The sequence below is a fragment of the Larus michahellis genome, chromosome Z, assembly GCF_964199755.1.
Source record: "Larus michahellis chromosome Z, bLarMic1.1, whole genome shotgun sequence".
NCBI classification, from domain to species: Eukaryota; Metazoa; Chordata; class Aves; order Charadriiformes; family Laridae; genus Larus; species Larus michahellis.
The window spans coordinates 16,565,648-16,854,005 of record NC_133930.1 but is presented as its reverse complement, the minus strand read 5'-3'; the positions used below and the strand labels follow the sequence as shown (position 1 = coordinate 16,854,005).

At 41.4% G+C, this 288,358-nt stretch overlaps 6 protein-coding genes across 31 annotated transcripts; 2 read left to right on the top strand and 4 right to left on the bottom strand.

Moving 5' to 3' along the window:
* Window positions 1–13,144: 13,144 nt before the first annotated feature.
* Window positions 13,145–25,809, top strand: HMGCS1 (3-hydroxy-3-methylglutaryl-CoA synthase 1). 5 transcript variants are annotated; one of them, XM_074570837.1, is made up of 11 exons: window positions 13,145–13,300; window positions 17,422–17,879; window positions 18,266–18,391; window positions 18,902–19,066; window positions 19,767–19,935; window positions 20,050–20,220; window positions 20,998–21,104; window positions 21,452–21,577; window positions 21,842–22,005; window positions 22,405–22,511; window positions 24,221–25,809. In XM_074570837.1, the coding sequence occupies exons 2-10, from the start codon at window positions 17,432–17,434 to the stop codon at window positions 22,495–22,497; spliced, it is 1,569 nt and encodes a 522-aa protein (XP_074426938.1). In that variant the 5' UTR covers window positions 13,145–13,300; window positions 17,422–17,431; the 3' UTR covers window positions 22,498–22,511; window positions 24,221–25,809. The 5 variants fall into 5 exon arrangements, with proteins under 5 accessions (XP_074426938.1, XP_074426936.1, XP_074426937.1 ...); XM_074570838.1 differs by lacking the exon at window positions 13,145–13,300 and adding an exon at window positions 15,830–16,071; XM_074570839.1 differs by lacking the exon at window positions 13,145–13,300 and adding an exon at window positions 15,835–15,869.
* On the bottom strand, window positions 25,727–60,064 carry NIM1K (NIM1 serine/threonine protein kinase). 14 transcript variants are annotated; one of them, XM_074570852.1, is made up of 6 exons: window positions 45,529–45,617; window positions 34,054–35,044; window positions 30,461–30,826; window positions 29,544–29,628; window positions 28,684–28,952; window positions 25,727–26,586 (listed from the first exon to the last, which is right to left on the bottom strand). In XM_074570852.1, exons 3-6 carry the CDS (start codon window positions 30,473–30,475, stop codon window positions 25,837–25,839), a joined length of 1,119 nt encoding a protein of 372 aa, XP_074426953.1. In that variant the 5' UTR covers window positions 30,476–30,826; window positions 34,054–35,044; window positions 45,529–45,617; the 3' UTR covers window positions 25,727–25,836. The 14 variants fall into 14 exon arrangements, with proteins under 14 accessions (XP_074426953.1, XP_074426955.1, XP_074426954.1 ...); XM_074570854.1 differs by having other exon boundaries at window positions 30,461–30,790; XM_074570853.1 differs by having other exon boundaries at window positions 30,461–30,776.
* A 2,025-nt stretch (window positions 60,065–62,089) lies between these two features.
* On the bottom strand, window positions 62,090–80,736 carry ZNF131 (zinc finger protein 131). 3 transcript variants are annotated; one of them, XM_074570833.1, is made up of 8 exons: window positions 80,626–80,736; window positions 76,387–76,525; window positions 74,815–74,916; window positions 73,857–74,001; window positions 70,462–70,825; window positions 70,137–70,359; window positions 67,507–67,637; window positions 62,090–64,415 (listed from the first exon to the last, which is right to left on the bottom strand). In XM_074570833.1, the coding sequence occupies exons 2-8, from the start codon at window positions 76,508–76,510 to the stop codon at window positions 63,753–63,755; spliced, it is 1,752 nt and encodes a 583-aa protein (XP_074426934.1). In that variant the 5' UTR covers window positions 76,511–76,525; window positions 80,626–80,736; the 3' UTR covers window positions 62,090–63,752. The 3 variants fall into 3 exon arrangements, with proteins under 3 accessions (XP_074426934.1, XP_074426933.1, XP_074426935.1); XM_074570832.1 differs by having other exon boundaries at window positions 70,137–70,825; window positions 80,626–80,733; XM_074570834.1 differs by lacking the exons at window positions 73,857–74,001; window positions 74,815–74,916; window positions 76,387–76,525; window positions 80,626–80,736 and having other exon boundaries at window positions 70,455–70,517.
* A 13,368-nt stretch (window positions 80,737–94,104) lies between these two features.
* On the top strand, window positions 94,105–102,134 carry SELENOP (selenoprotein P). The gene is made up of 5 exons (XM_074570344.1): window positions 94,105–94,205; window positions 95,642–95,845; window positions 98,066–98,278; window positions 99,344–99,461; window positions 100,326–102,134. Exons 2-5 carry the CDS (start codon window positions 95,655–95,657, stop codon window positions 100,974–100,976), a joined length of 1,173 nt encoding a protein of 390 aa, XP_074426445.1. The 5' UTR covers window positions 94,105–94,205; window positions 95,642–95,654; the 3' UTR covers window positions 100,977–102,134.
* On the bottom strand, window positions 101,446–115,147 carry CCDC152 (coiled-coil domain containing 152). The gene is made up of 8 exons (XM_074570345.1): window positions 115,085–115,147; window positions 113,999–114,104; window positions 107,238–107,306; window positions 106,108–106,172; window positions 104,485–104,587; window positions 103,986–104,113; window positions 102,918–103,004; window positions 101,446–102,355 (listed from the first exon to the last, which is right to left on the bottom strand). Exons 1-8 carry the CDS (start codon window positions 115,145–115,147, stop codon window positions 102,233–102,235), a joined length of 744 nt encoding a protein of 247 aa, XP_074426446.1. The 3' UTR covers window positions 101,446–102,232.
* Window positions 115,148–128,428: 13,281 nt separating this feature from the next.
* On the bottom strand, window positions 128,429–257,547 carry GHR (growth hormone receptor). 7 transcript variants are annotated; one of them, XM_074569541.1, is made up of 12 exons: window positions 257,132–257,313; window positions 236,404–236,570; window positions 214,187–214,271; window positions 196,052–196,134; window positions 143,497–143,626; window positions 141,523–141,683; window positions 140,323–140,501; window positions 136,501–136,672; window positions 134,256–134,346; window positions 131,520–131,589; window positions 130,293–131,261; window positions 128,429–129,151 (listed from the first exon to the last, which is right to left on the bottom strand). In XM_074569541.1, exons 4-11 carry the CDS (start codon window positions 196,122–196,124, stop codon window positions 130,308–130,310), a joined length of 1,830 nt encoding a protein of 609 aa, XP_074425642.1. In that variant the 5' UTR covers window positions 196,125–196,134; window positions 214,187–214,271; window positions 236,404–236,570; window positions 257,132–257,313; the 3' UTR covers window positions 128,429–129,151; window positions 130,293–130,307. The 7 variants fall into 7 exon arrangements, with proteins under 7 accessions (XP_074425642.1, XP_074425640.1, XP_074425637.1 ...); XM_074569539.1 differs by adding an exon at window positions 213,616–213,701 and having other exon boundaries at window positions 128,429–131,261; window positions 257,132–257,267; XM_074569536.1 differs by having other exon boundaries at window positions 128,429–131,261; window positions 236,393–236,570; window positions 257,132–257,303.
* Window positions 257,548–288,358: the final 30,811 nt, after the last annotated feature.

Sequence of the window (288,358 nt, the reverse complement as noted above, 5' to 3'; positions counted from 1 at the left end):
GGGATGGATGAAGAGCCAACTGAGAATTTACGGGTCAGGATTAGTGAGCAGACCAACATGGGTGACATTGTAGTTGGTGTCTGCTATAGACCTTCTGACCAGGAGAAGTAGATGAGGCCTTCTTCAAACAGCTGAAAAAAGCCTCATGTTCACAGGCCCTAGTCCTTATGGGGGACTTTAACCACTGTGATATCTGCTGGAAGGAAAATACAGCAGGGCTCAAGCAATCTACAAGATTCCTTGAGTACATTGATGACATCTTCCGGCACAAGTAATCAAGGAACCAGCAAGGAACTGTGCTCAGCTGGACCAGATACTTGCAAACAAGGACGAACTGGTCAGAGACATGAAAGTCGGAAGCAGCATTAGCTACAGAGTCCATAAGATGGTGGAGTTCAGGAGAGGGGAGCAGGGCAAAAAGCAAGATCACAGCCCTGGATTTCAAGAGAGCAGATTTACAACCTCTTCAGAGACCTGCTGGAAGAACTGCATGGAATATGACCTTGGAGAGAAGAGGGGTTGAGGAGATATGGGTGATATTCAAGGGTCACCTCCTCCAAGCTCTGGAAAGGTCTGTCCTGACAAACAGAAAACCAAGCAAAGTGGCAGGAGGCCTGCATGTGTGAGCACCGAGCTCCTAACTGAACTCAAACATAAAAACAAAGTGTGGAACAAAGGTGCGCAAGCAGGGGCAGGTGACCCAGGTGGAGTATAGAGTTTCTGTCTGTTTATGCTGGAATGGGGTTAGGAAAGCCAAGACTGAGCTAGAGTTGAATCTGGCCAGGGGTGTGACATGCAACAAGAAAGGTTTCCATAAGTACCTAAATAGAAAAAGAAAGAGGAGGGAGTATGTGAACCCGCTGCTGAACAGGGCAGGACACCTGGCGATAAATGACATGGATAAAGCTGAGGTGCTGTTGTGTGAAAAGGAGCCAAACCCCCCTTGCATTCTAACACTCCTCACCGAGGTGGGAGGCCAGGTGTGGCTAGGTTTAAATTCTGAGTGATGCCCAATTCAGCACTATCAGTCCAGTCGCGTTTAATATGTACTAAACTATCACGATTTGGATCCACTAACAGTGGACTGCACCTTCAGTCTAGTCGTGCTCATGAACCAGCACGGCCACTTTTGAGTCTTTGGTCGCGTTCAGTGGGAAACCGAAATGACTAGATACTTAAAAAGTACAGTTTATTTAAACAACAGATATATAGGTTCTTAGGATTGCTGGTGATAAATACGCTGTCTGCAAAGCATGTGCAAATAAAAGTACTGTTAAGTATACAAAACACGCAACAAAGTTATAAACAATACAGCCTGCCTATAAATGTAGGATAGAGATTCTCTAGAGAAATTTCTAAGTTTCCTGAGAAAGCACTTGGTATAATCTAAGTCTTACCCAAAGGCGTCCCTATGGGGGGGAAGAGAGGCTCAGCCCGTCGGCTGGTCCCAGAAGTCAATGATGGAGTTCTCCTGACTTGTTCGCAATGGTGTCTTCCCCAATATTCCCTCTCTCTCAGGCTATTTTTATACTATTTTTTTATCTTCAAAGTGGAGTTTGAGTTACTTTAGTCATTAATACTTTTATTACGATTGGTGTACTCAAGGAGGAGTGGTCGCACCTTGGGGGCCGGTAGCCTCCGGGATGGAGGTGTGTTTTGGTGCATTGTAATGAGCAAAGTTTGCACAAAGGACAGCATTTCATCAACATTTGACAAAAAGTTGGCTCGGGTAGTGTGTAGGCCACTTATCTGTTCCGTAGTACCATCTCGTTGCCATATCTGCTATTCATCACAAAGGAAGGCTACGGAAGGATCGCGTTCCATTCCATCCCTCATGTAGTTTCTCAAACAACCTTGTACAGGGAATTGCAGATGTTGCATTCTTTGTGTGTCAGCTGCGGCTGTTCTCTACCTCAGAAGCCTCTTGATTTTATGACTTTCCTTAATGTGTGAACAATGCTGTAGTTTTGTATTCTTGGCCAATTTAGTAATTATTCCACAGGTGCTCAGCGCCACCTTTGCCTTAGTCTTTCCCATTCAAAGTGGCCTTCAAGAATCCCAGGTCTCTGAGACTAGAGGGAGTGTCTGGAGGACTGAAGACTTATCATCAGTTTTTAGGGATTAGGGAGCACTTGGAAAAAAATTAACCTACATAAGGACACAGAGACAGATGGGATGCACCACCCACTAGTGCTGATGAGACTGGCTGATGTCATTGTGAGGCCACTGTCAATTATCTTTGAACAGTCATGATTGGGAGAGAAGCAAAGACTGGAAGAGAGCAAATATCACTCCTATCTTCAAGAAGGGCAAGAAGGAAGATCCAGGGAACTATAGGCTGGTCAACCTCACCTCAATCCCTGTGAAGGTGATTGATAGAGAAAAACTTCCCAAAAAGCGTTTACAAAGATCTGAAGGACAAGATAGTAATCAGGAGCAGTCAGCATGGCTTTGTGAAGGGGAAATCATGCTTGACCAACCTGATAGTCTTCTACAATGAGACCACTAGTTTGGTGGTCAAAAGGAGAGCAGTGAATGTCGTTTACCTTGACTTCATTAAAGCCTTTGATACTGTCTCCCATAACATCATCATAGACAACCTGACAAAGTACAGGTTAGATGAGTGAATAGTGAGGTGGACTGAAAACTGGCCAAACGACCAGGTCCAGAGGGTTGTGATTGGTGGCACAAAGTCCAATTGGAAGCAAGTCAACAGTGGTGTACCTCATGGGTCAACATGGGGGACAATACTGTTCAACATCTTCATTAATGACCTGGACGATAGGACAGAATCCTCAGCAAGTTTGCAGATGATAAAAAACTGGGAGCAGTGGCTGATTCACTACATGGTTTTGCTGCCTTACAGATAGACCACAATAGGCTGTGGAAATGGGCAGAGAGGAATCTCGTAAAGTTCAACAAAGGGAAACGCAAAGTACTGCATCTGGGGAGAAATAACCCCAGGCAGCAATACCTGCTGGGGGCCAGCAGGGAAGGGAGAAAGAAATCTGTTTGGATCGTCTACTTGGTTCACAGAACCTTCAGGGCCTGGTAATGAGGAAAAGGGAACAAATATGTGACTCAGTCACAGAGAATGGCTGCTAACAACATTACCAGGGGTTGGGAGCACGGAGTACCAGTCACAGAGTCAAGGGAGGTGATCCTTCCCTGCTCAGCATTGGTGAGGCCACATCTGGAGTGCTGTGTCCATTCCTGGGCTCCCCGGTACAAGAGAGACATGGACTTACTGGAGAAAGTCCAGTGAAGGGCCACAAAGATGATGAAAGGACCAGAACGTCTTGCATATGAGGAAAGGCTGAGAGAGCTGGGACTGTTTAGCCTGGAGAAGAGATGGCTCAAGGGAGTTCTCACCAAGATATTGTAACCATCACTCCCATACCTGATGGGAATGAAAGAAGAGGCAGACAGGCTCCTTGCAGTAGTGCCCACTGACAGGACAAGAGGCAATGGGCACAAATTAAAACACATGAAATTCAATCTGAACACGGGAAAACAAGGGTGGGTTTTCTTTTGCTGTGAGGGTGGTCAAACACTGGAGCAGGCTGCCCAGAGAGGTGTGGAGTCTCCATCCTTGGAAATATTCAAAAGCTGTCTGGACGTGGTCCTGGGCAAGTGGCTCCAGGTGGCCCTGCTTGAGCAGGAGGTTTGGTCAAGATGACCTCTGAGGTCCCTTCCAACCTCAACCATTCTGTGATTCTGAGAAGTCAAGCTATGACATGTCCCCTTCCTATCTATGTTGTTTCTAACATTATTGTTACTCTTTTTAGCTTTGTTTCCTGGGGCCTTTAGCTGTTGCACAAAAATTTCAGATGAAATTCCCAAAGGAATTCTCCGAAGAGTGGAGAGGTTTGAAATACAGAAAGCGGATGGCCTGTGTCACCTAGAAGCTGTTATGTAAGAGATGTTTTGGGTCCTTCACTGTGAGAGGGGTACCGTCCAATTAAAACCTATTAGGTGCCAAACAAGCAGAATCTTAGAATCCTAACACAAATTCAGTGAAAAAGAAAATTGTGTGTGATTTAAAAACTGTCCTTCCTTGTGCTATTTAAACTTCTGATTGCTAAAACTGAATTTCCTTTTCAGTAATAACATCGATCGTTATTCAGCCTACACTAACTTTGACACTTGCTTTATTTTCAGAACTGAAGAATGACTCGTGCACCTTGACTTCTCTGTTTTTTTCCAATGATTGATCCTCTACAAACCTTGCCTAAACTCATTAAATCAGCTTTACTTTTGTACATAAGCTTGCTTTTTTTTTTCTTTTCTGGTACAATATCACACTGTTCGGGTTAAATTGATAAATTTCAAAGAAATCTTTGACTTTTTTTTTTCTAGATATTTGCATGATGATTGTGACATTAATTATAATAAAGTGGTCTACTTATTTATTTGCCATAGAAATGTACTGTTTTGCACTGTGGTTCTTTTGAGACACACTGAAATTGTAAAGCTTTTTTTCACATTTTGGACCACAGGTGCAAACACTGAAACCTTAGATCCTAACTTTTACGTATTTGAAACCAGACAAAAGTGCATAGACCTAGTATAAAATATAATTTAAGATTAACTAATTCTAACTTTGTGGTCTTCCTAAGTGAGTGATAAGTATGATCGTTTTAAAAAGTTGGGGGTTAAAATTTTTTCTTTGAAACTGACAACCAGTTTTTGCTCTGGCAGTCTCTACATAGAAGGCAGAAAGTTCTGTGTGAGCCCACAGATTAAAAAAGTTAAAAAATGGATGAAGAAGAATAAGCACAAGATTCCCAGAAGAAAACCCCGTGGTGGAAAGCAGAGAAGAGACAAAATTATTAAAAAGAAAGAAAATAAACAGTAACATGAGGAGGCAAGCCCCATAATGAAGATACCTGTGGAGTACGGCACTGTGAACAAAGATACCAGACTTCATCAACGATGGATCATTGTAGCATCAAAAAGACTTTTCAAAAACCTATGTGCTAGGGAAAGCAGTGGCAGAAAAAGTTATCTGTAGACAAGAATGATGCTGGTCAGATTACCAGCCAAATTACAAGATGCTAGTGACAATGTCTTGTAGCAAGTGTTCCTGTACCCCCTAGATCTATTGGTAGACTTAAATCTTTCTCTCCTACCCTACTTTTATGGCAGCCTCCCCTGTGATTTCTATTGTAACATGCTGGTATGCAGTTCCTTCTCATTGCTCCATTTTCCCAGTCCCATTCTTGGTCCTTATTTTCCCTTGTCTGCAATCATCTTTTTGCTGTTTCCTGTTTTGTTTCTATTCTTCCAGCCATAATCTTTTCTTTTCTTCTTCTTACATAATTTTACAGATACCTTTCCAGATACTAGTTCAGTTTAAGTTGGCCAAATCCATTTATCTTTTACCTATTCCAAATGATCTCTGCTCCCAGCTGTTATTATCATGAGATTTCAGTGATAACAACCGAGCCTGTTCATCGAACTCAAAGTGTGGCATCTGAAGCTATGCAATAAAGATAATCTCTATTGCGTTTGTTTGTTCCTTTCCCTATTAAAATCCTTCATCTGGGTCCTTCCTACCCTCTCTGATGAATTTGTCGTAATTAGCATTGGGGATTGTGCATGTCTGTCAAGGCCTTTCTTTGAAGACTCACAAAGATGCCAGTCTGGCTGCCCACCCCGTAGCCTCCCTCCCACTGCACGGCACCGCCTTCTCCCATGTGGCACAGACTCCAATTCCCTCCCTCCTTCCTTGGAAGCTTCCAACTAATTTAGTATTTCCACAAAGCCAGCTCAGGCAAAGGCACTTTTCCTCAGAGATGCACACATGGAAAGCAGCAAATGCAGGAAAAGAGAGGTCTTAAAAAGAGTAAGTGCCATAGAATGCATACTTAAAATATTTACCTAGTGCACCAAAAATACTTAATATAGCGGCATAATTCTGTTCTTCCTCTTCTTCCACTACTAATTACTGTTTGTTTTTATTCACTGCATTTGATTTAAATTAGCTCCTCAGAGCTGTCTCTTGTGTTTGTTTTGTAATAGTTATGTCTAACTACATACTGCAAACATGGGAGAAAGCACAGCAGATGACAGTAGACGAAAACAGCTGCTGATAGGTTCCCTAAATAAAATAAAGACGAACATCCGTAGCAAGGTTGCTGGAGAATAGGTAGCATACTCCCACAGATGCATATCTGATGAAAGAAACTGACTCCTTCCAAAACAGATAAGAGAAAACAAGAAACATAATTATCTTCTCTGAGGAGCCAACAGCCTCCTAACAGGGATGAGGCAACTCATAAAATGCTTTTTCCAGGTTCTAGGGAATATTGTGTACACCACATACACATTACGCATGGCTCCATCCTCTGCTGAAACAGCATGCGGGAAGTCATCTGCTGGGAGCAGGAGCTGGGATTGCGCGCTCTGACTCTGAACATGCAGACAAGCTCTTCCTCCTGAATGCCGTGTTCAGCTTGCTGGGGAGGCAGAGGATGTGACCTGGCTGATGCAAGCTGAAGTGGCACATATTTTCCACCATTGTACTCACGCTCTGATGGTGCACTGCCTGGACACCACACGGATATAGCGAATGGGTATTAGATGGAATCCAGTCCTCCTGGGCCCGGGTCAGCAGAGCACCAGGAATGCTAAATTGCTGAAGTATATTACACTGCGGTATCAGTATCTCACTGTTTCTGGCAGTTACATTTATTTTCTTCCTCACGTTCTGCTCTGGATTCCAGATTTTACCTTCACGCTTCCCTCTTGAGACACAGATTCCTAGGCGCCTTTATGAAGGCATCTCAGCTCCTCATAGCTTTTCCATCATAGAATCATAGAATGGTTTGTGTTGAAAGGGACCTTAAAGACCACCTAGTTCCAACCCCCCTGCCATGGGCAGGGACACCTTCCATTGGACCAGGTTGCTCAAAGCCCCATCCAGCCTGGCCTTCAACACTTCCAGGGATGGGGCATCCACAGCTTCTCTGGGCAACCTGTTCCAGTGTCTCACCACCCTCACAGTAAAGAATTTCTTCCTAATATCTAATCTAAATTTACTCTCTTTCAGTTTTAAACCATTACCCCTCATCCTATCAGTACACTCCCTCATACAAAATCCCTCCCCATCTCTCCTGTAGGCCCCCTTCAGGTACTGGAAGGCCACTATAAGGTCTCCCTGGAGCCTTCTCTTCTCCAGGCTGAACAACCCCAACTCTCTCAGCCTGTCGTCATAGGAGGGGTGCTCCAGCCCTCTGATCTTCTTCGTGACCCTTCTCTGGACTCACTCCAACAGGTCCATGTCCTTCTCATGTTGGGGGCTCCAGAGCTGGATGCAGTACCTCACGTGGGGTCTCACAAGAGTGGAGTAGAGGGGCAGAATCACCTCCCTCAACCTGCTGGACATGCTTCTTCTGATGCAGCCCAGGATGCGGTTGGCTTTCTGGGCTGCAAGCGCACGTTGTGGGTCATGTTGACCTTCTCCACCAGCACTCCCAAGTCCTTCTCCTCAGGGCTTCTCTCAAGCCATTCTCCACCCAAGCTGTATTTATGCCTGGGATTGCCATGACTCAGGTGCAGGACCTTGCACTTGGCCTGGTTGAAGTCCATGAGGTTTGCACAGGCCCACCTCTCAGGCCGGTCCAGGTCCCTCTGGATGACATCCCTTCCCTCAAGCATGTCAACCATGCCACACAGCTTGGTGTCACCAGCAAACTTGCTGAGGGTGCACTCAATGCAACTAGTAGCCTTTTGAGTGCATAGAGTGTACCCTAAATATTGACTAGAGTATGGAGTGTACCCTAATTTCCATGCATTTCACAGAATTAGAGTGTGCAACTACCTTTCCAGACTGTCGCAGGCATGTCCAAGGCCCCTGTGAACCATCTGACTGTTTCACTTACAGAATCATTAAATACTGCCACTTGGTCAAGGCAAGTCAGGAAAGTTTGGGAGATTGGAGAAAGAAGGGAGCCAAGTCAAGCTGTCAGTACAGATATGAAAAAAGGCTCCAGATGAGCCCACAGCAGTGCTGCCATCAAAAGTGGGAACTTCCAGATACTCGGGAAGGGAAGGGAAGGGAAGGGAAGGGAAGGGAAGGGAAGGGAAGGGAAGGGAAGGGAAGGGAAGGGAAGGGAAGGGAAGGGAAGGGAAGGGAAGGGAAGGGAAGGGAAGAGAAAGACCTGGCTTGCAGACCTGTCCTGTAAGAATGCAGCACAGCTGCGATTCTCTCTTGGGTTTGGAGAGCTGTATCTGCTTCCTGGTGGTGACCCTTTTTGGTACTGTCAGCTTTCCTGGTCCCCAAATGTTAGGTTCTCATCTGTTCAACAATTACTGCTTTGTATTTGAAATTTTAACACTGCTGCAGTTCCTTCTCTTATGCACACTGTATAAAAGTAGCAGGGTCTGATTTAAATGCATTTTCATAGCTTTTAATAACTGGAATTGTTACAATGTTATAAATATTTTAAGACTCAGCCAGACTTGCAACTCAAATGCTATTGAAATATTTGCATTTACTGAACCTACTTTAAAAGACAGGCTTTGATTGTTTTATTCACATCTCCCAGTTCTTCAGAGTGTATGTTATCTCGTATCAGGTTCTCTTGGATTTGATAGATCAAATTGAGAGACTACGAGATGACAGAAGTCCTCTCCCAGCTGCCAACTGTGCTTCAAGTTTGTGTTCCTGTGCTTTCTTTTGGGAACTGAATAACAGTCATTCAATCTAAAAAACTTTCTTCCCTGATGTTGTCATACAAAGTATCAAAACAGCACGTGAAAGATCTACTATGTGGTACAGTTTCATTTATCCCTGAACCCTGACACACAAATACGCAAAAGAAAAACCTTCCAGTTTCCAAACCTTCACTTAGGTGACCTCACACTCTTTGTACCTGAGCCTTATTTTTGACCTTTGCTATTTTGTACTTGGCAACAAAATAAAATCAATACTTTTTCAGTAAAGTCATCTCGACATTTTGTTTTGTGGAAGAGATGATCACAGCACATGACTTTGCTTTCCCTGAAAATGCTGGCTAAAGCTCTCTTTTCAATGGGTTTAGGCACCTAAAGATGTAGTCAGCCGCGTCTGAAAACCCCAGTGAGTATTTTAGTGACTTAGAAGCATAGCTCCCATGGAATTAAATCCAAATTAGGCCTGGAATGAAGATTCTTGAAATTTCCAATAAAATCACTCTTAAACTGTTTTAAGAAACAGTTTTAATTGTCTGGCTGTTTCATTTTTTTAAGAGTTATTAACCTAATATGACAGTCTCTGTTTCTCTGGGAGGCTTTAGGGAAAAAAAAAAAGTCACAGATAGAATTGCTTAAGAATTACTAAACAGAGGCAAAGAACCTGTTGGGTCTATTGAGACAAAACCAGCGCCCTAAATTTGATACACTGGCTTAAAACTAGAAGTAAAGGTGAGTCATTGGACAGCAAACACTCTTCTTTCAAAACAGTACTGGATCGGGAGATCCCACCCACTTTTACACAGCTGAAAAATGGCGAAAGAGACTCAAATTCAAACTCCTTTTTTATCAAAACAGACTAGATTTTAACCGAGGAAGAGTAAGCGCGTTTGTCCTCTCACTAGCAGCGTCTGAGCATGTTTCTACTGCAAGGTTATTCTGAGTTACGCTGACTTTCTTCGGTAATACCATCTCTATTAAATGGACCTCTCCTTTCTCAGGTTTCCAGTTCTAAGGTTACCGAGGTGCAGCGTTCATTTTGGTACACTAGTCCAAATTACCAAACACAGTCTCGTCTGAAAAATCTCACTGGTTAAGCTCTAGAGCCACAAAAGGAAAATGACCTGCATTCTCACAAGCTGGGCTGGAAATAGTGGCAATCACACATCTGGAGCATAATTTGGTTAGAGGACTATAATTAATTACCTAAGAGGCCTGGAACAAGAGTCACTGACAACTTTAATGTTATTACTGCAATCTTTCTGAGAAATCCATATAAAGCAAATGTAGTCTATCGCAATACCAGTATAGGCAGATCCTTTCTTGTGAAGAAATAATAGTAATTTTGTTGTAAATGTTCCCTTGCAATACACTCAGTAACAGGAAAAGCAGATAGGAGCCTCATAAAGCTGAATAAAAAGAATAATGCTATTGACAACAATTATAAATAAACTGTACCGATTAATAAGAAAAAGTAGTAAATCTAAGGCTACAAAGAATTAGTCATCAAACTAGCCTGCAAGAAGAGGATATTTGGACATGATGTAAATATAAATCAGCATCTGGATTCAGAAACATCCTGAGGAGACAAATGCGTTGCTTTTAGCAGCATAGATTAGATACCTGATCTCTGGATTTAACTTCAGATAATTATTAAAAAATTGGGACTGCATTGTGCCTTTGACCTCAGTTTTAAAATTCTGAAAATACAGCAACTATCTGTCACATTTTACCTTTTAGTTTTCCTTTATCATCTGCGGGGTGAAATTTTTAAATGTGCTTCACTACTTGCACAATAGGAGAACACAATTATAATTTTATTGGCTACAGGTGGTGGTTAATTTGGTGGGGGCTTTTTTTTGCAAATACGTAATTTTAAATTAATAGCTATGATTTCATGCATGGCTGTGTCATACTGTCTTCTACAACACAGAAAGTTAATGTCAAAGACTATGGGACGTCATTCATCGTGTTGTACCATGGACCATGTAAAATAAAGCAATATGGATCACCTCCTCAAACTAATCTTAGTCATTTTGGCACCTTTTTTTGATCAGATCTGTGAAGATGTAATAGAGATAAGAAGATTGCTATTTACATCTGCATTTATTGTTGGCTACACACCAAAAAAACAATTGCAAAAACCAATTCTGCCTTTACCGTTTTGAAAGCAAATACAATACTCAACAGGAAAAAAAAAAAAAAGAAAAGAAAAAAAAAAAAAGAAAAAACCCCACTACCGTGTAAGCACAGGCTTACAGGCGAGCAGATTTCAGCGGCCGGGCAGCAGCAAGGGTGGGTGAGCCAGGAGCCGAAGGTGACAAGGCGGCAGGCAGGGGAGCCACCACACCGGCAATGGCACGCTCTCGCAGTGCCCAAACAAAAAAATCAAGAACAGGGCCAGTGGTGGCAAGCGGGGTCAGCCAAAAGCCCTGTTCTCTGGGCAAGTGTGAAGAAACGAGCAGGTGAGAGGTGAAGCTGGGAAGTCCAGTCAGTGGGTCAGGATCAGCGAGGGACACAGCCAGGCACAGGTACACGTGCGGCGCCGCATGGGCGAGGGCCCAAGTTCGAACGCAGCTCCCAAAAGAGGGGGAAGAGGCCACCGAGGAGGCTCCTCACGGCTCCTGGTCATGCAGCTCTTTTCGCTGCGGCCCCATCCCAGGCTACCTGAGCACGTTGTACCGGAGCCAGCATTGCGTCCCGGCAGCCAAGCCCCAGGGAGCAGGGAAGGGGTTGCAAGGTCTCGGGGTGCACTCACAGCCCTACAAGGAGCTCACGCAAATTCAAGATGGACCACTTCGTCTCCTCCTGAGCGCCGGTGCTTCCCCAAAGCCAGAACAGTCCAAGTACCCTGATGTCAGGAAACATTTTGCCACCAAAGTGTCTCATAAGAGGCTGATGTTAGGAACCCATTTTGAAGTCTAGAACAAGGACACAGTCCTGGTTTTGGGCCTGGTTTTTTTGTTGGTTTGTTGGTTTGTTTGGGGTTTTTTTGTGGTAGGAAGGGAAAAGAAGGAGGAATTGAAGTTTTAGACTCACAGAGCTGAAGCCCAGCTTTTCTAAGGAGTCCATTTGGTCTGTAGGCACAGAAGATAACAGTGTGTCTACATGATGTAACTATGCCATCACCTGTTGAGTTTGCATTTTGTCCACGTGTGTTTTCAGAGTTACAAACAAAACTGGCTTGTACACAGACTGGTGTAAGCTTATCAGAAGACCACAGGGTAACACGTGCAAACAAAACTCCTCAATTTCTCAGTAGTGTTTCTCAATCCTTGCACTACAGAGAGCTATACGACAAATCTGTGATTTTACATGGTGATAGCACAATAGTTACAAGGTCAAAACAGATTGAACAAACATGACAGGAGGCAACATTTTAATGACAGTTTCTCCCTTTCTTTTGCATCATGGTTACCTGCCCCTGAGACGGTGGGAATAACACCGTTTTAACACCCTGACGCTGTGCGAGGTGAGCAAGGTTGTGTCTTCTGCTAGCTGTAGCAATCAGATCTCACAAGGCCTGACACCAGCTGCTGTGGGAGTGTATTTCTTTGACTCGAGCAGTGTTTTACAACCAGATTATCCAGGATTTAAAATTTGTGTGTGGTTTTTATTGAGCAGTTTCCCACCTGCAACAAAGGTTTGCCCTCCCGGTAGTGGCAGGGAGGGCTCCTCAGGGGACACTCAGTAACCTGTGCAGCAATGGATTAGCTGGGTATAAATCATTGCGGGGCCTAAAGGCTACAGAGGTTGGCATATGAAACCCATGCATTAGCTAATTGTCGATTTGTCAAACAACAGTAAGGCCATGAGGTGTGGCTTGGCACACCGTGGGTTTCACGAGCTGTCAAGAGACTGCCAGGGAGGATCCGTGGCAGGTCCGATGGGGCATCACACCCTCCATAATGCCGTTTCGCTGGCAGAGCCCCCGTGCGTGCCCCCAGCCCCTTGTCCCAGCCGGCTATGGCACCCTGCACAGGCGAAGGAGGTGACACAGGCCCAGGGCGCGGGACCGCTCTTCCTGAGGAGCACGACCTGTGCTCCCAGGCCCCCACCCGCACCGGCCTCGCCGCCCCCAACCGCCCCGTAGCTCCCCTCAGCTGCTTCCCAGCCCGGTCTCGGCGCTGCGGGCCGCCGGGACCCCCGGGCCGGAGGTCGGAGGCGACAGGCCGGGCGGGCCTCGTCGGGGCCAGGCGAGCCTTGCCTCGCGTTGCCAGGCAACGTCCCGCTGGCCTCGCCGGGGCCCGGCAGCCGTCCTACCCTCACCCGCGGTCGGCAGCGCGCTCCCATTGGCTGCCGCCGCGCTGCGCTCGCCTCCCATTGAGCGCCCGCCGCCGCCGCTGCGTCCTCATTGGCGCGCTGCCCTCTGGCCACGCCGCGTCACTTTCTCACACCATTCCCCCCTCCTGCCGCGCCCGCTGCGGCCCGGCCGGTGGGCGGGACCTGTATGGCGGCGGCTGCGATTGGCGGGGGGAGCTGCCGCTCAGGGCGCGGGCCGGAGCCCCGGCGGCGGCGCTGTTTAAAGGCGCCGCACGCCGGCATCCTGTGCTGTCCCCCCGTACGTGCCAGCGGGAGAGGGCGCGGAGCGGCGAGCGACACCGGGAGCCATCTCCTCCGACAGGTGAGGGCGGCTGGGCATCCGGAGGGGCCCTGGGGCTGGGCGGCCGCCCCCGCCTTTCCTTTCAGCCGCGGCGGAGGAGGGGACGCGCGGAAACACGCGTGGGGCGAAGCGCGTCTGGGGGACACAGGCGCGGGGCTCAGGGGTGGGTCGGTGGGGATGGGAGCGGTGTTTTCACTGGGTGGAAGCGCGTTTGTAGTCAGTAGTGCCTGCAGTGCGGCAAGGGGGGAGCGGGGGGGAGGAAAAAAAAAAAGAAAAAAGGCGGGGGGAAATGGAGGGGGCGGGGGGGGAAGGAGGAAAGAAAAACCAAAAAGAAGTGTGTCTGTGTGCCTCCTAACGCAGGTGCCCGCCCGCCCCGCGGCGGGTTGAGCGCCGGTGGGCGGCTGCTGAGGGGCTCTGCCCCGCCTCGGGGGCCGCCAAGAAGCCGGGAAGCGGCGGCCCCTTCCGCGTGTCGTCTCTCAGTGTCGCGACAGAGGCGCCCACCCAAGCTGCGGAGGGCAGGGCAGGCGTGTCGTGTGTCCCCCTCCCCCGGCCACGCCGCCCCCCACCCCCCCCGCCTTCGTCGAGCAGGGCGATGGCAGCCGGGCGCTGCCCCCGGGGCGCCGTCACCTCCTTTCGCGACGGCGACTGCCGCAGGGTTGTGAGCATCCCGGCGCCCAGCCGTGCTGCCGCCGGGGTCGCGGTGTCGGGCGGAGGGAAGGCGCCGCGGGTGGGTCCTCACGGGTGAACTGGAGACACCGCCTCTGCCGTTTAGTGTTTTGACGCATTTTGCCAGTTTCCCCACGTAGCCGCATCTTGAGATGCGGGGCACCCACAGGGGTGCCACGTTCACTCGTGGGCGGAGGCAGTGACCGCTCGTGGCGTGGCGGGCGTCTCGGGTGTGCGTGGTACCTTCAGGCTCTGCGGGGATGGCTCAGGGATGTTGTAGCTGAAGCCGCCAGAGCATCACCGTTTAACTTCCGAAAAACCAGCCCAAAGCGCCTGCTCCGTCACCAGTGAGGGCCCTTCCCCAGGTCCTCCAGAGGCAGAGTGCCAAAGGCAGCCACGGAATGCATCGCTTGTGGCAAACGGGCCGGGGGCTTGGCTTCCAACTTTTAGCCAAGTGTTCTTTGCAAATTGAAAACTTAAGTGGGAAATCAATAAAGTCAAATTATTGACAAAATATTCTCAAATTCTCAACAAAGGCAAGGAAAGCCACCAGTTGTTGCGGGAGAATGTATTTCTGGCAACACTAGCAGAAAGTAGTGGCCCTTTTATGCTGCTCACTCATTCCATACACGATCTTAAGGGGACACAAAACAAAGTAGGTTTCTCATTTTTATATATTAAAGTATTTGGGGTTCTTTAGTCTTCTAAAAGAAATCATACTTTTTGAGTACTCTTTCATTTTCAGTAAAAACTCAATGATGGGATGTTGTTTGCTGTTTGACCAGGAGGACAAAAGGCTGTTTGTTTTACATCAAGTAAACAAATTTTTTCCTGTAATGACTGACTGACTTAAGATGTCAAATGTCCCATTTTCTTCAGTGACCAAAGCAAGCTTACAAAGCAGTGATTCTTTTCATTGCAGTACAGCCCCATGGCCCTGACGACTGCTTTGTTAGGTGTATTTGGTGAGCTTGGTGTTGGGTGAGCCATGAGAATACAATAGGAAGAGCCTCCCTTGAGTTGTCTTCTGCAGGAAGTTTTCTGATGAGAGAACTGCGGCAAGGAATGTGAATTAAATGCCAGTTTTGACCTCAGAGTTCTGTGAGGAGCAAGCACAGTGTTTTCCCCAGCCCTCACTAATAACGCAAATCCTTTTGTCGTACTGAGTTTCCAAATAATTCACTGCCTGGTTGAAAGCCACTGCTCTGTGGCTGTTACGGGTCAAGTGCATTGCCTTTCAGTACATGACTTAAATAAAATCAAGTGTCCCGAGAGTCTCTGTAGCCTCTGATGTTCAGCTTTATGGCTGCCGCAGCAGAAGCAAGCTCTGCTCTGGGTACAAGTCAGAGTCAGTCTGGCGGCTTGCTGAGCCGCCAGCCCTCAATATTACCATTATTTTTTTTTTTAGCCCTCTCTTGAACAAAAGCGACGTGTTTTAGAGCCAGAGACGCAGACGCACGCCAAACTCCTTTTTCCCCAGCTGGGTTGCCCGTTGCCTATGGGATGTCCGCAGAGCATCCTCACCTTCTTCCCCGCCCCCCACCCAAGCAGATTTTTGGGCAGAACGTGGAATTTTTTGGTAGAACGTGAATTTTGGGGGGGTAGAACGTGAATTGCAAGGGGGGAGGGAAGGAAACAACGCTCTGGCTGCCCGGTCCTGCCAGCACCCCCGGGAGGGGGCGTGGCTAAACCGGGAGGGGGCGTGGCTAAACCAGAAGGAGGCGTGGTCACTGCATCCGAGGCAGGGGGCAGAAGGGGTGTGGTTTTCCGAAGGGGGCGTGGCCACGTAGGCGCTTGCGCACGGCCTGCTGCGGTCGCGAGCGGCGCATGCGCAATTCTCCTTCCCTCCCTCCCTCCCCCCCCCCTGCCTGCCCCGCCGCCCTCAGTGCCCTCAGCGCCCTCAGCGAGGCCGCGGCGGCCTGAGGTGAGGGGCTCGGTGGGGCCCGAGGGCCTTCGTGACAGGGATGAAAGGGGAGCGGAGGTGGCCGTCGGGAGCGTGAGGAGGAAGAGGAGGAGGAGGAGGAGCGGGGGTGGCGGCGGCGGCGGCAGGGTTAGGCAAAACAGCGCGGAATCGGTTGTTTTGCTGAAAAGGCCGGCGGGGCGTGCTGTGGCCGCCAGCGCTTCAGGTAAAGCGGCTTTAAACAGTTTAAACAGCCTTCCCGCTTCCCGTGTGGGTAAAGGCTGCACGAGAAGCATTTAAAAATTAAATAGGTTATTTCAGGTGCCTCACGGGTGTGGTTGAAACCTTGTTCGAGGCAATGGAAGCGAATGGGGAGGGCTGTGCACCCTCACCTTAGGTCTTACCTAAGGCTGCACCTGTAATAGAAGACACTTTTTCCGTTTTTTTCGTATTTTCCAAACATTTGTCTCAATATGCATCTTGCGAAGCCATCTTTCCTGCAGGGAAAGGCCTTATTATGGGGGTTGTTATTATGGGGCTTGGAACTAGATGATCTTTAAGGTCCCTTCCAACCCAAACCATTCTATGATTCTATTATACAGCTCATGGTGGTTTTATGGAAGAAGTGGGATCAGGTGCTTGGGTGAGGGTCCTTGGAGCTGGGCACAAAAGGGACAAGCGCTCTGTAAGTGCGCAAGGAGCTGTGCAGGGAGATGGTGGCTGTCTGGGTAAGGAGGATAGGGTAAAAGTAAAAGGATGCGGTATGTCCTAGAGCGTTGTGTATCCTCGGGTGTGGTGACAGTAAAGTTACAGGGGTTAAAATAAGAAAGCTTGGTCTATCAGGGAGAATCCCGATGTGTTCATCTCAGCCTATGAAACATTCCTCCAGGCCTGGTGTTAGGCGTTCCAGTGTTCCAGAATGCTAAAACAGAGTGTGCTTAAAACAAATAAACAAAAAACCCAACTAAGAATAAAATAAGAAAACTCCACCCACCAAAAAAATAATTCTGCTGTCTCTGTCACAAGTATGAACAAAATGGAGAGACTCGGGGCACTTAATTTAAAAATAAAAAACATTTTAAAAAGTCATAGCCTGTTTTAAGGCAGAAATTTCCTGGTAAGGTTAAATTTTAAACTTCAGTTCTCAACCAGGAACATTTGAAAAAGAATTCCAGTGTTTCTAGCTTAGTTGTGTAAAATTGAGACTTTGCAGATAAGCAAATGTAGAATAATGAGAATAAAGACTAATTTCTCAAACACTTAATGTGTGTTTTGCTTCAGTGAAATAACTTGGCTTAACCACATCTCTTCATTCTAGGGATGAAATTTGTATTTTCACTTAAAAGTACTTCTTAATATAAAATGTTGCAAAACTTCTAATGATGTTTACACTATGCTCAGACCAAAATTTACCCAGAGGCAAAGGCTTGCCTTCTGCAAATGACCTTGTAGAATACCTGAAATTTAACTTTTTCTGTAAGCCTACAGAAAATGAAAGTAGGTCTCTCAAAATGGATGCAAATAAATCAGCAGGTTTTGTGGTTTTCTCTTTTTTTTTTTTTTTTTTTTCTTAAAGATCTGCCACGATGCCTGGGTCTCTTCCAGTGAATGCTGAATCCTGTTGGCCCAAAGATGTGGGAATTGTTGCACTGGAAATATATTTTCCCTCCCAGTATGTTGACCAGACAGAGCTGGAGAAGTATGATGGTGTCGATGCTGGGAAGTACACTATTGGGCTAGGCCAGTCAAGGATGGGGTTCTGCTCCGACCGGGAGGATATCAATTCTCTCTGCCTGACTGTGGTTCAGAAGCTCATGGAGAGGAATGGCCTTTCCTATGATTGTATCGGGAGATTAGAAGTTGGAACGGAGACGATAATTGATAAATCAAAATCTGTAAAGACTGTCCTGATGCAGCTTTTTGAAGAATCTGGTAATACAGATGTAGAAGGAATCGACACCACCAATGCATGCTATGGAGGCACCGCTGCTCTTTTTAATGCTATTAATTGGATCGAGTCCAGTTCTTGGGATGGTAAGTTTAGAGTATTTTCTTAAAAAGTTACATTGTTCTCTGGTTTTGAGTAGTTTGCCTTAAAATGACAGTGTTCATGTTTAACCATATAAAACCCAGTAAACTGTTCTTGTCTTCTGCAGTCTTTTTCTTAAATGCTCTGGGCATTTGCCACTACTTCAATTACAGTGCAAAAAATAACAACATGGCTAATAATCATTGGTCTTTTCCTGTAAATTTCAGTGGCTGCCAGGAAATTGAAATGGGGGGGGCAAAGTCAGGATTGAAGAGACCCTTAAACTTGGGGTCATGTCCTCTGTAACCAAAGTCTGAAAAGTGCTGATGGATGTTAAAATGTGCTAGATTCTTGGCTGTTTCTCATGGTTATTTCTGTGCGTTTTTCACAGGACGCTATGCACTTGTTGTTGCTGGAGACATAGCCGTGTATGCCACTGGAAATGCAAGACCAACAGGTGGAGCTGGTGCTGTTGCTATGCTGGTTGGTCCAAATGCTCCCTTAATTTTTGAGAGAGGTTAGTCCTGTGAGAAAACAAATTACTGTTCTGCCAGAAAACCGGATCCATTCTGAAGCCTGTCTCCTGGTTTTTGTGTGTTGCTGGAGGGCTGAATTAACTCCCACTAATGTCAGAAATTGTACTTTGTGTCCTCTTGCTCTGGGCTAACTTGGCCAAGTCCTGTTACAGGAGGCAGCAAGGAACAACTAGAGGTGCTCTTATCTCTGTATTTCCTTGGAGATTCTTCAATAAAATTGACAAAGAGTGGACTAGAGCTGAATAACACTGATCTCTACTTTCAAGGCGAAATGATGAAAATAATTTGTTACTTGTGTTTGTCATGCTCAGTCCTACTGTACTTAACAAGCAATTGAGAACTGCGTGAAACATTATCTTAAGGGGCCTGAAGTGCTATGAAAACCAGCTTGACCTTGCTTGTTTTGCCACAGGTTTTAAGTGATGCATTGAAGTTGACTAAAAGCAGATGAATAAAGTAACTTTCAACTTTTGTCAATTTCTCTCCATCAGGGTTGCGTGGAACCCACATGCAGCATGCGTATGACTTTTATAAACCAGATATGGTCTCCGAATATCCTGTAGTTGATGGCAAACTATCTATACAGTGCTACCTCAGTGCATTAGATCGCTGCTATACTGTCTATCGCAACAAAATCCACGCCCAGTGGCAAAAGGGTACGTAGCCTCACCTGATGACATTGCAAGATATGTCAAATGCTGGAATGTGTAACTACACAGACAATGTGTTTTCAAGTTTTAGCATCTAATCTAAAGGCTAGTATATGGGTCCCTTTCTTCGTGTTTGTGCTCTCTCCTATAGGAAATGTCTTATTTCTGTTCTGGTATAGCCAAGTACCTGATAGTAAGCAGTAGTCTCTATAGGCTGTTGTTGTTATTAAGTATAACACCTTGCTTAAAAGCCTGTTATTTCCCCCCTCCACCCAGGCTCTTAAGATATTGAGATTAATATTTAAATGTTATGTAACAATACTGATTTATTATTTTTTTTTAACTCCTATGTTTAGTAATTGCTTCACTCAGGAAGCATAGATGTAAAGATTAGGTAGTTAAATTATAGTAGATTATTTATTATGTCAAAATGTGTAGAAATACAGAGATTCTGTTAAGCTTATAGCTGTTCTTAGAAGAAGGGCAAACATTGTTAGTTGGTGCAAAAGATCAGTAAGAAACTAATTTCTAAATAGAAGTAGCAGCAGTGTGTTAAATGAATTTGACAGCAATAGTTAGTCGTACAGTTGTCTCTTACTTGCTGACGTGTTAGGATGACTGGTAGCGTGCCACCACCCTATTTCATTTTCTTAGTTGAAGTGAGTACTAAACATAAGTTGTAACACGACGTTTCTGCCACTTCCAGAGGGGACAGACAGACGTTTCACCTTGAATGACTTTGGATTCATGATCTTTCATTCTCCGTACTGTAAACTGGTACAGAAGTCTGTGGCTAGACTCTTGCTGAATGACTTTCTCAGTGACCAGAACCCAGAAACAGCAAACGGTGTTTTCAGTGGTCTGGAAGCTTTCAGGTGAGAATGGCTGCTGTCTTCTTTATTCATATAATCTTAATTTGCTACGCGTCAAAGGTTTGTTTTTACTTTCTGCTGTCCTGGTAACTGTTTCTCAACTTTTTTTTTTAACAGGGATGTAAAACTTGAAGATACGTATTTTGACAGAGATGTGGAAAAAGCTTTTATGAAAGCCAGTGCGGAGCTCTTCAATCAGAAAACCAAAGCTTCTTTACTTGTATCCAATCAGAATGGAAATATGTATACCCCTTCAGTCTATGGTTGCCTTGCCTCTCTTCTAGCCCAGTAAGCATAAAAATGGAAAAAAAAAGTCATAACTTTTTATATGTAAGGTCATAGAAGGTTTTTGTTTCAGAAAGCCTTTTGTAAAAGCACCACCTGGCAAACCTTTTCATACTAGATTTCCTTAAGCAGAAAGACTAAAGTAAAAAAATTATTCTGCACACACAATTGGTTCAAGTGACAAGCAGACTCAAAATTTCTGTGTCAGAAGCTGATCTGAAACAGTTGCCTACTGCCTTCCGAAGTAGGATCTTACTTGTAAGGTGATGTCTTTTCCCAGCTTCAACCTTCTCCCTCCTTCCCAAAAAAAAACCCCACTGCAGTGGAAAAGAGAATCAGAATGCCTTCTCTGTTTCACTATAATAAGCAAATCCACATTAAATTACTCTTGTCTTAACATTATTTTTTTTTTTGCAATGACAGACCTTTACAAAATTATGTTAAATTAAACCATTCCTCTTGGTTTCTTTATTCTGGCTTTCTCTTCCAAGATGTGGTTGTTCATTTTAGGCTTTAGGTCACTGAAGAATGAAAACTGTCTGCCTTCTAGATAGTCATATTCTGGGTATTTCTTTGTGCTGTTCTGCTTAGTCAGGTTTGGAACTCATCCTGTAACAGCAGTGTTTGAAATTGTGTTTTTAAAAGTCATCATTTATGCACATAGCATGCTAAATTTGTATTGTAGTCAGTATAATTTGCTTTCTGCACTTCGTAAGCTAGCTGCACTTTTTAGTTGTTTGGCTTAATTCTCACTTCGAACAACTGTTGCTTGCTTTGCAGGTACTCCCCAGAGCAGCTCGCAGGACAAAGAATCAGTGTGTTCTCATATGGCTCTGGTTTTGCTGCTACGCTATATTCCATCAGAGTTACACAGGATGCCACTCCTGGTGAGTGAAAGGAAGAGGTGTTAATGAACTCCCACGGGCAGGCTCACTTCTAAATGCCTTGTTACACTACCCACCAGCATAAGCAAACTTGCAGAGCAATGCCTCATGGCAGCAATGGTAAACTGAAGATGTTCCAGCTCCAGGGAATGTTTGAGTCTCTCCTTGGGCACATAAATAATAATCTTCAAACTGTGTTAACGTTTTGATCGAGTAATTGGGAATATTTTTAAATCACTAAAAGTTTAGCTTCTGTGATGCAAAATATTTTGAATGGGCTTGAAATGCCAGCGTGCTGGTGTGCAGTTCTCAGCACTGGTGCTACCTTACATGGTGGTTTTATGTTGTAGGTTCTGCACTGGACAAAATAACTGCCAGCCTTTCTGATCTCAAAACAAGACTTGACTCAAGAAAATGTATTGCACCTGATGTCTTTGCTGAAAACATGAAGATTAGACAGGAAACACATCATTTGGGTAAGATCTTCATAAATATAAATCATTCCCAGTCTTACAGCAAAATGCTCATCAGTTAACTCACCTGACTTCAAATGATCGGGGCATAGAATGAAGGAGGTGTCCAGCCTGCTTCTGAATAGCTTGTGTTTATTGGCCCATTGTGGCTGAAATGAAAATGCAGATGTTATTTCTGGCTTACTGCGTCCAAACTGCAAAGGTCTGTGTTGTGTAAAACCCTTGCCTGGAACCAATTAACAGCATGTTACTGGGTTTTTTTTGCAGCCAACTATATTCCACAGTGTTCGGTAGAAGATCTCTTCGAGGGAACATGGTACCTTGTGCGTGTGGATGAAAAACACAGGAGAACTTACGCACGGCGCCCACTCATGGGTGATGGACCTCTGGAGGCGGGAGTTGAAGTTGTCCACCCAGGCGTTGTTCATGAGGTGAACACTCAGCACACTTTTAAAGTTTGATATAAATGGTGAACGGTTTATGTGCTTGTCTTAGCATGTGCATGTATGTTAAATGAGGAAGTGGTTTAACAAGTTACATTCAATACTTTGTTAACATGTATAACATGCAAGCCAGAAGTAAAAAAATTGAACACGGGATTTTAAAAAGTACATTTCATCGTAACAAGAATGAAGCTTCACAAGAATGAAACAAGAACAAACTGGCTCTTTTGACATAATCAGTTTGCATGAAGCATGACCAGTTTGATTGACTTAAGACCAGGCTGTCCAGTGTAGCATGAATGTTGTTTGAGAGTTGGACTAGCCGTGAAGTATGAATGTCTGTGAACTAGAAAACTGTATTTAATGTTTTTTTTCCCTTCTTCTTAGCACATCCCAAGCCCTGCTAAGAAAGTGCCAAGAATCCCTGCAACAACAGAATCTGAAGGCGTTACTGTTGCCATTTCCAATGGGGAGCATTAAGATACCTCTGTGAGGTGGGGAATGAAACAAGGTGTGAGGGTAGGGTGAGAGAGAGAAAAAGGATTGCAGTAGCGCTGAAGTTTCAGTGTATAGTAGTGCTTCACTGGGGCATGGGAAAACTGTTCAAGCTCCTTGAAAAGATTTGTCATAATGTGGCGTGCTGATACAATATTTTCAGAACACTAAAATCAGGAGTATACTGGAGATAGAGGGACTTGCTAGGGGTTGTGTGAATTCCTTAACATGTCTGAATTTTTTAAATTGCTGAGTTGTAGCTGTAGTCTATTACAAGGTCTTTGTATGTAGAAAAAAAAAGAATCTTCTGCTTGCTCTTTCCATGTAAAATGACTTGAAACCTACACTGTTAACTTCTACTTCTACTCAAGTGTGTGGCAAAATAGTCCAAGCTTTTAACGTTAGGGTTCTCAGTGCCTTGACAGTGAGCAGTCAGTCTTCTGAATACTGCACTTCTTCTCTTTCCCTTCATCACCTTCCCTTTCTTCTCCAGCCTGCCTCCCCTCACCCTGTTGCTTTGGGAGAGGTGTAGAACCAAGTTACATTCATTGCCAGAACAGAATCTCCCTCCCCTGTCAAAATAACTGGATTAAGAACAGCGAGACTGACAAGTGGTTTTCTTCCCAGAAACTCTGTGACCCACTACGTAATTCCTCCTAACGTCCATATTATGTGGTTTATACCTCATTATAAATCACTGCAGCCTGGGAGGAAAGAGGAAGAAGAAGGGACGTAGTAATTCTTTTCTTTTAAAGAAATGGGTTCGTTGATTTGGCACCTTTCGGGATTGTTTAGTGGAAGTATCTAAGGCAGCAGAACTTTCAAATAAAACTTTCAGATATTGGAGAGCTGTTTTAATTGGTAAACAAAGGGAGGAAGATCACTTTGTCTGGACCTCTGGCCTCTCACTATTCTTTATACAATACTTTTCTGAAAGACTTTCTAACTTTGAATTTGGCTTTGTACTTTGAAGTCCTTCTCATTATTGGTAGTATTGTAGGAGTGGGGCCTTTTATTCCTTTTTTTTTTTCTCAACGTGCAAGCTGAAAACTATCCATTTTGCAAGTGGTAGATATACAGTGCTAAAGGGGAGTCCATTCTGGTAGATTTTTAAAGCCCAGATTGGAAATGAACTATGATATGAGCCTTGTGAGCTTGTAATATATATTTAAATTGAGCTAATGTACAGAATGAAGTTTTGTTGAATTTATTTCTTTGCTAATTCTACAAAGCTACATTATCTAATATAAAGTAGCAAAAAATAATTTGTCTGTTAAATTACAACTTTTTTTGTGTGTAATGAAGTGTTTGTATTATCTGTCACTCACCAGGATTTGATAACTTACTGTATTTGTACAGTCAAGCCTTGGTAAAATAGTTGTTTATTATAAATTGATGAATACTAATCTGTTTGTTCTGCTGATAATGATGGAGCAATGATGCATGATGATAGTGTTTGCAGGTATTTTGGTTTAGGTTGCCCTTGTGAAACTTACCTTGGCACCAGAAAAACAAATTGCCATGGAACAAAGTCCATTGCTGGCAGTGGACAAGCCAAGAAGGGAGCTACTGGCACAAAGTTAACCACAGGGACCTCACCGTCTGTGAGGTTGATCCTTTATTGAAATAAAGTTTGAGATATTTGAAACTTGTTGGAGTAGTGCTGACTTGTTGAGTTTTCAGGATGCATTTTTTTTTTCTTTAACAGGAAAGAAAGAGGAAACTGGCCCTGTGAAAACGCGAAGTTGTGGGTTCACAAGCTGTGTGGACTTTCTGGATCTTTCTTCCTAATATTCCATTACAAAAGTGGCAGGAAAGGGTTGCTTAGGCTGGTGCAAAACCATTATTTCAGGGCTATGTTTCAAGATAACTTAAATGCTTTCATAGGGAAACTGTTTGTAGTGGAGGAATTCATTCCCAGCTTATGAAACACAGTTCATCTTTATGACTGTCTTATGAAAGATGGTATGTGTTGTCCCCCTCAGAAAAACTGGGAAGGAGGACTGTTTCTTGCTTTGTCCTTACCTGAGCCTCACTGAGTCCAGTTTCCCATAGGTGGCTTTTCAGAGTCATTCTGTTGCTCATTTGCATTAATTATTGCTTTTAAAGTCAACTGATGATCCCATCAGTCCCCATAATAGATAACGCATCCTGCCCTTACATATGAGAGCACCAGTTGTGCCCCTCTGAACTTCCTATTAGTTTACTTGCCTTAACTAAAAATCATACAGGCTCAACTCTTAGCTCAGGCACCTCAGCAATGGCTGTTCAGAGAAGGACAGCTACTGCACTTTTCCACCATTTGCATTGGAGCTGGTGGTGTTGAAGATTAAAGTACAAAATAATTAAAGCTGAAAATCGGAGTACCGACATCTTGGTGATGCTCAGAACAACTGGAGTTGTCAGACTATCCAACTTATTACTTGTAGTGGTCAAGAGTGTCAAAATCAGCTTTGTGCCAGCCTTTTTTGATTAAGTAGTATGGCAGGAGTTAGTACAAGCCTGTAATGCTCAACATATAAGTGGATTTTTTTAGTGGTTGCATTCAGCTTAGTGACAGCTTGTGCTAAAGCAAGAATTTAAAACTACATGAGTTTTGGAGTACGCTTAAATCTTTCCTTATTGGAGTGCATCTGGAGTTGAAGCAGTTGTAGGCTGTCAGAGTCATGCAAGCAACAGAAGGTGACAGAAGGCTAGTAGACAGTAGCCCAGCCAGCCACGCACTGGGAATTGCCACTGCACATGCAGAGTTAAAGCAGCATCTCCTAATTTGCCTTTCTGAGTTGTGACAAATTAGGTCAACAACAGCATTGCTGTTTCTTTAAATACAAAGATACACATTTTATCATGTTTAATTTGCTGAGGAAGTTTTAAAGAAGAATTTGCAGTTGTTTAGATTATGGTCTGGTCTCTACTTAAATTTAGTTCTCTGCGAAAACTGTCCTGGTTTGCAGTGCTAAAGTTGTGTCAAGCTGAGGTGCGACTTTCCAAGAAGTTTGCTCTTATGTGCCTGTACTGAGAATCTCCCAAGCATGTCACATGCAATACTATTTGGTCTTTACTAAAAGATCACCTCCGCTAATGATCCCTTACCTGTTTCATTTACCTGGGGTTCTTGCACTGGCTATATCATGTCTCTGGAGCAAGGGACAAACAAATGCATGACAGCTCTGTATTTGAACACTTCACTGAGACGCAAGAAATGCAAAGGAGATGAGGCGTTTTTAGTTTATTCAGAAATTACAAAAAATGTAACACTAGAACTTGTGAAAAGTGAATAAAACCCTTTGTTAAATATGCTGAGCATAAAGCCTGCAGTGCAACTTATAAAATAGAACACAGCTTGGATGTGTGCTTCATCCCGCTGTAGGAACTGATTCCTCTCCTCAAGTCTTGTTCTTTGGGGTCTGGATGGGACATGATAGGAACACATTCAAGTGCCCTTTTCTTCTGTACTTTGTGCAAAGTAATTCTGTAGACCCCTGTTACTGAGCTGCGCGCATCTCTTCCCTGGTTATTTTGAATGTGTTCTTCTGTGATTCCCAGATCTTCCAGAATATTTTTCACTTCGATTTCTTCCTCTTTGAGTGTACTGGTGTCTGATAAATACTTCGGATCCAGTTTAAACGGCTGTAAAGGTTTGGGGTACTGTATTCCTTGCATCCATTCACTGTTCATAATAAGCTTGACAGAGTATCGTTCAGTTGGTACTGGCTGAAGGATTCCTTTTATCAGTTTCTGGCAAGCTTCTGAGAGGCAGGGAGGCAAATTGTAGGTCCCTTCAAGAATGCACTTTTTTAGTTTGGCCACTGTATCTGCCCGAAATGGCATGATACCTGTCGTCATAAAGTATAAAAGGATTCCCAGTGCCCAGATGTCTACATAAATGCCAATATAGTTTTCATCTCGGAAGAGTTCGGGGGCAGCATAAGGAGGAGAGCCACAGAAAGTATTTAAAGTTTCATCTCTTTTACTTATTGTGCTGAATCCAAAGTCTCCCACCTTGACACAGGTGTTACTGGTGTAGAAGACATTTTCTGCTTTCAAGTCCCGGTGAATTATATTGTGCTCGTGCTGTAGAACAAGAAGAAAATTTGATAATAGCTGGTTCACAGGAAAGTTCTTGAGTGACTAGCTGGTATCATTGATTAATCACCACATGGGAGAAATGGAGTTATCTTGGACCAAGTCAGAAATAAGCATTGCAATGAAACTGAAGAGTTAAAGTATTTAAACAAATTTAACTTGATTCTCTACTGATACAAGAACAATAGAGTAGGTGGAGAAGATGGGAAGAAGGATGCTGGGTTTTTTAAGAATAGCAGTCTCTTGTTAAACTAATATCAGTTACTTTCATGAAACAGATTTGTGATGGCATCGTGGCTAATCCTACAAGACTAGGTATCTTCATGTGCAAAATCTCTTTTTTCAGAGTTCTGAACGCTTGCTTTTGCAATGACTACATTTCTGTCATGATGTAAGTAACAAAAAATAATTTCTTTTTAACCAATTCCATTTTTGTATATATTGTAAACTTGTGGACTTACGATGTGAAAGCGTTTAGTTCACCAAGTGAGCATAATCACAGGTAAAATAAGTTGCTACATTTCTGTAGCGTGATCTAATGTCCTGTGAGGAACTGGTGGTGGCAGGAGAAAAGGACCATGGGCTTGTGCCTTGTGGTGTTTTATGTTGTTGCAAGACACCACATTCAGTGGTGTCCTCTAGTTTCAGAAATCTAAAATAAATGCATACACTGTAACTTGTACTTTTTTCCCTTGGGAATGGCAAGTAGTAGCCAAGGACTGAAACTGAGTTTGCTCTACTTAGTGGCGATATACCTGTCTTGATTAGGTAAGGGTTTAGCTTAATCTTTAAAATGATTAGGAAGAATGGATGTGTTTGAGCACTCTCTGCCCTACCCTTTGCAGTAACAAGGTGCATGTATCTGGAGGCAATAAGGAAACGCTTCAGCATCCCAAGATTTTTAACCTGTCGTCAAAAACAGGCAGGGATCTTCTGTCCTCATGTAGGCGGGCACCAGTGAGATGCGATTTAAGCAGCCTGGATTTGATGGTTTAGCAAAAGTAAAATGTTTTGCAGGAGTCTGTACAAGCGAAGAGGTTGGCCAGCTTGGTAGTCTGGGTTTAATGCTAAGAAATAGATGTGATCTTGAAACATAAAAATAAGTTCCAGTAGCTGCTGAGTCCTGTCCTATGGAAAAGGTGTTGAAGCTAATTAATTACTTACAGGGCATGTGATCATTTTGTCAAAACATATAAAAATGCATACTGTTTATATATGCCACGAGCAGTTTGTAATGCAGTTTCTTGGTGTCTGACCTGGGAACATCCTTGCTTCTGCCTTCGCCTGAGGCTATTACATGCCAGGAAAATACGAGCCACCGGAGGGCACCCTGAGCCCACTTTAACAAATACTACTTTTACGTAGTAAAAGTACTTGCTGAACAGTCTTCCCGTGTTTTTGTACTGTTGTTTGAAGTAGATGTAGTTACTGTGCAAGGTTCAGAGGAGATGGTACTGAAGTAGTTAATTGCTCCTTTTCTGCCTTTATAAGATGTTTTGGGCTTTACACAAATAGCATCATCCTAAATCCAGTTGCAATACCAAAGACTAGGCAAGGGGAAGTGACTGGCTCGGTGTTAACTTCACAGATTTGTGCCAAAGGGAGGACCAGCAATTAAGTGTATTAAGTGCCAGTCTTCCATATTCATTAATAAGCAAGCTGGATGTTTGCAGCATCTAACAAGCCTCTTCTCTGGAACACTTTGTTCTAGCAGAAGATCAAGACTGATCATATGTTTTGAAACAGCCTGAGGGAATTAAACTCTTGTTAGCTGGTGCCTACAGCAACTTAAAGCTGACAGGAGAAGGCTAGAAGGCTGTTGTTAAAGGGATGGTTCCACCCACCAGGTGTTCCCAGTTCAGTCTCCTCCCAAAAGCTGTCAACAGAGAGGCAGTAACTCAAGGTGGTTGTGAAAGCTCTCTCTGGTACCTTTAAGACAGCTCTTCTCTAGCTGTTTTGCTCTTCAGAAATGCGGGTCTGAAATCTTGGTAACAGTAAACCTACTAGTTGAAAACCAAAAGATACATCCACAAAATCTGCAAGACTAGTGAGGGGCAACCTGCCTGTGGCAGAAGAGCAGCTTACCATGTGCTTCACTGCAGACACAATCTGTGAGAAGGTTATTTTACACTCTGTTTCTAGCAGCTTCCCTTCTGTGCTGATTTTAGTGAAGAGCTCCCCACCTCCTGCATACTCCATCACCAGGTGCAGTTTTGAGAGTGTCTCCACCACTTCATACAGCCTAATGATATTTGGGTGGTGCAGTTTTTCCATGCTGGATATCTCACGAGATAGCAAACGTTGAGTCTTCCGGTCTAGCTTTGTCTTGTCCAAAATCTTAATAGCAACTTTCTCTGAAAAGAAAAATGCTTGTCCATGTTGTTAATGCAATAGGTACAAATGGTAGTACTATTTACTTAGAACGATGCTTGGTTATAGAAGCGCACTAAGATTTCACCTCTGATCAGTATAAGCTAAGCTGCAGAGGCCTACGAAGCCCCGCAGTCTTTCACGCACACCCATGCCCCTTTCTGTCTACCGCATCCTACTCACTGCTGAGGTAGCTAAAGGCTGGTAGAGTATTGCAAGGGCTAATCAAATCATCTGCTGTCTTAGCGTGCTCCGCTGATGTCAGGATAATACGTGTCTGATGGCCACAGTTACAGCATCTGCTTTCAGTGTCTAATGCTGGTAAAGAAAGCCTGCGCTTTCTCTTTCGCTGTTAGCTCCATGCTCTTCAGAGAAGCAAGGCCTGAGCCTGGTACTTGCAGACTAATGGAAGTGTCATATTTAGGTGCTTTGAGCAGACAAACAAACTCCGGGGTAATTTAGGGGCTCTGGCTATAACCCTGCAAGGTTATAATGGAGACGCGTTTTTAAGTTGGTGTGACTTACAGAACTTTTCCCTAACTTCTTATCCCACACCCGCACAAGTTCTCAGTTACCAAAATCAGCGCTGTAGAGGTTTGTCTTTCTCAGGGTAGCTGTGGCAGTTTTTCCAACACGTTCATGTATGAGTAGTTCTTGGTACTGTACAGAATACAGGAAAAGGACATTTTTATATCTATATGCCACAGTGGGCCACGAATCCACATCACACAGAGACTTTATTCTGAGGAAGGGAAAAAAACAGCGAAGGAGAATAAGTTGCAGGGATCCTGTAAGACTAGCTGTCTTAAGATGTCCTGGTAACGCAGAGCTGCTGTTGAGTTCTCCATGTTTCTGTAGCCTATCTACTGTGAAGCCAAGGGCCACAAAACACAGATACACATCTGCAGCTGCACCACATCACCAGGGTAGCTCAGAGCAGTATGAACAGGTCAATCACAATTACCCTTATGTTTCTGTATTAATTGGTAGGTTATGGCTTTTATCTTCACTCTTTTGAATACAGCTGGTATTTGAAAGATCAGTCTGGTTCAAATAGGTTTACAGTGGCTTTGTATAACTTGTCAGGACAGCAAAATTACATTGGATTATGGCAATAAAACCAGCTGTTTATTCCTGGGAATAAGTGGGGGTTTTTCCCGAGAATATCTTAGCCAAACATTCACAGCTTTCTTAACAATTAACTTCTTTTATTGAATCTGACAGAAAAAACCCTTCACCTTGTTTCCTAGTACATGGGAGTAAATTTTTTTTTAAAAAGCCAGTATTGTTTACTTGTTGCTTTAAGAGAAGAGTGAGAAGGCTATTACATTTGTACGTGTGTTCTGGTGTAAAAGCATTGAAAATGTTTTTACTTAATATTATAAAGCTATTTAACTCAATTTTAGTATTTCAACATATCTAAAGGAAGCGTTAAGGATACATGTGCATGTATCTGTACAGATCAAGAAAACTCCATGTTTGGTATATTTACCTTTCTTAGTGACATACATGCATAAATTGATCTCCCTATTGAAGCGCAGCAGATATTCCAAGCAGATGCGATTCTTGTGAAAGGTGCTGATTTATCCTCTGATATACCTCTTTTCAGAAGGAGCCCGTGCTGGGTATCAGGCAGTCTTCCTCACACTGCTTCTCTCTGACCTGTTCCATGCTTTCTAGTGAGCCCCTTAGGAAAGCGGGTACCTACTCCTGTGTGGTGCTGCTGGTGGCGTGGTGAATCAGGAGGAAACGCAGCTATTGAATGGTAACAGCACATGACACATCCTGGCAGAGCTCTGACTGCTGACCTAGGGGTGAAACACTAAGACCCTTGTCATGTTGGTAGCGTACTGATCACCTAAACCAAGAGCAAAGAGCATCAGCTAGCAGTAGGTAACATTTGCACAACAAAATGCTTAGATACTACAGGGATAACAATTCTTACAATCTTAATTATGTAATGGCATCATTACATCTTGATTTATAAAAGTCAGGGGCATTTGGGCTTTAAAAAAATAATTTTCTAGGTTAAATTCCTTCCCTTTCCTTTTGCTGGAATCTATGGTTCCTCCTAGTCAGTTTTGCTGCCAAGTTTTAAAAGGAAAGGGAGGGGAAAAAATGGTTTAGAACTGAAGGGCCTGATTCCGTTCATGCACTACCATAAATTGGGACTGAGCTCCTTTAAATCCAGATCACTGCAGTTGCATATGCGTGATATGCAAAGAAAACCAGCCCACTTAAAGTGTAAAGAAACTGACACCCTCCTTTTCTTTTTTAAACTCATTCCCTCTGCTTCCGAAACCGGCTTGTTTTACAAAGAAGCACAGCAGCAGTGCTCAACAGAAGGGCATTTTTAGCAGGCAGCTTATTTACCTAAATACTGAAACTGAGTAGAGAGATTTTGATTGACTATACGCAGCGCATGCTGAGGTTTGAAAAGAGCTAGCTAAAATCTTAGTAAGAGAACTTAAGAAAAGGCTGAGAAATAATTTCAGGAAGAAGTGGTATATGCTATGATGGTGAAAAGAAACAAAATACAAACAGAACAAAGTTAAAATTGGTCAAAAAGCCCCCAGCGGGTGTCTAGACATTCCTGCCTTTGTAATTGATGTTTCACATTAGGCTGGCTTTTTACTAATTGTAAATTTTGGATGCTCTTAATTGCATCTGTTTATCTGTCCTCTCACACTACATTTGTCAGCTGGAAAGTATATAAAATAAAGGTTGCACAGAGCTTTGGAACCTAACAGTCCTTAGCAAGCAACTCCAGGTCTCTGGAGAAAATCTCTGCCAAAATTCAAGTTAATAAAGCGGGCAATGCTCCTGAATAACCCAGGACACATCATAGCACCATTTTCTTGCATCCTCTAAGCAATCACAGCAGCTCTTGTGAGAGAAACAATGTTCTTTTTCATCCAGTATAATCCTGCAGGTTTTTCCCTCTCTCCCTCTAGAAAACTCTATTCACATGTCCTGCTGCAACAGATCAGAAGGGCTACAGAAGAGGACACACATGTAATTGATACACATGCTCATCTTAGTAAAGAACAAAATTGTTTCCTTTTTTAATATAGGGTGACATGTAAGGAGAAAGACCATACTTAGAACTTAACACTATGACAGTAACTGAAGAGATGAACAGCCCCCTGACACATACACCTTCCCCCTACTACCGGGACCCAAACAGCATTAATAATGAAGCCGTTGTATTTATATAATGAGCAAAAAACCCCAACTTGTACGCATTAGCACTGTGCAGGAACATCACTTCATTACCAACACAATGATGTGCATCTACTGGAAAAAACAGAATCCTCTTTGTGTGTGGTGGTGGTGGTGTGTGTGTATGCATGCATGTGCTCATGTGCGTGCACATGTCTGCATGTTCCTATTCTATCCACATGCTGTGTTTTATGAGGACAGAAAAGCTCACAGGCAGAGATAAGTCAGAAGATGTTTATGCTTCATCCTTCATTCCTCGTGACAGTTGCAAACTTAGTACCAAGAAATTAACTCCTTACCCAGCGAACATTTTAACCAAAAAAGCTACTAACCAAAGAAAAATAATTTGAGAGTTTTCTGGTGAAAAACAACCTTTTTTAAAAAAAATATGATTTTGGTATTTAGTTTGTCCAAGCTTACTGTATTCACTAAAGTTCAAAATTTTTCAATATCAGCTCTATTCAATGCTAAAGCAACCTGTCTCCTAAATAAGTTTAATATGTGAAAGGTTCATCCAGATCAAATTTATAACTTCTTTTCATTAGCATTTCTCTTGTTCCCAGTACAGAAGCAGAATTTCCTCCAACAGTACACATAAGACAGTTTTCTCTGGAAGAAAAAAAAAATCACATAGCAGAAGAGGAAATAACTTGCTGTGGGCCAAGTAGAACAGAGATGCTTTTGTGAAACAAGCAAAACCAAAAATTCCACACCCTGTTAAAGCAAGCCTTAGGCACAGGCAGGCTTAAATTTGGAAAAAATAAATACCATCAGTTCCCTACTTTGATTCCCAGTGCAACAGCTGCTGCACATGACGGATAAATTTGAGGTTTCACACCTCTGCAGTCTGGCAGAAAGAGGTGTTTAGAGAAAATAACAACAGATAATATGGCATGAAGGCTTTGGGTTGTATCGTGTTCTCTCACCTGTAAGATGATGGAGGGAAGGAGAGTCAATCAAATTGGAAAGGAAAGACTATGAGAAAAAAACATGATAGTAGTGTATACAAAGATGCGGGAAAACTAGTCATCCCTAAGAGAAAACAAGAACAGTTTCTGTTACTGTTCTGTCAGAGGCAGAAGAAGAAACAGGACAGATGAAGACAAGTTCTTGGTTATACCTATAACTGAAGTGTTCGCTGCAGTTACCTAGCTTTTCTAGTTCTTCCTAGAAGCAGCATGTAGAGTGCTTTTCTGTACTTAAAAAAAGAAAAATCATTGAGAATTCAACACAAATCCTGCTTTGCCTGTACCAGAGCTTGTTTCCCTGCACCTGTTCAGCTCACACCTATAGCCCTGTCCCAGCTTTTTACAGTAATGAAACACCTGCAAATGAGTCCGCAAAGCAGCCATAAAGTTTCTCACCAAAACTGCTGTGACCAAATGAAAGCTTCTTCCATACTAGTAAAATTTGCAAGGAAACAACAGAAGCCGTGCTGACTCAGTCTGCAGGCAGGAGCAGGCCTAGCCAGGCTGCCTGGGGGGTTCACTACCTATAGCCCTGTAGTCCATGAGCTGGGGCAGGGAAGAGGGCAGGAGGACAGGACAAGTTGTAGGAATGGAGGCACAACACCATGCTTCAAAGTGTGGAGTGTTTCAGCCATGGGATGAGATGTATTGACTCCATGAGGTGCAGAGACGAACTCTTCTTGTAATAGCTGCCATCTGGTTTCTTTAAAGCCTAATGCAAACCTAAGCATTTGTCTGTTACCCTGCCTATAGATTCACTCAACAACAACAAAAACCCAGATACAAATACATGTATTTAAGGTTCAGACAGCATCCTTCGTCCCAAAGAGGTGCATTTGTATACATGCAGAACTAGGGTGCTCAGCACACAGGTGACCCACACGGCGGTGCCTACCTTTGGTTAGGGAATGAATTCCAAGCTTCACTTGTGAGAAATTCCCACTTCCTATTTCTCCTCTGACTCGATAGAAGCCAATTCTCTTTCCCAGGGTTAATTCTTTCACCACTTTTTCATTCTGGGACATATCCTGCATTAGTTTCTCAAATGGGGTCAGCCTGTGCTGCTTGCCCTCTTCATCTCCCCCATAGCTCTCCAGGTGCCCATCGTCTTCTCCACTGTCCTCACGATGCCATCTGGAATAGCGGTGTTTTCCAAGACTTCCTCCATTCGCATATGCTGTTGTCATAGTCTATAGGGTAATCACTTCCCCATTTAACAGGATGTCCCGATAAGGAGTTTAAATGAAATAATTCTGTATAAATATGCAATCTGGCACATAATGGACACTATGACAAACTTAGGAAAAAAAAAGCAGCTTACTGAAAGTCCAAGGATTAGTTTGGAAATTACTTCAAAAACAGATCTGGCATATCTACATATTGGAGTTCTGTTCAAAATCAGAGATAAAACTGGAAGCTCTTTACATCCATCTCTCACTAACAGATTTAGTATGTCAGGATCTTCATCTACAAGGTAAAAGAGGCTTTGCAATTAAAACCGTAAACTTTGTGCAAGAAAGCAGTGAGTTGCTCACTGTCTGTGCAGTACATTTGACACATGCAAAACAACTGACACAAATTTTCAGGCTTTAGCTTGCTGCTTTGAAAACTAACTTGATAGATAAAGCTCAAACAAATATCTGATCAACTACTCTGGATAAATCCAGATGCTTCCAGTTCATTTTGAATAGCTGACCTTAAGAGCGTAGTTCTCCTTCATTCTGGTATCAGCCCAAGAGATGAACATAGGGTTTGCCTTTGATTCATTCTTCAGCCTGTGAGCTTGTCACTGTGCCTTGGAAATGTCACTGTGCCTTGAAGCCTTGCTGTAAAAAGTTTGTTGCTCCCGTTTTCTCCTCATGGCAGGTTTAACAAAGCAACTGATCCTGTAAGATGACAGGAAAAGCATAATCTGTGCACCAGGCAAAAGAAAAGCTGCGCCTCAGTATCCCTGCAGTCACATGGGAGGACAATACAGGATTAAGCAACTGCAATGTCACGTTAACCCTCCTTTATTTAGATGAGCTTTCTTTAACGCCTTGAGCCTTCTCAAAATTTTGCCAGACGCATGGTGTTCCTAAGCGGACAGATGAAGAAAGTCATTAAAACCTTTACATAACAGCCATACGCTTCACTAAATGACAGCACACCACATACCATTTCACCAATTTAACTCTGTTTGTTTGGCAGCACAAGGAAGTCCTTATCCTAAATACACAAGCAATCCCTTACCTTTAAAGCAGTACACTGTTTTTTTCTTCTTTACCTTTCTTCTTTAACCTTGAAAAATAGGAGTTGATCAGCAATTGCTAATCAAGCAGCTGCGCCTCAGGGTGGTGAGCTGGGCAGGAAAGCTTTGAGACAGTGCAGGCGGTGGCAGTGCTCACCTCCCCTGCTTTCAGCCTGCAGCACCGCCCGACTGTCGAACGTGGGAGACACCTCACTGCCGTCGTGTACACATTCACCAGATTGAGGGGGAGAGAATTAGACCGGTAACTCCATGCCTGGAGCTTAGGGAAGGTAGACAGTCACCTAAGGTGTCACACTGGAACAGGCCATGTGACACTGCCAGGTGGAGCTGCCCTCTAAACCCCAATCTCCTGCGTGAACAAGAGGAGAGGCCAAAGGCACCAGCTAAGGGCAAAGAGAAGGCAGCTGGGGACGATTTCATTAAATGGGAATTGGAGTGGCACAGAAGCACTTGCCTGCTTTTACACAGGGAATGAGGCAACAGACTCAGCCTCCGGGAAGCTGCTCCTTGCCCTCCGATGCATGTGAGTGATTTCCCAAGTTTCACCTCTCCATGCTGCGGGCTGGGGAGAGGCAGAGAGCCTGGCTTCTCCTCGCCCTCAGGGTACAGGAGGCTCTGTCACTTATCCCTGTCACTTCCCTGAGCCAGGGATGCTTCTTACTGTGCCTGCTGCCAACTTAGGGTTCACAGTTTACAACTGGAATGGAGGGAAAATGCACTTGTTCCATGAGCTCCTTTGGACTCTTGTTACTCTTTTTGTTTTACTCTTTTTTGAAGGGCCATTTTCATCGTTAACAGAAAAAGTATAAAGTAATAATAAATAATCATATGTTATTCTCTGGATCTAAATAGAGTCAAAACCCTGACAAATACTGCATACGTGCAACAACTATTGGCCAAATCCTGAAATTGTTAGTAGGGGAGAGATAAGTGGCAACTGAACAAAGCCTTCAGTATTCTCCATTAAACCAGCCTCCCTTAGCACCAAATGTTTATTATTTGGTACCAGGGAGAAAAATCTGTGTGGAAGGACACCCCCTCCCCAAGCAAACCAAACACCCACCCAGACCCATAGCTTACATTCTCTATTTGTTCTCCTTCTCTGTTTGGGGAAAGGAGGATTTCTTGCAGGTTTGCCTGAATTCTGGCCCATAGTTGTTTTCTGTTTTAACTTGTTTCACATCTCAATTTTAAGAGTATTTTAGGTAACAAAAAACTTGTTACATGAAACTCAACTGTGTTTCACAATTTTAACGGTGGACAGCACTATGGCGGAGCACAGCTTTTGGAAGCCACTTGTACACCACCACAGCGATTCAGATATTAGAGGGGCCAAACTCTGTTGCCATTCTGCTGTTTGATCTGGAGGAAAGCCACAGCCGCTCAGGTTGTCCATGTGAAAGGCCTGGAAAACTCTGTAAGCAATGTCAGAGATGCCATGTACAAGCTACAAACTTATTTAATTAAGTATCTTTGGATGGACAGTGACATCATCGTCACCTTACCAAAGAACAGCTGTAGTTTATGGCTATAGCCTGAGCGCTCCAAAGAGGCATGTATGGACAATTCTGCTCTTGCAGACAAACACAAAACTACTACTAATTGTGGGGAAAAAAACAAACACAAAAACCCCCCAGGATGCTCTGAATAGCTGCATCTTATGAATACCAGCCTATTCCGCATTAGAAGTCGCCCAGCTAAAGACCATCTTTTGCAAAAATTATCAGGGCCTTTTCAGTTAACTGGCTGTACAGAAAGGGCTAACTACATATGAAGGATTTCCTTCAAACAGACCTATACGAGCCCCTCCTGAATACATTTGGTAAAGGCAGAGAAAGGCAGCCAGCCCGGTCTATGTGAGCATTCAGTACCACAGAGACAAACACACCACCTGGGAATGCCAGGACCTCGCAGGGACAGGGGTGTCAAGAGAAAGGCAAAACTGCATTAAGGCATCAGCACATGGCTCTTCCAGAATTTGCCCTCGCCAAATTTCTCCTGGGGCTCAACGTGCTCTTTTTGTAGAGCACAGCCTACCATTAATCTCTCTTTCAGGCTTCCCACTAACTGTCAGCCCTGCAATCTCCTGGCACTAGGCCAACTGGCTAGGTTTCCCCTGCCTTTTAAGATGAGCTATTTCAGTATTCCTGGTGTTAGCAGAATATATACCATCTATTTATGGCATATGTTCCTTCCTGTAATCTAAACCAGTAGAATCCACCCTGATATCATACAAAAGGGCACTGACTGTAAAAGAAAATAATTCTAAGACAGAAGGAAGAAACAAGGAAAACAGGAGTCATCCAAATACAATGAAGGACAATGATTTAATATTTTTTTTCTCCAGTCTGGCTGGCTGGTGACCTGAATAACCTCAGGAGAATATATCTGCCCAAATTACTTCTTTAAAAAACAAAATAAACAAAGAAAATAAAAAACCACTACAGAAAGGAACAGACAGAGCGAATAGATGTTTCAATCCTTTAAGACCTGTGCCTGCCCAACACTGCTTCTTGTTTAACCTTGTTTTTCAAATCTTTCCTGGTACTGACATTCTGGTCCTATTCTAGGAAGTGATAAATACCCTCAGGCTTCAGCTGCAGGCTTGGTTTAAACCCTACATCCCCGCTCTAAGGAAATTTAGAATGAAAGGAAGAGGGATCAAACAAAAAACCAGATCACTGGATATACAGATTTTGGTTCCTAAAATCCCATCTTGGCAAGTATATAAAAGTGACCTGGTTTTAAGAAGCTTTGAATGGAGCATGTGGAAACCCAGAAGCAGCTAGACCAGGGCTCCACGCACTGCGTTTTGCAAATTGGTCTCTTTTATTAAGCCTGTCTTTTGGAGAGGCAAAAAGCCATTCAGCTTTGTGTGCTTAAACTGCTGCAGCTCCTATTCCAGTGAACGTGAAAGAAGTCACATTGGATGCTCTTCTCAAATCCTCAGAGTAACAGGGTTTTTTTATGACGATGCCATTGTATATTTCAACACATTCACTAGAGTTCACTTTTCAGCCCCTCTGCTGTCTAACATGAGAAGAGCAGGATTTTGGAGGTATTTCCCTAGGGTAGGGGATTAGCTGGATTTTTGTTTGACTACCCTTGAAGAACAGCTTGTCTCCTGCTTCATACATTATACGCACCACGAGCCAACTGTGGAACTGAACAGAATTTAAAGTAGCACGGGTTTTTTTTAAGTCATCCGTAAGAAAAATACTGACCCTTTTTTTAACCACAGCTTTGGAAGTTCAGTTATTGCAAGAAAATACCAATAACCTAGTATATTCCTATGTTTAGAAGACCTATCTTTTACAAAAGGTGAGAGCCCAGCAAAACAGTCAACAAGACCTGTACCACAGACCCAACACGACACAAAAGGTTCTCCTGTGCAGCCACACACCACGTTCACTGACACAGGGAAAGCAATAGAATCATAGAATCATTTAGGTTGGAAAAGACCCTTGGGATCATCGAGTCCAACCATCAACACCACTCTACAAAGTTCTCCCTTACACCATATCCCCTAACACCACATCTAAACGAGTCTTAAACACATTCAGAGATGGTGACTCCACCACCTCCCTGGGCAGCCTATTCCAGTGTCTGACCACTCTTTCTGTGAAGAATTTTTTCCTAATGTCCAGTCTAAACCTATCCTGCTGCAGTTTGAACCCATTCCTTCTTGTTCTATCACTAATTACCTGTGAGAAGAGACCAGCACCAACCTCTCTACAATGTCCTTTCAAGTAGTTGTAGAGAGCGATGAGGTCTCCCCTCAGCCTCCTCTTCCTCAAACTAAACAGTCCCAGCTCCTTCAGTCGCTCCTCATAAGATTTATTCTTCAGGCCCTTCACCAGCTTCGGTGCCCTCCTCTGCACTCGCTCCAGCACCTCGAAGCTCCACGTTTTGTACTTTTGCTCAAGTAATATTGGTTCGGTGCATGGCTGTTGTGGCCAAAGGAAATTGGTGTTTGTTCAAGGTTTGCCCTGAGCACATTTTTTGGATTTGAGTAAGAAGCACTCTCAGTGTTATTTCCGTGAATGCCAGGAAACAGAGTGACTATATAAAATACAAACCCCAGAGCTTCATATGATCTGTTAAAAAAAAAGATTCAAAACCCGCAATATGGAATCACAGAATCATAGAACGGTTTGGGTTTGGGTTGGAAGGGACCTTAATGATAATCGCGTTCCAAGCCCCCCACCGTGGGCAGGGACACCTCCCACTAGACCAGGCTGCTCCAAGCCCCATCCAGCCTGGCCTTGAACACCTCCAGGGATGGGGCATCCACAGCTTCTCCGGGCAACCTGTTCCCGTGTCTCACCACCCTCATAGTAAAGAATTTCTTCCTAATATCTAATCTAAATCTACCCTCTTTCAGTTTAAATCTGTTATCCCTCATCCTATCACTACACTCCCTGATAAAGAGTCCCTCCCCATCCTTCCTGTAGGCCCCTTTAGGTACTGGAAGGCTGCTATAAGGTCTCCCTGGAGCCTTCTCTTCTCCAGGCTGAACAACCCCAACTCTCTCAGCCTGTTTCCATAGGAGGGGTGCTTCAGACCCATGATCATTTTTGTGGCCCTCCTCTGGACTCGCTCCAACAGGTCCCTGTCCTTCTTATGTTGGGGGCTCCAGAGCTGGACGCAGTACTCCAGGTGGGGTCTCCCCAGAGCAGAGTAGAGGGGGAGAATCACCTCCCTCGACCTGCTGGCCACGCTTCTTTTGATGCAGCCCAGGATGCGGTTGGCTTTCTGGGCTGCAAGACATACACAGTTACAGGCTGAACACAGACCTGTACGTTCCCAACTCAGGTAGGAGGAAATATGACCAGTGCATTGACGGTGGAGAGCCTCCAGAAACAACTTGGTCTCTCTGCCCAGGCCCATATGCCACCCATTTCAGTACATTCCAGAATTACTGCTGTTAGTTAGCATAGCATTCAGTTTAACAATTCTTGTTTGATGAAAAACTGATATGATCAACATCATTCTTAACCTTGTAGCTATCCTCGCCTAAGACATGACATAGTTTTTCTGCACATGGAACATTAACATATGCAGCAGCCCTGGCCAAGGCAATATAAAAGAAAACTCTACACACCTTTATAACCATGCAAGTATGAGTGTTGCACCAGATGGAAATAAGAGTTGTTTAGGACAGTGAAATGGGACACTGTACACAGTAACAGACTATGCATAAGCTCTATTTACTTTTTCAGTTAAATGAAAGCCTATTTGTTTACTACAAGATATATGCCACGATACTGTAAGAGAATGACTGTAACATGCATTGTAGTGAGTTATAGCACTCACTCCTTCCACCACCTGATTTGGCACATTTTAGGTTGTGACAAGGCACAATGGTACCAACATGTAAGTGACTATCTATGGGTCACACTGTATCAGCAGATCTTCTGACGGTCTGACACAGCACCTAGAGGGCTGTCACCTTCACTTCTGCCATGGACCTCCCAGTGCTGCCACACAACAACCTGAGGACACAGGGTAACTCCAGTCACTTGTGGCAAGCTGTGCCAGTCAAGTCAAAGCACTCCGCTTGTCCTCTGTGCACATCTTAGAGAGTTCACACATGCAAGACTACCTTCAAGATGACAAAGCGAAAGAGAAGGCTAACAAAAAAATAATATTAAAGATCACGGACTCTATTATTTTTCCTGCCACACATTACTTGGTGAAACAGAATGGAAACACCTTCAACGGCTTCTGTGCAAAACCCCACTTGGTTGCTGCAGCACCAAGAGGGGAAGCAGGAGGAGGTAACAAATGGTTGTATTCTATTGTACTGACTGACTCCTTCACCACAACAAAAGGCCTGTTCTACGTGCTGCTGCCAAATCAAGAAAATCAGAAATCCTAGTGTAAAAAGGAAAAAAAAGCCAACCAAAAAAAACCCCACCCTGGAACACACTAACTCTAGCCCACAACTTATTCTACAATTGTAACTAAGAGGAGAAGACAACAGACTTTGCAACCAATTTAGAAGTTTAATAAGCCTAAGCCCTGCATACTGAAGCAGAATACACATGGATGCTTGACTGAGTGTCCCCCCAACCTCATCAGAAAGACTGAAATCCTCATCTTTTGAGTTGATCCCACATGCATTCTGGGATGTGGACCCCTAAAGGCAAACAGATATTTCCCTGATGGAACCTGAGCTCTCACTGAAGGATCTTACCTGACCAGCCTGCTCCCAGAGCCACTGACTGGAGACAGGCCAGGAGCATGGAGAGCACCTCTCAGCACAGGTCACTGTGGTGGAAGATTGCAGATCCAAGCAAGATCCCACGTTCATTTAGTCAAACCTCCTTCTCACCAAGAGCAGAAACAAGAAATAGAGGAAAAACCCACAGGTGTGCCCAAATCTGTGCTCCACCCCTCAAAAATCTCACCATGACCTCTAGTAGGTAGTCACTGGCTGTGAGTGCTACAACCTGGCCCACAGAGAGCCACCTAGTAGGTGAACCATCAGGCTGGGCTGCCATAGGCACACTGACCTCCCAGGCAATACTTGTACTAGCGTCTGCATGACAGCAGCAGCTCACAGGAGTCCTGCAGGGCCACTGACAGGCAGTTCATGCTATACTGGTATCGGGGTGCAGCACACACTCACCTTTCCACCTCCCCAGGTGTTATTTGCTGATGGACTGGAATAAGCTCTTGGATGTGAGAACATCAAGGAAGACAGGCTGCACAGAGCCCTCAGTGTTCCAATGTAACCCCCCAGCCCCAGCTGAGCTGACACCAGCACAGGTGGGGCACGGCCCAGCTGGTGGAGTCTAACACCAAATCCAGTCTGTAGACTGGATGGAGTATATTGAAAAGAAAATAAATGCACAACAATCAACATCACACAAACTATACTAAGCTAATACAGTAAGACCTGTGAAGTAGAAACTAAATACGGGGGGAAGAATAATCTCTTTCATCCTTTTGAAGCATTGTATGATAGAAACAGCTAGAGAGAGAATTAATTAGACTTTGAATTGAATAGTCTTTGAATGCAGAAACTTGCATTAAAAGGAAAGACAAAAAACCAATTTATTAGTAGAACCCATTGATTTCCTAGGTCTTTGAAATACATGGGAGGGATTAATTTGAAGTCTGACTGCATTTTGAAATAAAATTTACCCTCTCAAAACTTCAACCCGGACGGTCTCTTTTATTTCGTTCCCCAGGGTACAATGCAAATCGGTCAACTTGCCACAGAATTGTTCTTCCTAGGTAAAACCAGCTTCCATTAAACATATATTCTGAGGAAACAGATGCAACAAAGTCTTTACTAGCCTTTTAAATAACAGGACAAAATTTACATCTAATTCAATTACTTCACAAAATTAATTTGACTCATAGGCTTTCAGTGAAAATAAAATAAACTATTTGGAAATAGCAAGCTGTAGTATAGCAAGGGAATATGTTCAGTCCCACTGAAATCACTGAGGAAATCAGGCTCTACTTATTTCAAGACAATGACTGTATATTTAGGCAGATATGCATTAGTAAGCAGATGGCCTGCAATAAAATCACCCTGACATTGTTTGCAGGAAAGAGAAACCTAAAATGCATTTCCATACAAAAGGAAATAGAAAATGTTCTGGTTTATATTGTTTATCACAGTTTTCTTTCGCTATTTTCCACTTACTTATTAGATGGGCCCTAGCAATTACAAATAACTCTGGTTATCTCTTGTAATCAAGCTTAGTTACATCAATATATATGCACTCCTCAAAAGTACTGTGTAGTAAAAGGTTAAGTAGTCATAAGGAAAATTTTAAATGGATCTGGGCAGAAGATAAGCAGTTGCTATTATTTTCTATTGAAGTATCTGGAAAGATATAAATCCTGCACTGCACTTTGAAATGTACTGTATACTGCCTGGCATTTCCAGTTTTTCAGAGTAATGTCTGAGACATTTGAGATTTATCCCGAATTGGCATTAACAAACCACTGCATTACAGTAATTATATTACTGAGCCTGACTAAAAGAAGGTGTAGATGGAAGACGTACAATACCCACATAAAAGCAGGAGCCACGGAGAAACAGAGCAATGCCATAAAAACCGTCTGCTTGATTTTACAAATGCTGAAGAATGAAGAACTATCTCCTGAAAGTGTCATTGCAACTGCTATACGCTTACCAATTTTAAATGTCCTAATGTGACTGCAGTACTGCGATCTTTTAGAACATTTAGAGAACACAACCTGGATAGAAAGATGCACATTTGTACTTTTTATCTAACAGACAATTACATTGGAAATCTCTAGAACCCATCCGAAAGTAACACTGAAATGGAAAACAGTCCCAGCCGTATTTCTTGAGCAATACGTGCGCATGCTGCCTTCTCAGACCGACGTGATCCTCTCACCATGAGGACCGCCTGCTCCTCACACCACCTCCTGCCTCTGAACCTGTATTTGGATACCACGTACTGAGAAACCTCTGCACCAAGCAGTGTCCTGGTACAAAGTCTGTCACCTGTACATCCTCCCCGACCTTTGCAGGCACAGAGCCATGCAGGGGAATAAGCACAAGCTCGCCAGAATCGCTGAAGCTTCAACTAACCTCTGGAAACTGCTTAATGCATAGTAAGTCTTCAAGACTCAGCAAGAAGCTTAGCAGGAAGCAATCTATCTGATCTTATTTGACATCCTACAGGTCATAAGTTACTAATCTCTGCATATCAAAGAAATGTTGCCAGTTAAAGACTCCCTTTCCACTGGAGTGAGATCAGAAGTGAAATTAGAACAGGTATTTTTGAAACTGGCATCTAGAGAAACAGTATAATGGGTATAACGGCAACAAGCAACATGCAAGACAGCCTATTGCCAACTGAAGTGTTCTCGCAGCTTCAGCTGCTGCGGCGCATACTAAGGATCCTAAGTGAGGGATATTAACCCAAACAAGATGGAGCACAACTCAAGTTTTAGGTTTTTTTCACAATCTTGGCTTCAGTATTGCAGCCAAATACTTTGACGCGCATCCTACTAAAATAAGCCTTTTTTTTTTTTTTTTTTCCTCTTAAACTTGTCTGGTTTTGGAGCCCTGAAAAGTTCATAATATTGTCTCTCAAACCAACTATCCAAATACAGTAGTGTGTGCCAAGGAGCCTGTACCCCAACACGTTTAGGCAACTGACTTTTCCTTTTGCAAGGATCATCAGGGAAGCCAGGGTCTGAGGGCAGGCACAGGCCAATACCCCTCTTGCTCTTGAAGTGCAGAAGAGGAACGCCTCAGAGGTCCAAGCAATACTCAGCTTGCTACTGATCCACTGAAAGTCAGGGTCATGCTAAAAAATTGCTACATCACAAATCCCTAAAACCATCCTGCTTTTCGTATCACATTTGAAGAGCAAAGGCTTTACTGACTTGAATAAATATTAATGTTAATAAATTTGGATACTATTTCATTTCATTAGCTAATCTTGTTAAGATTTGTTGAGTACCTGTCCTGGAACGGAGACTATTTATTATTTTTGTTAAACTGAAGACTTACATAAACTGTGTTCCATTTGAAAGAATAGGGCAAATCTGAGTATCCAGCAGGATTAGGAAACCAGTCAGTGTTCTTTCCATTTAATTTTTCTAATTAAATCCACTGGAAAAGGAACTGTTGTTCCAAAGATTTTTTGGAACTGCTAAATATATATCATGTGGCATTTGAACTGCCATACAAAAGACTGTAAAATTTACCACACAGAAAACCACAAAACACCTCAAAAGCTAAGACAGATGATACTCATTAACATTTTAACAAAATAACACATTCAATGTTCAAGTTTGGGGATCAGATTTTGACAAACTTGCAAAAATGGAAATTAAGCACAAGTCCAACTCTATGGTATTACACAGATACGAACTACATTCCATGGTTTCAGGAAGTGGAGATTCACTAATGAAGCAAAAAGCCAAGACAGGCAAAAGTAGAGCATAAACCAATTTTAGAACATCTTTAAACCGTAATCTTCCCTGCAAACATCCACTCCCTCTGATCCAGACAGTTACGTGGCATCTATACTTTCACAACCACCATTCACATCACACGATCCAAAATCCCAAGTTTATGTCAAAGTCTATAGGAAAGATAGTCCAGTTCCTCACCTTCCCTCAATTTGAAGAAATCTGCAGGATAATTTCAGATTAGAACCCAGAAATGCATCTGGGAACAGAGACACGCAGAAGAGTTTATAAACTATTCCTATTAGACTAAAGTTCTGAAATAGCAATCTATTTTTAAATAGATGACAATATAATGCTTCTAGCATTTCATGCACTGACTAATCTATCCTGAATTTCCTTAGTGCTCTACCCCTTTCTAGCAGCCTTCTATCAACACAAGAAAAGGCAGCTGTCTGAGTCCAGCAGAACTCAATGAAAGGCAAAAAACTCTCTAGTTTCATTTTACTTTGTAATGCAAGAAGAAAACGACAGGAAAACAATCAGTGGCAATAGCTCATAATTAGTGTTTTAAAAAGAAAAGAAAGAAAATGCATAGTCAAAAAAGAGAAAGAAAATAGAAATAAAATGTAGAGAGTCAAAATATTATGATTTTGTACTACTTTAATGGTGATAATTGCTTGCGCACAACAATTTTTTTTCCATTTATCATTATAATTTCACTAGAAAATCTGTTGGGTGGGGTTTTTATCAAGATGCTTAAGAATGAGACTGCTGTTTACGTGGTAGCACATGAAATTATATGTTCACAGGAAAACATACTGAGACAAAAGAGCTGACTTTAAAACCATAACGGTGCTTTTGTATAATAGTAAAGGAAACAAATCACAGTGTCACTTGCAGTTCAAATGACTGCACATTTAAAAATAAAAAGTTAGAAGACCTAATAAGGTTTCTAGCACAGCTTTTGCGAATAGAGGAAAATGGGATCAAGAGATACAGAACAGCTTGTTCAGATTTTCCAAACTTAGCAGGCTAACACCACAAGGCCAGCAAGACGAAACGAGATGAGAAATGCTTAACGTTGCCCTGAAATCTGAACGAAGTACAGCTGGCAATCCAGAAGGTCACATTCTCTCAGGACAAACTCTGTGACTTGGTCAGGTGCTGGACAGGACGGCAGCCTGGGCACGGCCAGAGCAAAAGCGTAAGTTGGCATGTGATGGACGCCTCACCCCTGAGCTCAAAGTCATAATGGCAACTCTCTTCCTGAGAAGGGCACCCTTCCACCATCCTGATTATTAAAAAAATACACGGTGAAGAACTGTAAACTCAAGAACAAAACTTTTTATTCTTCACAGCAGTTTATAAATGACATTATGCTGTTTTAGCACTAAGAACAATAGCAGAAAACAGGTCTGGAAATTAAGACATGCAAAGAGTTGCAGTATTTGTGGTAACAGATAGCTATATTTAGAGAGGTGACTGACTTGTTTGATCTCCTATACTCTCAATCTAGAAACCGTGTTCCATTAGGAATCTGAAATCCCTCAGGTAGCAAATTCACGATCAGCTCCTAAAGAGGTGTATTGGAAGCAATTCTTCAGTAAGCAGCTCAGAGTAGACACGACACCGTCTTTAATTTTGCCTGATGACATACCACATGTGAACAGTCAACACTGCCTTGAGCCAGAACTGCTTGTTTTGCTGGCACTAAGCTTTTCAGCCTCTAACGTAAAGATTAACAGATTCTTCTGGCTCCTCCAAAGCTTGGCCTCTGACTGAACCTTCATCAATAATATTTACTCTCATGTCTTTCCATGGCAGCAACATTTCTCAGTGACACAGCACTAGGTGAGAGAGAAAAAGAAAGAAAACGCATGTCTCTTGCATCCCCTTCATAAAATTAACACTAAAACCCAGCTAATCATACCACTTAATCTGGTGACAACATGCAGAGCTCAATAGGACTGGAAAGAGATTATTGTCATAACCTCTAAATCATATGGCTGGCATGAACTGTTTCTCATCACTGTTTACTGGAATAAAGAACTTCATCCATTTTTGTCTCTCATTTTTAAACCTGGGGGTACCACTAGGCACTCAAAAAGCAAAGATACAATCATTTACAACAGTGAACATGGTAAAAACCAGAGAACCGTTATTCTGAAAGCCTGCTCCCATCTCAAAGCCAGCATCAACCCTATATGCTGCACACCTTGCACTCTCCATATAGAACTCCAGAATTTTTTCATAAACGTGATACAGAATTGAACATACACACCATTTGTGGGCATTGTTAAATCAAAAGCAAAGCAAAATGACAACCTCTCCTTCCACGCTGTGCTCTCTTCTTGTTCATGAAAATAAAACTAGATGTACACATAGACTAACTTATTGTTCACTCTAGGCAATGTCAGAGTTCCCGCTTACTACCCCGATGGATGATACTCCTGAAATTCCTTTAAGGTGCTTTTCATATTTTTCCATTATAACAAACAAATGCACAAAATTACTGCTTGTATGCACAGTTCACTTTGGAGAAGTAAACAGGTTAAGCCAACAGCTTTAGTAAGTTGTTAGTGTATGCTTAAGATGCACACACAGATGATGACAAAGTTTCATAAGCTCCGGGAACTGAATGTGAAAGATTGCTGGCCTGATAGCTGAGATGCAAACGATGGAGTCTCATTTCTGATGAAGATAGAATCTGTTCTCCTTTTCTATTTTGTTACCAACATGGAATTTCTCACCATGTAAAGGAGTCGTGGCAATACATGTATTGTGGTTTAACACCAGGCAGCAACTAGGACTACACAGCTGCTTGCCCACTCTCTATGCCCTCCCTCCCCCAGTAGGGTAAGGAGAAGAGGAAGAAAACGAGGGCAAAAAAACCTTGTAGGTTGAGGTAAAGACAGTTCTATATAACACTAATGGAAGAGGAAAATAATAATAATAATTATTATTATTATTATAATGGTAAAAGAATATACAAAATAAAGTGATACAACACAAGATGCACTCACCAGCCGATGAGCAGTTGCCCAGCCCATCCTTAGCAGTGATTGAGGATCCCTGCCCCCCCAAACCCCCTCATTATGTATTGTATGACATCTTTGGTATGGCAGCTTGTGCTGTCTATGCTCCCTCTCAGCTTCTATGGGAAGCTGGAAGTCTTTGACTATGTAAGCATTACTTAGCAACAACTAAACTAATATGTGTTATCAACATTATTGTCATACTAAATCCAAAACACAGCGGCTACTAGAAAGAAAATTAACTCTATCCCATCTGAATCCAGGACAATTTGCTAATTATGAAATTCTCATACTACAACACTAAGTTTAAGACTGAATTCTGAGCTTTCTTTGAAAAGTTCTATAATACTATTGAAGCAGATTAAAAACATATATAGTGGGAGTTCTAATATGGGCTCATGAAGCTGAGTTCTATTCCTTCAGCCCATAAGAGAATTCCAGTTCTGACAAAATTTTCTTTCAATTATTATTTCAGAGTAACTTAGATATTTTTAATCTAATTTCTGACATACTAATTCAAGGAAGACAGAAAAAATAATGTAAACAGAGGCATTTTTTCATCCTTCCTCAAATGGTTTCACCAGATGACCTAGTGTTTGCATTCCAAGATTCAGATAAAATACAGACATCTTTTGAGCATCTCCATATCCCTTCTGAACTGAAACACATTCATCAATCCCTCTATTAGCAGAGTGCCTTACACATATGAAAATTTTGGTGGCAGATGTAAAACTTGCCTACAAATACAAACAGAATTAGAGCCCAAATCAGCTTTAAAATTCAGGAGGCCTTGGCAGACAGTGCCTGTTCACAGCATTGAAATCCCTTACATACACCATGTTGTATTTACTGCTGGGACGACTAGCGGAGACCAAAACCAGAAGTGAACTCCCAGTGCTAAAGCTACCAAATTTAGGGATTCTTCACAAAGCACTTCTGAAAGATAAAATTTCTGTGGAACTGTATCGCAACTAATTGTCATCTCAGTATCTGCCAACTGAAGCTCAGGTCCCTGGTGGAAGAAGACTCCAATATGAGCAATTGATTCTCATTTTCATGCTGTAGCAGACAGAAAACAGGCTCTTCTGTAATACCATTTTGTGTAGACTACCTGTCACAACACCAAGTTCGTTCCTGAGTGTGCACGATTTCAAAGCTTGGACACAGATACTGAACGCATTCTCCAAACCTGGCTCTGACTTTAAACCTTTCTCAGCATTTCTCCTCACATTTGCAGATAATTATACTTGTCTTTAAGGTGACCTGAATGGTAACATCAAATCAGAAGAAAGCCCTTCTCATTGCATGGACACACATGTCAGAGAAACAGAGGCTCCTTCAGTGAAACCAGTGAAACAAAAGCAAGGTCAGATGCAAGTGTGCGACCTCAAGGGTTCTTGCTCAACTTTTTTCCCCTGTACTACAGCCCTGAATTCAACATTTCCATTTCGCACCCTTCTGATCCCAAATTCAATTAAATCTTACAATATACCCACCACACAGACACATATGTAGGCAGATAGCCACCACAGACTCACATGTGCAATATCCAAGGAAGACCGCTAGTCCCCGGAGAACTGTAGATTGCTGGAATTCCTCTTCCCATGTTGGCTCTGGCCACCACTGAAGCACCCGCTGCTGTTACCACAGGCTTTTTACTCCTGACAGACCGCCAGTGCTCTCTTCACTTGCCTGAAGAGAGCAAAGCACGGAATGGAGCTCAATGGAAACAGCTTCTCCCATTCATTCCCAGATGTTGTAGTGCCAACAGCTGCAGCACTTTCCAATTAAATATTGCTGTCACTGTGGGCAGCCTAGTTCAACACAGCACATCCAAAATCATTCAATGTACTCATCCAGCCATGCAAATGCTTTTATTACTAAGAAGTTCTCAGATCAGACCAAACAGAGGAAAAATAACAAAGAAGAAAACAAGGGAACTGCCAAGAAAGGCCTTTCTCTGAAGGAAACAATTTCTGAAACAACACACGTGTTAAGGAAGCTACATTCTTGTTGTGAGTTAGTGATGTGTTGGCTCTACTTTTAAGTTTCATTGATCCCAGTATCTTTTCCCTATGAACAGCATAAGAGTCAACATCCCAAGACAGTTTCTTTTTTTGTAAATGTCCTGTATTGGATCATATGTCAGTTACGTGGAGCTGACAAAGACAATTCCGTTTCTTTAAAGAACCTGAAGTTATTCCACATCTGGACTAAAACAACTTCCATATGTTTTTAAACAAAACAAACAAAACTGACGGAACCCAGGTTGAAAGAGATACCATGAAGTAGCCTCATGACTGGAGCACTTACTCAGACTTTGGTGGTGTATCTGAATCCCTGTCCTAAACCTGGAGGGTTTCAGACACAGTCTTTCATGCAGGAGAATTCTGTCCCTGCTCAACTATCCTACAGGCATGCCTTAAAAACAGCAAGCACCATTAAAACAAGTTTCTAGAGGGCTGGGAGGAGGACAATGCACTGACTGTCAGGCAGACCCATACAGCAATTTATACATAAAACTTACATACCAGACTATCACCCCTGTCACATGAAGAAAAGTAAAAACATAGTTTCTTGGCATCAGGTTTATGGGAATAGCTCTATGCAAGACACCCAAATGAAGTAATGTGATGTTTGGCAAGAACTCAGTCTCAGTTACAATGTATTTGTTCTGATAGTTGAGTATAGAGGTTTTGGCAACTCCACTCTATATTCCCATATATATTCAATATATTTTGCTTGATGACTACATTTTCATGTAAAGTGTAAGGCTACTTTCCAGGTATCTCTTAACTTCAGGCTTTCAATTTTCTGCCAAACATATCCTCAGGAGGTCATTAAATCCTGGGTCACCGGAGACCAAGAGCAGCAAAGAGGATGATATAATCTGCATCTGGGAAAAAGGCCAAACCCAGCTCTTACTGATGCTCCAGCACTTCGATTCTGAAGGAAACCTGCATCTTTTTTTTCTCCTCAGCAAGATATCAGCTGTTTCAAGTGGCATCAAGCAGCCAAAAGGGGTCTGTGACAGAAAAAAGCATGAGGGAATAAAAAAACCCAAAGCAAACCCAAGGAAGAATAAGCAAGAAGGCTTTGAAATAAAATACTTTTAAAAAATCTTGATTACTGACGCAAGTTGTCATTGTTAATTACAACTGAACTGCTGTCAAGGAAATCTCCACCAAATGGAGCTGATTATCCTTCAAATTAAGATAAAAATCAGCCATTGATACGCTGCAGAAGAGCTGACACGTTGCATTAGCACTACTGAAATGCTTTCCTTTGATGTGTTTTTTTTTTTAATATCTGATCCTGCTAGGATCTGAGCTTTTTTCAAGATGTCAAGAATGTCCCCAGCCTCAGGTGAGCCAACCATTTGCGCCTCCAGCCTCTAGATGTCACCTGCAGAAATGCAGTCCCCGTGATAAATGCGATTACAAGTCCTTAAGGACAAGAGTGCAGCTGCCCTCTCCCCTCGCTGCACCAGCACAGGTGAAGGAAGCCTACACTGAATTTGATTCCTTCCAAGCAGAAGGATACAATACATACAGCCACAATCTGCAATGTTCGTGCTGAGTGCGGTGCTGTGGCTGTACAAGGCACCCACGCGTAAACAAGCTACGGACAATGACACAAGGAGTAAGTTCTAAGTAAACACCTTACAGCTTTTCTGGGCAGCTCTTCATGAGAGTGGAAAGTATGACACCCAGAGGGGCTGATTATTCCTGGAAAACTCAAATCCCCATGCCCCTCTGGCATGCTCTTTTGTAGCTCATACAGCCTCGTGCACTGCTGAGAGTAAGTACTAACGCTCAAAGATTTACTGCCTTGCTTATCCTAGGGCTGTACTTTCCAAGAGAGGATAGAGATGTACAGCCGAGGCCTAAACAAGAAGCAAGCATGGCAGACGACATTCGCTCTGAAGCTTTAGCACTTTATTCAGACAACCTGCACACATTATTTGCACCAACAATCTTACACTTTGTTCTCTTGGTCTTCATGAAGGTAACACTGATGAGAGGTACTAAAATGGAAAAGATGAAACAGCAGCTGATATTGTGTTCCCAAAACAAGATTAATACCTTCCAGACCATTAGAACCTTTTAAATGCTATTTTCACTATTTTTCCCAAAACTACACTCTAGTAAGACACATTAGAAACTCACGTCAGAGCTACAGGCAGAGGATTAAAACAATTGTTTGAAGAGTGTTTTCTCCTTCCACCCCATTCTTAGAAAGGAAAACATAAGATATTGTAAATCTAGAAACCAGAATTTAAGGAAGAACATTGCACAATCTCATTGCTTCCCACCCCCATTTCCCTCTGCAACTAAAGCACTTAGAGTAGCACACATCTCAGGATATTTCTAAATGTCAAGTAACAGTTATATAGAGGAAAACTATGTATTCAAACACAAGTATGTAAAGAATACCAACACTGTGAAAATATAAAAGGTAACTGAATCATCAATACATACTATTCTCCAACACCACTTTAACTGGGTGATAGTTGCCTGAAGAACAGGTATTTCCAAATACATTACAATGAAGCAAACCTGTAATTATACATTCAGGCCTCCGGGCTGTGACATTTCCCAGCCTACCAGCACCCAAAAGGAAAAAATGCTGACAAAGAAGTAATAGCCTTACATTTTTCAACTTATAAAATAGTAAAATGATGAAACTATAGAGCTAAATCCTATCATGACTATGAATACTAGTGCTGGGAGAGCAAACGCAGGCCTGGCTCCTGCAGGTGGTGGCCCACAGCCTTATGGACCCTGGCAGCTACCAGGGTGATGGGTTTAAGGGGGCATCCAGAGACTGACCCTCACCTGAGCTCACTCCAGGCACCACTCCCAGCCGAGGCACGAAGCTGTAAAACTGCGATTCCACCATAAAAAGAGGCGATTCCACGATATCGTGCAGGAGTGCTGGGAGCAAAATGATGGACAATGTTTGCAAAAATAAATGTATAATTTTGGCACGATGAAGGTATGAACTATAAGGACAAAAACTCAGCAGCAAAAGCAAGTTACAGCTGAAAACCTGTTACTAACGGCTGATGGCAGAAGGTTTTTTGCACTCTACAGATCTAAATTAAGTCCTCGATCAAGAATGTTTTCTTATGCTTAAGGTCAACAAAATAAAAATTAATGAAAATAATTTACATTTAATAATGAACTAATTGCTAACAAATTAATAAAATTAACATGGGTACGAGATTGGTGCATCCATATGCTTTGTGTGTGAAGTAAAAACAGGATGGGCAAACACAGTGGAAAGAGCTGCCTCGAGAGCCTCGGGAAGAGCAGCCCAAGGCCACCAGCACGCACAGCAGTGTGACAGCCCAGGGAAGGTGGCAGAGTGCGAGGAGAGAGAGGACTTTAAGGGTTTATCACTGGCTGGGGCAGGAAGTGTATAAACTGTTTTATAATGTTCATTCCTGCTCCTCTTATTTGTTCCACTGCCTTTGGAAAAGCAAGGCTTCCCTGTTAAATCCTAATGAAAATGAGCCACTGGGATTTAAACACTGATCACTCATTTTGAATGTTACATTATCGATGCTGGTAAGAGATCAGCTCTCCTTTAGTGCAATTATGCCATGCTTGCCCAGAGAAGTGGAACTTTATTTCAGAGCACAGCCCCGGGCTCAATTCTACAGCATAATTTTTGTACCTTAGTATTGAACAAAACTTGGGCATGAGCTGACAGAGGCTCTTCAACTTGACTTCTGCAAAACCAAGTTTCTAAATAAGGATTCTGTGCAACCTGTAACCAATAAGAAAAAACAACTTAGAAAACTCTGTCACGTATAAAAACAAAATTGAAAATTAAAAGCACTGGTGGACTCTTCCTCTGTAACTGTTCGCACAGTTTCATGCTGTCCCTCTCAGAATTAACTCAATTCACAGTAGCCCAGCAGGGCAGAGAAGACAACTGCCAATGCAATCACTTCTGGCAGGACTCAAAAAAGCTGATTCCTTCAACTGTGCTGTATAGAAAACAGCATTATATTATATATGTGGAATCATAGAATCATAGAATTGCTGAGGTTGGAAGGGACCTTTAAGATCATCAAGTCCAGCCATTAATCTACCCTGACAAAAACCACTTCTAAACCATGTCCCTAAGTGCCCCATCTACCCTTTTTTTAAATACCTCCAGGGATGGTGAATCCACCACCTCCCTGGGCAGCCTATTCCAATGTTTAATAAACCTTTCAGTGAAAAAATATTTCGTAATATCCAATCTAAACCTCCCCTGATGTAACTTGAACCCGTTCCCTCTCGTCCTATCACTTGTCACCAGGGAGAAGAGGTCAGCCCCCATCTCTCTACAACCTCCTTTCAGGTAGTTGTAGAGGGTGATAAGGTCTCCCCTCAGCCTCCTCTTCTCCAGGCTAAACAACCCCAGCTCCCTCAGTCGTTCTTCATAAGGTTTGTCCTCCAGACCCCTCACCAACTTTCTCTGGATGCGCTCCAACACCTCAATGTCCTTCTTGTAGTGAGGGGCCCAACACTGAAGGCAGTACTCGAGGTGGGGCCTCACCAGTGCCGAGTACAGGGGGATGATCACTTCCCTAGTCCAGCTCACCACACTATTCCTGATACAGGCTAGGATGCTGTTGGCCACCTTGGCCACCTGGGCACACTGCTGGCTCATATTCAGCCGGCTGTCCACCAACACCCCCAGGTCCTTTTCTGCCGGGCTGCTTTTGAGCCACTCTGCCCCAATCCTGTAGCGCTGCATGGGGTTGTTGTGACCCAAGTGCAGGACCCGGCACTTGGCCTTGTTGAACCTCATGCCATTGGTCTCAGCCTATCGGTCCAGCCTGTCCAGATCCCTCTGCAGAGCCAACCTACTCTCAAGCACACGCCCACCCAGTTTAGTGTCATCTGCAAACTTACTGAGGGTGCATTCGATCCCCTCATCCAGATCATTGATAAAGATATTAAAGAGAACCGGCCCCAGCACTGAGCCCTGGGGGACACCACTTGTTACCGGACACCAACTGGATTTAACTCCATTTACCACCACTCTCTGGGCACGGCCATCCAGACAGTTTTTTACCCAAAAAAACCCTGGAGGAGAGGGCTGTCATGTTACGCAAATGCAGCATCTCAAAGAGGCCACCTTGCACACATCAACTGGGCCTGGTTACCTTGACTTCATGAAAGCTTTCACAAACACTGAAGTTCACGAGTGCATCGCAGCAAACCAGAGGAAAAACTATGGAAGTAATAACATAGTAATTGCAAAATAATAAAAGAGGGATCTGTAACTGAGCATCCGTTCAAAACAGGAGTAGTTCTCCTGAATTGCTCAGTGCCAGACAAGTTTTCAAGCATGCTTGAATCACCTTGCAGGGAATACTCACGTTTTCTTACTTCCTTCCAAATGAAATACTTCCTCATTTTGCAACAAAAGCTTAAAACCTCATGATAGTATCAGCACTTGTTGCGCAGTGTAATAACCAGATTATCTTAACGAGGCACTAAAGAGTCTTTAAACTTTTGATACAATCTCTAAAACACAAATGACATCATAATTTAGGCTAAGAGCAATGACCTATTACAAACACCTGAAAAGTATCGGGCTTGAGACACTAAGACAAGTCATACACTGCTATTAGAGCAACAAATTGCTCCATGACTTAACACGTCTTTTCCAGAAGATCTGAAGTGCTTCAGTTGGACTCCAGGCACTATTTTAAGAGAAGGGAAAGGAGAGCATTTAAACCAGCTGTTATCTAGCAGCTCAATATTGATGGTCTAATTTGGAAACTGGATTAAATTGCACGGATTAACACACCACTGTACAGCTGCATGGATTTATGGTTGTCATGACAACCAGCAGAAAATGTATCCCACTAATCCTCTCCGAGCAGATCTATCTCCATGCAGCATTAACAAGATTTATCACTAGCACAAACATACTTACAGTGATTTCATTGCAGATATCTAGATTGGTATAATCTCTAACTCTCTCTGCATCTTAAAATGCCAATTCAAAACCAGAAGGAAAGCGAAGTTCATCTTATGAATGAATGCTGGAAGCAATGAAACATCCTTGGATGTTACCTGAAATTTATTTCTTAGAAAAATATTAGTGTTTTCCAATTAATTTTCCAGGGTACTGAGTGTGCAAATAGGTATTTATTTTATAAACATAATAAACTCTTACCCTATGCTTCCCACATTAGTCAGAGTCCTGTCATATTTCAAGCAAGAGACACACTGGTTTCTATTTTGGAGTTACCTTTCTCAGTAACTTGTTTTCCTTGGTATGAGGAGAAGAGTCTTCAATTTTATGCTGCACATAAAAGTCATGAAAGAAAGTCAGGAAGCTGCACAGTGTTTTCAGTTCCACTACTGCCTGCCTGCAGAATAACTTATTCTGTGTAACAATAATAAAGTACAGAAAAAGGAAAAAAAAAAAAAGAAAAGGAAAATAAAAGCCATTTAGCCATTTACCTACTCTACAGAAACAGTCAGAGGCTGAGCTAATTCGTATTATTTGCCGAGTGTCCTAAAAGAGAGTTGCCCATGCAAGGATGACTACTTTTTTCCAAACACACAGAAAAGCCATGCTGAAGATGTTCTCAGTGTTAGCCGAGAGTTTCAAAAGTTGAAGTTTATTCCCTGCCTCGCAGTAAAAATCAAGAAGAGAAGCAAACATTCCGGACTTCTAGGACTCTGGAATAACACCAGAGGCCAAGACTGGCCATGCAAAAGTTGTGTGGTGTTTCCAGCTGCAAGGAGTTAATCCCATCACTTCTCAATAACCCAGTAACCCACTTCTCCCATCACCCCAGTGTAACTTTGCCTCCAAATAAAAGAGCAAAAACCGCAAATCCTGCTGAAAAGAGCACCTTTTTAACATATATCTTACAACCATTTCTGTCAGTTGTGCTTTCCCCAGGTGAAGCGCTACAGCTGCTACGATGCCATATCTGCTTAGGTCAGCACTCTGTGTCTCGTGGAGTGGGAACCTGTACACCTTCACTCCAAAAAGCATCTCATTTGCCAAGTGGTGAAGTGCAGAAAATCATCCCATGAAGTTCAACCTACATGACCCAAAGAAAAATCCTCTATAGCAAAGGGCTAACTGGTCAGTGTATTATATTGTAATGTGGCTACAATCACAGAATCACAGAATGGTAGGGGTTGGAAGGGACCTTCAGAGATCTAGTCCAACCCCCGGCCAAAGCCGGTTCACTTATAGTAGGTTGGACAGGATCACGTCCAGGCAGGTTTTGAATATCTCCAGAGAGGGAGATTCCATGCCCTCTTCAGGCAGCCTGTTCCAGTGCTTTGTCACCCTCAAAGAAGTTTTTCCTTATGTTCAGATGGAACTTCCTGTGTTCCAGTGTGTGCCCAATGCCTATCGTCCTGTCGCTGGGCACAACTGAAGAGTCTGGCCCCATCCTCTTGACACCCGCTCTAAAGGTGTCTTATAAATGTCTTATCTAAATATATTTATATATCTAAATATCTAAAGATATTTATAAGCATTAATGAGATCCCCTCTCAGTCTTCTCTTCTCCAGGCTAAACAGACCCAGGTCTCTCAGCCTTTCCTCATCAGAGAGATGCTCCAGTCCCTTGATCATCTTCGTAGCCCTCTGCTGGACTCCCTCCAGTAGTTCCCTGTCTTTCTTGAACTGGTGAGCCCAGAACTGGACACATTACTCCAGATGTGGCCTCACCAGGGCAGAGTAGAAGGGGAGGATGACCTCCTTCAACCTGCTGGCCACAATCCTTTTAATGCACTGCAGGAGACCATTAGCCACAAGGGCACATTGCTGGTTCATGGTCAACTTGTTGTCCACCAGGTCCTTGCCCACAGAGCTGCTCTCCAGCAGGTCAACCCCTAACCTGTACTGGCGCATGGGGTTATTCCTCCCTAGGTGCAGGACCCTACCCTTGCTCTTGTTGAACTTCATTAGGTTCCTCTCCACCCAACTCTCCAGCCTGTCCAGGTCTCGCTGAATGGCAGCACAGCCTTCTGGTGTGTCAGCCACTCCTCTGGTTTTGTGTCACCAGCAAACTTGTTGAGGGTACGCTCTGTCCTCTCATCCAGGTCGTTGAATATGTTTAACAAGACCAGACCCAGTACTGACCCCTGGGGAACACCACTAGTTACAGGCTTCCAACTGGACTCCGCGCTGCCCTCACAACCCTCTGAGCACTAAGCAACCAATTCTTTCCCAGTGCATTCAAATTGCGTTCAAAACGGAATCACTAGATCAGAATGTATTACAATACATTATTTTTATTTGCAGTAGTGCAGGCCCTGTGTTAGCTTACCAAATTATTTTGAGTATTTTCATATGACAAAGGTTAGGACCCCACAACGGGACAACATTTTTTTAAATACACCAGAAGCTGCAGTTTTTAAACCAACACTCAAAAGATCCCAAAGAAGTAACTCTAAGAATAGTAAAACTTGCATAGTCAGGTATCTTAGTTCCTAATTCCCAAACAGACCAACTGTCTCGAACTAACTAAAATCCTGAGGTCTTCACATCTATATGTGGGATAAAACAGTATTTAGAAAAGAAGTATCAGTTGAATTAAAGGCACTAGAAGATGGATGATGATATTTAAGTGGTCAGGAAAAATAAACTCAGCCGAATTATTCGCTCATTTACAGCCATGGGATTGCTCAGCTCCTAAAACAGCTTCAGATCCGAGAAAACATTTAAAAAGAAATTACCCAGTGCAAGAAAAAATACTATAGATGTAATTTAGGACCCTTTTTGATATTTAATTCAGGGTTTTACACACACATACACAAACACCCTTCTCTCCCTGAAAATGAGCCCTGGTTTTCAGTCTTCCTCCTGAGCCGTGTTGGGAACAACCTAAACATGCTGTGACACACGTGATGTCAACAAATTTATTTGGTGTGAATCAACTGAAATGTCAGTCCCGAAACTACCAATTTCTTGTGACACCCGCTGTGAGACGTTTGGCAGTAATGGTGCCAGTCGCTCTAAACCATATGAATAGATTACGCTATGTCAGGAATGATATCCCAACCCAGAAAACACTGAAGCATGCTCTGGCTCCTTCTGTGGAATTAATCATACACTTTTTATGTTAAACACAATATGGGACTTCACAGACTGAAAATATTTTGGCTTCAGGCTCCGATCAGCCCCAGGATAAGAAGGGGGCGTCGGACAGAACGCAGGTGTCTCTCAAATAATCTGCATTTACATGACACATAAAGACCACCCACACGGGCACCGCCTACGCCCCCAGCAGAGGGCCTCGCCAATTAACATACAAATTAAAAAAGCCACGGCGAAGTACCACTGACACTATTAGAGCCCCTCCAGCGGCAGGGGGAAGGCCGCCCCGCACCGGCGAGCTCTCCCCGCCACCCCCCGGTTAAAGCGCGGGCAGGCACCGGGCCTCAAGCGGAGCTCCCGGCAAAGGCCGCGCTGGAAGAGCAGGTACCTGACCGCCGCCTCCGCCGGGCCTCGCCGCCCCTGTCCGCCGCCCAGCCCCACACCGCGGGCCTCAGCGCTGCCACCCCTGCCCGCCGCCCGCCATTTGCTCCTGTCAGGCGGCCCGCTATTTGCCCGCCTCCCTCCCTTCCTCCCCTCCCGCGATGGGGACGGGCCTTCCTCCCCCGCGACCCTCGGGAGAGGTGGGGAGGGCCTGTGCGGCTCCCGGCCATCTGACTGAGGGGGCCGGTAGCCCCGGCTGAGGCGGCGGTATGGCGGCGGCCCCGGCTGAGGGGGCCGGTAGCCCCGGCTGAGGGGGGAGTATGGCGACGGCCCGGGCTGAGGGGCCGCCTTCGCCGCCGAACCTTGGACAGCTCCGCCGGCGGCGGCCCCGGCAGGCGGCCCCCCGGGCACGGTCCCCGCACCCCCCGGGCTCTCCTGTCCCAAGCTGGAGACCCGCACCCTGGGAGTGCACGGCCTGCACCACCCGTCGTTACTTCAGGTCTTTTGACGGTACAAATTATTTCCTCACAAGGCCGCCAGCCCTCATTGAAAGGAGGAGGAGGCACCAGCAGAGACAGCTATGTTCGAGTTAAAAACCCGCTGGGCAGAAATCACCCTGGCCCAGCCTGAGCGCAGGGCCATGGCGAGCATGCGAACGCGGTCACAGAGCTGGGAACAGCCGTGGCCGAAGCCGGGCTAGACGGGAGCTGGCGAGTGGGGACAGGCTGGACCTGCACAAGCTGCCAGTTGTTTGATTACAAATTATTTGTGTTCTCATTATCAACAGGTTGGTTTGGGTTTTAAATTATTTGCTAGCAGCAAACGCTACAGTTTAAGAACAGAGTTGCTGGAAACAGCAACACCAATAAAAAAATCTAACTGCACATTACACTTTCACGATACTCCCTGTAAAAGACATACTTTAACCCTTAAAATAAGCAACTGAATTAAACATCTATTGAAATGTTTTCTCAATTAAAATAGTAATGAGTTATGGAATTTGTGCAAAAGAGTACCATATTGCGCACCATTAGCTATTTAGAAGTTCTACTGAAGGCAGGCAAAACAAAGCAGACGCTGCAAGATCCTCCTCTAGTGACTATTTCACAAAGGGCTGACATCCAATTTCACCCTCATACACCTGCAGGTGACACATGTTTTGGCTCAGGAAGACTGTTTTTGGGGGGGGGGGGGGGGAAGCAGCTACTCCTTTCTTAGTTGCCTGAATAACTCAGTGGTTCTTGAGCTACTGAGCAGCTTCCTTTCCCCTCCCCGTTCTACTTTCAGAAAGTTTATGGCTTCCCATAAGTATTACATGTAAATCTAGAAGTCCATCCCTAACCTCCATCTCAGTGCTCAATTTTATTTTATACCCAGACACACCTCACGGTTTTTTTGTTCATTCCCACTTATCCATTTCTCACTGCCTAGACCCCACTGCTTTAGCTGATTAGTTTCATTTGTCTTAAGTTCAAGCATTCACCCCATTGCAAGCTACAGACCGGCACCTGCATAACGCAGGGCTCTGGGATCAGCAGTGTATATGTTTTTAGAGGGAAAAACACTTCCAATGGTGCACAGGTAATAAGGACTTCAGAGAGGTCTGTGTGTCTATACAGCTATTTGGGGCAGAAAGAGGATGGCAAGGTGGCTGCTCCAGAGAGCAGCCAGAGCTCCGAATTCCCTATCAATCTTCCCTCTTCCACTATCGGCTGTTGCAGTAAGGAGGCATGAGGGACTCCACCAGTGGGAGGAATTTGGGTTTTAGACATTTGGGAAGGAAATTACAGGGAAGAGGGAGTTGCCAAGGGGAAGGCTGGAGTTACTGTTGAGGAGAGCCTTTCATCCTGTCCCTCAGGGCGAGAGAGGGATTGCTCATGTTACCACCATGCTCCCACCCAGGCTCAGCAGGAGTCTGGATGGGGCAGCACTGGGCGCAACAACAGAGCATCATTTCTCTCCTACCAAATTAATGACCTGTTGCTGAAAAGGGGAGATCACACAGAACAAAGAAATAGTACAGCTATGCTCCAAACCACAGCTCTGCTACCAATTCCATGTAACATACATCGCACTTGAATTACCTAAAAGTTAGTTTCATCAGTTAGACACACAGCCAGATTGTTCCTTTAATTCCACGGACACAGACCTTGTGTCTACATGCACAAATACCTAAAAAAGTAGTTACACAGCTAAGCAAGCAGGCCTGTCTCCTTGGCGTTATCAAAAGATGAGCTTCTTACCAAAAGACGGGTAAAAATACAATAGCCAACTTTTACTTTCATGATTAACATTGGGCCACATTCTCATCACTCTGCACAGAAACTCATCATATATTACTTGCATCTCAGAAAACAGAAAACATCATAAAAAAGAATGCATGTTACATTAATCAAATTGTTTGAAATTTTAATTGAGATCCATGTTTGTTTTGCAACAGTTTCTTGAAGGCTACGATGAAACACAAGAATCATTTTGAACGAGACTAAATAAAAGCACAAATCCCAGGAAATAATTCTGCATTTGGAGAAGACTGAAGAGAAAAGGCTGGTTTTAACTAAGATCTACAGGATTACCAAGAGCATTAGGGAACATCTTTGCAAAAATTCCTCCCTGCAGTTAAGGCTTTGAAAAGAAAGCTTTTCAGAAGTGTGGAGAACCTCTAATCTCAAGGCAATAATTGAGAATTAGAAGTCCTTAGCATCCTTGAACATAGAGCTAGACAAATATCTTCTAAACAAATCTAACTTTACAGTAAAGAGCTATTAATCATATTAAAAATGAGATTGATTCTTACCACTGGGAGCTGGCACTGTAACTGCCGCTCACTCAGTTGTTCCTAATTTATTGGAGGAAACAAATAATGCAACATTTCATGGTGTTGGTATTGTTTTATTGTCTAATATTGATTAAATTATTTACAGTCCTACTTTTCAATCCACAGTTTACCACTCATACCTATGGCTTTATGTTTATCACATCTTTGCATCAAGTGTCAGAATTTTGTTTAAAAAAACAGGAACCTGATACCATATAGACACGTCTCCTATATATTTATGTTTAAACATATTAATTTTCAAAAATGACAATTTATAAAAGAAGAGTCTGCTGGTAGCTTTCTTCCAGCTCATGTTTACCACAGATTCTACCGAGCTTTTCCTTTTTAAAGTGTTCCTTTTAGAGTGTCCTGCTGCCTCCACATGGAATCTGTTTCCTCCCTCAGCCCCCTGCCTCTAAATTTAATGCAAAAAAAATAAAAAATCAGAAGCTGACAATTTTAAGCAAAAATATAAAGCGCTATAAGATTACCTACATTGCCTTTTACTGAACTAGGTTCTTGAACACTCTAGGAACTTTGTGGAAATTTAGCCAGTCAGTGTTGAAAAGGCACAGGATTTTTGTGCTCAGAGACCTCCAGCAACAATGTTTTTCCCCCAGCCTGAAAGTTAGGGACTGCTGTTAGGACACAGCGAACAGTCTGATCCGAAAATTCACAGGTACCCAATTGCCACTTACAACAGAACCCACCAGATTTTACTGGTTCTTCTGCCACAGACACTCTGCAATTCTACAACAAGAGTTTGCTTCTGTTGCAAGAGACAAAGAGGTGAAGTTACCCCTACATATACCCAGGGATGGTGTAACAAGGATACAAGCTATTCATTATTAAAATCCTCGCAAAGCTGTCCCCGTCTGTGGTAATTTCTGTTCCATGGTATTACATGAATGGGAAAGTTATTTTTTACATATGAGAGAAGTTTAGTTTTACATGAAGAAAGCTAATTTTGGTCCACTTGTCCAGCTTCCTAAGGACATATTGGAAAGCATATTGGAAAGGTGACCATTCACGGTTCAAAAACCAATGTAAAAGTTAACAAAAATAATTTGGTATTTCATTCCTAAACCTGCAGTGTCGTCATTTTCCTACTCATCCACCTTTTCATGCTGTGTGTCCACCAACTGTTGAGTTTTTAAGTCTTCAGCTTGTTCGTGATCTTCCTTATCTGCATCACCTACTTGATTAGGTTCCTTTTCCTCTGCTTCTCTTTGATCAACACTTTCATATTCTACTTGTTCAAGGTCTGTTCCATCTATAAGTTCTGCCTGAACTTCTTCCATCTGTATTTGATTTACATGCTCAACATGTAGCTGCTCCACATGAACTTCAGCACCTTGTTCAGTCTGAATATGTTCAACTTCCAAGTAACTAATTTGCACCTGTTCTTGCAGTTCATCTATCTGTGTGCCTTTCACTTGATTGTCCTGTATGAGATCCTGGTGCATCTGTTCCACAGTTACCTGTGCAGGATCCACTTGTACCTGAATTACTGGTAGGACATGAACTTGCTCCACTTGTTCTATTATAGTCATTGATGTTACTGGTTCAGCTTCCACAGCTTCCACTGGAAGAACCTCTTCTGCCACTATTCGTTCTGAAATATTGTGCATTTCTTTGAGATGCCTTCTCAGCTCACTGCCTTGCATAAACCACAAATCACATAGGGTACAGTGGTTGGGTTTGTCACCGGTGTGTATTACCAAGTGATCTTTGAATTGATCCCAGCTGTTAAACACACTGTTACAAACCTGAAACAAAAGATACAGCATGTTAAACAGTGCCAACAGAAATATGACAAAGTACAGTGACTATTTCAGATCATGGCTTCACAATTAGAGGTAAAAGCTGAGAAGTCAGCTTCAGATGAACAGAAAACCTGGCATTATTAATGCTTAAGAAACAGTGTGCTACTTTGAGTTGTGCATACACAGGATATCTACAAAATTTATAAGTCAGTACAGCATTTGAAAGTTTTCTTATTTTAACCTTATATGAAATTCACACACACTATGACACCCCAATAAATGTCTGGTGCTAGAGTTTTGGGTTGAAAGCCATTTATGTAATAATACTGTACAATGAAATTGTAATACAAACTGTCCTTTTACTGAAGTTCTAGATGCAGTACCACTAGCCAACTTTTCCTTATCAGCTTCCATTTGCTCATGGCATCGTGAGGTTTAACTGGCTAGACTGAACTCTCACATTTTGCCATTTCAAAAAAACACGTGAGTGATTTCAGCAGATAAAATCCTCTTAAAACGCCATCCCTTTAATTCTTTTCCAGCTAGAAGTACCGCCTCAATTGCGGACACCCTATTTTCACAAAGCACATGAGCACGATTCCTTCTCTTCAGCTGGCACAGAGGTAAGTAGCCTGAAAACAACACATAGAGACTGCATAAATGAGTGAGGTGCCAGGGTAGAAGAGAGAGAAGAGTGGGGAAGAGTCAGCCTTGGAGTAAAGAAACAGGCTCAGTAGTCTTTGTCCATGCAAGCATTCTTGTCTGCAGAAAGCAGCAAACACACATTTCAACACCCCTTCACTTCTTGCAAATAGTTTTGAAACAGAATGTCCCATCTCCTCATAATTTTCAGCAACAGCACAGAAGGATGATAAGAGTATCTGACAGGGATTAACTCAAGAACAGGTCTGTGTAGTGCAGCTGTCTCCAGAACTGTAGTGCAGTATCTCCATTTTGCTGCTGAAATCTGTTAAAATGGATAAATGGATTTGTGATGCTACTGCCACGCTTTCCACCCCCACCCCCCCGCCAAGGCTAACAGTGTAGAAAGAAGTTGTGCATATACTTCTTAAAATACTAACCTTATAGATCAGCACTCAAAATTACTTAGTCATACAGAGAATCATAGAATAGAATCATAGAATGATAGAATGTGTTGGGTCGGAAGGGACCTTTAAAGCTCATCTAGTCCAACCCCCCTGCAGTAAGCAGGGACATCTTCAACTAGATCAGGTTGCTCAGAGCTTCATCCAGCCTGGCCTTGAATGTCTCCAGGGATGGGGCCTCCACCACCTCTCTGGGCAACCTGTTCCAGTGTCTCACCACCCTCATTGTAAAGAACTTCTCCCTAATGTCTAATCTAAACCTGCCCTGCTCTAGTTTAAAGCCATTGCCCCTCGTACTATCGCTACATGCCCTTGCAAACAGCCCCTCCCCAGCTTTCCTGTAGGCCCCCTTCAGGTACTAGAAGGCCCCTATAAGGTCTCCCTGGAGCCTTCTCTTCTCCAGGCTGAACAACCCCAACTCTCTCAGTCTGTCCTCATAGGAGACGTGCTCCAGGCCTCTGGTCATCTTTGTGGCCCTCCTCTGGACATGCTCCAACAGGTCCATGCCCTTCTTAAGGACATACATAAAGGTAACAACTACTGGACAACCACTGGTAATGCCCAAACACATAATTATTGTTCTTGCCATGTGGAGCCTAATTCAGTACTCAAGGCATACACTGAAGAGCACAAAAGTGCTCATCAAAGAAGCATGATTTTGTTTTCTCCTCTTTGTTCAGTAAGTCAAGATTTATTTATTGAACACTATTCAAATTTAGTTCTAAAGAGAGAAAAATTACAGAAAAATTTATCCAAGAATCGCTGTAGCTTCCACGGGCTGAAGAAACACTAATCCACGTTCACAACATCTGTGAAAGGATGTGGTATCAATTTCGAAAGAAAGCTATGACACAAAGCGATTAGTTTGAAGGGTCACAAAGACAAAACATTATGTTCAATGAATCTATTAGGTACAACTTTGTGCTATACAGTAATTCTCACATTTGGAACAAACTTGTCTTTAAGACAAAGGTATGCTCCCAAGAATTAACTTCAGACTAGCATAACAACTAAATGATGCAACAGCATCAGTGAAACTTCCGATTAAATGATTTGATTAGCAACACAAAATTAATTATCTCCTGCAGTACTCAATGCTTTCTGAGAATAAGATCACCATCTCTTTTGGAACAAATAAAGCCGATATCCAGCGGTTTTCTTCACTACACAACCCAGCTTAACCTCAAATGACAGCCATTCTGTGAACTGAGTAAGGTGAGAGCCTTCAGGGAAAAAAAGGGGGAGAGTGAAAAAGAGGGGGAGAGAGAAAAAAGAGCAAGAGAAAGAAAGAGACAGAGCGTGCAGGAAAAAAGTGTGTTCTTATGAGACTGTCACAGCAGTTGGGCAGCAAAATGGCAAATAAAAACAGTACAGCCAACCTCAGCTCTTTCATTTTCTAGCTTTTCAGAATCAGCTTTTAAAAGCTAAGTAAGATTTATCTGAACAGCTTTTCAAATGTTAGTTATGTATAGTGACCAAATGCCATAGCTATCCATCTACAGCGCTTATATTTGCTTAGAAGACATTACAGATTGTCATTGTAAGTTGGAATGACTTTCTAGACAAATATATATTGGGTATCAAACAGAAGAATAATAAAATAGGAAATAAAACAGCACTTTGTATTGCGGACTTCAGTGAAGCATGTTCACAAGCGGGAAAGGCCTAGGTCAGTGCATCAAGAACCTTGAAAGGGAAGTAGAAAGATCAGTAAAATGCAGATAAAAACTTATCTACCCATAAGAATCTCTCTGATTATAAGTATTATGAGGCTCCATATCAGTAATTCCGTATTTTAAATGGCACTACCTAAATACAAGAATTTATCTGTATGTTGTGGTTGAATGTGATCCTTATATTTATTTTACTAAAAGTAGCTCTTAGAGACATAAGCCCCCTCTCGTTGCCTTTCCTGCTCAGTACTCCCACACTGCCTCAGCATAGGAAGGAGACGCCTAGCCTCAGACTGTGCTACTTCCATTACCCACCTGACACTCGTACAGCTTCTTTCTTCCCTTTTTAGCTCCAGCTCCAGACTGACAGGCCGTCAGGTGACATTTGAGCGTACTATTCCTAGCGAAACGTTCATGGCAGTTCGGACATTCAAATGGTTTTTCACCTGGTACGACAGATAAGGAGATTTGTAAGTGTATAAAACCAGCCAGTTTTCTGTGAGCTCTCTCTTCTTCCCCTGCCCCTCTTTTGTTCAGATTGATAAAGATGTGGACAATTGGGTTATTCTACAGAAGAAAGACATTGTATGTAAACTTTACTTAGTAAATAAAAGGGCAAAAACCTAATGTGGAGTCATAATTATCATTTAGAAAAAAAAAGTAACAATTCCCAGTGCCACTTAAGGTACACTTAGGTTGTTATGGAAATTAGATTACTATTCTGATGAAATATCTTAAGGAAATAGCAACTATTTATCTTTTTTTGTCTGATAATATTTACAATTAAAGAATCAACATTAGTGAACATATGAAGTGACAAATTAAAGAAGGAAGTACTTAAATAATACGAAGTTTTATTTTCAAGAACAATAACAGTTTATGTTTGAGAGCTGAAACTGAGCTCCAGAAAAAGAAGTTGGCATGGAATGACCATGAAATACCAATGCATCAGTATTAAAACAAACACACACAGACCTCATCCCCCCACTAAAATCCAGTGAAGAGAAAGCACAGCCGGATGTAAATGGGAAAATAAAGGAAGATAAAAATTCCTTTTAGTTTGGCTACTTCATTTCAAACCCGGTACCAAACACAGAAGCCAGTTAAGCACAACAGCAGGGGAGGCTGAAAACAGGTCATTTCCTCTTTTTCACCCCAAGTAGTATATTGTTATTACTGTCATCAAGTAGTAACAAAGAACAACTTGTATCTCTGTTTACTAATTCCATCATGCACAAACACAATGAAATTCAAGGAAATTAAAGTACAAAAAACTAGGAACAGTGCGTTTCTTCTGAAAGTTTGATAATTAATCTGTGGAGGTACTGACACCAACATCACTACTGAAACAAACATCTTAATGAACTCCAAAAGAGTCCAGACATTTCAGTGAATAACATAATCTATCCTAGCTAGTCTGAAAGCCTGCATTTTCAGGAATGCAGTGGTCATTGACTATTGAGATGGAAAGCAAATAAACCTGCATTTTCAGAGGTCAGGATATTCAGAAATTCCTAATTAGCTTTGCAAAAGAAATCCACAGGAGCCAATAATTCTCACTTATATACCTAAAGGCTACAGGAATATGTTAAATGGTGGGAACATTCCCCTAGTGGTTCCAAAATGCTGTGTTTTTGGAGACTGTTGTACAGGTAATGCAGAGGATGCTGAACTGCCATCAGTCTTGCAGGTGAAAAATCACGGACTTTGCCCAAGCAACCAATGGATACCACAGAGCAAAACCCACACCACCGACCTTCACCTGCCCTGTGATCTGGTCACATTTAAATAGTTACTTGGAGCAAGACACCAATCAGGGACAGATTCATTCTATTCTTACTCAGATTCTTCAGTAATCCCCAACATGTTCTACTGAAAGTGTCTGAAAGTGACAATTCAAAGATAACAGTGGCAATATCCAAAGACCAAAAGACATTGCCTGACTTCTTGCACAGTGCAAGTCAACGCTGTGAGCTGGGGTGCGCCAGCCACAGCAGTGATGGAAAACCCAGAGAGCGTGCCAGCTGTCTTCTCTCCTCTCCTCTGAGAAACACATTGGCAAGCTGGGGGCTAAACTCATCTGCTAAAAGTGACAACTTGCTTCTCCTCCCCGTGTGTCATCAACTATGAGTTTAGTCTCATCTAAGTGAGATTTTATGAAGAAGGAGGGTTTTGGCCTGATCTAATGATTATCTTTTTCTCCCTTTATGAGAATGGGTGAGATTTCACTTGCCAATTGTAACTCACAGGACAGAAATTCTGACCAGGATAGTCCAATATTGTGCAGGTCCTTTATAATCTGACAGTCACAGGAAGGAGATATAAATAAATATTTCTATTTATAATAAATATTATAAATATTTATTATATCATAATATATATCGTATTATTACATAATAATATAAATATTATAATAAATAAATAAATATTTTTAACCCAAAGAAATTCATAACAACTAACAGTGACTTTTATTTGCCTAATATGAAACAAATACCAAGGACTTCAACCATAACCATAAAACTACCATATCATTATGTAGATTGGGATTAGAAAGAAATAGTAAACCTAGTTATTTCTTTTTTCCCACGAATGCACCGAAGACAGGCATTTATCTAATTAACTTCTTGTGATCATTTATTCAAGATATGCAAATAGAGTCCATTTATTCACTCCTATGGAATATGTTATTTGCAATTCAAAGTACACTTCCTGTAAAACACATTTTAGATTTACCAAGAATGGCAAATACCTTGATTAATTTTTACTAGGAAGTTTGTATACAAATTACTGCAGTTAGAGGGCTTTAGTTGTAACTAGAAGCCAAGTATTTCTAGCACTCAGGACTTGTGTTCTCTTCAGCATATTCTCTATCTCCCCTAAACATGCAAAACCCCCAAAATGCTAGAGCCAAGGCCACAAGGACAGGACTATAACAGTGCTCTTACCTGTGTGCTTCCGAAGGTGTTCTTTAAAATGCCCAAAGTGGTCAAACTGCTTATCACAGTACTGGCATATATGTATTTTTTTGCCAGGTCTTTGCTTCTTGCTGGCACCACCTTCATCAAGGTGGTAACAGGTGAGGTGCTGTTTCAAAGCACTTTCTCGTAGGTACCTTTTATTGCATATGTCACACTTGTAACTCTCAGTAGAGTGTGTTTTCATGTGTTCCTTAAAATGGTAAAACAATTTAAACGAACGGTTACATTTCTCACAGTGGAATAAATTGTTCACGTGTGACAGCTGAAGTTCCACAATTTCAATACCTTCTACCTGTTTGCACGAGGGATCAGTTGCACTATCACCTTCTTCTTGGATCTGGCATTTTCTCTCTCCCTGGCGATACTTGCTAGTGATATCTGCCAAAAGAGCCAAAGCAGATTCATCCGATGTACCTGTTGTCTGGATGTACTTTATGGATTGCTCTGCAGAAGCTACTTCTTCAAGTGTTTCGATGGTGTCATCTTCGACTTCAATCGTCCCTTCTGCAATCTCAACCTCAATTTCAACAGGCTCCGATTCTGCAGATGGCAGTGTTTCTGTGATAACATTAGAGGTTTCAGCTATCTTCCTCTTTTTTGGTTTATTTTTTTCTTGTGTTTGATTTGAATCTAAGGGTGATGAATTTTCTTTGTTCCTGTAAAGCATTTGCATAAACATGGTTAAGATTCATAAGCACTGACATAACAATTCCTGCCTAATACTGAGCTTCTGCATCCAACATTCCGTAGCTGTTTCTCAAAGAAGCTGAATGACAAATGACCACATAATCTGTGTGCGTGTCAGAAGGTAATTTATCCTTAATCTATACTCATTACAGCTGTAAAATAGCACAGTTAAAGCTGCAGAGCATTTGACTTAAGACTACTAAAGTGTTTTAAACAGCTCTGCTTGAATGATACAAAGCACCTATTAAGAAGAAAGGCCAGTTAACCTAAAGACATAGGTTTATCTAAGAAACTTGTGAAATTCTGCACTTGGAAAGAAAACTTCTCTGAAGGAAGGAGTTCTTTGGCCTGCCTATTCAGAAATAAGATTCGAGTCCTTCCTACGCTATTCCTCCTGGAGTGTGTGCAATTGCTTATAGCGCTTACAGCTTGGTAGAAAACACCACAGCTGTGACTTCACACAATGATTATTATAACAACTTGTACTTCGGGAAAGCACACAGCTAACAGCTGAGGTAAAAATAAAAGTCACTGGGATGTGTAAAGAGCATTCTAGTTCCATTTTCTGGGCTTAAACACAACTCCCAGCTCTGTTCCTGTTCTCCCTGCATCATACACGCAAAACCCCCTTCCTCCAAGGTGTCGGGGATAGCGTGCCATCTCAAACACAAACAGAGCTGAGTGGGCCAATGCTTTCAAGTCACACCTTCAACATCATCCACAGCACTTATGTGCTTGGAGGTTTTACTACGGATTATCAATTTTGAGAATGAGTGGCTATCTTCCCCTCAAATCAGACTGACAGGAGTAAGCCCTGCTTTTACCTTCCTTTGCAGCCTGATGAATACTTTCACATAATCTACTCCCTATCACTTTCACATTTTCTAGTAATAGCAGAGATAAGGCTTCACCCAGCATCTGTACGTTGTTTCAGAGATACATTGCTAATGAACTAATGCGGGATACAGCCTATTAAATTGCACCTTACTCCATTCAGACACAGGAAGACAGAGCAGCTAACCTTAGTTTCATCTAGCCTGGATTTCTAATGTCTAGAAGGTGACAGTTTGCACATTACTGCAAGGAGCTCCAGGATCATGTGCTAGAAGAATAATTTGCTCAGCAAAGAGGAGACTACCATCCTTGACCACATTGTGTGAAACTTTAAATGGGGATACACACATACAACACAACTGCACTTTAAGGAATAACAGTTGTTTTCTTTCTAGTCCAGATTATGGGATATGCAAGCCTTTGATGCATTATACAAATAATTAGTTCTACAACCATCTCTGTTCAACTGAAGTTTCTGAAGTCTTTCAGTCAAAGGTCTGACTGAGGCACTGTATTGCAAGTCTGCCCCTCTCACTATGGAGGGGAAAACAGAGACTGACAGTGGTACTCAAGTTTGTTTTTCTAACAAAAAACCAAACAAACGAAACAAACTCCCACAAAAAAAATTTCAAAATATATGAACAATGGAAATAACTCTAAGAATAGACTGGCTTGCATGTGTTTTCATTAAGCAAAACACTTGTTTCCATGAAACACAAAAATTACAGTGTTTACTAGTGATGCATAACCAACAAACTGCATAACATTATACAACAGTGGGAAATAATTGCAGGCTGGGCAGTTTAGCTTGATGGATGGATCTGAATCCTGGTTCAACTGCTCTACCGGTGCACACTGACTCAAAGTGAAACTGATTAGAACACTCTTTTTCAGTTTCCAGTTTCTTTTAAATTGCTCAAGCAGACTGCTGAAGTCTGTTTTTTTTTCCTGAATAAAAAAAGAAAAAATAATCTTTTGGTGGTACCATGCTTAATCTGAATAATGTCAAAAAAGGGTGTTTGTAGGGCTGCAGGGTAGGACTAGAAATGCACAATCCTATATCTTTCCTATTAAAAAAAATATACATACTTATTCAGCTTTACTTTCAATCCACAGAATAAGCACAGAATAAGTAAATACCGAAATAAATGCTTATGTTGAAAACTAAATTTCCAGCATATCATATCACAGAGGGTTTTTTTAAACAAAATGTTAGCTGGCTATTAGAGGAACTTGGCGCCAATGCTGCTCTCCTTGACTAACGTGTCTATGGGGAGATAAAAAGGAAGCAACAGTCTTTCCTTAGTCTGAATGCAAAGACCTTTCAGTGGATCAAGAACAGAAAGCAAAAATAACTGTAATGCTTGGAGCATTTATTGCCCCTCCCTCTGCCTCATGCCAGCAGAACAGTGTAGCATGCAGAAGGAATGAGAAAGTGAGAGCACTTTGTGAAAGTGAAAGGGAAGGAAGGGGAAGAAAAACAGCATGATAGGACTGGCACCTGTTTTTCTCAGGCTGGAGTTTGGCGATGGAGCACAGTTCCTGGTACTGCATAAAAGGTGCCACAGCAACATTTGATAAAGTATTGGTCCCATGTAAAACTGATTATAACAGTTACATTCATTCAAGAAGTTCGAAAGGTTAATTTTATAGAATCATAGAATCGTTATGGTTGGAAGAGACCTTTAAGATCATCAAGTCCAACCACTAACCTCGCACTGTGTTTTGCAGCAAGACGTTTTAAGATTACTGCTTATTCTCCCAGGAAGCTGCATGAAATCAAAACACCAGCACAAGCTTGTTAACGTGGCCTGATTCCCTGAGGCACATCATCACTGTACACCCAGCTCTCAATACGGTGTGGGCAGTCAGATAGCACGGAGCCCTGGTATTAGTTCCCACAAAGTCACAGCCCTATGATGTCTGCAACGTTTACCAGCCATGTCACTCGTCATAAAGTTCCAGCCCAAAGAATGTGACATTCATTTTTCAGCCTCTGTAATTATGACCCATATCTTATAGTAGAAGAGTATATGGTCCCACACAAATTTAGGAGGTTGTAGGATAAGGAAGAGCACTGCAAAATACTGGCAGCTGACTCTTGCAAAAGGATTCTTGTAACTCCACGTTTCAGTGTTGGGAAGAAAAAGCAGCTTATGTGCTTACCTGATTTCAAGGGCTTTGATTGCTTCTAACATCTGTAGATATTCAGCTGCTTTCCAAACATCATTTGCTTCTTCCTCACCTTGGACCATTAGTTTTGCTGTATAGGTGAACTCAATTAGGTGACGAAATGCCATGTTACTTACACCTGTATACAGGCAAGAAAAACAACAGTTTCTTTTAGCAATTCCTCAGTCTCATCTATCTGATGAATACTGCACACTTGCTTGCTTACCATTTTGCTCACAGTACTATAGCTCCCAGTTTCATGAAGATGACACCCTTAAAAGGCTCATGTTGGAACAAAAAGTCTACTATAGAAACACATGAATCTGAAACTACAGAGTTATGCCACAGCAAAGATAAAAGAAAAGATAAGATAGACAAAATGCTGTTTGAATAATAAAAAGTGTAGATTTAAACACAAAAATACAATCTCTCTCAAGAGACCTCTGAGCAGCATGTTACTACCAGGAGCTGAAATACTGCTCCAGGAATTTGCTCCCTGCCTACCAGGCAAGTATTGCTCCATGTCCGCCCTGCTCTTGCATCCCAGCCAAGGCATCCTCCATTCGCCATCACTGGCAGCCTTTTCCTCTGACCAGAACGGCTGTTGTCAGGGAAAAGATTGTATGTCACACTGTTAGCTCTAGAAACATACAGCGTCTGCCTGACCTCCATTAGCCATGTACTGGGGCGAAAGGAAAGAAAAAAAAGAAAAAAAAAAGGAAAAAACAACCCATGTAACCTCACGCTTCTCCTCCCAAAAGATTTAATTCAAGGCTGAAGAAGAATTTTTTTCCCACTGGTGGTAGCTGCCTCAGAACAACTCAAGAGCTGAGATCTAGAAAGCTAATTGATATGACCAAGCATGTTATGTAAGGCCATACCAAGGATGCTACATTCATTTCCAGTTTGGGCACACAACTCTGAAGGTTTTTATTTACACAAATCATATTACCTTCAATCTCCACCAGGGGCTCCTGAGTGAAATCTTGGAAGAATTTATAGAAGAACTGGCTACAGGCAGCAAGAACAGCCTTATGAGCTTTGAAATGGTGACCTACAAAGTGAGAAAAAAATTTGGTTTAGGATAACAACTTCCTCACTCATAGCGCAGAACAAATGCAGATGCAGAAAAGAGACCACCCAGTCTACAAATCTATTCTGGCAGCATACAGTCAATTAATATGTCTTCTTGTAACACAGGATACTACTGCAGCTAGCCTGTCCCACCCATCTCAGGCAGACCCCTGCGGACATCACTGACCTTGCTGAAGCTCTGCAAGTCAATCAGCAACTCAATCACTTACTCCAGTGTTTCTCTTTTCAGATATTTAAGTTACGGGAAATTCCTATGCAAACTTTCTCCTATATGTCTTGGCATCAGCTCTCAGGTTTCATCCAGGTTCTCCTTGTTTTTTGTTGCTCTTACAGGCTGATGTAGTTTATCACCGCTTCTGCCAGCGTAAATACCGCTGCAGAACAGAGGTGGTTCTGCTCTGTTCTTCCTGTTTTCCAGAAAGAACTGTGTATTCCCCATCACCGTGTTGCCCTCTCCCTGGCGCACGCAAGAACATTCATAAGGCTCCACGGGACAGAGACAAGAGACGCAACATGGATTAGAACTACACAGCTGCATAGAAAAACAGCTTTGAGCTCAACGCATGGATTTGGTAATACCAGAGCGGGAACAAACATTCAGGATAAATTTTGTGCAAGTGCTGTCAGTCGAACTACAGTAATTTCTGAAGAGTAATTTTTTCTTTATTTGCTTACTTTCTTCTAATCCGGGCTCTGTAGGACTCTTCCTTCAAGTGAGTTCTTGCTATCCTTTTAAAGATCAGGTGGTATTCCTTTAGCTAAATCTGTGTCCTAGTGGACACTTCCTGTCTTCCCTGAAGTCCTCATCTGTTCTAAGACATGTTTGGGATAAGAAGCAACCTGAGGTGATCGATCAGATACCACCTTTTCTAAGGAGATAATAAGCACTTACGTCTCTGTCATCCTTTTAAACTAATATTAATGTCCTTAGAGCACATATAAAAAAAAAAGTGAGTGCTTCTACCCTAACAACATATTAAAATAGCAGCCAGATACCAGAGAAGTAAGTAAATCTTATTTCAAGGTGTTGGTTTGGCAGTTTTTGTTTGGGTTTTTTTTTTTTTAAACCCACAATATTTGTACAAGTTCTGTGCAGGCAAACAGTGAGCTCAAGTTAGGGAAAAGTATTTTAACAATGTTTTGGAAATCCTTAAACAACACGTTAAATATAGCACAGCAGTTTCAAAGTGGGTTTCTATCTGAAAATATTTAGCCCCTTTTTTGGAAAAGCAGAAGCAAAATCATTAATCACTGCTGAAGACCCTATTCACCCCGAGATTTTAAATGAAACTCTGCAAGCAACACTGGTACGGAACCAAAAATTTGTTAGCAGCCCAGTCTGACAACTGACCTGTGACAAACCCAACAGCTTCCCAGCACAGCTTTCAGAATTCTCTGTATACCAACTGGTTCTCAGGCCTGTACATACCATCGACAATCAGTGTGATATCCGTAAACTGATCCTGCTCACGTTGTTCATTCAGTCTATCCAAAATAACTTTATAGTGTTCAGGGAACTCCTGGATACATTCCATCGTTTCTTCAGCTTCCATGGCAAAAGGACTAATCTGCAAAAGATGTGGTATGAGAATAAGAATACTGTGCCTCTCAGTAAATACTATGCACAGTCAGCTTAGTATACAAACATGAACTAACTAGCACTTTTCAGGGACTACAAAACCAACTGAAACACTAACTGTCTTGGTAACAGGTTTACCTGATTTTAGCTGACAGGTAGGAAATGGCAGGGTTAAGTATATGGAATATTGCCTTTTTTATATACATGAAAAACCAGTCCAAGTGAGTAAGTGTACCTCTTTATTCTAGAGATTCAGCAGGGACGCACCTCCCTCAAAGCAAATACTGCAGGGATGTAACATCTCCACAGCCAACTATTCAACACCACCACAGCAGCACAATGTCAGAATCCTATATGGTTATTTCTCGCAATTCTACCAACCCACTTGGTGGAAGAACAGTTCTTAGAATGTTCGTACTTAAGCCACATTTTGCACCTGGTGAACACAAGATGTTTACTTCCTTTAAATAAAGATGTAACAAAGCAGCACTTTTCAGCTTCTGAGTACCTACGAGTTCCAGGGATTTAATGTGCTGTCACACTCAAGAGCAAAGAGCATCTTCTCTACCCAGCCTTCTTGCACTTCTCCCCCTGCAAGGTGAAATATTCATTGCCAGCCTTTTGAGAGAGACACGCATGCTCGCAATCTGATGGCCCTTCCTCCCTTACTTATACAACAAAGATAGTCAGGGGCAGGAGCTGCAGAGGTTCTCAAACCTGAAGAGGTTTAGCAGAACTCTGTGCCTGTGGACGAGATGCAGATGTCAGTCTGCTGCTTATGCAAAAGAACCTCTGGAGAGTGTCCAAGTGCTTCAATGAATGCATTTCACAAATTAATGCCAGGCAAAGTAACTTCAGATCTGTGCAGCAGCACTCATCCTCAACTCCCACATTCACATGGCTCACACTGAGACTGCCACAGAAAAAGCGAAGACATTTCAAAGTCACTTTAGCACAGAAACATTGTTTCTTTTCACAGTCTAACTCACTTTGAAGAACATGTGGTTTCTGAATGAGTCATAAAGGAATTTGAGACATACCCTTCCCTGTACTGTTGTTACACTTAGTATGGACAACAGGAGGAAAGTCAGGGGAGTGACTAGTATCAAACCAAACATGGAACATAGAGATGGACCTCTCTGGTGTGGCAAAGAAGCAGTTTTCTTCAGGGTGCCGAAGAAACTGGAGAGCAGTTGCTCCCTGACTTCTGGTGCAGATTCTTTTTGTGTGTGATTCGAACTGGGAAGTCCTGAGTACAACACTGTTCTTTATGTGTACTAACCACGTCTGAGCTGATGCCACCATGCTTGCTAACTCCCCTATGCGGCTGTGTAAATTCTACCTCACCTGTAACAAATACGGGTATATGGGGTTCGACAGAAGTAGAGAGGAGAATTACACAATTATGATAAAGGCAAAGCTATTTTCTTATGACTAACAGACATCAAGTAAAGGAAATTGTGGAGTTCCTGTTTTCACCACAAAATACACTTTCTTGCATCTGTCATGGATTCAGTTGGCATTGAGTTAAAATTTTTACTAATAGCTGGTATAGTTTTGGATGTGAGATGAGAAATACTTTTGGTAGTGCACTGGTGGTTTTTGGTTGTTGCTAAGTTAACAAGGCCTTTTCTGCCCCTCACAGCACCCCGACAGCAAGTAGGCTGGGAGTGCACAAGAAGTTGGGAGGGGACACAGACGGGACAGCTGACCCCAGCTGACCAGAGGGATATTCCATGCCATATGACGTCACGCTCAGTATATAACACTGGGGGAAGAAGAAGAAAGGGAAAGACATTCTGACTTATGGCGTTTGTCTTCCCAAGTGACCATTACGTGACGGAGCCCTGCTTTCCTAGAGATGGCTGAACACCTGCCTGCCAATGGGAAGTGGTGAATGAATTTCTTGTGTTGCTTTGCTTGTGTGCAACGGCTGTTTCTTTACTTATTAAACTGTCTTTATCTCAACTCATGAGTTCTCTTTCTCTCACTTTTACTCTTCTGATTCTCTCCTGTATCCCAAACTGGTGGAGTGAGCGAGCAGCTGCGTGGTCCTGGTTGCCAGGTGGGGTTAAACCACAACAGCATCTCAGAAAAACTGGCCCATTAAGAAGTCATTTTTCCAATAACATGAAAAAAGAAGAGCAGAAGCAACGACTTATGGAAGTCTAGCTCTACCTGCTACCACTGCTTTGCCCAGCAGACGCTGAAATACCTGTCAGGGTCTTGAAGGGGACAGAGGAGAACAGCCTGTCAGGGGAAGGTGAGGTGGATGGGAGCGGATGCTACTGTTGCCTTTGCTTCACCTCATCTGTAATGATGGATCTAAGACAGATGACCTACTGCTCCTGCCTTTCTTCTGTCATCTGGTATTCCATGTAAAGCCTCACATGGGAAGCTATCAGCCATTAACTTCACTGCTTAATTCTTCTTGCCAATTCCTGACACATCATAAAAGGACACATGACTTGCAGTTAAAAGCATAGTTCCTTAAAAGTTGAATAAAATTTTGACCTACAACTCTCATGATTTCCACCTACCCAAATGAAATTTACTTCCAAACTGGATACTTGTAGTGGTATATTACCAAAAACACCCTCAAAATAATAGAGTAACCTCCATGCTACCAAATCTAAGAAACTAAACAAACAAAAAAAAAGAAAAAAAAAGAAAACAAAGCACTTATGATAGCTAGTTTATTGTCGTGAATTAACACAGAACTAGTAAAAAGTATGACTTTCTTGCGTATCTAAATGCAGTTGCAGCATTCATAGAGTATTCTCGCTTTAAAAAACCCAGTGATATTGCAGAAAAAAGCCCAACAGAACAGCATATGTTCAGTAAGAGCATGACTACTCTGGAGGAAAAAGTGAAGGGTAACGGCTGAGAAAACCAAGAAGCCAAGGAAGGCAGCCAGAAGTGATCCGAGTCACCACTTACAAGTAGGCTCATAGATGAGTGATGGAAACTGGACTACTTCAGTTGTTTATGGTGATTTTCTTGGAAGTTGCAGTCAACTACTGATTCAACCTTATCAGCTGGTAGCAACGGATGCATCTCATATGACAGAATCGTATAGTCGCCTAGGTCGGAAAGGACCTTTAAGACCATCGAGCCAAAGACAGGTGTATGATTTGCAAATCTGTCTTTATACCTCTCCCTCAATGAAGCCATCTTATTATTACTGCCCTCCTGGACCACATCACGGACTCCTCGCACTGTAGGCACCAGGCATGTGTTTTCCTTGCACACATAGGAAGGCGGGCAGGCAGCGCGGTGTGAGGGCAATTCCCGGAGGAACAGCCCGAGCACTGGCCAAACCACCGCCACCTTGCTGTGGCCATCTCAGGAAAGGGGACTCTGACAGGGGTCTGGCGGGCAACACCAGTGGTTGCTCGCAGGTGACACTGACGTGAGAACTTCTTGTCCCCTTTACAGCCTGTTTTCCACCGAAAGCAGCAGCCGCGTGGCAATGACACCCGCCAACCCCGCGCTCCCCTCGGCCACAAGGCCTCGCTGCCGCCGCGGCGGAGGTGGCCCAGCAGCGGGCCGGGGCCGGGTCCGGGGCCGCCCCCCGGCCCCCCTCAGCCGGGCCGGGCCCCGCCGACCGCGCGCGCGCCTCCCCTGGGCTTCAGCCCTGGCGCCCCGGTGGCCAGACCCAGCCTCCCGCATCCCCAGCCGCGGCCCCATTGGCGGGCGCTAGTGGCAGTCAGAGCCGCTCCCACCAATCGCAAAGCGGCGGCAGAGCCCGCCCCACTCGGAGGAGCCAATCAGCGCCCGCCGAGTCCCGGGAGCGGGAGAAGGCGGAAGGCCTAGCCGGCGCAGACTGCCCGCCGGGCACGGCCGCTCCCAGACCGCTGCGGGCGACCGGCGGCGGCGGCGAGCGCCCGGCGGAGGCGCTGCCGAGGAGGGGACCCGGCCGGGCGCAGGCCCCGAACCGTGTGCTTGGCAGCGCCGCCGCCTCGTTAGTCCTTATTACGTCATCAAAGCGCGCATTAAATCGATCCCTTTTCAATTCCCGGCCGGGCCGCGGCCCGGCAGCGCGGCGCTCCGCGGAGCTGGGGGGAGGCGGTTCCGCCCGGTACTCACCGCGAGGAGCCGCTCGCCCCGCCGCGCCCGCTCCGCTGTGGCCGCTTCCTGCTCCCCAGCACGCTGGAAAGCGGGGCGGGCTCCGGCCAATCGCGACTCGCATTCCCGGCCTGCACCGCGCGGAGGAAGTGACGTCAGGGGTCACCTTTCACACGGCGGGGCTGTGGCGGAGCAGGCGCTCAGCGTCTCGGTGCATTTTGGGAGTTGTAGTCCCGGTGTGTGGCCGCACCAGCCGGGGCGAGCACGCCGCCCGCCCGCCCGCCTTCCCCCGGGACTGGCAACCCCCGTGCCGCCGCTGAGGGCCGGGGCAGGGCCGGGAGCCCTGGCAGCGGGCAGGAGGGCTGGCGGGGAGAGTGGCCGTGGCCGGCGCCCTCAGCTGTGGCGGCCGCTGGAGGGTCAGTGCTCGTGGCTGGGGCTGGAAGGGGGGGGCAAGATAAGATTAAGATAAGATTAAACACCGTTGTTTTTCCCAAAACGCGACTCGGCGTGTTCACCGGTTTCAGAAGTGAACCAACGAGTCGATAGGATGAGGAGTAGTGGCTTCACACTGGAAGAGGGGAGATTTAGATTAAATATCAGGAAGAAATTCTTCACTGTGAGGGTGGTGAGGCACTGGAACAGGCTGCCCAGGGAAGCTGTGGATGCTCCTTCCCTGGAGGTGTTCAAGGCCCGGCTGGATGGGGCTTTGAGCAGCCTGGTCTAGTGGGAGGTGTCGCAGCCCAGGGCAGGGGGGCTGGAACTAGATGGTCTTTAAGGTCCCTTCCAGCCCAAACCATTCTGTGATTCTAAATCTGTGTAAATGGCCGTTGTAACCCCGTGCCGGCAGCATTTGACTGCCTGCGCTGCCAGATCAGACCCAGCAAACGCAGGGGTACATGGTGATGGCCGTGAGAAACACGTATGTCTGCTCTTCTGGGTGTGCTTTGCAGTTACATTGCTGTATTTTGGGCGCCTGGCTATGCTCCATTATGCAGACTGACAGAATGTTCTGGAAGGCAGGCAGTGGCGGGGCCCGGAGCAGGAACATCCCCAGCACTCGCTGGCACAACTCAGCTCTTGCAGGATTCTCCCCAGCTCCGCAGGCTCACTCCGTCACACAGCCACTCTTCCCTGCTGGGCCTGCGCACCACGGTGTTTTCCTTTTACAATTTAAATCGAGTGGTACTCGAAATGAGTATCATGAAGTGGTGTCAGAAGCTGCCCTGGCATGTGGCCCCATAAGGCTGCCGTTCCCTCCCATGGTGCCCAGCTCGGCCCCTCCAGCCCCAAGGCCCCACAGCTGAAGAAGAAAATAGCCGAGCAGCTCCTCACAGCTCCGACCGAGCTCATGGGGTATTTGGCCGAGGTGCCTTAGGAAGAGACAAGTCCTGTCCGAGCGCTGGCAACACAAAACTTCCGATTCTCTTCTAGGCCAGAGTCTTCAGGGGTATCACAAGTCAGCCAGGCTTCCTGCGGTGTCACCAGATGAAAAAGTATTCATCCAAATAAACCAGTACAATAACTTCACTTGTTAGAACAGACACAACGATCATCCCTTTGACAGCCCCTGTGTCCATCACAACAGCAGAAGAGCTGCCGCATGCAATGCCTGTATGTTCTGGGGAGCTTGCCCACATAACTCTTGCAAATGGACTTATTTGTAAACGCTGTCACTTTTCGCTGGTGACAGATCTACACGATTACTTTTGCCATGCTCATCCTCCACTAAAAGGATAAAGGCCTATGAAGTTAAGGCAGCCGTTCAGCATAGAAATCCTGTAACATCAAAACATAAATCACAGACATTCAGTCAAGTTCAAATGAATTTTTATATACTCTGTAATACATAAACTCCTAAGATTCCTCACAGTGTTTTATAATACAGTAATACAAGAAACTTGTATCAATGCTGATGGTTTGTAATGTAATATAAAAAAGTCTGAAATCAAATTTATGTCCCTTTTATTTCCTTATGTTATTGCTTAATGGCCTTGCTAATGTGACAATAGTATTGTTTGTAGGTCTGCTCATACAATTGTTTTCGATCTAGGAGTTGTCTGCCACACCCATTCATGTTTTCTGGTACACCGCAGTACTTTAGGAATGTTGTTGACTCCTGCATTTAAAAAATACAAAGGTTCCTTTAAAACCATTACAGATGTAAGTTTTAGGTGAAGAACTTTATGCCAAATAGCTTGTGGTTCAAGTTGAAATATTGCTAAGGTTACTGCTATAGGACCAAAATAGAATACAAGAATTAAGTATTTCCGTTCCAACACCTTCTACCTGTCCAGACAAGGTTTCCTTATTTTTCATTATTTATATTTTTTTTCTGATAATTTGCTTTTTTTTTCTATGGCATTTTCCATAGTGTTTCTTTCTTTACTTCTTTTTCCTATGGCTGCACCCTTCTGACTGTACTGTCAGGTTATATGTGAGCTTTTAAATGAATGGCTCATAATTTGTCCTAATAGCTTTTCAAATATAAAATTAGATTGAGGGAGCTGTAACTTTTCAGCTCCTCCTTTGCCTGTCTTCGAGATGGGTGTGGTGTTTCCCAGCACTACCTCTAGGATTTCTGCAAGTTATGTTACAAAACAATACAATTTAGTTGCGAGTCTCAAAATAGCCTGGTTTATAGTGCATTTTATTTACACGAGGAAAAAAATGTTAGGCAAACATCCAAATTATCCGTACTTCTGTTTCAACCCATATTAGCCATTTGTATGGCTAAAAATTCCCTATGTTTTTTTTCCTTTTCCAGAATCTCTGGAGAAATCTGTACTCATTAAGATAACCCAATAAGCCTTCTGGGCACAACATTCAGCTGAGTTTGGGACTAATACCAAAGTGTCAATGTTTTCTTCCAACCCTGGGCTTCTCACGGCAGTGTTAAAGAAGGAGGAGAACACCCAGCCAGCCTGATTGTTGGTAACATCTTCCAGGGAGAGCTGTGAAGTAGCAAACAGACAAAAATGAATACTGAACTAAGCATAGAAAACTGTGAATCATACATTTCCCTTCTTTAATAAAGAAAACCCCTCTTGTCTGAAGAAATGAAGGCATTAATAAACTGCAGATGTGAAACGAAGAATTCAGAGGGTGTGCTTATATGCAGGATTGAGTAGATGATAACTGTTTTCCAAAAGTGGGTAATTCAGATTACAAATGAAGGCCAGAAGGCGCCATAAACCTATCTTCGCGCAAGGCTGTTCACCTCGCAGCCTGTGACCTACACCCGGCTTGCTGGAGAGTTCTGACTGTCTCCGCAATAGTGTTGAAAGCTGCCTGGTGCGCTCCTCACACACCCAGATCCCCCACCACAGTGTCCCACACCAGGACCAAATGATGCACCCAGGGAGGCGCGGAATTCAGAGAGCTACAACACGGCCTTTTCTGGTCTCTTCCGTTAAAACAAGTCTTATGAAATCACCTGCTCGTTCCTGTAGTGATATCAATCATTTGCAAGAAATCTCTATCAGACGACTCAGCACGTCTCCATTGCACAACGGCTTGTTCTGTGCATGAAAGGGCTTTACTGTCATGCCTAGAGCAAGCCAGATGTGTGCTCTTACGCAAGAGAAAAACATTTCTGCAGAGCCCCTTTCGTAGGTATGCCCCGTGGAACAATGTCAGTGACCGTTTATAATGTTTTAAGGGAAAATAAATATGGGTTTTGCCTCCGACAGAGAGCTGTTCTGGTAATCCTCCTTGTTACTATTTCAAGAGGGAAGGGAAAATATAAGAATTAATGAAAGTCAAAACAATAGCAGTAATTGTAAAACGCAGTGCTTGAAAACTGTAACATGCTGAATTGTGAACTGATGTTAAAAATCCTTAAACCTCACATCTGTGACACAAAGATGTCAGCTTGTTCCTTTGTTATCTTTATATTTTCAGAGGAGGTGCACAGCTAGGACAGGATGTGCGTTTATATCTACTCTATTATCTGAACAAGGTCTGCACCAAATCTGATCTCCTGTGTGCAAGTTTCATATTTTTGTGACCTCACAAAGATCAGCTGACTAGTGAAATCAGGGATATTGATGTCTGGTGAACACTGCAGGAGAAGGTGGTTGAATTCTAGCATTCTTATCCAAATATTTTCCTTTATATTGTTTTAAGTATCTGGAAGAAGAAGCAAGTCTAAGAACCTAGTTTCTATCAGTTTCATAAAACATAGTGATTTGGATTCTGCGGAATTAGGAGAAGCATGCCTACAAGAATTGTATAATGGCTTAGTGCTTAAATAACAGTAGCTATAAAGTACTTTGCTATTTTTTACTTTTATTCCAGAATATAGAATCATAGAATTCTAGAATCATAGGTTGGTTTGGAAAGGTCCTTTAAAGATCATCTACTCCAGCTCCCTTGGCTGGGTCAGTACTTCTCTGGGAAACCTCTCAAGGAAAACCTTTGTTAAAAAGTTGCCTGTGTTAAGATAACTATATACCATGTCATTTTTGTATGGTTATGTGTTGTGCATCATGTGTAGAAATAACATACATACACATTGTTTATAAAGATTTTGGATATGTAGATATTACCTCTTCCAGAGGTAACCCAGATTTTCACAAGCAAATTGTCTGTAACCTGATTTGCAAAATGGTTTTGTTTTGTGGGTTTTTTTATAAGCAACAGTGAACATAGTGCATCAGGGCATGAAATGTGGTGATTTTTCTAGCTGTCTTTAATAATCCATGGACACCTACAGAGTCTTGAAAGGATTAAACTAAACTGGTGGAAAAGGTTTTGACCTAGCCCACTATCAGTGCTGCAGCTCCATGTATTATACACACAGAAACATGAACACATAATTTTAGATTACTCCTATCAGGCCACGTAATCTTCCTGGAAAACCATGAACCTATGGACCATATTATTGCTGGGAGAAATTACATCTGAGTGATAGGTTCACAAAATGTTCACTATAGATGAAAGTTTACTTCAGAACCTGGAGACAATCAGGGAAACGTTTCACATGCAATCAAGACAATATTAAAAGCAATAAAAAGTTGGAAAGATCGGCAAACTAGAAATAATTCTTCCCAGTACCTAAGGGAACATTGTTGTCCTTTGTCGTAGTTTAACCCCAACTGGCAACTAGAACCACGCAGCTGCTCGCTCACTCCCCTGAGCTGGGATGGGGGAGAGAATCAGAACAGTAAAAGTGAGAAAAAACTCGTGGGTTGAGATAAAGACGGTTTAATAAGTAAAGCAAAAGCTCTGCATGCAAGCAAAGCAAAATAAGGAATTCATTTGCTGCATCTCCAAGAAAGCAGGGCTCCATGACACCTAACAGTTACTTGGGAAGACAAATGCCATAAGTCAGAATGTCCCCCCGTACTACTTCTCCCCACAGCTTTATATACTGAGCATGACATCATATGGCATGGAATATCCCTCTGGTCAGCTGGGGTCAGCTGTCCCGGCTGTGTCCCCTCCCGATTTCTTGTGCCCTCCCAGCCTGCTCGCTCTCGGGGTGCTGTGAGGAGCAGAAAAGGCCTTGTTAACTTAGCAACAACCAAAAACACCCATGCGCTACCAACACCATTCTCATCCCAAATCCAAAACACAGCACCACACCAGCTGTTAGCAAGAAACTCCAACCCCATCCCAGTCAAAACCATGACATCCCGCAAGAACTTCTTTCTTTCTGGCACAGCCTTCCATCCATCAAGGGTGTTCTTCCATTCATCCGTGCAAGGCCATGTGTGCTATGTGGCATACTGCCTGCAACTGTGCCGATTGTAACAGCAACTGAACTACTCCCTTTGCAGACACAGGCGGAGCAGCTACCAAAGCACATGTGCTACTGAAAGAGCATCCTTCTGCTTTCTGTTCTGTCCTGTAAGTCCTTGAGACAGGCCTCGTGCACGATCCACACTGTAAACCTCAAACAGTGCCCGAGCTGCTGACTGCACAGCGATTTGCCTGAACAGTGGAGAATTAAGTCCTACATTTGGCTTCAGGACAACTAGGTATCTGGAATCCTGCACGATCCTTTAGTTATATATTTTGTAATTTACCTTGGACACGTGTCTGTGTTAAAGAACCAACAAAAAATTTATCATTAACTTCAAACATTTACAAGCAAGACATCTTGAAGTCTTTGCAAAATGGGAAATATAATTAAAAAGCATTTATTGTTAATTATTACTGTTATTGCAGTCATGGAATCACTTACGCATTTCATTTTCTGGTCTCCTGAATGCCAGCTAGCTGTGTTGGAGAGAATGTTCTGCAGCTTTATTGCCATGGTTTTTAAAGTGCTACAATTTTTTTTTCATGTCCATATTTTGTTTCCTCTTCTTGAGCTCTTGCAGGAAGTTTGGCAATGATCTTGATGCAGGATCAGCACAAATCCCTACTTTGTTTTTCTTCTTGTTTTCTCTTTTTGCTGACAAGAAAATTCAGCTTGCAGTTTGGAGGGCTGGATAAAACGCTGATGGTCAAAGGCAGGTGTGGGAGCTGCTGGGCTGTTCTGCCATGAGACAGTGACCCTGGGCTCTTCTGCGGACACCACCCCATCCTTAAATACAGTTCTTAAGACTGTTATATGCCTGATATGTAAGTAATAACTGGTAAATAATACAAGGCATACCTGAGTAATATTTTGAACGTGTCTTTCTGCCACGAGACAGACATTAAAAATGAAGACAGAGGTCAACTAGAGATGAGGACTTACCAAAGTGAAATGCCAACTTGGGCCTCACCTCTCCCGTAGTTCTACAAGAGTCTTTGCAAATGAGCAGCCTTGCAAACCTCTATTGACTGTAGAGATATTGAGGCATACTGTGGTGACTATTTCTTGTCAGGACCAGGACTCACTCACTTTTCAAGTTCCACAAGTTGAGCCAATGCCTTAGAACGGGATGAGGAGACTCAAAAGTGGGTATTGCTGTTATTGCCTGTAATTAGAGAACATGATATGAAGCCTGTTCAGTGTGAATTGCCAAACAAGCCTAGAGGTCCATCCAAACACATGTGAATATATGAAATAATGGCAGTGTCACAGCAGCAACCAATAGTGGCTCCTTGAATTTTGCAGGGCAGATTTTTTGTTGTCTTTGCTATTTGCAGTGATGTGGAGTAGTGTGATGGCTTGTGCAGGTGACCTCCAAAGGTGTCCTCAGACAAAATGTCATCGTATCTTCTCTGCTCTCACTTCTCTTTCTTTCAAACACTGAGTTAGTTCCTCTGTCTTGCATTCGTCACTCTTTATTCTGGAATGCTACAATAATTCTGCTACTCTGATTTTGACTTTTGCCTCAACCAGCCAAAATGTAGGAGGCCAAAGCTGTAGAAAAAATAGGAAAACTGTCAAGGTAGGTCTAATATGTTTGTCAGATATAATGGTCTGCTATCCTTGCCGGCCCACTGTCAACCTAATACAGAAATAATATTCTGTACTCAAAATTTTACTTTGCTTTCATCGTTACCTTCAAGAACTGCACCTGTGGAAAATAAAATGCAGGACTGTAATATCAGAAGATTGGGGACTTCTGTTATATGTATTTAATCCAAAACACACAAAAAGAAATGTATGTTAATAATTATCATTTTCAGCAAAAATGTGAACTCTTCAGGAGAACAGGAAATACTTGGAGGTAGTAATGGCCTGTCTCTTTTTTTTTCACCAGTTAGTATGAATTTATGATAGCTACATAATATACTGTAGTATTAAGGCTGTTCCAGTATATTCAATCAGTAAGCATTTGGCACTTCCAGAAGGTGTGCAGTTATCCAGCTGACTATAGGCATTCCCATTGCATTCTGAGTGTGGGTTGCAGATACCAAGTAGCTATACAACTGCTACTGCAGCTGCTCAACGTTTGACAAAGTACTGTCTGCTGAAGGCACAACTTGTAAACCAGCATAGCTTTGTTAACGGAAATCAAACCTAGGCAGGGGCTGAATGCTAGTCACTATTGCTAACGCTAAATAATGGAGACGGCAACAGGAAAGGTGTTACAGTAAGATAGCTGCTGTAAGTCCTCCTTGCATATCAAATGATGTTTCCTGGTATAAAACAGATAAAGATCTGACCCTTCCAGTCTTCTATCAGCATTCAAAAGGCAGGAGGCAGTCAGTCTGTTCAGGGTTTGATTGTTGCAAGCGTATGTATCAGCACAGCTCTCCCTCTGCTTCTGTACAGAACACATTTAATAAACAGTTCAGTTCTTCCACCAGTCCTCAGAAGGTCAGTATTGCTTTACAATATTTATCTACAGAGACCACTCCACTTACATTTTGAGTTCATTATGGTATGAGGAGGCCCTTTTTTTGTGAAAATAGTTTTCACTCACGGTGTGAGTAAATGGCGATCAATCTCAGCTTCCTGTGTGCTGCAGCAGCAAAGCATATTTTGTTAAGTGAAAACTTTCACTTAGACCAATCTACTTTTGTATTTCACCTGCAAATTGTTTAAGCACTTCACAACAATCTGCTACTTAGAGTGCTTTGACACTGAAATGGCAGCTGCTTCTGAATTTCCAAGATGGACAGAACAGTAAAAGATGGTTGATTTTGACAGTTACACCTTCGTTACTGGTGTTGGGGACACATTCACACACTCTTGCCCTAAGAAGGGCACACAAGGTTTTTTTCACAGTTCAGCATTTCAGGACTATGCTGTCTGAAAGGAAGTATCATCGACAATCAACCTTTGATATCATGTATTCAGAGCCAGGGGTATTTTAGTTTGTCAGACTCCATTTCACGTAAAACAATCTCCATCTTTCTCAGCTGTCTGAACCTGTCCCTAAGCTCTCATAACATCTCTTGCAGACCACAATGAGAGTACAGCATCCACTGCTGCACTCTCAGGAAAATAAAGCAACATAGAACCACAAAAAGAAATTTAACCAAGAATATGTCATCCATTTTTTAATCACAATTCAACAGTTCTTGATATAGAACTTCTTCATACAGATCCCTTTTATTCGTTAGCTGGACCCAGTTTTCACTTCAGTTTTCATGTATTTTACAGCAGATAAGCAAAGAACAGACTTGAACTTCCTGTTAGGTTCACTGTATAGTGTCACCAAATCCCATCTACTGTGCTGTCATAATTTCCATTCCCTGGCTAGGGTTCAGTCCAGTGAACTATGCTTGGGTGACCTGTTATAAATCATTAACAAGAACTTGCTGGTGTATCTGGTGAGAAGCCTTTAAAGTCACCTGGAATGAACTGCTGTGGATTTAGCTGATGAATCATCTTCTTTCGTAGAATCATAGAATCATAGAATTGTTGAGGTTGGAAGGGACCTTTAAGATCATCGAGTCCAACCTTTAGCCTACCCTGACAAGAGCCACTTCTAAACCATGTCCCTCAGTGCCCCATCTACCCTTTTTTTAAACACCTCCAGAGATGGTGAATCCACCACCTCCCTGGGCAGCCTATTCCAATGTTTAATAACCCTTTCGCATCTCCTAAGGAGAGTTATTGGGTATAAAGACTCTAATGGCAATTGTATGCGTTGCTGATGATAATTCTGAAGGCATGATTACCGTTACACCCTCCTGAAGACCTGATCTGTTAATGGACAGAGAACTGTCTGAACACAGAAAAATCAAAGGTTTTGTTTATCTTTCTCTGTATTCATTGGTCCAGATCCTTAATCACTTGAGTTATGCATTGACTCAATGCACCATGCTGGAGAGCCTAAAACTGCCTGCTGAATTCCTGGTGCAACTGCGTCATTCCTGTAGAAAGGGGGATCACTGATCACTGTGTGGGATATGAGATCCACATAGATCTGTACAGATACTCTGCTTTGGGCATTGCATAATTACATTTGCTTCTTCTTGATTTACCATCCCCAACACCAGGAGCCTGAGCAGAGTCACACCAAACTGAAGGGATTTTCACTTTGCTCTGTAGATCACAGGACTGGCAAGTATTACTAAATACACTGAAAAATACAAAAATACAAAAGATGTCGTACAGCTGTGATCTTCTTAACCACCTCTTGGGTATGGTCAAGTTTCCCTCAAATGATAAGAGGGCCACTGGTTTTAGGCCCACTGAGGTGACACGGGGAACTTGCTGGCTGATAGAATCATTGCAGGATAAATGCAGAAAGTAAACAGCGCCAATAAGGAACTCAGAATACATGTAGGCATTGAGCAACTAGGGTCAGTTTGCATTTGTAATCTGTGCAATGACTATGACTTAGGACATGTCTGGTAAAAAAGATTTTCCTTGCTAATTACAGTGTGCTACAGATAGGTTCAAGTAGAGAAAGATACTTCATTATTATAATGGCATTTCCAAACAGAAAACCAAAACATTTTTCTACTAGATCAGAGCTCCTTTAAGTCTCATTTTGTTTTTAAGTATACAATTGCATGTATCAGCTATTCCTTTGTTCACTGACACAATCTCCAGGCCTAAATCAGAGGATGTCAGCTTTTGTTGCTTCCTTTGAGTTCTGAGAAGTATGCGTTTAGTTATCTTACGCTGCTCTGGATCTCATATGAGAGGAGCACGAGACCAATATTTCACCACTACCCTTCTTTCTGGAGTGACTTTAACTAATGAAGTTCTGGTTCTAATTATTTTGCTGAATTTTACTTTACTTTAATGTCTCTTCTTTGCCTTCACTTCAATTACCCTTTATTGACAGCATTTAACCAAGAGTTTAAGGCCTCATAAACAAATGAAAATTTGTTTATGTAAGCATTAAGTAAGCCTCAACAGCCTGTTTTTGTTGCAATTTATTCCACCATAGAGTATGAGTAACTCCAGGGAGCTGACACAGTTGCACTGTTATAAAATCAGAAGACGTGAGAAGAATGATCTGTCAGTGGACTTTGAATTCCCTGTTTGTGACATCCTTCAGTTACAAGAGCAAAACAGACACTGAAGTCCCAAGGTCTCATGATAGAATTCGTGCTGGATTCATGTTCCGCCTCCGTCCTTTCATTATTTGCACATCTTGCAAATCACTACAGCAGACTTCACCGGAACACAACTACTGACAGCCTCATAATTCCATGTCCATTTGAGATTTTTTAAAAGAAATGTATACGCTACCAACCTCGATAACAGAAATAACAATCATCAGTTAATTTCCAAAGACACTGGTATTTCTGTCCTGTGGTGCTTTGCAAAGTTTGAAACATGTCAAAAAAGGGAATAGTTTATGTTCAATAAGAAGGGAAGGGGGCTGTTATCGCTACCAGGACCATTATTCTCCACAAGTGAGACAGAAAGTGAGTAGGAACAGGATGATAATTATAAAAATTATTGTTTGAAACTGAAGACCTGTCCAAATTGGAGTTCACAACTGCCTCCTGCAGTGAGATTGGAACATGCTCAACAACTAAGAAAATACTTGCAGTGGAAAGCAAAATTAGGTTTTAAGACAATTATTTCTTCAGAAGCTATGGACAAAGGGCTACAGGAGCCTACAGATTCAAGGGGGATTAATATAAAAAATGTAATGGTTGAACTCTTAGACTGTAAATTTAACATTTATTCTACTGTTTGTAAAAAAAATGTGGAAGTGAATTTATTTCCACTCAGAAAGAGTAATGCTTCAGGCTGGAGTTTAAACGTATCTAGGGTTATATGTTTCTAAAATGACTGAATTACGTCTACCTAAACCCACAGCCAACATTATAATATTCCCTACCCCTCCCTTTAGACAGAGGAGCCTTTTTCCTCAATAAATCTTGAGGCAGAACAATGATGTCAGGTAAGGTGAATGTTACACAGCAAGATACTCGGTGTTTATCACTATGAATGTAGTTAAGCTCTCCTTAATATTACAAAGGTTATAATAAACATAATTAATATAATAACAAATAATATAATAAATAGTATTTGTTGGCACAGGGATAACTGCTAACAACAGCTGCTTCTCATCTCTCTCTAAGGGAAGTGAGGGTCTGCAGGTGTTTCCCCATACTATATGGGAGGAAATACTAACTTTTCAGTAGTGACGACTGTACATCTCCATCCTCAATGTGCTTTCCATAGCAAGGTTTTACAAGTTAGCTGCATCAGCTCGGTTTACTCTTTCTGGACCTTTTGTTCTCCAGTACTTGTGAACTGCCTCTTCTCAGCAGCACCCACTGGTATTGCATATCACATACAGGCTCAGTGCTTGTTAATCAAGCCTGGTGCACACCCCTTGCTACAAAGCCGAAAAAGAAATGGGAATGAAATATTGGTCTTTATTTGATAGTATCTCCACCTGCGTTGCAATAATTGGCAAGAGACCAACTGTCAGTCACTACTGAGCTGCGTATTATTCCTACTAATAGATCTGTACCTGCTTCATTTCTTTGTGGCTGCCTCAGTGCTCATCTAGGAATTGACAGACATGATGCATACCAAATACTTTCTGCCAACCTTGCAGAGCTTTATTAGTGCTGGAAAATCAACACTCTGTCCTGAGGCAGGAGGCCCAGCAAATAATCTATCATTTGGAATAGTAAAGGACATCATCACAGTTATGAGGGCTTGGTCCCAACCCAGCAAAGAATACAAGGATGTGTTTCCCTAACAATACGAGGAATGTGAGCACATTCCACCTTGTAAGAAAAATCTTTGTCCTTCTTTCCACTGACTTGAGCACAGGGCTTCTACGGGATAAGCTCCAAGGCTGGCAGTTCCGTTTCTGAGACCCAACCAGAAGTTCACCTATGCAGGAGAGAGTCCGAGGCCATAGAACTAACCAATATAAATCCCACCACCTTAAACTCTGAGGGCAGACCAAGTTTTTAGACAGTTATTTCTCTATAAACACAGGTAGCTTGTACAAGGAAATCAAACTCAAGCAAACTGCAGTCAAAATATGCTGTTCATGAACAATTCTCTCACTAAGGAAAGAGAGTAAGGAAACAGTCTAACCTGAATGTCCACAGGTCCCTCAGTGATGGTGGTGTTAAGGAAACATAACAGAGTAATATGGAGAGTTTGGTGGCTTTTGGCAGTTGTTGGAGCTTCGTGGCTTTCATGTAGCTGCACTGATTTAAATGGCTGACGGTCTGGGCTCTAACCTTCAGAAAGTGATAAACTGGCTGGTCCTACAGAAATAAGTTTTAAAGCCGCGTGATGTAATCAAGGGCAGCCGGGCAAAAGCAGCGCTGTACTGCACATGCCCTCAGACAGGGTACACCATTCTCCAAGGCAAATATCAGATAAAGCATATGAGACAAAAACCTGCTAGCTCAGCGTTTTTATAAATCGAGAAGTACCTTCCCCCTCTCACTGTGGTTACCACTGTGTTCAGAAAATAATGACTCTTTGGCCCACCCCCTCCTCTGACTGTACCACTGTCTCCAGCTGACTGGGGTGACTGACAAACTGCATAAGCTGGTATTCAAAGTCATTATATTAAAAATACCTTGCCATTCTGCACGTTTAAACGGTTTCCACTCGGAATTAGTTAATGGAGAAAAATTTTGGCTACTTTTGCTAAAGGGGTTTGCTTTGCTTGCAAGGTCGTTCAGAATAAGCTCCCTGAACTTTGAACCATATCTGCAAAGTGAGATAAACAAGAGCTGTATAAATACCACAGCCTGTTTCCCCACAGTGCTTTCTTCTGCAGCGGAGCAAAGCGGAGGAGCAGGGCGGGGAGGAAGGGGTAAGTGTGCTGGGTCTGCTGTGAAAGAGCTTCATGACTTAAGGTTTGGCAGAGCGTCCGCGTATTTCTTCAGCTGAAAAGGCTGACTGTGGAAATTTCCGCTGGGAAGCCAACGAGAAAGTTGAAATGTGAAGAGAAGTGTAATTCAGAACACAGCTCTCGCCTCGCTCGCCGGGCAAGACAGCTGTTGCTGGGCGCTGCGTGCCAGGGCTGCAGGCGGCTGTGAAGGTGCAGAGGGATCTCAAGATGTCATAGGAGTTTCACGTGTTTATAATGGATATAAAGGCGGGCAGCTTTCCAGATGTCTGGAAAGAGGAAAAGAAATGGCCATGTTGATATCTGTTGGGCCACAGTTTAATCTCCAAAGCACTGCATCTAAAATGCTTTTGGTAGAACTGCAGGAAGACGGATTTTGCAAATGATGTTGGCTTTGCAGCAGCTGGCTCTCATTTTAAAAGATCAGTTATTAAAACGTTTTTTTTTTTTTACAATATTACAGGATCGATGAAATGCATGCTATTTATCAGAACTTAAGTGTTTCCAAAACATTCAGTGTTTACTGCCAGACTTTGATGCGAGGGGTGAAATTATACAATTCCATAACCTAGGACATGTTGGGGAGCAGTTTTATAGTATCATGTATTTCTTCATACTGAGTGCTTTCTGAACGTATTAACCCAAAATAATTATGTTAATGGATGCAAAGGTAAAGATAGTTACAGAATTTCTAACATGCTTTGATTTTCATAGACATTAAATGGACTAAGTGTGGGATTTTGTAAGATCTGAGGAATGCTGAAACTCAGTTTTCATTTCCTGTTTTTGCAAAACTGTTTATAATGCCTGAATTCTTAAGAGATTTTTTTAATGGGATCCAAATACTATGGACTGACTTGTAAAAATCTTTAAGTCTTTTATTAAATTTCTGCCAGATTCTGTAATACTTGCTGTGTACCAAAATACACTGTTGGTGCAAGTACTTCTAAGTCAGTGGAATTATGCCGGAATCTGGAGTGAACTGCTCTAGATTCTTACTGGTGTAAACTGGCTCAGCACAACTGATTTCAAAATACAAGAAATGAGGCCACTTTAAAATCACTGAAGTGTTAAAAACAGTCAAGAAGAAACTACAAAGAGGAATGAACAACGTGTTCTGATTAGTAGCACTAAAAGAAAATCCAGTTACTCTGAATGCTTACTTTTCAGCTGTTTAGATGCAACAAAAAAATACTGCCTGTTTTTTATAGGGGAACTCCACTGCAAGATAAAAGAAATACAATCAAGCAGAAGCAAAGTAGCTTAAATTTATTTTTACCTTTTTTTTTTTTTTTTAAACTGAGTGTAGCCAATATCCTGCTGTGTTTTGTTATGGGAATTTCAGAGTCTGAAGTTTGTTCCTGCGTTGTTCTAATTTTGTTTATTTTCTCTCTTTTCAGATAAAGCCCAGCCATGTGGGCAGGGCTGGGGCTCCTTCTGGCTCTCTGTCTCCTCCCAGGAGGAGGGACAGAGATCCAGAACTGCAAGGAGCCCCCAGAATGGCGCATTGGGGAGGAGAACCCGATGCTGAACTCTAGGGGCTCAGTGACGGTGGTGGCTCTCCTCCAAGCCAGCTGATACTTGTGCCTGCTGCAGGCTTCCAGGTAAGTAAGTGTAAACCTCTCTCCCAGTTTTTGTTAAAGCGAGTCTAGCCAATTTTTCAATGCCATTTTAATACATGTGCCCAGCTACAGATGCACTCAATGAACTCGAGCTTCCTCAAACGCTGACATCCCACGTGTGACCTAGTGCCCAGGTTAACTCTCGGCAGGAGTGTTCTGTGCCAGTGGCTCAGATTCATTATCTCTTTAAGTCCTGACTGACAGATCGTCTTCTCCAGATTGTATTTACAAGTGTGGTGAACTTGACATTAATGAACCACAAAACACAGGAAAACCCAACAGAAACAGTTCCTCAAGACCGTGCTTTGGTTAGCAACTGATGATTAATGTAGCAAAGATGCTGAAGCCAGGAAACATCATAATTCTCTGACACAGCTAGAACACCTGAGACAGAGAGATCTGTGATCATTCATTTCTAGTGTAAGATCTGTAGGGGAAAAGGCAAATCAAAGCATGGGCCTTTAATGTGCTTCCCCAGCCCCTGTACAGAGGTCCTAGATATAAAAAAAACATCCAGAAGATAAGGTAAAGACTGGCCTTTCAAAAAATAGATGAGGCATTCAAGGGAATCATCAGTGTTATATTTTCATACAAGACTTGGGACATTGGTGCTCTGGTTTCTAGAACCTAATTACCGTGTCCAGAGAAGGGCTACAAAGCTGGTGAGGGGTCTGGAGGACAAACCTTATGAAGAACGACTGAGGGAGCTGGGGTTGTTTAGCCTGGAGAAGAGGAGGCTGAGGGGAGACCTTATCACCCTCTACAACTACCTGAAAGGAGGTTGTAGAGAGATGGGGGCTGACCTCTTCTCCCTGGTGACAAGTGATAGGACGAGAGGGAACGGGTTCAAGTTACGTCAGGGGAGGTTTAGATTGGATATTAGGAGACATTTTTTCACTGAAAGGGTTATTAAACATTGGAATAGGCTGCCCAGGGAGGTGGTGGATTCACCATCCCTGGAGGTGTTTAAAAAAAGGGTAGATGGGGCACTGAGGGACATGGTTTAGAAGTGGCTCTTGTCAGGGTAGGCTAAAGGTTGGACTCGATGATCTTAAAGGTCCCTTCCAACCTCAACAATTCTATGATTCTATGATTCTAATTCTGTGCAAATAATTAGGTATCATAACAGCAACAGCAGCAAGAAAATAATTTTGGGCTGATCCAAAGAGGAATTATGCAAGCCCTTATCTTGGATTCATTTAGTGATTGTGAAATCATTTTGGTAGTACCGCCTTCAGAGCCTGATTTTAATCACTGTAATAACATCTTAGTTTCCCCCTCGAGGCAGCATAACTTTGTATTATGATAGTCTTTGCACGTTTTTGAAGAACTAGATTTGAAAAAGTGGTGGTAAATCAGATTCTTTATCTATCTCTTGACTTAGTCCATCAAAGCTCCCTCAAAGTCAAAAGTGGGCTTTGTGGTTGACTTTTGAGGTAGTTGGGTTTGATTCTGTACATTTTAGAAAGGTTTTAAAGAATCTTTCAAGCTTTAGATTATTTCCTGACCTGAAAAAAAGAGAGTTTTCTAGAGCAATTCAATAGGAAGGATATAAATGAACAGGAAAAAACCCCCCCACATTGTATATCCAGAAAGCAGCTCTCTGTACTATAGAGCAAATAAAGACTTTTCTGATGGGAGGCCAAAGGGAAGGACTAATAACTGCCAGGTCATGCACACATTCTATAGCCATCCTTTTGACCCAGTTGCTGTAATATCCCTTTTGTGGCTATTAGAGAAAATAGATACGTCAAGATGAGTGGGAGAACTATCAGCCTTTTACTGCAGATTATTCCTCTTCGTGTTCTATTTACAGTATGCATTCTTTAACCAACTATGTGACCAAAACCTCAGCATTTAAATAAAGATACCAGATAAACTAACTGTGTTAGATCATGTGAAAGAACCAAAATAACACTGAATTCAATCTGAAAACAGTTGTCTGCTGTACTTAGTCCTGCATTTTACTTACAAGGACAGGTATATTAACTGTTGTAGAGTCTGGTTTGGTGACAGTGTAGTTGATAGCCATGGCAAATGGCAAGAATGTTTTAATAGCGTTGGATTGTTGCCATTAAAACTGGGAGAAAATAATGTTCACTGTAATAAAAGCAAGGTGGAGCATATTAACTTCTGCTGAACATGGCAAATCTTGCGATTGTCAAATGATTTTTGGTCTTGCTTCTTTACATTCTCCACTAGATTGGAGGACCTGCGAGTGAAGTTGGAGAATGAAGGACTGGTCAATATCTCATATGTGGTTGTCAACCATCAGGGACCTTACTCCCAGAGGAAGTTTCACCTACTGAAGGAAAGTGTTTCTGACTATATTACTGTCTACCAGCAAGATGAACAGCAAGCGGATGTCTGGACTACCTTAAATGGAAGCAAAGATGACTTTCTCATCTATGACAGGTCTGTGTTTAGAGGGGAACACAGGAAAACATTTGCATGTATTTAGAGTAATGCTTTGTAAATCTCTGTGTTATTTCATTGACTTGCAAATGAACTGATTATCTCAAAACAAAAACATCCACATCAACTTCTAAGTTGCACTAAGTAAAGCATTTGCATTTACTGGGAAAAGGAAGCTACAAAAGAAAAGTCTGCTTTTGCTTAAGTTTGGGATAAATAATTTTTTCTTTATACCTACTGTGGATTTAGATTAGTATAACTGAGTGAAGAATTTGATAGCATGGTTCTGTTCTTACACTGTTTTTATTTTTGGACAACTTCGTTACATCGTAGAATCAAAAGAGAAAAGCTATCTGAGTTCTCACGAAAACGTTTTGACTGGAGTTGTTGAAAATGTCATGTAGCCATATGTAAAAACTAGTCTTTAGGTGAAAATTAAGACTTTGGAAGAAAACATCTCTTTGATCTTAGGATTCTGGGACATGTATCTTTTGGCAGAACCAGTAATAGCTCTTTAACTGAAATCATGATTTTTCAGCTTTGATTTGATGGAAATTATTCTACAAGTCCTGCTCCTTTGAATGTGCCAGTCACGTAGTCAAGCGCGTACCAGAACACTCGAGTACAGACATGGGGCAAATGGGCACCGTAAGAATCCCCTTGAGCGCGCTAAAGCAGTAACACAGGTGCCCCGCAATGCGCACTCCCATCAAACTACATGTTATGTTGCATGAAAACATTCTTCGCAAGGGTGCAACAACCGTGTGGTGGTTTGTACCACTACGCAAACAGCCCTCCTCGTTAGCAAGACAGGTCTGTAATGAGTGTACCTTTGCTAGTCTAAATGCCACCAAACCAGAGGCCTCTGCCACCAGAGTTATTACTACTGACCAGTGCAGTTGAGTGGGCAGATCCTGGTTTTTCCTGTAAAGTCCTTGGACAGAAACACTCTCCATGGGACTGTACAGTGTGGGGGATTGACATGAATAAAATCAGGTGTGATAAGAAGAGATATTTAAGTATACGTTTATGCATATGTGACAGCAAAGTTCTTTCTCTCCTCAGATGTGGCCGTCTAGTGTATCATCTGGGTCTGCCCTATTCCTTCCTGTCGTTCCAGTATGTAGAGGAATCCATCAAGATTGCGTACTGTGAAAAGAAGTGCGGGAACTGCTCGTACACGGTATTTTCTTGTTTCATTCTGTATATACTAGGAAAGCAAACTGGGTTTAACTTAAAAAAAAATATTTCAGTGTGATTAATACAAAAAGTCATCATTTAGGATTTACACAATTCATTTGTCTTGAGAGAAAACTTTTAAACACTTTTGAAAGTGAATTAGATCTAATTTATAATAGACTGGTTATCTGAATTCCTGCCCTTAATAGGAAATCCAAGTAGTTTTCAGAAATCTAAATGCAAGAGGCTATTTCTGTTTCTGGGGTTACATACAGCTAGTAAGCAATTAGCTACTTTAGTTTTTGGGGACAGGTAGGTACTTAAACAAATAGTATTTTTTATCCAAGCTGGTTTGATTTATTGTTTCTTTTAGTTTACATTTAAACACAGTATACAATAGTTACCTTAAAAAGTGATAATACAAGGTGACAAATTATTGTCACCGTTATAAAAGAAGGGTAGTTTTGTTTTACATATAACTAAAGATCAGAACTACTTTAAGGATTATCAAGAAATATACATACATTGTCATGAAATTTCAATGAGAATAGTAATTTTTTGATCCCATTGTAGTTTTCCAGCTAAATGTAGGCCTCAGGCAGGTCAGATATGGGATCCTAGAATAAGGATACTTTTTACTGGCAATTATTTTAATTAAAATTCCTAAGTGTAAATTAAGACTCCTGTCTGGTTATCAGTGGTGTTGGAAAACAAGGTTCTTTTTGATACATTCCTATCTTTCTTCAGCAAAGTAGCACAAGTAATTTAAAATGGTGTTTCAGGTTCTGCAAAAATGTTAAGATAGTATGTTACAAGTAGTTTAATTAAATATAATGCTTTATATTTAATGCGCGCTTCTGTTTTACAGGAACCTGATATTGATGATGTATGTGAAAACATCACTAAAAGTGCAGATGAATATCTAGCAGAGATAGAACCCAAACCAACGGGTGAACATTCACATCAGCACAACCAGCGCAGACATAGACACCACCACCACCACCACCGCGAGGGCAGTCATCATTCCAAAAACGAGAACCACCAGGCTCCTTCTGAAACTCAAAGACGTCATCCTCATGGCGGTCGGCGTCATAGAGTTTTTGGTCATAACAGACACGATCAGACAGATAGTCATGAACAGGTAGACGCTGCTCCTCCGGGAGAAAGCATGGAAATTACACAACATAAAAAGCTATGAAAAAAAGGGAAAACCAGCTGTAAAAACCAGTTAACCTGAAACTGGCAGACGGCATCAGACTCTGCTTCTAGTAGCTGATGCTGTCATTGCCGACACCTTTTGTTTGAAGAGCTAGGAAATTCTGTCACTTGACAGTGCCGTGGAGCACTTCCAAATTCCTGCAGGTGACATGGCCAGCTGTCAGCAGAGGACATCACTGAATCTTGACAGTGACGTCTGCTCGCTGCTGCCTGACAGTCACCAGCAGCAGGAGCAACTGAGACTAGTGACACCTGACAGTGACAGGAAGAGGCAAGAAACTGAGCCTGAAAAACAAACTAAGCGCCTTAAAAATGCAAGGGACTCCTACTACCTAAATTCATAGTTGTGAGAGTGGAAAAATTAACAGATTAAGTGTTTTCATTGCCCCCAATTAAAAATTATACTACAACAGGTGTGTAGAGTTAAAATACTGCAAAGAAACAGCCTTTTAGTGCAGTGCTCTTAGAATTACACAATACCTGTCACATTCCATCAGTGAAAAGCTTCATAATTTAAAGGAATTTAGTTGACCTGTAGTTTGTTTTTCAGTTGCAGTGGGAAGGTGTCTGCATTCTTGATTAATTTGTCTTTCTTGTTTCTCTTCTAACATTCTGCTTGCATTTGTGAGGACAGGAGCATAAACTATGACCTAGGGGCTCCTGTCTGATGTTTTGCAATCAAGAATAGAAGATAACCAAAATAGATATTTTAATCATTTTTATTAAGAAGATGGACTACATTCAGAAGTGGTGGTGTTTGTTTTTTGTTGTTGTTTTTTTTTTTCTCTAACCTGGGGATACAAATTATGTACAAGAAAAGCTTATTCCTAAGCAACGCGCGAAAATAACTTTTTATCTGAAATGTAAGATACAAACCGTAACTGCATTATTTTAAAGTATCAGACTAATATGCCTAACTTTTATCACTTAGATATGGTATCAGGGTCCATTAATAAGTACTTCTACAGCTTGTAAAGTCCCACTAAATCAGTAAGATCATGCCTAAAGTGAGAGGCAGCGTTAACAACTCTTCATGCAGAATCAGTATCAAAAGGAGGGAGGGGCAGAACAAATTCAACCTTGGTTTCATGTTTATCTTTGTTTAGAACAGTGCTGAATTTGATAAAACTGTATTGATTAGTAAGGTAATATACCACTTAAACTTCTATAACTTCTCTGTCTGTAGTGTAGCATTCCTAACTTTTGATTAACTGAGTTGAAGTAAAAATGTAGTTGTTTGAAGGATTCCTGGATGAAGAAGAGAATATTCAAGAAAGGAAAACCACTTTGAAAGCATACACCATAATTAATGATGGTCTAATAGGGAAATTTTTACTCCTACAAAACCTGAATCTTTTTATGGTGAATGCTGATTAGCAGGAAAGTAGCCCTGAATATGTACAGGATGCATGCCTTCAGAATATTTGACAAGAGTGTTTTCAATAAAAAGTATTCTCTATTTCTTCGTATCTTGTTTTCACTTTCAGGTGCACAGTTTGAAATATACTGTTTCTATTTCTCATTGTATGTACTACTGAAATACTTCATGTCATTTACTCAAAATCGCCTCCGTTTGAAGTGCAGATCTTGGCCTTTACTAAGACGTTGCTCCAAGTCTCTTATGGTATTTCGGAGAATTTCAATTTCCTTGTTTTTCTCCTCCTGGAGATGCTGCAGCTTCTGTAAAAATGCATGCAGAGGCTACATTGTTAAACATCACATGGAATTATGTAACGATACAATATGCTATTACTAATGAGAAATATTCTAAAAAGAATATTTTTCTCAGTATTTTGTATCCCAAAATTATAAAGATGACTTCAGCAGAATCCTATTTTTGTGACATCCCAAAGTCCCAAGCCTACAAAAACAATAACGCACATATGTAATTTATATCACAGCCATTTATGTCTGTTCTATCTTAAATTCCCAGGTTAACAATCCTGTGCTAAAACCACTCCACATGTGGGCGCTTTTGTTATTGAACGCCAGCTATATCAACATCAGTGCAAAGAGACATGACAGTATTTGTCTAGAGGTGGGAGGGATATGTGGGAGGGATATGTGGGAGGCTGAGTAAGATGGACCCCTAAGGCATGAAACTCCACACACAACCCCCCACACTCCCCCACCCCAAAGCTTTGCTGCAGAACGAACACAGCAAAACCCCAGGGAACTACCGCTGCACACAGGCTGTAACAGTATTTAGTATCTGCAGACCTCAGGCTATTAAAGCACATACCCTTCGATAGATGCTTTGTGGCAAGACAGAAGCCCCTGAAAATGATTTTGTTGTTTTATTCTGAATTCTCGCTAATTTAGCATTGAACTGAAAGAATCAGGAAATAACAAAACATTAAGAACCAACAGGAAAAAAAAAGTAATAATACAAAAAAGTATTGAATATTATATAAAGTATTAAAAAAAGTAATAATACAAGTATAATTTTCACTTCTTATTAATTGGATTTTGTACCTGAAAGTAGTAATAGCAAGCTTATCTACTATTTAATCCTAGAACAGACAACGAAGCTACTTAAGTTTATTTTAAAAAGAATGCAATTACAGGTTACATTTCTTTAAAAAATGCCTCCAAAAAATTGCAAAATATAAATAGTACAAATACGATAAACCAAATACATTCAGATGAACAAGACGACTACTAAAAAGAACATTTTGAAGGCTCCACAGCCCAATGTTTGCAGGAGAAAAAAACGCAGAGGATGCTAAAAACCTCTGAAACCATCACCCTTCCCTCATGTTCCAAGCATAACTCAGCCCAAACACTTTCAGACCTCATTTATTTTTTGATATGCAAAAGGTTTGAAGTATTTCCTTAATTGTTTCTGTTATGAGAGTGGCTTAAAACCTGAGTCATGAAATACATGGTGAATACTGTGGCTCAAGTCTCTGCAGGATTAGAAGTCTTTAAACTCTTACAAGTTTATAAAAAAAAAATACATAATCCCAGCATTCAGAAATTAAAAAGAATAAAAATAAGCAGAAAGCATAACTTAGGGGTTTTTATAGCTCAAAAACTAGCAAAATTTTCAAAATAATTTCATTTAGAAGAAGAATACAGCAAACTTCAGTCTCCCTATATAGTAGGTAGAACTCAATTCCTGAGCAGAAGCAACTCAGATACCATTACGGAAGGGAGAACATGCCACTGATCTTTATAAGGACAATAATTTTTTAAGTTTCCTAGATTCCATCATATTACTTCGTGAAGTACTAATTACCATTTTTTCGCTACAGTCTAAGTTTACCCAATGCCCAACTGATCTTTAACTAAGCTTTGTAATGCATACCTCTATCTGCAGTTTAATTATTTCATTCTGCTTCTCTTCATTTTGAATTTGCAGCTGTCTAGTTAGCTCTAGTATTTCTAGTTCCTTTTTCTCTCTCTGTTCTCGATACTCTGCTTCTTTTACTTCAACTAGTAACACAGTAACACCAAACATAATGATTACAGATGTTCAGTTGGAAAAATAACACTATTTCCCAAATACTGAAACTTTCTTGAACAGCAGGTCTATATTTCACGGGAAAACAATTTCTCTCTGTGAAATTTCATTCCCTGTCTGTTCTACTAGTTTGGGAATTTCTGCACATCCTGCGTTGCTCTGCTATTGCCTCATTGCCACTCTCTTGAGCAAAGATAAAATTCAATCAAACGCTGCCCACTTCTAGCTTTCATATGTTTCCACTAAGAAGTGGAACTTGTAATTATCCTAGATGAAGTATAGCTCCTATAGGTTACAATATGTTTTACCCAATGCTATGGCGTTCAGTCTTTGGAGGACTTACATTTTTTTCTTACATCGCAATTCAGCTGTGTTATTTCTAATTTGTGGTCGTCTTCTTTGTTTTTAATTTCTATCATGAATTTCTCAATCTGATCTTTATAGTCCTGTGAATGTAAAAAGCTTCATAAAAATCTTGAGGTTTCTGTGCTCTTAGCTTTCTGGAAATTACAACATTCATGTGAAAATGTACAGTGCTCTATAATTCAGTACCTGTTTTATCTTTGATCTAGTAAATTCAAAATGCGCAGCTACTTCTTACACAATCTGGCTGAAATCCACAGATGAAAAACGTAGCAGATTTCATTGTATTACAGCTATCAGTTAATATAAAATTAGAAATTGTACTTATTAGGAGAACAGGCAAATGGAGAGGTGATCTTCCTTTCCCCGATCCAGGATCTGATAAAATGCTGCAAATAGTTAAGTGACTACAGTTTTACTTCTGTGGATTTTTGACTGTAAGATTATATAACAAAAATCGCATTTAAAGTATGAATTTTGTTAATATTGCTTACACAGAGGATTCCACAACTTCATACTGGCAGCAGTAGAAACATCAGTGATACCAGCAGTAGTAGTGCTGGTGGCACTGATACTCAAGTGAAGAGTTTGAGCACACCTATTGAAGTCTGCTCCAATAACTACTCCAGAATTATCACGGAATTGGCTGTAGCTGCCTGTGTAGAGGTGGTTACTCCAAAGCTCTTGTCAGAGCCTACTGACAAGGTAGGTAGCCACTCACCAGAGCAGTGCTCGGAGGCACTCACAAAAGCAATTACTGGTTCGTGGTAGTAGTCGGTATGGACATAGTCAACTAAGTGCCTTCAGAACAACACTAGGAAGTTCCACCATGACCATACACGTACATAATGTATAGAATCATAGTTTTCTCACGTCTTTCATAAGGCATTACTTATTTTATTCTCAAACTGTCAAGGTAACAGCTCTAGTGGTATAAAATGTAATTTTAACTCATAGTTAGTACAAGCACAGACAAAGAAAACCAGCATTCCTAATCCTATACAGGTACAAATCTGCAATTTTAGCAAAGAGAACTAATACAACTTGTGACTAGCCCTGCTGATGTTACCTCATTTCCAAAAATGAGTGGCACAGAGAAAAAGTAGAGAGATGGTAAATGGAATTTATTATGAGACACAGATAAAAAGTAGAGACCTATTATCTTTGTAGCATTTACCCCCTACAGACTAGCATTTACCCACTCTAGACAGAAGCTACAGACAAAATTCAGACTGTTCTTGATTCTCTGGCAGTACAGCAGGCATCAAGACCTTATTTCCATACAAAAATGTATTTTAATGCAATGGATTCGATTTTAGAATGTAAAGTTGAATTTAAAGCTAAACAGAGTGAAAAAAATAAGTGTGTCTTAGATTGAGCCAGAGTTCTCAGCATTTAGTAGTTTTGACTTTAGTCCCTCTACCACGTTCTCATATTGATACTGTCATGAGAACAACTCTTCTCTTTTTACACGTGGTAAATGTTAGGAAAAGTCAACAATAACGGTATTAGTAGCAAACCCAAGAATATAAATATATATGAACTGCTGCAATAGAGATAAAATATTATTCCTCTACCTAAAGAATGATCATTTGTGACATACCTGTTCACAAGCCTTTAATTTCTCTTCCAAGATCTGTATGGTACCCTTCAGTCTATCATTTTCATCTGTGTAAAAAAACCCAATTATATGACACACTAAAAAGTACATTTTGACAGTATTATTAGCATGAAAGCAGAATAAGGAAATTACTTTCATTTTTTGACTTCTCTGAACTTCAGAAACTTTTTTGTGGACATGATATTCATAGTTTACAGAACTACAAAATCTAGGTCTCCCTTTTTTATCAAAAAAATTCATAGTTTAATCGTAACATTTGCCTGGTATTACTAGTTTGAACTGCCTTTAGCCTTCTGGTAACTTGATGCATTCAAGAAAGTCTAGATCTTTGGCTCAGAAAATAAAAGATTATTATCATGACTACAACAGTTTTGAATTGGAAGATGCAACTTTTTAAGTACTTGTTTCCCAAAAACTACAAAGTAGTATCTCAAAAACAGAATTTAGAAAAAGCAGATAATGATTTTTTTCATTATTAAAAGTCACTTTGAGTATTAAAAGCAGCCATATACTTCAAATTTTTAGAGGTTTATTAATATTTATGCTAATCTGCCTTGAACACACAATAGGTATAAAATTAACCACATGGTGTACAGCTAAACTGTGGTACAAAGATATAGCAAATATTTATATATTTTATTGTAGAATAGCAATGAGTAAGTGCCAAGTATTTATGGATAACAGCTAAATTTTAGTAACATTACACTGAGGATTAAGACTCTTTGGTTTAACTAAGCAATAAAAACTATGCATAAACACTTTAATAGACTACAGTCCAACAGTTGAATGTTATTTTCTCACTTTTTTTAAAACTGCCTGTGCTATGCTGAAATAAATTTACAACCCAACTAGTGATAAAAAAAACCTCACTAAGGCAGAACTTCTTTTACATGTGGATTCTAATTAGTATAATAGCACTAGACATTCATTAAGTATATAGACCACCAAAATCTGCACAAGATTGATTTCAGATACATTTTTTTCCTTTCTGTTTGGCTGCCAGTGAGTTTCTCTCTCTGAAAAAAACAGTAAGTATAAATAAAAAAATTAAATACCTTGTAATTCTAAATAACAGTACAGTATAGTATACATAAGAAAATTTTTGCTTTTACCTTTCACGTTACATTGGTTTTCAATGGTTTGTGTTAGACCCTTTATCACATTCTGTAGAGTAGTACACTCTAAAAGAAATGAAAAATCATAGAATCATAGAATCATAGAATTGTTGAGGTTGGAAGGGACCTTTAAGATCATCGAGTCCAACCTTTAGCCTACCCTGACAAGAAATCCAGTATTTTTGAATAATTTCTTCACAACTGTAATTTTGTATTTTGTTTATAAACTTTTCTCAAATATTTTATAAACATCTTGATTAAATATTAACCTAAATCTTCTTACTGAATATAGAAATAACTCAGATGATTATTACTACATGCTTGCCCAAACCATGACACCACTTCTAGTTTCATGATAGATTAAAAACTATTTTATCAAGCAATATGAAGAATTTCATAAACCTATCAATCACATTTTTGTGTCTAACCAGAACACAAGGATGTTGTTGTTTTCTGGTCAATAATGGAAGTTTTCCATATCAGCATTCCAGCAATTTGCTGTAATTAATGAAACAGGTATACTTTCCTCACAGAATTTTTGCCAAGATTCTTTTTAACAAGACCAACCCTAACCACTCATTCTCACCTCCTTTTTTGTCCATATTAACATTTGTCTTGTGACTCAACATAAACTTGGAGAGATTCAGAATATGCTACTATATTCCCATTCTCTCATTTTAAACACCATATGTGTATGTTTATATACGCAACTTATTATCAGTTTACATATTTTTATTTCATAATTTTATTTTTTTAAGCTGCATTTTTATTATTTGAAACCATATGGACTGCCTGTAATATAACATTTGGATTTCATTAAATACTATTTTTTTCCCTCATGTTTCTTGTAACCTTATCAGTCAAGTTACAAAAGGTTCAAAGACTGGGAAGACTGGGGACACTAAAACCTTTCTTTCTATTTCCAGAGTACCACTGCATTTCTTAAGTGGCTTTTAAGTCCTGCAACAGATAAAGTAAGCTAAATAACAGCTACTCATCTCATAAGACCAAAGCTCTGTTGAAAAATGTAGACCGTATAATTAAAGACCACATTACAAATAATGGAGTCGGGAAGATGAATTAAGATCCCAGCCTAGAGATTCAGTTTTCCACTCAATCTTTTGACCTTTATTCTATTATTCCATCAAGTCTGCATTCATGCAGCTGAGTTAGCCAGCTGTATTCTCCCGTTCCATGCTTCCAAAAAAACAGTAGAGGGAGCACAAACAGCACAGAAACACTGCCTGCCCTAGATTTCTGTACTAGATCAAAAGCATTTGTGGAAAAATCACAGTATTCAAATTGGAAGCGCTAAGTTAACATGTCCATCTGTACCAACTAGTTCTACTATAAATTTTCTCCCATTTGAAAATGTATGGAAATAAATCCAAATGCTTGTAACTCATGCACAAATTGGAAAGACATCTATGCATTTGAGTAAACAATAGGACAGAAGCTAGTTTTACAATGAATCACAGCTATTTAAGTGAAGGCACTCTTGGCGGTCCCAAGAATATCTGCTTATCTTTTTTATCTTTAAAGGACGTATCTTGGCAAATCCCTTATGTAATTATAGTTGTGACTGGGAAAAATTACTGGCAACCCACAAATTTTGCTTGCCTACATTAAGGAAGAAGAAACAAAATCTTGCTAAATAGTTGCAGCTTTGTGGATCACTGGTACAGCATTTGTTATGGATTCTGTGTGGTTCCTTTCCTATAAAGAGTACTCCCTAGACAGAGAAAGACTGAACAGCCTAAGTTCTCTTTTTCTGTGTTTAATATCTATATTTTATTGCAGTTTCTTCCATCTGCATTTATAATTGAAGCTATTGGCTTTTTTTTGTAGGGCAATTACATCAACCACCTTTTCCTTTAACACCTTTGAAACATGAAGTCAACAAACATGCAATCCTAAAGATGCAAAATAGAGCCATCTTACATGTTCCATAGACAATAATGTGATTGCTTTCCTTTTAAAAACTACAGTAGATTTTAGTTCAGAATTGTAGCCTGCACCACAAGAGTCCATTTAATCACCACAGCAAAGGTTTAAAAGCAGAAAACAAGAATGCCAAACTTGCGACTGTCTTAAGTGGATGTGCAACGATTTACACTAAACAAAACCTGTGGTCTTGAATCTCACCTTTGTTTAGCAAAGAACATATCAAGGCAAAACAAAGCTCATTTATGACCTTTCAGAACATGTATACACTTGCCCAGTTGCTCATCTTTTCCAACTTTATCTTTAGTTCATTTCACTCTCCTCTCTCCCTTGAGTGTTAGAAGTTTTCTTTCTTCCTTTGTATTTCCTTCCGAATTCCCAGTCTTCTTTTACCTTAAACAGTTCTAGAGGGAGACTTCTGGCAATCAAGGATATCAAGGAGTCCTCAGGGTCTCACTTACACTTGTTGGACATTTCTTGGGGCGACAAATGCTATTCCTATTTCTGCTTCTCATACTAACAAAGAGTTCTTCAGCCAGGATAAAATTCCACTTCCCCCACCCCACCACCACTAGTATCCACAAACCCTTCAGGGTAGGCGGAACAACAGCCTTTCCTTTCAGAGTGCTCTTTCTCTCTGCTCCTCTGCTGTAAGCATGTTTATTTGGAATCATAAGTGAATCATTCATCAGCATGTGATCGCTCATGTTTTTTTCCTTAGCTGTTCCGTAAACTGTTTTGTGGTCTACTGATAAACCTTACATTCTAAGGCTGAGTTGTTTACGTATCCTGTAAATTCATTTGCTTTTGTGTTAATTTGTAATAGGATGAACTTGAGAATGCTCTTCAACTTGAGAATGTACATACATTAAGATTGTGTGTTGACACTGTTCATCAAGAAATTGATGCAGCAGACCAAACCCAGCAATTTCAGTTGCCTTTGGACCAAGTCTTCAAATGATACTTTCAGGAAATGTGGCTGAGCTGGGTTCTGGGAAACAGTTTGGGACATAAGACTAGGAAAAATCTTTTTTTCCAAGCCACAGTTGCCAGCATCACTGGTGTGAAAGCCATTCTCACAACTATAGTCTGTTAAGATAACTGTTGCCAGAGTAAGAATGGAAGCTACAACGCTACATTTCATCCCTTGCATCTTCTCCAGTTCTGAAAAGGACCCCTCTATAACCCCATCAATAATAAAGAGTGTGTTTTAAATCCCACGGTGCTTTGACTTTCAGAAAGGTTTCACAAAGAATAGAACTATTAGATGCAACATTTTTAGTGCTCTGATTCTGAACACACAGTATGCTATTACCCCTTCTGAAGGGTCAAAGTTGCAGGTGAATTTGATAAAGGTGCAAAGACCATTTCTATCCATTTCAAAAAGAAAAAGCAAAATGCTTTAGAAACATTATATACTTACTATAATTTATAATCACGACACCAACTGTAATGTCCTTCTGAAATACTTTTAATGTTACAGTCACTGCCAATCTCCGTTAACATGGTAACAACTGTTTACCCGAAGGTTCCTCTGCATCCCCTCCAGGTTATGGCAATCTGCTGCCCAAGATGTTTTGTAAGACTGCTTTCTGATCACCATTAATGAATACAGTTCAAAACTATAAACTTATAAGCACTTCATGCCATAATACTTAAGTGTTTACCTTATTGGCAACCATGTTAACCTAACGGAACAGCCATGATAACTCTCTTAATTTCTAAATACATTCTACCCCTTTGGCATCTCTCATTTGCCTTTTACTTCCTTATCACCAAGTAGCTTTCAGAACCACCTCTTGGATGTCCCATGTTGTTCCAAGTTCCTGCTTTTCACTTTTTTTTTGTTACTGCTACTAACAGGTCTGCAATCTCTCTTACTCATTGACCAGAATCCTTGTCTTCCAAGAATTCTGCCTTCTATCTATATCTGTACTTCTTTGTACAACTGCTGTGACTTCAATATTATTGAGATTTGCTTTTTCCTGACTATGCCTGCTGTTAAAACTTTAGTTCATGTTTCATGATGATTGCTCTGGTATTTTCACTTGGACTTCTGCCATCCACATTTTTTTCCCATCATGTGTTTCAAAACAGCTCCAGAGGTTGTTCTCTTCAGTTATATCAGCATAACTATCTCCTCCAATCGTTTCACTCTTATCTCATGGAAGTGAGGCACTACTATTTACAAATCTCAAATCCCTCTTCTGACTTTTGTCTGTTTTCAGTCCATTCTAATTCCATAGTCCTTGTTGCAGTCATCTCAGCTGCTCTGATTTCCTGAGCTGTCTCTTTCACTTTCTCTGCTTTTATCCCATAGGTTCTATGGTAAGAATAATTTCTTCTTTTTGTCCACCTTTTCCTTTCCCTTTTTAAAATCTAATTTTGTATAAACCCCTTCCTCTCTGTTTTTGTCAATAATGAAGCCTCTTGATCCGCTTGAAGAAAGCTGGAAGAAGACTCAAGAAATGGCTGCCTCTCCTTCCCTCGGGAACTGCTTTTAAGCTAAGGCTTTTGCCCTTGGCCTACCTTTAGTTATGCTGCAGCTGTGCTGCAGCCACATACCACATAGATCTAGACCCTGGTCATGACCTAGGGAGTGATTTCCTGGCTTGATTTCAGACCTGCCTGTGATCACTAGATCATGTCTGGCCCTTGTCACCATTTCTGAACCTGATCTCAGCTCAGCCTCCTGTCTTGACCTTGGACCTGTTCCATCACTATGTACTTGTTCGTTAACGTGGACATGTGGGCATGTGCTTGTTAATGTGGACGTGCCAGGCCAGCCATGCATGGGTACAGTGGGAGTGAGTCTCAGCTGGTGAAGCCCCTGTTTCTGTGGGCCTTTTTACATGATTGGTTCCTGATTCCCTGTCTCTTGCTCCTCCCTGAAAATACCAAACCTTGCCACCTTCTCTGTTAGCTTTTCTAGTTCTGCTATTTTTGTTTTGACATGTGGGGACCAGAACATTACATGAAAATCACAGAAAAATCCCTGAAAATCAGGAATATGATTTCTCTGTTGCTTCCATAACCATGCCTATCACCGTGTTTGCTTGACTACCTGTTAGTTTGACTACTAATATTTTCACATATCTGTCCCAAGGGACACCAAGATCTCTTTCCTGAGAAGTAGCCAACTAGGGCCAACCACTGTTTATACAAAATGCCTCCCATATGTACTGCTACTGGCTTTCATCTCCCTTTTTTATCACTTGTCATTCTGTATCATGAGATTTTTGGCATAACAGAATAGATTAGCATCATTAGCAAACTTCACTTACTTACTCTATAGTTTTTCCAATTAATTTCTGATTATGCTAAATTATTTCAGTCCCAGCAAACATCTAAGTGAAACCAACTGGCAACCTCACTACAGCATGAATCTAAGCTTATTCCTACTCTGTTTCCTAACTTTTAGGAAGTTGACTTGTCAAACCAAACTTGTAGAACCAAAGTTCTACAAAAAGACGCACCTTTCAGCAACTCTACAAACTGCGGAGGAATAACCAACCACAAATCTATGCTAAGTATTAGATATTTCTCTTTTCAAATACCCATCTGAAAAGACATACTTCTAGAACAAAAAAAAAAAAAAAAAAAAATCGAACTTCATTTAATAGTTTTCTCTTTAATTCCTCCTGTATTTTGCAAATTTTTTATGATGATGTAGAGGCTTATAATTCCCACCTGTAAAATAGGAAATGTAATTTCATTATTTAGCTTCCACTGAACACTTTGAATCCTCTCAATATGAACTATTATTACCATTCATAACTATTTAGCAGCAAAATGACATCTGCTATACGTAAGTAAAAGAAATAAGACCAAAAGTGATCACATTAAAGCGGACAGTAACACAAGTACAGGCTATAGAATAAACTTAAAACAGCGGTCTCAACTTAATTGAACTCAACCTTGAAGGATTATATTCTATTCCTTACACTTTATAACCGAGTTGGAAATGTCACTGAGATAAAATCTTGATGGTGGCATTATAAACACAAAACGGGCTGTCACATTGTTTAATGTGACATCTTCAGAGATCAAATCTCACACAGATAGAAAATATAATCTCTTTGGACAACTTTTCAGTCCTCTAGAAGTCAAACAAATGCCTACGCAGAACATGACACTGAGATTCCATCAATACTCAAGGTCCTTACAGAACTAATTTAAGTGAGGAAAATTCGAAGAGGAATACTAGAACTTCAATATACCAGCAAGGTACAGGGAAAATACATTCCAAAGCCCAAACTGGGCTATCAGATTGTCCCTAAACAAACCAAATCACACAAGCAACTAAGAAATACAATTCTTTATGTTATCTTGGAGCACCAGCCCCATGAGTCCGACATGCCATCTCCAATTACAGGCAAGCTTTGACATTTCAGAAGGCAGCAAAATATGCGTTCGAGAATGCATCTGGCTCATTTCTCATTGGGCAAAATGTTTCTGGTGACCAGGTGAAACATAACATTTGTCATATTGATACCAATGGAACAGCTCAGCCGGGGGCATGATAGTGTCAGTGCTGGCCTCACTTTTCTCAAATGTGGACCCTGTTGTTCTACACAGACATCTGAGCTGTTTATGGATTAACCTAAGTCACAGGCTAGCACTTTAAATAAAACTACTGAGGTTAGTTTGCTTAAAAATGCAGCTTTGTGAACTGTGGCAGTTCACGAAAAGCTCATGGCCTCTATGGATGGAAAAGATAAACATTTGGGCACAATAACATCATCAGGTGTACTAAGCTCATCTGATCCTCTCCCTCTTTCCCTACCATGCCATTTTTTTAAAAAGTAACTTACCTTCTTTTACTGATTCCTCCTTTGATTGGCTTAATGTTAGCAACCTGTTACATTTTTCCAGCTGAAGAACCAGTAGGTTATTTGCTTCATTAATTTCTGAAATTTTCTAGAAAATTGGAAAAACACTAAAGTTATAGTAATATCTTTTGATTTGAGTTTTAAATCTTGAGTTTTAAATTAATGTAAAATTTAACAATTTCTGCAGTCACAAACGTGTATCATTTGTCATTCTGGCAACGAATGAGAAGAGTGATTCTGGCAAGAGAAGAACGATGCTAGAGTTGACAGCCTGTGCTATTGTGAATTCACGCTGCAGAACTAAGAATGCCAACTTACAACACTAGTTATAAAGTGGTTTCTTCTCAGTTCTGTAGTCCACAGTCTGGGTCAGTCCTCAGCAAGGCTCTTTCTACTGCTTTACATATGAGGCTGTCAATGCCCTTGCTGAGCACTAGCATGAGTAATGGGTGTGCACAAGAATTGGTATAGTATGTTTTCTCCACAAGAAATGATAAATTTATTTCAGGTGCCTCTTTTACATTACCTCTAGTATGGATTTACTTATTAGGAAATCATCAGAGAGCTAGCCAACGTGGGTCTAACAAGAAATACAGTACCAATTTTCCTCAGTGGATCAATTTTTTAAGAACTGACATATAAATAAAATAAAGAGGGCTCAATACATATGGAATTTAAGAACTCCTGCTCCGGCAATGACATTTTTCTAGAACAATTTCTGAAATGACGGTCCAGCAAAACTGTGTAATACTGTTATCTCAAATAGCAGCTTCCGATGCAAAGGGACACTTCCCCACTTTTCCCAAGAAGCCAAAATCGGCCTCTGCACCATTAAAATTCTAGCATAGAAACAAAGGCGTCTCAGACTACACAGAAGTCACTCATTCACTCTGAGATACAGTCAATACAAACACGTCTCAAACAAAGTTGGTATTACAAGGCATATTAATAAGAATAATCTGATACCACTTAGAAGACATTTTCACTTGACAAGCTTATTAAAATGTAAACATAATGTAAATATAAAAAATTAGTATTTACAGATTGCAATTTCAACATTTCACTTACCTTTTCTATCTCTGAGAAGTTATCTAAAAGTTTATCAAGATTCACCACACTGGTTTTCTTCATAGCTTCTTCATGGCTGTGATTCATTTATTTCTGGACCATATAATCCAGTGATCACTGTATATATAAAAAATACATCTATGAATTTGTATATTTTTCATTCATACTATGTCAGAAGATCTCATAGGCACACATGTAAGCAGAACTTGGTACAGTTTTTTTTTTTAAATTAAAACTATTTTTGCATATGAAGCTAAACTTCAAACAACCTAAGATCTTGCATTTCTAGGAAATACAATGAATGTTGAAAAGCCGAAGTAAAATCCATCCAACTGTGAGATGATATAGTTGAATTTGGAATTTTTTGCTGCAATTAAAAAATAAACCTGAATCCACTTCCATAGACACAATGATGCAATTTACTAAATATACTACTGGTCTACACATAGGATGCTTTTAAAACATATGACCAATTTCTCTTTAGATATGCTGCTAAAGCAGACAGGTCTTCCTGTCTTCACTTTAAAAAGTAGGAAATCCAACTAATTGAAACAATTAGTCATTCTCTACTGTGCATATTTTAGAGACAACAGGTGAAATTTTGTTAAGTTTGATTAACTTAAAAAATGATACTTAAGTAAATGAGATTTTACCAGGCACGTTAATGCAGGGTCTAGACCTGTGTAGATGCTCTAATACTTAACTACTCAAGTTTCAAGTTACTTACACATTTTCTTATAAACAATTTGCATTAATATCAGTGATGAGACACTGCAGCACATAAACCTTACCATATGAGTAAAAAGACAGAATTTTGAAAAGCAGTCATATAATTCCAGATTATTAACACAATTCCTATTTTTAGTAGAAATTCTACTTACAGAATCCTCAACATGCATGTGCAAGCCAGATCTGAAAGACACAATATGAATGCTTCTAAAAATATTGAAACTATCTCTGAACATCGGGCTCCATCAAACAAAAATTCCAATGCCAGATAAACCATGTATTCTAGACAAAATCTTCACTACTGTGTGGTAATGTATAAGCTGTCTTTTTACAAATAACAAACAATTGCAATGACAGAGAAGAACCATAAGTTAGAATGTGTGCATCACCAGAAACTGAATGGGTTTCAAGACAGAAATACCTATGGCAAAGTTAGGCGGAAATAGATATGTAAATGAACCAGCACTAGGCAGGAACCAAAACTACATAACTCAATTATTTTCTCAGTCATTCAATATTTACAAATCTTTACAAGTATGTAACTTCTTTACCAAAGCAGTAAGATAAAGATATTGGTTCTGTGTGTTTAATACTCATTTTTCTCTTGTATTCACTGTTTCCTCAGAGGGACTAAAACTCATTAGCTAAAGCTAATTAACTTTTTTTTGAATCAATAATTTTTAAGAATATATGTAACATCAAAGAACGAATGGTTCTAAGTTAGTTATTTTTTACTAAGTTAACAATCTTAATAACTTCTAAGTGTTATTAAAATGCAATGATTTGTTAAAATGGAGTTCAAAGTATTTATTCAGAACATTCAACTTTGTAAAACAATTATGTATCTTTAAATTCTATTAGTTGATAATATATACTAATATATACTATGAATGCCAAGTCCTGATTTTTCCGGTCCTTATCATAAGCAGTGTCTTATCTCTTTGCCAATCACTGTTCGTTCTCATCATGCTCTTAAAACTGTGGTTTACCCTTTAAATTTTGACTGAGGATGGGAGTTCAGGGAGCTGCCATGTTGCGAACTGTTTTATTTGTGTGTTTCTTTATTCCATGGTGTCATTTGTTTCCTCAGAAGACAGGATGTGCTCAGCACTTGGCAGCATTAGGCAACAGTGCCACTGGGAATAAAACTCCTGCTGAACTGAAACAGTAAATTAAAAATAATATGTTGTATTATTAATGATGTATTTTTCCATCAGGAAGATTCATCACTTTTATTTTTGTGTATATTATTATCATATATGTTATGACTTCCAAAGGCATTTTTGTTAAGCCTCCCACCCCTGCTTTGAACTATGATATTTATTTCACTAAGGGGGGATATTAAAGATTTAAAATGTATTTTTGACTGTCATAAAACTGACACCTTTATTTAATTTCTCTTTAAGCCCTTGCTGCCAATGCTCTCTGAGTATCATAGAATCACAGAATGGTTCGGGTTGGAAGGGACCTTAAAGATCATCTAGTTCCAACCCCTGTTTTGAAGCATTAGCTGATGATCTGATCTTGGAATTCAAGGTTTCATTTTTGCTTCACTTAACAGTGAAACCTGTATTTATGACCAAAATTAAATTAGTAGGTATTAATTTTTAACTGCCTATCTCAATTGAACATAGTAAATACTCAATAATAAGCACTTCGAATAGCCACATAATTTTTCTGACCTCTGCCCTTCCTTAAGATAGGCACCTGGCATTTGCATGGACTATATAACCTTGCTTTCATTACTCACTCCTTGAAGACATTTAAAACATGGTTCTCACATCAAAATTGTCACCACCCAAGTGGCAACCACAAGTGGGGAGAACTCCATCCCCTCATCCGATTTCACAGACAACCGCGACAGGGCAGCGGCACCGCAAACCCCGCCGAGGAGGCCTTGCCACCCCCTTTCCCTCTTCCCACCTCTGCCCTTTGGCTACACAAAGCGCCCTGGGTCGGAGCCTCCGACAGCCTCAGGTGCACTCAAAGCTCCGACGCTTACTCCTCAGGGCGCGGGGAGGACGACGGCGCTCCCGACAGGGGCGAGAGGAGGCAACAAGCCGCCCTCACCCTGCCCCGCTCCCCGACGGCCACCTGAGAGGAAGCGGAACGCGCGCGCCCACCCGGCGGCGGGAACCCCGGAGCGTACCACCACGCACCCCGCGGGGGTACCTGCCCAGCCCTGGGGGGGTGTGGGACCGCGGCGTCGGCGGGGCAGGAGGCTCCGCCTCGCCCTGCCCTGAGAGGAGCGGCGGGGGCTGGTGGTCTGCTGGCGCCTCTCGCCAGCTACCCGGGGCGTAACCGTCACCGTGGGGGCAGGGTGACGGGGGAGCTGGGCTGGGGCAGTGCACCCCGATGCTGGCTTCATAGACCCTAGCGGCGGTGCCGCTGCTTGCGGCCTCACCAAAAATACAAACACAACCCGAACGCCTCAGTAGAGCACCTGTTGAGGCCCTGATTTCACTCCTCCGTGTAGTATGTGAGTTATTTTATCAAATGGCTCCTCATATTGGTGAAACACTGGAACAGGTTGCCCAGGGAGGTTGTGGATGCCCCATCCCTGGAGGTGTTCAAGGCCAGGCTGGATGGGGCTTTGAGCAGCCTGGTCTAGTGGGAGGTGTCCCTGCCCAGGGCAGGGGGGTTGGAGCTAGGTGATCTTTAAGGTCCCTTCCAACCCAAACCATTCTATGAGGGGGGACTTCATGTGCCAATGAACGTTCCTTTGAACAGCAGCAAATAGACGTTTGATGGGAGCAATTAAGTGAGATACAAAGGGATTGATCCATTCCCTTTGTCACTGGTTTCTCAGTATTTATACTGCGCATGTAACTATGGCTGCTGAGCAGCGACACTCCCAGGCCTATCCTGTTTTTTCTGAGGGAAACTGCCACAAAGGTCTTCTGAGAGAAGTGTCCAGGACATCCAGTGCCATGTGGGCATGTACCCCTAGGCCCCCTGGCACTGAGCTGCACCCTAAGGCCCCTAGGGTCAGATTCTTCCTACCTCACTAGGTATAAATTGCTTCTTTTCTAGGCTAAAGTTGAGTTGATGATCAAGACATACCAACCTGTCTTTAATCCTGCTAGGAGTGTCTAATGTAAGGTTTAGTATCCTGCCTTACCATGGAAACAAACCTGCTGAGGCAGTTGGGTTCACGTCAGCAAGTGTTGTACCTAGAATAGGCTTAGCTAGACACTCTTGCTGAAAACTTCACAGAAAAATATTAACGATTTTGTCATTTAAATGATCATAACTAGGTTTTGGGATTGGTAGCGCTGGTTGAGTGACTGTTATCCTTAAGAGAATCACTGAATAATTTAGTTTAGAGGGACTTCTGGAGCTCTCCTGGTCAAAACCCCTTCTCTAAGCAGGGCCAGCTTCAAAGCTAGAATGGGTTGCTCATGGCCTTGTCAAGTTGAGTTTGGGATATCTTCAAGAAGAAGATTGTTTTATGGCATAATCTGAAGAGGAATTGTTTTACAGGCTTAGATTTATACAGAAACAATTTACTTTATTGACGTGTTTTTTTCAGAAACAGGGTCTAAAATGACATTTCTAGGGACGCATCTGCATGCTAGAATAAATTCTCAGAAATGCTAAACATGCTGTAGCATTCTCAGATGATCTGGTTTCATTTGTAATAGAGAGAGACGTTACATCTTGAATGCTTGTTGATGCTGTCCTCATAGGCAGAACTGCCTGCCGTGCAGATCAGAAGCTGTGGGAGCATGCCTGAGCACATCCAGAGAAATGGCAACCTACTAGTCACGGTCACAAATGCTGTTTGCAGGCAACTGCTTTGTCAGAATGTCTGAGGGTTGTCAGTGTCTGGGGGGACATTGACATAGAGAAAGTGATGAAAATAATTTTTGGGTATGGAAGATGTGCAGCTGAGATACAAGTGGGGAAAGGACACGCTGCCAAATGTGTCACGATAATGCATACTAATAAGGAAAGGGGTACTCCTGTCATCTCGCAGGAAACTCAGTACATGCTGCTTCTGTTTTCTAGTTCACTTTCCCCACTTCACTGACCAATTTTTACAAACTCTTGCAAAGTTTCACTTGTCCTTTTAAACTGCAGCTCAAAAGGTTTGATACTTAAAAAAAATTTCCGTTTAATAAGGTCATTTGTTAGAAAAGACTAGATCAGTGTTTTGGTTCAAAGTGAAATGTCACAGCAGTAAGTGCTCATCTTAGACACAGAAAAAGGTGCACAATCACTGCTGATTGCTATAAAGATAAAAAACCCAACAAACTCTGAGTGGTGAGGATTTAATGCACAGTAAACCACAGTGTATTGCACAGACTCTTTTTTATTTTAATTATTTAGTGGTGGTTTTATTTTACAGACTACATTCACAGGAAGACGGGGAATGAAGACTGAAATCCAATTCTCATTGATTAGGCAAAAGTGTTGCGCTGTGGTCATACGTTATATTTGGATTAATGCTGTGCTGAGTGACCCATATGTAAATATGTCATTTAGCCACTGGGAAGGTGATTACTGTGAGCAGACTGGGAAAAAATGCAGAAAAAAAACTGAAGCAAAAATGTATGGCGGATTTTGACACAGAAATACAAGGAACAAAAGACTGTAAGACAGGGATAGAACATTTAACTTATAATAGGTTTAGGAGTCTGCAAATATTCTTTTGTTTCAGCTTTTAAAATATTGCTCCTAAACTAGTAAGCAGTTTAGTACTGCAAACTTCCAGAATATGAGTGGTTTTCTATAGTTCATTTAGAGTTCATTCTATTTTTTTTTCTTTTTTTATAGGGTAGTTACTTCCCTGGCAAGACAGCTCAAGAGTCTGATGGTCACTGAAAAAATGTCTGACATCCACTGTGTATTAGGCAAGTAGGGAGGTCTTTTCTGGCAGAAACCGGCAGACAGCTGGGTGATGCTGTACTGATACAGTGCAACCTACACAGGGTTCCTAACACAAAGGGAAAACACGAATGCCGTATATTACTGTTATGAGCATCTTTGTAAGAGAAACTTCTGTGCTAAAGACCTACGACATGGCAGTCCCAGCTGTGTTTCCTATCCTATTTCTCACAAGCAGCAGCATCTGCATGCATTTAAAATCTCATGGTTAGGCATATGCTTGAGTAATTTTTTACTGATATTCATGTTATTATATTTTGACAGTCTTTAGTACCCTTCCATACAACCCCAGCCACGTCAAAACAGCGTGTCAGCTGCATTTACAGAGTTACGGTTTGCAAGCTTCAACTCAGTTTACAAAAAGATTTTTTTCCTCTTGTTCTGAAGGGGACATGGAAGGAAAAGCATTGCTTTTAACCTGTTCTAGACTGCTAGAGCACTCATCACAGTGTTTAACACACTATAGTGTCAGGCTGCAGAATAGCTCGGTACGATGGGGGGATAAATTGTACTATCATGCATCTTGGGCATCAGCATACTGTTCGCTATGTTGTATTCCTCTTGCTAAAAGGATTTATTTTTCTGGTTTAGGAGATGAAAGCGGTCTGTCAGGAGGGATTTTTGGTATAGAAGCACCCATTCCTGTTGCTTTCTCTGAAATAATTCTATGTTTGTCCAAAGGATGAAAACATACATATATACACAAATACATATAAATACATGCTTATTGGGTAGGCTAATATACTAGAACACTTTAAATATATGTGTTTAAATATATAAATAGAGATATGTATGTGTGCAGGTACATACATCTGTTCAAACAGTATCTGTAGCCATTAAAGTAACCTCAGTAAAAATAGCTGATTGCATGTTACCATCACTCATGCATGTTTGTTACCTAAGTTTTGGGGTGGGAGGATTTAGAAAAAAAAAAAGGAAAAAAAAAAGACTATGTACGTGACCTTATCCTCATAATGGAGCCAAACAACATAAAAGGCCACTTAGTTTCAGCATGTGCTTGAGCTGTTATTTTGTTCAGAAACAAAACAGAAATGTTCTTCCACAAAGTATTTTTTCCTCTGTACTGGTGTCTTTTTTCTTGACAAAGGATGACCTAATCTTTGCTTTATTGCTTCAGTGATTGAAAAAATAATGGCTTAGCATTAGTGTTTATGGTATGTATCGAAGCACAAATTTGTTTATTTGTAACAGGACATTGGTAGGCAGTAAATTTCTGATGTTGCCTATATGACTTCCATATTCTTGTAATCTCAACAGGAGTATTCTGAGATGCAGGATGAACAAAAAAAAAAGAAGGTAAACACTACGTAAATTGGAAATTAAATCTCCTAAAATGTGTATCATTCTGTGACTCTGTAAAAACCTGGATTTTGTAATCTCCAGAAGGAGTCATTAGGGTCAGATCTAAAAATCACACAATCTTCTGTGTTAGCTGTAGCACATGCTCAACTCAAAATGGCTTTGGTTTGCCTCCTGAAATAACTTTCTAAATTACTACAGTTGGAAAACCAGCTCACTGTATCATGCTGTCTACAAGCCTTTTTCTGGAATAGCCTGTGTTCGTCTGCAGCATAACTTTTAATAAAATATTTAACCATATGGTATTGAAGGTAGACAGCATGTTCCAGCACTTGGTTGCATAGACAGACTGGTACGTGCTGTTTCCAAGAGGCAAAAAGCCCCTCATATGTCATTAGACCCTAAGAGACCTTTGCAGTCATTTAGCTTGTCAGAACAATATTTTTGTTTTAAAAGTCTCAACCATCACCCAAGCAGGAGTGAAAACATTAATTTGCAGCACAGCTCATTTGCTCTTTGTCTGACACAGATGCTCATTTATGTTTAAATTTTCTCAAGCATATACATACGTACCTATGCCTAATACCTAGACTAAATAATTTAACTGCACTAATACAAAAATTTAATCTATGCTACAGGGAAGAAAGTGTCTATCTGCACACAGGCAGATTCAGATATTCTTACACCCTGAGTTCTTCAGTAGTCAAGTATTCTTCACTAGAGTGTATCAATGTCATCCACTTGCAGTAGGTTTCAGAAAGAACATAATTATGCAAAAATAGATTGTTGATTTTGATGATTTGCTTCTGTAAAACTTGAAGTCACTAGAATAGTTTTCTCCTCAAAAGATTTTCACTTTACGAATTACTATTTATACTGCAGCCATGTCAGCATTCCAACCATGCCAAAGCTCTGTCCCGCAAGCCATGATGTGAGCCTACAAAAACATTCTTTGCATTTAACAGATGGATATTCTATCGATTTTAAATAGGATAGGACAAAGAAGACTGATGAACCTTAGGGATGAAGAGCAATAGAGAAAGAAGGACGAAGTCAAGGGGAGTAATTGTATTGCTTCCACTGGCTTCCTAAGTAACATAGCCTGCATTCCTTTGCTTTCCCAAATACACCAGATTTATCTTTCTGTTGATATATTGGTGGGTCAAACTGTTATAATTTCAATGTTAAGCACAATTATATTCTTATAATTTATTTGTAATTCTGGATCTCTTGTACTTTTAAAGTAATGATGAACTTCTGACCTAGTTTTCTTGTGCTGCTAAAAAAATCAGGCTGATAGTGAGTGTTTGAACCGCACAAACGTGTGTGTGATTGGCAAGGAGCATACTTTCTTAACTACGTCTAATACACAATAAGAGCATACTGCTTTGTTAGGGACTACATTTTCCAGACACTGTCAAATGTTGTCTAACTGATCCTGTCTGAAGGAGTCCATTTGGACAGTATTTTGTTTGTTTTCTTTTGTTTCTTATTTTTCCCTCCATTAGCCTTTATTCTATGGAAGTTAAACAGTTGGGGGTAGTCTTGTGAGAGAGCCATGCTTGTGTCTGAAGCATCATTTACTACACTACGGAAGCAGAAAGACAGCTTGTAAAGACACATATGCTTCTATTTTCCTGTATTTCTGTTTGTGACAGCGCTCAACTGTCAGTGCCAGCCGACACGCACACATTTTGCTTCTAAATAGTCATTTAATACATTCCTCAATGAAGTAAATTCAGAAGGTTGTTATAATTGATTGGATGGTGATTGGCAGAAATCAGCTGATTAATACTAATCACATTCTGAAGAAAGTGATACAGCTTTGCCATTACTTACACTATAAAAGCAATAGACTTGCGTCGATAGATCTTTTCATAACATAGGTCATTCCTTGGCTGGTCTATTCTTGTAGTCTGACTACCATTACAAATTATATGCACTACACTTGAGTAACACTTTGCTTTTTTAAATATTGTAGGTTTACAAATCAAATTGCAGTTAACACAGGTCCTTGCCCAGAATTGCACATTCTTCCATCAGTAGTTTGGCTCAGGAAATTTCACTTAAAAGTTTACATGGCATTTCAAGGCACGAGCAAATCTTTCTGATTCCATAAAAAAATACGCCGTGACAAAGAAAGAATTCTAACACGTAGGTGAAAAGTTAGCTTAAGGAATCCCACACAGCTGGGCCACAGATGGAGGACAGGGTGCTCATAATGATTGTAACATATCTGGGTAACAAGCATATGGTGCTCAGACAGCTGTTGAAGAAGGGTTGGACCCACTTATTTGGTAGCAGAGTTTCGCTAGGAATCATTTTGTCTTTGGTAACTTCACAAGCTTGTGCCTTACTCTTCAGGGAAAGTACATTTAGTTGGCTCACAGAATTAGTTCCTGAAGAGGTTTTCCATTCAGAAGGGGAAGGTTGGTATTTCCTTTGTTTGTAATTTGAGATTGTAGTCCTGTACATGCTACACAGATAGCCGCTGTGAAATAGATCAGAAAATTTAACCTCTTTCTTAGTATGAGAATGTTACTGACACTGTATGGTTCTATACTTTGTGTCTTTCTGGTATAATATCATAAGATTTCATGTACAATTTGAAAAAATATATAAAATGTATTTTCTGTTAATTTTACTACTGAAGAAAAAAGCGTGAGGAACCAGTTTCCTGGCATGTCTAGGCCTCAGGTGTGTCTTATGGAACAGATTTTAATTCCTTCAGCATGATCTCAAATGCAGACCAAGGACAATAGTGGAAGCATCATTATAACATCTGTGTTGGGAAGCTACAGAAAGCTGTCAGCTCTTCAACTTTGCTTTTGCTCCCACTAAGATTCCTGCAGACTTTTTTTCCTTCCAGTTTGGAGGAGGGTAGTTCAGTTATGTTCTCAGACATTTTGCAACATGATATGGAAGGATCCTCTGCTTTTTTAGACTAATTTCAGGAAGCTAATGTATCATTAGTCAGCTAAATTTCATATATTAGGATAAACAAGTTCATATTATGCAAAAAAAATACCAAAACCTGTGGCAAAAAAGATGAAACCTGCCAAACTTTTGTGTCAATTTACTAGATGCATCGATTTTAATAGCTGCATCTGCTTTCATTACAACTACTGACTACAGTTCTTGTCATCTACACCACTCCTACAGCTCCACCTACAGCTAATTACCCTGAACCTTGCTGACTCCTGGCAGCTGCTCCAGCTTGCCTGGTTCTCTGCCACCACTGTTAATTGTTTCTCTTCTCTTCCATTTATTTCTGAATGTTGCCTACATTCTCTGATAGCCCAGAGTAGAGAAGGTGAGGAACTTGCTCAATACAGCTATGCCAGAGTGTTTAAATAATATATAAAACTCATGGAAATGGATTTGGGCTACATCCTGCTTCTTTGTGGCCTGAGGGCATGGTGTCTATAGCGGTTAAAGCACTGCCTGTGTGTGCAATTAAGAATGATCAGTCAGAAAGAAGAATTTGAACTGTAAAATTACATTTAAACAAAGGGAGCTCCAAGAGAGAAGTACATCCACTGGTATCTCCTCAAAGTCAATTGGCTATAAAAGCTGATTAAATTCTTACCGTGGTCTTGGTGAACTAGGATATTCTGAATTAGAACTGAAAAATGTGTAATGAAAATGTTATATTCTGTAGTGTTTACCTCTTTGCCCATCCCCGAAGTTTGTATTGCTTCTTTACTAAAAATAACAACATGCTCTAAACTTTTTCCTCCCTTTCCCTCTCAAATCAGGCAATCTGAGTCAGGCACTCCATTTTATAGGGTGTCTGGTAATGAGCCCCTGAAATAGCACATCTCAGTGCAGGAAAACAAGGTTGCCTGTGGCTACATGTCATAGGGTTTTAAGTTTTTCTTTGAACCAGAGCCTTATTTCCCATTCTTACAACTGTGCTGTTGCATACGTAGTTGTATATATTAAGCTGGGAATAACAGTAGCGTGTTCCCAACATGGATTGCCATCATTAACTTGAAGCATTTCTAAAAGCACGTTTTTTCTTTTGGAATCTCCACCCCATCCCACTGGAGGGGGAGGAGTGAGCAAGCGGTTGCGTGGTTCTTTGTTGCTGGCTAGGGCTAAGCCATAACAGCATGGCAAGTCTATAGAGCACTATTCTTTAATATTCCTACTATTTTGAAATACAAAACATACCTTCCATAATGTTAATTTTCATTCAGAAAGAGTGAACGCTTTCATAATCTGCTAATCCCACCTCCTGTATCGTAAACCAGGAAAAATATTTCAATTTGAGTAGTAAAGAATATAAGTGTAAATCATTATGTTTGACGAAATTATTTCTTATCTTTATGGAAGCTGGTATAGATGGTGCTGTTTCAGTCTCTTGTAGCAGTAACTTGAAGCCTTGGAAATGCACATTGTCTTTGATGGAGAAAAGCGGCTCAAACCCAAACTATTCCAAACCAAGATGACACCAAAAGTCAGCCAGCAGAACAACTTGAGTCCTCCTTGCTTTTGAGAACCAACATGGTTTCTGAATACAGATATGCATATATTGCCTCTGCCAGGCAATATCTGTGTAAAATATCATTCCAAGAACGGGAACAAGTGCAGCCAGCTTACATGCCAAAAGCTTCAACGTAGTGAAAATTACTGGTTTTACCAGCAAAATACTCCATGCTTACAGTGTCCCTCTGTGATGTCTATTTCTTTCCACCTTGTACATTTTAGTCATTGATTAAACTTGAAAAGTAAAATTTTAGTAGGCATTCCTAAAGGAATGAATTCTCTCACTTTTACACTGACTCACATGTCTGGCATTGGGACAATATGTAGCGTTATTTCTCAATATGAATAAGAGAGAAGATAACAAATCACTCGTCCAGAGGCTCTTTCTGTAAAGCACAGATCTATTATCCCACACTTCAAAGAAAAGGTGAAAGTAAATAAACAGGTTGCTTTGCAACCATGTAATATAAGCTTTTCTGTATCTGGCAAGTGCATTAGATCCTGAAATAATAGGTTGCTGTGTTCTGTAGGAAAAGAGCAGATTGCCAATATAAAATGAAAATTTCAGAGACAACTGCAAGTCTGACACTTGTATTTCTCTTCTAACCACTCACATGTGAACTGTACATAAATGGCAGTCATTTGGCATATGGTTACTTGAGCTGCACTGCTGCTGGAGATAGGAAGGAGCTCAAGCTGGCTTTTCAAAGTGCTCATCTGGCACTTTGCTCAACCAGTTTTTAACTCATTAATCGAAGGTAACTTCTGATACTTTGCTTTCATGATTTGCTTGGGTTTTAGAAAGTTGGATCTGCCCATGGAAGGGCACTGGCAAAGCACAGTGGAACTGGCACAGGTGAGGGCAGTGGGAGATGGAGTTCCCCACGTGCCAGTGGTGAACCACTGTCTTCACTGCCATTTCTTAAAGTCCATCTGTGAATCCTCCAACTCCCTCTGAAGCTGAGGTATTTTTAGAGCCTTATAAAAGGCATAAGCCTTCTGAAGCTTAGTTCTTCAAGCAGGAGGTACCAGCAAGGATATTTACTCATCATGATAGTTAATTTGCATTGAGTTCTACAGACGAAGTGGTTGCTACAGAGAGTGTAAACCATAAGAGAACACCAATGCCACTCTCTGGCTTTCCTTGTCCAATGGTTCAGCTAAGGTGAAATTCGCATCAAGATCAAGACGCCTTAATTAGCAAATATATTAAGCTTTTAGATAAGACAGAATCTACACAAGACCCATGCTGCTCTGGACCAGCACCTGGAAGCCTGATTACATACCTTAAATGGCACTGGATGACTATGTAGAGGAACTGAATCTCACCCTGATTCCCTTGGGAGGAAAGGGCTTACCCTTGTCTAGTCAGATTCCTCCAACAGCTCCCTCCCTACCTCTAGAGAGAGAAGAGAAGCAGTTTTATATTACCACGTTACACACTGGGAGATGTTCAAGATATGTCATTTTCCACAGAGACAGAAATTGGACATTTCAGAGTTCATATACTGAACATATATTAGGCTTTAAGTGTCACTACAAGTAACTATTGAGGTTTGCCAGAATATCTGATTTGTGGATTCAACTGTAGGTGTAAACCTTGAACTAGTGCAGCTTATTTATTTGCAACCACAGGCTGTTCCAGCCAAAGGTAAACAGGTCTGCTAAATTAGCAACACAACAAATGTCTTGGCCAGTTCTAGGTACAGCATGTCCTATCTCCATCTATAAATTTAGGTCCATGCTTCTATTTTTAACTACATACATATCAATCAGTGAAAACACCGATCCCATTAGGCACTGCTTCTATTCTAAAGAAAGCTGCATTCTACTTTATTCAATGAGAAATACTTGATTTCTCCTAATACAATCTCTGTTTTCCATAAAAAAATTAATTATCTGCAATAAAACACATTGTGTCAGGACAGACCAAAGACAATACATTTATTGAACTTTGAGAAAAACAAACAAAACACTGACATAAGGGAAGTTAAACAGAAACTGAAAGACACATCTTCTGACCAGCGTATAATGGCTTGTGTGACCAGTAAAGTACCAAAATGACATTCTGAGTTTGATTGAGGTATTTAACTATTTTTGGCAATAGAAACAGAGTAAGAAACTTCTTCCAAACACACACATAGGCATTGCTTGCATTAGTGTCTATCATCTATGAAATTTTATATGAAACTAAATAATGTAGCTGTTAGAAAAATATAGCAGCAAATTAGCAGAATATCTAATGCACATTTACCATAAAGTACGTGCTAAACTTAAAAATCCCACCCAATAGTTGGGCCCAGTCCTGTAGCCCTTGGTCACAAGGAGAGCATCAGTGAGTTCAGTGGGAGACAGCATGAGCAAGACCTGCATTTGACCTGCATTCGCTGTACTTCGTACACCTCAGTTCAGGTCAGAGAAAAGAAATAAACATCCCCATTTGCTTTCTAAGAAGAACCCTACTAAGATGAAAACATGGCCTAGGAAGGTAACTTCTGAAGCAATAATAGTTCATTGCAGAGCTCCGTCATGTTCTTAATATACATAGGAACAAAGAGAGTTTTCCCACTGAGTTTCAGTTTTCTCTCCGTCCCTTCTGAAAGTCTGCCTAACGCGGTCAGAGGAGATGCTGTTAGGCTGCAAAAACAAAAAACACTTTTGAACAATACCATATTCAATTCCCGTGTTCTGCTGAAGTCTTTTAATTCTGTCATATCTTTAAAAATGAACTGCTGGCTAACTCCTGAAGTCCTTATTTTGCTTTTTTAATCAAGGCTTTCTGTGGCGCAAACTAGTAAATGTAGTGATACCTTTGGCTGTAGGAGGGCTTCAGAAGTTGGTCAAATGTAAAGAGACTATGCTGCTAAGTCACCAGAGCTTATTCATGTGTTCTCAAAAATTTTCAGTGAAAGTATAGTTGCACATTGTTTAACACTGTGGTCAACAAAATTTTGCTTATAAAAAAGTGTATTATTAGCATTAACCACAATCTGATGAAGAATAGAATAATTTGCCCAAATGTTTTGTATATTTTAAAGTTTTCTACAAAACTTTAAATTGAATGTATATTTTTATATTAGGTACCATAAGAAAGTAATAGAATCAGTTACTTTAAGTTCCTACAATATTGCAAAATTTTTCTACAGGTTTCTTTGGAAGTATAAAATGGCTCTGTAAAAATCTATTTTTTCTTTTTTGCTGCGAACAAAACTTTTATAAAACAGAAAACTCCTTTTTAAGATTGCAGCAAATGTATTCCTTAGATGGGTCATCATAATTGAACTACAGTGTGTAGTGTAATAGAAAAAGTTTATGTTTGTATGACTAAAATATTAAAATATATTTTATTAATTCATATAAATCAAAATAGATGTGTTTTTATTCAAGCTACTTTTGGTTTTTTCACCTATATGTTCAGTTCCAAATTATTGATATAAAGATCTCTGCCAACAGCATGGTTTTTACTAAATTCTTAGACTTTAAACCACCTGATTTTTAGCTTTATCAAAATGCATGATTTACTGTACATTAAACAGTAATTTCAATGTTTCATATCACAAAAATCAACACCCACAAGAACAAGACAGTCACTGCTAGTAAAAGTCTCAAGACAAATTCATAGATAATATTTACAGAACACAATAGGAATATTTTGATGAATATTTCATGTTGCAACATGTCAGATAAAATTATAAGAACCACAAGAAACTTTTAGACTTCATTTTGCTTTCAGCGTACAAGCCCAAGCTGACTCTCTGCTGTGAAATACTGCACACACCTAGTCAAAGAAGAGCTACGGCATGATTTTGTTCAGCTGGTCTGTGCTCACGTAGCCACAAGACATGTTGAATTCCTTTTCTGGCATGGGCAGCGCCGTTGCATTGAGCACCAGGCCTTGTGGAGAGTGAACGATGTGAATAGACGTATAGTCTGGAACAGGCATCTCTGAGCTTGGGGTTTCTGCTGTTGAAGCTCCAAGGTTGACACCGGTAGTGGTAAGGCTCTCTGTGGTGAAGTAAGCGTCCTCGTTACAGCTTTGCTCCTGGACACGTGGCTCATCCTCTTCGTGGGAAGTCACAGCAATACATTTTTTCACATCTGTCTCACAGAAGTAGGCGTTGTCCATGGTGAAGTTTTGTTCCGTGCAGCCTTCACACTGTGCTCTCCCCACCTTGGATTTCTGCCCTGGTGAAAGTACAACACTGCCTGCCGGAGTAATATCACTCACTTGTGCATAAAAGTCAGTATTTGTCAACGAATTCTGGTTACTTAGCTGGGTATGGACCGATGGACTAGCTGAGTCTGCAAAAGGTGGCCACAGCTGTCTATTTTCGGACTGAGTACTCCTGTGTGGCAGTTGGACGTCTGTGTCAGCAAGGCTTGGAAGTGACTCATCTTTATCTTTTCTATCAAGGCACAAGAGATCCTCTTCTTTTTCAGTTACCTTTCTGAACTGATCAATATCAGAGATGGCATCACACGTGTCACTTGCACTGAAGTCTGTCTCTGGAATATCTGGTTCACAACAACTGGCCCGTCCAGAATCATCATCCTTTGCTCCCAAGCAACTGTGTGATTTCAGATGATCTTCACTGAGGAGCCTGTCGGTATCTGAGACTCTGTTCTTTTCATCAGGGTCTTCTATGTCCAACTCAATAAACTCAACCCACAAGTCATCATTGTATAGCTGTGTCTTGTAGTTGTCATGGCTGGCTAAGATGGAGTTCACTTCATCTAGCTTTCCTTTCTATAAAGCAAGAAAAAATGAATGTTATAAAGGAAATAATAAAACTGCTTGTGTTTTTTATGATGTTAACTTAAGGAAAGGTAACTGTAGCTGATGTAATAATTGAAGGGTTTTTAAAATTATTTTATGAAAACTAATTCTGTGGCAATTCCCCTCATGTCATAATTTTTTCCTACAAAATTCTTCTGCCTGCAACAGCAGTTGTCACCTGCTACTACTACGGTGACTCCCACTGCAGATTTTAGAGCACAACATTACCTTCAAGAGATCTGGGTCAATCCCTTTAATCTTTGGAACTGGCACAGGAGGAAAAATCAGCATTTTTAACCTGGAAAAAAAGAAGAGATGGCTTTTAATTGACAGTGGTCCATTTTGAGGAAGTTAGAAAGAAGAGAGCCTTACATTGCATTTATACTTCATTACTTCAAAATGGAAATGTTTGAAGATTCAATTTCAAATAGTCCTAAGGAAAAAAAAAGTTTTCTGCAGCCTTCCTTGTTGAAATCCCATTTATGTTATGTTATTTATTGATAATTTAATGCTCTACAGAAAGAGAGTAAATTCCTAGAGCTCTGTCAATAGCTTCCCTTTATACATAATTTTCAAAGGAACCTGATACAAGCCTCTGTGTGCAGAGTGACTTTTCAAAATATTTTTTTTTCAGGGACATACTAGTCTTGCATAAACCCAAAAAATTTAAATAAGGGAATAGAAAAAGGAAGTTGGTGCAAAGAGCGAATTACTTTAGAAGTAATAAATAAAACAGAAACAAAACTGCAAAAATTCAGGCTAGTATTTTGCCATCTCTATGACACTTCTGTTTTCTGAATTATTAACGTGACAAGTAATATATAATAAAGACAAGGTTCTACCCTTGTAGAGGAAGGAACTTGCTTATGGTACATATAGTGGAAATACATATTAGTCTAATCCTTCATAATGTGATTTTCTAATTCTTTGAGGGGACAAAAAAGAAAAAAAAGGAGGATGATTTCCCATTAATCCAACAATAGCAGTTCATGCCTATCTCCTTCATTTTACCTCCCTGCTTCTTTTGCAAAAGACAAACTGTTGTTCCCAAAAGGAAAATTCAGTATTCTCTTTATACCGGGTTACTTTCCTATTTTAGAAAGTAAGCTGTGGGAATGGTAGATCTAGATCCAAATCCAAATATTAGTTTTGCTGCATTGTTAGTGACCTTGGTGAGGTCCAGAGAGGAACAGAGGAGTCTTAAGGAGTGCTAGAGAGAAATTTAGGCACCTTCTGCTTAACTATGGAAGGCCTAAATTCCCCATCTGTTTTTGGTTTTGGCAGAGCCTCAAAGTTGTGCCCAGCAAGCCTCAATGAGCGCCAGAAATCCAGTAATTTTCCACCTAATCCCTGGCGGGGATGTGGTAGCTTTGCACTGTCTGGGCTCTCAAGGGTACCAGTTTAAGACTTGCACTTACAGTTGAATCCACAAATCAGGGATTCTGACAGGACTGGGCACTGCTTCTAACAAAGCACAGGATTTTGCCACTTGCTGGCTGTAGAAATCATTCAGGAGGGAGAACTACGCTCTGCTCCTTTCTTAGCTTTGCATAATTCAAGCCTGCATCTCTCAACTCTAAAATATGGCCGAACCCTATGGCATCTGTCCTAGGGAGCCTTGTTCAGACCTTGTGAGATCATAATTGAGGAAAATATGAATGGGTATCTTTTCAGATGCAGGAGGAAGCTGAGCCTGGATATTCTGCATTATGGGAAATACACGCAGCCTCCTCCTCTGCAGAAGACATTGCCAGTCATACCGCCACATGCACCAGTCTGAAGGAAAGGGTGCAGGCCCACAGGTCCAGAAAAAAATTTCCAGATGAAAGGTCCTCGGTGGAGAAAAGCCTCCTACAGCAGTTCTGATTAGCATGGAAGGTATTAATGAGCTGTGATCCGAGACATGCTTCAGCCCTCAGGATCTTCAGTGACCAAGCCCCTCCTTGCTCACCGTGCTGATCTTAGAGAGCTCCTGGTCCCACGAGTGAGTTGTTCTCGCCCCATTCTGACACATGTAGCTTTCGTCAGGCATTGTATCAGGAGCCTCGCTCTTAACTCTGGGACTGGGATGCTACTGCAGGGAGTGGCTTCCTGAAATTAAGCTCTGCCAAAGCATAGTGCTGCTTGCCCAAATTATTTTTTCAGAGCTGCTCCAACTGCACCATATTGTTTTCATTTCAATGACTCGTCCTTACGCTGGTATGTGCAAAACACCTCAGTGTTCATTTTTGAAGTGTATCCACAAGACCACTGACAACACGCATGTGTGCACTGGAGCTGGACCATGGTGTTGCTCCATAGTCTAGGACAGTACTGGTGTGACATCCAAGCTCAATTATTCTGCCAAAACCTATCCCTGAACACACATATTAGGGGATGAATTCACTTTGAGACCATTTTGTCATTTTTACATATGTGTCATTGTTTCATTTTTATAAATGACACAAATTTATAATTTTTATAAATGACACAATCCTGTGCTTTATTTTATTTTATTCCTGTTATTTATAGGAGCTGCAGTCTATCCACAGAGACCAAATACTGCCCTATGACTCAAGACCTTTCCCTTGGCTTGATGAAGAAATAGTCAGAGATTAGTGAAATAGCCTAAGAACAAAAACAAATACACAGACATATGCTTGTGTGAAATTTCTGAACAGCACGTGGGTAAAAATAGTATTTCAAAATTTGAATGTACTAAAAAACAATCCTCTTCAAAGCCTAAGTAAATTAACTTTGTAGGTAGAATAAAATGTTCTGCAATCCAAAGGGAAGAGTAGCTGTCAACATAATCGGATTCCCACTGCTGAAGGCCCAGTACATACAGATGCCAGCGTCCATATAGCTTATGAGAATGGACAACAATCCTCAAAATAGTTTCTAGTCCCCCAGATTTGAAACAATTGAAGCACCCTATTTTTTAAGATACAAGTACATTAAATCTGACAAATAAAACCTCTCTACCTTGGCTGTTTAGACAGCAGGATTAAGATCACTGTTACGGCCAGCCCACATGCTCCGAAGATAACAACTAAGAACCATGGAAACTCAATTTCTGAAACAACAGAACAAAAACATGTTAGCAGGAATCTGTATCTCTGTTGCAACTTTAATTTCAACCTTCTCTTCCACTGCTTGAGGATTCCAAAGTAGTAAAAAACTGATAAGAGAATTTTTGGTTACTTAAATGGGAAAGTTCTCTGTCAAGCAGAAATAAAAATACCCTTTTGGTCTCAATAGTTTCCATACTACGTTTGTGAGTCAACTGACACTCCTTGCAAAAACAGACTGAGTTTTTAAGTATGAACGAGTTCTTAGTACGGACAATATATGTGGAAAACCAGCTATGGAGAACATTCTGCCTGCTTGGAACATGCTATCAGTAGTCCTGACAGCATATACTGCCGCAGACCGTGTTACTGCTTGTTCGCCCAAGCTGAAGAGAACATTATTAACAGCATACTAAATCATAGGCAAACTATTCTTCTGTCACAGAAACTAAAAGACAGTGGTGTCAAAAAGCACACTACTCCTCTTTCTAAAGGATGAACATTAATTATATTGTGAAACATCATCTGAAAAAAAAACACCTCACTTTTATTTACCTTGCAGGTGGCTACAAAGAATTTACGTCATTGAGAAATGCAGTTTGGTAGGAATGAAGAACAATGCTGATAAATGAAATGTTTTATCTTTTAAATACTGGCGGTTACATTATACTTAAGCTGAAACTGTAGAATACAAAGTATAAGGAAATTTATTTTGGCTGTTGTCTTAGATTTTTCTCATTTGTTCCCGATTTTAAGGTTTCCACACAAACTTCACTCATGACTTATTTTTTGGGCCAAGGAATACTGGTCAGAAAGCTTTAGAATTCTATACATGAACATAAACATATGTCCTTTTGGAGGAAAAAATAAAATAAAATTCAGATACCAAATAAAATAAAATTCAGGTACCAGTTTTAGCCCTGTGCTTCTAGCTTAGATTTTGACTGGGCATGTTTTCAGGCATGAATAAAGCCCTATCTGGATATGTCTGTATTATACAGATCCCTATTTAATGGAGAACCAGTAACTCCTTGCCACATCAGTGATTCCTGTGAATGTCCAGCTGCTTCAAAAAGTTAGAATCTTGCATTTGAATTCAACTACTTTAAATTTTTAATACACAGAAAATTTGAATTTTAATTCTGTGTTGCTAAATGTGATATACAAAACAAGCAAGAATAAATTCTCAGTCAAATCAGATCACTGCTGCTGTGTGAAATGTATGGATATGGATCAACTTGCAGAATCTGGATTGTAGTGACTGAAGAAAATTGTGCTTGTAGGATGGCCTTATATTGTCATAGTATTTTAGTTTTGTTTACGTGAAAACCTTGACAACTCAATGCAGCTGGCGTTAATAAAATAATGCCACATATCCAGAACATTATCTGTTTATATAAATTAGGAATGAAAACTAGTAATATGAAGAGTTAAAAAGGGGAATCTAGCAAGATTTTGAAGAATAAGAGTTATGGGTGGTTTTATTTAACACCTTCACTAACACCCTGAGAAATGAAGTGAAGCAGCTAATTAAAATAATTTTCTGAAGAGCTCATATTTTGAAGAGTTAATTTAGTAGCTCAGACCTGAGCATGCTTTAGGAAAAGGCACTGTGTCATTCTTTTAATAAAATGTGGTGCTCAATGGCTGTTTCTTTTTCTGTCTTTAATAGCACTTGAAAAAAAAAAGTGTAAGACAGAAGCAAGAATCAGAAAAAACACTCACTGTCCTTGATAGTATTGGGCAGATCAGAAAAGCACATCATTCTGATAACAAACTTAGCCAGCAGTATAACACTTCAATAGAAGTGATAATTGTTCTCTTCACTACCCGAGTGCTCGTTTTAGATGATGAAGTACGAGATTTAAATGTATTTTGAGCACTATAAGATGTGCAACAACAGTTAGTATTTCTGATTCTTAAAGCTATATATATTTTTGGTCTCTGATGAGTTGTGAAACAGTCTTCCTGAGTTTACTTCTGAACTTGTATATGGAACTTGTACATTTTCAGTCTCACCAAATGATTTTCATGTAGTAGGCTGAAATCTATTCAAGCATACAATGTCAAAGATGAGGAGAAAAAAAAACCCAACACCACCGAAAAGTCAAGAAGACAGCATGGTTATAAAACCACTTTGCTACACTTTGCTTATTTACCTTCAGCACAATGAACGAACTCAATGCCTGCTTGAGAAAAAGATACATAAAGGATTTCACTGAACTCCCCAAATTTTTCAGAGGTACGTTGTCTTGATCGGACTCGTATCTCATAATCTCTTCCCATCTTCAGAGAGTACAGTGGAACCATTGTTGAGAGCCTGGGTTCTAACTGTAAAGACAAAAGGACTGTGATTTATTTGTTTGAGGTGTACTGGCAATTTTACACTGCTTCTTGATTTTAGAAATAAATATTTGAAGGCATTTTTGCTACTTGGAACTGTAAGGACACTACAAGAAGAGTACAGAGAAAATTCACGCCATTTACTTTCAGCTTACTAGCCATTAGGCTTTGTTGTGATTTAGGGACCAAATGTGGAGAATCCAAGCTCTCTGTAAATACAGTCAGTGAAAAAAGGCAGCTGCCCTCAGTTACATGCTGTAAGTAGGTGGTGTGAACATCTCCCACTGATCTTACAAAGCTGTTAATCCATTTTACTGTTATAACACAACATTACTGACTTCACAATGCCAAAAACCCTGTTAAAATAACATGTGAGTCTTAAAAGTAGTGCAACCTCCACTACAGAATTAATTTTAAGAAGAAAAGTGATTTAAAGGCCTTCTAACCAGATGTATTGCCTCTTACAAATGTATTTATTTGGGGAACACTGCATAGCTCCCAAAATCTTCAAGTATATATGAAATGTGATTATGGAGACTCTGTGAGAGCTGGCATCAGATTGTCAGTCTTGAGACTTCTATATTAAGTATTAACTGCAACATACTGCCACATATCAAACTATGTAGGAAGTCACATTAGAGATCTTAATATGTGAAATCACTCTCTTCTGTTACTCCTCTAAGAATATGTACTTCAGCTCCAACAGCCCAACAAAAGTATATAAAAATAAGGAAAACGTGCTTAAAATCATAGAATCATAGAAAACAAATCCATATGGCAGATGTTATATTCTACTTCAGAATCAAGGATGATACTGGCAAAACTTATCATGGTCTAAGAATTAAAACACCTAGAAATCAGCAGCCATTGGGGATTTGAAGAAAGCTTCAACAATACAATCATGGTAGCTGCATAATGTAAACTTGAGACACATTCTGTTGGTAGCTAGGATCTGCAGAGTTCTCTGATCCCTGGTGGCTCCAGACCCAAGTGCTCTGAGAACCAGCCAGTCAGATAGTGGAGGAGGCAGTGATCCCTGCCAGACTGCTTTTCTCTGATAGTGGTTGAGCACAAGATCGTGGAGAACCATTGCTCCATACCACAAAGGTTTTTAACTTATGAAGACTATCCAGTTGGAAAGCGTTGGGAAGGGAATACAATATACACTAGTCCAGGTTACTTATTTTGTGCTATGAAGCCACAAAGAAATAGTACACTAAAGTTTTACAGGTTCTTTTTTGTTTGATTGGTTGGTGGTTTTTTTGGCTGGTTTGTTTGTTTTTTTCCTGAGACAATTAGTGGAGATTCTTAGGGATGCTGGACCACGCAAGATTTTATGTAACCCAAATAATGGTGGGACTTGGAAAGAGCAGTTACGCAGGCTAAATTAAAGCCCTGAAAATTACGAGGTAAAATTACCGGAGCTGTGCACCTGAAATTCCAACTTTTTTCAGACTGTGAGCCAGATTACATTTGGCTCTGTCTCGTGAAGACCCGCTATATGAAGGTGGGGATTTTACTGGTTTTAGGAAGCTGATCAGAAAATAATTTTGATCCTCTTATCACTATATTTTATTGTTATAATATTTTGCTAACTAGTAAGTTAGTCCTCTTCCAATAATGTTATTTATTTTCAATTAGTAAATGGACTGAAAAAAATGAATGATATACATGTAAAATCAAACAGGTTCATCCCAAAACATCCAAAAAAATTACAAACAAGTCTCAGTAAGGGAGAGACTTAGTACAATTTAAGTACTATAAATTATTTTTTGTATCAGTTATATGTACAAAGCACTACGGTATATTTAAACATTGCAAGATTATTCTTTGTGTAAAAAAGCTAGTAATAACAGTGTAACTAGACATTTATCTCTTATATGTAGAAAGCACTATGGTATATTTAAGCATTCAAAGATTATCCTTTGTGTAAAAAACTAGTAATAACAGTATAACTATATATTTATCTATTTACTGCTTCAACACTCATTACAGATGATATTTGTAGCAAGGAATGCAAAGAGTGAAATCGTTGCTCCAATTTGGAGTTTTGCTATTGTCTTAGGCCAGAAGAAGATTTTTTTCAGAAATTTCTGTTTTGTGCTCTGATAGTGTCTCAGGGAATTATGCCATGTTTGTGCTTTTAAGCTGAAAGGTACAATAACGTACAATATATACAGCTGCAGTACAACATAATCTATAGTACTGTTTTTCTTGAGGCAAGTATAGTATTCAGCAATTCCTTATCTGTTTTCTGAAAGAAGAAACACTGATCTTCAAACCTTTGCTCTCCTGAGAACAAGGCATGCTGGAATTATTGATGATACTGCATCAAGAACAAAGCTTTATTAGGGTATTTATACAATTGATACCTAAAGGCTTATAAAAAATAAAAAATGTGCATTTTTAAAGAAGTATCTATATTGCCACCTGCTTTTGTAAATACTCTGCAGATTTTCAAGTTCTTAAGGAGTATTGATTTACTGCCTAAACTTAACTCATTTTGTAGGCTGTACAGTAAGTATAGCTTAAACCAGTATAGAGAGAAATTCAGACAAGTATTAGGAAACAGTTATTAGACATTATAGGCCTGTTTGGCTGTAGAGTTACTAATAAGGAGTAGGATAAACAAAAAATGCTAACATTGAGAAAGATAAGAGGTGAGGAGGGGTCCAAGGTCTTTCACAGATAAAGGCAAGGAAACCAGTTTGACTATGTTTCAATTGGTAAATTTGCCTTTTATAGATTAAGACAAATTCATAACAGTATTATCTGCTTGCCTTCTGTCCGTTAACTCAGTTCGTATTAGTAAGAAAGCAAAGGAAGGGTTCTGCCTTGAAATGAGGTTCATATTGCATTGAACCGGTACTCAGGAAGAGTTCTCCGTATGCAAATACACCACGACACACTGGCACTTAGCCTGTGCATTCAGGTAAAGTGGGTACAATTTCTTCCCCATAACAGGAAATGTAACTGCATGGGAAGTTAACCGATTTTCAAAAAGAAAACGTAAAAGATTTGGGGTATATATATTTTTTATTTCCATGGACTGTCCATATAGTCACAAATTTCCCATTGCTGTCTGTCTGGTGTGAAATCTGTATGTCTTATCTATGTTGCATTATTTTTATTCGCTTATTGTATCAAATTTTAAATTATAAATTGAAGCTTTTCATTCTTTTTTTAATCTATTGAAATGATAATTATAAATATTAGAACTTTACAGGTACCCTGAAGAATCTGTTTGACATGGTGGTGTTTTCCAAGAAGAATATTCCTGTTCCAACTACTAAAAATACCACGCACTGTTTCAAATAGCTGAGGTTTAGGAAAAAAAATAGAGAAACATTTTATTCTTGAAAAAAATTGTATATATCTTACTATTGCTATACTTCCCAATCTAACACAGGGATTCCAGGGTTTGTCATTATTATCTTGTGTGCCAACTATCTTGACACATAAAGTTACAAGGTTTGCTAGAAAACTTCAGAAGAATATGGGTATATTGTTTAAGACTTAAGGTATCATCTAATTAGCAATTACAAACCTGTTGCTTTTCATAGTAGTACAAAAGTGTTAGGGACAGAACAAGCCTGCACTGTACTGTGATTATTGTATAATAAATATTTGCTTCATACCTCCTTCCATTTTGTCTCATTAACTTCTTTGTACTGCAATTCATACTCCAGAGTAATCCATCCCTTCTGAACATCTGCTGTTGGTGGCGGATCCCATCTTACTTGAATATCCCCATGGATCCCAGTCTGACTAATATTTAGCAGAGTCCAGTTAAGGTGGACGGGGGGATCAGGTAGTACTGTTTAAACAGAGTATTTAGAATAAAACATCCAGTTTTCAATGTGAAATGATCATTGTTACTACACACTGTTAAATGATTTCAGGACTAAAAAAGCATATTAACCACATATTTGCTGATTAAAATCCAAACCCATGAGTCAATGACAAAGTCATTACAAGTTCGGTAACTAGAAGGCACCCTGCCATTGGCAGTAGACATGCTCTGCATAAATCTCACCTGAGTGACTAATAAAGAAGACTAAGAATGTATTACCTATTACATTTCCCAATAGCGCTTATAAAACACCGAGACATAAAAAATTCTCCACCAAAATTTAGAGTTCTCACTAGAAATAAACACAGTAAACGGAGAAACACAGAAACGTAAATTAAATATTTTGTACTGATACAGAAGTACATTGAAAAAATATTGTATCTGAAAAATTAATCTAGTTTTGTTCAGATGAATAAAAGAGAGCAGTGGGTATTCTAGTCACTTGCAGGAATAAATTAATTGCATATACATACACCACCACTCAGAACAAGCAATAATATCTGCAGTCACAGTTTGTATTGCAATAAATATAAATTCTAGCTTGGAAACGCTAAACATCCTGATTCTGTAATTAGTGTTGATTCAAGAACAAAAAACTGTTTGGTTCCAGAACTTTGCAGAATCAAGATTTTAACGCCATCTTTGCTGACACTGAACACGGCTATGTAGCATCCATTAGAAGGGGCTCAGAGTGGCAGCAGAGGCAAACTCATCTGCACATATTTGAGAGACCACCGGTATTCAGAAAGCGAAATCATGTATTTGCTTTTATCCTTTCAGCTTTCTTCCAATCTGGGCAATATTTTCTGGTTGGATCACATTACGTATGTTACAAAACAAAATTCCTTCCTATATATCATATTTTTTAGAAACTAACCTTTCCGAGAGGGAAAATTTAAATACAATATGAGCAATATAAAAGCTTACAGCATCACACCTATTGTGATATAAAAATGTAGAGGTAAAATGCATAATAGAAGCATACCTATTTCATCAACGCTGAAACATTTTTCATCAAATACTTCGTCTTTATTGGCAAGCTTAACACAATACGGTATCCAAATAGAGGTGTAGGACGTGTTGAAATAACAGCTATTTTCTCCTGCAGTGATATAATCAGGGCATTCTTTCCAGTCTTCGTCATTCCTAGAATGACAACAAAAATGTCAATATACATAAGAGAGAGATTTATAGATCTTAGAAAGTACAAATTATAGATGTTACCAGACACACTGTTGAAAAGGTATAACTTTTATAGAAGTGAGAAAAACACGTCAATATTGATCGTGATTTATCATGGAATCATAGAATGGTTTATGTTGGAAGGGACCATCTAGTTCCAACCCCCCCGCCACGGGCAGGAACACCTCCCACTAGACCAGGTTCATTTTTGTTCAAAAATTCATTAGCGTTCTTTGTAAACAAAAGAATTGCAGCAGGAAGTATCACATTCATTCCATCTCTTTAAAAAGACAAACCAGCAGAGTTATAAAGAGCAGCATGAACTGTCAGGCTGAGAAATGCTGCTACTTGTGTAGGGTCATTTTCACACAGCCAGAGTGAAACTACTCAGTAGGTTCAAAACAAAAAAAGTCTTCAGTTGAAGCAAAAGGGGAATGGCCAAATTGTTAGAAACAGTCTGCAGGAAAAGTGACAGACATTTATTCAGTATTTCTGAAGTCACTTCAGAAAAATAAATCTTGTAGTGAGCAGATTTTCTGCTGCTGTTCTTTATCTTGATACTATCTCTCAGCCCAAATATAGACCAAACAGGGATCTTTTCAAAAATTACAGTTTTGGTTTGTTAAAAATATACCATAAATACCTTTTTTTACTAGGACCCACTCAGGCTGTACAGAAGGAGGATTAAGCTAAATCAATTATGCTAAATGCAGCCTTCACTACTGGAGTGGGTGCTTAAGAAGCAAAAAGGCAGATGCTACATAAACTGAGTATGAAGCATTTCTGCCACTATGCTTAGCTGATGAGACCAAACACTTTTCTGAAGGAAAAGCTGTAACTCTGCCAGAGTCAGGACTTGACAAAGGTGTATGTGGTTACATACTATTGCTTGTGTTAAGTAGGAGACTGGGTTAGACGAGAGAGTTGCCACTGACAACCGTCAGCTCAATACCGAAATAGTGGTTTTAACTTGGATCCTTTTATTTATTTCTGAGACGTCTTGGAAGAGTAAGAAAGCCAGCCTTGCCATTAGGCTCCAGTTTGCTAAGCAAATGCACCATCATCAGTAGAAAAGTCTGTGGATCAAAAAGGTTGCAACCCAGTACATCAGACGGAACAGAAACTCACATCCTCCTACTCCTGTGAACAAAAGGCCTGTTTTCCTTAATAGCCATTACTGCTAAGGTCATGTCCTCCTTCAGGCTAACGATTGTACCAACCTGAAAATTACAAAAGCTTAAGTGGAATGTGAATCAGAATTGAACAGGGCTCAATGAAACCTAATCCCCAGTCTCAGAGCAGCTTTTCCTGGACCTGCACATTCAGACTTTAATCTAGCAACTGATCAACGGGAGCTTTATAAAACTTCAATAAAAATTTGAGGGGGGCTTGTATCCAAACTCCACATCTGTGCTCAGTTATAAGAAATCTCACAGTTGCAAGTTAGGCTGATAAGGAATAAGCTGAAGTTCCCTATTAAAAACTCCCATCCCAAGCCATACAGGGTTCAGTTTTGGATTCTACAACCTGGACATAAATTTAATAAGAATGTGTTCTTAATTACCTGCCAAGTAATGCTTGTCGCTTAATGCTTACCGCTTAATAATTAACAAAAAAAATTGACATTAGAAACATGCACTTAAACCACAGTTTTATGCCCTTAAAAACAGTATGGCTTATACCATAGCAAAAAATTAACAGCAACAAGCTAACAGGCATAGCAAAATATATGACTTCTTCTCTTTTCCTCTTTCTTTTGTTCTTTCCATTTTATTACCTTTTCATGTACAACAGTTGTATTGTTCCTGGAGCAGTGAAGTTATAAAAATTTCCGTCAGTCCAATAACACGAAAATGTCTCCAGTTCGGGTGATCTGCACTTGCTGATTTGTGGCCCCTGTAAAAGGTCTGTCAGGAAAAATGGCAGGGGGTAGAAGGAGACACATTAAACAAATCCATAAGCCAGACTAACACGCTGTTAACATAAAACTCAGCATTTTTAATGAATAATTAACTTTTCCTCCAATTCCTTATGAACAATGAGGCAAGATGTAAATTCTTCTTATGTGCATATATGTAGATGACTATACTTGTAGGAAGGCAAATTTAAAAGCTGGGTCAAACTCTCTTTTGTGCAGTGTAGAAGTGTTAGTATCACAGCCTGACACACAGCGTGGGGATCTGCCAACCCTATAGCTGTAGTTCAAAAGAAAAGAATAGAATAAAGAGTTGCAGTTGGAAGGGACCTACAACAATAATCTAGTCCCACTGCCTGACCACTTCAGGGCTGACCAAAAGTGAAAACGTTATTAAGGGCATTGCCCAAATGTCTCTTAAACACTGACAGCCTTGGGGCACTGACCACCTCTCTAGGAAGCCTGTTCCAGCATGTGACCACCCTCTCGGTAAAGAAATGCTTCCTGACGTCCAGTCTAAACCTCCCCTGGTGCAGTTTGAACCCATTCCCATGCATCCTGCCACTGATCCCAGGAAGAAGAGCTCAGCGCTCCCTCTCCACATCCCCTCCTCAGGAAGCTGTGGAGAGCAATGAGGTCACTCTCAGCCTCCTTTTCTCCAAACTAGACAAGCCCAAAGTCCTCAGCTGCTCCGCACAGGACATTCCTTCCAGCCCTCTCACCACCTCTGTTGCCCTCCTCTGGATGTATTCAAGTCCCTTCACATCCTTCTTAAATGGTGGGGCCCAGAACTGCACACAGCGCTCCAGGGGAGGTGGCACCAACGCTGAATACAGTGGGACAGTCCCCTCTTTTGACGGCTGGGTATACTGTGTTTGATTAGTTCAGTACAGACATACCCGAATTAGCCCTGCAGTTGCTTTAAAGACAGTGTGGTACTGCAGAGCTCGGTATTAGACTAACCACAGCTTAGTATTTACCCAGCTGAGCAGTTTTGCAATGTGTCTACTCATTAAGAGTAGCTACCTTGAACTGACTTCAGGTTTGTGTATAGGACATTTTGTAGATATAACCTTGCTCTCAGAGAGATAAGGACAGCTCTAAGCATGCGCCTGCTCTACCACATGCTGCTTCTATATTCATAATTTCTGTTCTTTGTCAAAACTGAAACGACGTAGGGCCATGAAATGACTGGTACAATTAGTCAGCCTCATCAACCCTTGTGAGAAAAATAAAAACAAAAGTTGTGGGTATGACTCACTGCTTTCAAATTAAGTACTTAACTTTTTCCTGATTTTTAAGGGTCTAATGCCAATGTTTCCTATTTGGCCTGGAAAGCTTTCCAGAGAGAGATCACATGCACACAGAAATGTCTACCTCTCCTCACTGAATATGTGGTAAATACGATAATTTACTTAAGAAAATGTCTCCATAAGGCATTTAAAATGTAGATATTAGTCAGGTGTTTATGATTGGTGAAATGATCCCAGGCCAGGAAACAATATGATGCTACTGGAGTCTGCACGTGAAGTTCTTTGCAAATATTTTTGCAGTATCACAACTGTGAATATCAGAATTTCAGACCAGAGATAAGGAAGAAATGTTTTACACTGAGGGTGGTGAAGCACTGGCACAGGTTGCCCAGAGAGGTGGTAGATGCCCCATCCCTGGAAACATTCAAGGTCAGGTTGGACGGGGCTCTGAGCAACCTGGTCTAGTTGAAGATGTCCCTGCTCATTGCAGGGGCGTTGGACTAGATGACCTTTAAAGGTCCCTTCCAGCACAAACCGCTCTATGATGCTATGGTAATATTTGGTACAAAATATTTACACTCAAAGTCGGAAAAATGCTTCCTCCTACGCATGAGGATTTTGTAGCCTTCCTGCATGTTGACTCCTTTATTTACAGCTCAGACACACACAGACATTCAACACCACAGCAATTTGTATTTCGTGGGCTTAATGCTTCAAATTGTGTGCTGCATATTATGCACTGCCAAGCATCCACATCAGGCAGTAACTAACACATGAATATTATGAATTTCTGTCTTGCTCATCCCATATCATTGCCGCATTTCACACTTTGGACATTGAACAAGGCCTGAATATATGTATGTAAACAGGAGATTTTGTAAGCTGGATGGCTTAGACCCCCTACCTCCCCCCACCAAAGCATTTAGAGTTCTTCTTGCTAACCTAAAATAGCTGATGTTTGATTGGAAAGATTTAAATAGGGTTTTTTTTGCCCTTTCTTAGCCAGCATTTTCGATTTCACTAACTTTAAATAAATTTATTATAAAATTGAAACAAATTTTGAAGTGAACTGTTCAGCAAATGGAAAAAATCACACTGTTCTTTTTTAGAAAATATTGAAAAAAAACATTTTTACTATTGTGCCTGATTTTGTTTGGTATGGTATTTAATATTTGACAGCTTTGGCCTAAATCACAAAATGCTTCTGATTGACCTTGATTGGAGCTTTTACACATTTTTACATCATTCATCAAACAATTTTCATGTGGTAGAAATCTTTGTTTAAAACAGCACATCATCATGAAACTGCAAACTGTCCTAATATAGTTACAAAATAAAAGAGAATAGAAGATTCAAGAACAGTATTATAACTTTTTAAATGTATGAATATTCCAGTTTTCAAACCTGAATGTTCTTTTCTGTTTAATTGACAATCAAATCATTGTTTAAAACCAAAGCAAAGGAAAATAAATGAAATTTTGTGCCTTTACTTCAAAGACATGAGTAAAATTGCCTCAATTGCATAATACCTATAATCAACAAGGCATGAGTCTCTCCCCACTGCTATAAACAGATAGCGTGTGAGAAAGTACATGTTATGGCTTTTCCTCTTTCTATCTTTAGCTATGTGCATCAAGAACAGATACAGCTATTTTTACTGAAACAGGTTAAGAATTTGAGAAAATGATATACTGGGAAACCCTCCTAAATTAGAATATTTCTGTTGATGCCTGCACCATATTTGTAGCTAGAACATACAGTATTTAAAGCCCATGCAGACCATGTCCTCATCTCCAGGGGTAAAGTCATACTGTCACTTCTTAACATGGTGAAATGAACTGAATGTAATCAAACTTCACTTACATTTTGAAAGGCCCAGCAGGATCTTAGGCATAGGCTCTACAATGCTTTAATAACGAATTCTGTTGAATTCAGCAGCTAAATTAAGGGCTGTAAGATGTACAAGCTCTTCTAGGAAAATGGATCATAACTCAGTCAGAAGTGGCATCAGTTACAACAGAGACGATTAGAAATGCACACAGAATACAGATTAAGATTTGGTCTCTTACACCCTAACTTCAGAGGAATGCATCCCTAAGGCCCCGCTTTCTGTTCCACTTCCTCATAACAGGACTCATAATTCTTTGTTTCACAGGCTCCTTCAACAGGCATGAGAATTTTTCAGCAGGGAGCAGTTTTGTTTGGGATTCATATTTATATATATTTTTACATCTATCTGTCTGTCTGTCTGTCTATCTATCTATCTATCTCTATATCTATATATAAATAAATATCTCTATCTCTATCTCTATCTCTATCTCTATCTCTATCTCTATCTCTATCTCTATCTCTATCTCTATCTCTATCTCTCTATCTATCTCTCTATCTATCTCTATCTCTATCTCTATCTCTATCTCTATCTCTGTCTCTCTCTATCTCTATCTCTCTATCTAATGACCAGTTCCATTTGTAAGAACAATTATCTTCTGATTGATTGTTTCCAGTTTCCATGTCAAACTTCCAGCCTTCATGACTGACTGGAGGGAACTTTGTCATATGGACTTGTATAAGGCTTGGTGCTCTCAGGGTAGATCTCCTGAATTCCTTGTTTCCCACACAAGTCAATTATCAACGTTGTACAGGACCCTGTGTGAGCTCCATCTCCTGAACGAGCTGTACCAGAATGTGATAAATGAACAAAATAGCTCAGCTGAATGTACTTAGGCATAAAGGCAGCAGGGTACTGAAAGTAATGGCTGTCAAACTGAGATTTAAAATAGGCTAGAAAAGCAAAACAAAACATGGATACACACTTGCTCTTTTCCTACCCAGTCCAATAAATTCTGGTCAAATCGTCACAAATAAAACCACTCACTTCATGCAAGATAATGGCTTGGCTGAATACACAGATTCAACAGCAGAAAACATGGAAAAAACTGGTGAATCTGTGGCTTTCTCTGTGACTACTATGAAATCTTTGTAGAAAAGTTCCTAGTCCTACCCCAGGGTTGGCTGAAGGTAAATGTTCAGCTGCCACAACTGTGTTGCAAAAGAGTAAAATCTCTTCTCATTCTGCTCTCATTATGTTATGACCACAGATTAGCCATGGTCTGAACTCTGGCTCAGCCAGAAGAAACTGCGCCAGAACAGTAGCTAAAACGATAGTGTGGTTTATGGAAAGAATCAGGAATGCAGACGTGCCATCTCTTCTGCTTACATTTGTTTGTGGGTCACCAGCCTGCAGTTTTCCATTTAGCGTAGTCTCAATGCGGTACTGTAACTGCACCTTACTGGAAGTTTCATGGAGATGGAATCCAAAACAAAAAAAACCCGTAAAATTTAGAGGTGTCAGAAGGCTAATTCCTTTGGAGATTAAGTTCCCTTGGAGTTTTTTGCTTAAAAGTCCCTCTAATAAAATTTAACTTTAAAGGGAGGTTGAGTGTGGAAGAGTAAGGAACTGAAGTTTATGGCTGGGGTGTAACAAAATAGGTTATCATCACCTTGGGGAAAGTCCTCCTGCCACCAGAGCTCTAGTACTTCTGCAGAAATAATGGTGGAGCAGTACACAGGTTGTACATGATCCAAAAAAATCAAGCTAACTAAACAGAAAATGGAAAAAGGGGATATATTTTTGCTGAACAAAAGGAAGTATTTCTGGTTGTGGTAATTTTAGAAGGTTTATGTAGAATTATCAGTTATCCAAACTTACAATATCTATCAAACCTAGAGCAAACTTAACCTTACAGAAGAAATACATGTTCCAATATGCAAATCCATGGCAGAAGAAACCTTATGCAACAGCATATATCTTCACATAATCCACTCTCAAAGCATACACAAGGGGTCATTGCTAGAGCATAATAGAGAAAGATTGAAATGGAAATGTAAACAGGGGAATTAACTACATTTAAAATTGGAATTTTAAGTTATGAAGAGCTAGAGTGTTTTTTACTGTAGCTCAAATTTGTACATTGAAAGTGAATGCCCTATGAATTAGGTTCTGCTCCTGAACACACCAAGCTCAACAAATGTTGGGCAATTTACTTTAATAAGCACGGGTTGATTTCTCTGGTACCAGGAACTCCTGATTCGTTCCAACTGTGCAGCAAAATGAAAAACATTTGCTGTCAGTGGATGATATTTTAAATAGGTACAGTCTACTACTAATAAGTTGTCAGACATCGCATATACGGAGAGTGGGATGCAGTAAGCGGAGACAACAACCAGGTCACTTCCCCATCAGTCTGCTTGCTAGTCTGACTCAACTTTTGCTCTAGGTACAACCCGTCCACGAAGGGCCACCAATAATGCTCTGGAACAACTTTTGGGGGTAAAGAAGATAATTTCTTTCATATCAGTAATAAATAAAATCCCTTTGCATAAAGTACTCAACAGAAACAAAGCGAAGTTTAGTAACTCCAAGATGCTATATCGCAGTGAAAACTGAAGGGAAATGCTATATAAGAGAATATTTTGCCCACGGTAAGTCTAAATAGTTTAATAGTTTTTGATAAATACGGGTGTTTTGCTGAGGAACATGAAAGAGGAATGTGTTTTCATCTCTGCATTGAAGACTAATTTGGTGACTGCTGCTTTGGGCAATAATATGTAGGCATCCCCACAGAACAGATGGGGGGTGTGCACAGTGTTTTAGGGAGTGCCAGAAGGATTTTTTAGCAAGTTTGCAATGTAATCAAGGAACAAAAAAAACCCCAAAACACAATCCTGGAGTTTGGTAACACTGAATAAGGAGACAATGGCTCTTCTCGTTCAGGTTGTTCTCCTTCAGAACAAACTTCTCCCTTTTTTTGTCAAGTGAGATTGATATAGTTAAAAGAATGAAAGCCTTGCAGAAGCAGAGCTTTTCCACAGCATCGAAGTCCAATGGCTATGTGGTTTCCCACATTCTCTGTGCTACTGAGCGTCCACAGAACAGAAATCGATGTGGCTCACTGATGTGGTGTCCGTAAGGATACACACAAAAATGAAGTAAATAAAGCTTCGGACTGTGGGAAAAACAATCATGCAGCGTTATTCAGTACTGTTGCCCATGAGACAGTACAGGGATGAGTGAGGATGTGGACACGTGCCATATAAAGGGAAGCATGTAACATATAAAGGAAAGCAGAGCCTGAGGTCACAGTATCTGCAAATGAAAGGCAGTTAATGTAACAAACCCATTTCCAATTATCTCTTATTTGCTTATATAGTTGTAACTCAAATTGAAATTGAACTGAAATTACATTTTCAAGTGAGTATGTATAAAATTAATAACGAATAATGCTTTTATCTGTTACGGCCATTGCTGTAGGTGTTCAACATTGGCTAACATTATGTGGTAGGGCATATGAGGAAATACGGAAGCACAAATGCGGTCCCGCAGGCAAACAGCATGCGCAATAAGCAAACAACACAAAAGGTCTTCCATGACCTTCTCAGAGCAAACAAATTCTAGAGTACAGATGAAAATCTCCAACATCCTCCCTCTCCTGCACATATATTCGCAATTTCCAGTCTGAAGTCCTATTCGAAGTTAATAGCTCTCTAAAAGCAAACCCACTGCTCGCCATCATGCAGCACAATAAAGCCACCAGGCAGTGGTGAGGGGATGTCCTGGCTGAGACACAGTCCCTCCAAAGCTGCAGCTTCCCACCAGAGATGGGTGCTCAGAACCAGCACAAGCGAAGTATAATCTGGTGTCCCCAAACCGGGTGCCAAGCTGACACTCACCTTCCCAAACTCTAAGAGGAAAATACACAGAGGGTCTGGGGAATAAGACTGTTAGGTGTGAACCCAGGTTAAAAATTGCAACTTTACGATTACCTTCATGGAAAAGTCATGCTAGGGGACGTCTTGATGGTCCTGGCTAAATCTGCCAATTTACCTCCCTTGTTTTAATATTTGCTCATTTCCTACAAAAAGAAGATGTGCAGAGAGGCCACTTCAACAGCACCGGAGTGAGTACTCGCCCGGGACAGCCATGCTTTGGTCTGGCCGGGGCCAAGGCAGGGTCCAAGCCTCTGAGCGCCGGAGCCAGGCGGAGGCGGCCGGGGGAGTGAGCCCTGCAGCGGGCAGGATGCTGCAGCGAGGGCATCGCTGTGTCAGGTGGCAGCAAACATCTGCATGGCGGCATTAGGAAAGCAAACAACCAATGCAAAAAGAATATGGAGAGTGCTTTTGCAGAGGAAAGTTACAGCACAGCTAACATCTGCAGTGGAAGTGGACAAAGGGAGCAAGAGCTGGGAGCACAAGATAAAGAAGGACAAAGCTACAGGACAAAAAAAGGGCGAGAAAAGAAGACAACATGTTTGGAAAGAACAACACAGGAGGACACATAAGTGTGTGTGAGAGGAAGCCAGAAAAGGGTAGCAAAGGACCTGAGGTAAAGGCAGAAGAAACATAATATTGACAAACTGTAAATGAAGCGTGAGAGCTGATGCAAACCTGCAATCACACTGTCACTCAGTTTAAGTAGTGAAGATGACAATTTCTTGGTCCGGCACACACATATTCTGATAGTGTAGAGAAGAAATGGCATGTATCTGGGATCACCCAAAAGAGACACTAGAGTAAGACCCCGAGGAGAAAGCAGGTGGCTGTACAAAGAAACAAGCAAGCAATGATGCAGTGAACCTCTGTTTAAGGACACCTGCAGAATAATGACAGCACAACAGAAAACTGAGGTCTTCCTCACAAATCTAACAAGGTTTCAATGGTTACGTATGCTATAATCAGCTCCAAAAGCAGGGCCGTGAATTTGCCAGGTTTCATTAGACTGGCACAACTGTGTATTGTCAATTACCAAAGACACTATGTCCCAAACTCTGTATTTCATCATCGAAGCAGTGCTGGTTATGCACAAATGCATCCTGATGTTTTGTGTTATTTATTCCCCCTCCACACCCTCGTTACATTTGAATGAAGTAACTCATGAAGATACTGGCCCTCAGTCTGGCTGTTGTTGACATTCGGTCCTTTTAATTCATGCTGCTTTTGGGAGACCAGAGTCAAGCTGTAAATTCTTGTACTTTCCGTTGTTGAACTTTCAAGCTATTTCTGTCTCCTGCAGATTTTATCCAATCTTCAAAATAATGACTGCCTAATTTATGTGCAATAAAACTTGCATACATGAGAGAAAAATCCTACCTCATACTCTACAGAGATTTTCATGGGGTACAAATCATCAATCTCCATTTGAAATTCGAAGTAGTAGAATTTGGTGTGTTTTTTAGTCAAGGTAAGTAAGTAAAAGGAAAAATGCCAGTTCTATCCACAGAACAACTATCTGAATGTCTTTGAAGGAAACTCCCAAAAGTCAGCAGCAATCTTGTTTTTCAGTCGGAGGGAAGTTCCCTGTTACAATCACCATATATCAATATAAAAACTAAGGAGACGAAAAACATCCAGAGGCCGTTACTAGGAGGCTTATTTGCTACCTTACCCACCAGGAGTGAAACTCCAAGGGACATGACTGACCTGTCATTTAGAGATTCCTCTGAGAAGCCCTGCTACAAGATCCACCTGACACAACAAGGGCACATGCAGAGAACAAAAGTTGAGCCCTCAAAGCAATGTGAGGACTTACTTCCTGTACACTTATCACTGACAGTGACGACTGAAAATTTATGTGTGGCTCTGAATACCTGGGGACTGAAAGTCATGGTGATTCTTCACAATTCTTCATGATGAGAACCACCCAATTTCATCTTTACAGAGACTGTGAAGTATACTGGGGCTTATACAGTATTTTCACTCTTTTTGCACATCTAGACCATAATATCTTTTCTTGGATCCCAAAGAAGACTGAATTTATTTAGTATTTTAGAACAGTCTGGCATGCAGTATTTCTCCTGTGCTTTTTAGAGTGTCTGTTTTATTACTGTAGCCAGGATGTTTACTTGTTCAGTAATTCGGAGCTTTATTATTGCAATGAATCACGAACTATGTGTTACCAGCTTCAAAGAAGATGCAGTGAAATTTTAAAAACAAACTAGAGAAGAATAAAAGTATTGTTTGCCACTCTATTTATCTTCAAACTTAGCAAGAATATGAGTCTTTGCAGTTTTCCAGTGTAATGTCAGAACATCCTTTCTAGTGGGTTTCAAAAGGAAAATGACTGTGACAACAGTTCCCTCCCCGGCTTAAGAAGAGTTCTTGTAGACTTACCAGGATTGTCCTTTTAATACTGTTTATAAAGCAACAATCTCCACTCTTCATTGTCAGAAATGAAGCCAATATTGTGATCAATCATGTATAAATCTTGCTGATTTACAAACTAGTTTTCTTTGAAAAAATCAACCGACCAACCAGAATATCAAGCAATTCTCAAGGCCATGACTAGACGTACCCGCTCTGGATCCCAGCTGCGCTCTTGCGCTCGAAAGGAAATGTATGCGACACTTTTAAAGTTACAAACAGGCAGTATCTGATGTTCTTCCCAAAATGGGAAAGTTGCTGAGCTGGATACATTTTTAACTTACTCCGAAATTCAGGATGATGTAAATACCAAATGAGAGAGAAATCATGCCAATGATATTAGGCTGATGGAATTAAGTTAGCAGTGGAAAAACAACACCCTCCCCACCCCCCCGAAATAACGGCGATTCAGCGCTAGGATGAACAACGCGCTAGAGAACAATCAAACGGGGAGCACTCATGACTCAGAAGGGAGTTGAGCTTAACAGAATAATACATATTTTCCCTCAGCTTTTATTTCTGTGATCTGGCTATGAGCCTAAAAGAATTTTCTGATCATCTGTACGGCACTGAGTGGCCTGAAGTAAGCCTCCAGACTCAGCCTTATTTTACTATTGCAGAGGAGATTTGGACAAAACAATCATGTTCAAAAGCACAATGGACAGATTTATAAAGGAAATTTATTTTTCTTTTTTTTTCTGATAGACTGCCAAAAGTGATTTAAGTTTTATGTATCCTCTACTGGACTTGACTTTCTCTCACACCCGTCCCCTCTTTGTGAAAACCCAGTGCTGTCACTCCTGGGCTTCAGAGATTAGTAAGGAAAGAGTCACAGACAGAGCTGGTGGGGAAGTTTCCCCTCAGTACTTGAAATACAGGCTCCAGAGGTATATTTGAAGTTTGATAACTATTAAAAAATGGGCCTTTCTCAACTGGCTTGTTTCCCATCTTCCTCCAATGTCTTCTCCTACACTAGTCTTTTCAAATAACCAGGGAAGGAGTTTAGAGGTAATTCCTGCTTTTTTTTCATTTGAAAACACAGACATTTCCTGACTGGGCAAAACAAACAAGAAACATTCAAGCTAACTGAAGACAATCTAGGTCTCCAGAATTACTGTTATATTAGTCTTTAGCATGCCTAAGAAGACTCCACTTCTGACAAAAGCACAGGCTCTAAGGATATTATGACAAGGAGGGGCTCATTCACCTGAGTGACATTCATGCAGAAACAATACAGTTTTCATGGTTTATTTAGATTAACAGAAGATTAATAGGCACTGTCAATAAAGGTACCCCTAACAATTCTTTAAAACAATCAACGAAACATAGATCAGTCAAAAAAATGCTCTTACATTACATCTATAATAGTACTTGCTTCTCCTCTAGGAGCTTTCCAATATGCTGACTTAAAGTCAGCAGGTTCTGGACATTCAACACACAATACAGTAAGAGATTTGTACATGCCCTCATTCAAACTATCATTCAAACAATCACACATAATATCCCTAAAATTATCGTAACATATGCATTTCTCTGCTTTTTGCAGTGGGAAAACAGGGGAAGAAGAGAGGTTCGTTATGTGAACCCCAACTGAGCTTAGAATGTGGGAAGGAAGAACAGTTGCCAAAGCCAAAATGATTACTCAGGAAATCCTGGCAATGACAACTTGCTTTACTGTGTCAGACGCAGCATTGCCGGTCAGTCAGGAAACTCTATTTACATTCAGGTTTCTAAAGGCGGGTATTAATCACTGATATCTGTGCTATAGATTGACAGTAGGTATCCCCAGGAGATACACCTTTCCTGCTGTGGGGACCCTGTAGCTTTGGAAAGCCTGAAGGCAGACGCTGCAGAACTCATCTCCCGCAGCGACTGTGCGTCACCTCGCTCCTGGCCCAACTTTCCTTGCTCTCTTCATTTTTCTCTCAGTATCCCTCTGCTATTCTGTAACTGTCAACAAATGCACCATTTAAGCCAGCAGTCGTTCTGTTGATTTTGCTCCAATGCCTTAGTAAGAGAAAATAGAGCTTACAACAGCCCACAGATCACTCGCATGCGTTTAGCCAGATTTCTATATCTTGCCTACGGTCTCAGCAGCTGTGATTCCACCTCCACCCCTGCACAGTAAAAGAAAAGGGTTTGCTACTCGGACGGGTCTCAAGAATAAAGTTATAATCACACGATCTCCTCAGCAACAACTGCAAGCTGTAATTATACAAAATGACCAAAACTACATTTTTGGCACACTGAGGCACATGGGATTAAGTGATTGATTCACCCCCTCTACAGGTGAGCAGAAAAACATGATGAGTGCAAGAGGGTTAGTCTTGTCTTTAAAACAATAAACAGAAATAGCTATGAGGGTAATTCATGTGAGAACATCCCTGACTGATGATATTAATTCTACTTCAGGGAATTATTCTGCTTTGGTGAAAAATTCCTCTCCAATTTGTGCTGGTTTTACTATTGTATGAATCAACAACAGGAAGTAAAACGGATTTACACAAGTGTAATAGAGAGACAAAACCAAGATCCAGTTTAGTTCTGGGGAGAAAATTTTTCTATAATTTCCTACTACATTTAGTGATGGCAGTCTGTCCTGGTTCCGGCGGGGATAGGGTTAATTTTCCCTGGTATTCCATGCCATGTGAGCCGTGCCCACCCTGAGCTGCCGGGGGAGGGGGCAGGAAGTCGCCGCTTGGAGCGGGCGGGGGCGTCCCGGGTCGGGCGGGGAGCGGCGGTTCCGTGATCGTGTTCGTATATTCCTCTGTCCGTGTTGCTGTTTGCCTGTTCCCTTTGCTGTGCTGTTAAACTGCCTTTGTCTCAACCCAAGAGTCTTGCCTTTTTCGTCTGATTCTTCCCGTATCGGGAAGGCCCGAGCGAGCGGCGCGTGGTTCTTTGTTGCCGTCTGAGGCCAAACCACGACAGTCTTGTTTCACATCCCATGTGGTTTACCAATTCTGCTCAGGATATTTAAACTTCTCTAAGAAATTGCCTCAGAATGTGTCTTTAAGAAGTCTCATAGATGTTACCACGATGCCACATAGTCACAGGTCTTTCGCATTAGTCCTGGTAGATCCAAATGCAGAGGAACCTCAATAAAGAAGGATGTTTATTTTCTTTTTTAACAGGAAGACTTTGATAGCAATGTTTTCCAAATTTTTAAAGGGTAGAATTTAAGTAATCTACAATAAGTGTACATTCATTCTTATCATACCGTTTCTGAAGGATCTTTGAATTTTCCTGCATTTTTGAAATCCAGGTTTTCACCATCATACTAAGTGTGGAGTTTCCCATGGTACAAACTGTTAGATCCTAATCCCTATGGACACATATCAAATGTAAATTTTTTTTATTTCTCACAGAAGTCCAAGACTTTCTCAGCATTAATATATAAAAACGGTTTGTGAGATTTTGCTAGTTGTGAATTATTTTTTTAAAATAAAGTATGCTGTCTTACATAAATTCTGTCAAATTTTAAATGTTATGGATAGTATTTTTCTTAGTCATGTAAATTAAGAAATGTCTAAGGATGTATTGATATAATTTAAGAAAATAGAGACTGAATGGTAAAACTAGAATTAGAAAATATTAGTGCAAAAAGTAAATGCAAACACCTGATTTACAGCAGCTAATGTGCAATGTCGATATGTGAAAAAAAAAATGAAAGGAAAACTAACCAGCTTTGGCTCGTTGTCAGTAGTGTATTTAAATAAAACAAAATCTGAATTACGTTTGATCAGATTTTAACAAAGAAGTAATATCTGAAGAGGGAAAAACTAACATTTATGATGACGAACGTAGCATATCTCCCACAGTATACTATGTTTCTTGATTGCAATTCTAATTGGGTTCAGAAAGTCTTAATTATTCCCATTCTTTTGCTGTACAGACAGCTGCTTTTGTTATAGCAACAAGAGTGACTTTGTGAAATGTCACCCTTTTACTTAGATCCAATTCTTGATTATACACTAAATCATACTGTCTCAGTTTATTTAAGCAACTGCTAAATCTTGATAGTCCTGCAGGGCCAGTGCAATTTTGGAAAGGTGAGATGAATTATACATTACAGACTGTGCTTCAACAGAACTTGACAGAGACGGCTGCAGAATCTTTACCTCGAGATTTATAGCGCTGAACCCCTCATCTAACTTTTAAATATCCCTGTATTTCCAGTCACTTCAGATGTTACGTTGAGCTACAAGAAGCTCAGAATAAGTAAGTAGGTGGAAAAAAGGGAAAAAAAGCTATGCAGAAGGAAGACAAAAAACCAAAGCCATGAACTATAAATCCTAATGACACCTATACTTGTAAGCTGCTTCTTTTCAAATGCATGCTATAGAAAGTATCTGCTAAGCAGATACTAAAAAGGAACCTAAACTTTGTGACTCTCTGTATCCCAAAGAGCTGTATTTGCAAGGAGAGGTTTCCGTTCGCCTGGGAAAGGAGATGGGACAGGTGAGAGCTGCCCGTCCCCACAGGAGAAGGGTGTTTGATGTCCCCCCACTTTGGATGGACACTCGTCTGCAGCTCTGCGCAGCGGTGGCTGCTGTCTCGCCCCACGCGCAACCGCAGAGCTGCCGAGCCAGCCAGGAACGGCAGCTCGGTGCCAAGCTGATCTCAAGGGTAGGAGATTCCAAGCCGTTTCCAAGTCCGGAGAGCCAGAGACAGCCGCACACCCAACTCGACGGCGTGAGGGAGGCCTTACTTGGTGAAACGAACACTTGGCTGAGTGCTTGACTGACTGTCAGAGAGGCCAGAAACTATAGCAGGAGGTTGGCTAAATAATTCTACATAAGAAGATAAGAAGGCAAGATTTCAGTGACACACACCTGCCTATGAATAGAAAGGCCATGCGCAAGTATACACTGTGGTTATTCAACTGAAATAAGTGACACCGTTGTCCCAAATCCGGCTTCTTCAGCCGGTGTGCAACAAACCGATCCACACACAGAGTGGAGATACTTATTTACTGGATGTCTGCGCAGAGATGGTTGCTAGGTGGTAACTCCACAAAGCTAGCACACCTTTTGAGAAAGAAGCAGGTCTTACGTACCAAGTAATAACAAAGAAGAAACAGTGAATGATGAGTCAGTCATTCATCACTCCTAACTTTACATACAAAAGCAGAAATTTACCATTCTCTATTCGAGACTCCTACTGTCTTTGACAGCAGTTTGGCGCTATCAAGGTTTGATGACCTGGGGACAACCTCCCACCCCTGGGGCTCTCACAGTCCCTCATTCATCAACTATAAAAGCCTACCTGGTTGCGACACCTAGAGTTTTTGTGACTATTAACCATTTTCTTTCAACACCACCACCAGTTCTGTATTACAGCCACGGGCAGTATTTATTCTGGGTTTCCAAAAAGTCAGAAAGTAAAACTTGCACAAATTGGTGTTTGCCTTCAGAACCAGCCTAGGTTCACACACAAACTATCAGTAAGAGACAAAAACCCCCTCATCTGAAAGAAATGCTGGTTCTTTCAGAAGATTCAATCTTTGCTATTCCAGGTAGCTACAAAACTATCTTTTCATGAAAACAGATAAAAAGAAAGAGGAAAATCCTTCTGTGCAAGGTTAACATTCAAGAAACACAACAGAAAGGCAGAAGCTTCAGCAAAAATGAGATTTCAAAAAGCTCACGACGGAGGAAAAAGGCTAGATGGTAAAAGCAAACAAACAGCCTGTAGAGCACGTTGCAACATTTCAGACCTACCTGCACTTACTGGCATGTCTAAGAAGTGAATTTATCAATAGAAGCCCATAATGTTTGCTCTTCATCATTGATTTTGAGGCCAGAACGATCCTGAACAGTCAGACAGGTTTACATTAACCGTTAATCTTGAACCTTGCAGACTGTGAAAAACATGTCTTTGTTTCCTAAAACACTGCAGTAAAGACTCTACCCAAAGAACAACACTATTTCCACTACAAAGCCCTTCCTCAGCAGACGTTCATTAGCGTTGAATTCTGGTCACAGCGCTGGACTAACCCCAGGAAAGCCGAGCTCAGCACTTCAAGCGTGGATGCTTCTTTGCACTTCTACAGACGAATTCTTCTTCAGCTTGCGATCCGGCTGCCTCTACCAAGGCAAGTTTGCCCCAGGGCCTGGAACGTTGAGTTGGAGTTTTGTGAGCAAAGCCCCTCCTGTGACTTCCAGCACCCTCCTTTTATAGCTGGGCTAGAAGTAACGCTAGAACAGGGAATGCAGTTACGCTTTGGAAAAAATAATTATGCCTAAGGAGGCTACCTTGATTGCTTCCACCTACTCTGAAACACTCAGCACAGCTCTGCATATAAAGATCAATCTCCAGAGGGAATGTGCAAGCTGCAGAGGGGCCGTTTAAGGCTCAAGTCAGCATAGAAATCTGTGAAGTTTTGAGTTTATGGCAAGCTTCAGTGTTTCTGTCACCTTGTTTATGTCAGTGACCAACACAACGATATAGTGAATGACATGAGCCATCATAGTTTGATGGTTACTCCAGAAATAAAATGCAGATGACTTCTGCTATGTCTGCAGAGGATATGGTATTAGGATGAATGATTAGCTACTATGTGTAGACCTAGCGCAGTACAGAGGAAGGCCCAAGACAATAAAAATACAAATAATACAAACTACGTTAATTTCAAAATAGGAAAAACTGTTGGTAATTTAAGAAACATGAAAATTTTTCTTTCTCCAGCTGCTCTTAGAGCTGTTTCTTTTGAAAAGGTGAGCAAAACCATGGATCTCAGTTGTCAGCGTCCAGGCAATCACACAGATCTCTCTTACAAATTAATCTTTACTGGAACAACACAGAGCTGAAATAGGTATCAACTTCGCTTACAAAAAGAAATATCTCCAAGTAGATATACCCAGTAGTGGTCCTTTACCTTACAATATCTACGCTCACCCTTCTTCCCCTAGATAGAATAGTAATATGATAAACAAGAGGGACTGCTGCTGAGACAGAGGCCCCACTTGGTGACGCAGAAAATTCCTTTTTGTATTTTACAGCTTATCTCTCCGATCCCCTCTCACTGGCCAGCAAAGACGTGCTGCTACAGCTTCAGGAACTGCAGAAAAGAGACGTGCAGACATGCTCTTCCTACGCTTTGTCTTGGTGGAAGTCTCCAGACGTTACAGCAGAAGAGAAGTGACACCAGTTGTGAAAGGAGAGGACAAGACAACCAAGTTGAGAAGGGTCACGATCGTGACGACAGTGCTCAGAAGCCACGTCCCCTGTGGTACAGCACATGTGGCCAGGATCAGCTCTGCAAGGGATTTCTGAGTAGGCACTGCTGGTCTTGGGCAATGCAAACATAAAATTAATGGTGCAATTACAGTCCACAGCTCACAAAGCCCTTCTTCACACTTACAGGACCAGCAATGAGCTTTGATACAACTGTCTGATGCAGTTTTATCATTCTGTCAGGTTCCCAAGAACCTCATTTACCTTGCTCAGTTTGGTCCCTTGGTTGCCCATGAAGGGCATCAGAGATTTCCTTAAACATATCAAGATACAGCTAAGAAACCTAAGCAGTAAATCAAATCATGTCCTAAAAGAACATATTTGCATTAACCAGGAGGGATAGTACATACAACAGCTACAGGCTGGATAATCTCTTTGTGGTTTGCCTGCTAGTATTAAAGCAAGGGAGCGCAGGGAATCTTCCCGTGCTGTGATTTGTTGTGTCTGATCTCTACAAACAAGCCTGGCATCTCATCTTTAACAATCCCAGCAGAGTGGTGTCAAAACTCCCCCCACTGAATTCTTCCCAGGGTGCTATGGACAGGTGCCTCTAGTATTGCTCCAAAGCCTTCCTTGTTCTGGGTGGGCTCAACCACTTTTCTTCTCCCTGGGCTCCTTGGCATGCTCTCTGGGTGCAAAGACATGGATTCTTGCCTTCTAACTTCAAAGAGCTTAATTGACGCCCCTAAGGAAGGAGCTGAAGTGCTCTGATCTGCCATCTGAAGATACTGATCTGCCATCTGGAGATACTGATCTCTCCTCCTTGACTGCAGCTCAGTCAACTCCTGCAGTAGGCACAGCTGGCCCTGGCCATGCCACTGGAAGGAGGAGGCACCCGGGCCACTCGTTCTCTCCTGCTCCAAGAGCTTGTAAGACCAGGTGGTACACTGGACCAGAGGAGGGAAGCAGCCTCTGGTCCTCGCAGGGGCGGGTAGGGAGGGAGAAGGAGTATTTTCCAGCCAAATTTGTTTCTCGAACCAGCTTCCCACATGACTGCAAAAAAGCTTGTGCCAGCATGTGCGAGGCAGCAGTGAAGGTTTGGGAACAAGCAGCCAAGCACAGACGAGCCTAATTCCTTTACTGGCAATGAAGGACTTATTTTGGGAAAAAAAAAACAAAACAAAAAAACCCACCCTTGCTTCCTATGAGGTGCCTAAAGCTCAGCGTCAGTGATTCTGCACAGCTTAAAAATGATGTGGGGGCACATGGTGCGGAGTAAGACGCTGGAGCAGAAATCCAGTCAGTCCCTTGTCTGGGCTTGTTGCGTGACTCCAGCAGCCAGAATGAGCATAAAAGACAAAAGAAATCGGCTTGCATGGTTTGCACTTGCCACAAATGGACTTACAGAGGGTAATTTATATTGATGAAATGAATCTGAAATTTTGGATAATATCTCTGTGTTGACAGTATAACCAGCTCCAGCAATTCTGGCTCCAACAAATCTGAAATACGTGTATATTAAAGAGGAATAAGCAAGCCAGTTTACGAAATAACAATAGCATGAAATTTTATACAAGCTTACTACCCAGCTTTGCTTTGTCTGACATTTAAAAAACAGAAGGTATTTTTTTCACTCTTTCATTTTTTTGTTAATCTTTAACTGTACCTTTTAGTTCTACCAGGAAGAATAAATGGAAATGTCAAATTACCATTAAAAAGATTAATTTCAAAGTGTAAATTGTTCTAACAAAATGAGGAACCAAAGAACATGGGAAATACCGATGTCCACCTTCTGGGTTCATTTCTAGATGGTTAAGCTTCAGGTGCGCATCCAAATTAAATCACAGCATTTCAAAGGAGAAAAAAGGAAAATTATGGTAGTCAAGAGACTGCAGTTGTAACTGTAAACCAAAACTCAAAAACTTTAGTAGTTTTTGGGACCTTAGCATAAGACAGAAAAATTGTTGGAAGATGGGAAGAGGAGTGAGAGTAGAGTGGGAAGACAGTGTCCACGTGACAGAACAGAGAGATAAGATGCCAGAAACATGTTAAAGTAAAACATATATCAGTAGCAGAGTTAACAATGCCATCTGCTAAGTCTTCCTTAAACATCCCACTACAAAATCTGGTATTCAGTAGCTTGACGCTTTGCTGTAATTTATTCATTTGAGGTGACAATCTCAGTATCAGGTGCCTGTCTTTTATGGAAATCTCCATCCAAAACAGTTCAGCTATTGCTAACGAGGTTAGAGACACTGCTTTACTCATGCTAAGTTCTCTGGTTTTCTTAATTTTGAAAATAGCTTTTCAATTGGGAACACACCATCATCTTGTGGAAATCTGCCCCAACTCCATTATGCACCATGCTGAGGGCCTCACACCGTGCCTAAATTTGCATGGGCCCCTTCCATGGGGCAAAATTTTATCATGAGGCACAGACAGACGTATTAATTATATTAAAGTGACTGCTTACATAATGCTATTGTAGGTCAGTGTAGGTCTTGGTCTGTTGGCTGTTAGGCTTGTGCTGTTATCTGAGCTGGGAAACCAAACCCAGGAGTGATCCTTTTGAGTCCTGAGGGCACAGAACATGGTGGTGCATGTTGGAAATTCCTACGACAGTGGCAAAACGCTGACAGATTAATCTACACCTGGCCCCTCAACATGCCTAGTATGTCTCACCAAACTGTAAATCAAATATGTTTTTACAAGTTTTCTTCTTTTAGAAAGCACTCAGCAAATATTTCGAGCTCAAATCAGGATCCTTTTTCTCATAAAAGTGCCAAGCCCTTTTCAAACCGTGTTAACTGAGGAGCAGATTAAAGTATCAGTTGCTTAAGCATCTAGAGGAGCAGCACTACAAAGAAGGAGTATCTCTAATGCTGCCTTGCAGAAAGTAAGTCAAAGAGCCAATATCCATTATCGCTGCGAAAGCCTGTAAACTTCTTCCAAACAGCTGCCGTCAGGTTTGACAGCAGTGGATTTGCAGGATGGGGCTCTCCAAGCTCCCATCTGCCCTCGCCCATTTGCGCTGTGAGAGTCCTACAACGAGTCAGCTTCGAGAATGAAACTATCATGGTGCGGAGGGCAGGAGTGTATGTACGCATGCATGGACACACATACACATCTCTTTTTCCCCCATTCAGCGGAGCAGGAAAGGAATATGACTTCCTATCCTAAACCGTTTTCGGACAAGGCTATCAAAAAAACTAAAGAACAGATTTTTTACGATTAAGTAAGTTATGATTAAGATTGGATTTTCCAGCCTGGAAAAGAGGCTGCTTAGTAGGGAGATCCATAGAACTAGAAAGAACAGAAGAGATGACCTGGGATTCATTATTCACCATCTCTTGAAATTAAAAATTAAAAAAAAAATAAAAGGAGGGGGGCAGCTAATGCAACTAGCAAGTAGCAGGTTAAAAAGGAACAAAAGGACACATTTCTCCACTCAACTTGTAGTTGAGTTGTTAAAGTCCTTATTACATGGCATTTAGGATCCTAAAATTTTATATATCTCTATATTCACGAGGACAATTGTCAAGTTCAGAGGAAAAAACATTCAAAGGTAATAAATATCAAGGCACTGCCTCTGGCTCCATCCCATCCCCTCACCCCAAGACACAAATCACTGGAGAAAGGCAGAATATTCAGTGCTTGCTCCGTTCTTCTGCTCTTCTTTGTCCATTTGGCAAGCAACCACTGAAGATACAGGAGACAGAATACAAAGCTAAAGGAATTTTAGGTCTTCCTTGGCACAGCTATTACTGTTTTACAATGCTTTTGAAAAGAGAAGCCTGAAAGGAAGATAGACATAAGTATCAACCAATAGTGCTTTAAAATATTTTTTTTCTACTACAAAATAAATTAGAGTTTATTTGATCAGTCAGCCTGGTTTTGTCATCTCTGGTCAGTAAGTAGGAAACGGCAAGACTCGCTATGTAAGACAAACATGATACAAAATTTCTCTTCTACTTTTAGTCAAGAGATACTGGGCAAGCTCATGTCAGTTCATAGCTCCCTGCCAAAACCTGCTATTTCATTTTACTGCTGCAGGGAAACCTGAGTTACATATAATGTATATACGGAGAGCTCAGAGTATGGCACAGATACTGTGAAATTCACAGCTTAGAAAGGTGTAAAGTCCTGTCCTCTTCTCTTGAACTCACCCGGTCTCCTGCCTATAAATGACACCTCTCAGGCTGGCTTACAAGTTACTATATAAGCACCAGTCTGGGAGTGTAGCCAAGCACGGGGCGGTCTAAGCTGTATCCCCTGTTTAGTCCATGGGCAAAACAATTTCTTTATTCTTTTCTATAAAAGAAGGCAGAATGTCGCAAGGGAGGATGTACCAAACGGTAAGGAAAGGCAGCTTGATAAAGCCCTTCAACATTTAGCCATTTAGCACCAATAAGACTGATATACCTGATCTTGTGAAAAAAACTCCTATTAATTTATCAGTTACCAGAAAGCACACAGCATTCGTGGTGGTTTTTAGCTTGCTCCCCATGCAGCGCTGTGAAAAGCAACAGTGACTTGAAGAACTGAAGGAACAGAGTATTTCCTGAACTTTTGTCATGTGCTTATTCTGCTGCTGAGATTGTACCAGAGACAGACAGAACAAGATTTATTTATTGCAGGTTATGGTCTTTCCCCCCCCGCCTCCCTTGTAAATCTCGAGAGGCAGAGCACTATGCGTGAAGATAGGGCAGAAGAGGATGCGTAGCTTTTGGGACCTAGTCACTCATGATATACCACAATCAGCTTGAAAGAAGAAAAGGAGGGCTGAACAAAGGGAAGGGGCCATCGTGGCTTGTCAGCCTGTAAACTGTGAGAAGCGCCAAAAATACCTCTCCTTTTCAAGCTCTGAAGAATCAAATGCGCGGTATTGTTCGTGAGCGATGTGCGATAGCATGGCAGAGCTAATGACACACTAGCAAGAAAATGTGATTAGTGGAATAATCTAATCCAAGTGCACAATTAACTTGCTCACATTTCAGTGGAAACTGAGCACACTTAGTGCTAGGCGCCTGGGAAGGTGAGAGTCCAAGGAAAGGCAACATTGGGATTTTTTAAGTCCAGTTTGCACAAAGGTAATAACAGACATTCACATGATAGGAAGATCAGAGAACAAATCCCCTTTCATGCTGTTTCGAAGCACTGAGGCTCTCAGATTCATCACTCAACCTGGTGACAGAAATCCTTTCGCACTTTCCATTTTTTCCTTTTTTTTTTTTTCCCTCATCTCTGCCCCGCCCACCCCCCCAAGCTCTTTGCTTCCACTGATGAATTGCCTGCCTTTTTACACAAGGTGCTTTCCCTCTACCCTTATTTTCTTTCCTTTCTTCTTGGATTTCCCACACTTCTTGACTGCAGTTCATTTCCAGCGCTGCCGCGGATGGGAGCGTGCACCACGCTGCTGCTGAGTGCCCAGGAGAGTGGGCTCTGCCCGGCGACAGACCCCGGCGCCATCCCAGGGCACAGCTCTGTTTTCTATTCAGGGCCTAAAATTCCCAGCAAAACTCCTAAAGTGAGAGGGTGGAAACTGGCTGGTTCAGCTCAATCCAGGAAAAAAAAAATAATTATGAAGGGATCTACCTTGGCATCTTGAAGCACTGCAATTAGGGTGCATCCGACAATTGTGCTGCCGGCTCCACAGGGAACACTGAGCTTTTGCTATTGAGACAACTAAACTCAATTACCTAAAAAGTCAGAAAATACATTTTGGCAAACATTTGTGTGAATTCTGTTTTGCAATTTGAAGTCCAAAAGTGCCCATGAGAACTACAGCTCTGCTATGTGAGCGTGGGCATTTATCGAAGCATGTTGAAAGACTGCAACAATAAATACATCAAATGAACATCACAAGTATTACAAATGAAAAGGTATCAAGTCCCTACAATACTGCAAAGCTTCCTCCAAACTGCTGCCACAGAATCCTTGTCATGGTTTCTAAAAGCCTTTTGCATAAAGCAGCTGTTTCAGCATTTAGCCATTTGTTACAGAATTTATAAATGGATTTACTTTTTGTCACAGGCGTCCTGGTGAGAAACCTCTTGTTAACAGAGACAATGGCAATTTCTTCTATGAAAACCATCTTTTAAGTTCACATCAAAGATACACTGAAGAGACATTAACATTTCAACAGCTTTTTAGAAAGCTAGCTTATAAATTAAAAATGTCAGGATCACAGTGACTCCAGAGCAATTTAAGTCCTATCACCCTCACAAAAAAAGGCGCAAATTCATTATGAAGCAAGCAGAGGGTGGGAGTGTCTCTACCATGCGTAGTCATGCTGAACAGGGTGTACCTAGACAATTCTCCCATGGGACCCTTCTGCACACAGTACTGCAGGCCTGCTCAGATTGAAACTGAGAAAAGAAATGTAACATTCCCTTTTTAACATCTTAAAATGCTAATGTGTTGCTTCTAATGAGAACAAACCAGTGCACTTCTGCTGCATTGCCTAGATGAATCTCAGTCAGCAGCAGATTTATGCTTTCTGCAGCTCTAGCGCACAGTGGAAAAAAGACATATGTACATAGTGTGTATAGGCTGAGGGGAGACCTTATCACCCTCTACAACTACCTGAAAGGAGGTTGTAGAGAGATGGGGGCTGACCTCTTCTCCCTGGTGACAAGTGATAGGACGAGGGGAAACGGGTTCAAGTTACGTCAGGGGAGGTTTAGATTAGATATTAGGAGACATTTTTTCACTGAAAGGGTTATTAAACATTGGAATAGGCTGCCCAGGGAGGTGGTGGATTCACCATCTCTGGAGGTGTTTAAAAAAAGGGTAGATGGGGCACTGAGGGACATGGTTTAGAAGTGGCTCTTGTCAGGGTAGGCTAAAGGTTGGACTCGATGATCTTAAAGGTCCCTTCCAACCTCAACAATTCTATGATTCTATGATTCTATGATTCTATAGGAAGAAAAATGTAATAACTATGAGCTAACCTTCCCGAATGCCAACTGCAACAACGCTGCCTGGATGGGAAAGGCCTAATTGCTGTCGCTCCACATCTGGCTCGGACAGGCGCTTTGCCAGTGAGATTTGCATCTCTTCGGTATGAAGCTGCAGACCGACGAGAGGAAGAAATCCAGTTCTAATTCACGCTGTAGGGCTTATGCAGAGCTTTTCTGTGCTTTTCGTTGTGAGTGTCATGCCTTGTGTCTCAGTATCACAAGCCTGTCATTTGCTTGTGACTTCCTGAACTCATCACGGCATCCAGCCTCCAAGCTCTTGTGCTCAGTCCCACTTTTCCTGTTCAGAGAACCCTCATCTTTCCTTTGCTTGCCACACTGCTCCTCCAACACACAGCAAGCTGCTGTGCAGGTGCCTTCTCTTCCACCCCGTTTAAACCAGTCCAACCTAGCTCCTTGGCTGCATACCCATCACACCTGCTGCCCTGCACCGCAGCATGCCCATGGATGCCAGCTGTCAGCCAAACACGGACCCTGGCCGCTTCTTATCTCATCTGCCCTGAAGTCAGGCAATGCTAGATCAGCTTGAGGGAATATCTGCATGATGTTAACAAGCCAGCTGCCACTAACACAGGTAGAGGCTGTTCAGAGAGCTGGATCCAACTGCACTGCAGGTAAGCTTATTATAAAGGACTATCCAAACAAAATTTCAATGCTTTCAGGAAGCTTCTCCTGGAATATGGAGAGGGTCACTGCAGGAAGGAGCCCCAGAGGCATGCAAGCAGCTAAGTAATGCAGACAGGTTTCTACGGGGCCACTGAGAACTCCTTCAGCTCCCGTCTACACAGCTGCATAAATACAGCCGTTGCCCATATCCCTTTCCCCCAGTTTAGTTCTTGTCCCCACCAAATTTGAACTTATTCCCTCCCCCACGCTGCCTTGGCACCAAGAAGGGGGTCACTGAACGCACACAAGAGAGAGGCTTCCTGCTCTCCTTTCCGGGGCTTGGCCGCGTCCCAGCCCGCAGCAGCTGGCTGTGGCCACCAAGAGAAACGCCGCTTGGACTTTGCGGCCCTGGGACACAGCGTGCTCAGACATCCTCCGTCGGCAGCACATGCACGCTCGTCAGAACTAAATGCTAGGAGAGCCTAAGCAAACTGTGACGTCAGGGTCTTTGGAGATTTTAGTTACCAAACGCAAGCAAGTTTCTGCTGAGCGCATACACACAAAACTGTGAATTCTTGTGGGAGAACTGAAACCTGAGCACATTTTTCACAAACACAGTAAAAGACAATTCCCCAGTGAGCTACAGGCAACTGGGAACATTTCAGTAGGAAGATTTAGGCATTCATAATGACATAAAATGTTAGCAGCGCTGCCTACAGTCATTATACCATTGGTGAGCTTGGAAGAGCAGAGGAGCACACAAAGTGGTGCTTATTTATGATGCATTTATTTATGCGAACAACAGAAAAATTTAGGTTAGGAGGGACCTCTGGGGGTGATCTAGCCCAACCTCGTAGTCAAAGCAAGGCCATCTTCAATGTTAGATCAGGCTGCTGAGGGCCTTGCCCTGTCCTGCTTCGAGTATCACCGGAGATCCTGTGGTCTCTCCAGCAAAACCCGCTCCTCTTGCAGGGAAAGAATTTTTTCCTTATGCTCAAATGGGTCATATTCTGTTGCAGCTTGTGAACATTGTCCCTTGCTATTTCATGTGTACCCCTCAGAAGACACAGACTTCTCCATAAAAGCTCTTGTAGATAATGGAAAACAAACCCAGTTTCTTCAGCTTCCCTGTGTCTATCGTGTGCTCCTGCCCTCTATCCATCCTAGCGGCCACCCGCTGGACTGCCTCCAGCTTGTCAGCAGTATTTGTAAGTATTTATAAAGCTCCCTAGATTGCACAATCCCGCAAGAACACACTGACTTAACAACAGTAAAATAAATATTATGAACACATCTTACAGACCCTTCATGATTCATTAAAGAAAATGATTGCTAGCAAAGTAGTAGATCTGGGCAGTAATTACAGCAGAATACAGGGCAGTTTCTGCAGGCACGTTCTACAGTAAGGTTAGAAAATAAAGCTTATGTAAGGTAGAAAATGTCCTCGGGAGTTTGGTAACTCTAAAAAGAAATAACCGAAAGCACATTTGGTGTAAGTACAGGTTACACATTTTCAGCTGCAATTCCTTCTGCTAGAATATTCCACTTACAGCAAAGCTACATATTTCTGTGAACTGAGAAGATTTTGATGTGCTTCTGAAAAATATTTCAGAAAAGGAGGCCTAATTAATCACTTTCTACACTTTGGAACTGGAAATCCTCCTTGTGACTGAACGCCGATCAGTTTGTTTGAACTTGTGTCTACAGAGAAGCTCTCCAAATTATCCCTGGGAAACAGCAACCAACGAGAACTTCTCCAGCACAGCCAGGGCAGTTAACTTATCCTGTGGCATTATTTTGTAGCCCTCCTTTTATGGATTTGTCAGGCCACTGTTGAGCTCTCCTCACTCTCATGAAGCCTGTCTCCTCACTTTTCATTATGCAAAGAAACAATGGGGAAAGCGGGGCCCATGTGGCAGCAGTTATGATATTCCCAAAGGAGAATAAAAATTACGTATCTCTGACAAGGCTTGCCGTTGCAAGTAGCAGGGCTGCAAACCTCACTCCTAACACCAAAAACTGTGTTAGTGGCTTTGGGGGAACGCAAGGCCAGGTTTCCTGGAAGCATCCTTCCTCCACAGAGCACTTCAGAAGGGGAAGCGGACAGAAGAGCTGCATCAATACTGCTTGATGCTACTTATCCACTCTACCCCCCTGGTCATGCCGTTGTGGGTCAAGGGCCCATCAAAGGCTCTGCACTCTGATGTGCATTCATTACCCATAAGATTGATCCTACTTCTCCAACTACATTTAAAAACACATTTTTAATTTCTTTTTCAGATAGTAAAACGATTTTGGATTAGGCTACAAAGGCTGGTTAAAAAATTGCACTGAAAACACTATCTGTAAATCACAGCCTGTGCAGTAGGTAAAGGACTGTAGTCATGGTGTTGAGTGAGACTGACAGAAGCCTTGCAATGTAACTCCAAATATTTATCGGTGGTACTATTCTAAAATAATAATAAAAAACACCAGAACAAAAAAATACTTTTCTGAATTAGTATTACGACGCATTTGAAATTGAAGGGCTAAGTATGTTGTGGTTGGTGCAAGAACATTTAAAGCCCCAATAATAATTTCAGTTAAACAAATCCTGCCTATTACCGTATTTTCAACATCATTAGAAGTAATAGAAATAATGACAGTAAAGTAGCAGCACTGCTAAAAGAAGCAATAGAAAAATATTTTCTCTTTAATTTTGTCTGTCTCTATGTTCATCGTAGCAGGAGGTTTTTCTGTCTGTCTTGCTATAGCCATTAATATCTTTGCAGTTGTTCTGCCTCTTTTACACAACAATGTAGAAGAGAAAAAAGTGGAAAATGAAAATGTGGACATTACACTATTAAAAAGCTTCTGGATTTGGGGACAGGAGGAAAATCTGTAGATGCTTTAAACATATTTTTGAAGATCGATTATGAAGATGTCTCTCCTAACTCCTGTGCATTTCTGACATACCTAAATAACAGATGAAGACCATTGCCGAGGAGGAGAGGGTCATGAGCTTGATTTGTGGCGTTACCTAAAAATTCGCAACAGCTGTCCCATTTCCCTCCTTATCTTTACAAAACAACTGTTGGACTCTCCTAACAACTCCCTGCTTCAGCTTCACATATTCCTTTCCTATCTGGCACAATACCTTCTGCTATGATTTCCAAATGTCCTCTTGACACACGCTTGTGCACGTACTGCTGCATCTGCTACTAATTAGGGAGGGATATTTAGCCTGGTTTGAGAATGAGGCTCTTTGGCAGGGAAGGGAAGGCTGCAAGCTAAAAACACCTTCTCACTCCATTTCCATTAATTTTTATACACACTGAAACAGAAAGAAAAGAACCTGTGAACCTTCTCCAGGAGGCCGGCGTATCTATGCAAACAGATTCAGGTTTCTTCCCAAGATGCTGGAAAGTGATTTCGCTTGCTTTCCTTTGAACTCCCAGTCAGATTGGCATTCTTCCACATACCTGTCCACGACGGACCTTTCTATCAACAGTTGTTAAAACTCTGTCTAGGCTTGCACAGACTGAACAACAAATTCATACTGCCTAATCCGGCCAAAAATTATAGTATGTCACTGTGTAACAGAAACAGCAGACAAAGTTACCAACAAGCCAGGAAATGTGCACAGCGGAAGAGAAAGCCCTTATAACCTACATTAATTTAAAAGGCTTTACAAACATTTCGGATCAAAGGAACAGGATATTTAGTGCCAGTAAAAGTGCTGTGCTAAATTAAAGTACATTCTTGTGAATGTCAAATCAATAAATATGGTGCTGTTAATGCCACAACAACATTCCCCTAAAGGATAGGTACTTCAAAATATAGCACCTATCATTTTCAGTAAGTTTGTACCCTGACTTGCAGAAGGGATTTCAATATCCACAAGCAACAGAAAGGTGTGGTCATCTATGTAACAGTCTGCAAAGATGAAATTAATTTAATTAAATTTTGGATATCCGTGATGTACATACTACAGTTAGCAGCCTTTACAACCAGTGGTGAGAAACAGGTGCAATTCACGTAACATTGTACAGACATCTACTTTAGGATGAGCTGAATCATGGTTGAAGCACGCCTGTCATTCTTTTGTTACTGTCCGTCTATCTTCTAAAGCATCTCTAGCTACAGATGTCTAAAATTTCCCCAGAAATGTTAGGTAAGGAAGATTAACTTTCAAAATCCTGATGATTTGAGTCTCTCTGTGACAATTCTTTACTGCAGGCACTGGACAGGCCAACTGAAGGCAATGCTTTGCAGGATCTGCAATTATGGGAAAGCTGGTAGGGAATGTGAACACCTACAGCAGCTTCAGCGATGGAGAACATGAGACTTTCATAACTGGTGGAGACAACAGAAAATTGCTGTAAGGGAAATTCTGGTCAGACATAAAGACTGTTTATTCCCCACAGTGAGGGCAGTCAAGGACAGCAACAGGTTGGCCAGAGTTTGTGGAGTCTCCATTGTTGGAGACATTCAAAACTTGATAAAGCCCTGAGCAACTTGATTTAACTCCAAAATCAGCCCTGCTTTTAGCAGGCAGTTGGACTAGAGACATGAAAAGTTTTGTTCTGATTTAAATTATCCTGTGACCGAACAATTCGTGACCCAATAGGGACCACGTGGAACAGCTGCTTAACTGTTAACCCAGCACGCTGTGGTTCTTCAGTTTAATAACATGAGGTTCAGAGATTCAACTTTGGATGAGAACAGTAGTATTTGGAGATGTGCTGAGAACTTCTAGGGCTTTTCAGAAGCAAGGCTTCCTCATAGAAAATCACTCCTGACACATTTGAAGACCCAAGACAATTTCTTCCCTGCCGCTGCAAAGGAACACAAAATTGGTAAACTCTAAAGAATAAAAAGATAAGACAATCTGACAGACTCTGCCCCTCTTGATGAGCCAGGATTATGCGGCTTTCATAGTAGTATACAGCATTTTTTAGAGCTTCCCTGAGTTTGATTTCCCTCGTATTGCTATTCTTACCCTTCCCATTCTTACTTCATCTCTCCTTTATGCATTTTAGTCTACTCCAGCCATACTCTGCTGTACAGTTCATTCTTGGCTTGAACTGCAATACTAAAAATTACTTCATTTACTCTCTCTACATTCACGTGAAGACAAGAGATTAAAATATTCAGCTGAATATGCAAAAACATATAGTTAACATACACATGTACACACTTGCTGTTTCTGTTTCCATCTAGTGGCCAAACAACATTTAATTTTTCCTAATCTTCCATACACTAGCCTTCTTTTTGTCTTATTCTAAGGAGTTTTACACAGTTCACACCAGAGCTAGAAAATGGGTATTTGTAGAACAATGTACGAAATTCTGCTGATTCATGGAAGGTTTTTCACCATAATAACATTTGGAAACAGGCTTCTTAGACATCTGGCAACAAGACTAGGAAAATGATAGTTGCACATCTCTAAACCCACCAAGAGTGTTTCCAACAGTAAAACTTACTATCTCTCTGGAACATCTTACTATCCCTCACAAAAGGAAACAAATCTGGAAAACATTATTTTAAATGCTTGTGTCTCTGTCAGTAAAAATGGTGCCACTTATTAAGAAGGAAAGGCCACAATTATGAGAACTCTAAATCCTGTTGACAAATGGAACAGCTTATCACGTCCAGGGCGAATGTTATAAATCAACAACTAGTTATGACAGGCAGAGTTAGGGCTCACTATTCTGACATAGAAACAAACATCTCCAATTTCCACGACAATACTGCATGTAGATTCCAGTTGCGTCTGCTCATAAGATCATGTCAAGGCACCATGAGCCTGATGGACTTAAGCCATGATTTGTTTTCAGAGTGGAAAATGTCTACTTTTTAGAAAATCGTCTTAATAAAGATGCTTAATCATGCTCCAAAGCATAAACAAGACTGTCCATCTTGTGACTACAGACAGAAAGGTCAAATCACACACTCAGCATGGTGAGAAACTTACTATTTCCTAAATCCAAATGGAGTTTGTTTGCTTGTTTCTGGAGAAAACCTAACTCAGAACATTAATACATTTTATGCCTCACAACCCAAATTTACAAAGCATAGTAATGCTGACTGTGGTACATACAGAGTTCATATATAGAGCTTTGGATCTTTATCAACTAAAAATATTGCCTGCCTTGTTATCACGTTGTTTTATCTTAAAAATATGTAGTTGCTACAAATTCCTTTTTTTCCACTAGAAAAGAAAAAGCCTAAAATACTTTTTGCTGGAACCCATTTTGTATTCATTTGCAGGGAGAAGTAGTATCAGCCTTCTTCATTTATCCCTTCTTTTTCCAGAAAAGTTTCATACTCAGTTTACCTTTTTTACTTGCTCTGGTCTTCCAGTATTTTCTTTGTTTGCACTTCCATGTTTTGCTCAGTGAGCACTCAGAGCCATGGATCTGGCAGAACTGGTGTCCTTCAGCACAGCTTAACATTTTCTAGTGTCACCTTCCCTGAACCATTTAACAATCCAGTTTTCCCCAAGCAGTAAAATAAAACCACGGAGACCCTTTGATTTTGAATGTTGTTGGGTGCAAAGTCCTCATCTCCTTATAGAATAAAATTAGGGCCTAACAGGCATACTTAATCCTTTGAAATGTAAATGTTCTGTCAGAGATTAATAAATTACCTTTATAGGACTGCAAACTGCAGTACCGAGCACTTGTGAAAATTTGCTTCTACAAGTATTTAAATACTAATGCAATTGAAAAATCAGTAAACGCTGAACGTTTTTCATTCAGAATGCAGATATGCTGTTCCTACTTTTCAATTTAATATGTATCAGATGATGTCATTGTCATTACAATCACTAAAAGAGTATTGCAACCCATGTGGGCACATCTACAAACAACTCCACATTATACAGAGGGCTTGCTCTCTGTTTATGAAATGGTTGGGTATCAGGTCCTCAACAGAGGTCACCTCTGACCACCCACCATCTCAGCCTGTCTGGGATCACACAAGCACAGAATAATTTAAATGGGAAGTCTCTTTGGTGTTTATCTAGTTCACCTTCAAAGCAAGGCCATCTTCGAAGTTAGATCAGGCTGCTAAGGCCCTTGCCCAAGCCTATGCTGAATATCTCCAAAGACAGGGCTCCTGCAGCCTCTCTAGCATGCTCCAGTGCTCAACCACTTGCTGGGGAAGAATTTTCTCCTTATGTCTAAGTGGATGTTTGCTGTTGCAGCTTGTGATCACTGCCCCTTGTTCTTCTGCGTGTACTTCCAAAAGAAAACTGGGTCCACCTTACACCTAACTGCCTGGGCTGTACTGATGATCGCAGAAAACAGAAACCTAACCCCCTTTCTTCGGGTTACACAAGCCCTGTTTCTTTAGTCTAACGTAGAGCAAGTGCTCCATCCCTCCATCCAGACCACTGGATCCTGGTCTGTCGTTATGTCTTCTGCTGGGAAGATGTTACGTCATCTGTGGGATGTCCCACACTGTAAGAAAACCAGACCCAACACACCAGTGTGGAACAGAAGGGAATGATTTCCTCCCTTGAGCTGCTCGCAGTGCTCTCAATAGTGCGTTCCACTGTGTGAGTAGCCTTTAATCTCACCCACCATCCTCCACCTCGTCTCCTTTTCTGTTTTCTCCTCTCTCACGTGGCACTGAACAATCTTTCAAGAAGCGCCCTGGTGTGAGCATCTGTAGAGAGCACACCTTCACGAATTCACCATTGTTAAAAAGCGTGATCCATACCCTAACACATTTTTTCTTTGCACATTTTGCATATTTTTATCAGGAGATGTCCTTCATATCATTCCATAAACACCTGTCTCTGATTCAGAAAAGCCAAAGTATTCTCATAAATTATATATGGTAAATAAATGAAACTGTCAAGATGTTACTTGCCAGGAATTTTTGATCTCAGCAGACAAAGAGCTAATAAAATCTTAAGAGTGACATAGGCATCACAAACAAAATCTCTCTACTTCATGCTTTCAGTGAGGGGAATAGTATGATGTTAAGAAAAACACAAAATAAAAGCAAACACAAGAGAAATTTTCTTCCACCCCTTCCCAAAACACCAGATTTGACTTGTGTACACATGGATCTGTTGATCTCCCCTTCCCAACTGAAAAGGTTTTTCACAGAATTACTGGATCATAATCCATCAGTATAGCGCATAGTTTAAAAGCATCACCTTTATTACTAATATAATAGAAAAACGGAAACGCCAGTAAAATGAGAAACCTGTCTCTCTATGAGGATTTTAGTTTTGTTCTCTGGCAAGCCACCATCTTCTCAACCATCACATTCCCCTTAAGATTTCTGCAAAATTACTGTTTTTCTGTGTCTCTGTTTCCCTCAGCAGTTAAACAAAAAATAATACTCGTGAAACGTGTTGTTGTGTTTCTATATTAGATCTCTGTTTAGTATTTTGATATTCTCAAATGCAAGGTCCTGTATCAGAAGCATACACTGTAGTCATTTTTATCTCTATATATGGTTTGGCTATGAAGCCTGCACTGTTTGTGAAGACACCAAGGGCTTTCTAAAGATCATTTATCATAATACACTATACTACCACTACTACTAAACTATTTCACTTATTTTTAATCAAATTGTAACATTAATATAGGCTAGGGATTTTTTGTTTTTAAATTACACTGCAACTTGCCTTGGATGGGTGACCAGGTCATAATCCTCCCACAGCTGTGGCTGGTGAGATTGCTTTAAATTAATGGGCACTGATGACAATTATTTGAAAGCAGCTTGCCCTGTTAAAACAATGTGGTGATCCAAAGCTCATGATTTTATTTTCTTTTTTTTCACCAAATGTGCTAAGGATTTATTGATAACTATTTATCCAACATTATGGTTAGCTGTACAACTTTGCCTTTAACATAAATGAAGAAATTGGAAAATAAGCCAACTGCACTCACGATAAAGCATAAAACAAAACCTGAACATTGATTTCAATGACTGAGTTTTTTCCACATAATTCAAAAAAGCAGAGAGAGAATTTGCATGTCACAAGTGACTGCAGGTTTGAGACAATTCATTATGTCCTGTATTATCTTTGTGGGTAAACCGTTCTGCTGCTTATTTTTGAGAGGAAAGAGAAAAAAAAAAACAACACAAAACCCCACCCTTAACCTCCAATTCCCTAATCACACAAAATACACACTAAAAACATTAGATAGCTATGCCTAAAGTCTTTTATGGCTGAAGTTTTTCCCTTAGAACAGTTATTTTCAGTTCACCAGCTACATCAGACGGCACCCGCTGGCTGCCAAGAGCCTGTGTTCTTGGACGTGGCTGCAGTTCCTGAGGAGGGATAAAGCCTCCTCAGCTGGAAAAACCTGGCTGCAGAAGGAACTACCAGAAGAGACGCTGAGTGCTGCCCATCCTTGTTCTGAAATGTTCTGAAGTTTTTCTTCTGGTGTTTTTTCCCGTTTCTTTTCTTTTTTTTTTTCTTTTCTTTTTTTTTTTTTTTTTTTTTTTTTACTCTAACTGGAATGGTAGTCATTTCATACCAAAAGCAGAAAAGGAGCCAAGGACTCCCTCGAGCTGACTAGAGACTTGACTATTTCCAGTATTTTCTGTGGAAATAGCACAAATACCAGAATGCAGGAGGACATACCAACACAGCAGCTGCCCTAATTCTGCACTATGTTTCTATTACTCCCACTCAATAACTGAACTTTCATTTGGGCATAATGTCTTTAGCATAAGGTTGGCAGATAAAGCAAAAATCAATTGAAAAGTAAGACTTTTGAGACCCTTACTCTTTTATTGCTTTCTTTTAAAAACCGGCTGTGTTGTATTTGTCTCAATTAACACTACTTTTGACCATGTTACTCCAGAAACCTTGTATCAGATGCAGTAATCAGTATAAAATGGACGAGACCCAACCAGAATTACTTTCATTATTCCGCACACACTGGGACACGAGTGTAAAATCAGCAATGCCAAAGGGCTTTTTCCCCCCATGGTATGGCTCGAGGCAAGCTGTGGGCTGTCATCAGATGGTATCTGCTCCCAACATCCCAGAAGCGGATTGTGACAGCACACGTGAGAGACACCCTTGCTGTTGAGGCTGTTGGGTCTTCATGTCAGGACATTGGTTTTAGGGTCACCACCTAAGGAATAGCAGCAGCTTGGAGAAGGCCACACCGAGGAAGACCTCCCACAGAATCCGTTCCAGAGCTTTGCTCATCCTTGTTGGCCCTTCTCTGCATTTTTCCAGCTCTGCTGCACGTTTTTGGGGTGGGGATGAGCGGAGCTGGGAGGAGCAGGGAGCTGACCCAAATCCCAGCTCTGAGTCATAATGTTTGGAGCCCACGAATTTATGTGCCACATTAGGGTTATATTTTGCTTACAAGCACCATTCTACATTTATCTACACCGCGTATCATTTGCTGATTAACTACCCAGGTACTTGCCTTGTAAGGACTTTCTGCAGCTCTTCAGCTTGGCCCTTCACGGTTTAGAAGAGCAGTGGCAAACTTGTGTTGCAAACCTCAGCATTCGCCTCCTTTGCAGAGTTGTTTATGAATATGTAGAGAAGAACAGGTCCTGGCACAGATGCCACCTCCCCTCACCGACTCCCCCTGTCAGTTTCCTAGCCTGCTTGTCCCTGCAAGTACTGCCGCCCTTATACCTCTAGGGCATTAACTTCTCCTTACACAGATTTGGATGGATTCCCTCGTACTATGCTTGCTTCTTAAATATCTACTGTTTTATGTCTGCACGTTAATGATAATTCAAGATGAAAAAAAAATAAAAAAATCAATCAACTAGATTTTATATACTTTCTGAACGGTTGTACTCTCCCGCATGGTTTTGCTGGTTTGTCTCACTGTGCCTGCTGGTTTTAAGGAAGAGCAGTCAGCCTCTGTCCAGAGAGAAGGCTCTATATCTGGACCAAGAAATGTAATTTGGGGGGCCGTTTTAAGTTTTCTAAACACTTTTATTCACTGACTCCGCATGCAATGTGAAATTAAGATGGAGGTCTTGGGAAACAACAGAAAAAGGTGATAAATTAATTCAGCAGGAAGACTGAATCCTGTTTTGTGGAATTGTTGTGATCTAACCCTGTCCTGGAAACATCTATTTCAAACTTCCCGTAGGATTTCATTTTTGAGGACGAAAGAAGGATTTCGGTTTCCACAGCTTTCAACACACACCATTTCAAGTACAACAAAAATAATTCTAAATAAAAACAAAAACACACAAGTGGAAAAAAACCTAGCCCCTTCCAGTAAGAAACCTCCCACAACACCAGACTGAAGTGCCCAATATATATTTCTGTCTCCTCTAGAGAGATTTAATTTGCTGTATTTTGCTGTGTTTTATGAACAACAAACTATTTTAAGCATCTAAATTGCCAACATGATTCACACGGGTGATAAAAGCCAGCAGAACACATTTGAACTTTGCACACATCCATCTCCTCTTGTTCTTAATGGTTTAGAACTGCCCTAATGTATTTACACAGGTTAGGCAGTTTAAAAAGCTGGAACACAGCAAACCTTTGGGCTAAGCACAACACGATTAAAGTTCACAGTAATGGATGAAAAAAAAAAAAACAGAACAAGCTTCATCAAAAAAATTCAAAACAACTGTTTTGCAAACGCTTTGAATAACAAAATTTTGGTGTTGAAAATGCAACTATGTGCAATTTTCTCAGTTATTTAAAAAAGACTGTTTTGTTACCAATTTTTCTTCATGTTTCAAAAGGTAAGCTTGGCAAAAGGATTAAATATGACATCTAGAATATGTTCTTATGTATTACACTTCATGCTTTAAAGTGAACTGCCTTCCTAAGAATCCATCTTCTTCAGTAAGGTATTTTACAAAGTGAAAGAAAAACAATTAAAATTATTCTGCTTTTCAATCTGAAATATTGGTATTTCACCGAGAAAGATACATTCTAGGCTCATTAAAATATTTTGTAGCTTGAACCATCTCCTGCCTGCATTTAAGGAATTCAGTTTAACTAATTCTTAAAATTCTTTACAGCCATTTAAAAAGAGTAAAATTTTGGTTTTATATATATATATATAAAAGCACGTTTTATATTCAAGTGCTTTTAGAAATGTCTTTTATTCATTAGTAAATTGCTTAGACTAGAAAGTGAGGTAATGCACAACAGGCAGCTATATAAGGAGATGTTTCACTTGCTACTTTCACTTTCAATATTGTTAGTTGTTACTTTCTCAGTGATAGGCAAAGGATTTTAGTTGGATGTGAGATCTCCCAGTTTAAATTAAAATTGCAATTTAAGGAAATACAAGCATACAAACAGTATGACAATTAGACGTCTATCACTTCTCAAGTATCTAGTCATCTGTACTCCTCATCCTTGAAAATCCAAGTCTGCATTAGTACATCCGTCATAATGAAATTAGATTAATAATATGTACAGTCTCCATCTTTTCAGAACAAACAAACCCCCTCAAAACAAAAGAAGGGAGGAGAGCAGGGGAACAACTTCAGTGGCAGAATCACTGAATACCAGGTTGGAATGGAGCCCAAGGATCCTAATAAAAGACGCGAAGCCACACAGATAAGGGATCACGAAGGCCCACACTGGGGTGACACCTGCGGCTCCTCCTTTATTTAGGAAAGGACCTGCTGGTGCGAAAGGTGCTCAGGCACAACACAGAAGTGTCAGACAGGAACAAGTGTTTGCTTGCTGTCCTAAATGATGTTATAATTGACATTTATGTTAATCCAGTCAGTATTTGGGTACGCAGAAGGAATTGGCAGGTTAGACTGTTTTGAAGGCAGGGAGGAAGCCAAGCATTGTACTCTAGCGCTGGTGTTTCATTCGTCTCACTGCACGGTGCCAAATTCACCGTCCAAAGCAAATGTGCAGCTCAGCCAGTGACAATGCAGTCTTTTCCACAACGTTTCATCAATATGTTTTAATGTACTTCACACAGATCCACTCTGAGAGGACGGTGGTGCAGCTGTGCTTAGAGAAGTCCTAGCTCTGCTGGCACACTAATAGCAAAACAATTACATTTCTTGACCCTACTGATTTCCTAATGCAGCTTGCTAGCAAGCAGCTTGGTTTCAACAGCATTATCTAAAAGCTTTCAGAATCCAAGCAGCTTAAAAAATTAAGTCAAATTTAGCCTGTCAAAGAGCTGATACAAACACCTGCTTGTACGAGTACCTTTCACAAGTACCTGGTGGTTAGCAGAATCCATGCACCAGTGGCACTCCTTCCTCGGTCACCACCTGCCACCGTGGGCATCTAGGTCACTTACAGCTTCTCCAAACTTCAGTCATCTGAGCTGAGATTTTCTAACTCAGGTGTATGTCTCACAACAGAAGTATTTTAGAAGAATTCACACAGGACAATACAGCCTTTTCTGAGTACAAGAAAAGGGGAAAGTAGGTTCGCAATTCAAAAGAGAATACTTTCTTCTTCGAAAATCTCCAGCATTTCCATGCTTATGTTTGGATCACACTATTCTATGGGGGAAGAAGGGCTGCAGAGTCACAGTGGGCAACAACTAAAGAAAGAAAAGTGAAAATTTCTTATGGCTGTCTGTGCCTTTCTATATACTCCGAGCACAGCAACAAACTGAAGCAACACCCAGCAACCCTGGGCACCTCAGCTACTTGAGCTGCGCCACAGACACTGTGTTCCAGGTGCTGCTGACGCTACCAAAAATCTTTAACATTAAAAGCAACCTTTCATATCTCAACTTGACCATGCTACAGCAGGGAAGAAACGTATGTAAACACTATGTGCATATGTTGACGCACAGATTGAAGAGTATGTCTGAACACAAGCTCCATTCAGATATCAAAGTGTGGGTGGCCATTTCAGAGTCTCCCATGGCAACAATTAGCTGTGGGCCCACATTTGCACAAGTCCTTGCCTGTTGGAAGAAAAGCAGAGTTTCTGCAAGCATGCAGATTTATGCAGAAAACAAATATGCGCTGGAGGAAACTTCAGTATTTTCTCTGCTTGCTGGTGGTGACCCCTCCTGACAAGCACCACAGCCACCTTCCCCTGCCATGGTGGAGAAGGCATCCTGCCAGCTTCGTGAGCACTGGAAGAAGAGATATGTTTTTCTGTCATTTTGCTCCGCACAATAAATGCAATGCTGTTGACAAGAGGATATTGCACAACCTCAGCAATTTCATCACCATAATATCTGATTGACTCAAACCGATTAAGGAGTTTATCCTTAAAGTGCCTTCTCACTTTACAGCTGGGGAGCTGGGACAAGGACATTTATCAGTTTGCCAAGGACACAGAGGAATTTCTGTGGCACAGCCAGACGCTCAAAGTTTCAGACCAATGTCATTATTACAGAACTATTACTCTTTGTGGAGTCACAGGGAATTTGCTTACTTTAGGACAAGTAAGCGGCTTTGGAAGCTCACCCGTTCCTGTCAACATGCCTCAGCCTCATCTGAAGGGCTCGGGTTATTGCCACCCCTCTGCCTTTCTGCTGAGACCTGTGACAGGTACGGCTGCTACTGACAGCTCCAGTAACTGTGGCATGTTTTCTCCAGAAAAACAACAGAAAAATGAAAATGGTAATTTCACACCAATTGTGTGGGAACCACGTACTAATAAAGCCGCCCCCCAAAACAGCCTTAATCAGTAAAACAAACCTCACTCACATCGTGGCACTGAAATAAAGACTTGAGAACTCAGGACAGTCTAAGCGCTCGGCACAGCAGCTCTCCTGACACCTCCCATACGATGGGCTGCAAGGACTTGAGTACACCAGCTCTGTTCCTCCTACAACCACATCCATCCTGTAGCCATCACAAATATAGAACAATTTTTATTCCTTATCTATGACCCAAGCCTTGCCCTGATTTAAAGGAAGAAGGATTTCTTCTTATGCATTTTTGTAAAAATCATGTAAAAATTTAACATGCTGCATTTAAAAGCTACAGTGCATTATGTTAACAAGCAGGAAATGCTGTGGGACTTCCCCGTCCATGTAAGAAGTCAGGATAGCTTACTGCAAGTAGAGTAGAGATATGATGGATTTAGGGCTCTTCTAATTTGTTAGAAGACTACAGCAGCTTTTCCTAAACTGCAATTGAATGCATGATGGGATTTCCACAGGGAACAGAACAACATACAGAACCAATTTCTCTTAAAATCCATGAGTCTTATCAATGTAAGGCATATAATATTTTTATTGGTCCCCACTTCTGTTCTTAAAGAGGATTAAGAGACACATACTAAGTCTAATATTCTATTTCCTTTAGGGATAGCTATGACTTTGGGAAAAATAATGCTGTTTCTAGAAAGCTAGTGCATGTACACAGGTATCTTGGGATTACTGGAGATCTAAATTGTATTTCACACATCTTTGCAAGTTGCTGAGATGTAAAATGCATGAAGTGCAAAGCACTGTCATGGTCATAACTCATGTTTCTTAAGGGATTTCAAGGGGATATAATGAAATTAAATAGCAAGACTTTAACTGTTGACACTTCTCTAAACAAGAAGAAAACAGAGCTTCATCGTCTTAAGAAAAACTGCACTTTTGACAACAAATTGGAAGAAAAAACATGTTGAATTCCAGTGGTAACAAGATCTCCTAACTGAAAAACAGCATTTAGCAATAATTTACAATCAAGTCTTCTGTTATAAAGTTGGACAACACAGACCAAATGCTAACTCCGATAGATGTAATCCTTGCACAGTCTTTCCTGTAACTAGAACTGCTACTTAAGTTTATTAGCTAGATAAACTGGTGTAGCAGAATATCAAGCCCGCTGTACTGGGAGGATAAGATAACATGTCAGACTGGGACCTCTGCAAGGAGAACATATTTATTTTGAGATGGTCAGCACTTCTGGAAAGAAGCCCTCACCTCCTGCAGAACACCAACTGGAAGCTGTCACTCACTTATCTCAGCAAAACATTCACAAGATTGCACCACATGCAAATGTGCCAGATTCTGTAACGCATGTTCCTCCTGGTAAAAAACAAATGTTTCTTCACTTGGGGAGGAAAGAAAGGGCAACACAGAGAAAAACCTACTTCAAACAATGAGCAGTGTCGATGGAAAAATAAATAATAGCAGCTGGATACTTTGGGCAGCCACATTAAGTTCTGCTCCTTTTGTCTTTGCTACCTCTTTTAATATGAAGTCTCATTCAGGAGGGTTCTGCAATATTATTGCAAGTATTTTTGTAGACAAGGATGTAAATCTAACTGGCTTGGCCAGGAATGGGAGGTTAAACAGTTTCAGCTGTGACAGCTGGGTAACTTGAAGAGCTCCCAGTGCATCCTTTCAAGAGCAAAGTCTTGCCTTCTGCCTCTGTAAAGCATGGCATAATCCAGCCAGGACTTTAATTTAGTTCTGAACCGCCCTAGGAGTGTTGAAAGGCACGTGCCAAGAGTAACAGGAGATACTGTGGGTTTTTCTGATTAACTTCTACAGCTTCCTATTGTGCAAATACCATGGACTCAGAAAGGAAAGATAATAAGTTATTGATCTCACATCCATTTCATTACTTGTGGAGCGGCCCTAGATGCACGTGTTTTTCCTGTGAAGAAGCTTGATAGATCTTCACAGTATGAAGAGCTGAGCTCTGGAGCCAAGTGGAGGCATCCTTGGAGAACAGGGCAATTTCTGACTAAAACAGACGAGGCAGTTGCATTCAAAGCTAACTAAACTAGTTAGCAAGACCAAACATCCCCTAAAAATCCACTGAAGAACACACTGGAGAATGAAACAGTTCACTAGAAAATAAATTGTTATTTACATACACCCACACCAGCATTTTGCCACGTTGTTCACCAGTGGTTTATACCTCCTTTTTAATAAACCATATCTCCTTTGCCCTATAAAATAAATGGACTCAATTAAGCCGTGGAGAATAATCAGACCAGTGACTTATACTGAACCACTAATAAGTTACATTCCTTTAATAATTACTCTTTACTTCCAGAAAAAAAACTTCACTGCAAGCAAAGATCAACCCGGGATATATACAAATGGATTAAAACAGATGGTTTGAATTAAATCCTATACAACGGTAACTATAGTTGACATCAGCATTTTCACTGAAGTAATTATATTGAGTATTAACTATTTGACCATTAACAGCAAATAATAAATAGACCATGTTAACATTTATAGTTATTACCTACATTTGCTTCCCTAACACTTGCAATTTCCTGTTCAAAGGCAAATTATCACATTATTCTTTGTTTTGTGCTTCAGTGATGAAGAGACAGAACACAAATTCAAAGGGTATAATAACATTATTTTACTTTGTACATGTTCTTGTTTAAGATTTAATATTTATTTTTTTTTTTTTTTATTCCTGTTTTACAGTAGGCATGGGTGGCAAACATTAAGTGCCTTTTAAAAGAAACGTGACGCACATGGTGTTTGCCAGCCAGGCATTTAATTGTTCTGGTTATTTTGTCTTTACAAAGTGAAAACCAGGGGGCTGTAGCAGATAGAGATTCAAGGGTAAACTCTTGATCCCAGCAAGTTTTCAAATTTGCTTCTAAAGTTTCTGTGTCAGCCCTAACGCCAAGACTACACATTACTAGGGGAATGATAAACAAACAAAATCCCAGACCAAATACAGAATAAACATATTTCCTTTCAGCATGTTTCTTAGGGACAGCCCACAAAAGACACACTTCTTGGTCTGGGTAGATCTTTCACCATTCCCCAGCCACACCGCGTTCCATGGCTCCAGCCGTGCCGTGCCAAGTGTCTGCACGCACGTGGGGCTCCAGCAGCCCCCAAGGGCTCCTGCCTGCTCACATCCTTCTCTTTCATGCCCTCGCACGATGCAGGACGGCACCAGTTTCTGTCCTGTCCCGCCACTGAACTTTCCAAGCAGAAGAGATCTTGTTGATTTCATTTCTGCTTGTATGGTTGCCCTGGTTTGAGGTAAAACAGAATCAACTTTTTGTTCAGTAATTTTATTTCTTAGCTAGGCCTCTTTTACCTCTCTGAAATTAACAGCACGTTGCGCCGAAAACACTTCGTTCTCAGAGTGGTAAGACCCCTGTTTACAGTTTGTGCCAGGGAATGGTATGCAGAGAGGCTCTTGCTTATACTTATTGCTATAACAACCAAGGTCAGCTAATTTTGCTACTTGCCCTGTTGGAGGGTTGGAAGCGGCAAAGCGTAGAGTGGTCGCACCTGCAGGGAGGAGCGGACAGGACAGGTGACCTAAAACTGACCAACAGGGTATTCCATTCCATATGCATCATGCTCAGTAGAAAAGCTGAGGGATTAAAGGGTCAGTTCTCTTTTCTTCAATGGCCAGTGTTCAAGGAGGACCCTGTCTGTTCATCTGCCTTTGATCCCAATCCGTGTGTTCCTGACTCCAGCTTTGGAATCCAGTTGCCACCCATCACTGAGTCCAGTCTGGGACTTCCCCAGTGCCTACTGGTGACATCATCCTGGGAGCATAAGGCAGTTTTGTATATACTGTATCTATTTCATTATTTCCCTTTTTATTTTACTATTAATATTTCATTAAAGTAGTTTAGTTTCTTCTAAACTCGTAAATCTCTTCATGTCTCCTCCTCCTCCTCTCCATGTGCGAGAGGTTAGGGGAGAGCATCTGTCACCGTCCATTGGCCAGTTCGGTCAAAACCACGACAATGGTTTGTAGAAAGGAAATATCCTTGGATGTTTCTGCAGTGGGAGATGTTTGTTCCTTTTGTTTGTCCCATTTGTTCCTTTGTTTCCCCTTTTTATTAATTTTTAATCCATGGAAATCCTTCCATTTTATCCCCTGGCATTTTTTTAAGGAACCTTTGCTATGGTGGTGTATCAAAGGCTGTATGAAAACTCACACTGTAGGGACTGAACTACCATTTTCTGTGTGCATGCTGAAATCTTTTTTTGAGTCAGTAGCTATGGGTGACAGACCCTAAGTGTCTTTTGAAAGAAACATGACTTACACAGACTCCCAAATATATCATATTTATCGATGCATCTACCAGTATATGCATTGTTCATGTTTCTTCCAACTTACCTTGCCTAGACAACAAACTTTCTGATGTGCAATGTCATTGAGCCATTTTTAAAATTGCTGTCAGATTTGCTTCATCCCACTTTGTTGGTGCCAAGGCTGACAAAAGTGATAAATTCCCAACTATATAATATTTAACAGCTTCCTGTTGCATTCTTTGAAACTCTCAGGAAAATCTCCTTGACCAACTTAATAAGAACGAAAGATGGGACTGAACTGACATTATGCATGGCTCTTTAGATAATATACCAGCTCCGTCAGCCTACCTTATGGCTATTCTATACCCCTTAGCACAGAATTACCTACTTTGTAGGAGTTTTGTAATTATCTGCAAAAATAATAATCCTGTTCTTCAGGAAATATAAAGTCTTCCCTGCATTATACAAAAAGAACTCAAATTCCCTAGGAGGGTGACAATTTTCTAGAAGTTCTGCAGAAAAATAACCATCGCTGTTACTACTTAATTTTACCACATGCTTCTACAATGGTCTGGAAGAGAAAGCAAAATAGAGAAACCTTTGTCTTGTTAAGTACCAGGATTTCTTCCACATTCAGAAGCCAGAGGATCCTTACTTAAGGATTGTAGTCTGGAGCTCTGCCTCTCACCGACAGTCTCATTCCTAGGCTATTCTTCCATAGCTCATTCTGAGCACCTCTCCAATAGCAAAGAGGGGTAATAGCCTCATCCAAGTATTTTTATTCCCCAAGGGGAATGTTGCCAGAGCCTTGTTGTGGAGGGTCACACAATGGCCAAGCTCCCCAGCACTATCTCCTTGCCGTTCCCCTTTCCATCATCTTCGGAAGTAGATAATCACCTGGATAGCATTACTCTGCTGGAATGAAACAGGGAAGACTTGGGGAGCAGCCAAGGTGGGAAGCAAACAACTGGGGGACTCTCTGGAGCCCAACTGACCAAGAATTCTGCAAGGCTGGACCCAGCCATCCTCCAAATGGTGACTCCAGTTCCCAAAGTACCCAACTGTGCTGGAAGTGCGGCTGCAGCCCTGAGAATCATCTGGTTCTGCTGAGCATGGTGACCTGCACAAAGCTTTCAGAGCCATTCTGTGTGATTCAAGGATGGCATCTTGTCAACTCCTGCTCTAAAGTGTTTCACTTCGGATCCCTTGGAATAGCTGAAGAGAACACCCAGATGTGTCAAAATATTGCTGAGGTGCACACAATGCTCCCTCATTTATACTGGTAGGAACAAGGTCTGTTCAGTGATGGCTCTCCAATTCTCAGTCATGCATTTATTCTGTTTCTAGTCGGATCCTGACTGTCACTTTTGAAGAGCGCAGCTTGGAAAGAAAAGGTTGAACATTGGCAGGCAGCCTCTTGATTCTAAAAACCTCTTGCATTTTATATCAGGCAATGCAAGTTACTGCACAATAACTGCATCATCATTTAAATTAAGGACAAAAAGTTACCCCTTCCCATGGTCATTTCATTGTATGCTATGAATGTGAAGTAACAAGGGTTTCTTCTTTCACAGATGGGTGTTACTGAAAGCAATTTGCTCTGTGTGCGCTCCACTGCATGGAATGATTCATTATAACTCATACAATATGCTTTTATAATATGGATTACTGTCTGTTTGCCTGAACTACTTTTCCTTCCCCTGATGCAGTCAGTGTATTAACTCAGTTCATCTGGCTAGTGCAGTACAAACTGTTTGAATAATTCACATGAAATATACAACTACATTTAAAATATCAAAACAGCAGTTAAAGTAAAAACTGCAACTAGGAATTTTCTCACTTGTTAGCTTCTTAAGATAGTGGTAAAAAAACGCCGTGCACATTTTTGCATCATCTCCATCATCTGGTCTTCCTCTCTGAATACACGGCCTTAACTGCATGTGTGGGCAAAAGTTAGTGCTTCCAACTGGCCTCGCCGCTTCTCCTCCAAAAGCAAGCTACAAGTGGCCACCATCAGCCAGCAGTTTTGGGTGCAGCTCAGTCCTGGTAAAGGAGGAACAATTCTGCTTCACAGGAGGACCAGCGCGAGTGCTGGTGGCTTGGCTGCAGTCTGCAGGTCTGCTTGGTAGAGCGAAGACGTACGCTGGGATTACAAGGTTGGCAGCCGAGAGGCAGCAAGACTGACTTCCCCTTCTGACGACACCTGGCACTACTGCCACAGGTGTAGCTGATTCTTGAAAATGACCTCAAAACCCAGCAATCAGAAGACAGCAAATTGGCGAGTTTGTGTTCAAAAGAGAAGAAAATGTGATGGCAACTAAAGAGCAATGAAGGAAATATACATGATAACAGGAATGTTAAAGATAACAGAGATAACTGGATGGGGTAACTATGGCACGTACGTTATTTTGCAGGGTGTCTGACTGAAGCTGATTGTTCGTGAATTGTTTTTGTCAGGCTTGTGGATGAAGATAACCAAAGTCTTGAAAGTCTTCAGTAAATGCTGGAGTCACAGATGTGGTTTGGAGGAAAGGACGAAAGAGCTAAGTCTCTGTCAAGCCAGGTTAGCATTTGAACCACCAGATCTACTCAGTTACAAGCCTAAACGCGGATTTTTAGGGCCATAAATTGAGCCTACTATAGCTAAAAATTTTTGCATTATGTTTTTATTTTCTGTGTTTTCTTACAAAGTATAGGCCTGTCTACAATTCATTTCCAGCATGTGGAAATGAAGTGGAAGACCACTCTTAGAAATCCAAAATCCCTTCCTGTTAAAATACCACGTATGCTTCCAACACAGAAGAAAGACAAGGTGAATGACATTCTCCTCCATGTGAGAGCATAGATACCATCACACTGGCCCAGGTAAATGGCTTATCTGAAATATATACTATTAGCTAGGAAGCAAGCACTGTAAAAGTAACGCAGAAGTGCACAGACTCAAGGCCTCCCCTTGGATTTTTCTGCTAGACATCAAAGCCATGCCTAATCGCAATGGAAAGTGACGATGGAAATACTACTTTGCTCTCTGCCAAAATGAATCTTCCCTCCAGCCGAAATGGCTTAGCCAGATCAGAGTGGTATAACTTACACTTCCCCATGCCAAGCTTTCTGATCCTGGCTCCTGGAACAGCACTATTGCAATTTCTTCTACATAACGGAACATATTTCTTGCTCAGAAACACGTCAACTTCTGGAAATAAGGCAACTATTCTAAGGGCTTTGCAGGTGAAAGTTTTAAATACGCTTTCTCGACAGTTCTGCCCCAGTCCATGCAAACCAGGATGCACTAAGCTGATCACAATTTTGAGCTTTTCAGATTTTACTGGCAGCTCTGCTTTAGCTTGTGCTCCGTACTTAGATAGCTGCATATAATTGAGAAAGTAGGTAACACTGAAAGGCTGTAGCAAAGACACACCAGAATTAAGAGAAAATGACCACAATGAACAAATGACTAACAACTATATTATGCCATTACTATTTACAAAGAGGAGGCAAGAGTGTTTGCAGCTTAAGATGTGGAAAATCCTGACCTTTCTCATTATCTTTTGTCACTTCCTAACAAGATTAGGATTGTTATATACGTAAATATGTCCTCTGTTCTTGATCATCAAAAGAAGTCATTAAAAGCAAAAGAATACCCTTCGTGTGTGAGAAACAGCTTGTCACTATACTGACTGCAATCTATAAAATTTGAGTTTGCCTAAATCACAAAACAAGTTTTCAACCAAGACCCCACACAGCTATTGATCTTTTTTCAGAATATTTCAAGCCAAGCAATGAAGTCCCTGGTACCTCCAGACTCCATGGACAGATGGATAAATCTCCCTTTCTCAGCAGAGAATATTCAAAGGCAATTCAAAGGGACCTTCCTGCTTAGACTAAGAACTCCTCTGTGTGTAACAAAAGTAAAATCCATGCCTTTAGACAACATCCATCTGCTATTTAACTTCATGGTGATGGCAAGAACCCAACTGCTATCTTGTCAATCCAGTGAGAAGACCCTTTACATTGGTTGCACCAGAAGACTTACAGCGTGTGGCTGAGCAGCTCTGACACTACCCAGATGAAAGCACACAGAATTATGCACATCCAAACTAGGCAGCTATAAGGGTGAGGCTCAGTTCAAAATGCAGACACCTATATTTAGCTCTCTTTATGCAAGGTAGGGCAAAATCCAGTTGCCTAAACATCTGTAGCTACCTCAGACAACCTAGGATATTCTGCCTGCCTTCCAGCTTCAAAAGGCACAGATGTCCTACCTACAAGTTTCATGCAGTTTTTTTGGGTACCTAGAGGATATCCATAAGTTTCATACATGGATGAATCTCATCCTTAGGTATCCAAGCTCCCAATAGTCAATGGAGAGGTAGTCAATACAGTCCCTGGAACAAAGAACAGCTGATAGAATTGATTTAATTGCCTGAAAAGATATTCAGGTACACATGAGATGCCTGGCCTTACTCTTTTTATAGAGCTCTTTAAGCTTCTGGCCATTCCAGAATGATGCAGATGTCCTGCAGGTCCTGTGTCATCACTGTGAGTCCCATGCAGATTATCTCGGGTGTCCAGGGGTGCCTTTAATGACACTAAAGCCGTGTATGCATGCGTTATGGATTCAATCTCCACGTCTATAAATGGGAGCTCTGATATCCAGTGCACACCTAAACTTAGATGGTTTAATCTGGATATGTAACGCATGCAAAGCATCCAAGTACAATAAGCGAGCAGACACCAGCATAACAAAAGCACATTTTGATGGAAGTAAAAATTAGATTTGATATGTCTCAGAAAAAAATTAATCCTACTTCTTATACAAAAGTGAGGAAAATAGAGCACTTGAGCATAACAGCTTCATACAATAATTAAAAAAAGTTGTGATGGAAAAAAAAGAAATTCATTTCTAAAATCAGATTAGATAAAATGAACAATAAACGCAGGCTTGTAGCTCTTAAAATTATCATTGTACAAAACCAGTTCACTCAAAAATATTTTTATTGTGCTATCATTAAATATGAATGCCTCTAAACTTGCTTCAGAAGATGAATTAGCATAGTTGTAATAGTCTAGAATGAACTTTGATCTAGTATAAAAAATTATAAAAGACATTTCCCACTTCTTTTCACTGGGAAGAAATTAGTTTTGGAACTGCTTGAGCTTATGTATTGTTTTATTAACTGGGACTAATTCCCAGTTTATTCCTCTATGTCCTTATGTGACCTACACTCATCAGCTGTAGAGAAGGAATGAGCAGACAAAATTTACTTTGCTTCCTAAATATTTTTCAGTCTGTCTGGAGCAATTCCCCTCAACCACTTCTGGTGTCAGCAGGTATAGTGAAGCAAAATACCTAGGTGTGTACTGGATATGTATTTGAAACACCACAGTTATATTAATCTATCTCAAACAGAAATCGTGTATGTGTACATAAGCTCTTATTTTTTCCTTGAATGACTATTAATATTGCACAGATGTAGGTGATGTACTAATGAAGCAGTACTCTTTCTTGTTCATGTACCTAATTAACTAAATTAAACTAAACTTTCACAATCACACAATTCCCCATCTTCAAAGCAACCTAAACTCTTAGAAGTGTTAGTTCTGTTGACTTAAGAAAAATGTCTTCATTAGTTGTGAAAATAGGCCTTACGTTTTCCAATCCCTAGGGCACAAAACTCATTTACCTATTGTAACTACATGCCTATTTGAAATTACCTTCCTGTTATTGTGGCCTTTACACTTTCTTTCTACCACTGCCTCTGTTCTGCCCTTACTATCGTACAGCAGGCACCTCAAGGACATGGACAGTGTGTGGGTCAGTTTTCCCTGGTAGAGGGCTGCAAGTCCCAGACCTGCTCAGTTCTGAACTACAGCTGAAGACCTGGTGCAGTAGACATGCTCGGTCACGTTCAGCATTGCCATCTCGGACACGGTGGGCAACCCTGTCACTTCATGCTAGCCTCAGTTTAAGGAGACAGCAAGCCAAGCTCTTCGCAAAAGAAGAGCATGAAAACGAGCTAAATCAATGGAAAGCCTCCAGCAGAACTTGGCACCAGCCTGGAGACAGCAAATAGGTGACTAAATGTCCAATATCTAGTCCCAAATGCTGTGCAGTTGCCTGGCCAACTGCTGGCCTCACACCCTCTCCCCCTCCAGGAGGAAACATGTATGGGATTTCACCCTGTGCCAAGAGCAGATCCGGCCCCATGGCACGGAGCCAGCTTGAAGCACAGGTCTTTTAAGGCTGAACATAATCTTTACTTACTTTCAAGACATAAAAGCTTTCCATAAGTCAGTATTTCACTGTCTCAGTAACGTGCTTTGGTAGAAGATCAGCAAGTATGTGCTATTTTCTAATGTGCTGCCAGAAGAAATACAATTACTGAAGTGGATTTTTTAGGGAACCATGACACTGTAAATCCAGTCCCTTGGGCAACGTATCAGATATGGTACAGGCATGGAGTGCATCTAATTAAGTTTAAAGGAAGGCCTCAGCAAGACTGCGCTGGGCAGAGCTCTGTAAGGTTGTCAGGATTCATTACTTGAGTGGTGTTGGATGCTCATGAGAGCTTATGCAGGTACAAGCACATTCATGTGGGGAAAAAAAGAACAAAAGAGCTAATAAGCAGATCTCAAATAATACTCTGTCCTAAATCATGCAAAAATGGCAAATGGATGTTCTCTCCTGCTGTCATCTCAAATATTCCTGTTTGACTTACACTTTCTTGGATTGCTTTCTCAGCTGAGCATGTCCCTTACTCAGAATAAATGTGTTATGGCATTAGAAGCAGTGTAGTGGTTAGAAATTTATTCTTGGGACAGCAAAGCTCTTCCCTTCACACACACAACTCTTCAATAGTGCAGCAAATCAGGACATAAATATTTAGTATTGCGTCTTGCATTTAAGCACAGGAACACAACTAAAATGTTCTTCATTTTTTGATTCTGAAGGTAAGCTTATGGAAGTTACTATTTCATCAGTATAGACAAAGTTATACAAAGATGATGTTGTGGTTAAGTTTTATTTATAACACAGATTTTTACTGAACTTAGGACATCTAGACCACACCTCATCTGCCAAGGACCAAAAAATCCTCATATGCTCTTAAATCTTGAGACAGAAATCAATTGGTCTAGTAGACTGCATCTGGGCAGGGATTATTTTTGTCTGTTGAATGAGTGCACTGTAAAATGCAGACACTGGGGGGGAAGGATCAAGTCAGGACACATCCATTTTCGTTCTACTGACCATTCTGTATGAGGCAATGAATAGGAGCTGGTACAGGTATCATATTTCACTGTGAAATACTGACTTTCCACATTTCAGCAGAACCAAGGAGGAATTTGAAAAATTTATTTCAGTTCATAGGTCTAACTAAAGAGATTGGTACACAAAAAAGGGAAAATGAGTATATAGCTTTATTCTGCAAATTCCTGTCAGAAAATTCCTCTTCTTTTAACCAAATCAGAAGACAGAGAAGGATTCAAAACACATTGTTTCAGCCAAATTCTAATATGAAAATAAACACTTCACTGCACCACGCTTCCTTAAACACTTCCTAAATAGGCACGCTCTTCCCATGGGACATGTAGGTAGCAGAGTGGAAGTGCTGCTGCAAGTAGGAAATGAAAGTAGGGAACACAAGTGAAAATGTGATTAATTCATCGCCTTCAATGGTCAGATACACTAGGAACTTAAACCAAATTTGATAAATGTTAAAGGAAAGGCCTTAACTATCAAGGGATAAGAGAATCTTAGAGATTCTCTTCCTGATAACAGAGGACAGGCGTCTGAGCCACACACATAGAAGTAAATAAACAGAAACTTGTGTTTTCCCTATTCAAACCTCATTTTTAATCTAGAAATTTTAAGTGTGCAACTTCAAGAAATTACAGAACTGTATCAGGGCAAAGGGGGGTGATTATACCTTTAAACTGTAGGACAGTTATTACTACAGGCAAGTATGCCCTAGCCCTTTGGTTTAGTTCTGAAACTAACACTAGAAAGGCTAATGAAACATGGCGTGCAACTCTAAAGGTATTTAATTTGCATTCAGTAACACTTGCATTCAGTTAAAGGAAAAAAAAATAGAAATTGAGTGAGGTTCAGAAATTTTCACTGAAAATTTTATCGGTTTATTACTCTTTCCACCCCACTTTTGACAAAATTACTCGTCAAACTGCCCTCTCTGACTTTCTCTGCTGACACTGAGGACACAGGAGGGGCACCTGCTTAAGGAACCGCCCTTCTGCAGCTGCTCCATAGCTCTGGGAGAAGCAGCAACACGTTTGCATAAAATTAGCAATTATGGAAAACCGCTGCTGCTCTCTCCAAAGGCCAGAACAAGACAGAGCAGACCAGGTTAAGCTGCATTTGTTTACAGGAGCAGATCACAACCAGCGTAAGCAGAGCAGTCTGACACAGTGTTAAACTTCCACTGGAGTTAACGGGAATTTTTTGTTACAAATGAGTGAAAGACCAGTCCCAGAGGACCCGCCAGAGTCAGAACAGGCCTCCGGGTGATGTTTCTAAATCATTGCTGGTTGCAACAAGAAAAAACATCAGAGAAAGCACAGCTGGACCAAGTACTTTCCAGCCTGGCACTTAATTCAGAAGATGGAAGAATTGTGGTGAATAAGGATGGGAAGGAGAAGCACTGTGTAAACCCAGAGGTACACTCAGTGGATGTGAACCCTGGGCAGATCTGTTGAATCACGAACACCACAGGATGTGCATTCACAGCTTCTCCTCGCTAAAAAGGCTTCTGCTGGCTACCCACAGACAGCTGGCTGGTTGAGGGTACATGTTCTTTTCAAATCCCTTTTATAAACTCTACTCAAGAATGTCTAAGTATATTTCTTATGAAACTTGTTCATATTGGCCTCAGGCCCAAAGTGTAGTCTTAAAATGCTTCCTCTGTGCTTCCAAATAGTTCTACGCTTAACATGTGAATATACTAAAAAGCCTTGTTAAGGAAAAAAACCCACCAGCTTCTATAACAAAAATTAACCTCATACAGTTCTTTTATAACTTCAGCACCTGAGCAAAGAAAATCCAGATACCTAACACCAACATTGATCCAGCCTATTTACACATCACGCATCTAACGCTGTCTACGAAATTCACCTTCATCTGCAACACATCTCAGTCTCATCCACTGTCTTTACAAGATTAACTGATGTATTTTTCACATTTCACATTATGTACCTAGGTTACTGCAATCAAGGAACTTGCATAGTCCTGACATATAAAAATACTCTTTATATAAAGATATATATATATATGCACACAAACAAAGGCACAGATAGGTATCATAAAACTTACCATCACTTGCAGAAAGTGAGTCATTTGCACAGCAGACCACTGCCAAAGTAAACAGCAGATGCCGAAGATCCATACCTCTAATTCTGTAATAACAAAAGACAATAAAAGAGTTTCTTTATAAACTAATATTACTACCTAATATGACATGACATTTAAACTATTATCTAGTTTTATTGAATTTCTGATTGGATTTAAACCAGAAGTCTATTTAGTTTACAGTTTATTGCCTCATAAGGTCATACATCATCTTGCAGTTGGGGACAGCAAGTAAATACTATTTTTACAAGAAAACTAGCTTACGGGTTTCTAGTTCATTTAATATAGAGGGGGAAGAAATCAAGCATTGTCAATCTCCAGCCTGCTTCCAGGGAGGAGCACCCTTACAACCCCCAGCCCCAGCAGCCTTTGGGGGATGTATCCCAAAGACACGATGATCCCCGTTCTAGCTCATGCCCCTCTAAGCCACGTTCATCTTCGCATGCCATGTATAACCCTTCCTGGGTTGGCAGAGAAACACCAGCTTAGTACCTACGGCCACTGCCCGTGGCAGGCAGCAGGCCAGGAGAAGAGGAGAGGGTGGCACTAGCAGTGGGGCTGCAAGAATGAGAGTAACCTGGGCTAATTCTCTCTTCTGTTCTGTTCTGTTCCCTGCCGGCACCTGCGAAACCCTGAGCACCGTCTGCGGTGCCCCTGCTCTGCCGCGCTGCTCTACGAGGGCTGCCACCCACACTGTCTCATGCTGGAAACTTCTGCCCATGTAATTTCTGAGAAGGCACCTTCCGACGGAGCCGAGCCCATCCACACAACCCTTCACAACCTCCAAGCATACAAACCTTTACAGCCCACGCGTAACCCAACAAGCCTCTGCAACCTCCCGCAAAAGCACCCCACTCCACCTCCCACATCCATAGCCCACAACCCCATCACACGATCCTGTCTGAGGGACACGACTTTGCCCCTGCCATTATCACCAGGATCTGATAATAACATGGAAGGGCAGAAGCTGGAATAGGCTGGACTTGTGGGCAGCACAGCCTTCTGCACAAAATTGTACCATGCCCCCGAAATGTCATACGGAGACCCTGAGGTCTCTGTATGTAGTAGGGGAACATGCATACCATTGAGTAGGACCTGACCATTTACAGCCACACCAGTGGAGCACAGAGGCTACTGGAGGCCTTCAAAACCAAAGGTGCAACATCAAAATGAACACAAATGCTGAAGCAACAGTCAGGCACCAGTTTCTTGTTCTGTGGCACAAAACTGCCAAGATACACTGACAGCCCAGCTCAGTAAGGCAGTGGAGAGAGAGAGAGAAATAGCTCCACTTTTACATTTGACCGCAAATCAGTATGACAAACCTCGATTGTACACTGGAGTGTTTTCAATTAGACATTTCCTTTCTTCATCTAACAGGAGACTAAATCACAAGTGTCCAAACAACCAAGCCTACTGATGAGTAACAACCTGTACGTGGGTGTTACCGATTAACAACTGATGCTGTTAAATCTGGGTATCAAAAACTAGTCAGTCTCCTAGCAGAGTTAGCAAAGTTTGAATTTAGTCAGAAACTATAAAATACGAGCACGCCAAGTACATGAAACTATGGTAACAAAAGATAATTCCCTCCTTAATTTTCTTACCCCAAGAGATCAGATTGAATCACACTACAGAAAAAAACCCAAAGCTACTACCAATTCCAGATTTCTCATTCATGCTGTTTAGTACAAAACTTGAAAATCAGAAGGTATTTCTCACACCCTCATTAACACAACTGCTCAATAACTCTCGAGTTTCAGGCTCAGTATGGGAGGCATTTATTCCAGCCTCTCTAGGCTGGCGGAGTCTAACCCAGACCTGCAAAGGCAAGCCAGGAGATGCTCCCCCCACCACAGCCACACCACGGCGGGGATGCCCAGATGCACCACCCGGGCACCCTGCGGCCAGTCGGAGTGGGCATGGGGCAGCCACACCAAGAGAAGAGCTGGGGGAGCTCTGGGGACCTGCCTGGCACTGGGTGACCTCCAAAGGGGACTTATCCCGGTGGGAAGGGAGGAAGGAAGGGGTGGGCTGAGGTTGGAGTGTGTTGGTGAGGATTTGGGGCACCCTGGGGAGCAGTGAAGGCTGCAACAGCCGGAGTGCACAGGCCTGGGAAAAAGTTCATAAAGCAAATCACAGGCCAGCAATGCTCCTACTCTCGGAAAGGAGCTACACTGGCACAGCACGAGGTTCATCCGAGATCAGCTATGTTTTCAGCTAGCTCAGTTGTTCCCCTGTTCCATCCGTGCTCTTGTTTAAAGGATTCTGATTGTCTCTTATTAATAAATCTTCTACAGAAATGCTTCTCTGTATCTGTCAATTCCTCTCTTCTTACACGATTTCTACCCTGTTGAACAGCCCCTCCTTCCCTTCTGTCCTTCCCCTTTCTCCCTAAAGTTTTGTTTTCCCTTTCACAGGCCTGAGCACAACGTCACTTTATTTACAACCCTTCTGCTCTCTTCCCTGGTGCAAAACCCAGGCATCCTGTGCTGCCCCCGTATTCAACACTTGCCCGTTCTCCAGTGTCCACCAGCCTCTGCTGATTTTCCTACCACTCTTCTCCAAGCTTTCCTACTTCTTCCTGCCTGACAACAGCCCAAACCCTCACAGGAGTTCTCCTGTGAGAACAAATGTGGTCAAATGAGTCTGTCATTCAGAGCACATCTGTGAACACCATTTCATTTTTCATAACCCCACGAAACAAGTCTGTGGTGGGACCAGGATCAGCCTCCACATGCAACCATCATAGCACAGCTATACCCTCCACCCCTGCGCTGTGACTGGCAGCCATCTCAGCTTCCTCCCAGCAAGAGCAGTTTGACAGCCGGAGCACCAACCCAGGAGCCTGGAAATACATCCCAGAGGTCAACAACCACGTTGCTGCAGATGAAAACAATCCATTCCAGTACTGGTCGTCTTCTTGCGCTGGCAGACTTGTTTATATACCTGCATGCAGTGAACTCCATTAGGAAACTGTTCCAGTTAAAATTAATCCATAAACATTAATTGTAACAAATCTGTTTGCTAACTGGATTTATCAGGACTCCACACACATTCAGCCCAGGAGCGGAGCAGGGGCAGCACAGGCATGGGAGTGAGCAGCCAGGGTGGAAGGGAGGACACAACCGCCCCTCCAGCAGCACCTACTACTTCTTTAAGAGCAATTCTGTAATTATTGGGAAGTGCCAACTGAGCCACAGACCTTAACTAAAACATCTAGCTCTCTAAAACAGGCTACAGGATTAATTTGCATTCCTAAACCTCAAAGGTGATCAAAATTGCTGCTTAATCCTTTGCCATTTGCCAAAATGATGCTGCTTCTGTGGATTCTCACAAACGCCACTGTATTAGCAAGGCAAAGCAATCGTGTCTCTGCTCTGCCTAAATCCACATGGAATCCTCCACTGAGAAAAATCCAACTGGTGTACTCTGAACATGCCCAGTACGGACAGGAGTGAGCTCTAAACAGTAACTCCTCTCATTCGAAAATATGGATGGGTCATGCTCCATCCTTTGTACAAAGCCTCTGGGAAAGGGCAAGTTATGCTGGCCGCCTTGGAGCTCAAACCCAGAGCCCTTGGGGCAGGGCTTATACTCAAGGTCCGTCCCAGGTAAAATGAGCTCTGCAAAGTTGTGAAGCACCAGGGCTTACATGACTCCTCTGCATCCAGCACATATACCAAAAGCTCTGCTGAGCTGTGGGTACCACTACCACTTTTAGAGGTATTGGAGGCCACGGCAGAGCTACACCACCACAGCTCCGGTCTCGTGGGAGTCGATCTGGAGAAAAGCAGGAGCTGCCCCATCATGACACTGCTTTTGGTGGTACAGAATAACATTTCTGAGAGAAGAGTCCTCTGAAGCGCCACCTGCCCCATCATCAGACAGCTGCTGCCTTGCAGAAAGTTCTCACAGATCTGTATTATAACTGCCCACTGCCGTTCCTCTAAGACACTCTTGCGAGCTCGCTGCCAACAAGAACACTGCTGTTCAGAGGCTGCAGCATTAACCTAGCTAGAGACAGCTTCTCTGTCAGCTTGAGCACAAAACTGACCTTTAACAATCTAGCAATATCTACCTCCCAACACCTACCTCTGTATGTGTATGAAAGACAAATGCCACTAATAAAGCCACCGCTATTTATCAGAAAATAAATTTCAGTGTCGGTAATATACACTATCCTAAGGAATAATAGTCTATATCTTACCCAACTCCAGCAGTTTGTAAGAATGAACAGAGCTAAAACCAGAAAAAAAAATTACAGCAGCTGACTGTCCTCAAGCCAGCTGAAACTTGACCACAGGAACATTTGGCTAGAGGTCAGGTCAGGCTAATTGCTTCAGGACAGAAAGGGAGCCAGGAGTTATAAAAAGGATGAAAAAAATTCTTGGCCCTTTTCTACAGCAATGTTGGAGTAAGGTCAATCACAAGTTAATTTAAACACGACATCTCTCCAGTGGGATGCGAACATAGTCAGCATAAACAGGCAGAAGTGGGCTAAGAAAATCCCTGGGAAAATAAATAGCTTAGTCACAGCGTACTGAGTGGTTTGCTTCTACCCTGGTCAGGTAGCAATGTTAACACTACGAGTAAACCATAAAGAGTTTTGCTTATAAACAAAACTGCTGTTTGAAGTGAGATCTTTACGTTTAGATAGCTGGAAGGACTCGAAGGAAGGAGAAGGACATTACACTTCATTAAACTGGGCCTATGAAGGGACTTCTGCTTTTGCCATCTCCGTTAACTCCCTGTACTCCAAATATGAGAGAGTTTTTTCCTCTGTAACCTCCTCCAGTTTAGCACTGCTTGCCAAAGCAGCACACGTGCAGCTAGTCCAGAACCAAAGGTGGCCTCTCTGCTGCAAAATGAACCACAAAACCACTGAGTAAAGGATTAATCTGAGGAGCTTTTCTGTACATTGCTACATTTCAACATCCCATTAGATCCCAGCCAAGGACACACAAGAGCGTGCAATGCAGATGAACACACACCACATACATCCAACACCGAGTAAGAACCAAGTACTGAGAAGGGAATGTAACTCCAGACTCTCCACATCTGAACTGAACCTTGTGCATGCAACTCCCCAGTAGAGGCTTGCAGAACTTTTCTGGGTGAAAGACCTTTATTTTTCACAGCACAGCTACTCCTTCCAAGCTACCCCACGGCAAGATTAGTGGCACCTAGAGGAAATCTTTCTGCGCTTGTGTAAAAACATTCACATGGGTTTGGCTGATCATGCATAGCTGAAATCACTTTGCCAGCGCACCCTCATTCCCCTGAATGCCAACAGGACAGCATCGTCCTGCAGATGAAATGAGTTACAGCCCTTCCAATCAACACAATCTAAAACTGACAGGGACCGAAGACTTCTTCCCCTGCTTGCTGATATTACAGCTTGATTGAGTCATCAGCAGCACTTGGATGAATGCCTGCTTTTATAGAACCCTTGTCAGGGCTATATACTCAGCCCTGTTAAGAAACAGAAATAACAAATTGTCACAGTTGATATGAATAACACACCATCCACCTCCTGTATGTGGTTATCTGGGATATGAAAAGAACAAGGAATAATACTGTAGAAGCAGAAATTGTGTACTGCAAATTAAAAAAAAGGAAAAAATCTCATAAAGGGCAAGTTTCAGAAGAAAAAAAACCAAAACACAAAAACCCTAACAACAAAAGGCAGCACCACTGGAAAAGAATGAGGGACTCTGGCAAAAAGCTGCATTTATTATGCATGGTTTGATGCAAATTTGAGGATTATTAAAAGGTACACCATTATGAGAAATTATAACTATTGGAACAGAGGCAATTCCATATTATTAATTAGAGCTCTATGTAGGCTAAATAATTTATAATAGTTTTAAGTATTAAAATTAAAAATGGAATGTATTAAAATAATTGCTCACTTTGGATTTAGAAATTTTTTTTTTTCCCTAAACAAACTTTTAATTTTGGAAAAGAGACTATATGAAAGCTTCATTTTAACACCAAATTTATTTGTCTCTCCATCGTAATAGACACCTTCAACAATTTTACCAGAGGTGATTTCTTTTTCCCATGGATGGAAGTGCCAGCTAATTATTCTGATTTAAACTGCATTTAAACTGGTAACATGCCAAACGGTTATCAGTTCTTGGATGTGGTTAAGGAGCCCTTCAGTGAATCCAGAGTTTGGACATTGCTCTAGGTTTGTCATGAAAGCTGTTGTAGGTGAATCCAGCTATAAAGTCATACTCCAAGAACTAGGCTACGAAGTAAAAGGATGGCTATGGCATATGGCGTATCAATTCTTTACTTACAGTAAAATCTGTTATGCTTAGACAGCAGTAACCTAATGGAATAGGTACAAAGAGGGAGGATCTTACCTATAAGACTAGTAGATCATCTCCGTCAGAAGAGACTTGCTAATAGAGAATTGAAGTGACGGTCTTAACTTTCTGTCTACTGCACAGATAGAAAACTTCTAACTTGGAAAAGACTTAATTGCTTTGTTTGACTTTCAGCCCCCAAAACACATCAAAGCAGCAAAGTAGATGCATCTCAGTTGAAAGAAACTGCAACATTTACCTGCTATCATGCAGATATGAATTGCTGAGCTGATACTCAGCTTTACACGTACTTGTATCACTAAGGAAGAGGATCCAGGCCTGTTTATGAGAGTAGTAATTTTTTCAGGCTATAAACACTTTTCTCAACTACGGTGGTAATTTTGCTGAGGCTTTTTCTTCTTTTTTTTTTTTTGAAATTATTATTAATACTTAGATAACAGTCATCCAGAAGACAAAAGCTCTTTGCTTTGTTATTTGTACAAACAATTGCAAAGAAAAAGGAGAGAATTTCCCTACATTAGCAAAAATTATATTCCAAATGGTTTGAAGAAGTATAAGGCATCAATTCAATGTCAAATATCATAACAAAAAATTAAAAAGAAATGTCTGTGTCTGTATCTAGAACCAACCCCCTAGTAATCTGCTTTAAAAAATGTGGTTTTACTTAAAGGAAAACATTTCACTGAGATAATTATTCACACTTTACATAAAGAGATTAAATGATAATTCCAGTGCTGTAAAACATTTCTGTGGCAGTTTAAAAACCCAACAAAACTCTTCAGCGTCTTGCTAGCGTTAAAGTTTAAATTCCGTCAGGACTCAGCAATGTGGCCCCAATCCAGCAAAGAAGTCAAAGACATCTGATTTTAAGCAGGCACGGTTATATATTTAACATGAGAACATGGCTAAGTAATTCCCCTAGCAGAGTCAGAGTGCTTAGCACCTCGCAAAAATTATGAAGAGACGACGAAGCACAGGAATCATGGTGGAAAGCAGCCTATGTGACATTACTGGGAGTTCAGGCTGGAACATGAGGGAAAACAAACAGGATTATTCACAAGCTTAATATTAAATAACCTTCTTATATGTGCCGCTGGATTGCCACTGCACAGCAAGGCCAGTTCCGAGTCAGAGTTGGCATTTTCTTTGCAAGCCTTCTCCTCTGTGCTAGTATCTGTGCATCACTCGAATGAAAAAGCATAGTATGTAGTACCTGGGCAAATACAGTCAGTCAGGTTTCAGCACACATTACAAATAAATCTGCATCTGATCTCTTGGAGCTCTCCTCCCTCTGATTTCCTGAAATTCCTCTTGGAGGTCTGAAAGGCAGGTTTGGTGATTAGAAGAAACTGAGGATGCTTTGTTCAAAAATGCTCGGCTAAAACCAAACCCTGTTTCAAAATGGTGAAGCTCCTGATGACCTCAGGTGAAACAGGGTTTCGTTAGAGATGAGCACCTTTGAACAAAGCATCCTCAATTTCTTCTTGTCACTTCAACTCAAACATGCCTTTCAGACGTCAAAGAGCAATTTCAGGAAATCAGGAAGAGAAGGGTTTTCATTTTAAGTAGTATTTATATATAAAAAACATTTATTCCAAGAAGAACATCTTCAAGAAGCTGTAAAATTTAAGTTTGAGACCCTGGTATTTATCCTAGACTAAAGGAACTACTTAACAGTCCATTACCATGGGACAAATTAATTACATGGTTTAATCGCATGCTAAATTATTCATGTGCTCCTAATCAGATTAAAGACGACATAACAAAGCCTGAATGGCATTTAGGAAGTCATTAACTTAAATAACGGATTAAATGAAAGCTGGTAAATGACAAACAAAGGACTTGCGCAGCATTTCTGGATGGCCACTCATGACTCCAAGTATTCACATATTTACTATCACTGTCATTGCAAGTAAAATTCTCCACTAATGAGAAACATTATGATTGCAACTGCTTTCCTTGTGTCCGCTGTAAGATCATACCAGCATTGTTCCCTGGCCCTATTCTCTGCAGATTTGGTGCTTTAAATCCAAACTGCAAATCTGAACATATAAACTGTGTGCACCTACCAAAAAGCAGTTTGGTAGTACAGCATTCAACAACTGCATAAACCAGATGCTTAATTGTGTAAACCAGCACAAAGTTGAAGAAGATACTAAATGAGACCAGCAATGGGAGAAGTTTATTCAGTATTTTTAAATGCTGCATTGCCAAAGCAGGTTTTCATGAGGTAAGTAATAACTTGTGAAGAAAAGCTCATCTCTGTTCAAACCTTTCATAAAATCTTAAAAAGTCAGTTAACCTCTCCCGCTGCTGGCATTGGTATGATCTGGAAATTAAAATACTCAGTTTTTAAGTTTAAAGTAAGTTTTGGTGAAGCATCTCACATACCAAAATAGACAATGACCACACTTGCCAAAGTGGCTTAAAAACACATTAGCATTTTTATATGCCATCCGACAGATCTCTGGAACTTTTATACTGAACCAATCACTTCTAATACACATTTTTATGATACAGCTGCCAATGACAACTTTTGAGCTAAGAGCCATAGGACAAATGCTGTTATTTTTTTAATTGGAGATTTTTCCAACATTAGCGAGTCCAGTATTTCCAAACACACGGAGACATATCAGCTCATTTTACAAACTGAATTTATTCAAAGTCAATGTAGTGTACTTTATTTTTTAAGGTCTTCGAGCACTTTTCTTCCAGATCACATTTTGAATCATATCATGGCATTATTTTAGCCATTATTTTAGCCATTTCAATTACCACAGGTCCTGGAACAATTCTTCACAAGCAAGGAACAGAAGTGGGGTTTGGTGTGTGCACATGCACTTGCACGCACTGCACATGCACATATGCACACACACATATTGGTGTTTTGCTGAAAAGTGAAGGTGCAACTTTACTGGTATTCAGCTGATTATTTGTATCCCCATTTGTTCCACTGCACAAGGAGGGTGAGCGCAGGGTAGAAGACAAAGGATCTGACGATAAAGCAGCATCACAGGAACAGAATCACAGAATGTGTTGGGTTGGAAGAGACCTTTAAAGGTCATCTAGTCCAACCCCCCTGGAGTAAGCAGGGACATCTTCAACTAGATCAGGTTGCTCAGAGCCTCATCCAGCCTGGCCTTGAATGTCTCCAGGGATGGGGCCTCCACCACCTCTCTGGGCAACCTGTTCCAGTGTCTCACCACCCTCATTGTAAAGAACTTCATCCTAGTGTCTAATCTAAACCTGCCCTGCTCTAGTTTAAAGCCATTGCCCCTCTTCCTATCACTACATGCCCTTGCAAACAGCCCCTCCCCAACTTTCTTGTAGGCACCCTTTAGGTACTGGAAGGCTGCTATAAGGTCTCCCCGGAGCCTTCTCTTCTCCAGGCTGAACAACCCCAACTCTCTCAGCCTGTTTTTATAGGAGAGGTGCTCCAGCCCTCTGATCATCTTCGTGGCCCTCTTCTGAACCTGCTCCAACAGGCCCATGTCCTTCTTGTGCTAAGGGCTCCAGAGCTGGACACAGTACTCCAGGTGGAATCTCATAGGGAAGCCTTGAGGATAGCCTTTTTTCCCCATTGAAGAGGTCAGAGGGTATGTGACACAGGATCCAGGGTTAGAGATGAGAAAGTGATTATTAAGGAAGTGGAGACAAGTGTATTGCACAGTGGGTGATCAAACCCACCTGACTTTTAAGGGGAATAAACTGAACAGCCATACCTGGTCATCTCTAGAGTTAGTGACCTATTGAACAGTTATTAGTTTTAATTATTTTAATTGCCCAGTTAATCTTCCAAGTGGGCACCTGCAGCAAGCACAGTGCTACAAGGAAGGTTATCTTCTGGAATAGGCAAGGTAAACGGAGACGCCAGGTTGCAATTAGAAATTCACATTGGAACCCGAAACAGCTCAGTCAGTCCCAATGCCCAACACTTCCTCTGAGAAAACCCTACCAATGAAGAAATTAAAAAGTGCCTGCAAAACAAGCAATAGAAACAGCCATGTTAATTTTAAAGGTAATTTGCCAAATCTATTTCTAAAGAGGTCTTTTAATGCTCTCGGACAATGTTTTCCATCAGCAAATCCAGGAGCAGTCTGCAGCGGGGGTCAGTGGCATTATCAATTTTACAGATGGGCAAATGCAGACACTGGGAAGAGGAGCTGCTTGTCTGCATTTACACTACAGCCCGGCAGCACAATAAGGCACAGGCTGCATCCCTTTCCAATGTCTTGCCTACCATAGAACGTGACAGAGTTACAGAGTCTTGTGGATTTATTGGCAGCCATCTTGGCATCACAAAATAAAGCTGTAGTGGACTAAAAAAGAAAAAACTCGCAAAAGAGAAAACTAATAGTTTGCATTAAGAGAGAAAGAACTGCAATTAAGAGAAAGAACAGCTCGTCTGAAACACTCAAGCAAATAACAATACCTTCTTACTAAGTGCCTAGATCTATTTTACAAACACTAGGAATGAACCATGCTCTTTAGCTATGGTGACCCCAGGATGTAACTCCCTCCATGTTCACCACTCCTAGAATGTCAGAGACTAAAACAACCACAGTTCTGCATTGCAACCTTTGCTTTTAGGCATCACAGATAAAATACATGAACTCTGAACTGATGAACTCAAACCGGGATACTCTGCAACGGCTACAAACAACAGAGCTGCTCAGTGCAAGGCTGGCTGGCTGGGGGAGAGCATGTCCACCCCCACTGATGCTACAACTCCCTTATGTTACCAACCATCTGACTAAGAAAGTGAAACTTTGTAGCAGATTCAGTGGTTTTATATTAAAACAGACTAGTACATTCAAATTTCTCCACTGCTGTTATTGTTATTTTATTATTCAGGACTATGAGGAAATAGATGTTTACAGACAAAATTCACAAGGTATCTGCCCTGAGAAGGGGCTGAGAGCCTGAGCCTTCACGCACCACTACCACAAGTATTGCTCAGACTTAAACCCATTTTGTGAGGGCTATTCACAAAAACAAATCCCATACCAAGCTAGATTCTAAGGACTTACCTCAGACACACAGTACAATAAAACTGAGCAGACTACAGGGGAGGACACTGCGTTGCAGCCACAGAGTTCTGTAAAACCCTGCTGGGGGCTCTCCTGGTCCAACATGATACCCAAACTCCTCTGAAGCCCGATCAGCAGTCTTGTCTCAGTCTTACCCATTTTTATACTGAAACAGGGAGCAAGGCTGCTTGCGCACCAGCAGGTCAGCAAAAGTCTTAGCAACTGGCTCTCTCCCTTTAATCCGCGTTATCAGTAATCATCCCATCCAACACTGGGCCCTGTGAACTGAACTGCAGTCTTTTTAGTCTCACACGCATGACCAGGTGTGGAAACTGTCGGTGTAGAAGGGGAAAAGTACAACTATTCCTTTTTGTGGTTCTTACACTGAGTAACTTTAATATCACAGGAAACTTTTTTTTTGGAGAGATAAAAGGCTTCAATTTTCAGAAAAACCTTAACACATAAAAAAAATCTTTTTCTCTCTTTTTTTTTTTAAGAAGTCATTTGCAATGATACATCTGCTCCTAAAAAATGTATGACACTTACCAATCACACTTGAGTCCTGTGTAAGCAACAACGTTCACAATAAGCGTGATGAGACTGACTTCTCTTAGGTTCTACTACAGAGTGTACGGCAGCATTAGATAAATCACTTCTACATAGATTATAATTTTCCCAACATTACTAACTGTGGAATATTACAGCAGACGGAGCTTTGAGTTTTGAATTGCCCTGATGCATAAATTAGTCCTGATTTTCAGTTCACTTACTGAATACAAGCTTTTCTTCAGTAATCAGACTTGATAACCGGTGACTGGACCCACACACTAAAAAGAATAATGACTGGTATAGTACATTCAAGGAAGATATTTTTCTGTCACTGCCTTCAGAGACTTTAAGAGTGGTAGTCTGCAAAGACTTTTGACAGCTTACCAACCAGTTAGCTCTGAATATAAATTGATACAGGGTGCTTTAATCACATACAATAAAAAACCCCTCAAGCCCCTCAAAGTCTGTAGTCCCTTCATAGCTTAGAAAGTGAATCCAGATGTCAGCTGTTCTATGGGCTGCAGAGAACAATTAATTGCAGGATTACTCGGTGGTCTATAAATTAGTTTCTTGGCTAAGAAGGGTCTGGCTTTGGCTGGCCTGGAATTGAGTTTTTATCTCCCTAGGAGAGCAGGCTTTCTTCCAGCCTCAGGCACACTCTATGGTAGACATAAAACTCACAGAAAAAGTACATACTGTGGGTCAGCCAGGTTTCTACTGAATAGCTCAGTTGGTAGGGAGGGACCCAAGAGCTGTACCCTTACGGAGTAGGGAAGTCCTCAAAATAGAGAGCTTGCAGTTGTGTTTTAATTTCCTTGTGTCTTTTTGTTCCACATCAGAGGAAAGGGTTGGGTTTTTTTTAAGATTTTAGGTCGTAATTGAAATATGTGCATTCTTGTGATATATATACTTCTTTTTAAGATTTTAGGTCGTAATTGAAATATGTGCATTCTTGTGATATATATACTTCTTCTAGATCTTGCTATAGATACTGCTAGGTATACTTGCACACATGTTTGATAAAGGATCTACGGAAGTGTTTTGAGCCTGAGAAGTTTAAGTATCATACTACAGAAATGGCAGGAAGCTTGTATTGTGTGGTGTGTGATTTTTTTAAACAGCTATCTTATATGAAATGACCCAAAAGCTATTTTTTTCAAGAAGAATTTGTCCTGATGGGAGTAGTACGCTTAATTTACCGATGTGGCCAAAAGCCATCTAATATGGTAACAAGCATCTGCCACTAGAAGCTGTCACACAAATTAAGAGAGATGGTGGTATAGCTTTACAGAGAAACACCTGAAAAAGAGGATTAGCATTTCTTTAACAAAAATTGGATTCTTTAAGTAGTTTTTTATTTATGGCATGTAGTCCATTAAAGAGATCTAGCCCATGAAACGATGCCATCCAGCCTGTGTCACTTATGCCTGGAGGAGATGAGAAATGGCTTTTAAAGCTGTGAAGCTGAACCCCACAGCTTTTTCTGCCAACCACAGCCCAAAGGAGAGATGGACTTGTTCCCACAGCCATCGGCGCAGGGAGATATGGGGAGCTGTGCTTTTCCAGCCCCTTGCTCCCCTCCTTTCCTTTTTCCTATTTGTTGTGGTTTGGGCTGGGCTGGCCACCAAAACACATGACAGATGCTCTCTTTAGCCTGTCTCCCCTCAGAGAAGGGAGAGCATCTCCCTTCAGAGGAAAGGAGAGACAATGAGAGAAAGAGAGAACTTATGGGTTGAAAAAGAAACTCAACTACTTAAATGAAATATCAATAATAAAATAATAAAAAGAAAGGACAGTAATACAAAAAAAAAATACATACATACTACACATACAAAATTGTATCGAGGTCCCAGGATGACGATCATGTCACCAGCAGGCACTGGGAAAGTCCCACACTGGGCTCAGTAACAGATGGGAACTGGATTCCAGACCTGGATTCCGGAATGCACTGATTGGGATCAAAGGCAGAGGAACAGACCAAGTCCTCCTCAGATGCTGGCCGTTGAAGAAAGAGGCTGACCCTTTGAAGTCTCACCTTTTACGCTGAGCACGGTGCAGATGGGATGGAATATCCCATTGGTCAGTTTTAGGTCACCTGTCCTGTCCGCTCCTCCCTGCAGGTGGGACCCCTCTACACTATTCTGCTTCTGACCCTCCAACAGAGCAAATAACGAAATTAGCTGACCTTGGTTGTTATAGCAGTAAGTATAAGCACAAGCCTGTCTGCAAACCATTCCTTGGTATCAACTGTAAACATCAGGCCCTATCGCTCTGGGAGCAGACACTGTCTGAAAAATATGCTGTTAATTTCAGAGAGTGCAGTCAGTTAGAAGAGACTTAACTGAAAAGTAAAATTACTGAAAAGAAAATTGGTTCTGTTTTACCTCAAACCAGGACACTATTTCTTGATGTCTGCTAGCGATGAAGTAGGAGGACCTTCATGAGGGAAGAAGATGGGAAGCGGGGAGTTGCTTCAAAGCATAGAGGAAAGGACGAGCTGCGTCCCCTGGGAGAGGGCGCCGAGGGTGGATGGGGTAAGACAGGCTGATGTTGCTGAATTAACACCAGCACCACAGCAGCTAAGTGCAAATACTAAGCTTTAATCTTTCCAAAATCCAGATTTACTTTTCACAACTACCGCAAAGATTGGACCATATGGTCATATTTTTACTAGTCACACATAATAAACCCTACAGTACTATGTACAGTGTGTGAGACTTGATTTGCTGGAGTACATTTTTAAAGCACACTGAGCCATGTGTGGTAAGATAGGTTTCTACAGATTTATCTAACCTGATTCTTCCCACTGGTTCAGTGTAGTATATTTAGTCAGGAAAATCTATTTCTCACAAATAATTCTCAAACAGCATATTTATGAGATACTTTACTCAGAAACGAGGGCCAGAACACAAGTGGCTACCAATGAGTGCAGAGTATCGTCTTTAAAAGAAAGAAGACCATTAAGTAAATACTTTGTGCACTATATTTTAATGTTAACATTCCTAGTTTCCTTTCTGGTTCATACACAGTAGTTAATAAAATATGACTGCTGGTAGCCCTTTGCCAGGACATAATACCTGACTTTGCCAGACTTGTTCAAACTGAATCTTAACTTTGATTTCAAATCTGCAGTAATATATGACTCAACAGCAGCAGAATTTAACTCAATTTATTTAACAGCAAATTAAATTGTCCTACTGATGACTCTATCATTAAATGCTAAAAAGCAAACCCTTCAAATTGTATGATGAACTGATAAAGCGAAAGTATGAGGTACAGCCATAAAGGTAAAAAAAAGGAAAAATAAAACCTGTGCTTTGGGTTTGGTGTTTTTTTTTTTTTTTTTTTTAGTTAGGCACATATGTCTCTCATCTATTCATAACTATTGATCACAGGATTTGGATCTGATCCCAGTCACAAACCAGTGGATACAACCCACACATGGTGGATACCTAGTTTGTGGTAGCCTAACATCACTGAACAAGTTGCCTGATTGAGAAAAGTATTACAGCATCTTGGTATTAAACTGATAGATACATTTATTGCATTACTGACATTTCCAGTGTAGGCAAGTCCTTCCCTGAACTTAAAAAGGCTGTTCAAAAGGAAAAGCCCTGTATTCCTGTAAGTTTTTTCCAAACTGTGGAGGAGCCATCATTTTTATTTCCATACTCTTTTCTCAGGCTCTCACAGCACCACAAAAGGTTTCCGTACTCCGTATGTTGTATTCCACAGCAGGCAATTAGTAGAACTTTATTTAAAAGACAGAGAGCTGTGCTGACCTAGCAGCTGGGTAAGTGTTAATAGCTAAAGAAATTACAGTTACTGGAATATTTTACAGCAGTTATTTTACAAACATCTCTGCTACCTTTGGCCAGATATTAATTTTTTTTCCAGCATATTCAGCAGAACTACCAGCACTGTCAAAATCTATTTAAAGCTGTGCCTCATGTGTTATCTTCCATTGGGACTGTAAATGTCAATGAGGCCCAAATTACTCTCGCCACATCTATGGGTCACTTTCAGTATCCCAGACTTGAAATAACAAGGCATCTGTTTAATTTTTAAGGAAAGAATGCGACACATTCATTTAGGGTAAACAAAAACCTCATTCAGAGTAGAACACTTTATTAATCACAGCCTAGAAAATGTGCAGATGAACGTTTCCCACTGTCCATAATGCATTAACGTCTCAATTGCACAGAAGAGCTCAGCAGTAAACTTGCCTCCAGATGACTGAGTCTGGGGCTGGTATTGCCAAACATGTACTAAAAGGCAAATACACGAAGGCTAAGCCATTAATTGATCTACATGGGGACAGCTATCACATTTCCAGTTCTCATTCTAAAACTAACTTGGCATAGGTAAAATAAATTACAGACATGTCATTTTCAAGATATCTGGTCAGCATACTCTCCCCTCCCCTATGATCACGTTGTCATTGGATTAAATTAGTTGCTCTTCCCCGTGCCAAAATGTTCTCTGTCTCTAGTTAGTGGAAAATACCAAGCGGGAAAGCACCAAAGAAATGATTTTTACCACCCGGTGACCCACTATCAATTTCCAAGCCCAGGGTCACACTTAAACGTGAAGGGTTTGAACTCTCCCCTGGAAACACAGCGTCAGTATCACATCAAATACGACAGGCGCTGCATGAGTAATAGCATTTCATAAGGATCGAGATGCTTTAGTCCCTTCTGGAAGTTAAGAATTATTAGCCTTCATTCAGAAATAGGAAACTGAAACAAGGAGGGTGTTATGGAGGGCGTGAGAAGCCCTGAGCGAGCCTGTTGTGGAGCCCAGAAGCGAGGCCAGACCCCACATCCCAGCTGTGGGTGCCCGGTGCTGGGCACGATTCACGTACCGCTGCTCCCAGAGGAATCGGGAATGGGCAGCTTAGCCGGGGATCGACTGGCTCGCTGGGCACGGAAAGCCAGGGAAACAGAGCACAGAAGCAGCCTTCTGTATGGTTGTGTTGCCATGCTTCAGCTATAAAAGCCGAAGTCATTTACAAATTGTTTTTCAGGTGTGATTAGCTCTGCATGAGAGGGCACAGTAACCACAACAAAGGCAGCTGTGGTTGAGGAGGTCCCTAATGACTAAGTTACACCTACTTTAAAAGCATTTTTACAAGTATCTTTTCACTATTCTGACCTTCTTATTTTCTTAGTGGAACTGGTATATCCTTAGACAAGTCCCCCAAGCACAGATCAATGGTGCAATGAATGCATCTAGAGTTCTGCCATCTGGTTTCAGAAACATTTAAAACATGGACATAGGGTGGCAAGCTTCACCTATTCTTACTGCAAGCAAAGAAAAAAGTCTCTAGATTTTCTCTTCTATTTAGCGACATTAGATCTGTGTACACTAAAACAGGAATAGCCAGTTAAGTCTCACAAAATTGCTACAGTACGCAGATAGCAGCTGTAAAGTCTCATGCAGCCACCTAACACCAGACAACAGCTTTCCAGTTCCACGGCACGGGCAATCCTAGGTCCGAATCCCTTACACCACAGTGTATTTCTGTGATGTTTGATTCACATTTACCCCACTCTAATTTGGTTAAGCTTTTGGAAAAACACTCCAGATATGAATTAGACCCAATACGTACATTCAAAGTAGATGTCATTTAAGTGTCATTTACAACAGGATTTGTTGTCTACGACGTTCTGATATGCATTTTCATGTTCCCTCTCCCTGGAAAAACACAGATTTTTCTTCTCCATTTGTTTTGATATTGTGCATTTAAGAAGTCAGGCAATTAATACTTTAAATAATATTATAAATGAGAAATGGCTCATTAAAATACAGTATAATAACTTTCTCTGACAAGGAAAAATAGCTTTTAAGCACTTCTACCAGTTACCAAACCCCGGGTCTCAAATGCTGGCTACTAGATTGATAGAAATGGGCTTGAAGCCACCAATTTACAGCCTTAAGACTTAATTTGACAGCCTTAATTCAAATATCTCTATTGTTTGGGGTAATAAAGTATGACAATTTGATCCCGATCAGAATTCTGTATACTGCATATATAGTTTGTGGTAGGATACTACTGTGGGAACGGATCATGGGATCTGTGAGGATTATCTGCAGAGCGCTACAGGATACTATTGATTGCTCTGCTTAGCCAACATTCAGAATAAAGTCACTTGCAAGTAAGATAAAAGTTATCACACTACCTCAAATGTCAGCAGGGGATGGATGAAGCTTCACGCCTCCCTCAGCTCAACTGCAAATCGCGACCTTCTCCAGCCATCCCAGCACCTACACAAAATCAGGGGAAATAGAGACAAGAGATGAGTTCTGGAACAGCAAAGGTCATCGGTGGCGGAAAGGCGACATAACAAAATCTGAACGGGCGTCCTGGCACTGTTGCCCCTCGGGGAAGGGCACCTCGGGAAAGGCCACCAGTCAGGCATTCTGCACAACAGCCCTGAGCAGAGCAGCTGGGCTTCTCACTCAAGCAGTGGTGTTGCCTGAAACCCCTTGTTTCCTTGCCAAGCTGCAGGATCCCACGCTAACCTTGACCTTAAAGTGCACGAACACAGATTTAAAAGGCAGAGAGAAGCCAGGGTGACTGATCAAGACTTGTTTTCAGTGTACATCCATGGTGGAAGTCAGCTGAACTGGAAGGAAACTGAATCACCAAGAAGAAGTTGTGGATGTGTAGTATCTTACTACTACTGCTTCAGACAATAAATCCCAGTGCAGTAACTTATGAAGTTTTACAAGTAAATTTAAGAAAGTAATATTTCCTTTTTCTCTAAAAGGACAGTGTGTAAGTCTCAAGAAGATAGCATGCTGTTAAAAAAAAAGATGTACGTCATTTGTTATGTTCAGAATTCCTAAGCATATTATCACTCCCATGATATCCGGCACAGCAGTAGCATCTAAAACAGTTTTGAGTTGGTAGTACTTCTATATTTAAACAAAAATAACATTAATTCAACATGGAAGGTTACTTCTTCCCAAGGATGCGCGTCAGCTTTTTAAAGTGTTTTAAAAAGTCAGCCCTGGTGCCCACATTAATTGCATAATTCATAGCAATTTGGTTTCTAGCGGGTGGGACTATGAAAAAAAGACCCAATATCACAGTATCAGGCTCTTAAATAACCATGAAGAGAAAGCAGTCTGAAAAAAACCCACAAATAACCCACAAATTGAAGAAATGCTGTATACATTCAGACCAAATGCCTAGGGCGGCGCTGCCCTAGCCTTACGAAGGAGAAAGTAATATTTTAAAAGAGAGTTTTCCTAGACTGAGTACTAGCACTGGCTTAAGAACAAGCAGCAGGAATCTTGATTTGTATTCAAAGAATTTTCTTCTTTTTATGGGTATCATTTTAATGTATGCATAGAGCCCTAAACAGGGGCAAAATGTGACTGTGAGTTAAAATTTCATCATATTTCTCAGGAATCCTTTACAGTGTGGTGTATAAAAGGCTAAGTGTCACCTCTGCATTTATATTAAAAAAAAAAAAAAAGAAAACAACACCCTCTACCAAAAGAGAAAATCATTGACAAGAAGAGAGGAAAAAATTAATCAGACATTTGAAAATAATAGAAGGCATTTTCCATGCAAAAGCAAGAATAATGTGCAACAGGAATCAAGGTTAAAATAAATCATCATATGTGTGGTTAGCTGAAGGAAAACCTGTAAGCAGGGTTCTCTCCTGGTTCACATCATGAAACAAGAGGACTAGACAGGTCCCTACAGGGTAAGTCTTTACCTCATCCACCCCGTAATATGCACAGCCAAGTTCTAATATCCTACTGTCCAGAAAGAGCCTGTTCACATTTTATCAGGCTGAGAATCTAACTGATTGTGTGTCCCATTTGTATATAATATAAATGTCTTACATTGATTTAATTGTTGGTTTTCAAAAGAACTCTTAATTGCAGAGGGAGCAATTGACCGGTGACCCACAACTCTCTCTTCCAAAAATTAAAGGGACAGCTTAGACTGAAGCGAACTACCAAGGACTACTGACAAATTCCTGTTTCAAAACACTGGGTAGTGTATTAGCAAGTGGAAATGATCTCCATCGGATAAAGTCAGAATCCTACTACAATAGGACAGGGGAAATTATTCCAGTAGTCTTTCCAAAATATTTCGAAATCCTGCTCAACAGCAGAAAAGCTCTCTTAGCTATTTTATGGGTGACAAAAGGGAAATGTCCTAACTTCTGATTACCTAATTGTACTCAGAACATTTTGTTTCACTCTTGGTAGCAAGTGGTGATAGCACAAAGGCTGCATGCAGTGACACTGTTTATTTGCAATATTGCAGTTTAGAACAGGCCTTACAAGTATGAAGACAGTTGTATTTGCACTTGGCTCTGACACTTCATTATGTGCGAAAAAGAGGCAGTGCTGCACATAAGGTAACGAGATGAAAGTTTAAATGGCAAGCAGCCACCTTTTCAATGATTCTTGGAAAAACTGCAACTTCAGCAAAAGGAAAACGGACTCATGTGAATCAAGTGAAGCTTTTTCAGAGACTTATATTTTCTCAGAAATGCTTTTGATTATTCCGACCCACATGGCAAACGAAATGCTTGCAGCACTGAGTTGAGACAGGGCCCACCCTGGACTAACTTGCTTCATGAACTAAGGAACAGACTCAGAATCTTCGGTCTCTTGATTGTGATGTAAGGATCTGCGCCCATTATATCTCCTCAGTACATCCTATGCTAACCTACCAATGACCTATTCCGTGACTCTGTATGTTTAGATACAGAACTGAAAAGTTGCTGGCAGCAGACAAAAAAGAGGACGATATAAATGGCATGCTTCAGAAGAAAGATGATAAACTACCGACACCCTGTGATTGCATGGGCCACCGAGGAAGGATGGTTATTTCCAAGCAGACACATGACCTGGATTCACAAGTCCTAACGGATTGTTCAGAAGTTCTGCCCCTCCATTATGCTGGGTTACCAATAGATGTGTAAGAGGATCTCTGGCATGTGCGATATACTATTTCTAGAGTATTTGTGCTTTTAAGATTTGGCCTAAAGAATCCTGACTTTCTCTTTATTGTATTTCTCCTGTATTTTACTTCTATTTCCAGTTAAACAACTCCTCTACAGCTAAGCTCAAATGAAGACAAAACATAATTTGCCTGAGTTTTATTCTTATTGCATCTGATATGTGTTTTATTTGTCTCTCCAGTTTGCATCAATTGTGATGTGTGGTATTTGCTGAGAGTCCCAAACAACCTCCTCCTGAATCAGTTGTGAAAATATTTGTCCTGAACAGAAAGAAAAATGGGCTCTTCACATGCATTTTTAAGATTTATTCAATCAAGTCGTTCCATCCATTTGATGGCAAGTTGACTACAAGTCAACAGTGTACCCTGGCTGCCCAAAGGGCCAACCATGCCCTGGGGTGCATCAAGCACAGCACAGCTAGCCAGTCGGAGGTGATTGTCCCACTCTACACTGCACTAGTGCGGCCCCACCTTGAGTTCTGTGTGCAGTTTTGGGTGCCTCAATGGAAGAAGGACATCAAACTATTCGAGTTTGTCCAGAGGAGGGTGACCAAGACAGTGAAAGGCCTCAAGGGCAAGACTTACAGGGAGCAGCTGAGGTCACTTTGCTTGTTCAGCTTGGAGAAGAGAAGGTCGAGGGTTGACCTCATGGCAGCCTGCACCTTCTTCATGGGGAGCTGCAGAGCAGGAGGTCAGCACCTCCTCTCTTTGGGGACCAGTGACAGGACACGAAGGAATGGAATGAAGTTGTGCCAGGGGAAGTTCAGGCTAGACATTAGGAAAATGTTCCTCATAGAGAGAGCGGTCAGTCCCTGGAAGAGGCTCCCCAGGGAAGTGTTCACAGCCCCAAGCCTGTCAGAGTTCAAGGACCATATGCATGATGCTCTCAGTGATGTGGTTCAGTTTTAGGTGGTCCTGCGAGGAGTGGGGAGTTGGACTCTATGATCCTGATGGGTCCCTTCCAACTGGAGATATTCTATTGATTCTATCATCCTTCTTAGGTTCCAACTTCTTACCTTCAAACTCCACTGTTTCACATCCTCAGCTGAAATACAGCTTTGCAACTGTGAACTCACTCCTTAAATTCTCTCATCAACTTTTTTCCTCTGCACAGGAATTCCCTAAGTTCTTTCAAGAAAACACTAACAGAACTCATCAGAACCTTCCATCATCTTTCCCTTTTTCCTCTATTCAGATAGCTACGACTTTTAACCTGTTTTCCTCCTTTATCTATTCCACTTGCCTCACCAGCATACCCCGGACAAGGGGTCAAATTCCAGTTTCCACTCAGAGCCTTTTTTTCCCCTCTCAATCTCTTCATATCCTTAGGAGTCTAACAATAAATCTAGCCCTTCATGTTTTAAATAATTCACTGAACCACATTTCTGTTCTTACAGATTTGGCACTCTGCCTCTTTGACATAACAATAACCGGAACATTTTCTTAGCAGCACTATGCTGAGTAACAACTGATAATTGTTTTGGCACCCATAGTAGGGATGAAAGGTGAATTTATGTTTTCCCCTGCAGTATGCTTACAAGTATATCTGTGTACAGGATAGCTCAGGAGGTCTGCACTGCAGTACAAGGCCAAATATAGAAATTAATAAACCTCTCTGGGTTATAAAAGAATGCATGAGCATTGTAAAGGATGCAAACAGACAACAAGTCCAAACTTTTAAAGTGTCAATTTCACTTGACATACAAGATAGCTATTGAGGTATCCAGAAATTCAAGCTGTCTTCCATGACTGAAAAATGTCATATTCCCAGCTACAGTTAATTATCTGCTTGAGCTGGAGGAATGTTATGAAGAACAGTTTAGTCAATGTTTATGTAAATTATTTTGAGAGCTGGGAAGCTGGAAATCCAGAACTCTACTAGCTGAAACTGTTGCTGACATATCAGTAACTTAAAAGGGAAAAGTTCTTGATAAATTAACAGGGAAATACCAAGTGTAAACTGAGAATAAAGATGTATTACTGGATTATGGTAGCCAGTTCTCATGTCCGCACTTAAGAGACTAACAAACTTCAAAAGAGCAAGGACCTAAAAACGTTATTTGAGGTCTGGGGCATCTTTTTATAATTGAGATAATAGCCCCAGTTTATTTGAGAAAAATACGTAGTGGATTACTCAGTTGTACCTGATAATAACCTGTATGTGGAAGAAGCTATAAACACTAGGTTGCTCTTAAATGAAGTAGAAGAGATACTGAGGAATCAAGAATAGAAATAAGGAAAAAAAAAAAATCTTTTACAAGGCTGAAATAAAGTGAAAACTAGAATCTACTAGAGGCTGAATCAAAAAAAAAAAAGTCTGCATCACTTCAACTTGCTTTTCAAGCAAAACAAGTTATTGGGCACAAGTAACTGGTGACCTTTGCAACCGAACTACAGAAAATATGGCTGGGCAGAACTGTCAGACATCATCTGGCCACTCCCATTCTTCACAGCTAGATCAATTAATTCTTGCTTGACTCTCATCTCTGCCTACTGCATTTTCCTAAAGACCAACAAAGACCTGCAAAGATTTTGCAACCTCCCCAGGCAATCAATCCCAACGCATGACTACTCTTGCCACTAGGAAGGTTATTCTAACACGTACATGAAGTCTCTCTTGATGTAATTAAATTCCTGAGCTCCCCCACACACACACCCTCCCCTCCATGAGAATGAAGAATAGGTTATTCCCTATTTTTCATAGTCTTTGCTGACTGTTTTTCATTGTCTTTTACCTGCCTGAAGACTGTTATACTTCCCTTCCTCTCTAGGTGATACAAAACCATTTTTAAAACTGAGTTTTCTAGATCATTGATCATTCTCATAGCTTTCCTCTGGACTCTCTCCAGTTAGCCTAAGTCTGAAATAGCAGTCTGTCTGAGGCTTTATCAAAGCTAAACTGAAAGGATTATCTTAGGTAGTTCTTTTTCAACTTTATACATCCTACTATATCTGTCTTTTTGTAAGAGGATGGCGTTGTTGACTCATGATTAGCTGGCTCCTTACGATTTTCTGCAAAAGTGGAAAGCCTGGCTTTTGAATAAGATGATTCCCTTTCCTCTCACCATCTCCCACTCCTTTTTGATTAAACATTTCTAAATATGCAAATAAATCTTAAAAGGATATTGGAAAACAAAGCTGTTAACTGAAGACTAAAGCTATTGCAATGAAAAAAACTGCTGTTCAAGGAATTAGGACTGTAAGAAGGTAGGAGAAAATATTTTTACAAAAGGAGATAATAAAGTATCAAAAAAATCACCTATTGAATGCATGTTGACAAAATCATCACTGGTCTAAGAAAAACCATAACATATGGGACGATCTGGCAAACTTAACACAGAAACATGCAAACAAAATTTACTGGATCAAGAAAGCTCATGACTAACCAGTACAGTGGGTGAACAGTTTAGTGATTTAAAGCACAGAGCTTAAAATTCAGAGATACAAATTTTATTTTAGGCTAACTGGTGCCTTAGTATGTAACCTGTGCAAAGTTAAAACCTCCATGGCTCTCATTTCCTCACCACTTTTGGAAATGGTGTAATCTACACCTTAGAACAGTGCTCTCGAGGACAAAGGAGGGAGATTTAGGGGATAGCAGCAAATTTACCTAATCTTTGAGCTGAATTTGGAGATTAAGCGTGGCAGCTGCAATCCTACTCATCATTAAAAATCTTCATTTTTAAATGACTGGCTTTACAATTTCCACAAATGGCTTACATTCAAACAAAGCATTACCTGTGAAGCTGGTAAGATGGTGGCCACTTTCTTCAACCTTCATTCAACAGTAAATCCAAAAAGCCCAGTTTGTTGTTATATGCCCAAACAGCTATTCCCTTTCCTGCTCACTGAATACTCCATCACTTTGTTTCCTCCAAAACATATACATTTATCATTGTATAGGTTCACTTTCAGTTTATCAGGGATCAGATGTCCCCAACAGAAGAGGAAAATACAACTCTTCATGAGCACACAAAATTACATAGCAAAACAGACTGATCTCATGTCTCCATACTTTTGAAGTTAGACAGTTCTAAGCTTTCCAGTCCCAAACTGCACTCCCTCAGCCCTTTTGTGGAGTCAGGGAATCTGGACATCACTTGGCTATGCACGGCAGTGACTAAAACCTACACCTCTGAGCGTACAGCTCCAAGGTCAGCACGACTGGTGCTACCAACAAAGGTCACATGTGAATAGGTTAAGCATTAAAGAAAGGGATTTACAGACATTTGCTAGAAGGAAGATGCTGAAATCAGCCAGGAGTGAAAATTGCAGCTGGGAAGTGCATACACATGTAGGGCTAAAATGTGGCCCCCCCACCCAACTCTAGATCCCCAGCCATGGGCTATTCCTTGAGTTAAGCATGCAAGCCTCATCAGCTGTTCCTGCAACATGCTGAGATAATTGTGGCTTCAAATACTACTGGAATGTGAATGAATGTAATAATCACGTTAAAAATAAACATTTAATTAATATCAAATATTGATCTTATTTTTATTCATCAACAATCACTAACGTGGTCTCATATAAGAAGCAAAAATGGTCACTAAGATTTACATTTTAGATGTGGCTTATCTATTGCCTTCTGTTAGTTTTCTTGGATCAATTATTTGCAAGCTACATGTGCACTTTGTGTATTTTCATAATCTAAATGTATTTCTCTTCTGGCTCTCCTCCACAGTTTTGGATAACAAAGAGCCTTAATGTAGTAGAGAGCTCTCTGTTTAACAAAGCTGCTGGAGTCATACACACTATGACTTTTAATGGTGGCTTTTCAAACTCTATAAATTGCTTAAGAAGAAACATCTCTCGTTGATTTCAGTCTCTGTTTTCTTCACGCTTCCAAACATTCCTAGTTTCTAAAACCTGAATCTGGAGAATGACCATACAAGAAAAAAGCTACCAGATCAGAAAAGACCCAATCTTTTAAAGTTCTCATCTGAAGGCACTCAGCATTTTCTGTCAGAGTCAAATATTTCATCTGGGGAGATCTCAAATCCAGCTCCTTATCTCAGTGAAGATCATACATGGCATCACTGGCCTATAACACCCATGGAAACGGAGACCCAGAAGAGATTTCCCATGTCACAAATTTTGGCCCCTATACAGCAATGACACTATATAGTTGCTTTCATATTTTTCTTCATTTCTATTTTAAAAGCAGTCCCTGTTTATTTTTGGCTAATACTCACATCAATAAAAAAAGGAACACAGCTCCAGAATACCTCCCTGCAAGTCGATCACAGTGAGGCCCCTGGGGAATCCAAGCATTTCACCCATACCCCTCCATCCATCTTCCCTAAGAATGCATAGGCTTGCATACATGTATGCATTTAAATTATAGCTTTTATGCATATAATACGTGTTTGTATCACACGTGTTTCATGCTGCTCTTGTCACTTATTTTCTCTTCAGTTCTGCTTATGATTTTAATGTATATTTTGCATCCACACTGCCTCTTTAGCTTGAAGCCTGTTTGATACACCTCAGGAAAGGTGCAAGACAACGTGCTGCCCATCTCATGCAAAACAGAATCCAACTATACGAGCATCAGTACCAAAAATTAAGGTTTATTTACATATGGCTAACTAGAGAACAGAAAGTATCTGTGTCAGGAGTTTTTTCTGGGGGGTGGGGTGGTCAAAATTAACACAGGAGTGGGGTGGAGAATTCCTCCGGAGTGTGTTTTCCCTGAGGTGCCAAGTGTATCTTGTGCAATTCACATTTTCAGCCAATTATTTCTCTGCTGATTTAGGCTTGTTTTCTCTTCTAAAAATATTAAATCAACGATCTTAAATCAGATGCAGGAATTCAGAGAGGCCTATTTTCAGGGGCTGGCAGGAGCGCCACTGATGGCAAGATTCAGACAGCTCCCAGCCTGTAGCCAATAAGAGACAATATTAGGAATACAGATGTACTTACGTATTTACATATATACACTTATGTAATATAACATATAAGTAGTTCTCAGCAATTCTCTCATGTTTGGTTATACGGTACATGACAAAAATGCCGACTAATTGTGAAGGAGAATCAGATAAACTCACTTAACACTTTAAATGAACAGAAATGGAGAGTGCTTCCTCTACCCTCTCCGTATGCAGATATGACAAGGCATCCCTGAAGACATCACCATACGCCAAATCAGATAATCTCTAATAACTTCCTTATGAAACACTTATAATGTGATGGTAAATGACATCATTAAAAAATGAAGGGATCTGCAGTTTTCTTGCATTTCGAAGGTACGTTTACCAATGTGTTTGTAAATTTAATTGCCTTGGTACAAAACAGAGCTGCAAGTTATCAATGCCTCTCAACTATTTACAACAGGAAAAAAACCTAAAGCAAAGCAATTTGGGTTTTTCATTTCTCTTTAACCTCAGATCATTTCAGAAGTTTTCAGTTTAATGGACTAATTGATGCTGACAGTAACTGAGTGGGAGATGTTACAGAGAATGCTCCTGGGCATAATTACTGTCTCCCCACAGAAAGCATGTGCATTTATACAGATGCGATTTAAGATTCATTGTTCTTCCGCTTAATGCTAAGTTTAATGCAGAGTTCATTTGTACTTCATCCATTCTTGTAAGCCTTTCCTCTGAATCCTCCTTTTTAATTATTGAATCATTAATTTAATGAAGCTTTAATTTATCTTGTCAGTGTTTAAGAATCTAGACTAAGGGATCAAGGGTTTCATTTTGTTGTTACGTGTGAGTCTTTGAAAAGATTACTGACAAGTAGTTATTTCTGTAAGCAGTTCTGTACTGGGCATAAAGAAAAATAAAGTAAATTTTCTGGAAGAAAAAAAAGCTGAATGTGATTTTAAAAAATTAAATACCAAACTCAGAATGAAAACAAGTGATCTATACGGATAAACAAAAAAAAATGTTATACTGAAAAGAAACATTGCTTTAAAAAAAAAAAGCATATTTCAAACAAATTTCAATTCAACTTCTTCTCCATAACTCTGGTGCATGCTACCTTGCCTTGCCAAAAATACTGAATCAGAACAGTGGACAGCAGTTAGATTGCCAGGGGAGCACAAATTATACAATTGATCACTGTCAGCCTGAAAACTCACAACAATGGTTATAAAGATAAGAGAAGTATCATTTCAGCATTTGGTCACAGATCTGAAAAAAAAATGTAGATAAACTAACATTCCTGTAATCTGTATAGTGCTTTGTTTCCTTCTAAAGTAGCACTAAGTCCTCAGACCACGTGTTGCTATCAGAACATTTTGATAATTCTATGACTGGTAACTTTTGACCAATCAATGATTTGACCCTTTTATGAAATACATCTTACTTTGGTAGCTGATTACTCAGAGATCTAAAAAAAGAAAGAAACTCTCTCCAGCGACTCGGGTTGCAATTGCGGTGTGAGGGGCTGAGAGTGCTTCTCACTGCAGTGAGTGCTTTTCTCCAAACAAGCTCATGAATTTTGTATGAAAATTATCACATAACATCAGACCCAAATACCAAAGCAAGCTGCGGTTACTGTGCCACAAATCTGTTGTTTCTGAGTATTTGCCTGCTATACAGAGCCCAGCAGTGATGGAATCAGCTACACCTATGCACCTGTGAACGCCAGTTCATGGAATATTGAAGCAGAATGAGATTTTTCCTGTGGCAGTTTTTCCTGCCACAAGCAATCCACGCCTGTAACCACGGCTGAAACGAGGACCACCAGGAGAAACCAGAAGAGTTTCACCCCACCAAAGAACTGAACTCCTCTGATAATTTACATAGGCCAGCAATTTTCAAGCACCAGGCTAACCGCACGTCCTCTTTTTTCCTAAGCATACCACAGACACTCTCCTTCAGTACGTCCCAGCTGCCACAAGGACGATAGGATATGTCAAGATTGGCAAGTACAGTTAAATGTCATGCCCCTCAGGCTTGTCTTTCAAAAGGAGTTCATACTCTTGATGAATGGCTCCTAAGCATCTTTCAGCTGCTGGATGAATAGGACTTGGCGGGGAGGGACCTATCACATTTCCAAGAACTACACCTGTCAATAGGAAAGCAGTGCATGAATACAGACATACTTGAATTAGCACGGATGGATTCAGCTGTGACAGTGCAAGAAAGAGCTCAAATGACAATCACTATGCTTTACAAAGATCAAAAGCGGAGGTCTAAAACAGGCCAGAAAGAGGCTGGAATGAAACATGTGGAGAGAAATTATGAGATTAATAAAACATTATTCACTATGCACATTTAGTTCAAAGGGACAAGGGTGACTGCACAGGCAGGGCCAGAGGGAGGACAAGAACAACCTGGTAGGGTAGAAATGTTGGTGAGAAGGCTGGATGTCACGTACCAACATCTGCACATCCCATTCACCCTGAGCCAGCAGAAAGTCTATGGCAAGAATTTCAAAATAACCAAGATCCAAAACACAGCAACAAAAATCTGCAGGACGGCACAGTCTGTACCAATGAACAGTCCGTCTCCAGGCCTACCCACAGGCCGTCTCCCCCTGCTGTGGCAATGACTCAGGGATAGCATCATTCAGACAGAACGGGTGGTGCTGCTCTGCCAAAAAGTACGGACACCTCCTTTGCGAGGCCAGCCCACAAGAGGCCCAGCTTCTTTTCTAGATATCCAAAAAGTGCTCCAGATCATTAGGCAGAGCACTGAACAAACTTGGTGCTCACTTTATGTCCCAATGTTTGAGCTGTTCTAAGGGAGAGCCCAGGAAAGAAAAGGTAATTAATTATGGGCCGCGTCAATCTTCTGCTTACCAACAGATCTCCGAGCAGCACAGATAAAAGGCACTAGAGAACTGCCTAACAGCTTCTCCAGACGGGCAACCATCCCAATGTGGCCACGAGGTCACCAGCCAGAAGAATTCATCTAAGACTTTTCCCATTTGCTTTCTTTTATTTTTGAGGGAGGAGAAAGAAATGGATTAATGCTGAAACAATCTGAAGATTTCTCTAAAGTATTAAGTGGATGCAAATATTTTTCTAGTCTAACTCCTTCATCTCCTTCCTCATGCTCTCTGTACTATTACTCCTCTCTTCCTTTCCTTTGGGCTTTCTTCTGACCTTCCACTACCTTCTGCGTCTCCTTTATGGTGTGCTCAGTATTTCTCATCTTACAAAATCCTCTGCCCCCTCAGCCCAGAACTATCATGAGACTTTCCAGAATTTCCACCTCAAACTCATCAAACACAGTGCTTTCACTTGCTGAAGGTCTCATCCTCCAGTTTGGGTCCTTGACTCTGAAGGACAGATCTTCCACACCTCAACGAAGTTTCTCAAGATCTGTTTTTGGACAAAACTCAGAATGTGGATTCCACCCTCAGTCTCCTTTGCTCAGTCTTCTGACTGCACTCCTGAAATCTTGTTTTCTGTGACTTCCATGGAGCTTCTCACTTCTCCACAGTGATCTCACAGTGATCCCTCCTTACCCCTTATCTTTTGGAAATATGGTCCAGAAACACCAGATTATATTTAAAATTTGATCTAAATCTAATTGTAAAAGGTTAAAGGAGAGAGTGGAAGAAAACATTTAAAGGCCAAAGAAAATTTAAATTAATCACACAGGCCCCTTTTTTTAAGTGTTTCTAGCAAATCAGAATTATTTTTAAAAGAAAATTCTTGCCAGAAAATGAATTACTTGAAGAGCTCTTGAAGCTACACAGAGCAGAAATTGGTTGAGTTAGAGTTCATAAGCCACGGATCTGATTTTTAGCAAAAGATTTGATATGGCTCAAGCAGGTATGTAATTTTTTTTTATTACCATGTCAACACAAAAGAATGCCAAGGCAAATTTCGTTGGCATCATATTAGAGACATTATCAATTTGAAAAGTCTCCACCTGAAATAAAGAGTTCTTTATTGAAAGTTACTTTGTTACTTTTATTAGATGCCAAAATAACAGTAAGTCAGGGCAGTCGGAATGGATTTCACCACCACTGCTTACACTTTGATTAAACACAAGAAACTAATGCTTTTAAATGCCTTCTCCACACTAAGAACAAAATCACACTGGCTTCTGATTAATTACAACATATCAGTTACTGTACTGTTTACTGAACTGAGTTACAGCTTCTTCGTAAGCTAGTTCCAGATACGCATTTATGAATATAAAAATGCAATTGCCTTGTTTTCACAATAATTTGGTTTTACTCTAAGAATGACTACTGTATTTTTGCTTCTGAAATGAACGTGTACTTAGGCAAATGTAAACTTCTGGAGAGTACCATTTTAATATGGATTTTCTTTTTCAAAATCTTTAATCTTTTTCTTTCAAGAAAATACGAGTGGGCACAGAGTGAGTGAGTCAGTGAAGTGTGGTAGGCAAAAACAAGGCAGTAGGAACCTGAGAACATTTCACATATTTCTGACAGATGTAGACACCGGCATCTCAGAAAGCCCGACTCTCACGCATACACATCATGGCCATATGATGTGCTCGAGTAGTACACATGTCACAGGACAGATCAGGGCAAAGTTAAAAAGTAGGAGTGTCTTGTAACTGGCAAGAGACACTAACCCAAATACCATTTGCTTCAGCTGCAGGAATAGTGGTTTTGATATTACTCACATAAGCTTCCCTCATTTTTAGATAGGGAAAACAATGTAGTAGGGTTATATGTTGAGACAGCAATTCAGTCACTTACCAAATAAATTCTTCCTTTTTCTTAGCTCGGAAGTCATTAATCATTAACTGATTATCTTCTGGTGCCATTTTGTTAAACACCCCAGGAAGAAATGAGCCCCAAACAGCAGTGTGAACCCCCAAAGTCACTGTACGGCAAGCGCAGAGTATCTACAACAGGGACAGGGCTTCCAGGGAAGAGCCTGCACCTTAGTCCTACAGGTAACAACAACATGGATAACGTCCGAAAACATAAAATGGAAAATTTGAAAACGGAAGGTATTACAACTTCATTTTTAAATTAACACTTATTTCTCTCTACACACTGCTTAAAGTCTTTAGAGTGTGACATTTTCCCCTCCTGATTCTCCGAAGTGTTTATACAGGTAGCTCCGGGGTCCTGTTCTGCCCACCAACGATGGCACATACGTGCCCTTACACAAGGGCAGAGAATACATCAGTTAGGGTACGCTGGAGTTGGATTCTACTTTTTAAAGGTAAAAAGGAGAAATGTCTCTCATACAGCAAAGAGGAGCACATATAAAACGCTTGTTTACAGCGCCGACCAGCTAATTATGCCTATGTGTAACATATGCATGGTTCCTAACATGGAAAACTGCCAGTGCCTCTTCAAGCAGCAGTTACGTGGCGAGGCAGACTCAGTTCTCAGCTACGAATCTGTGTAGTAAGAAGCGCTATGGTCCCAAAGAGATGGTGATATTCAGGCATGTTCCGTCTTCCCACTCGCATTCCCCTGGAGTGCTGAGAGTAATGGTCTGTAAAGCACCACCGCAGCCTATTAGACAGATGGCTGTGTGTTGCTCTCCCTTAGATCACTGGACAGAAAACGGGGGATCTGTAATGAAAAGCTGAAAGCTCTACGTCCCACAATCCCCTTGCATGATTTATAACAATCATCATAATTTAAAGCTGGCAACCGCAGACTGGAGTGCTCGACTACTATTGTTTTAGTAGGACAATCAGACTATCCATTTTGGGCTTTTACAATTAACTTGTTACATGCATATGTTATCACTTCCTAAACAGTAATATTACCAGACGGAGAAATTCACCAGGGAATAGGAACAGGAACAATATTCTGAATACAATTCCTAATCCGAGCCCCAGTGAGAAATCCTTTATCATAACACGTATTTAATGCAGAAATATAATTTTATGAACCTTTATGGTAATCCATTTTTTTCCCATTCCGGTCCTAGAAGAGACATGAAGGAAGGTCTTTAAAAATAAACATATAAAATTCCTGAACACTAAGATAATTGCACGGATGTTTAAGTAATCCGTCAGGCCCTTAAAACTTTAATTAATACTCTAAGGTACAAAGACACCTACTGCCAAAGCTAATACCATCCAGCTACCTGCTTTGTTGCTAAGTTAGGATCACGAATTACAGCAAGATCCCTTTGTAAGCATGTGTGATGAATCATCCAGACCTGTAAAAAGGTCATTCTTTTCTTACACTTATCTTACATTCACTTTTGTGGAGAGATTTGTCAGGAACACTAATAAATTAATTCCACAAGACTGACATGCAGCTGTGAAGCATACAGAACACCACGATAAACATCACTTCACTCCCGTGCACCGTGGTGTTACACACAGCATGAGGGATGCAGAAGAAAGCTTCTTTTATACATCCCCTTGAGGAAAAAAAAGATGAATCACACCAAGTGGGCAGCCTAGCAGTATTTACTCTGTAAAATAACTATGAAGAAAAACACAGGGTCACCTGGCACTTTTACTAAGGAATTTGGATGTTTAATGAACCACAGATTTAAGATCAGATTTAAGATCAGATCCTTTCCTATCTAAGCAAATGGCATCACACCACCGGCTGACGTCAGCTGCGTTTACCCTCTGTCCTGCATCACTGGGGGTTTAAAATGAGCTGAATGTTGTACGTAGATCCTCCCTCACTGCTCAAATCCCTCCTTCACAATCATGTTTGTTTTACTGCAGCTCTGACCCTGAAGAGACACCAGCTCCTCAGGGGGATATTCGCTGCTTGTTTACTCTGGGCTTGAGATTTCATCCAGCCATCCTTGCAGCTTGCTCTCATTACTGCCCAGTAACATCTGCCCAAAGCGTTAAGGGGAGGGCATGGACCACCAATCCTAATGCAACTGCAGTCGCAGAAATGAGTCTTGTAGTAAAATGAAGGTTTTTGCAAACAGTATCACTATTAGCTACCACTTAAACACAGCAGCAACTGTATTTCTTGAAAATTTGTCTTCTAATCAAATAAACTATGAGCACTCGAGAGCAGTTATCTCACTGCTGTGAGAAGTTACCAACACCCAAGTGAGCAGCACCTCTTCAGACACTTCCCAGGCGCTGATGGCTGCATGAGCACGTGGGTCTGCTTCACTACAAAAATCAAATAGTTATTTGAAACCACCACTACCGCAAACACAGTGCTCATTTAAAGAGTACTGCTGTCTTTCAAAGCATCAACAGATACTGAATTTGGCTTTAACTGCATGAGAAGCCCAAAAGGGTTGGGCTTATGCCAGAGGGCAAATGTGTTGTGACCAGATCCCTGCTCAGCTGAAATTATAATGGAGACAAACAACATCATACAAACCTAGCTGGCTTTGATACAACAGTCTTCAAGTGAAGAATGAAGAAGTCAAGTGAACTTCCCTTATTTTCTCTGAAGTTTAAAAATATAAATACTTAAGTAGTTTACATGAGCGTCAAGTTTAAATAAACCAAGTCACTATGGGAAAAGAAGAACAATAACTTCGGCCACCCAGAAAAAGATCTAATGATGAAGTGAAAGGCTGAAGCTACCAGACACAGTTGCTTAAGATAAAGCAGAGTCTGAATTTCCATTAGTTTAAGATGAACAAGATCACGCCACAAAGTGTGTGAATTGAGTTGGTCTCTTCTTGTTTCCCTATATCTCTTACATACTTAGCTTATTCTGACTGAGAATATCAGGAATCCACGATCTCCTCAGACAGCGTTTAACTAAAAATAAGAGTATATAATATTAAAGAGGAGAACATCTCACAGTTGTATGCATCACACAACTTAAGTGCAGTTCAAGAGCCTGACAAATGATAAACAAACATTTTTAGGCTTCTGGAGACTCAGGTTTCATGCCCACAGAACTGTCAGTGGTTTTCTAGAGCAACACTTGCAATTCTTGGGCTTCTTATTTCTACCCCAAATCTTGAAGAACCTCCTGGTGTTTATTCTTTGCTGAGAACATAAATTTCAGATATTCCAAAAGCATATAAAAAGCATTCCACAGAGATGCAAATTATTATCCTTTGTTTCAATATCAGCCACTATTGTTTTCAGGTGTATTCTCTTCCCGCAAAACACCCTTGTATTTCAGCATTATATTAAAGTTTCTTTTATTTAGATAGTCCTTTCCATTTAGGCCATCCTGCTTTGAGAGTGGTTTACTTGATAGTTGACAGCTTTAGAAATGAATCACTACCTAAAGAAAACTGCAAATTAATTTGCAATTTGGCAGAGCTACACAAAGACAAAAAAACCCTTTCTATTTAAACAGATAATTGTTCTTTACAGGTGGGTCTTCAACATGAATACACTCAAACCTTTCATATCTACCTTCTGTGTGGGTAGATTACCGAAAGGCAAAGATCTATCACCATCCATAGAGACTGGGCTTGCGGTAACCAAACAACTCCAACAAGAACTGTACCATTTCTTTGTTATTGCTCCATCCTCCAAATCGCTTAGGAGCAAAATTCCGTAGTTGCATCAGCTGCACCAGAGCACAGTGATCTATCTCTCCTTGCCCTAGTCTGTGCTGGGGGAGAGGCACTGGCAGCCCCGGACGGTACGTGGAGACAGCACTTGCAGCAGGTACCAGAGAAGGCACCAGGAGCGTATCAGCTTCCACAGCAAGTGGCCTATACAGAGCGTATTGGGATATGAGTCCCAGTAAGGTTTCTGCACAATTTTCCAAGGAGTTTTGACAGGTCTGCTCCAAAAACATGACTGATTTCAGATATTTTCCCACTGCAAACTCGTACTGCTGAACACAGCTCACACTTAATGCAGCCATGATGTTTAAAGGAGCATCCTGTTAAGTGCAATATATGTCAAAGGTTTTTTTCATATAAATGCTATGTATTCATATTCTGTCAGTAGTAGTAGTAGTACCTGATACACATACTCAAAACCAATTGTAGGCCGAAAAGCTCATGCACTGAAATCCTGGACCAATAAAGCCAATGTGGAGATTTTCTGTTTGGATGCTGGTTTATTTTAAATATAAGTTGGACCACCAGGCGTCTTCTGGGGAAGCTGATATGTATTTATAAGATTTTGAATCCAATTATGATCTATCAATCTAGATGTAAGTACTGACCAGTGACACAGTGCTGGTAATCAAAGGCTGAAGTGATGCAAGCACGATGTATTCCAATTTGAACATGTTACTTCATTGAGTGCCAACACTACAGCACAGCACCAAAGCATACACACGATTCAAGGCATCTTGTTGTCAAATATGATGTTCTGGGAAAGCAGACCTTGCTAAGACTAAACTGTAACATTTAGAGATTAATTATGTTACTGAGAGAGTTTTCATAGTGGTTTGATACTACCAGAAACCAATTACACAATATAATAAGCACAAGAAAAGAAAAAGAAAAACCTTGGGTGATGTCCCTATTGGAAAGCCATTAAAACCAGCTGTTTTGTGTGATTATGAAATTGTTGTATAACATCTTACTTACAGAACTGCAGGTAAGTTTCTAGGTTGCTAGAAAAAAAGAGCTTCTTGGATCATAATCACATTCTTTACAAGTTCTATGTAAATGGAAATACTTTTTAAAAGCACAGTGAGCTATGCTGCAGCATTATAGAAAAATATGTCTTGAGTGCAAGATATTGGAGATTGCTGTAAAAAGAATCTAAGCAGGATTTTATAAACTTGGAATTTTTAACTTGACCAAGACGAAGAGCGTAGATGGGATCAAGAAATGCAAAACCAGGATGGAAATTAGATGAAATGAGGCATTAGGTGAAAATGTCTACACAATCACAATATGCTATAACAGAAGCCAACTCCTCTTTCTCTAATAGCTCCCTCAGGAGTCTAACCTTAATATAAAGTACATGAGCAAGAGACATCAAGCAGCCACACAGATGGTTCTGCAGTAATAGTGACACTATTTAGCTGTGGCTCACCTCCAGGTGTAGGCAAGAACAAAAAATTTCAGAAGCCCAATTATACATCAATGGAGGGAAAAAAAAAGTCTTATTTCTTGCAGGTGAAAAGTTAAAAAACAAAAACAAAAACAAACAAACAAACAAAAAAACCAAAAAACAAAAAGCCAACAGTAAAAGAAATTTAAATAGAGGGAGTGCCACACAGAGAATTAAGAATATTAGGCAAGGGTACTCCAATTACCTAGTTTCTAAATATAACCCCCCATTTCTTCAGTGTACTCTATGACAGTGTTGATCAGGCGACATCAGCAGTACAAATTGGTATCACCACCCCCACACATCTGCACTCCAAGTCCCTGCCCACAGGTGATGATTCAGAAAAGATTTAGTGGAAAAAAGATGCTCAGTAATAAATGGTGTACATTGACAAGTAGACTATCCCTACAGAAATCCATGTTGGAGCCGATGAAGGAAAGCCCCCATCGCACAGTACGTCAGCAACAGCGAGAGTTTTCCCTGTCTCTCCAGGCTTTCTTGTTGTTACTCACCTGCTTTAAGGATAGAGCCAGGCACCCTCAAAAGTCACAAAATGTAGCAGAACATTTGCTTAGTGAAAGAAATTGAAATTAAAATTAAAATGCCTTTCTCTGCTATTCAAACTAGACCTCCACTGAGTCAAGACTTTCCTTCTGTTCAAAATCCTTGGCCAATTTGGCCTTAGCATCCATCTGGATGTCCCTTCCTCCATAAACGGGGCTCACGATGATTGCTGCTTTTCACTCAAAATGTTAGAGGCCTGTCCACGTCTTGACCACCGACTTGCTGAAGCCATGCTGACCTCCGTATGGAAAGGCAGAGGAGGAGCAAAAGGACCAGCATCACATCTCCTCCCCTGGTCTGGGTCTAAAACCAGCCTGGGTCTAAACAGCGCACGGGAATGCTCCCAGACACATTGTCCCTGGAAGAGCATTTATCCAGTTCCCATGAAGTTTGGTTATCTCTAGAGATAAACTGTTACCATGATGCCTGGTGGACGCCCAGCTTGGGTCAAGTACCACAGCTAAAAAAATAATTCTTAAGCACTCCTTAAGAGCAAAATATTTTGACTGTGAATAGGAGGGGCATTCTGCACCAGCTCGTCCCAGTCCCAGGCATGCTTAAGGTAGCAATACTTAGTTCCCCAGGCAGCCATTTCCACCCGCTGGAGACATCAACCTCAGAGGGATGCTGCAGTGCCATTTTTAAGGGTCTGTGGTATGACAGCAGGAATGCTGCAGCTGTGCCTTCCCACTCCCAGCCCTCACTCCCAATAACTCCGCCGCTGCCCAAAATACATCACCCAGGGAGGCTCCCATCCAGAAACAACAAGAGGATGACAACCAAGAGCAAAAGCGTTCAGCAAAAGCACTTGTTGAAAGTATTCCTGGCATGGAAGGATGCATGACTGGACAATACTGCCTGGCCCTGTTTAACATCAGCACCATCCCATGGTGCTGTCAAGAGGGGATCCTAGTAAAATCATGGGGAATTGCAGTGTGGAAGAGAGAACAATAATTTTTAACATGTTGAGAAAAATGCAAATTACCAGTTTTGAATAGTGTCAATCACACCAGCTGTCAAGCCATTTTCAGCAGAGATGCAGTTCCATTAATAAACAGAAGCTATTAGCAAGGACCAAAACTGGATATCTGTAAGAGGGCATGGTGGGAACAATCCACAACAGAGTATGCAGAATGCAAAATTTTGAGAATGAAAGAATTTACAGGCCTTTTAACAGTCTATAAAATCCCTAAGTTCAAAACTCTGTTTACCATACTATTGGATGTTCAAAAGAGCTACAAAATGTTTACCATTTCCTATTACATTTGAAGTACTCTGTAAAGAGGGGATCTTTTATTAATCACATTTCTCACCACATATATTGAACACTAATATATTAGTCTGTAATAATAGCTGGGAAAGAAATGCTTAATAATGGTTATTACTTATACAGAGCAATGGTACAATAAAAGCACATGGTGTAATTTGTTCTGCTGGTTTTACAACTACATATGCCAGGATAAGACTTCTATGCTACACTGATGTTCCATTTTTAATGGACCAGCTGCGGGATGAATTATTTTATTGTACCCCTTGTCCTTTAGAACATTTACAACTCCATTGGTTGGATTAGTCACTTGTAAAGCACACGTTGAGCTATAAATTTTGAAACACTCTAATCTCATGTCCATTTCAGATCCAGGACTGAGAGATTATTCCAACTAACTGATAAACTTGTAACAAAAGATTCAGGGTACAATTGTTCTGCCAAAATAAAGCTGGTATGCGCAGAGTGAATAAGGGCAGAAACCAGCCTCCAAGTCAGCACAGACAACCTCTTCATAAGGGGACACATTAAAATCAGAATCTAGTTCACTAAAAACTGTTACTTAAACTTAAGTTACATCCACTAAAACAACCTGCTAAATTGCAGAGCTACACTTCCTTTTTTCCCATATTGTATTTGTCTCCTTTGTTGATGTAGCGCTGGATAAAACTGTAAAAAGGATACTAAAATGCAATCAGAAGCACAAAGCAAACAACACCCAGCAATAAAGACAGAATAATAATTATTTATTAATTACATCTTTACTAAGAATCATCAATTAGTATTCTTTTAGTGACTACCATTTTTTAGGTTACTTGTAACAAACCTTGTTTTCCGCTGAGCGCTTGTACAGTATTTAGTGCAAGTCATATAAAACAATAATTACATCACTTGTGAAGTAAAAATACACAAAGGGAAAACAAAAAGATGTATCCCTTCAAAAGCTGATTACTTTCCAACCGTTAAGTAGTTCAGCACTAAGAATCCAGCTGCTGAAATGTATGCAAAAGGAGACAGGGAACATAAAAACATGAGGTGAATGTCACCGCTGGATGATTTATGTCTAACATTATCCATTCTCTGACAATGGCAATCAAACCAAACCCCTGACTTCTAAGGGAATACTGAAGGTAGGATGGATCAAAGCACAACTCCCATCCCTTCTGTACTCAGCAGCAAAGCTAGCTGAAGTCTGTACCATGGGACAAGGATTCGTCCCTTGCTGTCTGTACAGCGACATGAGAATATAAAGTGCTTATAACTCTGAGAACAAGAGAGGGATGTGCTCTTTTCTGCCCCAGGTAAATAAACAATAATTAGTTTGTAAAGAACTGATGACAAAGAGAGTTAAGCAAGTTCTGTGTCTCTATTTCTGGACAGCCTTTAGGCAGTCCGGACAGAAAATTACATTTATTTAATATCCACATAACTGTAATTCCTGGGTCCATAATCACATGTAAAATCAAAAACACCAAATGCTTTACAAATAAAAAGGCAGGAAAGGGTTTTGAGACTTTAATCTCACTCACTCCATCAAATAAAGAAAAAAAAAAATCAGAAAATTGAGGCCAAATGAGTGTTGGTTTTGTTTGTTGTTTTTTTGTGTGTGTTTGTTTCTTTTAAACTAAATTGATGGCAGCAATCAATAAATAAGTTTCAAAGAACTCTTTTAGTAAAGGCCAGGCCTGGCCAGCAGGTATTACATTAACTGTCATTATCAATTAGGACTCACCGGGAACAGACCTTATTTACAAAGCAGGAGTTCTGGGAATCCACTTGTGTGTTAAAAGAACCTCCCGTATTGCTCCAGAGCAGTATTAGCAACGCTGAGTGCTGCTTCATTAAGTGCAGTGCACAGATTTCTTAATGGAGAGCAACTCTAACAGTCCGAGGGAGTTCATCTTCATCATCTAGTGTGGGATATACACATTCATGTTAGCAATTTCAGAAGTGAGACAAAACACTGTTTGTTCTTTTTATTTTTTTTCTTAAAAAAGGCAGGATATCATAATAAAGCGTAAACTGCACAAACATCCTTCATAGTTACACAGAATCACAGAATGGTTTGGGTTGGAAGGGACCTTAAAGACCATCTAGTTCCAACCCCCCTGCCATGGGCAGGGACACCTCCCACTAGACCAGGCTGCTCAAAGCCCCATCCAGCCTGGCCTTGAACACCTCCAGGGATGGGGCAGCCACAGCTTCTCTGAGCAGCCTTAGTTACTAACCTTTGCCAGCCTTTAGCGTGTTTAAATGTAGCAAAGGAAGGAAGGACGTTAAAAACTGAAAAATATTTCACCTTCGGAGAGCTATCTCACATTCTCAGTCCCTTTCAGACAGGCATTGATCACTTCACAGTTTACAATGGAAATAGCCAAACACGGGAAACAAAAGAGGGCAAGTATTTCTGACGAGTCATTTTTGTCTTTCTCAATAACTCCGTCCCCTCCCTGCTCCAAATGCCTCTTCCAGTAGATACAAACATCAGAAACACCTATTAATTAAGTCAGCTGTACTTTCCAAAAAGGTTGTCTTGTGGAATTTTGACGATTACAAAGCAAGTTACACCAACATAGAAATATCACCGCATCGCTGCAGCTGCATTCAGCGTAAACTCACAACGGGAGCCTACTCGCTACCGATGCTGACAGTCTGCACGGTAAGAAAACAAACCTCTATTTTTGGGTAATTGGGACACGAACAATTTGGTTTGGGGTGCAATAATATGAGTCACAGGTGACAAGGAGATAAACAGCACCATTCCCTGTGGGAGGAGAGGGCTCTGGAATGCTGTTATCGTTTGCACTAAGACATGGAAAAAGGATGCAAATAAATATATCAGTCTCTTTAGGGAGGAAAACATCTTAAGTACACTTAAAAAGGCAAAAAACCCTCCACTGCAATCAGTTAAACATAATTGTCTCTCATTTTAACAGACCCCATTTATCACCACCCTAATGGCGCCTATAAATTGCAAAGGGCAAAACTATTTTCTAGCTCAGTGTTCCTATCTTTCCCAATAAGTGCCACTGAGAATTGGATGGTTAAACTGTTGCATAAAGAAGCAGTAGAAAGAACAGAGGGCAACATGATTTCTTCACTTTTAAGAGCAGCTTAACTCTGAAACGCTCTGAAATTCCTGTACTTTAGTACGGTTTGGGTAACGTCCTATTAACCACGAGCGCACTCATTCTCCTGAAATAACAATTTAACTGAGAGAATTCTAGCAAGCAAACACAACTGCTGGTTATTTTAACAGGAAAACTAGTTTTTTTTTTAATATACAAACAAGCATGACTCAGTCCTACACGGTAGTTTTACTACTGAGAACTTCCTGCCCCTTCCCTGCACTTGAAACGGGCTGCCCAACTCTTCCAAGCTAAAACACGCCTGGCTGCTCTCCCTCAGCACTGCACAGGCATGAAACGAGCCCTTTTCAGAGAGACGCATGCCTTCTCACCCGGCACCGGTGATTCTAGCAGTGGCTAATGCTTAAAAATCTCACTGCAGGACAGGGACCTAAGTAGCGTCCACACAGAGACAGAGCAACTAATATACAACATGTATATCTGTAAATCAGTTTGCTCAGAGGTTGAGAAAGAAGACGTAGAGAGAAAGATGCTGTTTCTGCTCTCTTTGTTTCGAGTAGCTGCGGCATTCATACACTAAAGACAGTCAATGGGACTGTATTAAGAAGTTATTTGACTTGCCAAGCTTACCACAGGCATTCAAGATTCATGAGGTTGGCTTAAAACCGTGTTTAAAAAATTAAGTTTTCTTATTTCTTCTGGGGCCTCAGCCTTTTTGCACATTTGCACGTTGCACAGCCACATTTGCAAAACTCTGTAGGCAGCAAGGAAGACTACAAACTTCCATTAAAAGCACTTCTTTAAAAATTAAATGCTTTCAGGCATTTTATAGCACCATGTGTAAGATCAAATCTGTACCAAGATGCTAAATGGACGTGGAGGCATATAGGGGGTAAACCGGACAGAATGAACCTTGTTATATGCATTCACCTCTTTTCAGCTCCCCCGTCCAACTCTCTGAAGATAACATTGTCAAGAAACAAGCAGGACCAACCAGAAAACGGAAGCTACACCTCCGATCAGGCATTTTTTTAACATTACTGAACTTCACAATATTCAAGTGGACAGTGTAGTTTTAAAAATTCAACCCCTTTATTACAGTCAATTGGCTGTAGCAGCAGCTCATACTCATCATCTCTCAAAAAGTCACCAGGCTTCCCTCAATTAGCTTGAACATAAAGGGTAGCACTCCTTTTGTGTACACTCTCCTCTCCTGCCTCATTTGCAAATTTTTAATTAAATATAAATAGCATTAACTTCCCCCAGTGATTCATTTAGCAGGTTAAAAAGTTCACTTGAATATACAATACTCATCTAAGTAGCCTGTGGTGCAGAGCAATTTTATGTGCCCTGTCACAGTGAAAATGGAATGCAAACTGACCAATGCTGTACAAAGAAAAAAAACACTATTCCTCAATACTGAACAGCCCCACCTTCGAAGTCTCTGTAAACCAGTCCTTATAATCCAGCGCTGCCTTCTGCCCTTCCCATCCCCCCCTCAAAATGAAGAAAATAACAGATAAAATAATCCAGCACCTGGACTGGGAACCCAGCCAAAACAAAGAACCAGGCTGTTCAACGGGAGCTCACCTTTTGGCACGCATGCGGACAAGGTCAACTTTAAAGGAAGAAAGAAGCCGTGATGTCCGAGGGAGGGAGACAGGCTGGAGGACAGGGGGGCAAGCTGTGCCAAGGAGAGCGGGTGAAGGTCAGGAGATGACTACTGGCAAGCATTGCCTGCCACAGCCCCTCCCAGCTACCACCCCTTCCCACTTGCCCTACAGGCAGAAACTCCCAGCTGAAGTCCACACCCACGTCCTACCTGCCAATCTCCCTGTCTAGGTATGCACCCCATCCATTCATCGTCTCTGGCAATTCAAATATTCCCATCCACAGTGCTAAAAAAATAAATAAATCAGTAGCAAGCAAAATGTCCACAACCCATCCCACCCAGCACTCTCACAGCAAAAAGAGAATGATCACCCTCAACACAATTTGGGAACTGTGCTCACGTTCGATTTTCCAGGAATGAGCCCTCTGACAGAAAGAGGGAATAAACAAGAAAATGTGTACAGGGATCATCCGGAAGTTTAAGGGCAAAACTGTGCTGAGCGAGAGCAACAGCCCTGTGTACCCAAAAGTCAACAGTCAGATTCCAAGTATTTTGGAATATGAACTCAGTATTTCTTTGGTTAACAAAGTTTACAAACCTGAGTTGATGCCAGAGACAAAGGGAACATTCTCATTTTGCAATAAACCTCAGGGAGAGCAAAAGCCCTCAGAAGGGCTCACCCTCTAGCTGAAGCAAACTTGCCTGCCAGATTAGGAGCTGTATTTGCAAAGTTTTATAAGTAGTAGTTAAGGCCAAAGGGGAAGCTGTACTGTCAGAAGCGTGGTTTGGCCACCACACTCATCCCCTTAATCCATGAAAAAAGCAGTGCCAGGATCTTTACTGACCAAAACCCAAACAGGACTTTGAGCGTTTGCTCTGACAAAGCACCGTGCCAGCCACAGGGCACCGATGTCACCCTAAGGCAGCTGTGGGACCTGTCCAGATCCACAGCTCAACCTGTTATGCCACCCCTAACCTGGAAATTAAGATGGATTTTGTGTATTCCACTAAAGCATTTTCCAGCCTGAAGCTTCTTCTAACATGCATTTATTTGGGCAGCATTTAAACAAAAAACAAACACCCCCCCCCCCCCCCCCAAAAAAAAACCAAACAAAAAAGTGATTACATTTAGGGATTTCCCATGATTCAAGACAGTTTTTTCATTGTTTTATTACAAGATTAAATGTCAGAGTGCCATATTCTACCACTGACCAATGTAAGTAAGGAGGAACTGCCTAAACAGCAGTTTAAAAAAATAATAAATAACATGCAGATGTTTGGGGTAAACCACAACCTGAATGCGAGTCAATGACAAAATGCTGTTACCAGAGACAGGCCTCTGCTTTGTTTCTAAAATAATTGTTTCTTACTAACCTTCTTACTGTGTGAGAAAATACCTAATTACTGACCTTCTTACTGTGTAAAAATAGTTAGTCACTGAGCTGATGTTACAGACAGTGATAATGAGGAGACAATCAGAAGCAGCTAATCACCAAGGATGGGATAATAAAAAGTAGTTAATCACTTCAAGGTTTTTCTATACATCAAGTATGTACTCCTATACCAATTAGGATAGAGTTATGGCTACTTCAAAGAACATCCTTATCATCCTCAAGAAGCTGGCAAACTTACACTAAACTTTTACTGTCCTGAGATCACTCACTACCTTAAAAGGATAGTGTGAGGAAGGGTCTCCTTACCCAAATGACCACCGAGACACTCAAGCGTGGGCAGAAGTGTTTTACCAACGCAGCAAAACTTGATACACCTGTGCAAGAAGACTATTCGGTCATCCTGATGAATATGTGAGCCTAGGTGGAGTTATGTATTAGGTAGGTGGGATTATGAGAATATTTTGTGTATAAATAATGGATGAATATCCCCAGTAAAGTGTGCTAGATTTGTGGGTTTTCCCCCAAGCACCCGATGTCGAATAAAGCAGTATCTCCTCTCTAAACTACTTTTGGTTTCCAGGGCTTTTATTTCAGGTAACAATGCCATTGTCTCAAAGACACTGGGAATTCTGTACCGCATTAACAGGAGCGCCACATGCGAGGGGGGTGATTAGTTGCCCCAGTCTCAGGTACTATTAAACACCGCTTTCCCTTTGGGCTCCTTCTCCTTTCCAAAGCTGTCACCAAACCAAAGAGCGTGCAGAAGAGGGCAATGAAGATATGACGTTCAGAAAACCTGACCAGCAGAGAAAGGTTGAGAGAGCGGCATTTGGCTTATGGAAGAGACGCGAGACTTTTTGGGGAGCAGGAGGAGGGAGGCAAGCACAAAGCTTGGAGATGCTGCTGCACGGGAAGCAGTGGTTGGTGGCTGCTGGGCTATCACCTAACAGCAAAACACAGTTCAGTGACAGATCCTCTTGATGTGATAATTCAACTGCCTCCATTCATACGATATATAATTTTATAGGAGGACTGAAATCTTTATTTCCAGTCAATTCATGTTGGTTTATGCATTACAAAGTAAAAAGTATTTTAATTTATTTGAATACACTTGAAAAATATTTTAATTTATTACTTGAATTTAGTTGAAATTACTTTTGTTTAGCTGTTTTCAACTCATTAAAATCATGCTTCAAACTGAAAAATCGATTTTAGTTTAAAATGTGTTTAACCAATCCAGCATTTATGAGTTATATTGCCCCAGCTACTTCTAAGAGATTAAACTATTAGTCTAATTCAACCCAAAATTACTAACTGGCTTGGTTTCTTGAAAATTTTGTTTTCCCAGAAAGGTTATTGCCTTATTTCATCCAGTCAGAGGCAAGCTTATAATGAAAAGCTTACATACTTTATTGCACAGAAGACAGTAATTATCTTCACTCTAAATTAAATATTCAAGGATTCATACTGTCATACCTCATCAGACAACATTCAAAGTTCCCTTAAAACCTCAGATTTTAGAAAAACGTTTTGTTACAGATATTTTAGCAAGGCACAAAGAGGCAACTAGTGTCAGGGAGTCTCAGGTTTCAGTGGGCATACAGCCAACAAAAAAAACATATTAAAAGCACAAGTAATGAGCATGCAACACAGCCACATGCAACCTTATTTGTTTTGTTTGGCACCATAAATTATCTTGCCATTCCTGAGTGCCGCCTGACAGCTCTCCAGGGCAGGTATCTTCATACTTGTTTAGCATAGTTGACGGAATTGCAAACTATGGCTACTGTATTAGTAATAAATTATTGTCACCTGAGGCAAGAGTCTTTGCTCCTGTTTATCGCAGCAGCCGGCGCATACCAAGGAAATTCTGCACATACCGTTGAAGAGCAGGCACTAAACTGAGGGGGCTGAAATAAGGTTTTAGGCTTATCATCCTCAGTAGAGTCTTTACAGAAGGGGAATAATTCCAGTATCTAGTGCAGATACTTAGTATTACATCATGTGAGCACTCTTCAGAAACTTTAACAAACTTACAGCATCACCCAGACAGACCGGCCACCCCAAGGTCACTGAGCCCTGCCCACCCCTGCCCGACTGAGATTTGTCTGCAACTGCAACGCCCTGGCTGTAGAGCTCGCGGATCCCTTGTCCCTGGATATAGAAGCCTCTGGGTCACACAATGAACGTGGACCACCCTGCAGGTGACACCCCAGTGTCCCCCCTGCGCCGGGGGCTGCCTCCAGCCCCGTTCCTGTGACAAGGCTGGCAGCACCCAGTACGTGGGGCTGTCGAAAGACAGCTTCGTGCCTGGCCAAAACCAACCTGGCTGTGGGCCGCTGCCAAAAGGAGCTGACTAGCCCTTCCTGATGACAAGGTAGCCCACCGCCATGGGCTCCCAACCTCTCCTGCTACCAGGCAGCTGTGGGACCAGTTGCCTCAGCCCAGTGGAACACCTGCTGCCAGCCAGGGATGCAGCTCAGGCACCCTACACCACAGCGTACGCTGCAGCCCCCCCGGCAGAGAAACGAGAACCTCCCCAACTAGTCAGTCTTACATAGAATATATTTGCCTTTAATTTCCAGCCACGGTCTTCGAACACATTTCACCTCTGAATCTATCCAAGCAGCCTGTGTACCGACACGCGCTCCACAAAGCTGCGTCACTCTTCACTGTGGTGACTCTGAAGATTTACCTTCAGACTGAGGAACCACAGCTCTTTAGGGAGGTAACAGGCTTCTGGTACTCCAGCACATTGTCAGGGTAGTCGAGTTGTCAATTGACAGTCAAGTGTCAAGACAGAACAAAATCTCAAGAGGAAGAGTGAATGCCAGCTGGGAAACTTTTTTTTCCCCACCGATGCAGTTTCTATTTACCACCAGCCTCAGTAGAGCTACTGTAGCTCGCTGGTAGTGTATCTCTAGGGTCAAAACTGCAAATCTGCTTCTGTGTACATCTGTATTTAGGAATTCATGCGTATAAAACCTGGTATGCACACATCACATTTTCCTTTGGTAAAACATGCCGCAGTATACAGAATACCTGCAGGAAAAAAAAATCACACACTTACATGCTCTGAAAATAACCAAATATGCCTGATGACTAATTTCCAGTTATGAAATGTAACAGTCTCATTCCTTCAGGACAAAATGGTTACTGATAATAACAGATGAAGCAAGCTATTTTTTCAGAAAGGAACAAATTAATATATCCACACATTTTTTTCTCCCAATATTTCTCTACTTCACAATTTGGGGTTTTTTGTTGGCCTAGTTATGGAGGCATTTCAGCCGTGTGTTTAAAAAAATTAATCAAATATATTTTCCTGTCTATGAAACACCTAGGAATATGCCAGAAAGTAATTTGGACTGACAAGCATATAATGAGATGTGAGCTGCAAGTATTCAGTTTTTAGTCTGGAGAATAAAACACTTAACAACAGACATGGAATGCTTTTGCTCCAGCTCTTTCATGCATAGCTGGCACGACTAATTTGAAAAAATAAGAGAACATGTGCCAATCTACTTTTCAGGCAGAGTTCAGACAACTGAGGAATTCAAACAGAGGAAAGAAGATCAGACTAACCACACCAGGTGCCTACATTAACTTTGCAGAGGAAGAACCAGAGCATCAGTGATCCTGCAGGTAAATCTCCATGAAGAGTCTGCTTTGCACTCAGGGCCTCCCAGACTCCCGTTTTTGCTAAAAAGTGAGCTTTTCTGAGATTGGTGAAGAAGTGCTTGTTTCCTGCAGACAGGTCATCATGTGGCAGAGACCAGAGTCAGAAATTAAGAATAGCTAAGAGAATACCTACTGGTGTTGTTCGGTTAAGTTTTTCTGCATTTATGAAAATAACTTTTAAGCAAATTTGTCACCACAATCTGAATTTTCTGAAAGGGTGGTGAATTTTGAGCGGATGCCTAGATTTCTAGTATGGTATGGAAAACCTCAGAGTAAGCAGATTTGCTAGTGAGTGACAGGACGTAGAAACTCTCCCTTAAATCTTACCAGAAGCAGAGTTCCTCAGGCTCAGCATGCTGATGAACAACACAGGAAAAATTTATGATGGCAGAAAGTTGTTCTTTTTATCATGCAACTTGGCAGCAATAGGTTATCAAATGCATATCCGTCCCAAATAATGCTGGCACTGTATTTCAATTACTTCGCAAAGTAGCTGTGCAGGATATTACTGTCCTGTGTCTCACAAGGCAGGCTTGCTGCCAACTGGGTCATGCAATAATCAGCAAACCAGACTGCAGAAAGGATGCTAGATTCCTCCCAGCAGCACCTACCATTGAAGCAATTACGTATATTTAGTCAGTACAGTGCTGGATTTTCACTTCTTTATTAACGAACTGCTCAAGGGGGTCTGATCAGCAGATAACTTTAACGGCCTGACTTCATACTCGGCCATGAATCTTTAATTCATGTAAACCTTTCAGCTCAGGCTACTGCCAAAGAGAACAACTTGAGGAAAAGGAATAGTCTGTTTGTAGGCTCCCTGGACTCTTGTGTTGGATACGTTATCCGTGAAATACAAGCAGCACCTGGGCTTATTAGTAATTCCAAGACTGCATAAAGACTAAGAGTACAATATGTTCAAAACAACACCCAAACACTTGACAAAGTATTCCCCTGCTCTAAGAGAAAAAAACCCCATTAAAATAACAGAACAGCTGTAGCGGTTCTGCTATGGTTTGGAAACCAGTGCCATGAGCGCAGGCTCTGGATGCTCACGTCTGGCCGAGGTCTTTCTGAGCTCACTGTAGAGCCCGCCTCGCAGTCACGGCTGGGGATATGGCCCTGTTCCTAGCCACAAGCTGCCTATCGCTTCCAGGAGCTACTGCTTGGGAAATGCAGACTGAATCTTTCAGTCCTGCCCTACAATCCCTTTTTCACAGCTACACTAAACTCCCAAATAAAAGGTGCTGTACACAGTCCCAGAGCTAATAGGTGGGAAACACTTTCCTCATAAATATTGTTTCTACCTGCTTGCTTGTCATTCAAACTGTAGGGTAGTCCACAGGGTATTAATAAGCCCCTACGATTAGGCTGATAATTGACTTTGAGTAATTTCAGAAAACTAATCCCCCCAGTGGTGGTTGCTGTTCTCTCTTGCTCAGCATCAGCATCTGGCAACAAGTGATTCCACTGAGTAATCTTGGCAAAACTTGGAGAGATTGTTTTGAATTTCCTTCACAACTACTCAATGCCCAACTGTATTAACAGCTGAAGATGAAACACTACTGTTGTGGGTCTTCTTGATCCCATGATAATTAATTCTAATGGTCCATGTGGCGCTTCTTTACCATTTCAACATTTGCCTAAATTTATTACGATTAAATGACTGTGTTTACCACAGTGACCTGCTGGTAATGAGGGGAAGAAGAGCAGCCAGCATTTAATGACCACGGATACATCTTTGAGCTAAACAATGGCCAGAAATACTAACACTACATAAAATACATCCGAAGTTTTTAATGCTATCTGCAGAAAGCTCCCTATCTATATCCCAGTATGACTCCCAAGAAAGGAGTTACAAGGATGGTTTTGAAACCATCATCCCACGCACACCAGACACACACAGGTCTGCAAAGGAAAAGTGGAGGAATAAGAGTGGTTATGTTTGTTTTTACTATTTTGAATGACAAAACAACACAATAAATGGCATTAGACCTGTTTTGTACTAACTGAAGTGCTCTGCTAAGACAAAGACAACGGAATGAATCGTAAGAGCAGTAGGGGTCAGAAGTCAAGGCCCAAAGCCAGAGCTGCCAGCAAGCAACTATTTATAATGTAGAACATCCAAAAAGGTCCATGCTGTTCATTTACAAGTATGTACACCTCATCCTTGATCTGCTGTGTTAGAATTGTGTTTATTGTCACGTCTCAGTCCCCTAGAGCATCCCAGAAAGCTTATTATGCAACGTAAAGAATCAACGCTAGGCTGTTCAGTGTGCTTTCGGTGCCTTTTTGTTGTTGCTTTTCAAGTGTCTGAATTCCTCCACTATTGTTTGTGTGGTTATAGCACCTACAAATCATTGCCAGCCCGCTGCCTACGAACTGCACCAAAAGAACAAAACACAGATTAACATTCATCTTACCCCAAAAGATGCCTTATTTCTCTCCAGTAATTGCCATAATGAACAGGGTTGCTTGTTCATGCTTCCTTCTGCTCTCCATTGGCTCGTTTCCACCTCTGCCAGTGCCACGCTTCCACCACCAGCTTCTGCCGCGCTGCTCTCTTAGGGACACTCAACATGTGGGCTTTATCATCTGCTGCTTCTCCTGTGCTGGTACCAGAGGGAACCGATTCCTGAGCTCACATCCACGAGCACCAACTCAGAGAGACCTCAGCTTCTGCTCAGCAGCCACCCAGGGCGAGTGGCCGGGGAGGAGGGGGGGATGGCACACAGGCGGCGATACTCAATGGGCAACTGGAGCCCCATTTGCCGTCTCCCCGGGCCGAGCACAGCTCAGCAGTTTCCCCGAGCTGGCTTCAGTCTGTGTTGTCTGGAAGGGATCCACAAGCCACAGCTTGTGAACAACTGCACTGCTTCTGACCAGCAATGTTAACAGCATTTTTTAAGAGCAGCTATCTGTCTTGTTAAGGTAGGGAGTAATCAGAGCATCTGGAAAATACCAACCTAGGAGGATACGAAGCAACACCACAAACACAGGGTTTTGCTGGTGCCCACCAGAGCCACCCTGCCAAGGCGCTTTGACATGGCAAGTGATAAAGATTGCTCATTCGCCCTGTAAAAGAAGCCTCTGTCAGTCCTTCCATGCTTTCCCTAAGCCACACAATTCAGGAAATCCTAACCAAAACTGAAAGCCAACTTTCAGTCAGAAGAGCTGGAATAAAGCTAAGGAAGTAACTTTGCTAGGCCTATTAAAGATAACATGAGGCTCAACATGCATTGTAAACAATAAAGAAACACACAGTTTAATAATCTGGATGCGTTTTTCTTCTTTATGGATTGATCCGTTAAAGGTCTGCTGAAATTTTACTATACGTCCCGTAAGCTGTGGAACACCGTTTTGGTATTTGGCTTTGTCAATTATTTAATATAGCTACTTAAAAACAGGCAGAAGAAAACAAGAAATCCTCCTACAGAAGCCTCTGCAAGTAATCTGCCCCCTTCTCCCTCGTGGCCAGTATTGACTCTGACAGAGCAGAGTTTGAGTGTTCCTCCCTCCTCTCTCCATCTGTTACCCTGCACCCTCTCCGGCAGGCCGGATCACGGCAACTTTTCCACAGAGTAAGAGTCAGTAACTCTAATAAATGTCACGCTAGTAGGTGACAGAGGCTTTCAACCTAGACAGCCTACAAAAAATGACAACACAAAGGACCTTTGTATATACTGTAATATAAACATAAGAAATTTTTAAAATGGTTTATACCCCACTAGAAAGTGTTTAAGGGTTCAAAATTCAATAAAGAAAATAATTACATGCCTAAGCCTATTCAACTCTCACTCTCAGCTGAGCAAAGGTTTTGGCGTGTGGCTTCAGGGGCAGAGGAGCCTGGCCACCCGCAATGGGGCAGGTGAAAAGCCCCAAGAGCAGAGCGCTGTGTGACCTGCAGATCCAGAAGCCACAGCTGAGGTCTCTGCTCTGTAGTACTGCTCGATCTGAATGGGAATGAATGTATTTCTCCTGCCAGTTTTCACCATATCTGGTCAGTGCAGGCACCTGAGATGTAGAGGGTGGGAGGGATGATTCTTCTTTTGCCCATAAGGGCACACTTTTCGCCTCACATGAACAGGATTGCCAAGTCACAGCCTCTTGTCAGATCAGGCTCCTTGGCAGGAACCTTTTAAAATCAGTTTTAAAAATCCAGACAAATAAATAACTAGTGAGAGACACCTCTTCTGTTTCAGCCCTAACAACAAATGATGCCAGTCATTTTTATTGACATCTTACATTTTTTTCACACTTCAGCATCAGTAAATAAAACAAAAACTGCAATATAAACAAACAGTATGTGTACCAACTGCTCACATATAAAATGAGTTGGTGAAAGACATCAGTTGTTTGATGCAAAGAGACCATCTTTCCATACCCTGTAATTTTTTTTTTTTTTTTTTTTTTTTTTTTTTTTTTTTTTTACGAGCTGTTGCATTGACAGGCTCCTACAAAACATTACAGCCAATAAACCATTTGGAAAACATAGCAGTGCAAGCCTCTGGCAAAATGAGTCCTACACTACCTAAAACATTTCTACTCCTACCACAGCTCTACCATAAAGTGGCATAATCTTTATGTCAATAGAAAAATAAAATCTTTAAGAAAATCAGCATGAAAATATAACTCTGGGTGCAATTCAGGTTACATTTGAATTTCAAAATCATCCTGAGGGTTTGGGATTTTTTTCCATGTTTTAGTCCAGCCATCTCAAACATCCTTAAACAAATCATTACACTTAGTCTTAAACTTGTCCTTTTGATTACTGGTCACATAATGTTCAGTTTTCCCCTTACGACAGTGGAACCAAACAGTTCAGAGTCTATAACTTCAGTCTTTCCAATATCATCCAACAGTTTCCCAGGCTTTCGTGTCCTGTCTTTCTACTTACGCACATTCCCTTTTGTTTCAGAAGTTATCCACAATCTGTATTCACTCCCTGGCTCTTGATCCCTCACACCATAAAACCTCCTCTCTTTTTGTGCATGATTTAGCAAACTGAAACACCTGTAGAACATGTTCGCTCACTGTGGAAAACCTCTTCCCTCTTCTACTCAGAGATCTCCTGTGGTTAACCTGACTCTCGGGTTCCTTAGGCTTCAGATAGCATTCAAACGATATGCCAAAATTCTTAAAAAATGAATTATATCTGCAATTCATACCTCAGCACATGAAACTATGACCCTGCATGACTTTGTATGACTGTGACCACAGAAGCTTCTGCATGAAGAATTCTGTCGTATTGTTCAATGTCAATGTGAACAATTAGTCAGGAGGAGTCTCTCTTCCTAAATCCTATGTTCTTTATAATGGGTGGACTTTTTATTCCCACGGGATCCATAAAGCTCTCTTGGGCTCTTACAGAGAGAGCCCTCTGCCGCAGTAGTATAACGGGAGAGGAAAAGGGACCTGCAAGAATTTTCACAATACTTTTGGTTACTTCAATAAAACAGTAACTTTTTTATAATTGGGAAAAAGCAATAAAAGAGGCTACAACAAATGCATTGGCGCAACAGCAAACAGCATTACTTTTTCCATCATGGCATTAAATGCATTCATCTATGCCACAATCTGGATGAAAGATACCAGGGCACAATGTTTTGTAATTTGTACATCCGATACGGGTTCTACGCAGTTATACACAGTAAGCCTGAAAAATCAATGATGTGTAAAGCATCTTCATGCAAGTATCCTTGCTCTCCTCCTTGCTCCAGCGCAAGTTAGGCAGGCCCCTCACGTTGCTCAAACAGGTGAATGCGATCCTTCCTCAGCGTCTCCGCGGGCATCCCTGTGGTCAGCCAAAGCCTTAAGAGCGATCAAGCTGCATCCCCTGTAGTTAACACACTTGTGTGTGCCTTGTGGCGGACAAATTACATGCCACTGAAAAAAGCACGTCTGGACTCAGTACAACCAAAGAAATTCATTCTCTCAAAGCCACCTATTATTCCAAGGAAATTAGCTATTCAAGTAAAATACTAAACTCAGAACCAGCAGCAATGAGGCACAGGCTGCTTTACAGCAGTGACTGCTTCTTCTGAAATGGCTTCTGAACTGATATGGCCACCCTTATTAAATGCACCTTACTGCTGGAAGATACCAGAGCTCATCACACGGTCCCACAAAAATAGCCTTGCTCACAGGGAGGTGGAGGGGCCGTTTCTCCCTGTCCCAGGCCGCAGTCCCTCCGTGCTGAACACGCTGTCCTGCACCAGCAGATCTGGCCAGTGTACAGGAGGGCAGCAGTGACCGTATCACGTAACAGGCGTCTCTCCTGTGCAGTGCTTGTTACCACCACCCAGCATGTGCACACCCAGAGAGTCACCGCTGCTCTCCAAAGGTCAGAAATCATAGCTAAAGAGCCTAAAGTGCCATCTCACACCCCCTGTCTGATCCTATTGGACTAACAACATCTGACTTAGTTGTTAGAGCTGCTCTGTGCCCAAACTCAAACTGTCACAGTCATGACAAAAGCGATGGTTTTCTTGGGGGTTTCTTTATAAGTAAAAGTTCCATAGCATTCCCTGGACATACCTTACTACACTCAGCCATAAAAAGTAATCAAAGGAAAAGATACAGCAACTCATTGCTTCTAATACCTCTTCTCTCGATCCTCATAACGTTGTGGCCACGGGTAAGAACAGTTCATCCACACGGACTGGACCAGCAGGCTGGCACTGTTTGGAACACGCACAAGTCAAGTCTGAGAAGTTTTAGCAGTTACATGTGTGGATGAGCCAAAAACTACAAGCAGATTTGAGAAAAAAAAAGAGCAGGATTTCCCACTGCAGGCTACAAACCACTCTTTCTGGTGGCTCAGCTCACTATGGCGAGCACGGCCCTAGTGTATGCCCTACAAAAGCCAGGGCTCAGCCTGGAAGACCAAAGCCCCAGCGTAAGGACGGCTCACTGGGCTTCATCTGCACATGCTGTGAAGTGCAGACGGGCTCACGGAGTCCCGACCGCCCTGGAATTCTGCCCCATTTACTCAACATCTGACTTAGTTGTTAGAGCTGCTCTGTGCCCAAACTCAAACTGTCACAGTCATGACAAAAGCGATGGTTTTCTTGGGGGTTTCTTTGTAAGTAAAAGTTCCATAGCGTTCCCTGGACATACCTTACTACACTCAGCCATAAAAAGTAATCAAAGCCAAAGATACAGCAACTCATTGCTTCTAATACCTCTTCTCTCGATCCTCATCCCAGGCCTTCCTTACTCTAGGCAGAACAGATAAAACTTGGTCCCAAATGTAATCACAATCAGTCCTCTTCAACTCACGCACAGGAAGGGACAAGAACCACGTCCTAGAAGGAATCCTGCTTTTTCTCCCCCCCTCATTTTTTACAGCATTGCATAAAGCCACTAGTCAAAACACCAAAGAGTTCAAGCTTTTTTTGGATGAAAACAGCATACAAGACATCACTCAAAATAATGACAAAGGAGGTTCATAACATGGTTCTTGAGAAAACACAATTTAATAAGCATTTGGTACCAAGTTCAAAAAATATTTGCAGTCACGCAGTAAAGGAGAGCACACTGCACCAATTCATTCTCAAGGTAAAACTGACATAAATTCCGTGCGTGTGTGAAAAAAGCAGGCAAAGAAAGTAAAAACGCAAAATACAGCAGAAATCGGGCTGCTAGCTAAACATTTGAGAGCAGCTGGGAATAAGGCATGAAGTTTGTGAAGTAAGGCAAAAACTGACATGCATACTCATTTAACAGAGACAGCTGAAATAAAATTTTTTGGTTCTTTCAGTCCTTCTCCTGGCTTACAGGCTCCCTTTCACAGTCAGACTATTGCTACCCGATCCTCAAACTCCAGCATGCACAAAAGGAGTTGTCTGACTACATCAATGAGGTTACAGAGGTGAGCCACGTACTGATTAAAACCCAAAGCCGTTGCACGCTGGCCAGGCACGCAGACATCTGATCACAGACCTAACACAAGTTTCTAGCTATAGGGTACCATCAATGCATCCTAGACACCTATTGGAATATGGAGCCAGCCCATTGGGATTTGAACAAACCCAGCATTTCATAGGTGCAGCAGATTTTCGAGGCTAGAAACAGCCACTGCGTGTTCCTACCTGGAAAAGGAGAAGCAAAAATACTTCTGTTCCCTCCAAATTCTAGGCTGGCCAGACCTGAACCAGCACCACTGCAAAAGCCAGAGGACTGACTATATCGGGCTGCCCAGGACTGCAATGCCACGATAGCCTGGGGTGCAAGCGAGTAGCCAGTGAGCACGGCGCTGGAACAGCTCCTGATAATAGGTCAGGATTTGATTTTTATCCTACTGAAGGGCCAAGTTTTACAAATCTCATTTTCTCCTGAGGCAGTAAAACTTCAAACTCAATTTAAGTGCTTTAATGATGCAACATGATGGTTGTTATTAATGACCTACCTCTTTCCAACTACCCCTCAGAGCTGTTGTCTGTTAGCTGCTGACAAACCTGTACTACACAAAATTACTCTGTAGAGCATCTGAAATATTACTTTGACTACTTATAAATGGAGTTTTAAGACTGCAACGGATTTATGACAGTATTTAAACAGCTTTTAAATTTCTAAATGTTAAATCATCTCAATCCCTGTTATTGTCCAGTATTTAAATGGTACTCAAATGCTACTGATCATTCATATTTATGTCTTCAAACAGCATCTTTGTTCTAGGATTATGAGCAGTAAGCTTATTAAGTGATAGGAGACAGAAATCTTCTGCCTTAATGAATGTAAAGCTGGTGAAGCATCTTTTCTTCGCACATTCTGAGCTCAATTTCCCACATTATGCACCCACCCCAGGTAGTCACCTGTCCTGGATGCACAGACCCAGCAGGTCTAGCACCGTGATACCCTCACGCTGTCTCTCTCTAAATGGATACAGAAAAGGAGACACAGGAAAGCCTAACTCCTTCCACACCAGAAGAACGGATGCTGCGTTTACTCTCTCAAAGCAGAGAGGTTAAAATTTTCTGCTAAATATAGCAGAGGTTCTTATCCTCCCGTCAGCGTTCCCCACGCAGACTTTGCTGGCTCCACCACATCTCCAGCACCCTCCATGCAGCTCTGTGTGACCTACCCCCATATGACCATGATCCCACACAGCGGCTCCCTTCCACAAAACACAACCACTAGTTTGGACACACAGTAGGACAAAAGATTTTGTTGCAGACTGTATCACTACAAATAGGAGTATCTTAATAACTCAAAGTTATAAAACTGAGTATGATTTAGAAGATACAGATGTCGACATCATGGTCAGTGGATTTTTTGGGAAGTCAAAAGAGAACATAAATGTGATTAGCATGGTAAGTATGAATAATACAACAGATGGAGTTTTGAAGTTCATAAATGCTTGATTATTGCTATGATTCTTCAGCTGCTGACTACATGGGTAACAGATGAAGTGGGACAACCTCACATCTGACAGGTTACTGTGAACCAAGTGCCTATGCACATGCATCCACACACTTAATACACCTATCTCATGCACCAGTGACCACCGCTGCTTGAAGCAGCGGAATGGACAAGGGCAGTTCCCAGCAGTTATTCCTTCAGTAAAAATAGTTGTAATTGTCCTTTACATTGTCACAACACTGTACCTCTGAAATGCTCACCAAACAGTAAGGAAGGTTACCTTGTTTATTTAAGACATTAAGTCTCATCCTATTGCAAACCACCCTGCTACCGTAAAGCATTTCTGAAGTTTATATTAACTTATTAATAAGAAAATAAAGTTTCTGGTGATGACTTTCTTTCCAATAGAATACCTGCTTTCTAAAGGTCAACGAAATACCACACTCAAATGTATTTTCATTTCATAATCTGCAGTAAATGTGATACGGACAACATCCATCTCTGTCAGGAAACAGCTTTTACAACTTACTGGGAGAAACTGTCATACACTGAGAACCAGCTCTTTGGTAAGAGGATGCTTGTTACATCCTTCACAAATTAAAATGATATGTAAATAAACACCCACCTCATACAAAGAACTTAAATTGGGATTCATATACAATAAAGAAAGATCTCCCTTGTGATAAACAATTTGAGCACAAAGTGTTCCTTCAAGTCCTGACATAAATCTGTTCCTGCCAAGCTGGTATCTCGTTGCGTCAGCCTTTCGCCTTCGCCACAACGGTAGCGGCAGTCCCGCCGCCTCTCTGCCTGCTTTCCTCATACTGCCCTCTTCCCAGAACTACCGTCCCAGCTCTGCTGGGCCAAAGATTCGTCTTTTCATCAGATAAATACTTGGTGAAAAAATAAGGAAGATCCTTTTAGTTAAAAGGAACCCGACCCTCTAGTGAACCCATCGTTAAGGGACTCCCATGTGAACTGAGTAGACTCATTATTGCACTGCTGGTATCCCTGCCCTTCCTTTCCCCACCAATTATATCCCCTCTTCTTGTTAATCCTATCATTTATACTTATTTGCAAGGCTTTGAAAATGTCCTGACACCTACCTTAAGCTTGCAAGAGCTTCAACTGGACTGAATGCAAGCGTTGTTGTGTCTGATAAAACATATTCTTTTAAAAAATCAGACCAAAAAAATAAAAATCAAAGCATCTCTGCCTACATTGCTTTCTCAATGACAATTATTCATAGCTTCTATTTTGCCAATGGAAATCTGGTATTTCAAATAAGATACACAATGTTATATTTATTCAGCTCAGTACTCCCATTAGTAGTGCAAGATAAACACAAGCTTTAGTAAAAAAACCAATTTCTGCAGCAAAAATAAGCTTCATTTGATAGAAGCAAGACCTATCTCTAGTTTACATACACATTAACAGAAATGTACATATAGTTAAGGGAAAGAGACCCTGTGAGCGAAAGCTATATCCTGAAAGGACCAATACGTATTATACGTCCTCAGCGCCCAGATCATGGAAAAGAAAGGTACCAACCCAGAAATAGAGGAATTGCCATCAAAGATTTATTTGAGCTTTCCCTACTGGAAACTATCACAAAAGGTCACGTAAAGTAGCCCATGCTACTTCAGTTAGTAAAAATGGTCAGAATCGAGCTCCGTACACCCCCCTCAACAAACCCAGCGTGGCACAGGCACCCAAATGCTCTCTGGGAGCGGTGCTACAGAAAATAACTCCTCTATAAAAGTGGATACAGGCCCCCCAAGTTTATATATTTGCACAGTGCTGCATGCACTGTGCAGATACATCAGCACCAGGAGATGACGAAACAGTCCATGGTAATGAAAATAATGCCTGACCATACGCGAAGAATTTGACTCCAAAGCATTTGAGGGGTATCTATGACTTCTCTGTACATTAGAGTAAGTTCCAGAAGTTATTTTCATACATTTAATGGAATTACCACTACTGTTTATGGGCAATTTTAGAAATTACTCCTCAAAAGCATTGCAAGCTGTCTTGTTTGTCAATCCTTTGTAACTATTAAACATGTTAACGTCTTGAATTAACACAGTAAGTGGCAATTCTAGTAACGCGAGACTGAGATGTAGTGGAGATGAAAGACACCACATTCCTATTTAAACATTTCAAGCTGTCTGAATAACTTTCAGTAATACTTATATTTATCGCTTAGAGCCACAAAACATCTCAACTGCAATCTACTCTAATCTCAATATTTATAAATGCTGGTATTTAAATAAACCTTACCAAATCTCCTTATATTGATTCTATTCCCAACTACATTTTCACCACTGATGAAAATGAGCAACTAAGTCTATGCTACAGCTAAGAGTCTTTCAGATACAAGTTAAGCACCTCTCTTTACCCGATAAATAACTTCATTTTTTCCTATCTGTAAACAATTGCTTAAAGCATTTAAAAAATGAGATCCAACTCAAGTGGTATGCTGGTTTTTTTAATTGCTTTGTTCTTATTTATGATTTAACCACAAATAGAAAGATGACCAGGTGTGGGTCTTCTGTAGCTGCTACAGGAGGAGGAAAGAGAAGCTGTGTATAAATACAATAAGTTAATAATACACTACATTCTGGACGAGACAGACACTACTGAAAAGATAAGTAACTAATGCGCATCCACACACTTGATCTCTAGAATTAGCCCCCTGAGAGCCTGCAACAAATATCACTGAAGACGCTGCTGCGAGAAAACACCGGTTATTCCTCTGCAATAACACCCTCTGTTTTGTGTATTTCTGCTCAGAGTGTTTGCAGTCTTTGTTTTTAAAAATAGCCTCTTCAGGTTTTTTCCCCGTGCAATATTTACAGCAGACCGCACATCAAGAAATGCAATCAATGTTAAGTGGCATGAAAAGTTGTGGGGTTTTGTTGGTTTTTTTTTTTTTTTTTTTAAAAAGAAGAAAAGTGGGGGAGGAAATCGTATAAAATGGAACAAAGCACAGAGAAGCGACCCTCCGATTACGGCCACCACAGCAGGGGAGGCTGAGGCAGAGCACTCGCCGCTCTCCCTCTGCTTTTTCACCCCGAGTCCACGCAGGAACGAAGGTTTCTCCGCAGAACGCTGTTTCTCCAGACCTCCGAGGCCGCGCTCACCCCCAACCCCCCGCCATCCCGCCTTCATCACCGGCAGCACACGGGATCACAGCACTTGTCGCCCCCCCGCCAGCCGCCCACCCGCGGCTCAGTGCCACGGCCACGGCCCGGCTCCGCCGCCGCCGGGGCTGCGGGGCGAGGAGGCGGCCGGCGGGGCGAGGCGCGGGGCCGCCGCCCGGTACTCACCGACTCGCTCGGAAACTTCCCCCAACTTTGGGCGGCGGCGGCGGGCGCGGCCCCCCCAAGCCGCGGCGGGCGCCGGCACCATGGGAGCGCCTCAGCGAGCGGCCGCCGCGGCGGCGGCACCGCCGGGCATCGCGCTGCCTCCGCCCCGGGGCCGGCCCCCAACTTCTGAGGCGGCAACGACCGACGGACGGCGAGGGAGGGCGGCCGGGCGGGGGGCTGAGCCCGCACCCCTCCCGCGGGGCGGGACGGGGCGGGCGGGTCAGGCCGGGGCGGGGGGGCGGTGGGACGCGCTCCGCCGTCCTGTCCCGCCCCGCCCCGCCCCGCCCCGCCCCCCTACCCCGCTCCCTCCGCCGGCAGTGGCGGCAGCACTCACTTCGCTTCGCCCCTCTTCCTCCTCTTTTTCTTCTTCCTCCTCCTCCTCCTCCTCGTCCTCCCATGGCCGCCGCCCGCCGCGGGAGGGGGTCAGGGAGCGGGACCGGCGGCGCGCCGGAGAAACATGTCCGGCGGGGCGGGGCGGGGGCGGCTCGTCGCCTCCTCGGGATGGCGGCTGGCTCCCGGCCGCCCCGCGGCGTCCCCGGGATGGCGGCGTGGCTGCCCGGCCGACCCGCGGCCCCCGCCGCCGCCGCCGCCTGTCACTTTGACTGCGCCGCGGGGCTCCGTCTAGGGGAAGGCGGCGGGTACTGCAGCGCATCACCCTGCTCGCGGGGGGACGACGACAGCCGTCCCCACCCGCGACACGCCGGCTCCCTGCGGGGGGCTGCTCCCAGGAGTTGCCCCGCTCCCCCGGAGCGGCCGCCGGAGCATCCCCGCCTCCGTGGCTGGTGGTGGGCGGCAGCCCCCGCTGGGGGCCGCGGCGAGTGCCGGTAAGGGCAGGGCAGGTGCCCGGGTTTGTTTTCAGGGAGGGGGTGAATCCGGTTTTAGGGAGAAGGGGGTGTCCGCCCGCCACACGCCTGGCTGACGGGTGGAAATGGAGGGGTTCTGAAGGTGCAATGATGGGCACCTTCACTGGAGCATTGAAGGGCGAAGTAATGTGAGTGGAGACATGAGCTGCAGTGAAAGGGAAAACGACTGCTTGGACTTTTCTTACAATCATAAAGATTTATCTTTTGAGAAACACCTTAGGGAAGAAGGCAGTCAAAATGAGCCTAGTGCCGTCAGTTTGCTTTATGTAGGCATCAGATGGAAATAGCCGCACATGTACAAAGGTGACTTCAGCAGTGACATACTGATCTAGAAGACCCTTGCAGCACCACCGCCTCCCCCCCGCTCCCGCCCCCCCCCGCCCCCGCCACGCTGGCTCAGCATGTGCCTTCCTCATTCAACAGCGGTGGGACAAGAGCCACACAAGCCAGTGTTGCAAGAGTTTCACAATCATTTGTTAAGCAAAGCCCCCTCCGAAATTAACCCGGAGCAGGAGAGAACTGTAGCTCACCCGAGCTCCCTGCTGTCGTTTGATGGACACAAATGCTGGTGCCACCATATGGAAGATGTTGGGTTACAGTGGCTGGGGACAGTGCAGCACCTCTCGTTGCTCAGGCTGGTGCTGCCCTTCCCTTGTTCCTGCACCAGGAGCTGTGCAGCTGGGTGCCGCTGGGCCTCAGGGAGCCAGTGAGCCTCAAAGACTGACCTGCAAACAGTGAGTGATTAGCCCTCAGCCAGGCTGTCACTGCAGGCTGGCTCTCTGCCCACTCCCGTGAGTGCCAGGCACAATGGGGCGGGGGGGAAGTAAAAACATGTAGCTGGGGCAAGATGGGCTGTGAGATGTGACCTCATCAATAGTCGATCGGCTTAAGTGAATTGAAATCTGACATGTCAATAGCTATCTGTTGGAAGCATCACTAAGGTTTTAAACTAAGGGCACACAGGTACGTCTTTCTTATTCCAACACTAGGACTATCTCTTGCCTTTTCTTCATTAAAAAAATCACGGAAACAAAACTCTACATTCTTTCAACAGTGTCAGGCAATTCCATAACCTTTCCATTAATATACATGCAAAGGACATTAAGTTTCAGTTCTTACCACTGCGTAAGGATTCATATCCACATCTCCTGGGAGATGCCTGTGCTGCCAGACTAGCAGTTGTTCTTCAGGCCTTTCATTCTTACCTCCTGCTACTGAAGATATGGCAGAGCATGATTAGTAACTCATTGGGTTAGAAATTGCAACCACAGACCTTATCCTGACTCTGTAGTTTTGTGATTGGAGCACTGTGTTAGGAGGGGAAGACTCGCATTCCACTTCCAGAGTTGTTTATATTGTCCGTTTTATACAACACTCCTTGTAACACAGCAAGATATGAGATTATTACAAACTGGTTTGTATTGGTCAAGTAGCAGTGAGTGTTGAACATCTAAAATACTATATAGATAAATCAGAGAAAATACTGCTCTCATTATATGTATAGTAATAATAAATCAGTAGGTTTATTATCTATTCTGCATTTATATCTCCCTGGACTTTCTGTATACTATATAACATTTTTTACTTCTTCACATGGCAGGTGGTTTAGTTTCACAGGGATTAATGTCAAGCACAGTTCACTGCCAGCAAGACCAGATTTAGGCAAAAGCAGCCAAAGTAATTTTCAATCAGGTATCTTGTGAGGGTGTGTTTCCACACTGTCTACAACTAGTCCTGGAGCTTCAAAAGCACGAGGGTGTGTGTTACATGTCTGTACAATAATTTTGAATTTTCTTCATTGCTCCAATATAGGTAAATAACATAATAAATGGTCAGGCATATCTTGGCTTCCCTCTTGTTAAAAAAAAAAAAAAAAAAAATTAAAAAAATCTATCTTAATTACTAGTGCACTCAGTTTCACTGGAGGATTTGGGGGGATATTGTGATATTGTTATACTGTGCTGCTAGTCTGTGCTAGTATTTTAATCATCAACAGAAATTAGCTTCAGAATATTTGAGTTTGGTGTCTTACAGAGCATGAATCTTAAATGTAGCTCAGCAACAATATACGTATTGATTATGTTCTTTATACATCTGTTAGGAAACATCTACCTTTCAAACTATGTATCATTTCATGTATACCTATGTACTTCACCTTTTCATTTATGCTGTATTATCACTCTTCCAGATTCCCTCCAATCCCCTTAAAAAGCCTGGAAAAGCAAGTCTGGCTTGAATACACTCAATAAAGATACCTGAATTCTGACCATTTGTTCTGACTTAATATCCAATAACACCAACACCAGCTAATGTAAGTACTCTCTCCTCTGCATGCGCAGTTGCCACCTCAGTCCGTTCCAAACAGCGTATTGAAAGTCCTCTCCTTTCTGAGCGTGATGTTCTGGAACCAGGTGCAGAAGATGAGGTGATGGCTGAGTCTGTTTTTGCTCTATATTGATGTTAGTGTCTAACACTGTGTTTATCAGCAGGATGTCAAACAGGATTCCAACAGCTCAGTTCATAATAGTTCTTCATCTGAAAGAGGTTCCTTCACTTTAAAGTGGCTACAGCTAGTGCACACTATATTATGATTGGCAGTAATTTCTGCAAGACTAGCTGTGAATGCGTAGTGTAAGCACTGGCTTAAGTCTGTGCTTGTACAGCATAAAAGTAGCTATATTGGTAAGATCTGCCATAGGTGGAGTTACACCAGTCAAACTCTGGTTGTGTGGTTCAGCAGGCAATAGTTTCCTATAATCAGCAAAATCTATGTTAATATACACATTTCTATATCAGTATATTGGGATCCACATGCAGGGTCCATGCTAGAAAAAAAGGGTTTCTTTGGCTGGTAAATTATATACTGGAAAGAAATAAAGTGACTTTTTTGTTGCTGGGCATTTTGCCAATACAGTATTGCGAAATGTACTCTTAATTGATACTGTTCTACCTGCTGAGCTTTTACACGAGGCCTGGGACTCTGAGGTCTAGTCTGAGTAGTTCAAAACTCTGCATTGTTTGCAGTTTGAGTATGAATGTGTTTCTTTTGAGTGAGGAACTACTTGTAGTTAAACTACAAAAGCAGTTTTTACTTTTCAAAGCTGCATGAAAAACTGCAGGAGACAGATTAAATCAAGACGTTCATATTCCACATTCTTAACTGCAGTTTAAATCTATGTTTTTATCTATTTTCTTTGCTTTTCATTTAACACAATCATAGAGTTGCAGAAAAATTCAGCTTGGAAGGGACCTCAGGACATGCCTAGTCCAACCTCCTGCTCAATGCAGGGTCAGTGAAGAGGTCAAACCTTGTTACTCAGGGCTTTATCCAGCTGGGTTTGAAAAAATTCCAGGGATAGAAACTGCACAACACAACATCTTGGGCAACCTGCTCCACCTCCGCACTGTCCTCACAGGTAAAAACATTTTTTTCTTCTCCAGTCTGAAATCCTCATTTCAATTTATGCTCATCGTCTCTCCTCCTGCCACTGGGCACTGCTGCGGAGGGCCCGGCTCTTTCTTCTCAATGACCTGCTTGTAGCAAAGGGAAACCTGCTCTAAGATGCCCCTAAAGCCATTCCTTCTCCAGGCTGAAGCATCCCCATCCCTCAGCCTCCCCTTGCTAGGCTGATGCTCCAGCCGTCGATCATCCTGGTGGCCCTCCACTGGGCTTACTCCAGTTTGGCAATGTCTGTCTTGTAGGGAGTGGGAAAATGAAGATGCAAGACAGCATCGCATGACTGCCAAGTGAAGAGGGATAACCACTTCTCTTGATTACCTGGCTGTGCTGCTGTTCACGCAGCCCATGATGTTATTGGCCCTCACTGCTGCTGGGGCACAGAGTGCCTTGCTGTCTGCCAAGTCCACCAGTCCTTTTCAGCAGGACTGCTCCCGACACAGTCAGACCTCAGCTTGGTCTGACTATCAGCTATCGGCTATCGCTGCATGAGCATCTTTCTCCCCAGGACAGGATTTTGTGTTTGTCCTGGCAGAATTTCACACGGTTCCCATCATCCCATTCTTCCAGCCTGTCTAGGTCCCGCTGGAAGACAGCCCTGCCCTTGGGTGTATTGACTGGTCCCTCCAGTTTGGTGTTATCTGCAAACTTGATGAGACTGCATGTTACCTCCTCCAGGTCATTGATACAGCTGTTAAAAAGGACAGGTGCAAGTGACAAACCTGTGGTACTCCACTTGTTACTGGCCTCCAGGCACAGGGAATATGAATCCCTATTTTTTTAGTAATACAACATCTTTTCCCAACTAATCTCCACTGATCTTATTCAGAAGGTAATGAAAAAACAGGGGAAGTAAAAGGAACACATTGGTCTTTTAGAAATCAGATAGAGAATGATTCAGATGAATGTGTGTTTCCCCTTTTATGTCATGACTGGAAAACTTAACGAAAAAAAAATGTCCACTGGTGCTGTGGGAGTAAATCAAACTTTTAAGCACATACCGTGTTTTCCACCAAAATTTCTGTTCACAGCATAGGAGCAACTCAAAATTCTGTGCAGTGGGTAAGTTAATGCCTCCTCTTTCCTCACTTTGTCTTCGTAATGTTGCCGTTCTTAATGTTTCTCTATTCATCTAAGAAATAAGAATTGCTGAAAGAAGAGAAGCACTCTTTTAATCTAAATTTCTATCATAAATTGAATTGCAGAAAAAAGTACCATTTAGGTTATTTTGTTACGGCACACGATTGCTTGCCATGAAAAGAAACCACACTAATAAAATGCATATTCCAACCATGATCAGACTTGTACTGAGAGCTGGGAATGCACAGTGCTTGCTGTATGCAAAAATAAAAACAATATTTAATAGCAGCTCTGCTCTCAGCCTCTGAATATGTGGAAAATTTTAGGTTGTGGGTTGTCTGGGTTACTTCCTTTAAAGCTACAGAGCAAAGCTGCCTTGAATACTTTATATGAAAGCAGAATAATTACCTAACCAACAAATATCTGTGGAAACAGAGAATTTTCTTTAAGGAACTAATCTCCAAGGAATCAATATGAACATGCATACGGGATAAGAAGGCACAGGCAAAGCGAGACAGGAAAATGAAGGAGCACAGCCTGCAGTCTCTTGCTCTCTCTTTCTAAGGCATCCATCATGTCATTACCTACAGCTAATATGAAACAAAGATGTATCTGACTATGTAACGCATACATTGATTGTCTGTTCTCTGAGAAAAGAAAAGTGACAATGGAGGTATTTTGCTTGCTTTGTTTCTGAAGAAGGGAGATGGAGGAGAGTAAAAGTGAAGGGTTTGCTTCAGCCAGTATATTCAGTGGTCTTTTTATTTTAGGTAAGGAATTTCTAAGCTGGTGTCCTGGCCTGCTTGCAGTACTATACAGGCTGTCCTGCATCCTAGTTGTTACATCAGTCAAAAGAACAACTGCAAATGAGCAATGAAAAACATTAATCAATTTGAAGATAAACAATGTGCAAGTGTTGCCCTGTGGATCTTAACTGAATCCCATCCTTAGTCTTTCCAGTGCTTATTGAAGATTGAGACCAGGCACATACTGCAAAGCTGGAATCCAGAGCCTGAGACCACTTCCTGCACCTATGTGTCCCTGATGTCCTTCATTTCCTTCTGCCGCAAGCTTAGGTGTCTGGTGAAGCTTCTGCCTAAGATGCTAGTGTCCAAAGTGTCTCAAAGGCTTAAGCACATAAAACAAGGATTTCTTGGATTGCTTTCCTGCACCTAGAATCCTAAATTCCAAGATGTTAGAGACTGAACTGGTTTACTTTTCACAGGATTTTGTATTTTATTTCTCAGAGCATGCTCTCATTGTCTACCCACGTTTTATGAGCATGTTTCTGCAACTTTTGCTACGTATTCCCTCTCTCTGCTCCAACTGCTTTTGTCTGTCAGATATTAGGTGGAAAGGAGATCACAGAAGCTAAAGTAGAGACTATGTTTAATTATTTGTGTACTCAAGTTCACTTTAAGCTAAAGCACTAGCGTTACCATGCAAAAGACAACAGACAAGAATTTGACCAAGGTCACAGTGTATAAAGCATGAAATTTAAAATTCTAGGGCTAGTTAAAGAATGTAAACAAAACCACAGAGTAACTTTGTTTGTTATTTTCATAAGTCTGCTAGTTCCAAGAACAGCAGCATCCTTTAATTTACAATTCAGCTTAAAGTCTGTAATTGACAGGTCTTAAACGTATGTGACAGCAAGGGATTCGAGACAGACAGGTTGACAAAATGTGTGTTGTTGCCTTCTGTACATAACTGGTACGCTTTCTTTTGAGGATGACATTAACCTTTTTCTGAAGAGCTTGGTTTTTTTGCATCTACTTCCCATTTTGAGAAAACATAATATAAGTAGAGGAAAATCTTATCTTAATATTTGTTAGATTGTAATTCAAATGCTCCACAGAGAAGTGTCTTTCAAAGCAGAATATTGTTACATACATGAAAATTTGTAAGATGATGCGGGGTAGCACTTTGACTCTTCAAAAAGACCACGTTCATTCATGTGCTTCCGGATCCTATTCTTTACCAATCAGGTGTAAAAATCAGACCCACTGGTCTTTAGTTCCCTGGTTTCCTACTATAGAGCCCTTTCTGCTGTGGGATTACACTGGTAGTTCTCCCTTCAGAAGTCATTATTGAGCCACAACTCCCTTGCAGTCAAAATGCAGATCTCTGGACTCGTTTGTGCTTGCGTGACACATCTTTCTCTCATCCATGGGGTTATCACATGGACTTTCCATTCCATTCACAGAAAACTGTTTGGCTGTCCATCCACACAATCTAATGTTCTTTGTCCCTCAGCCGCTGCCTGGGTGAAATTGCTGAACACAATTATTTCAAACTCTTTTCATCCTGCATGCTTGTACTTTGATGATTCTCAGCACTCATAACAGTATTGAAAGGCAGTGAGGTCAAAAGTCAGATGACGGAGAAGTGACCTCAAGAGTTTACCAGTTTGGGGATTGTCCAGCCTTTCTGATTAATGGAGCTGCATAACAATGCTTCACCTTGGATGGAAGCCTTGGGTTGCATACCATATTCCTCGGTGAGGCCAAAGAGCAGGAGTCCAATGAACAGCAATGTTCTTACAGGACTCCAGAGCTCCATCATGAGATGAAGGTCAAGCTGAATATAAAGCTGGGTTCCAAGAAAATAGGTGACTTCACTCTAAACAGGACCTGATGACTACCTCTTTTCACTCAGATTGAGCAGTAGCTTCCATATTAGAACAGACCACCTGCTCATCACATGCTTGACATGCTTGACATGTCGTCATTTTGACATGGTAACTGCATTTGAATTACTGAGACCCCTCTACCTACCAAAGCCACCTGTACCAGACATTCACCAGTTTGTTATTAGAAAGTTTTCCTTAATGCCTAACCCTTATTCTTCTTCCTACAATTTAAGTTCATGAATTCTTCTATCAATGGTGAAAATGGTAGTCAGTTTATTCTCTTCTGTGTTTGAAAACAATTGCTATGTACTCTTCAGTCTTTTCTCTGTCTTCGGCCAAACAATATCTATTTTTAAAATCTTTCATCATAGATCACGTTCTCTTTGCCTCTAATCACTTGCACTGTTTTGGGGTTTCTCCAGTTGGTCCGTGTCTTTTCTGAAGTATAGTGCCCCAAAGGGACCAAGTCCTCTACCCAAAGTTCTAGTAGTGCCAAGAAGCGGAAGGCTTGAGGGCTGTACTGCTATTTATAAATCACAGCATATTCCTTGTGTCTTGCATTTGCAATAGATAGTTATTTTTGATACATCTTCAATTTGTGACCTATTATCTCCAGGTACTTCTCTGGAAAATTAATTCTTAAAAAGTCATTCCCTGGCCTGTATTTTTTAAATTTTATTATTCCCACCTAAATGCACCTAAATTCCCACCCAAATTCAACATCAACCCTGTTGCATTTCATCCATTTTTCATTCCACTACTGCAATTTCTCAAGATAATTCTGAATTTGAATTATGTCTTCCCAAACATTTATATTTGCACTTCTTTCCATCTTTGTCTCATCTGCAAGTTTAATAAGACAGTTATCCAGATTGTTAATAAAAATAATAAAGTCATAACAAAGACAGGTCCCTGTAAAACCCTGATTTTGTGATGTGGCAGTATCAAAGTAAAGTAAGTGGGTTTAAAAATATATGCATTAGCAAATTAGTTTTTATGCTATCACTTTTTCTGCTGTCTTTCAAGTGTTTCCAAATAGTTTGAATGATTCTAGATTTTTTTTTTGAGTTGAAGTTAAATTGATTAGTTTATTATTTCCAGGCTCTTCTTCCTGTACTCTCTCCTCTCTTTTTCTAAAAGGCAGCTGTTATTTTTGTCCTTTCACAGTCTTGTATCTCTTAGCCACCTTTCACGAATTCTCAGGTAATAGCTGATCTGACCAATTCACCTCATTCTTAAAATATCCCAGGGCATAGTCTATCTGGTCTGGCTGATTTGAGAAGATTTCGTAACACTCTCCTGTCCTATTTCTTCCCTGGTTTAGATTGAGTTCTTAACCCTTTGTCATAAATGTTAATTACGCTAGTCATGTGCCTGCAGTTGGCATGCAAAAAAGTTTTTAAATACTCTGACCTTCTTGGATCATTAGTTATGTCCTTGCCTTCCCTCTGCTCCCCTAAATAGACAGGAAAAAGAATCAACGTTTTCCTTGCTCTTCCTTTTTATTAATGCACACTACTTTTTGAAAGGGTTTTCTGGCTGTATGGTGGTTTTGTGCCTTAGTTTTCTGATTGGGTTTTATACACACGTGATGTTTTTTTGTGCATTTTAGAGTTTGATCTGATTTCCACTTTCCAGGGGGAACTTTGAGCTTGAGATCAATTAAAAGCTTCTGGCTTACTTAAGTTCATCTCCCAGTACTTTTTCCTTATGATAGCAATAGCTTATGTTTTGTGCCACAGCAACTTAATTGCATTTTCGTTTGCTGTTGGCTTGAGTTGGCGGAAGTTTGCCTGCTTCAAGTCCATGATTTTCTCCTTTTCCCTACTTTCTTCCTTAGGGTTGCAAACGCTATAATTCCATAGTCGCTGTCTCCAAGTTGCCTTTCATCGTCCCATTCTCAAACAACTGCACATCACTGGTCAGAACCACATCCAGAAGAGCCTCTCTCTCTGTTTTTTCTGCTGCACCAGAAATGGTGACCACTGCTTTTCAATTTAGAGCTTGCTAATCGGTCTCTGTCCTGATGTTTTACGTTCCTACCATTCTTTGGACAGTTAAACTATCTCATGACTCTCTTGTCCATGTGCGTTTCATGTTATTCATAAAAAAACTTCCACAGGAGATATTCTCTGTTTGGGTGGTTTGGTCTAACAACAGAATTAGTCGTGTCCTCCTTTCACCGTCAGCCAGAGGCTTTCAACAAGTCCAACTTCCTCCCTTGTCTGGAGTTCAGGACCAGTGCAGAGCTATATCCTTTACTATTATATAGTCCTATTATGGGAGTTATTTTATTCATAAGTCTATGTTTTGCCAACAAAGTCATTTCTGTGGTCATTTTTTAGTTGTCCTTACTCCTCTTGTTCGTTCCCTGCATTTCCTCATGCTTTTAATTTGGCTTGTCACAATTCTCCCCACACCACACATTTAATTTTTTTAAAAAAATCAATTATGTCCAAATTTATGTACTTGAAATGATCACATACAAACAGAGTGACACATTGTATATAAAATTGAATCTAAGCATGTAACCTTTTCACTGTTCTTTTTCTTTGAAGATTGTTTTTTAAAGGATTTTTATATTACTGAACAAGTGTACAGAAAGAACGGAACGATCAAACAGCCAAACAGGGAAAAGAGGTCTTTTATCAAAATTCTAAGTTGAATTGTGCTTTTATTTGTCGTTGTTGATATAAACCCAGTGCAGTTTAGATATCAGTCACTTACAAATGCAGTGTTTAAATGGCAGTGACATTTACCTAGTGTGGGTTTTTTATTTTATTTTTAATCACAACAGTTGTAGCCCCAAAGTGGAGCACCAGCAGATGTGTCCTTTCCAGTTCCCTTTGACTGTACTTGATAACATTCCATCCATCCTGACACTCGTAAACAGATGCTTAGATATCCAGCCAGCCGAAACCTCTGACACGGGCCACATCTAGAAATAGCTTGTACAGAAATAATCCCATAAAATGTTTGACACAGCCAAGAGGAGGGGCCTGTAGTGTTGAGACTTGTGCTACTTGCATACGTGCTGTTTAGCAAGAACACTAACAACTTTCAGCTCTTGCACCCATGACTTCACGTGTGTCGTATTGTATGCTCATTACACAACATGCTTACGTGCACTTTCTATAGTAAGAAATTGTCACAAAAGTGCTGTTTCCCATTTTCCTAAGTGCAACCTTTAACTTTTATGACTTTGAAGCAGTAGTTTCCAGCTGTTGCCCCTGGGGCAGAGGTAGCCCTGGCACGACGAGGAGGCCAGAAGCCCGGGCCATGCCTCCATTGCAGACGAGGGGCACAGAGTTGAAGGTCTGTTTGCCTCTGCCCTCACTCCCAGATCAATCCATGCCTGGCCAAAGCCTCTGCACAGGAGAGACACTGGAGTACTCTGGCTGGGTTGTGGAAGTTTAATTTAAAATATGAAACAAGCCTTTAACCTTCCTGAGGGTAGGGAAATGTAAGGGGATTTTGTAATTCTGGAAGCATATAATGTAAGGAAGTATAACTTCTGTTAATTGTGGAGCACAGACACTGTTTCTGACACCCTGCAGAAGTGGAAGCTCAATACTGAGATCTCATAGCTGCCTAATGGGCTGGGACCTCCAAGCCCTATCCATTTATCTGCAGTGGAGAAATTCAGAGAAATGTACGGTTGGGTAGGATGGCCTGGGTCAGAGAGAATAAGGATTATGACAGTAAGATTACTGTCTTCAGTATGTAATATTTCATTGGTTCCAACAAAATATTGTCATGGCTGTAAATCTACTCATATGTTGGGACTGACTCATTTATTTTTTCCCCACATCTGCTGATTTTAGTTAAGTTTACAGAGACAGCAAAACCAGAAATGGATGGGAAGTTTTGAATAACTGTTAAAAATTGAAACATAGACTTTCACAACCCATAAGATCAGGCATAGAGCCTACATACATCCTGACACCTAAGTGTCATGAGATACAGGTACACCCCATTGACTCCTAACTGCTTACTCACTTGGGCAGAGAGGGAAGGATAATGTTCTTCAGAACAACCCCTGCAGCTTATATGCAGGGATCTAGTTCACAATTTCCAGCTATTGTGTCATCTGAACATCTTGAACTCTCTTAAACCCCATCTTAAGCAACATGGCATTGAGTTTGGGGCATCAGAACTCAGCTTCTCTAATAGTTATGAGTATTCATCTCATTTAATCCTTAAATATATTCATGGCCTGCAAAAATACATTTGTTTGTATGTCAAAATTGTCCTTTACGTGAAATTACTCACCTCCTCCCCAGTGCTTTCCCTGGGTATATTGATAGTTTCTTTATTGCCTCTTGGCTTTGGCTTTGCTTTTATCAAGCTGCTTTAGTCCCCTCTCCGGGAGGAGGCTGATACAATAGTCGATTCTAGTAGGGATGGAGATTCCCCTGGTTGTGCTTTCTACTTTATTTTTCTAATAATCCTGCTGCTGAGCTGACCAAAAAGGACAGAATTTCCAGCTCAGTTGAAATACTTTTGTTTTTTACTCTTTTTTGTTTGCTTTGTTTTGATTTGGACCAAACCCCAAACATTTTGAGATTTCAAGTGAACCGAATTTCTGAGAATGCCATTCAAAAACTGCCCACATGTAGATCAGTTGTCACCTTAATTTTGCTACCCAAGGTCCCGAACTGTGGCTTCGGCCAAACGCAGGTGCTTGGTGCCCATCTATTGGATCTGGCTGCCCTGGAGTCACAAAATCTGACATCCCAGTCGCAAAGCTTCAGCCCTGTTGTGGTCTCTCGGCTGAAACTAGTGTGTGGAAAGTGCCTGGCTTCTGGGAGGCTCCCAGCAATTCGACCCCACCTTGGGTTCTGCTCAGGCTCCTCAGAGCCTACACAGTCCAGATCACACATTTCAGTGTGTGGAACAGACTGTTCAGTGAATTGTCTTTTTTGTCTTATTAATACTGCCTATCTCTGCATGAAGTCCCTTGTCTGATACATGTCTCTTCCCATAGTCCCTCCTTTAGAGCAAGCCACAATCACTAGAGTGCTGGTGGTTTCCGGGGGAAAAGGAGCCATGGCTACTGGGGAAGAAGAGAAGCCGTGCTACGTGAGCAGCAGGACAGGCAGTGCATTTGGAGGTCCTAACAGGAGTAAGTGCATGTAAGTACCCTGATTCCCTATGCATCGATGTCTAAGCAGCATCCAGCCATCAGTTTTACACTCACTTTGTCATCTTCTCTATTTTAATGAAAATATTTTCACAACAATGCTAAATAAAACATGACCAGGCAACGACCTTTCTTACTGGGCCCTAAATCACCCCCATTACTTAACACACTCTTGGGCATAGTTTTGACCTGAGTCAACAAGTCCTAAATAGTGCCAGGGGGATAACACTGGCTGGGAACTGCTTCCAGTAGACACTATGGAGATCCCTAAAGCAGCAGAGCTGGCTCCTTGCTCTTACATAGCCCTCCAGCACTGTCCTAGCAGCATCTGACTCCCCAAGTACGCAACATGGTACATGTCAGGGCTATGCAACACATGCCCTCAGTTTCACGCTATGAAAACACTGGTCTGGCAGATGGAAACCCAAGCTTTCACACAATTTTAGCTACTGCACAGAAATAATCATTATGCTATACAAATGCTGGATGGGGGCCCAGAGGAAACCCATGGCCAAAAGCTATGCAGTGTGGGCATTGCCCATGTGTGACTGGTTCTGTTTCATTTCCTAGTACAGATGTAGCCATGGTCATCCGTCTCCTTGAGCTGTCTCTAATTAATTTCCATAATTTAAAACTCAGTAGGGTGAAAACAAGGGGTTTTTTTATTACTCTCTATCCAAACATCTACCAGTTTTCTGTCTATGTAACCCAACCGAAAGCTTGCTTTGAGCCAATGCACTCAGCTTTTAAATGGTGCTTTGTGTAAACTTCTGAGAGTTTTCCTCCTGGCTGGTGATCTCCAACCACAGCCCCCCCACCTCCCACCCAGACGCAGCTTTTGGAGATCACAGTTCAGAAGTACACGGTTGGAATGAAAAATCCTAGAGCAGCTGTCTTCATTGTCTCAATTGCCCCTTTCATCTGCTGCATCCTACATAAAGCCTCCCTTTCTGGAGCGTGTTCCATGTAAAAGGAAAATATTAACATTTATGTATATTAATATTCTTTCCAAAGCTTTGCCAGCCCTCTCAGATCCCACCTCTCTCCCTCCCACTTTCAGCTGCACAGCTGTGCTTCAGTTCAGCTTAATATTTTCAGAGAGGCTGAGGCTCCTTATGATCATTCCCAGCCCACCATTGTAATTAAACTATAAATTTCCAAGATTTGCTGGAGAAAGAGTCTCTTATCTGGTCAGTGATTTGATTATTTGCCTCTGCACCCATGATTGCAGTACCTTGGACTCATGGGCTTTTCTGTTATCAGAAGTCAGTTAACTCCTTCCCTATTGCACGGTGGGGGGAACTAACTCTCTTTCCCCACTCTCATGACTGATTTATTTTCTTGCAAGTTTTTTATAGATATATGGTTGAAAGATCCATTTGAATAAATATGTTACAGGAAAGGAGACAGTGAAAATATTTGTCAGAAACAAAGCTTTAATGCTATTCTGAATTGATTTTTCGTTTAGATCACTAAAAAAAAATCTGTGAATCCTCACAGATTTTATTTTAAAATCTTGAGGCTATTTTCAGTGGTGCCCGGGGACAGGACAAGAGGTAATGGGCACAAACTTGAGCATAGGAGGTTCCACCTAAACAGGAGGAGGAACTTCTTTACTTTGAGGGTGGCAGAGCCCTGGCACAGGCTGCCCAGAGAGGTGGTGGAATCTCCGTCTCTGGAGACATTCAAAACCCATCTGGACGCGTTCCTGTGCAACCTGCTCTGGGTGACCCTGCTCTGGCAGGGGTTTGGACTAGATGATCTCCCGAGGTCCCTTCTAACCCTATGATTTTATGATTCTTAATGCTAGGAGACAGATACTGCTCTGAACTCTACTGTTTAAAATATTTGCTGCTTTTCATCCGCCAGGCTCAAATAAGGGCCCGACCATTCACATACTCATGAGAGCTTTGCTATCTACAGCAGCTACAGCAAGAAACGCAGCTCCTGAATTCAAGCAGAAAGGCCACTACATGGAAGTATTACACTGAGAACTGAGCCATGTACTTAATGAGATAAATAGTTACAGGGGTCCTTGCTTGCCAATATTTGAGGTCCCTTTCTGCAACCTACTGGATTTGTTCTGAGAGCACTGAGTCCAAGGGTGCACTCAGTGTCTCATCATCAAAGCAAGGCTGAAACTGTGGTGAGCTCTGAAATCCCAGGGCAATGAGATGAGAGGGAAAGGAAACCAAAACTTTTGTACCAGTCTCATTTGCAAAATATCTATTGAGTTTCCAAGTCAGTTTGGTTATGAATTATTCAAACAGAAGAGCTAGTTTACAAATATACACAATATTGCATACAGTAGAGTCAAATCCCCATCTGTCCCCATTGGGTGGTAATCATCACAGTCTTTCTTCCAGCAAAATGAAGACGATGATTATTGTTTCAAAAGTAAAAGTTGAGTCTAGTGGGAACATTTGTCATTACACTAAATAAAAAAAAAGTTGATGTTAAACTGTGCTTTCATTAATAGCAGAATGAGCTAATGAATGCTATTAGTTACAGTTTTGCTGCTTGTTTTCTTCTGCTGTTTTATATATAGACCTTGTGTTTTTGCTAAAATGGGAATGACAAACTGCTGCAGAGCATCCTGGGTCACAAACTGAAATGGCCTCTTTCAAGGCATGTGAAGCCAATAAAACTGCAGAGCCAAGTCTAAATCAAAATCCAATGCAGGCAGGCTAAACCTGAAGTATACTGACTTGCTCTTTTTTTACCTAATTACATTTGATTACAACAGATGAGAATGACTTGATTCTTACCGACAGCAGTAGAGTAGAAGCACAGAATCACTTAGTCCTCTCTCCTGCTATAATAACCTGGATCAGCTTCATGTAGCTCTAAGAGAAGAGGGTCAATTTTCCTCTCAATAAGGATGATAACTTTTCCTCCATATTTCCTAGGCTCTTTGTAGCATTCAGACCTGTGCCACTCATCTTTTACCCTGTTAAGTGTTGTATCAATATGCTCCAAAGTACAAATTTGGTATGATCGTTATCTTTCTTCCCATTTTTAAAATTAAGGTCTCATTTATTTTCTCTAGAGCAGGCTTTTGTTCTTTCTGCCTCTGAATGCTGCCAGTTCAGTTCATGGTTACTACATTTTCTCCCCTCCCCCAATATTTAGGTATCTGCAGATATGATGGAAGTCCCACTGGACGTTAGACTTGGAAGTTTCCTTTCTATGCTGACGTATCTCTTACTGCTTTTCAACTTCCTTTTAAAGTATCCAGTTATTCTTCTCCCCATCCCTAAACTGCCTCTTAAATTTCCTTATAATTTAAAAAAAAAATATCTCCAATTTCCAATAATCTAGCCTAACAGCACGTTTTGTAGTGCTTTGAGCACCACTTTTCCCTTTTTTCTGCACAATAGCTGTTTATTTGTCAGTGTCCTGGCCATTTATAGGCAGCTGAGAGTGCAGAACAGCTGACTTCCCTCTATTGATGTAGAGTTTTCATTGCCTGTTTTTAAACCAAACCTTCATCCTTGAGAAGGATGAGGCTCCCCTCTGCCTTCAAAGGCAGAACCCAAGAAATGTGTATTGAATGTGAAATGCAGCTTAGAAGAACAGAAATGAAGTGCTGTTGGGGAATACGGCGGGTCCGTAGACCCCTTGACAGAAGAGATAAAGATTGCAGTGTACCCATAAGGCGGCCACGAGTTGCATCGTGTAAGGACAATGTAACAAAAAGGAGAAAGAAGAAGATTGCTTCAGAGAACAAGGAGAGTTAGGCTATGAGAAAGACAGATTTTGAGCAATGTGAACAGGATTTCAATAACCAATCGTATTGTAGCTACGAGCACGTGTGCTATGTAACCTAACCAATTGAAAGTGTAGAAAGAAAGCGTGAATGGAGCATGAACAAAAGATTAGATATATAAGAAAGCCAAGTTTGTAATAAAGAGAGAGCTTAACCCTTCAAGGAGAGTCGCTGCTGTAACCATCACAGTACTCATTCTTTTCCTTACTGTATTTCATAAGCATCAAAAATTGTCCCTACAGCTATGACTCAAGGGGGTCAAAACTGGTTAAATAACAAGGCATTTAGAGCAGTCATGTATCTGTAAGTGTTGGAAGCAGCAAGAGTTGCTAAAGTTATGCCATGACCTGATAATCCTGCCTGCAGGGACAAAGGGGATGTTGGTCCTGTGTATCCTTTCCCGATAATCTCTGCTATTCCATAACATTCTGCTTATTTCACAATAAGTTAATGAGCCTTGGGTGTTGCAACTTCACCCCAGAGATACTTAATTCATTGGGCTGGCAAGTGTACTGTTTGCTGGAGTGATAACTACCAGCAGAGCTCCCAGGTCAGCAGGGTTTGTGGCATGACCTCTGATTATGGTCTGGGCAGAGACTGAGAGCAGCATGAGTACATCTCTGCCAGACTCTGCCTTGTGACCAAGGCACCTCAAGGTCATTTAAACAGGGGCCTTGTCGCTCCAACTAGCCCCTTGTTGATTATCTCCCTATTTTTCTTTACCAGAAGCTGTTCCACATGGTGGTCCTTCAGCATCTCTGATAGTTACTGTGAGGGAACGGTGAATGCAGTGATTTCCCCTGGCAAAGCAGAAAGCCTCAGAAGGGAGGTCATGTTTAACCTTAACAAACATCATGTCTGGATTTGGCTCTATGAGCTCAGGTGATTCAGTTTACCCTTCCTCCTTTCCCAAGGGTTAGGTAACCCAGGAGGTGTGTCCTATCACAGTCACGCCCCACATCACCACTGACAGCATTTTGCTCTGGCCAGTTACACTTCGGCAACATCTAAGCTCTAGGAGAGTATGAGGTTTCACTGTAGGATGCTGTTATTCCGAGCCCTGTTACTCTGCCAGTGCAGAAGAGGGTTCCATCCTCCCTGACTAGACAGTCTTTGAATCCCTCCATGGTGATGAGAAGCCCTGGATCAAGGTTCGGGAAGTGAAGCAGAATGTGCAATGGAAAGTAACACAAGGGTTTATAACACGGATCCTATCCGTAGCTTGAAGTAAAACGAACAAGCAAACAAAACAAAACCCACAAGCCACCAAAAAAGCCTACACTAGCTTAAAAGTGAGGCATAAACGGTTTTCTGGTGGTAGTTTTCGTCACTTATCACTAACAAAATTATAGAGAAAAGCCTTCTGTGTCTAGAGAGGAGAGATGCTGTGAGGTACAAAGCACTTGGGATGTGGAGGAGGTCTTAATGGATGAGTTGCTTTGATGAAGTCAGCCTGTGAGCTTAGAGCACTTAGTTCTTAGGCAATCTTCAAAGACTGTATTCCCTCCAGATTCCTCTGAGAGTCAGGCCATTACACGGGGATGTACTTGTCTTTGTAGTGAAGAGTTGTTGTTTGCTCTACAGTAATGCTTGCTTTCTACTCAGCTTACTTATTGCTGTAAACCCTCATTAGTGCCTATGATCAGTTGGCACCACCCTTCATTTTTCCTTTTAGTGTTCTGCTTGAATTCGTCTCCCTTTCAGAGCTCTGCTCATCTCTGGGCACAAATATGCTCTCAGTTCTTCTCTGTCTGAAGGAAGTAATTACTGTCCTCACAGCCCCCGTACCTTCAGTCACCACAAATGCCTAAGCAAATTTCAGAAGCACAGGCCAAGCCAAACTCCATTTCCTATCACATAGTTACCCCGACACAGTAAGTTTACTGACCATTTTTGTTGCGAAGCCTCCGTATGTGGTCTGTCTCCAGCACTGACACAGCTGTAGTGTCAAAGTGCAAATGCCTTACATTCTTCAATGCATTTATCCTCAGAATACAGTGCTTTATCCCTGCTTGTGGATGGGAATTGAGGCCTCCAGAGGGTGACTTTTAAAAAGGTTCACCCTCTGGATGCGTTTGTCTATCCCCACTGCCTGCGGAGAGAGCCTTGATAACTCCACAAACTAGAACATCTAAACATGAGTTAGATCCTGTCCTGAATTTCTCACTGAAAACCGCAGAGGAAGTAGTTAGTGATTCAGGGAATCGGGCATGAGTATTTTGCAGCCCAAGATATTGCTGAAGGTGTCGGGTAATTTTTCCTATTAGTATTTCCACCTTCTCTTTCAGGGAAGAAAAAAAAAAGTACGTGGTTTCAAGAGAGAGTTGACACATTTTGTATGCTGTGGGAAGAATTCTTTTCTTTTGTGTGTGTTGGTAAAAGTCCAAGAAGGTAAAGCTCATTGCAAAAGAAGTTACAGGACAATCAGTGCATCATTTGAGAAAGGATGAAAAGGGAGGATTGTGATTTTGCTGGGTTGTTTTTTTTTACAATTTGTTGGGCTCCAAGCAAACAAGAAGCACTCAGCAATGAGGGACATTTACTCCCACCGCACTGTCAGTATAAATCAATGACAAACTGGAAATGGACAAATAAATTTTCAGACAAAATTTGTAAAGACAAACTTACTCTCTGAAACAGCAGCTGAGGCGTATAGGTTAAAGTCACAGGAGGCCTCCAACACACCTTGAAAACTGATTGCTTAACATTTACCATTAACAAGGCACATTATTTGCCATTCAAATTATACCACACTGTAAACTGAAACTAGGCCACAAACGTTTTTGGGTACAGCAGTCTTTTGCAAGATTTTTGAGAGAAAGAGGCAAGGCAGACGTTCCCGGGATCCAGCCTGAGGACTTGCACAGGGACACCAGCATCATGGTGCCACATCACTGTTGACAGCTATCACTGGAGTCTCATGTGTGGACCACAGTAATCTTTCCTGACTAAAAGGAGGTATCAAACCTGATTTATTTCTAATCATAAGATCAAGGGGGGACACGACTGTTTTTTTGGACAGTTGTCAGAGATTCTAGGCATTTCCTATTGCAAATACCATCAATCAAAAGTACAGCAGTACAGTAACACTTCTTTACAGGTCTCCATGTTGAATACTGCCGCTCAGATGAACAGTAAAGTTCAGAGCACGAAATACAATTACCTTTGATTCAATAAATTCAGTAAGTAAACCTGTAAGTTCTCAGCTGGAAGAGACAGAAAGTTGTATGCAAGAGAAAGCACTTGACTGCCTATTGCAATGTTTGGCATTTGGGATTTTATGGCACAAACATGAAAAGTCTCTCTAATTGGTTAAAAACATTGTAGAGATTGTTTAGGTTATTTTAAGACATCAATCCCAAGGGCTTTGACAGAAAAAAAACCCCAACCCCAAACAAAACCACCAACAACAAAAAAAAACAACTCAAAAAACCAAACCACACTGGAGAAGTTAAAAGTTCATTCCAAGTCGGACTCAGATGTCACGTATATTGAAACTGCAGGGGAAAAAAATTAGACTGATCCTGTGAATTGAAGCTTCTATAATTTCAATGCCTTGCAAGTCAGTGGAATTCGTTTTCAGAAATCGACCACTGCATTAATATAGCAATATTCTCATAACTTTCTGATAAAGGACCTTCAAATGGTGGGGGAAAAGAAGTCTATTAAGCAGTCTGCTTGCAACTAGTTGCTAGAGAGATTCTGCTTGAAGGTGATCCTTAATACAAATTTCAAGGAGTCCAATTTTTTCACGGAGGAATGACAGCAAGCACATCAGCCTAGCTATCTTGCTAGTGAGAGGAAAATAAAAAAAATGTCTCCTGTTAGTACTCCTTGACAGTAAAAGGCCTGGTAATAGAAAACCCTTATTCCTGTGTCATTCTTTCATCATTTCATACTCACCTCAGTCTAACTGTGCACCCTTCTACTGTTCCTTGTTCAAAGTATGCATGCTCCAGCTAGCCTACAACTTACTTATATTACCAAGTGTCACTGTTCATTCCTTCTCTTGGTGCTCTTATCCATCCAAGTGTCTTCCCCTTTGAACAACATAATGTCTAGACGTCACATCTTTCTTTGGTCTGGTTACCACTGCCTCCAACTCCCTGCCACATTCATGAAGCCTAAACATTGCCTGAAATCCCTACACCTAGAGCTCCAAATATCTTCTCAGGATCTGGGTTCCTGGTACTCCTGGGTTCAATATTAGAGTACATCTTCTGCTCTACAAGAAAAACACAGCACTGCAAGAATGGGAACTTCTCCTCCCTTAGGGACAGCAGGCAGCACGCTTTTTTTCTTAGACTCACATACCAAGAGCTTATGGATCAGGATCAAAGGGAGGGCAGGGACAGGTGACATTACAGTGGTCTGCCACAGACCACCTGACCAGGAAGATCAAGTGAACAAGGCACTCTATAGACAGATAGGAGCAGCCTCACATTCAGAAGTCCAGGTCCTCATGGGGGACTTCAACCACCCCCTATATCTGTTGGAGTGAACACAGCAGGGCATAAGCAATTGAGGAGTTCCCTGGAATGCGTTGATGATAACTTCCTTCTCGAGGTGACAGAGGAGCCAATGAGGAGAGGTGCTCTGCTGGACCTTGTTCTCACCAACAAGGAAGGGCTGCTGGGAAATGTGAAGCTCAAGGGCAGCCTTGGCTGCAGTGACCATAAAATGGTGGAGTTGAATATCCTTAGAGCAGCGAGCAGGGTGCACAGCACACTCACTACCCTGGGCTTCAGGAGAGCAGACTTTGGCTTGCGCAGGGTTCTGCTTGGTAGAATACCATGGGATAAAGCCCTGGTCATATTAAACAAAGCCAGTCTGACATTAGGAACACAGGGCAAGAAAGCTGGTTAATACTGAAGGATCACCTCCTCCAAGCTCAGGAGCGATGCATCCCAACAAAGGGGAAGCCAGGCAAAAAAACCAGCAGGCCTGCACGGATGAACAAGGAGCACCTGGAGAAACTCAAATTCAAAAAGAAAGCCTACAGAGGGTGGAAGCAAGGGCAGGTAGCCCAGGAGGAATATAGTGAAATTGTCCCAGCAACCGGGGACCAGGTTAGGAAAGCTAAAGCCCAGATAGAGTTAAATCTGTCCAGGGACGTCAAGGGCAACAAGAAAGGCTTCTATATGTATGTCAGTGATAAAAGGAAGAGTAGGGAAAATGTGGGCCCCCTCCAGAAGGGAGCAGGAGACCTGGTCACCTGGGATATGGAGAAGGCTGAGGTACTCATTGACTTTTGCCCTCAGTCTTCACCAGCAAGTGTTCTAGCCACACTGACCGAATTGCAGAAGGCAAAAGTAGGGGATGGGAGACTGAGGAACGACCCACTGGAGGAGAAGATCAGGTTCAAGACCATTTAAGGAACCTGAAGGTGCACAAATCCATGGGACCTGATGAGATACATCCATGGGTTAGCAGATGACGATTGAAGGTGCTAAGCCACTATCCATCATATTTGAGAAATCATGTGAAGTTCCCGCTGACTGGAAAAGGGGAATCATAATGCCTGTATTTAAAAAGGGAACAAAGGAAGGCCTGGGGAACTATAGACCAGTCAGTCTCACCTCTGTGCCTGGCGAGATCATGGAGCAGATCCTCCTGGAAACTCTGCTCAGGCACATGGAAAATAAGGAGATGGTTGGTGACAGCCAACATGGCTTCACTAAATCATGCCTGACAAATTTGGTGGCCTTCTACGATGGCGTTACAGTGTTGGTGGATAAGGGAAGAGCAACTGACATCATCTGCCTGTGCTTGTGCAAAGCATTTGACGCTGTCACGCACAACACCCTTGTCTCTAAATTAGTGAGACATGGATTTGATGGATGGACCACTTGGTGGATAAGGAAATGGCTGGATGGTGTCACTCAAAGGGTTGCAGTCAATGGCTTGATGTCCAAGTAGAAATCAGTGACAAATGGCGTTCCTCAGGGGCCAGTACTGGGACCGGTGCTGTTTAACATCTTTGTTGGTGACATGGGCAGTGGGACTGAGTGCACTCCCAGCAAGTTTGCTGACGACACCAAGCCATGTGGCACGGTTGACACACTGGAGGGAAGGGATGCCATCCAGAGGGACCTGGACAGGCTTGAGAGGTGGGCCTGTGTGAACCTCATGAAGTTGAACAAGGCCAAGTGCAAGGTCCTGCATGTGGGTCAGAGAAATCCCAAGCACAAATACAGGTTGCGCAGAGAATGGATTGAGAACAGCCCTGAGGAGAAGGACTTGGGGGTGCTGGTGGATGAGAAGCTCAACACAAGCAGGCAATGTGTCATGCAGCCCAGAATACCAACCTCATCCTGGGCTGCATCAAAAGAAGCATGGCCAGCAGGTCGAAGGAGGTGATTCTCCCCCTCTACTCTGCTCTTGTGAGACCCCACCTGGAGTATTGCATCCAGCTCCGGAGCCTCCAACATAAGGAGGACAGGGACCTGCTGGAGTGGGTCCAGATGAGAGCCACGAAGAAGATCAGAGGGCTGGAGCACCTCTCCTATGAATACAGGCTGAGAGAGTTGGGATTGTTCAGCCTGGAGAAGAGAAGGCTCCAGGGAGACTTTATAGCAGTACCTTTCAGTACCTAAAGGAGGTCTACAGAAAGGATGCGGAGGGACTCTTGATCAGGTAGTGTAGTGATAGGACGGCAGGTAATGGTTTTAAATTGAAAGAGAGTAGATTTGGATTAGATATTAGGAAGAAATTCTTTACTGTGAGAGCGGTGAGACACTGGAAGAGGTTGCCCAGAGAAGTTGTAGATGCCCCATCCCTGGAAGTGTTCAAGGCCAGGCTGGATGGGGCTTTGAGCAGCCTGGTCTAGTGGGAGGTGTCCCTGCCCATAGCAGGGGGGTTGGAACTAAATGATTTTTAAGGTCCTTTCCATCCCAAACCATTCTACGATTCTATGAAATCTGTCTCCCTGTCAGATTAATTCAGATGGTTAATTTAGCAGCCATTATGTAGTTACTTTAAAACACCTCTGTATTTTTCATGTGTACTTGACTAACTGGTTTCCAGGCTGCAAGATAAGATCCAGCTCCCACCAGTCATAAAACCTTTACACTGGTTTCAGTGGCGTTGGATCCAGCCACAAAACCATGCAGCCACGAAAGCACTTACAAATGCAGGGGAAAGTACTACAATGTCAAATACAGCTCAGACTAACACTACATGCTGCAACTGCACAGTCCTTCTCTGAGAAGAAATGCAAAGAGAGGAACCTTCTGTACAAGTCCTATGCAATAAAACTTTATAAAAAATGTGAAGAAATAATTCAGCATGGAAGCTGTTGAACTCAACTCTAGGTCTTGTCGTGAAAGATAAAGATGAGTTGGAAGCTTATGACTGCCTAGGCAGTAGCAATTGTAAACTGACTATGTTCATTAACATTTATGAGAAGCCAGTAAAATCTCTACCAGTGCCTTCTGAAAGCTTAAGAAACTGTGCTTTAACACTCCCTCTCAGAAACCTGGAAAATAAGGCACAGAAGAGTGAGGAGTGCCTGCACTGATCAAAGTGGTTTGAACAAACGTAACTTTAATAAGACAATAAAGAAACACAATAAAATAATAAACTGGTAAGAAATAAAAAATAAATCTACATAATATTAGAAGCACGCAGGATTACTAACCTTCTCACAGGTCCAGGGCAGCAGTCCAAATGCAGGTTAATGTCCTTATACCAGCTAAGAAGTATCTGAAATAATCAGTCTCTGAAGTAAGTGGCACTCCAGAGAATGTATTTCTGGGTAAAAAAGGCAGCTTTTGTTATTTGTACGGCTGCTCTTTACCTCTACCACTGCTCTTACTGCCTCGCTACCCACATCTGTCATCTTTACCACGACTCTTTCCTGGCTGCTGTTGGTCCTCAACAAGTGAGCTCTTCCAGGCTCTCCAGAAGACTACTTCAGTGCTTTACTCCTAGAGAGAACACAAACTTACTCTTTACTTCAAAAATGGACGTTATTGACCATGATTTTTTCTTATCTCAAGCTCTTTCACCTTACCATTGCTGGCTGCAGCTGCAGTGAGGGTAGCATTTGGTTATGTGAATATTTGTCAAAGATTTAGTTTCTGTAAGTCTCCAGATATGAGTTGCAGTCCTACAATCACTTCAACTTCATACTTTGTTTTTTTTCTATTAAAAGTATCCTAAGTGATTGCACATCTGGTGAGTAACTGATGTCTGGTGCAGCTGTTCACTTCCCCTCTTAACAAATGCCGAGAGAGGACTCTCCTCTCAGACAGGTCCGTGCCCACATCGAGTACTTTGGTAGCTAGAAAGTATTTCTACTTCTGTTTACTTTGAACTGAAGAACAGCTCCAGCAAGGAGAACAACGAGCCGAAATTTTCTTTCAATATTGCACTTTTTCCCTCATGCAAACTTTCAGATAATTATTTCTGAAGTAATTTTCTGTGTAATAGAATACAAGGGCATAGTGTGATTTCAACCCCATTCTGCTGGACACATCTACCATCTTCTTTCAGCTATGTGATAACACAACATCTACATTCAAGAGACTAAATTGTCTATAACATCCTGTGGTGGAATGTAGGCATCTTCAGATGGTGATTCTTAGCACCTAGACACTTAAATTCAGATTATGTATCCACAACTTCTGTAGGGTAATCTACAGATCAAAGAGAAAGCAGTGCAGGAATGCCCTGCATGAAGGATGTATAGCTAGTCAGAGAGAATGTGGTACAAAGCACCACCAGTGTTTCCACCAGGAAACAAAGGGACTTTATTAGTTCTAGTTTAATGACCATTCGCCTTGACCTTGTCTGCCTTGCACAGAGCAACCACACTGCACTTCAAAACTATCCCTGGTGCCTTGGGTGGGCTTGTTGCCTCTGTCATAGTACGACACAGTGCAAAGGCAAGACGTAGGATGAAATCAGGTGCTGCATTCAAGGCAGCGCTTCCTCCTAGAAGCCTGAAAGTGCTACAACCCAGGTACAAGAAATAGGTGCATGGAATGAGTCTTCAGAGGAAAAAAGACATGAAAGCCAGCCCTGTAGCTTGGGATTGGGTTCAGCATCAGCTGTGGCATACCTGGGCTGCCATCCAATGGAAGTGCACTTCCATTGCTCTCCTAGCTTCTAGCTTGTTGCTGGACTCAACACAGTTCTAAGCCCAGCCAGCTCCAGGTGTTTGCGTGAGTGTTGCATTGAACCAAACAAGCTTCTGGGACAGAGAGAGGCATGAGGTGGGGTGTATTGTGGCAATATACACCCCAGCAGTCCCGGTCTTCAAAATGAGATCAGTAGGCATCTGACCTGAATGGGATACCTGGGAATCAGACTGTGTCTCCCAGGGTTTTTAGGTTCTATTTTTTTGCTGCATTATGGTGTTGGCACCCTTCCTAGAGACAAACTGCTCAGAGGCACGGTGCAATTGTGCTCAAGCCATACCCGAACAGTCTCTCCGTATGTCACATAAGTGATCTGCGATTTGGGTAACTGATAGTTGACTGTTGTCAGAAACATAGAGTCTACAAGTTTTCAGGCCAACAGAAAAAAAAAAACAAACCACCATGAGGGTAGACAGAATATTAATATAAAAATATCTACTCAAGTAAAAACAAAAGTAAAACCCATGAGAAACCCTGAAATACTACCATTATCAAAGGTGAAAAATTAAAAGGATCGTTTAATGAATCACCAAAGGAAAAAGGATAGAAACAAAGTTCTTTATTTGTGAGACCTGTACCATGAGAAAAAAAAGTTTCATTTGTAGTCAAGCATTTTTAATCTTTTATAATCAAGTGCATTTTCTGTGGAAGTGATATGTACCAGAACCTAGATGGAATCTAATGATTCCTCTAATAGAAAATGCAAATGTTCTGACTCTTCACATTGGTTTAGTGCAGAAAAAATCATTATTAAAATGTGTTTGTTGACTTCTGTTCACATAGCAAGTAAATAGATGTTAATCACAGCAGCTCTCTGGAGTTTTCTGGGCGTCTTCTTGGTGTTACCCATGAGAAGACTGACATACTGGTGTTTACTGGGGCACATATGTAAAGAATTCGACTTGACTGGCACACCCTGTCCCTTGGAAGGGATTGCACTACTATTTTCACTGTGAAGCTCATGTATATAAAAGAAAGAACCCCATGCATGGTTTCAAAGGATGAGGTTAACAATAACAATTTAAACAGATAGCTATAAACTTAGTAAAGCGAGGATTAGTGCAGACTGTGGTGCAAGCTGTTTCCAGAGTGCAGCTTTGTGGATTTTCATTTTATACTAAGAAAACAACCACACTGGACCACTAATGATATGTTGCCTGTTTTCTGGGTCCCCAGCCCTGGACAGCCAGAGACTGATTTCACAGATGCTGACAAGTCAGTACAGCTGAAGCCAGCAGACGCCGTGAGTGACTGGTAGCTACAGGACAGGTTTTGAGCATCTGCAGTGAAGTACACAGTTAATGAAGTGCTCGGTTTAGAGGCTGCTTCTGTAAGTACTGGGATAAATATTTACAAAGTTTACAAAATACCATGTCAGGGGGCTAAGACAGCCAACTCACCTGTGTTTGTAGGCTGCTCTGATCCTATGGTAACAAGCATCAGAGAGAAACCTGAGATAAAAGAACTCATTTCGTTGTGGATACAAGGTTCAGATTGCATGCAATAAGCCAGACAAAGCCACAGGATGACTGAGGGGGAACGAAAATAAGTATTCTAACATTATCTTGTCTACCCTGCACTTTCCATTCACAACAGAGAAGTACCTTTTGCAGGGGACTAAGGAGCAGGTTCAAGTGGCTTCTTCTGAGCATCTAGGTGACTTATTCAGCTGAATAACAATGGTGCTTGTGCTTTGCCAAATCCCATTCTGTATCACCCTACTCAAACACTGGGCAACATAAAGGTTAAACCGACAGACTTCATTTTAGCATTTCTGCTGCTTCTTAACTCTTACAATTTGGAGTGATAAATTCAGGGAAAATAATCAATCTTATAAAGAAATAAGAGAGCTGGACCCTTACATGCAATCTCTTATCCAAAAATGCTGCACAGATAACACTAACTGCCTACCACGTACTGTTAACTAATAGACCCATTTCAATTAATTGTTAATTATATTGCTGTGTAATTTATATACAACATGTAATATATATATAGCATGCACTACTCGTATATTGAACATTTAATGTTACTATCATTTTTATAGAAATGCATTGATATTATTTATATTTATAATTGAATATAAACTATCAGTTACTATGTTCCTATTTTCTTAATAACATTTTCCTCCTGGAATACACAGTTTACAGCACTGGAAACATTTGTATTTTTATTGACGTTACTTTTCTGCTTACATCAATGGTTATTTGGAAAGACCATCATCTAAAGACAGAAAAAATATCCATAACCTTATTAATGATAAAAAAGGCATTGTGACAAAAGAAAAAGCTCATCCTGTGAGATCTGAAAGATGTACAGAATTGAAAGCAACAAGCAAGAAAAAAATAGTCGTGTTACAGGGATCAAAGAATACACAGACCAAGTGTATCAGACTATTTCTAGGCCATTCAGATATAAAGTTCATATACTAAAACTAGTTCACCTTGTCTACGTGAGCGCTTCAGTGAGAGTACATTTTACTGGGGTGGGGGACAAAAAAGGGTTTTCTTCTACGTACAACTTGGTGAAAATGCTAAAGAGGAAGGTAATTTACCAGTGAAGGTTCTTTGGAAAACGTTGCCCATACGCATATTTGCAGTGTGGGCATGCATAGTTACAGCTATTTGATCTAGAATCATCTTAGCCTTGTCAGGACTCAGAGGCTGCCCACCCAGGCCCTTTCTTGCTCTCTGATCTCCACTCTGAACTTAATCTGCATAATTCTCCGTTACAGGATTCAGCTGACAAAGACTTTCAAAGGAAAGTCCATTCTAATGAACAGTTGTTGCCATACATATATAGGGCAGTCTCACACTCAGTAATTCTGTTTTAAACTGAACAGTTACTGCCCGTTTACACCTAAAACATCAATCTTGTCCAAACTTTGCAATCTTTATGATGAAGCTGGATTCTGGCCTTGTAATGTCCAAATGAGTTCATATCCGAATATACATGCCTGTAAGCATGCAAAATGTTATCCTCTGGTGAAACCAGAAGAGAGAATTTCAAGATAGAGCCAAATTAAAAAAAAAATAAAAAGTACTTCACCTTCAAAGACTAAATTTAAAACTTTTTCCAATTATCCATTATTTAGAAGAAAAGTCAGCCTATGTATGCCAATTATAGTAATGTTACAATTATCAAAGTAGCATTATTGATTATGATGCAAGATAAAAATTTTTCTTTTTTTTTTTTTTTTCCCTAGCATGCATAACAGAAAGGACTTTTTTTTTTCCCTAAAAAACACTTTGATAAAACTTCAGAGATGATGTGCAGTTGTATCAGTGGCACAAGGCTGCACCATCTCAATAATGGATTTTTGACATGTGAGCACATTTTTCTCATAAGAGCTTGCAGATGTTTGAGTGGTACTTATATTCATGTAATAAAAGTAGTGCAAGATCAGACGGCATGTGTGTATTTCTCCACTACAAATACTTTCTATTCAATTGCAGCCATAAATATTGCCATAACAATTCTCAAGGCAGTGGAACAACTGTTACTAAAGCCAATTAAAAGAGGGATCCTGAAGGGTTCTTGGAATCAATAGAAATGATTGCCACAATCTCTTATTTAAACTCATACTTGTCAATCCTTTGACTTTAATCCTGCTACATGGCAAAATATTCAAATTCTGACAAATTAATATTTTTACATGTTATTGGAAGAAGGACATATTCAAGCTGATAGCAGGGCAAAAGTCTTGGCATACGACTAAGCAATGGCATCACTTGGATTTTATGAATCTATTACAATGCGCAGCTTGGAATCTCTCCTTTCTATCGTCTTGATGACAACAATATTGCACAATAGTCTTCTTGCCTAGCAACTTAAATGACCACAAACAATAAAACAAGCCCTGGAGAAAAGGATGATAGCCGCTATCACTATCTTCTCTGCAGAACCTATGCTGTGCATACATAGTTTTGTGCAGTAAACAGTTGATGTGTTTCAGACATAAGAAACACTACAGAGATCAGCAAAGTAATTTTTTGCACACAGAACTATTTATAAGCACAGCCTAATTGCATATAATATTGGAAGACATTATTTGTTGTCATGTGTGGTGCGGTAAAGAGTCTTTTAGAGGTACATGTGTTTCCTTCAGTGTCATGGGTGATATGGTCACTGCTGTGCAGCGCATCTAAGAGTCTGACTCATTGCAGGATCAACAGGAGAGCTGCCCACAGGACATTTACTACCGTAAGTGAGATTAAGCGCAACATTTTTTTTTTCCGTCTGACTGGAAATTTTATATCCGCTAAAATCCCTGTGGAGAAAATTTAAAAGTCAAGGTGTGGTTAGCACTGTAACAGTACTCAGTAGAAACAGACTTAAGAAATAAGGCAGAATAAAACCTAGGCTTAGCCCTGTGTATCATCTGAATTCATGCTGGTGGACTCCCCCATCTTAGAGGCAGCCTTTTGGCTGGGAGTGAAGAAATAAAGATGCCAGCTCCGGGTGACAGAGTTCAACTCACCAGGGAGGCAGAGGCTTCATCAAAAGTTGATCAGAACAGTCCATCACTGCTGAGAAATACTAACATAGCTAATGGACTGATGAAAGTAATTTGTGCTATTTTGATTGCTGCCCTTTGCTATGGCATACGGACCTCCCTCTCAAAGGCAGAGAGCAGCTGTGTTTGTGGCCATGTATGCAGAATGGGGCCGATTTAACTTCTTAGCTAAGGGGATCATAAACCCTTTCATAGACTCACAAAGAAATGCCCTATCAGTCATGTAGTCAGCACTACTTAAATGAGCACCAGCATATTTTCTTAACTCTTTTAGGGATAATAGACGATGGTGAAACTGCAGAATGAAATGCAATTCTCTATTATTGTGCTATTTTAAAAATTCATCTCACTGTCCTTTTTTTAAGTACTTACTGGATTGCCTGGACATGTTTTGAAGCTGTCTTGAACTCTCCCAGTATGCAAAGAGCTTCAGATTGTATACTTTATCTTTCCATAAGTTTGAAACATTAATATTTTTTCTGTTTCTATAGTATGTACGTTCATACCTGTATATGTTAGGAATAAAGTTCAAAGACATTTTCAAAGTTATTTCATGGGGCATAATTTTCTTTTACTGTGAATACG

Bases quoted from the DNA above. Each gene is read 5' to 3' on its own strand.
- NIM1K (XM_074570841.1), bottom strand. From the start codon at position 34,345: ATGACAACAGCATATGCGAATGGAGGAAGTCTTGGAAAACACCGCTAT. The intron at 28,953-34,053 runs GTAGGCACCGCC...TTTTCTTTTCAG, and splicing joins AATTCATTCCCTAACCAAAG to AGAAAGTTGCTATTAAGATT. The intron at 26,587-28,683 runs GTAAGCTGCTCT...CTTGTTCTACAG, and splicing joins TGTCTGCAGTGAAGCACATG to CACGAGCACAATATAATTCA.
- HMGCS1 (XM_074570837.1), top strand. From the start codon at position 17,432: ATGCCTGGGTCTCTTCCAGTGAATGCTGAATCCTGTTGGCCCAAAGAT. The intron at 21,578-21,841 runs GTAAGATCTTCA...TTTTTTTTGCAG, and splicing joins ACAGGAAACACATCATTTGG to CCAACTATATTCCACAGTGT. The intron at 22,006-22,404 runs GTGAACACTCAG...CCTTCTTCTTAG, and splicing joins ACCCAGGCGTTGTTCATGAG to CACATCCCAAGCCCTGCTAA.
- ZNF131 (XM_074570832.1), bottom strand. From the start codon at position 76,510: ATGGAAGCTGAAGAAACGATGGAATGTATCCAGGAGTTCCCTGAACAC. The intron at 70,826-73,856 runs GTAAGCACATAA...AATGCTTTACAG, and splicing joins ATCAAAGCCCTTGAAATCAG to GAACAAAGAAAATTCATCAC. The intron at 67,638-70,136 runs GTAAGAGCACTG...CTGTCGTACCAG, and splicing joins ACACCTTCGGAAGCACACAG to GTGAAAAACCATTTGAATGT.
- CCDC152 (XM_074570345.1), bottom strand. From the start codon at position 115,147: ATGAAGAAAACCAGTGTGGTGAATCTTGATAAACTTTTAGATAACTTC. The intron at 106,173-107,237 runs GTAAAAGCAAAA...TTTTTTACACAG, and splicing joins AAACCAATGTAACGTGAAAG to ATGAAAATGATAGACTGAAG. The intron at 104,588-106,107 runs GTATGTCACAAA...TTACATTCACAG, and splicing joins AATTAAAGGCTTGTGAACAG to GACTATAAAGATCAGATTGA.
- GHR (XM_074569537.1), bottom strand. From the start codon at position 196,124: ATGGATCTTCGGCATCTGCTGTTTACTTTGGCAGTGGTCTGCTGTGCA. The intron at 131,590-134,255 runs GTAGAGAGGTTT...CTTTTTTTCCAG, and splicing joins CTGCTGTCTAAACAGCCAAG to GTTAAAAATGCTGATTTTTC. The intron at 131,262-131,519 runs GTAATGTTGTGC...CTTGCTTTATAG, and splicing joins TTGACCCAGATCTCTTGAAG to AAAGGAAAGCTAGATGAAGT.